The sequence below is a fragment of the Callionymus lyra genome, chromosome 8, assembly GCF_982586985.1.
Source record: "Callionymus lyra chromosome 8, fCalLyr1.hap1.1, whole genome shotgun sequence".
Classification (NCBI taxonomy): domain Eukaryota; kingdom Metazoa; phylum Chordata; class Actinopteri; order Syngnathiformes; family Callionymidae; genus Callionymus; species Callionymus lyra.
The window spans coordinates 18,982,684-19,230,106 of NC_141825.1; the positions used below are offsets into that span (position 1 = coordinate 18,982,684).

The 247,423-nt window shown below is 37.3% G+C and overlaps 10 protein-coding genes across 12 annotated transcripts in view; 6 read left to right on the forward strand and 4 right to left on the reverse strand.

Annotated features, from left to right (window-relative positions):
- The first annotated feature begins 1,426 nt into the window (after nucleotides 1-1,426).
- slc41a2a (solute carrier family 41 member 2a) lies at nucleotides 1,427-17,965 on the forward strand. Its single transcript, XM_087797785.1, has 11 exons — nucleotides 1,427-1,480; nucleotides 3,145-3,390; nucleotides 4,024-4,131; nucleotides 10,973-11,044; nucleotides 11,121-11,265; nucleotides 11,524-11,670; nucleotides 11,755-11,902; nucleotides 12,050-12,129; nucleotides 16,129-16,260; nucleotides 16,719-16,867; nucleotides 16,939-17,965. Exons 1-11 carry the CDS (start codon nucleotides 1,427-1,429, stop codon nucleotides 17,113-17,115), a joined length of 1,458 nt encoding a protein of 485 aa, XP_087653911.1. The 3' UTR covers nucleotides 17,116-17,965.
- An 8,346-nt stretch (nucleotides 17,966-26,311) lies between these two features.
- On the forward strand, nucleotides 26,312-36,195 carry LOC148073928 (uncharacterized). The gene is made up of 4 exons (XM_087797977.1): nucleotides 26,312-26,456; nucleotides 31,066-34,901; nucleotides 35,718-35,777; nucleotides 35,855-36,195. The coding sequence occupies exons 2-4, from the start codon at nucleotides 31,115-31,117 to the stop codon at nucleotides 35,926-35,928; spliced, it is 3,921 nt and encodes a 1,306-aa protein (XP_087654103.1). The 5' UTR covers nucleotides 26,312-26,456; nucleotides 31,066-31,114; the 3' UTR covers nucleotides 35,929-36,195.
- Nucleotides 36,196-48,309: 12,114 nt separating this feature from the next.
- Nucleotides 48,310-52,364, reverse strand: etfbkmt (electron transfer flavoprotein subunit beta lysine methyltransferase). The gene is made up of 3 exons (XM_087797460.1): nucleotides 51,963-52,364; nucleotides 51,772-51,902; nucleotides 48,310-49,343 (listed from the first exon to the last, which is right to left on the reverse strand). Exons 1-3 carry the CDS (start codon nucleotides 52,334-52,336, stop codon nucleotides 49,000-49,002), a joined length of 849 nt encoding a protein of 282 aa, XP_087653586.1. The 5' UTR covers nucleotides 52,337-52,364; the 3' UTR covers nucleotides 48,310-48,999.
- A 16,801-nt stretch (nucleotides 52,365-69,165) lies between these two features.
- LOC148073930 (carbohydrate sulfotransferase 1) lies at nucleotides 69,166-81,601 on the reverse strand. The gene is made up of 3 exons (XM_087797216.1): nucleotides 81,530-81,601; nucleotides 74,350-74,521; nucleotides 69,166-70,813 (listed from the first exon to the last, which is right to left on the reverse strand). The coding sequence occupies exons 2-3, from the start codon at nucleotides 74,486-74,488 to the stop codon at nucleotides 69,708-69,710; spliced, it is 1,245 nt and encodes a 414-aa protein (XP_087653342.1). The 5' UTR covers nucleotides 74,489-74,521; nucleotides 81,530-81,601; the 3' UTR covers nucleotides 69,166-69,707.
- Nucleotides 81,602-108,141: 26,540 nt separating this feature from the next.
- Nucleotides 108,142-109,975, forward strand: LOC148073931 (uncharacterized). Its single transcript, XM_087798141.1, has 4 exons — nucleotides 108,142-108,372; nucleotides 108,684-108,777; nucleotides 108,909-108,996; nucleotides 109,320-109,975. Exons 1-4 carry the CDS (start codon nucleotides 108,303-108,305, stop codon nucleotides 109,911-109,913), a joined length of 846 nt encoding a protein of 281 aa, XP_087654267.1. The 5' UTR covers nucleotides 108,142-108,302; the 3' UTR covers nucleotides 109,914-109,975.
- A 99-nt stretch (nucleotides 109,976-110,074) lies between these two features.
- On the forward strand, nucleotides 110,075-112,970 carry mterf2 (mitochondrial transcription termination factor 2). Its single transcript, XM_087798140.1, has 2 exons — nucleotides 110,075-110,557; nucleotides 111,588-112,970. The coding sequence occupies exon 2, from the start codon at nucleotides 111,599-111,601 to the stop codon at nucleotides 112,724-112,726; it is 1,128 nt and encodes a 375-aa protein (XP_087654266.1). The 5' UTR covers nucleotides 110,075-110,557; nucleotides 111,588-111,598; the 3' UTR covers nucleotides 112,727-112,970.
- A 1,118-nt stretch (nucleotides 112,971-114,088) lies between these two features.
- Nucleotides 114,089-116,807, reverse strand: LOC148073933 (dihydrofolate reductase). Its single transcript, XM_087798142.1, has 6 exons — nucleotides 116,686-116,807; nucleotides 115,991-116,040; nucleotides 115,777-115,882; nucleotides 115,273-115,399; nucleotides 114,548-114,663; nucleotides 114,089-114,183 (listed from the first exon to the last, which is right to left on the reverse strand). The coding sequence occupies exons 1-6, from the start codon at nucleotides 116,784-116,786 to the stop codon at nucleotides 114,093-114,095; spliced, it is 591 nt and encodes a 196-aa protein (XP_087654268.1). The 5' UTR covers nucleotides 116,787-116,807; the 3' UTR covers nucleotides 114,089-114,092.
- A 1,096-nt stretch (nucleotides 116,808-117,903) lies between these two features.
- cry1b (cryptochrome circadian regulator 1b) lies at nucleotides 117,904-127,603 on the reverse strand. Of its 2 annotated transcripts, none has more exons than XM_087798138.1 (11): nucleotides 126,959-127,603; nucleotides 124,923-125,031; nucleotides 124,039-124,181; nucleotides 123,779-123,963; nucleotides 123,606-123,694; nucleotides 122,601-122,741; nucleotides 121,443-121,751; nucleotides 121,233-121,384; nucleotides 120,597-120,799; nucleotides 119,176-119,298; nucleotides 117,904-118,907 (listed from the first exon to the last, which is right to left on the reverse strand). In XM_087798138.1, the coding sequence occupies exons 1-11, from the start codon at nucleotides 127,114-127,116 to the stop codon at nucleotides 118,765-118,767; spliced, it is 1,755 nt and encodes a 584-aa protein (XP_087654264.1). In that variant the 5' UTR covers nucleotides 127,117-127,603; the 3' UTR covers nucleotides 117,904-118,764. The 2 variants fall into 2 exon arrangements, with proteins under 2 accessions (XP_087654264.1, XP_087654263.1); XM_087798137.1 differs by having other exon boundaries at nucleotides 121,443-121,740; nucleotides 122,587-122,741.
- A 3,306-nt stretch (nucleotides 127,604-130,909) lies between these two features.
- On the forward strand, nucleotides 130,910-243,524 carry abtb3b (ankyrin repeat and BTB domain containing 3b). 2 transcript variants are annotated; one of them, XM_087798127.1, is made up of 17 exons: nucleotides 130,910-131,892; nucleotides 204,878-205,027; nucleotides 216,376-216,580; nucleotides 222,812-222,964; nucleotides 224,357-224,522; nucleotides 226,097-226,186; nucleotides 228,836-228,937; nucleotides 232,877-232,970; nucleotides 233,291-233,426; nucleotides 235,516-235,736; nucleotides 235,805-235,983; nucleotides 240,429-240,534; nucleotides 240,635-240,737; nucleotides 241,400-241,481; nucleotides 241,567-241,635; nucleotides 242,594-242,707; nucleotides 242,767-243,524. In XM_087798127.1, the coding sequence occupies exons 1-17, from the start codon at nucleotides 131,034-131,036 to the stop codon at nucleotides 242,974-242,976; spliced, it is 3,039 nt and encodes a 1,012-aa protein (XP_087654253.1). In that variant the 5' UTR covers nucleotides 130,910-131,033; the 3' UTR covers nucleotides 242,977-243,524. The 2 variants fall into 2 exon arrangements, with proteins under 2 accessions (XP_087654253.1, XP_087654254.1); XM_087798128.1 differs by lacking the exon at nucleotides 228,836-228,937.
- A 2,108-nt stretch (nucleotides 243,525-245,632) lies between these two features.
- Nucleotides 245,633-247,423, forward strand: part of mlc1 (modulator of VRAC current 1) — an 8,821-nt gene continuing 7,030 nt past the window's right edge. The window contains exon 1 of the mRNA XM_087798139.1: nucleotides 245,633-245,904. Within this exon, the coding sequence (XP_087654265.1) occupies nucleotides 245,875-245,904 (30 nt within the window). The 5' untranslated portion in view covers nucleotides 245,633-245,874. The remainder of the gene's footprint in view (nucleotides 245,905-247,423) is intronic.

Below are 247,423 nucleotides of genomic sequence, written 5' to 3' on the forward strand. Positions count from 1 at the left end.
ATTATTATTGTTTTTTCAAATGTGGATAATAGCTTTTTTTATTTCTGGGTTAACGTTGGTGCAAGTTTTCATTATTAATTTATGTTAATATAATTTGTGATTAGTATAGTAACAAGTATACAAAAAGGTGACATATAATATTTTTGATGAAAAATTCAGTTTTAACATATATAATGGAACTAACTTTTCTTTTAAAAAAAAATTAAAGTAAGGATAAACAGTTTGGAAATTAAGTTAGTCAGTGCTATTTAGTTTTGGGCATAGAAATAGGGGAAAGAACAGATACAAATTCTAGACTGTGACCAATAGTTTTTGCATGCCTGTTTGTGTGTGTGTTTGTGTTTGTGTGTGTCAGCATTCATGCAATGTGAAGAGTCTTTCAGAAGGACAGAAGCCACGAGGAAAAGTAACGGTAAGCAGGAGCGTGAGAAAACTAAATTTCTTCTTTAGCTTTTTCTCATAAGAGGGTAAGCTTTTTTTCGATTTTCTATTTGCACTTTAGACATAAATCATGCATGCATGGCAAAACCTTTTCAGCGTTTTTGTTATGGTATGAACGAGGCTGATAGATGTGTTAATAGTCCCTTTTTTCCCCTTTTTACCATGACGAACTTCTAATAATAATCTGTTTGAGGTAGTCTATTTTATCTTTTTTTGATGGTTGGCATATTTTCTTATGTTTCGCTTTATCCTAACCTACACTAGTTTGATGAATTAATTCTTGTTTATTTTGTTTGTTCTGCAAATAAAAAAAAAGTATTTGATACCACAAAGGGCTTTTTAAAAATGTATTTATTCAATATTTTAATGCATAGGAACTTCGGTTAAAGTATGTTGTCTGGCTCATACAACACAGCCTCAGTCTCAGGGGCCCAGATAATGAAGTGCAAGCAATTTTGCTCATCAGGTGACTCTGATAAAGCCAACCGTTCATTCTCTGTCTCTCCAAATACAAGCTCACTCTGACTAAATGCATCTGCGACACATAAGATTTGCAGCAAGGACTTCTCTTAGATTAAAACACCTTGTTTAAAAATGACCACAAAACAGTTGATAACACATCTGAATGTTCATGTAGTGATCACCACCTCTGATTTTCTACTAGGAAGGAAACTATTAAATAAATAATGATGTGGTAATATTAATTAATTATGAAGGAATATTTTGATCGGTCTCATGATCTGAAGATATGTTCTCTACTTAGAAAGAGGCTCTGAAATTAATAATTAACACACCAAAAAGAATATGCATAAAACAATTAAAGGAATGGGATGGCGGTTGACAATTTCAGGGATCTAACGAGAGAAGTTGATGAATTTATGGCCAGTTTACTAACTGATAGAATTAGTGAATTAATCCTACATGAAGTTCTACAGCTTAAACAACAGGTTAAAACCCCAGACACAGTTATACAAAAATACGATTGATGGAGTATGTGGAAGGTGAAGAGGAGGAAGGAGGTGACGATGATGAGGAGAAGGTGGGGTTCTTTCAACGAGAGGCATCGCTGAGGGAAGGTGGCGTTACAACAGTACAGGTTCTTTGGTATCCTTCCCTTCCCTCCTTCACCAGTCTTTTGAAGCTGTTTAACACTTCAATCTTCATATCTCATCACTAATCATTCTGGGATAATTTAATCTACTTCTTCTTTCTAGATTCAAATACTTCTAAACAAGTCAATTTTACGACTAGTATAACAAAATTATTGCATTATATGGTTAGGAACATTTAATTGAGGTTTATCAGATTCTTTATTTAGGTAATCGAGCACTTTTATAAATAGATCCATACACATACATGTCAATTATCCAAGGAGGGTCTTGGTCAGCAAATTGCTTCTTGCATAATCACAAATTCCTTCAGTCCCATATGTTTTCTTCGGGTTTAGAAAGCTTGTAGTCTTTTTGTCTCCGAGATTTTCATAGGACAATGGTAACCATGGGACAACTTAGCTCAGCTGTCGCGCCTGCAGTTAATACAAAACTGTGCAGCGAGAATTCTGACCAGCTCTGGTAGAAGAACCCACATTTTTCAGATTCTTAAATATCTTCACTGGCTGCCAGTTTCTTTCAGGATCAATTTTAAAATTCCGGTTCTTACTTTCAGATCTATTCATAGTCAGGCTCCTCCTTACATCAGTGATCTGATCCAGCCTTAAACCCCAGCTCGGGCTCTGAGGTCTGTGGACCAGAATCTGCTGATGGTTCCTCGCACACAGTTCAGGACCAGAGGAGAGAAATCCCTCCAGGTTGTTGCTCCTAAGCTTTGGAACGATCTTCCTCTCTCTCTTGATGGAGTCTACTGACTCTTTCAAGAAACATCAAGAAGACAAGAAACAATACACTTTTATTTGTGCATGCTTTTCCTTGATTTTCTGAGACTCTTGTATTGGTCTAGATGTTGGCTTGACCTTTTAAGTTTATCTTTTATTGGGTATTGTTTTTATTGTTTAAGCGCTTTGTGACCCTAGTCTAGAAAAACAATCTACAAATATAAATAACTAACTTACTTATTTACATGGCCATAAATGGTTGAAACATTGTTCAACACCTGTCTACGTCGTCAAACTGGACATCCCATCTGTTGTCTTCATGTTTTGAAAGCTCCTGAAATGTCAAATTACTTGCAGGCCATCATTGTTTTATTTTAATCAAAATGAGGGGAAAACAAGGTCTTTGAAATGTGGCTTACTCAGAGAAGGGTGAATCAGGAAATTCATTACAATCATAACTTTCACATTATTTTGGTTTTCCGCTTCAATTCCTCTTCTGTTTATTTCTTATCTTTACTTTTTTTTTTCTTGCCTTCAGTTGTGTTTTCATTGCTTCTATTATTTAACTGCATGTTTCCGGTGATTTCTAGGTAATCAATATCTTCTTATTTTTGTCCATTTTAATTACAACGTTAAACACCATATCAATTGTGTGAATCTGTTTTTCGTTAAAGTGTTTCATATTTTCTGTTCATTTTTCCAGATCAATTTTACACTTTGTCAAAAAAGGAAGCCAGAAAGTAGAAGTTGAGCAACACATCCAAAATCAAATCAAAACTATGGTGGATCAAAACCCAGAGGGGGAGAACACAACGACAAGGAACGCAAATAGATTCCCCACAAACTGGCAGAAATATATCACTTCCTGTCAGACTATTTCATCGGCCGACGATTGTGTTGATCACCACGAGCCTCGTGACTTCACAGAGACGGACTTGCTTCTGCCCAAAAAACCCAATAAGGATGAAAGATTCGTCGACTCTACAGACCACCGTTTACTTGACCATGCTGGAGCGCCGACAGAATCCATTTGCTCCCTTGTGCTGCAGATACTGCTGCCGTTTTTACTGGCCGGACTGGGAACCATGTCTGCTGGGATATTGTTGGATGTGGTTCAGGTGAGCAAAGCCATTTATACAACATTTGCTTTTGAGTGTTATTGGTTTGGTTAACCTCATCACTTTTTGAATTGATTCTGAAGTATAATAAACTGAGAAAAATGTGATCAAGTGAAAACACCTGGGGTCCAAATATGAACCGAAATCAAGAGTTATCTCACTCAACTTTTGTAGACAGAAAATATAATTAAGGAATAAGCATTGTCACTTGGCATTGCTTTACCAGAGTCAGAAACTTTCATTGCCAGTGTTGTAAACACAACATAGGAGGGTTTTTTTGTAGTCATAGTAGAGGGAAAAAATAATGATACAAGGCTTGGTTTTTCCCATTTGACTTGTGTGGCATTTTAAACCATGTATTTTCTTCTTCTTTAACTTCATCTTCTGAGCTCATCAACCATCTGTTTGGAGGGAAGTGCTTGTTGTGGCTTTTTGCTCAACAAGAAAGTCCAGATACAAGTTAAATGTATCCGTGACCACGTCAAGTTTACATTATCCTGGATCTAAATTGTCAAACAATGGACTCAAATTTCTGTATAGAAATTGGGATTTGCCTCCACACTGTTTAACATGTGACACTAGGTTCTGTATTTGGATTAAAAAAATGTATAAAGTTTTGTATTCTATTGACAGAACTGGGATGTGTTTCTGGAAATCACAGAGCTCTTTATCCTGATTCCTGCCATCCTAGGTATGAAGGGGAACCTGGAAATGACTCTAGCTTCGCGTCTCTCAACTGCGGTGAGTCTCCTCCTCTTCCTGTCTCCTAATATACAAAATGATTCATTTGTGTTTAGATTATTTGTTCAATAAGTGAAGAGACACCACAGTTAGACGTCCGAGCTTTTAAACCACAGTGATAATAAGATAAGACAAGATAAAAATTACTTTATTAATCCCACAGTGGGGAGAGGACATGGTCACAGCAGCTCAATTTACACACACAGATTAAAAGATGTTTACAAAACAACTATAAAAATATGTAACAATATTATAAAAACGTTATTAAAAAACTGCACATAAAAGAAGTGCAAACCACAACAGCCTATACAACACTAACAGTATAACACAATTATTAGTTTTTTTTTTACACTATTGTTGTACAGACGGACAGCAGATGGGACGAAGAACCTGCAGAGTCACTCAGTCCTGCACTTAGGGTTCATGAGTCTCTGACTGAAGGAGCTTTTTAAGGCCCCAACAGTCTTGTGCAGAAGGTGTGAGGTGTTTTTCATAATGGCCGATAGTTTGACCAGAACCCTCCTCTTCAGGATGGTCTCTAGAGAGTCAAGGGGACAGCAACAGACCGAGCCGGCTTTTTTAAATATCTAGTTTAGTCTGTTTTTGTCCCGCACGGAACAACTCCCTCCCCAATACACCACTGTGTGTAGCAAAACCACCTTGCATAGCTGGTCTGCACAGTCCACAGTTGATGAGGTGGAGGGGGGCAGGAAGAAAAGGGGAGCCGGAGGTAGGCAGACTGGAGGGTTAGGTGCTGAGACTTGTGTCAAATCAGTTGAAGAAGAGATTCAGGGTGTCGGCCCAGTCTGTGTCACCGGGGGTAAGGTCCCCTGTCCTGACTTTGCCCTCGCCTAACATGGCTTTAAGTTCCCTCCACACCCCCCTGGCGTTGCTGTGTTCCAGGTTGTTCTCCATCTCCTTCCTGTCACTAGCCTTGCACTCCCTGATCTTCCTTTTCAGGTCCCTGTGCACTCCCTTCTGCTCCTCAAGGTCACCGAATTTAAAGGCTCTCATCTCGGGTGTCACCCAGAGCTTGTTCTTTTGCACCATCTTGGTAGGCACGGTGGTCTGTACACAGAAGTTAATGTACTCTGCGATGCAGTCCGTGATCTTATTGATGTCCTCTCTCTGTGTGGCTCCCAATGCACATTCCAATCTGTGGTGTGAAAAGAGTCAATTCACACCTTCACACTCCTTTTGGGGGTGTCACTTCACAGTGGGGGTGTAGACAGGATGAAGGTGGACAAGGTTGTTATCTCAGGTGTAGGCACCCACTGTGTTTGCATACAGAAGATCCAGGGTGGAATTGTCTCTGGTAGGACAGTCCATGTATTGATGGAAGTTGGGGAAAACGCTTAGGGATGTGCGGTCTGTAGCTGGGACACGACACTGTGGAGAAGCTCGCAGGCGGCAGCAGCATTGGCCGAGGGAAGGGTGTACAAGAACATGTACATGGGTGAGATGAATAGGGCTGCACTCACGATACTCCCACTGTAGCTTTGTTAGCGCCGCTAGCTCCTCAAGCTTGTTCTGAAGAGATGGAACGATACCCAAGATGACAGATGGAAGACTTAGTTTGTACCGTCGTATCTTTTTACGACGTTTCACTCCGGCTCTGCATCCTCTCCGTCCCCTCCGTAATTCCGTGGGAATGTCTGGTCTCTCCAAGAGTGATAGCCTAACATTGCTATGCGCTAACATCTAGTACTTGGTGTAAACAATAGTGCTGCAGCTGAGCGTGTTTGATGAAGCAGAGGTTAAAGATCCACCAAAAAACGTGTCACCAGTGAAGCGCTCTACAAATATTACTTACGTACTGAATTACTTACAGGTTTGGACGTACCCCGGCTCGACTACTGTACAAAAATAGACAATTAAAAAGCGCTAGAAATCCACATAATTCACAACAATAATCCACAAACTTCTAGTTAGAAGTGAGTAAGGAGCTGCTATAACAGGCAGCAACTCACACGGCAGCATCTTGGATTAATAACTCGATTAAGTCTTTAAGATTAAAAAATATTAGGCCTTTTAACAAAAACCTTTTTAGCCTGAAACAACAAAAGCAATAATCCACCTATGGCCCTGATTTCATCCAATTAATAACAGTTCTAACCTCTCGTTTACCTCACATTCAAATGAATATGACGACCAATGCCATATAAATAACTCAACATATAAGCATGGATGTCGGTGGAAACCAAAAAGAAAATATTTTAATTGCCTCTGTTAAACATTCACTAAACAAATCCTCAACTTAAATTGTTCCGTAAACTCTGCACAGGAGATACATCACATTGAAAATGTAACAGATGTAACTCCTAATCTAAATCAACGCTGACCCAGGACTTAAATGAGGACCACTGGTTAAGTTATTAACACAGTATTAATTTAACACTGACATTAAATATGAACCCAATATATCGATTTTTAAATGTATACTGATCATAGATTTGACATTAAAGTGTTAAATTAAACACTATCAGTGTTAAAAATCGAGGTTAACATTACTCTCGGTAAAGGTGACCTGATATCAGCTTGAACAGCTCCCATGATGCTTTTGCCACCCAGTCAACCAATCACAACTGTCGATCACTAGGCCATGCAAGACATTAAGTACAATTACAAAAACCAAGATACAAAGTTAACAAAAATGCAGATTATTCAGAAATGTAGTTTCTTTTAAAAACAATTCAAACAATCCAGAAATGCCAAAGTCCAAGCGCTCGGTCCACTCATTTGCCTCCATGGCCCCCCTCCTTCAGGGGATTTATGACCATTACCCCACAGCTGGAAAAGGGCTCTATCTGACTCCATCTCTTAACTTAAACAAAGTTAATGTTTTGTGTCTTGTTTTTGTCTTCTTGTCAACCCTTACTGACAAAACTATAAATGATCCTGTCTTCAACCTTAGCTTTATCTTTTGTGTCTGTCACTTAAACCTGTGATGGTTACCAGAGAAATACATTATCTTCTGGGTTTGTAACATTTTAACGAGCAGAGATAATCTTGAATGAATGAATGATTAATGAATGAGTGAATATTGTTTATTTCGGGCATGTCAGTTTAAATCATCAACATCATACTTCACACATCGTAGTTCACATATTACATGCATGTCCCGAAAGTGAAAAGCGAGAGAAGCAGGAGGTTATATAGTCCTGCACCCATTACCCTCCAAATGAAATCATAGTCATAATCATATCTTATACTTGCGCTTATCTCGCTTTGGCATAACATATTCTTGTCACTTATGACACTTTGACATAACATGTTACAACAGTAGATGTCACAAAGTCACAAATCTATTAACTCCATCGTGAACCAATAGATTGTCCTTAGTGTGTGGATTTACAGGACTCTGAGACGGTCACTCACACAGTAGTGTCACAGTCTATCAGAACCCAGTTTATCTGGACTTTTATGAAGGAGCTGAGAAGAAAGATCAGGGAGGGAAAGGAGAGGTACAGGAGGAAGATGGAAGAGAGTCTGGCCAATAACAACACCAGAGATGTCTGGAGAGGTTTGAAATCCATATCCGGACATCAGACCAGGCTTTGTGTAGCGGCGGGGGATCAGAATTGGGCTGACAACTTAAACGGTTATTTTTCAAGGTTTGAGGTGTCGGCCCCCCCCCGTCTTCTACACCATTCACACCTCTATTTTTACCTTCTCCTCCCCCCCGAGCTTGTATTGTTTCAGCCCCCCCGCTGACTCCACAGGGGACAATGCCCCCCCACCCCAGCCTGTCCCTCACACCTCTCCAGGTGAGATATCAGCTCAGGAGAACCAGGACAACAAAGGCCCCTGGACCAGACGGCATCGGTGGCAAAGTACTCAGGACGTGCTCTGACCAGTTAAGTGAAATTGTTGGACTTCTGTTCAACATGAGCTTGACCCTGGGAAGAGTTCCACTACTGTGGAAGACGTCCTGTGTGGTACCGGTGCCGAAGACTCAGCACCCTAAGGATCCCAGCTGCTACAGACCTGTGGCCTTGACATCCCACCTTATGAAGGCTCTGGAGCGGCTGGTCCTTAGTTACCTGAGTCCTCTGGTGCGCTCCTCCATGGATCCGTTGCAGTTTGCCTACCAACCTGACATCGGCGTGGAGGATGCCATCATCTTCCTTCTCCACCGAGCACTTTCTCACCTGGAGTCGCCTGGAAGCACTGTGAGGATCCTTTTCCTGGATCTAAGCAGTGCTTTCAATACCATCAGGTCGAACATCCTGAGGGACAAGCTGGAGCTGTCTGGAGCGGACACTCACCTCACGGACTGGATTGTGGACTACCTCACCAACCGTCCACAGTTCGTGAGGACCCGGGATGGTGTTTCGAAGACTGTACTGTGCAGTGTAGGGGTCCCCCAGGGAACAGTGTTGGCACCGTTCCTCTTTTCACTGTACACTGCAGACTTCCAACACCTGTCTCCCACCAGTCACCTGCAAAAGTTCTCGGACGACTCCGCCATCGTCGGCCTCATTAAGGACGGGGATGATGGGTCGTACCGGGGACTTGTCCAGGACTTTGTTGACTGGTGCCTGGAAAACCACCTCCAGATCAACTCCAACAAAACTAAGGAGTTGATTGTGGATTTCCGGCGGTGTCCCTCCATCTCCCCCTCACCACTGAACATCCAGGGACAGGACATTGAGATTGTCACGTCTTACAAGTTCCTGGGTGTTCACCTCAACAACCGCCTGGACTGGGTGGATAACACTGCTGCTCTTTATAAAAAAGGGCGGAGTAGACACTACCTGCTCCGGAGGTTGAGGTCGTTTGGTGTCCAGGGGCCACTCCTGAAGTCATTCTATGACTCAGTAGTGGCCTCTGCCATCTTCAACGGTGTGGTCTGCTGGGGGAGCAGCATGACAGCAAAGGATAGGGCTAAACTGGACAGCCTTATTAAGAAGGCCGGTTACGTCTTAGGGCGCCCCCTGGATCCTGTGGAGGAAGTGACTGGGAGGAGGATACGGAGCAAGCTGGGCTCCATGAGGAGGAACTTGTCTCACCCTCTCCAGCACACACTGAGGGCATTGAGGAGCTCCATCAGTGATAGGATGCTCCATCCCAGGTGTGTGAGGGAGAGGTACCGCAGGTCCTTCCTCCCTGCTGCCATCAGACTCCACAATAAGAACACAGCCAGATAATCGTCTAACTGCACCTTTCTTGTTATTTTTGTAAATATGATTGTGTATATAATATAGTGCAGATTTATTTTCTATTCTATTTAGATTTTTTCTTTTCTTTTTAATATTTTATTTCTGGGTATTTTATTTTTCTTCTGGTATATTGCTCTTGCTGTTTGTTAAAAAGAATTTCCCCTCGCGGGACAATAAAGGGATTCTGATTCTGATTATGTACACTGTTATGTACAAACTGGCTTGGTTTCTCAGGCTCAACTCATTGTTTAGTTACAGAATTTCCTTGTCTGAACACCATGTCTGCTTAGCTTCTCTGACCTTCATCAGCCATCTAGTACATTCCATTGTTTAACACCTGTGACCGATATGGAAAAGGATTTTAAAGTAGTTTCTATCCTCTTTTGTCTGAAATTCATATTTCCGCTAAGATTCTGTTTATTTTCTCTGTCATAAAATATCTTTTGACATGCTTTGTAAAGTCTCATACTTGATGGTGTTGTAGATTAATAGGGCCACTCCTTCTACATCCTACATATTTTACGACTCACACTGAATAGCAGAACCCATACAGATGGTCCGTCCTCCAGTTTGTGAGAATGTTGGAACAGAAAAACATTCGGGTTCACACACTTTCAATACACACACTGCTCACCCATTTGAATGAAGGATGTTAAAAGTAATATAGTTCAACCTTAGTTTGTGAATAATAAAAGCAAATGTCATGAAGGTAACTACAACAATATATTTCAATATTTTTTCTAATAGCGAAAGGTAATCTTAACATTAACATTTGATAAACATGAGTACATATCTGTGGGTAAATGTGAGGATATATCTTCAATATAAACAATATTAATTAACAATATTAATATTATGTTAATATTATTATTGTTAATAGTATTATGTTAATAGTATTACTAATTAAAGTATTAAGTAGTTAAATTATTTGAAATAATAACAATGCATTATAACTGTAATTTTAATCACTGTTACAAATCTATATTATTATTTTTTCTTTCTCAAGGTAAATGCAGGAATGTAGACTCAAGGACTCATTCATTCCGTGGGCTATTTAATTGTACAATTCTGAGTTCGGGGGCAGGAGTGGAGTAAAAGTATCATGATGTTCTGTTCTATGTTAGTCTTTGTATCCTTTGTCTTTGTTATTTTTCTTTGATCTATGTTCTTTATCTTTAGACTTAGATTGTATCATCTTGTTGTTTCTCTTTATTTCTCCTTGTTCTTGTTCTTATTTTATTTGTATTTATTTTTTATGAAAAATTGCTGTATTTGCTGTGGATAATTGGAAAAAAAAAACAATTTCCCGAAGGAGACCTCCTAGGGATCAATAAAGTTCTACCTAACCTAAACATGGCCTTGTGACTGATAAAAGTGTCAAAATAAGGTACACTGTAACTAAATCAATGCAGATGAAGCCAATTTGAATATCCATCAATTATGTTTCCTTAAACAGCAACGGTTTTCATTTCAGCGTTTGTTTTATTCTAATTTCATCAACATGTTCAGAAAAACATTCAATTCAATTCAATTTTGGAATAGTGATACTTAATGATACCACATGAATCGTGTTCTGTTCTGATCGTAACAGTTAAATTATTTGAAATAATAACAATGCATTATAACTGTAATTTTAATCACTGTTACAAATCTATATTATTATTTGTTTTTTTCTCAAGGTAAATGCAGGAAAAATGGAAGTTCCAAACGAAAAATGGATGCTTATTGTGGGGAATCTTGCCCTTAAACAGGTTTGTATGGGCCAACATTTGTGCAAGTGTGTTTGCTCAGCTTGGAATTTGTTCATACACTTTTTTTCATTCACAGCTTCAAGCTACTGTCCTCGGCCTCTTAGCATCCCTACTTGCTGGGATGCTGGGTTGGTTTGCTGAAGGACAGACAACCATCAATCATTTGATTCTCCTCTGTTCCACCAGCATTTCTACAGCCTTTGTAGCTTCTTTGTTGCAAGGTAACATCGTGGAAATATCTTCCCAACTGATTTGTTAAACACCATGCATGTTAAACCAATGAGAGAGCAGCCTTGTGTCACATGCTTGCCAGATGTTTGTTCAGTACGTACTGTATCTCAGAGACAGAGGCACCCAGAAAAAAAACATGAGTTAAAATTGAAAGTTATTGACCTTTTATATACAATAATAACATCAAAATCCCACCAATACAATGATATTTACATGTGAGTAACACTTTTGAATTCCTCTTTGATCAGGTATTATGATGGTTGGGTTGATCCTTGGCTCTAAGTGTTTGGGTATCAACCCTGACAACGTGGCCACACCATTGGCAGCCAGTTTCGGGGATCTCATCACTCTGGCCTTACTGGCCTGCTTCAGTCAGTGGTTCTACTCCTTCATGGGTAAGTGTTGGACGAGGAACGGGTTTTATTACCAACACTGTACAATTATTCAGTTGACTTGTAAATGATCTCTTCTCTCTACAGAAATATTTCCTTTCATTCTCTATCTGTTGGATTTGTTGTATCTTTGCCTTATTCCTGTTTGGATTGTTATCTCCTCCAAACACCCTGAGACTGATATCCTCTTACGCACTGGGTGGAAGCCGATCATTGCGGCTCTGGCTATCAGCAGGTACTATGATCTTGAATGGTCGTTAACATTATTAGGGAGGATATTTACTCTATTTTTACTAAGAAACTCCCTCTATCTGCTGAAATGTTGTTGCCTCTTCCAATACTAGACAAGATCAACAGATTTTATTTTTGTCTTTTCTTTCAGCATTGGAGGTGTTATTTTGGACAAGAGTGTGTCCAATCCAAACTTAGCTGGGATTGTTATTTATGCGCCAGTCATTAACGGTGAGTTACTCTGTGATGTACATTCCTCAACTACTACTATAACGATGGAGTCAATGGTTCTCACTAAATGACGTTTACAATTTCCAGAACATTTACTTAATTGTAGACCAAGAGCAAAAAATAACTCAACTCAACTCTCTCTCATTTTCACAAGAGTCATAGGGATAAAAATGAGCTTGAATATCAAATCGATACCCATATGAAGTCTTACAAACAATCAAGGAAGAATACTTACTTCAACACTGAACACAACATACTCTGTTGAGTGTGGAGACTTAGATGTGTTGTTGGACAACAGCAGGAACTGGAATGATCCACAGAGGGTGAGAAGATCTTTTTTAGACAGATCCTCTCCTCCTCGTCACGCCCCTCACCACTCCTTCGAAACGTGTCTCCACAACTCTACTATAAAGAGTCATCGTCAAAGACAGGATTTCACTGCTCACATACACAAAGGAGCAACTCATACCAGCCATGTCTAGAAGAAGACGTCTAAAGCTTACCTACTGGGGCCCGTGTCAACCGAGAGGACGAGCGCCTATGTGTCAGCCTGGTCTCCGACCACTACGAAGCCAGAGACTCTTGATTCACAAACAACCCTCCAGGAACCCTCGTCTGACTCTAGTCTAGCGGAGACTGTAGAATACTTTTACTTGCAGAAGTTCTCTGATGAAGAGGCTGTACACTCCAAACTTCATTCCGGCCGTCCAACACTTTCTGACTGGAAACAACATTGAGGCAGATAATCACAGAGTGACGATTATTACAGAGATTGTTTTGATCTAGCTTTAATCTTCAAAATGCATCTTTCCAGTGCTCATCCTTTGTGACCACAGTGGTCTGAAACTAAAGATGAAGAAGCTGAAGTCTGCGTCGGAAATCCAACACAACACATAAGATTTAACACTAAACTTTAGATGAGAGAGATGTCAAGTTTTTTTTTAATGACTACTTCCTTCTGTTCTCTGACATGACTAAGCATTGTTACACTTCTAATACGATGAAATAGTGTCTAACGATTGTTGTTCCTGAAGTAAGATGGTGAAAATCTCATCAAATAGTTCACACACTAGTTTCACACCAGGATCAGGCCTAAATTGTGCGCTCTAAAGCACACACCTCCATCTTCTAGGATGAGCAACAATGTTTTGGTGTTTGTTTATTTGAACCGTGTAAAGCCAAACACAATATAGGAAAAATAATGTTTTACAAAACTTTATTACAAAGTTTTCACAACTTCATCAGTGCAATGACTTACGATTGCTCTTCATTTCAGCATCATAAGCTTTTAACGACGACTAAAGGGCTAAATAGTTTTGAGTGGAGCTAAACTCCAGCCAATGGAGACGTTACACAAACACACTGACAGATTGGGAAAACAGCTTATATAATGAGATTGGGAAACATCTTGTGAAATCGACCTGGCCGAGTGTCCAGAATATCATGTCGAGGAGGTCAGGAGGGCGGACCCCACTGTGTCCGGTATAAAGTCAATGTGAATCCTGTAAGAATCTGATGATGGTGATGATGATGCTTTAAAATGTTGGACAAATGAAAACAGTTTTCACAAGCTTCACAAGCTTTTAAGTATTTATTTGTTTCCTCCATAATCTACGTGAGTAAATGCATTTTTTTCTAAATAATGTTGCGCTTTATAAGATCAATAGTGGTGCTTGTATGTGTGTGCGTCGCTTCAGTATGTGTGTATTTGACGCTGAAGCGTTTGTGTGTTTGTTGCTGAAGCGCATAGTGTGTGTGTGTGTGTGGGGGGGGGCGATACAGAGCGTTTGTGTATTGTTTGATGATGATCCAAACGTCTTATTGACCTAAAACAGTTTACGCTCAGATCCCTGTGGTGTATAAATAACCTTAAAGTAGTTATTAAGAAATCTCTCTCTCTCTCTCTCTATATATATATATATGGAACCTATAATCTGCTCTTTGACTATAGTTTCCTGCTAGTCACACTTAGCAAAATCTGACTCCAGTTGAGATCGAAATCAATGTTTCTTCCTGTCTTCTTACCTGATTGAATCGGTGTTTTAAAACATACTGAGACATTCTTCAGACAGAGATTTGATGATTTAAACAAGAGCAAAAGTTAAAATTAATATCCTGTGGTTCAACAAATTTGATAACTCTCAACACACTAATTTCGTATTTTCCCATCAGTTTCCTTAATTTTGGATAAGCCCCAGACCTGTGGCCCTGCTTCTGCTTTCTCTACATTGGCGCCGCATCCTATACCCGACAGAAATCACCAGAGAACAGGGTGGTGTTATGACTTTAGCTTCCTCTGTTAGCAAGGTGTCATTCCCGAATTACATTTGACGTAGTAGGACTCTTCGGAGAGATTGGTCAATGATGACTTGATACCGTGACTTGATATATTGTGTAGCTTTATCTATTCATGCGTAACTCAATAAAATGTATAACGTTTGACATATTCCACAGTGGTCTCGCCATACCATCTAATATATGGTGAAAATCAGTTGAAACCATTATGTGTTGTTGACTCCCGATATTTAGAAGCAACCAGTGGGTATGTTGGGTAGTGGCTTTTTGAAGCTTTGTACTCAAAATAGATTCAATTTATAAATATCAGACCCAAATATTAGTACTAAAGGGATGTGTAGTCTTCTGACATCCCGCATGTTCGATCTTTCGAAGAAGTTCCTAGAAACTGTACGTTAAAGTCAAAAAGATTTACAGTATTGCCCTTACAGAGGAAAGTTAACACTCACAGAGCTCTGGGTCGTCGTCTACCTAATGTTAGTCTTGGCCTCAGGTAGTAAAGAGAAGACGACGACTATCTGACTCCTATCGACTCATTTTATAAGCAGAACAGGGTGGGTCTTGCTTCAGATTGGTCCAGCATTGTTTCTCCCCTTCGGCTAATGCAACTTTGGTCATGAGGCAAGTGTGGTCAGGGTGCCACCAGAACTGATAAGATAAGAGTAGTCCGCGCTGGCTCCTCCAATCGCTGCTTATCGTTGCTCAACCGGGCTGTTCCTCTATCCAGCATCCGAGGGTACCCATATGAAAAATGTCTTGCAAAAAACGACGTGCAAAAACGTCTTGCAAAACCGTCTCTCATGTCCGCACCCATTCTCCACTCTTGACCCACGCTAAGCACTCTTCCACTCTCGCCCTCATTCAACCTCCACACGTGACCCGTACTTTCCCACTCGCTCCTTCTGATTCATTTTCTTTTTATACTTAGGCTCTGTGGGACTTAATGTGTTTATTATGGTTACAAGCAATACATGTTATTGGTGTACTTAATTGATTATTGATTAGCTGTAAGCAAGCAACCATCTAGTGGCCTTTCAAAACTAAGACACTGTATCATGATACAGTATTGGCACTACACAGCCAACACTCCCTGTTTTTTTTCTCTCCCGGTGGTGACTTTAAAGGTAAATCATTTCACTTTGGAAAAAAGACTGTGTCTCAATTCACTTCATAGAAACAGCTGTTCGGCATCAGCGGGTTGATCTTCTTCTTAGACTTCCTGTTGGACATGTTTTTTTTTTTTCCCCTCATCAGAGCCCTTGAATAAAAAGCCTTTTGGCATAAACAAGTCCCATTTTTTCCAAGGCTCATGTTCTATAACAGCCAATACACACTCTTTTTTTGGCTTCCTTGAAGAAGATGAATTAATCATAACAAACAAATTGCTTTCCCAAAACGTGTCTGCTTTAACAGTTGAATGCACAGTGAGCTCTATACTTCCCACCTCTACATAAGTTAAAATGTTTAACTTTCTCAGAAATACTACTCATATTTCACTCTCCATCTCATTTACTTTCCAAACCATTTTGATATGAAGTTGACACACAGTTTGTCACACACAAACACACATACAGTGTGAGTCTATTTATCCCTGTTTGAAAAATACAATGTATAACTGTTATTCTCTAAACATGTATTTTCCAAATAAGACAGTATACTTTATTCATAATTAAAATATTTAATATCTCAACTTTTATTACTCAGGTATCGGTGGAAACCTGGTTTCCATACAGGCGAGCCGCATATCCACTAGTTTACATCTCAACCACGTGCCTGGAGAATTCCCTGAAAGTCTCCGGACTTTCTCCAACCCCTGCAGGACATTTTTTGGACGAGGTAAAATACTTGTCACCCCACATTACATCATATTCCCTTTTAATACCAAGGGCAAGTAGCGAGAGATTTTAATTTGCAGACTGTTAAATATTAACCTGTATATAAATAACCAGACTTTTAGAATGTTGTGATGAGTCGGTTTGAGTCTAAAATACATGTAAATAAATGTGTTAAGCCATATACTGCTACCCATTGGTCAACTGTTGTAAGTGCAAAAAAAAAAGAAAAGTTACAGAATCAGAAACTTTGTGTTAAAAACACAACATGGAATTTTCTTGAGGTGATTTACAGAATAAAAAAAATATATAAGATGACACTGAAAATAAGCAATAGAAAAACAGAACCAAGGCAGAGCAGGTTAATATTGTTGTTCTGCTCCAGCTCCTCTAAAATATTCGCTTGGAAATAGATTTTGTTTAATTTTCTTTTTTCAACCTTTCCTTCCAATCTCTTGCTAGGACCAAATCACCGATCTGCCCAGGTGCTGCTGCTTTTAGTCATTCCAGGCCAGTTGATCTTTTTCTACATCATCCAACTTATAAAAGGTGGCAACACATTACCAAGTCCTCTCTTCACCGTGGCCTACTTATCTGCTTCCCTGATTCAGGTGACTCCAAGTTCTCAATTTGATGTGTGACCGAGAAGAATTCACTGTTTGCTGCTTTTTGTTAATCTTAGGTCGTTCTCCTGCTGTATTTGGCTGACTGTTTGGTGCATTACCTGTGGCGAAGGAACAAGGATCCAGACACGGAGTCAATACCTTACTTGACTGCTATAGGAGATGTCCTGGGAACTGCTCTTTTGTCTCTTGTTTTTCTACTGCTATGGTGCAGCGGTGATGCCCATGGTTTGTAGAGTCTAAGGAAAATCTTGGTTGTTTTCATGGGGCAAGCAAGACAGTTGAGCTAGACATTATGTCTGATCTTTTAAGATTATTGTGGTTGACTTGTAGCATTCAAACAAATATTCCCGGTATCATCTGTGATGGCAGTGTCAAGTTTAGAATATGACTTTGGCTGTGAACTTAGACAAAGAAGAGACATCCAAATTAGTTTAAAATCACAAAAATTTTACTTGCAAGGAGAGTTTAATACAGAACCTTCTCATCAAATATCCAAATTTCAATCTGAAGTTAGAACTGTTTCGGTAACAACTTATTGTTAGATTAAAATTATTATACACTATACTTATACGCCATACTTAAATTAATGCTAAAAGATAATCAAAATATAAAAGAAGAAAGATGGTCAATTCAGAGTGTGTCACGGATCGTTTATTCGCCGCTTCAAGTCAAACAAAATACAACCTTTACGATCGATCGGGCACTTTCTCCCGGCGACTGTACAGGTCAATAGCCCCGGGCAGCAAAGGTCCCCGAACTGTAGAAACATTGCGATATTTAAGGCAAATTTCCGGGACGGGAGGTCTTCCCTTTCCGTCCAAATTGGTTCTTTCAAGTTCCTTGTGTCCCGATCACCCGCAGAGAGACATCCTAACTTGCCCTCTTGCAATCTATCATTCAAATGTTCTTGGATGGGGGCCTCCGTCTGGAGCTGACCCTGTCTGATTATAGTTTCTCTTTTCGGTTCTGTTGGCAAATGTTCTTGTGCCTTTAATCAGTGTCTTTTGCCTCTTATATATATATTGTTTGCCTTTTTGATAATAAAGTTGTTAATTCATTAATCCTATTCCCTGCCTCTGAATTCGCGTTTCCTTCCCTGAGCCCTGACAGAGGTCATGATTTCCTATAATCGAGCAATACATATGTTTTTAGACACACCACAATCAAGGGGAACAGGGTGCAGGTCAGAAGAAGACAAAGGTAACAAGAATCGTGGCATCAGACCAGGAGCACAAGAGGAAGTTGACAAGATTCACACAGGATCAGGGCCTTGCAATAAAACCAGGAAGTGAGACTAGAAGGTACTGTACATAAATGTCAGGAAAATGAAAGACACACACTCAAACAAAACACCGTGGCTGGAGGGAAAACAATTCTTACAATTCTATATAAGCCCATTGTCAAAATCCACATCTGCTGTGATGACTTTAGCGCTGAAAAAGAGGCAGGTGATCAATTTGACTGCCATCTATTTATAGTTTGAGGACAGATCTATTATGCAACAAGGGGAGGGATTTCCGGCAATAGGTGGGGCATCTCCCCTTTTTTTCAGGCTGCCCTGGTACAAGACTCGGCAAGATTTATAGACTTCTGTGTTGATTCTTTGAGACTGGATCTTTTTTTCCAGATGTGATATTTCATCGTGTCTGAGGACTTTCAGGTTGTTTTTTTGTTGAATGTGTTTCAAATGATTCAACAAACGATGATGGACATTTCTTCCAAAATAGACTTTTTTCTAATCTCCTTAACTTCAACTTGTTCTGAAGTTGAGAGTTGACCTTAGTGCTCTCAACATGTGTAACTAATAGTTGACTCACTTTCGGCGCGTGTACTATTCCAATGTCAATATTAACAGAGAACTTTTTTTGTCTGCAGAAGCAAACTTTATTGATATAATGTGTAATATACTCCCACCATTAGTGTGGTGGAAAGTCTTGCATTCGTTGATCAAAAGAATCGGTGCAATCTTTGTACTGAACATCTAGCGGAAACATGATCTGGAATCATGAGGACGTGTTTTTGCCAAAGAACTTCTCTCTGGGTAGAGGAGCGAGCCAGGATTTCCTTTCTTGGTAAAGTATGTCTAACCAAGAGACCAAACATCTGTGTCTATGACTTGAATTGAAAAAAGCCTTCACAAAACATCTTTTAACAAACACCTCCCAGAGACAGCCGACTTTAAACCTGTGTATGAGTACTGGGCCACTGATGATGATTGGAATGTGTTTAACAGACTGAGGATAGTGTGTGCTGGAGAACAGTGATATTTGCATTCAACCCAAGACCCCCCTGCTGAATGTGATCCTTTCATCTTTTTGGCCAAACCCCCATAACATGAAGAAGCAAGAGGAAGGCAAATAGGAAGATATACCCCTTTAAGGTTAGAAATCATGCTTTTACTTACTTAAACAAAGAATAGAAATGAGTGTGGTACATCTATACAAGAGTGTAAAACAACATGGAGCTTAGATTTCTTTCTCAATCCCTTCTGAGGCACAGAGTTAGTAAGTAAAGTAAGTAAGTAATATTTATTTATATAGCGCTTTTCCAGACCAGGGTCACAAAGCGCTTAAACAAACAAAACAATACTCAATAAAGTATATACACTTTAAAAATCAAGATAATACTGAGAACAACACAGGAGTTCCAGAAAATCAAGGAAAAGCCTGAACAAATAGAAACGTCTTAAGATGTTTCTTAAAGGAGTCAGTAGATCCATCAAGCGCAAAGAGAGAGGAAGATCGTTCCAAAGCTTAGGAGCAACAGCCTGAAAAGATTTCTCTCCTCTGGTCCTGAGTCGTGTGCGTGGAACCATCAGTAGATTCTGATCCACAGACCTCAGAGCCCGAGCTGGGGTGAAAGGCTGGATCAGATCAGTGATGTAAGGAGGAGACTGACCATGAATAGATCTGAAGTTAGGTAATAGTTATAGCTTCAACCTAGTTTCTCAAGCTGTTATTTCCAAAAAGTTATTATCTTCAAGGTAAAAGGTGGCGTTTACTGCTCTAAAAGCAGGATCTTTGTCTGAATGGACGGAATTTGTCTTGGACGAGAAAAAGAACAGTCTGGAGTCAGCAATATAAGTGTATTGATGAAAAAGCAGATAACAAGAATCTCTGGTACATCAATTCGAAGCTTTGGACACTTTTGCATAGACAAGCCGCGCGGATCCCTCTTGTGCAGAAGTGCTGCAGAGAGTAGTTTCACGGCATCTTGAATACAGTTTTTCAGGCAGTTCTTCAGGAATCAAGGTCAGGTTCATGCATAGTTCAGAAGCACAGATTGTACCTGGAGCAACATTGTTACTCAAATGTTTGTATATCCAGACCTCGTCAAGTGAAGGTCCATGGGATACACGATTCTGCAAGATTCCCACAGCTTGGGTGCTGACATAAACAAAAATTCCATTCCAACTTATGGATGAGACAGACAATAAGTGCTATTTTAGGTGACACCAAAAGTTCCGCTCCAAATTTGGGTAGCTTTATTTAACGTCATGGAAACTGAATTAACGTCATAGATGTTAAAGGTCAGTTACAAGCTCTGGAACCCCCAAGCAGTATGTGCAGTTCCTGAACCTTCACTTTAGGCACCGATTATATGAAGTTTTAAAAGTAACATAGAATATAAGCACAGAATATAAGCAGTGATCAGGTAAAAATATATTATACTCCTTCAGAGATAAGTTCCTGGCACCATTACATCTGGAATCCTCACATTCCATTCTCACACAAGCAGCGATGAAAACACCAGCAGTGATACAATTATAATAATATCATGGTTAAGGAAATTTGATAAACACAATTAAGCTCAAGACTTTTACCTCTCCTGTCCTCAAAATTTCATATCCTTTATCTTAAATGATGGATGTAGCACAAGATAATGCTGACAGGTTTAATATTTAACCAAGTGCTGTCAATCAATGATAAAAAAAATTGAATAAGAGTTGGTTTTGTGATCAATTGAGTATACAAGTATTTACTTGTTAACATGCAGTATAAAAAACAAACAAACAGATTGCTCACCATTAAGACACATTAGCCCCCCGTATTTCTTTCTTTTAAGTGGTAACCTTAGAGAAAGAATGTACCCCAGACAATCATGGAAGTTTAAGGAAGCAATGAGGCTGGAGAGAGCATCATGAAAGATTTTGAACTAGTTAAAGGTTGTCTCTAAATGATGCTGTAGTATGAACAAGAAAAGTCATACAACTCTCAAGTTTTGATATGAACACAATACAATATCTATAACCAAATTTGTATTAAATTCTTAATAAATATAAATCAAAGGTTTGGGGCCCTTTTTTGGTCACCATGGAAACTTTTCCTTTACTCTGGGTCCATAAGCTGTTTGAACAAAACAGTAGTTATTTGAGAATAAATATATATATTAATGACTAAATCTTTAGCAACACATGAAAAAATGTGCTACACAGACCATCATATGCAATCACGCTGCAGTGCTACAACTCACACACTCTCAAAGTTTATCATGTGTTTAACTAGATAGCGCATTCATCTTTTTTGTTTGTTCCACTTATCATTAGATGTAAACAAGGACAGCCGTGATTGATACACTTTATACATTCAATCATATCTGACAACTTAAGTCCATGCAGTTTGCTGGAAACCCTTTCACACTGAATACAGCTTAAAACAATAGGTGAAAACAATGGTCACTGAATACTGTACTATGCTCTCTGGACTATCATCTTTAGAAACTAATCAACTTCAGAGAATCCTTATCAGCACTCTCTGGGTCAAGAAAAACACAGGACCATTTGCTTTTAAATAATTCACAGCCTTCCCCCCGATGACCACAGAAGGGATGTTTGAGAAGTTTTATGGCTTGGATGGGCAATAAGCTTACGTGTGTCTCCACACTATCACTGTTCAGCTGTTGGGGTCAATCTATCCAGCAGCGTCAGTTATTTGTGACAAACAGGCCTTTTGGAGGGTCTGTGAAACTCTGCACCTCCGCTAACAACAATAACAGATGCAACCAAAGCAATGTGTGTCTTGCCAAGGAGCCATATCTGACCAAGTTGTCCTTGATGCAACTCATCGAACTGTCTTAAACTTGTGTAATGAAATGTACATGTAAGTGAATAGAGCAATGTGCAAGGTGTTTTAAGTTACTAATATGAAGGAAGAAACCAAAATTAAATGCATGAACTTGAAATAATCTTCAAGATAAGAATGAATCATTAAAACATTCATTTTGCTAATACTTGCCATGTTTGGATTTATTTTAATATTTTAATGTATTGTGTTTAATTTTCCTAAGTGATGGCAAAAGAGGTGACCCCCCCCCCCGAAACGTGAATAGTATCCGTTTTACGCGTTTCTATTTTGGTGTGATTAACAGTCGATCTAAGAGGCTCTTAGATCAGTAAAGAAAATTTCATCACGTTATGTAGTGCTTCAAAATTTGAGGTTAATTAAAACTGTAGGGTCAAAAAGTGTAAATTAATAAATATACAAGATCCGTTCAATTAAACACTTATTTTAACTTAACCCTATAATCACTACAATACATACATGCCAACGAAACGATCATTCCGACACATTACCTTACCCTTGGTTCATGTGCTAATGAGCAGGAGTGTCGTTACCTCACTAGATTTAGATGATCTAGATGTAAATTATATACCCTACAGCAGTGGTCACCGACCAACACCGGTCCTCGACAAATGTATTACCGGGCCACACAGAAAAAACCAAACAATGTATATCATTTATGCTCTATTGATTATTGCCGTTTTGAAGGTGTTCGTTTTTGAAAAAAACACATGGAATTGTATCTGGAGTAACATTAGCCTGTGACGTCGAGACATTTGTTTAGGCCAAGCTCAAAATTCTAAGACATATAAACCTGTAAATGTTGTGGCGTAAAGGGTTATTGGTCCAAGATCACTGACATCATCCTAGAGGTTTCTCCAGCCAACGTTACACACACACACACTGAGAGATTGGGAAAACAGTTTATATAATGACATTAGGAAAACAGCTTATATAATGAGATTGGGAAACATCTTGTGAAATCGACCTGGCCGAGTGTCCAGAACCCCAGGACCCCACTGTGTCCGGTATAAAGTCAATGTGAATCCTGTAATCCTGTGAATCTGAAAATGATGATGCTGTGATGACCGTACGGATTGCTTTGTGACTTACCTGCTGGGCTTCGACCCACAGTTAATAAAATCCATCATCCCGTTGACCTGGTCTGGGTTCACTAATTTCCAGTCGACAACCTCTTGGTTCCTTCTTCAATATATACTAGTGGAAAATATTTTCATATGAAGGTTGGTCCTTGAATATAATGCCGACAGTAAACTGGTCCGCGAGTTATGTTGGGGAAATCTGCTCTACACAATACAGTTTAACGCTTTTGAACACCCAGGAGAATGATAATCTGGGCCAGCAGATGCAAAAACATGGACCTAGGATGACCCTGAGAGTAATTTATGACCCCTGTGGGCTGGAAGAGTCACTTTTTACTGCATAAAAGTGAACTGTGAAAAAGTCCAATTTGGCTTTCTTACCCAACGGACATGTTGTTATAAAAATATTATTAAATTAATTTATATCGATTATTTAAGTGTAGTTTCAGTCATTCATTTTGATACTCTTACATTACAAATTTACAATTTTAGTAATGTAAAAACAGGTTCTTTCTCTGAATGAAGGAATTTTTTTGCGGATGAGGTAAAGATAAGAGTTGATAAGGCGAGCTCAGGGAGGACGGAAACCTCCTGTGGAGCAGAAGGGCAAAATCTTGATCTTGATAAGAGCATTAGTGTATTAAAGAAAAATATAGGATCCAAGAATCTCTTATACAACAATCGGATCTTCGGACACATCTATGAAAAGTGGCACCTTTGTGTCTTTCCCACAGAACTTTCTTTTGCCTCCTTACATACTGTCTTGAGGGTCATTGTTTTCCCACACTAGGATATGATGTCAGTGTAGGAGGTATAATGGCAGGTGCTCATACACAGATATCAAAAGCAAGACGTCCTCCCAACGAAGGCTCAAAGGAGGCACGTTAATTAAAAAGAGAAAACAGCAAAAGGAGTGCTCTGTCCTTTTCTTCTGAAGGTCAACTTGAACTCTAAGGTTGGAAACATCTGAGAGTTTCCGTAAGGCAAGGGTTCCCCATACTTTTCAACCCGCGACCCCCAAAATAACATTGCCAGAGACTGGTGACCCCCACTATCCCCGGATGTGACTGAAAAAATATAATAAAATGTGAGGCACAGACACAGGTTAAGACCCATGTGGCAGGAGGAGTCATGGGAAGTCTTGTTTGGGTCATTAAAAACGACCCCTCAGGGTAAAGGAATATGTTTAGATGTACAGAATGAATGAATGTGTTGTTTCCGACATTCAATCTGTAACATGTGGATCAGTATGATATTGGTGTGGCAGAGCACATGGCTTTGGCAATATATTGTAGAAACATTTTAGATACATAGTCTTTTGTCCTCTGCTTGAAAGACCAACGTGCAAGTTTTTCAAGACCCCATCCCACTTTACAATGTGTCAACCTGTAAAATACATATACAGTATATACCAAACTTTACAGTGTCCTGATGCTCTCTGGGTTAAGCAAAACCTACAATGCCTTATGATCCGTCCACCTGTAGCCCAGCCGATTATCACACCTTCCTACGCTCACATTAACACATGAAGTAGTCTACATGGCAAGACGATCGCTCATTATCATTTCCATGATAACTGCCGTCTCTTATGCTCGACACTTAGATCTGCTCACAATGACAAAAGAAAGAGATTCAATGTGTATATTGTTGTTGAACATCCTTGTGTTAAGGCAATGATAACAAGTAAGGTTAAAGGTTGGGGAAATAGCCAAGGAGCCTCTCAGCATGGGATATAACTTTGATTTTTTTTAAGCTGTGTAAACGCAACTAAATGCTACTTGAAGTAAGTAAGTAATGGTTATTTCTAGAGCGCCTTTCTAGACCAGGGTCATAATGAGTAAAATACATGTGCGGGTCTTAATCATTAAAGGGGATATTCTTTAATTAATTCATACAAATGTGCTATACGTGCTATGCTTATATAACTGCAGTGCTATGCAACATTCTGTTTTCTGGAAAACTACTGTGAACAAACACACGAACATTGCGACTCAGCCCCGACACTGCACCGAAGGATCCGAGGTCAACGAGAGGAACCTCCCTGTTTAACAACCATCGGCATGTCAGTTGATAACGGCACCCTGGTAACCGTCAGAACAGGAACATAACAATTCGACTTGGGGCTTGCCACCGAGAGACACCGATGGACCCACCCGTAAGGAGGAGACTTGGGGCTTGACACCGAGAGACACCAATGGACCCACCCGTAAGGGGGAGCAACGGCGAAGGAAGGATCCAAGTGCTCCAACCAGGCCGCGTATCGCTAAACAAAGACCGCCTGCATCTTTGACTTTGACCAATGTAAATCACAAGATTCTCGTACAAACGAGTCTGCGCACTCTGCTTAGGTATCCTTTTTGGAACATCAGCTCACCTGAGAGGTTGTTCATTTTGTTTTTAACCTTTTAAAATTCTCCGACTGCCTGATTTCCAAATTCATAACAGTCACAAAGCACTTTAATAATAAAAAAACAATACACAATCTCTTATACAACAATCGGAGCTTCGGACACATCTATCAAAAGTGGCACCTTTGTATCTTTCCCGCAGAACTTTCTTTTGCCTCCTTACATACTGTCTTGAGGGTCATTGTTTTCTCACACTAGGATATGATGTCAGTGTAGGAGGTATAATGGCAGGTCCTCATACACAGATATCAAAAGCAAGACGTCCTCCCACTGAAGGCTCAAAGGAGGCACGTTCATTAAAAAGAGAAAACAGCAAAAGGAGTGCTCTGTCCTTTACCTATTCTTCTGAAGGTCAACTTGAACTCTAAGGTTGCAAACATCTGAGAGTTTCCTTAAGGCAAGGGTTCCCTATACTTTTCAACCCGCGACCCCCAAAATAACGTTGCCAGAGACTGGTGACCCCCACTATCCCCGGATGTGACTGAAAAAAATAATAAAATATGAGGCCAAGGTCACAAAGCACTTTAATAATAAAAAAAACAATACACAGTTAAAACTCTATACTATAAAGGGTCAAGACACATAAGACAAACACAGGAGTCTCAGAAAATCAGGGGAAAGCCTGCACAAATAAGAATGTCTTAGAAGGGTTAAAAGTTTTTTTTAATTTATTTAAGGTAAAAATGATGTAAATTCGATTGTGTACGGAATGACAAGGAAAACAAGTCAGACTTCCCTGACTCCCATCATACAGACTTTTGCTGATCATTGATTCGTCAGCCTGCTGAGAGGATTCTGACGTCACATCGCCAACATGAGGGAGTGGGTTCCCGGGGCGTCATCCACGGGAGCGTTTGTTGGATCGTGCAGCGACCCAAGTTAACACGGGGTTCCAAGCTGGATACTTGAGTTTACTCGTCTGGATTATTTTTGCCTTTATTACCTACACATGTGACCGTGGAACTCGCTTCGGATGCGTCGAATTCGCTGCTCGCCGGAAACCGTGAGTGAATAAGTTTGTGTTTGGATTTCTGCAAAGCGGCGAAGTATTTTTCAAATGTGAAAGGCTATACTTTTTGCAAGTTTTTATGGCATTATTTCTGTTGCTTAACCGTTGTAAATGCGTGAAATTATTTGCAAATATATACGTGCATCTGTACAGAGATCCACAAATGCGTAACTCTATGTGTAAATGTATAATTTAGAATAACTACGCTCAAATCTATAAACAAGTTAAGCATCACAAACTTCGCTCAAGTTCAAATAAAAATAACTTTTTTTTGCCAACGTGACTTTAGGCAATATTCCAGCCACGGACAAGCAAACGTGTAGCAGGATTTGTAAACAAATGCCTCAGCTGCGATTACACCGTCCCGCCAGTAGGAGGCGGATAAGCCCCCATTCAGCTGGGTAGAGTTGACATGGACACTAAACACGATTGGGCCCCGGACATGAAATGGTAAAAAAAAAAAAAAAATTGTGGCCAGGATATACTGAGTTGTGGCCACAAAATAATTATCTCATGGTATAGATGGATAGATACAACTTTATCACTAATTTGTGGATCTCTGTACAGATACACGTATATATTTGCCAATAATTTCACGCATTTACAAAGTTTAAACAACGGTAATAGCCCCATATGTTTTATTCTACTTTAAAAATATTTATACAAAAAACAACAATCAAATGCGTGATTTTAAAATCGCGATGCTGCGTTTTAAATAAACGAATAATACCGTTAGAGCCATTAAAAAACAACTATTTCCTCAAACTTTTACTGTTCAACATCCGTTTGTCTTTCTTTTTTTTTGCGGTTACAAAAAGTAAAAGAAATACAACCCAAAGACATGGAGTTCTCGTCATATGTGTTTGTAAACACGTGCATTGCAGATAAAAATGTAAGTAAGTAACTTATATTTATAGAGCGCTTTTCCAGACCAGGGTCACAAAGCGCTTAAACAATCCAAAATATCTATATATAGATATCTATATATCTATATATAGATATATAGATATATATATATATCTATATATATATGTGTATATATATAGATATATATACTTAAAAGATAACACAGAGAACAACACATGAGTCAAAGAAAATCAGGGAAAAGCTTGCACGAATAAGAAAGTATTTTCTTAAGGAGTCAGTAGATCCATCAAGCGCATGTGATAATAAATGATAGCAGTGACGTGCTGTGAGGTTAAAGGTTGGTGAAGCACTGACTCCTTTAGTATCAGTTTTAGCCAAAAGAGAAACTTATTTCATTGGTTACTGGTTATTTCATATCTCAACAGGCTGCAAATCTGTGAAAGAAATATTGCTTTATTACAATATAAATGTGTTTTAAACTGCTTACTAAGCTGTCACAATATTAATGTGTTTGCCTTTCCATAATGCATATGACTAATCTACCACAATGAATATGTTTCGCTTTGCCACAAATGCATACGTGTTCGAAACTGCTGATTGCCTTAAGCAAGAAACTGTTGCCTGTTTTGACCATGTATTTGTTTGAAACTCTTCACGGGATATAACCAATTTAAAGGGTTCAACTAAAGGGCACTAATAAGTATACCCACATATAGGGTTCAACTAAAGAGCATAGATGAAAACATTAACCAAGTTGGGAGTGGGGATGAGCATAAGATCTCGTCATGAGAATATGCACAACGACCTTGGCTGTTATCCGAAAAGTACCAAGAGGTACCATGACTAACAACTTTGTGTGCTTTTGATGTACTACTACGAGTAGTACTACGAGTACTAGTACTACGAGTACTCATACTACTACGAGTACCTGTAGTACTAGTACTGAGAGTAATTCATAATAATAATAATTTAATTTAAAGTGTGTTATCACAACAAAGTTATCTGAAGACACTTTACAGTTGAAGTAATACTACAGTGGAGAAAGTAAAAACAGATGAATAATAAAGTACAGTGTGGCTGGAGCAGGAAAAAGTTCCTTTTAGAAGAACCTGGAGCAGAAGTAAACAGTTGATGAATGAAAACAAGAGCGTCCAGGTTTACTTGTTGAACAAAGACCAAGATGACACGATTGATCAGGTGAAAGCAATCGTGGATAAATGAACACATGACTTCCTCAACCAGACCCTGCGATGGATCACAGATTCACTGATGCACTGAGACAACAATGTTTTTTAGAACCTATGAAGAACTCAAAGACAAAATCAAAAATACAGGAACCATTGCTCAATACTGTTAAGTTGAATCTCAGTGTGTGAAAGAAGAAGAACTGCATTTCCCAGAGTGCACCAGCAGCAGCTGCTTCAGTCATTGTCACTAATGAGCAGCACCTGTGAACTGTGAGGTAATGGAGGGTCTCAGTCAGTCAGAGAGAGAAGACGCTCCAAGTTCACAATAATGGCTTCAGTCTAAAGACGCCAATGGTCGGTGAAATGTTTTCTTTACTTTGATTTAGTGCTTGTTAATTCATTTAAAATATTTGATGAAGTTGTTTAATTTAAATGAATTTAAAATATTTGAATGTTTAATTATTTGAATGAATTCAAAATGTTTCAATGTTTAAGTTAATTTAAAATGAATTTAGAATGTTTAAATTAAATGGATAATTAAAATGTTGTGTTTATCCGTCTTTAAAGGTTTACAACCTAATTACTAACAATCCGAAAGAAAATAAGTGACTGAGTGAAACGTTTGAGTTGTCATTTGGAACCTGAACAAGAGTTGGACTTGACAAGCTATAGGAAAAAATAAAACTCTGTTCATTTCGTGGTATGAACCTCGCTCTTGGTGACTGAGGTCTTGGGTTCAAAACCCAGAGGTGATATGAAACTTTAGTTTCTCTCATTGTGTAGATATAGTTTGTGTTTAGTCTGTGGAAAACTTCTCTTTTATCTCTTCCATTCTTTCTTTTATTCCTCTTCTTCTACCCCATTCATTTCAATGGGGAAACTCTTCAACTCATGTCCAACTCCTTCCAGTTTGACCTACCACTTATACTTTTACGACGAATTCTACTACTTCTTCCAATATTAATTCTACTTCTAATACTACTTATACTTTTACTACTAATTATACTACTACTTTTACTTTACTTCTCCCTTTTACTACTAATTCTAATTCTACTTTAACTATAAATTCCTCTTACACTTCCACGACTACTTCTACTACTAATACTACTACTACTTCTACTACTAATAATAATACTACTACTTCTACTACTAATACTACTACTGCACAGCTACGGCCAGCATTCACACTGCATTTTCTTCTGGAAATGCAATCTTTCTAGTTATGGCTGAATTCCTCTTTTTTACTTTTTTTTTTTTTACAAATGTATTTGATTTATGGAAATCATCCCCCCCACCCCTCGGCGTCCCGCAACCCCCAAGTTTGGGGACCCCTGCCTTAAGGGATGTATTTAACAAGCTTGCCCCTCCTGTGAACCTTCATTTGGAGACAAAAATATCATTAGTAGTATAACTTTAAAATACTATATTATAGTAAAGCACAATTATATCACATTGAAGTATGGGCAGAGTGATAACCAAATGGCTGACCATATATCATTTTTATCATGACCGTATTTATTGTTAACTGTTGTATTTGAGGTCTTGTATGGCCTACTTTTGTAATTATTTTTTACTTTTAATAAATTCCCTGTTTTAACTCCAAATTTCACTCTTCCTTGTGTTAGATTAAAATTATTATATACCTATACGCCTTACTTAAATTAATGCTAAAAGACAATCAAAATATAAAGTATAATTACTTGCTTGATCTTAAGAGTGAGAACGTTTGACACATTTACAATCAACATTTCACTCCAGACTGATTCACACTTCAAGACAAGCTTGAAACAGAATTAAAGATACCACACCGGAAATTTCAAACATCTGTTTATCTGCAAATCACACCTTTTTAATTAAAGAACGGAGCAAGAAGGGGGAGCGAAAGACGTAAGAGACAACAAAACAATTAGGATGTCTCCCAATGGAGGGTAGGTGGCAGACAATTTGGCTGGAAAGGACAAAACCCTGGGCGGAAATTTACATTAAATATAGGTGATGTTTCTACAGATCGGGACCTTTTCTGCCCGGGGCTATTGATCTGTAAAGACCGGGAAAAGTGCGTCCGGTCGTAATTGAAAGCTTGTATTTTCTTTGACTTGAAGCGGCGAATAAATGACCCATTACACACTCTGGACTCACTTTAATCTGTAGCTAAATTCCATGCGCCTGTCCTTCGCTAGACAAACCTGTTTTGTTGTAAAAGTCCACCTTATTTCCTTTCGTTTTAAAAGTCTCTCCGCCTCAATGGAGATGGGACATTGTTTGATGAGGCTCATTAGTGTGTGCCTAAAACTTTGGCTTGTCACTGCGGTTGTATTTTCTATCAGCAAAAGTAAATAAGACCCTTACAAGCATTAAACTTGAATGGTTAAAGACGGACTGTGGAAAATCAAGGCAAATATACGGGAACCGGCCCGCGTCAATAACATGTATCAACGCAGTTTGTGATGGATTGTGCTTTGAGAGGTGGGACTGCCTACCCTGACCTGTCCCTGAATTATAATTTGCAGTGATGTGCACAAGTTAATGGTGTCTTTTTCTCCTTTCAGGCACAACAATTAAAAGGGACTGGAGAAGAAAAAATGCTCCTGGGATAAAATGAATCAACCTACAGGAATGAATACCCACATGCCAACGCTCAATGTAAACAACCAGAATCTTGCTTGCGTGTATCAGAATGGATATCTCGACAACGCCCAATTTAACCAACAAACCAGCTGTCAAATGAACAATAACCAGCAGCAACATCCCACTTATCGGAGCCATAAGGCATTGTTTGTAGTCCAAGGTTCTAAAAGCAACACTCTTTACCGGTGGAATGCTGCTCCTCAAACACCAGCGCAGATGCCGGATCCAGGGAACACTGGTCAAACATTTCAAGGCCAAACTGGATTGGCGGGGCTCTTGATGCGGCAACAGCCTGTTGCGTCAACTCCACAAGAAGCCATTGTTCAGCAACGCTACGTCAATATTCAAAGTCAAGCCCCTCCTCCATACCCAAGAGCAGCATCTATTGCACACAACATCCAAACTGCAGCTACACAGTGTCACCAACCAAAAAAACCCTCGAATGCAGTTGGTCGCTACAGACAATATCTTCTGCAAAGTAAAAATTCGCCAGATGCCATTTCATTTCCCAGAAATATTATCCAAACTTTGTACTCAAATCCCAAATCCCAGAGGCCAGCTACCAGTCAAGTCGTTGCAACAAATCCCACCAGCTTCACACATTCATACAATAGCAATAGCAAAGCCACTTACCAGCAGAACTTGGATGTATACACGCCTCAGTTGAATCCTGCTGCAACAAAAAAAAGCTATCAAACTAATCAAGATCACTCTTCTCTCACTTGGTCTAACATCTCTCACAATCAAACCCCCCTTCAACCCCAGAACAATTCAATTATCACTGGATCTAACGTCTCTCACAGTCAGAACCCCTTTCAAACCCAGAACAATTCAACTATCACTGGATCTAACATCTCTCACAGTCAAGACCTCTTTCAAACCCAGAACAATTCAACTATCACTGGATCTAACATCTCTCACAGTCAAAACCTCTTTCAAACCCAGAACAATTCAACTATCACTGGATCTAACATCTCTCACAGTCAAAACCTCTTTCAAACCCAGAACAATTCAACTATCACTGGATCTAACATCTCTCACAGTCAAAACCTCTTTCAAACCCAGAACAATTCAACTATCAGAGGATCTAACATCTCTCACAGTCAAAACCTCTTTCAAACCCAGAACAATTCAACTATCATTGGATCTAACATCTCTCACAGTCGAGACCTCTTTCAAACCCAGAACAATTCAACTATCACTGGATCTAACATCTCTCACAGTCAAAACCCCTTTCAAATTCTGAAAAAATCAACAGAGCTGTCAGAAATGCCCTACAATACCACTCCTGCTTCTCTTACAAGCAGGGTCGTGGCTGTCGTGCAGCCCATGTTAGTAGTTGACCACCCGCCCACAGCTGACTCTCCAGAATTTGACCAAATAAAAAATAGAAGGCATGATTTAATTCCAGAAGAATCTCAAGTGGAAAAATCTAAATCTGTGGTCACAGAAGACCTAGTTGGATGGGAACGAACCAAGGATGTTGATACCCTTGTTTCAACTGAAGACAAATTGGCATCTGAAGTAAAAGACAGCATGGACAAAGACAAGATGTTGAACCTGAGCTTGCTCAATACGCCAACACAAACTTGGACAGTTACAGCCTTAGAAAAACTGTTGGCAAACACCTTTGAAGAACCAACGAAAAGGGCAGAAATTCCCTGTGTTTTAGAAGAAATCGTCAATTTATATTGGGGTGGCAGCTTTTTGTCGCTGGTTGATCATCTGAAAGAGCAGAATATTCAGAATTTGTCTGAAGAAATGTTGGAATTCTGCTCTCAACACCTAAAACCAGATACTGTCATCTGCAGACTTTTAGACAGCCATTACCTTACCCAACCGGAAAGGTTCCGCGTCTTAAAGGAGAACGAGGCTTACACAGAACCACAGTATACATCGTCATGGTTGAACATGAATGCAGATCTTGATGACATTGACAAAGAGTTTGGCTTTCCACCAAACTGTTTTAAGGTCAACAAGGAGCAAACTAAAACCACAGAATCAAGCAATTATTTGGTCAATGCCCCAAGCGAAAACAAGGAAAGCTCCACTGATGAAATGGGTTATAGCACTACAGGTGAATCGGACCATGCAGATGTTGTTGACCAACCCGATAATGGACATTTGGAGGAGTCTGCGGGATGCATGGATAACGATGACCCGTTTTCCTCTCTTTGTATAGAAATTTTGTCACCAAGCATGGCTAAAGCTATACACGATGGGACAATAGCAGAAGACACCGAGCAGGTTAAGTCTAACGAAGAGGTGGTAGAACATCAACAGCCCAATTGGACGGAGGAAATAGTAGACACAAGTGAGGAGATGGAAGTGCAGCCAATAGAGCAGATCTGCTGCTTAGAAAAGTGGAAGCAGTTATTTAAGTGCTCTGATGAGTCGAAGTGCACATGTGATTGTAAGTCTCCCAAAGAAAATACAAAAGAAGGCAAAGAGAACATCAATGAGGCTAAGCAAATGGACGGATGCTTTGAGTTGATTGAATGGCCTGATATAGAAGAACTTTTTGATATAAGTGATACAATTGACATCAGTGATGATGATGACCATTTTCCAACACAAGAAGCAGAGAAAAAGAGCCTCCCTGAAGCTGAACTGATGATGGATGTAACAAATAATGAAGTTCCGCTCACAGATTCCCACTCTGGTGAAGTTAAAATAACATCAGTCGTTGGTGGTGTTGCTGAATTTTTGGATCAGATTTCAACCACTCGGTCATCCCAAGAGGAAACTCCTTCAAATGCCTTGCATGATGAAGAAGAGTCCTCCACGCCTCACAAGGAGGTTGGCATGCCAGAGATGCAATGTTTTCAGGTTAACCCGGAAGAAGCTGAAGCCACGCAAAGGTCTTCACCAAGTGATTTGCCATCGAAAAAACAAATTGAGTTTGGCTTTTTGCCGAAGCACTGGTTTCAAGTTCCTGTGGAAGAAACTGAAGACGTTGAAATTCCTTCTCCAGACGATGGGCAAGAGAAGAAAACACCTCCGGCATCTCCGGCTTCAGAGTGTAATGAACAAAGTTCTAAAAAACGAAAAAGAAATGATTTGGAAGAAAACGATTCTTTTATAAGCAAATCTAAAAAATCCATGACCCTAAAGCTTCTTTCAAGACGAGTTCAGAAGATCTCACGGTTGAGAAAAGAGGATGCTGAGAAGCAGGTGGTCAAAAACTCTAAATCGGTTCAGCTGGTCCTTTACGGTTCAAAATCAGCAGAAAATCGTGTTGAAAGAAATTCCATGAAGCGCTCCACTTTTTTGGGGAACATTAACATAGAAAAGCCACCAAATGTACTTTTGGTCAAGTCACCCAAAAGCAAAGGAAAAAAATCTTCAAAGAAGCACCAGTCTGATATCTCGCACTCCGAAAGAAACTTAAAAAAAGGAGAAAAACGACTGAAGAAGCAAAAGAACATACTCCATCACAATAAAGACACCAATGATTGTTTGCCCAATAGGAACTACTCCCAAAAGCAAAGCCCTGTTATTGATTCCAACATGAAAGTGCAAGTTCCCAATAAAGAATGTAAAGAACACACCAGTGAGCATAAAAAACATGGCAAGAAAAAGGCTGTCGATTTTTCCAGCTTAGAAAGTGGACTCAAGAGAGCGGAAAAACGACTAAAGAAACTGAAGAAGAAGGCGGCCCTTTCAAATTCACACATGCTGAAATGTTCTGTGTTAACAGAATCCTCCTCCTTTAATGATGGATCCAGCACTAGGATGGACAAACCCAAAGCTTGCCGTAAGTTCTATTAGCAATTACATTACGCTGCTAATGCACTGTTTATTGAGCGGATCATTCAAAATGCCTTTTAATTCTGTCTGTCTAAACATTTGAGGTTTTGAGATTTGCTGTTTTGTCACATGTCTATGTAGACCACTGGTTTTTAAAGTCCGTGCCTCTAGGGGGGCGTCAGGAAATTGGAGTGATTGGGGATTGGAATATAATCGAATGAAATAACTACAAATACTTCAACTTTTTGCCCTGAATAAATACTAGATTGTAGCTGCCATCCAGATCTGTGATGATGCCACATTTTTAACCTGGCTGTTTGCATTCGTAGCAATTAGCCAGATAGCATGCACAAAATAAACCGGTTTAAGACTGGAAAAAAGACCAAAGGGGCAGACCAACTGCCATGGAAGATTCTGCTGCTAAAAAAGCTAGAATCTCATGGTCACCTAAAATTCCAATATATAAGACGGCAAGCTTAAAGTATGACTTAACAAATAAAGAAAAAATTGAAAATGGCCACTACTGCTCGGCTTTATTAAGAAAGAAAGAAATGTTGATGTTTCTTTATCTATTTTGAAGCATTTGTTGTATTTTTGCAATTGTGTTTTGGGGGCTTCAATAGGTAGCAAGAGTGAGTAGATAAAACCTGGACAAGTAGAGGTTGCACATTTTAAAAAGATGAATCCAAGCGAGAATAACATATTAGATTTCTGGCTAAGAATCAAAGTTGGTACAACCTATGACATTTGATTGTATTGGTCTTGTTTTTTCTACTCAACTCTGGTACCCTGAGAAAATCTAATCTAATTATTTATTTTCCAGATGGATCGAAACCAAAGAAGCAAGAAAAGCGTGTCACACTAACTGTTGAAAAGAAAAAGGGTCAGTAATATTACTTTTAGCCTATAGTTAAAATAAGCTTAGATGTTCCTTTGACATTGTGTTTCTTATTTTTTCAGGTTCCTGGAGCTTGGAAAACAAGAAGACCAAGTCGTCTGCCACATCCAAGCAGAATCCTTTTATCATGCACTAGAGGAAATATTAAAATATATCTTCGCTTAATAGAAGTGACATTTGCTCTGTGAGCAGTACTCTTGACGCATAAAATACCTCAAAGACGTTTGTTAAAACTGTTCTGTTTACACTTTGAGATGATAACCTGTGAATGTATAAAAGACTTGTAAAGTCACTTTACATTTGTTGAAAATGTTTTCTTTATTTTTGTACATGTAGCCTTTATTTTTTTTATTAAAAGTACCTTTTTATATTCTGAAATAAACCTTTTTTACACAAAAGAAAACGTTGTTGCTTTTTTAAGTTACTAGAGATGGGCTAATGGGGGATTAATGATGGCACGCTTGTTGGGGTTTCACTTCTGGGCAATATATGGTGACCCTCAAACACAAACTGATGGGTTGTGTGGGAATTGAAGTCCGTCCGTTATGCCAGTTTTTAATCAAAAGTTTTATAACTGCTGACTTGAGCTCACCCCACCTGAAAAGAGTGCAGCCTCAGTAAATTTCCATTTCCCTTGTGAAACTTGCATAATGTTAGGTTCTCGACATAAACACCGAACCAGTTCAATCTAGATATGATGGCAATTGCCAGGATGCCGTTAGAGCATCGTGAACTTTCGCACCTTTTTTGATATAAGTGGCACGGTAACACGATCTGACATCTTCATCCTCCTTCTCACAACTCCAGAGTGTGTACTCGTGAGACGCAGCACTTGGTGTAAGTCAGGTCAACAGCGCTGCTTTTTTTTTCTGTTATTAGCACTGCCTTCTCTGTTCTGTTACTTACTTTCTAGTTTTATCAGTACTTTTGATTCAGGCTAATTCTTACAATTCAACCCTTCGGACAACAGGATCTTTTTTTTGTCAGATAGTTAGTTTGTTTTTCAAATACAAAGACTTGTGTTTTTCTCTGCTGGTCAAAGTAATGGCTTTGCAGTAAAAGGTAACTTTGATTCAAGAACATTCCAAAGATTTCAGGCATTTCACTCCCAGACAGTTCCCTTTCATTTTGGGAGATTAGACACCCAGGCAGAAGATTGCCTGCACCTGTATAGACGGCTTTCTCAGGTCTTGTTGACTTGACAATGGTTAATTTTCCAAAACTGTAAAACTGATTTTCACAACACAACATGCATGTGGTCAGCAGTTTAAAAACAATTCTGTAAATGACTTGCTATACAACAGGGTAATGTGGAATATGTCAAACATTATGTTACGCATTGTATTGAGTTGCGCATGAATAGCTAAGCTACGCAGTATATCAATTCACGGTACGAGTAGCTGGGCTGCGCAGTATGTCAAGTCACAATAACAAGAACTGTGTTTAGATAATGAGCAATGTATCAGCACATTGGAGAGACTTCTGCTGCGGCCTCCTGTCTGACACCTTCGCTGCAGAGGCCCCGTAAGAACACCATGAAGAATGGGGAACTGATGACGTATGTTCAACTTTCTGTGATTTGTGGAACTTTACAATAAATTGACCCTGAACTCTGCAGGAGATCAGAACTCAGTGAGCAGCTGCAGGAACTTGTATTGAGCTGGCTGGGTTCTCCTCCTCATCAGGCTGAATCTTGATTCTGACTTTGTGTGGTGTTTTGATTAATCATCGGCCATTCTCTCCGAAGAGTCCTACTACGTCAAATGTCGGGAATGACACCTTGCAACAGAGGAAGCTCAAGTCACAACAGTAAACAAAACATGTTAAACTTTGAAAGACGATATATCTGCAATCCTGTGGCCTGTGTCATTGATAAAATAACCTCAAAATAGCAGAAGTGTTCATCGTAGAATTCTTGATATGAAATGTGCAGGTACCGACCCATGGTCTTTTGGCTGAATCGTATAAATGCTTTGTTTACGCTTGGGAAGTGGGATGTCTCAGAACGCTACATCCTCTGACGAAAAACAAATGCGGTTTTCCCTCAATTTCTTCCGGGTATTTCCCGGGTTGTATCATTTTACACAGCCGTAATCGTAAATAATATACATTTAGGAACATTTTAAGGTTTAGTTTATGTGGCTTTGGGGAAAATTCCAAAATTCCAATGAAAAATGAGTCCAAGCCGCACAACAAGAGTGGGAGGGGGGCATTAATGCTTCAGATCAGAACACAGCACTCGTCAACTGTCCACAGTCATAACTCAAAAATCGGGAATATTTCATGTTTCTACTGTTATTTTTCACTTATAACGTATGAAATATAATATTTTTTGTATTGTAAAATTTTCATGACAAAAAAAATCAAAGTTGTTAGTTGTGGTATCACAATAATATACCTTACTACTTGTATATATTTAAGTCAGTGGCTTTACATGAAACAATAATAACATCAATAAATGAACTTATATTTAATATTATATTTCAGTCCTTTTTAAGTTCCTTCCTACTGTATAAAACATGTCCTCTGACAGTGATGATCTTGGTGAGGAGTCTGAGGAAGCTGGTGGGGTGTTGGCAAATGCCTGCATCTGAAAGCAGATGCTAGATGACCCTCTTCATTTACCAAGGTAAAAACTTCACAATACACCAATGGACTCGTGATTGAGTTACGCAAGTTGGTGGGTGTATCATCAAACCGTTTAGCCACACAACTAAAGCAGTTGGTGGCACCAACAGAAGTCAAAGCGGACATTGAGACGTGCAATATTAAATCTCTTCGGAATTGTGCTGACAATGTGTGGAAGGAGTACCGGAAACGGAGAAAGAACTTGAAAAAGGGCCGCAGAGATGTTGTGGAAGATTTCTTGAGGACCGAGTTCTGGCTTCCAGTGTTAAAACAACAAACTACACATGCATCTACACCCAGTTCGACTCTCTTCAAACTAAAGCAGGAAAGGAATGAGAAGAAGGCCTGTAAAAGACAAATAGCACAGCTAGAGAGGGAAAGGGAGGACCTTGAAGAGAAATATGAGCGACTAATTGTTATAAGAATTTAAGTGATCAAAATGTGTCCCTCACAAGCCGGTGCCTCATGACTGATAAAACCTGTGCATCATTACTGATAAAACTTGTGCATCATTACTGATAAAACCTGTGCATCCTTACTGATAAAACTTGTGCATCATTACTGATAAAACCACATACCATGACGTTTAATCAACAAACTGTAGATGGTTCTTGTCTTATTTTTGCCAACCGAAGATCAACCCCCGCCAGCGCGTGTGCTCTTTCTAATCATCGTATCTGTAAACCTGTTACAGCCTTGTTGTGGCCGACGTAGCTGTGAAACTAAATAAAAAGTGTGAGGGAGCTTCAGATCGGGGGTGTTCACTGAGATTGTTTGAGCGTGTCTCTACGATCTGAGTGTCTCCCCTCGCGAGTAACAAGTTTTCACTCTGTCCAGGCATCGAGAACTTGACAAATTCTCCCAACGCTAATACAAGACTATTTCGAAACAGTATCACAACTACAAACCATTGAGGAAAACTTCAGACAGATCATCCAAGATAAGTCAGCGCATGTCTCTGAGTTGAGTGAAAAACTCTCAACATACGACAAAGAAAATTCAAAGTTATTAGCAAAACTCGATTCGCTGGAAGACCAGCTGTCCAGATCGAAGACCAAGCCTGAAAATGTTAGAAACTTGAGAAAAAAACTGAAGAGGTGAGATGGGAGGTTGAAAGAGAAGGATGAAGAAATCAAAAAGAAAGATCAAGCGATCAATACATTGGAAGCTGTAGCCAGATCTAGCAGTCAAGAGTTAGAAGAACTCAAAGAGCAAGTTTCAACAGCCCAATTGCATTTTATCACACTAAAGAAGAAATGAAGTCCATGCAACATGCTAAATGAAAGCTTGAACAGTAACAAGAGAAAAAACAAACAGACAAGTAAAACGATTAAAACTTAGTCCGTTTCTGTCACTCCAACACGACGCCACGTCCGGGTCTTAATACTTTGCTTTATGGAGAGAAAAGGTCAAAATGCAGAGTGTACGGGTCGTTTATTCGCCGCTTCAGGTCAAACAAAGATACAAACTTTACGATCGAAAGGACTCGCTCTTTGCCGGCAACTCTACAGGTAAATAGCTCCGGGAAAGATGGTCCCGCATTAAAGAACATCTCGCTATTTAAGGAGAAGTTTCCTGTCCAGGGGGTCGTCTCTTCCGGGGCAGTGGTTCTTTCAAGTTAGTTCCTTTCTTGGGTCACCTGGAGAGTAACTTCCTTGCTTCCCTGTTGTGTGGGCAAGTTCCTTTGTCTTCCAGCCCCCCTTTTTTTGGGTGTGTTCCGTTTTGCTCTTTTGTTTCACGCCCACAGGTGTGAACTGGGCAGACAGATGTTTGGAGTAATCGCTGTTTTTAGCTCTAATCTGATCCAAGCTTGTCTTGGACCAGTGTGAATCAATCTGAGTGGAATGTTGATTGTGAATGTGTATTCAAACGTTTAAGCTCTTAGATGAAGCTAGTCATTTATACTTTATATTTTGATTATCTTTTTAGCATCAATTTAACTATGGCGTATATGTATATATATATATATATATATATATATATATGTATAGTGTATAATAATTTCCAATCTAACACAAGGAAGAATTACAGACAGACCTAGAGGCTACAGTAGAGGTTTTGCAGCAGAAAATCAAAGACCTGCAAAATGAAAATGCAGAGCTTCAGCAGATACAAGCCTTGATGGAGAGCGATCAAGTGAAGTCTTTTCAAGATGGCAAATACAATGATGACATCAGGGAAGTTTTAATGGAGCTGTTGACGTCAGGTGTTTCCATGAACAAGGTACATGGTGTCATCACCTCAGTCCTTGAAAAACTGGCTGGGAAAACTGTTGACCGACTCCCAAGCAAGGGACTAATGTCAAGATTCCTGATTGAGGTAAAACTAATTTTGCAAATCCAGGTGGGAAAGGCTATCGTCTCAGGGGCAGCAGAGATGGAGAAGGGCAACTGCCTCCATCAGTTCCAAGTGGCTATGCGGCAGGAATTACTGATGCATTCACTGAATCATGTAGAGACTTGGCACAGGTGTTGTGTGAACAAGGTGAGGACGTCGCTCAGAAGAAAGCAGAAATAATAACATCATTCACGTCTACAATGTCAGACAGAGGAGCTACAAATCCACTGTTTAATTCTCAGCTTAAAGCTCTACGCCAGGGGTGTCAAACTGGTCCAGAAAAGGGCCAGGGTAGGTTTTTGTTCCAACCAGTCAAGGACACATGAGTTAACCAATCAGGTGTCGGCTTAAACAAGCAACACCTGACTGACAATTAATTGATTACTGTCTTCAGACGCCTGATTGGTTCAACTATATGTGCTTGACTGGTTGGAACAAAAACCTGCACCACCCTGGCCCTTTTCTGGACCGGTTTGACACCTGTGCTCTACACAGTGAGCTCTTCCCTGTTGTACATCAGGATCATCATCATTGGGACACTTTGGTGGACAATGCCAAAGACAACATGACAGACATGCGCAATAACTTCTGTAAAATCCATCTTCTTGTCAATTTTGCAAGAGAAGCAAACAGTACACTTAAGTTGTTTGAAGATGCTGTGGTGGAAGGATCTAATCCATTGGCCTTCACCCAACACTATGGCAGTGAGAAATCCGGTGCACCTCACTATTTCAATACGCATCTTTCACACCACCACAGAGAAGACACAAACTACATGGTAACCTTCAGGGGAAACAGGTTCAACGTTCTCTTCTACAATGGGGATGCAGTCTATCACCATCACAAGCATATCGTCAGTTTTGTTTCATCTTGGCCAGACCCCAACGGATTTCTGAAGGCAGTGAAAGCCGATGCAGCACAGAAGGTTTAGCTTGCCGGTGTCCGGGCTTTGGGGATTGTCGACAAAACCATTACTGGTCAGTTTTTCAAATTCCTGGGAATCGAGAAAGGTGTACTGAAGATGAACACACATCTGCATCAAATGCAGCTAGGGCTGGAGAGATGGTCCAAGGATGCCAGCACCCTCCTTGGTGGGGAACCCCTCTTCAGTGAAACAGGTGTGAAACGAAATCCAAGCTTTACGATCGCAACCGGACACACTTTCTTCCGGCGACTGTACAGGTCAATAGCCCCGGGAGAAAGGGTCCCGATCTGTTGAAACCGCTATATTTGAGGCAAATTTCCCGCCCAGGGGGTCGTCCTTTCCGGCCAAATGGTTCTTTCAAGTTCCCTGTGTCCCGATCCCCCGCAGAGAGAACTTCCTAATTTGTCTTCCTGTCATCTAATCATTCAACTGTTCTCAGGTGGGGGGTTCCTTCTTTTAGCCCCCCTTTCCCGTATGTGTCTTGCTTCGTTCTTTGATCTACGATTTAAGGTGTGATTTGCAGATAAACAGATGTTCTAAATAACCGGTGTCGTATCTCTAATTCTGTTTTAAGCTTGTCTTGAAACAGTGTATCAGTCTGAAGTGAATTGATTGTTGATTGTGAATGTGTATTCAAACATTTAAGCTCTTAGATGAAGCGAGTAATTTATACTTTATATTTTGTTTATCTTTTAGCATTCATATGGCGTATACGTATAGTGTATAATAATTTGAATCCAACAAAGGGAAGGTCAGATCCCTCAACAAAGAACAAGAGAAGCTTGAAGTGCTTAAGTACCAGCTACAATTCCACAAAAAGGTACTGAAGTCAGAGGGCAACAAAGAAGTGTTCCAGTTGACCATCACCAGACCAGGAAGAGGAAAGCATGTCTTCTCCAGTGCAGAAAAAGCCACCCATCTTTTAGAATTAATATCGTCAAACATGGTAGGAAGTGTAGAAATGGACAGTGAGTCTGAAGAAGAGGAGGAAGAGTATGTGACACTGAAAGAGCCTGATGCCCGCACAGTACAGGACATCCATGACAAGCTCATTGATACATAACATTGATAATGTTATCTTTTATTCAGAGTTTAAACATATTCTTGTATTTTATCTTTTAACAGCTTGTTTCTTTAACAAGCAGGGTTCAAAAGTTGAAGGCTCTAAGTATCTGTCTCTCAACTTTGTATGAACCTTGTTGTGTGTCTCTGATACAATTGACAGAGGCCTCTGTGCGTCAATAGTTCCAAACTGTGAAAGATATATGTGTTGGAAGGAGGAAGCGGCCATGCTCACTCTCATGACGAGATAAGGAAACGTCTATACTTCTAAAAATGTCAAGACCCAGAATTGATGTTCCGCAGACCTGGGTCGAGATAACAAGTGTGAAGGAAGACTGAAGATTCATTGTTAAAGTCAGTGTTAGTTGGAGGGTCTCGAGGTCTTTAAAAGAAGGGTATTATTGTAATGTATTATTATTGAAATTGTTTTAGAAATATGTTCCTAAACATTTAAAACGACCCAATTTAAAGTGTAGAGCCATTTTGCATGAATATGTGTCATGCTTTACAGTGTGAGGCGTCTACTGTGTATGTCAAGTTTCTACACAGCACCAAAACAAAAGCGGACAGTCCGATGCGCTTTTATATATATATATATATATATATATATATATATATATATATATATATATATATAATTTGACCGTTTATGAAAACATAAATCCAAGTAACAGGCTTTTAAAATGTTTTAATTGTTTATTAGAATAATAAATTGAGTGGAAAAAAATTAAATCCAAAATTATTTTCTCAGAATATCTTCAAAATAGAATTGAAGCAGTAACCAAATGGAGAATAATAATTTACCGACCTCTTCTGGACAGTAAATGGAACTGCAGCCAACTCCACGATGTGTGTTGACACAAACTTTTTGCGACACTTCTGTTACTAACTGAACACGAATGAATTGACGTATTCAAAGTGATTTGTTTGACCTTTCACCTCATGATGACTTGAAGTAATGTCATCATTATTATTGGAGATGTAAAGTCCCTTCCTGCCGTTTCCTCTCAGATTGGGATAGCTCTTAATATCTTCAATTCTTAAGTGAATCATTTAATAAAAAATAAAATAAATGAATAAAATGTACATTCATTTATTAAAAGGCAATCTTTATCTTCAACACGTATATGATCCCAAAACCCACGACATGTTGGAAACTAAATAAATTATTACTCTTTGTATTAATTATTATTAATATTATAGTTTATGGTTGTGTGTTCAGTTAATTTAATGAATTTTTTTTTATTGCATTAATACATTATTTAATTTAATGTTTCGCTATTTCTATGTATTTCATAATATTGTATTAATTACATATTATTTAATTAATTTAATTGGGAATTGTCTTCACCGTGTTATGTTTACCTCACTGGCAAAACATTTCTTCTTATCTTGATATATTTAATGTTCAGACCATTTTGTACTTCACAGAGCAGGAGATGATAAAACGTTGTACAGGTTATCTCAGTACAAGGTTGAAGACACAGGAGCCCAATTGCAAGGGTGGTGAGAAAAAGAATGAATTGTGCACAGATAAGTTGAGCTTGATCTCCATGAATAACAAAAAAAATAATTTGAATTTATTGATTATTATCAGGATAAAATATAACATTTAATTCTACAACCAACAAAGTAAAAAATAAAAAAACACAAATGTATAAGGAATGTCCAAACCATCAATAACAGTCATGCTAAATAGAATAAATAAACAGTCGTCCTTGTCATATATTTTGTCTGGACAAGTAGAGGTTGCACATTTTAAAAAGATGAATACAAGCAAGAATAACATTAGATTTCTGGCTTAGAATCAAAGTTGGTACAACTTGTGTCATATGTATGTATTGGTCTTGTTGTTTCTACTCAACTATGGTACCCTGAGAAAATCTAATCTACTTTTTTTTTTTCCAGATGAATCGAAACCCAAGAAGCAAGACAAGCGTGTCTCAACTGTTGGGAAGAAAAAGGGTCAGTAATATTACTTTTAGCCTATAGTTAAAATAAGCTGAGATGTTCCTGTGACATTGTGTTTCTTATTCTTTCATGTTCCTGGAGCTTGGAAAACAAGAAGACCAAGTCATCCGCCCCAACCAAGAGGAATCCTTTTATCATGCACTAGAGGAAATATTAAAATATATCTTCGCTTAATAGAAGTGACATTTGCTCTGTGAGCAGTACTCTTGACGCATAAAATACCTCAAAGACGTTCGTTACAACTGTTCTGTTTACACTTTGAGATGATAACCCGTGAATGTATAAAAGTGTTCATTACCTGACTTGTAAAGTCACTTTACATTTGTTGAAAATGTTTTCTTTATTTTTGTACAAGTTGCCCATTTTTTTTAAATTAAATGCTTCCTTTTTATAAAGTGAAATAAATATTTTTTACACAAAAGAAAACGTTTTTAAGTAACTAGAGATGGACTGATGGGGGTTTAATGATGGCACACTTGTTTGGGTGTCACTTCCGGGCAATATATGGTGACCCTCAAATACAAACTTTTCACTGCAGAAAAAAACAGCAGCGAGATGAATCAAATGTTTCCTCAGAACATAGATGGGTTGTGTGGGAACCAAGGCTGTCCGTTAAGCCAGTTTGTCAGATAGTTCGTTTATTTTTCAAATACAAAGACTTGTGTTTTCCCTGTGGGGCAAAGTTATGGCTTTGCAGTAAAGTGTAACTTTGACTCAAGGACATTACAAACATTTCAGGCATTTCACTCCCAGACGGTTCCCTTCCCTTTTGGGAGATAAGACACCCAGGCAGAAGATTGCCTGCACCTGTATAGACGGCTTTCTCATGTTGACTTGACAAGGATATGCTTTCATGCTGCTCCAATGGATAATGTTCCAAAACTGTAAAACTGTGATTCTCACAACACGGGAGCAGCATGTGGTCAATAGTTTAAATCATTTTCTGTAAATTACTTTACATATAATTTACTTTGCTCTATGTTCTATAACGCCATGAACAGTTATTTAACAGTGCAATCATGTAAAAAGTTGAATTAATTAATTAAAGCAGCATATTGTTTTGTTTCTGGTGTCCAAAGGGTGTGCCAGCAATGCCATTGGACCTCAGTTACAATGTGTGCATTTGTTAGCAAAACAAAAGAAAAGTACAGATTATTTCATTTATTCATTTATTTGTCAGGGACGATGCAGTCAACATAGTTACAATGCAAGTTTGCAGTTGACGCGATGCAAAAAGGATTCATAGCTTGTGCTAATTTTCAACTCCTGTCCCTGGTTGGGCCTTTTTACAATATTTAAAAATACACAAGAAAAGTCTATAGTACAAAACTATTGAAAAACACTGACATCACAATCAAAAATCATTTACATACACAGTGCTACTTACAAATGGGTACATATTGAATTTGTTTTCAACCAGGCCTTTAACCTTGAGGTGAACATTTTAAACTCAGATATGGCCTTAAGTTCAGTGGGAAGCTTTGCACTTTTGTAAGAAAAGGCAGACTGACCAGATGAATCCTGCAGAGTGGGATCTGGCAGTTGCGGTTTATGGATCCTCAGGGTGACTCTGTTGCTGTTTTGTCTCTTAATAAAATAACATAGCGGCCCAGGAGCTAGATTGTTGGTACATTTGTATATTAATTTGAGGAAGCATAAATTGCCAAAGCTTTAAAGGCTGAGCAATGTATGCTCTTCGAGAATATTGCAGTGATGGTAGCGGATTGGCTTTTTGTCCATAATTTTCACGGCTTGATTGTACAAAGAGCTGATGTGCTTTAGTGGTTGAGGGAGCGGCCTGGGCCCATGCTGTCATGAAGTATGATATATGTGAAAATATCATAGCGTGCATGTAAAGGAGGTCGGCCTGGCTTGGGATGTAGTGCCTGATTAGTTTGAAACAATTTAAATTGCTTTTGACTGTTTTTGAAAAATATATTTTTTCAATATGTTTATCAAACTTAAGTTGGGGGTCAAGGACCAGCCCTAGGTATTTAAATTAATTTACAGACTCCATAGTTTGATTATGTCATTGTATTTGGAAATGTTGGCCTGTCGGTTGTTTTCTAATTGAGAAACACATTGATACAGTTTTGGTTGAATTTAGCACCAACTGATTTTGAACAAGTTACTGACTCACTTCATCTGGTTACCTGGCAAGTGCATAAAAACAGGTAAATCATTTCTAAGGATACTGAAGAGCAAGGGTCCCAGTATCGAGCCCTTTGGAATGCCCGTTTGAATATTTAGAAACAGGGATTTGGTTTTTGAAATTCTAACACACTGTTCTCTATGCTGAAGATATGAGGCAAACCATCCCACAGCCTCAGTGGAGATTGTCATTTTGATAAAAGCAGGCTGTGAATGACTGTATCGAACGCCTTTTTTTGATCTAAAAATACCGCCCTGACCTCTATCCAGGGCCTTTTTCATGTTCTCAAGCGAGCAGCAGTTTGCTATTTCGGTCGAGTAGCCGGGTCTAAAACCAAATTGCTGCAGGTGGAAGAGCTGATTGGCTTCCAGATGTTCAGCCAGCTGTGTTACCACTGCCTTCTCGATCACTTTTGATAGTACAGGCAGAACTGATATGGGCCAGTAATTGCACATGGAATCCTCTGGTCCTGCTTTTTAATATTGGCACTTCTCCTGCTTTTTTCCATCAAGAGGAAAATTTACATGTTCTTATGGACAGATTGACAACATATGTAAGTGGTTTAAACAGCAAACTACTATATTTTTAAAGAAAATAACTATTAATGTTATATATGTCATTTGATTTTGAATTAGATAAGTTTTGCAATGATTCTTCCCACTTCTGTTTCATCAACTGTTTTTATCCGGAAAGCATCAACAGAGGCTGGAATTACTGGATAATTCAGGTTTTCATCAGTCACAAAATCATTTTCAATTCTTCTACCGAGTGAACAAAATAAGAATTAAACTTGTTAGTGTTGCTGTCAGTAGTATTTTTGCCATCTACAGTAAGTTCCCTAATTCCTTTGTGTTTAATTGTTTTATTCGTCAAATGATTTAAATATTAAGGGAATTTGTGTTGCCTCTTGCATTTCCAATAAGTTGTGTATAATAGGATGTTTCTGCTTTTCGCAATTCTTGTACCACTTTATTTCTTGAACTTTTATAAGTTAAGAGGTCAGTGGTTATTTTTGACTTTAATGATTTATTTAGAGCCATGTCTCGCATCTTCATTCTTTTTTTTTAAGTCATTATTTAGCCGTGGAAGGGTATTTTCATTTTGTATTTTCAACTGTCAGAGGCATGTTGTGGTCTGAGATTCCTGTGACGATATTGTAAGTCCTTGTAATGCGCTCAGATCTATTTGTAAAAGCCAAGTCAATAAAGGTCTTCGTCTTCCTGGTGATCCTAGTAGGCCCTTTAATAACTTGTTCATAGTTAAATTCACTCACTATTGTTTTTAATTTTTGTCTACATACTTTAACAGACCAGTTGATTGAAGTCACCATACCATATAGTCTCTCTATAAAACTCAAACTGTTTCTCTGTCTGACTCAATTTATCATAAAAGGAATCATTATGAGAAGGTGAATTATAGAGGACAACAATATCAAAGTTCATTGTGGGCGATTAAGTTACATTCAGGGCCAAGCATTCAAGGGAAGTGTCCGGTTCAATCAGTTTGCATTTAATTGTGTCTTTGATGTAGATTAGTACACCTTGTCCCTTATCAGAATCTCTGTCCCGTCTGAAACATTGGATCCAGAAATCATGTTGGTTGGTATATTATTGTTCATCCATGATTCCGTTAAGCAGATATAGTCCAAGTTAGAGTCCAGGAGAAGTGTGACGATCTGATCCGTTTTGGAGATAAGACTGCGGATGTTTAATTGTCCTCCGAGTATTCCTTTTGGATTGCTCGCCGGTTCCCAAAGCACCCAGGCATGATTGACAGTTTAAAGAACGTTGGATTGTGTTTCGTTTATTTCTTCTTTAAAAAGAACAGAAGAAAATATTTGGAGAATTATGCCTTGAAATTCAAGCCTATCTCTGGGTCAAAGTGACCCGGAGGCCTGAAAACAAATGTGTTTGTGGTATACCTTGTGTTGTCTCTTGGCCAAAGTGAACGACCTTTACCACTGCATATGTATTTCTGGAAGCCAAGGAGGTCGTCCACTTTGACCCAGTGAAATCTCTCTCTCTGTCTCTATACATGTATAGATAGATAGAAGATGTCAAAATGCTACATAGTACAGCTTTAAGATTTATTTTAAGAAAATGTCACGATGATGTGCAAGAGTATGACATACATCAGGGACGGTAACACCACACACAGGCACTGGTCAGACCATAGTTCTCCTCTTGTACTGAACTTGGAAGCTCATATTGAGCCAGTCTATGAAGACGTTTTTGGATGCTGTGATCTTTGAATTGTGCTCTTCCAGGATCTCCGATCAGCACTTGGCTGTCGTGGGTTTCAATGCAGTGGTCCAACCAGCGGCGAAGGCTTGTGGCGAGGTCCTCGTCGTAGAACATGTCGCCCAGGAGGATCAGGTCAAAGCGTTCCGGTTTACAGCCAATCATGTTGTTTGTCACACAAAGAGGCGGCGACACAGCGTTGAGCTCGGAGTTCATGCACGTGGCAACAGCAGCAACTGATACGAGATATAAGGAGTAAAAAAAAAATGTATACATGTTCAGTTTGTTTGATAGGTCGATTTTTCAGCAATAAGATTTTGCATAACAGATCCTTTAGTATTCTTTCACCAATTCCACCAATTTTATTAAAAAAAGGATCATTGTCTTTTGTTCCTATAGGTTCTGAAATATCCTGTAATGTGTCCCCATAGAATAATTACAATGGAACATTTACACTCAGTAGATCACACTCAATTCTCAACATGTTTTTAAAGGAAAGAACATATGTGTCAATGCAAATGAGAAGGAAGGTGGAGACAAAGTAAGTAAGTAAGTAAGTAATATTTATTTATATTGCGCTTTTCGAGACCAGGGTCACAAAGCGCTTTAACAATCAAAACAATACTCAAAACAGTACATACTTCAAAGATCAAGATAATACTGAGAACAACACAGGACTTCGAGAAATTCAAGGAAAAGCCTGAACAAATAGAAACGTCTTAAGATGTTTCTTAAAGGAAAGGATCTTTTGTGATGGACGTGATGCTATTGTCTGAAGGATCTTCTGTATGTGTCACATTATTTGAGCATATAAACCTTTGGACTCATCTTCAAATAAAGCTGATTTGTTTATATGATTTGTTTATAAAGCTGATTTGTTTATATGTGATTTTGCCCAATCGTGCAAAATCACACATTCACACACTACAGTGAATCCAAAACAGAACCTCTCAACACGAAACGTTGTAAGTGTCCACACTTTCAGTTTTACTGTACACTATGTTAATAGTTATATTTCACTTTTATCTATGTGTAAGATTGTATTTTGTTATGTTTAATGATGCACAACTGTACCAAAAACATTCATAGTTGGTGCAACCCTTTACTAATGAAGACATATTCTAAATTACTTTCCTATAGGTGTATCCATTGATGAGTTGAATGTATGTCCTTTGTGTAATCAACTGTTAAACATTGATAATGTCATCTCTTGTTCAGATCTTAAACATCCTGTATTGTGTTTTACGACAGCTCCCTTCCCACAGCAGGGGTCCAGGGCTCAGAGGCTCTGGCCAATTGTGTCTTAACTTTTATGGCCCTTGGTGACATGGCTTAAAGGTGCTGATTGTGAAGATAACATACTGTATGTATTGGGGGAGGAAGGATAAAGCCACGGTAACAAATGTCGTGATTGTTTAGACAACGATGTTCCCGACTTTTGAAGTATCAAGACACAGAATTTATGGTCCTCGAACCTGGTTGGAGATAACAGGTGTGAAGGAAGTCAGGAGATTCTTTGTTTAGATTAGTGATCAGATCAAACAACATCTGTTGTTCATTATGGAGTCAGATTTGGTTCTGGGAGTGTCTTGAGTGTCTTGAGGGCTTTAAAAGACGAGACGATCTAAAGATTAAGTGCCACTCTCTGGGAGGACAGGGGTGCGCCCCGATGCCTGACAGCTGGAACTGTGGTATTTCTGAACAATTTGAATAATTTGCATTTCTTTGTTTAACTGTTGTATTTAAGGTCTTGTAAGGCCTACTTTGGTAATCATACTTTGTTATTAATAAATTGACTGTCTTAATTCTAAAATGTCACTCTTCCTTGGATCAAACGAATGCGCAGAACTCATTAGACAGGAAAGAGATTTGAGTTCCTTTACTAACAATGGCAATACAATGTATTTATTATTTATTCTGATTAAAGACATGTTCTTGGTTTTGGCTCCTTCTCAGGGTACAGTTTGCATAAATGTATCGAGAGATGAGAAATCAAACTGACAAACACCAAGTGACATATTTCAACTCAACCAACTCACTTCCCCATCATCGTTGTTTCATTCAAAAGTATTTCAGCACCGTCAGAATATCCAATGAATTAATTTGAAATATCCAATGTTGAAATGTTAAATTAAAATGTTATTGTTTTAATTAAAAAAAATAACTTAATAAATAAAATGTTTTGTACACATAGTTTGTCATTATTCCAATAATCCAGAAACGCTTACAAAATATTTTATGTAGAAAATGTATAATGTAATGTTGACATTATTATACCAACATGTTTGTATAAAATTGAAATGGCTATGAATTAAATCATTTAGAAATTAGAAAATATATGTTTCAATAAGCGTCTTTGTGTAAATTGAAAAGCGGTTGGAAGCCAAATATCAAACAATGTGTAAAAAAAATCATTCGATTTCTAAAAGTTAAATTGTTTAGAAAACATATCCAATCTTTCAGTATACAAATGATTGAACTAAATTATAAAAAATAAAAACTTCAATACATTTGAAATGTTAAATTCAACCATTCAATATTCTGATGGCCCTGATATATTATATGCTCACACAACACAATATTGTTTTTCTTCTAATTGTTTTATTATAGAAACAGTTATATTTAATATCACTCTATTAATTTAACCCTGCATGTCACACTAACCTGTATCAATGTCATTGGCAACCACCTGAGCAGCTCCACACAGTTTGGCAGCGATGGCTGAAGCTCCACAACCACTACCCAGATCCAGAACGGATTTACCTCGACAGACCAGTGGGTTGTCCAGCAGATACCTGTATAAGCAAATTGAAAAATTATGAATGTGTAACTAAATACCATTTTCCAATCCTGACCTTGACACAGCCTGGCCCCCGGGCCAGTAAATCGCCCAGTATGGATCTTCAAACGGCCACAGCTCCGGTCTTTCGAACCAGAATCTGCAGTTTGGAGTGAAAAGTCTTAATTTGATCTCCGGGGTCAAGTTCTGATCCCCAACTACCTCCGTGTTTTCTGTTATAAATCTACGAATTTGTGCGTCAGATTCACTGGAAAATAATCTGCATCGATCACACTGTCTGTGCGAGTTGAGCAGGTATTTAATATGACGAAAAGACCAACGTCCAATAATACTCATAATTAAAAAACGTTTATTTTTGTTATAGAAATATGTTCCCAAACGGTTAACAATATTATATATAAAAATGCAAAGTATAGAGCGATTTTGCATGAATATGTGTCATGCTTTACACTGTAAAGTTTACAGTGTAACGTGTATGTCAAGTTTCTACACGGCACCAAAACAAATGCGGACAGTCCGATGCGTTTTTGGTCCGACTAAATGTCGTTCCGCTTTCGCCTGTGTACATATACGTTCCGTTCCAAACATAACATTGTATATGTGAGTTTTTTAAATGTAATAAATTATTTTTTAAGTCTGAAGTAAAAAAAAGAAGAAAACAGATTATCATAAAAGGCACATCAAAAAAATATAATAATATTATTTTACCATTTTTGATAACATAAATCCAAGTAACATGCTTTTAATCAAAACATTTGTTTTAGTAGAATAATAAATAAAATGAGAGAGAAAAATTAAATTAAAATAATTTTCTCAAAAGTAAGCACATAGAAAATAATTATTTACCGACCTCTTCTGGACACTAGATGAAACTGCAACCAACTCCACGATGTGTGTTGCCTTGAAACAAACTTTTTGCGACACTTCTGTTACTAACTGAACACGAATGAATTGACGTATTCAAAGTGATTTGTTTGACCTTTCACCTCATGATGACTTGAAGTAATGTCATCATTATTATTGATGTAAAGTCCCTTCCTGCCGTTTCCTCTCAGATTGAGATAGCTCTTAATATCTTCAATTCTTAAATAAATCATTTAATTAAAAAATAAATAATAAAATGTACATTAATTTATTAAAAGTCAATCTTAATCGTCAACACGTATACGATCCCAAAACCCACGACATGTTGGAAACTAAATAAATTATTACTCTTAGTATTAATTATTATTAATATTATAGATTATGGTTGTGTGTTCAGTTAATTTAATGTGTTTAATTTTATTGTATTCATACATTTTTTAATTTCATGTGTCACTAGTTGAATGTTTACTATTTATTCATAATATTGTTTTAATCACATATTATTTCATTAATTTCATTGGTTATTATCTTCACCATGTTATGTTTACATCACCGGCAAAACATTTCTTCTTATCTTGATATATTTAATGTTCAGACCATTTTGTACTTCACAGAGCAGGAGATGATAAAAGGTTGTACAGGTTATCTCAGTACAAGGTTGAAGACACAGGAGCCCAATTGCTAGGGTGGTGAGAAAAAGAATTAATTGTGCACAGATAAATTTAATAATTCTAACAGCATATTTGATATTAATAAAAATGCGACGCTTCAATGATGAGCTTGATCTCCATGAATAACAACAAAAAAAAACGTAATGAATTTATTGATTATTATCAGGATAAAATATAACATGTAATTCTACAACCAACAAAATGAAAAAAAAAATAAAACACATCAAATGTATAAGGCATGTCCAAACCATCAACAACAGTCATTGCTAACTACACAACAGTCGTCCGTGTCATATTTTTTGTCTCCCCTCAGGGCAGGTAGATATGAAAACAGAGTGAGGTTGAATCTTGGATATTGCATCGTTAGATTTAGACGTCATTATTTTGTCAGAGAGTGAGTGATGATTGACTCTCGGAGACGGTGCACAAATGAAGCACTGGTGCACCAGAGGGAAGATAAAATTAGATTAAACTTTTCTTCATAAATATCAATGGTTTATTACGTCTCCCCTCAGGGTATTTCACACAGATCCAAGATGGAGGCTCAAACAAAAGTTGGAAACATAATGGGACATTTTCTTCAACTCTTGACTGTTGATAAGAAACGCTTTTATGTGGAAAAACTTAATACATCTTACATTCATTTAAAGAAGTATATATATTTTATTATACTATATACGTTATAAAATAATATAATGAATCAAGCATATATTATTGACTTCATTCTTGCCACATTGGGGACATTTAGGAATCCTTGCTAATTGGTCATTTTATATATACATATATATATATCAAATATTAAAATGGTGGGTGTTTTTATGACTTAATCATTTAAGGAATAGAAGGAATGTGATAAAAAAAGATTCAAACAACTTAAAAGTCCTCATATATTTTTTTTATATGGATCTTTCTTAAACCTACTGAACTATTGTGCATTGCCATGTTTTATTGTGTATTTTGTCCAGTAAACAAAGAGTTAAAAGTTGATCTCAGACTCTTCGTTTTATTAAAAATACAGTAAGATTGTTAAGATAATAAGATGATAAATGTCACGATCCACTTCTGTTTTGTTTAATTTTGTTAAGTACTTCTTGCTTCGCCATTTTCCTTTTCTTTACTGTCGACAGATGACGGGGGATAAGTTGCTGTTCGGACCATTGCTGCCCTGTTGTAACTTAAACCTTTGTTTTTTCTTTTTTCTAAGAGAAAAGACTGTGGAATTGTTTATTATTTTGGAGAAAGACTCTTTGGACCTTACGGCCATCTTCGTGGACATTATAGTGTTTTTGTGGGTCTTCATTAAATTGTTATTTTTGTTAACTTTTCCTGTCCGCATTTTTATTGTCTTCCGCTTTTGGGTGATTCCTGACAATAAAGGCAGGCTCATTTATTTGTAACATAACAAAAACATTCTATAGAAAACCTGCTCAAGGTAAATTAAGAATAAATGTATTTATTTAGAATTACTTAACATATGGAAAGACATGAGTGTTTCATAGGAGGAATGAAAATATGATTTAATATATGTTATACAATCTATATACATTTTTATGTTCATATTATTCTACTAATGAGGGTATTTATGATGGTGGCATTGACAAATAATAGTTAACTACATACAAAAAACCACTTAATTTTACTGACAATACAGCTGTTTCCATGGTGAAAGAATAAAATACTGAATAACGCTCTATAGCTGTAAGATTGTATATGAGCTGCTTATTATGATGCATCTACTTCATGGTCCTTTATAGCAACACAATCATGGGAGAAGCAGAAGGAAAAATAATTTCTGAACATGGCTGAGAAAATAGTTCAGCCTTAAACAGAGCTTTGCAGATAAAATATGAGTTTGTCTAATGCAATGCTGCTTTTTTTCAACCTGAGAATAATTCTGACAAAATCCTCAATACTTCCTCCTTACCTTCCCCCGTTACCACCTGGTACCCTGCTGCAACTAAACAAAAACATTATTCATTTTGCTGTGATGGCGGCCCCTATGAGAGCCCTGTTTGCCATGCTTTGAAAACAAAAGTTTATTAAAAACTTTGCTTCTCCTACTGCGAATAGAATGATAAGCACATGGTTTTACTGCAAAAAAGCTGAAAAGTACAACAAATCACTCACAGATACTGCAAGTCAAGGTCAAGCCTTTGACCCGTGTTGTCAGACATCACCTACAACCGGCACAGGCCCTTGAGTAGATTTCATACGGCCCCCAAAATTGCCATTTTAAACTGTACATTTCAACTAGAGAATGAAAACATTAATTTCAAATCAAGATACAATTTTTTTAACTGAAGCACAATATTTTTTTTACAAGTTCCCAGGAAAGTGTTGATGCAATTTCCTAATACAATATAATATATACGTTAACAGTTCAGAGTTTGTACATTGTTTTTTCACTTCTGGGGACCCCGTCCAAAGCCACTTATCATTCATCAATGCAACAGTTAGCTCTAGATTAAAACTAGGTTTGGACGACATGATCCAATCCTACTTCCTACTTTACCCTTGAACAAAACCTTTTTAAGATTTCATCCCATAACCACATGGTAGCCCACTGCTTATAACATGCTCATAACAAACATGTGGACAAAAGATCCATCAGGTTTTCAATTCCATCAAAATCCTGTTAACGCAACAGGCTCTCTGATGTGTTCAAAGCCCGGCAGACTCCAGGCTCCTCGTCTCATGAGAGCGGTGACCTCATGAGGGAAACATCCTCTTACGCCGCAACACCCTTTTTTCCTTTTCTTCCGACATAATCTCTCAGTTCGCCCAGAACACGTTCCATCATTTTCAGAAAGTGTATTAGTGCAAAAAAAATGGCTGGGCACGAGGACTCTGCTGTGAAGAAAGTGGCTGTTTTCAGGGAGGGAGATGAAATGGCTCACGTTAATTTCATTTGTACAATCCTGGCACTCGGCTGCGCTCCCGGGGCGGCTCGTCTCACAGCACAGCAGATGCTACATACTATCAATTGTTTGGGAAATTAAATCTATCTGGATGCCAAACCATCTATGCTCTCGTGCACAGCATGAGTCATAGTTAATGGTTCAATTTGTAAATAAGTTGCTTTTTTTCCCCTTATTTATTCCAAGAAGAATAAACACAGTGTAAACGCTGTACAACTTCGATATCTAGATGTAAGTGCAATTCCATTAAGATGGCTTTGGCAGATTTGTTAGCCTCTCCGCTGCGCAGGAAAACAGATCTGATTATTCTATATCTAGTCGAGAAGTCGTCTGTTTTTTTTATAGCTGGAAGCTGCTTTGATACTCGGGCGTTTGTGAATTTGTCGTTGGTAAAGTCAAACCTGTTTTCATCCATGGTTTGGATCGCGATGATGCAGGTCAGGGGTTTGAAACTCAATCACACAACAACAAAACAAATTTATACTTCACTTAGCAAGAAGTATGATATGTTTTTGAAACTTGAATTTTCATTCTTTGAGGTTCAAATGATCTTATTAATAATCTCTGTGTTTGTCCTTCACCAAACAAATTATTTTATTTCAGCATCATTTTTTTTTTCTTTTATTTGACGTCCACCATCTTTCAACCTTATCTTATCTTAAACACTGATATCTTTAAAGGTCATCATTTAAACATTAACTACCATAAAGGTAGTTTTGTTTCTATATTATTTAATTAAACCAACATTTTCAATTAAAAAAAAGGAAAAACTATTTTTAATAGATTCATTTTTATATTGAATCAATTGCTTGTGATTGAATAATAATAATAAAAAAACGAATTTTATACTCAAACATTCATAGAGTCCAGATTTGAAATTAAATATTAATTGTAGTTATTAGTTGGTGGTTAAGCCTGTAAGTTGTTGCAAATATATATTTCTTGATAAAAATTTTTGATTGAAAATATTTTAATTTGTTATGCGATATTTCATTGATTGAACCAACCTTTTTTTTTTAATTTAATAATAATAAAACGAAACAGCCTTTATATCCAAGAACCTAAATACAGTCCAAATTTAAAACTTAAAATGAAAACATTATTTCAGTGAATTATCGGTTGGGGGTTTAGCCTGTTAGCTGTTAGCATGTTGCTGTTCCTCTTAGCAGGTGGAAAACGAAAGGAACCCAAATGTCATGAAGCGTCCGATGGTCAATAGAGGAACACATATGAAGTAGAAATAATTATATTATATACTGTTGAATACGTTTTATTGTATTTGTGTTATTTTTTCTACAGTAACTAAATAGCAATTGTGTCAACGTAACATTGAATAATTTCTCAAAAATATACTTCTTTCTTCTCTAAATACACATTGTGAGAAATGTTCCTCGTTTGTCCAAACACAGATTTGGTCCCACCACGTTTTCTCGGTGAACTTTGGCCATACAGGAACATGCCTTGTGGCACCATCTCAGTCAGAACTCAGACCAGGAACTTAATACGAGCACCGATCAATACGCGTCTTAAACCAATAATTCCACACATCTCCAGCGCAACCACTGCTTCCAGACTTGATCCAGCTCTGCTCGCACTCCCACGGACCGCGAACGCTCACCGAAGCAATTCCTTTCATGCTGGCAAGACCCCTGAATCTCCATGGGTGTTACACTTTGCTGTAATAATCCTCAAGTGGAGATGATTGGAACACTCCGGGACGTGTGTTTCAAATGTGTGTGAGATCAGTAACGTCCTCCACAGACTGATAGACTTGTGACGTCGTGATCGATAATTCCTCAAACTGCATTAAGGTGGATTAACCCGCACCAACACCACTGGCCCCGAGAGCACGGCTCGGCTGATTGAGTAGCTAATTAGACGTCGCTGTTGATCTTACGGTTGTTGGGAAGCGTCTGCCTCAGACTGTAGATTGGATTTAGTCCCACGATAATGATTTTCATCTCTCAGTTCGGCATCCCTTCCTCTCCCTGTTGTACCTACGCTAGGAATCTCCTCGTTTATTTGCAAGTTTTATCCGACTGAAACATATGTATGTGTAAAATGTAGTTTGTTTTTTCAATTACAATCTGGATCGATGACTCTTTTGAAGGATTTGTCACTGACTTGGTAGCCTTTCATTGTGTTATGTTATAAAATAAATTACTAGAGGCTTGCCAACTTCTTTATTTAAAGCATCACTGTTACCTGACTTCCATTTTCCACCAGCCCGTCTTAGCCAATTGTCGACTGTACCCGGTTTGTGTTGCGTTACCACCAGCCCGGTACACTGAAGCAGATACTACATTTAGTACCTGGTCTGCACCGGTTTGAAGCGAGCCGAGCTGGCACTAAAAAGTCGACGTCAAATGACTACCGCAAGAATCAAAGCCACCATTAAAAAAAACACTGCGAGAAGAAGTACGGTATGTCTTTCCGAAAAGTGGTTCCGTGTGCTGTAGACGAGATCCGGACCATTTTGTGTCTTTTAAGTTTGTCAATAGCCTACAAGTTTCGCGACACAGTGTTATAACAGCAGTGGTCAGTGAAAACACAACACAATAGTGTCGAGTGGAGTAGGGCTGGAACTGTGCAGTGGAAAATGAAGCCTGCATTTTAGACCAACAGTCTATCAGAGTATAATCTTCAAAAGGAACAAAAGTGGAAGGTTCATTTTAGGGGTGAATATTGGCAAGAATCTGGCGATACGATACGTATCGCAAAACATAGGAAAAGATAAGATATATGGGATAAAGATGGGATATATCGTGATACTGTAGTAACAAGGATATATTTGTAGTATTAGTGAGTACTAGACTCTGGTGTTGCAGAATTTACAGACCACATGACTCGTGACAAAATCATAACTGCTTTCAAACCAAAATTGGTAAAAACATCATCTTTAAAAGCTGCTGGAGTCGACTGTATCCTCTCGTCCTTAGTCATTGGCTGGATCTCACAAAATGTTATTGTTTATTATGCAATCAAGCGGCTGGAAGTTCAATTACAACAGAAAAATGAACAAACAATTTGTTTATTTGCATGTTAACTGATTTATTCATGCTGCTTATTCTTTTATGTGGGTCGCGGGGACTGGAGTCTGTCCGAGCTACTTCAGGCAGGAGGCAATTAATACACACACTCATACCTACGGTCAGTTTCCCGAGTTACCATTCAACCTCTGTAATTCTTTGGACTGTGGAAGGAACAACAGGGTGCCCGTATGAATGTGAAAACTGGGGCAGCATACACCGAACATGAGCTTTGTACTTGTACTTTTAACACCCATACACAGATTCATACTCATAACCATAAACTATGACTATATTGTCAAAGTCTACAAGTACAAACTAATAAACACAACCTCCTTAATCTTTAAGGCAACATATCGTATGTTACAGTTATGTGGGACTTATGCACCTGTTTTACCTTAATAGCTTGATTCATGTTATATACAATTTAAACCATAAACTATGAACAGAATAATCACAAATGATAAACATCAAATATTATTTGAAAACCCCCCAAATATGAATAAATTAGATACAAAATGTGCCTGTTTAGTTGATGCTACGGTGGCGTATACGCACACAGTTATATTACGCAAATTCTGGAAAATTCTTATAAACTAGAATCTTTTCAGAACTGGGTAATTTCCAACCTCTATATAGTTGTAGAGACTGTGAAACAAGTGAAGCCGTTTTTAAACCAGGCTTTTAAAACGTTTTTTAATGCAGCAAAAGTCTTATTTTTGCTGGGTGTGTACGTGACTTACAGTCTATCTGCAGCCACCCTCAAGTGGACACTTGATGAACAGCAGCTTTTTAAAATCTACATTGTCTTTTTTCTTAAACCAAATGTTGCCCATCGGTTCGAGCCAACCAAGACTTTGCCGTCGCTTGACTCACCAGATCAACTCAATGATGTCAACGGATGTAAAAGAAATGGCTAAGAGAGGAAGTTATCGTTGGTCCTGAAGTCATCTAACACATTTTACCGATTGTTCACGTGTGCAGAGTCCATTGTTTGAGTGTACACAGCAGTGATGGGGGGGAGGGGGGGACCAGACTATGGGGCCGGCCACAACAGAACCCTTATGATTACATTTATTAAATTGAATTACTCCGACACAGACAGATGGATTCGCTGTCAGCATCAACGCTCGTCATTTGTTAGCATCAGCGACCGCCTCGGCCCCGAGGCGCTCTTAGAGTGGAAACAAGAATAAAGAGAGGAGTGATGGCTCAAAGTGTTAGTCTTTTATATCATTCGCTCGCACACTCGTACACTCATAATGGTGGCATTAGCTCTTACATTAATGTACCTGTTCTGGTCTCATTCTTGTGTTTTGTCACGTAAGGTTATAGCTTTTTATAATAGTCCCGCCAGTCATTTCTCTGAGTATTAATTTCCCCCTTTTTAAAATCAAATGTATTGAATAAAAGTTTTATAAAAGCAACTTTATACTTGTGTCCCTGACTTTTCGCTGCATATAATTCCAGGACAAGTCTGGAGAAGGCTCCTAAATTAGTTTAATGAAAAAAATTAGTTCAGGTACATTAACCAATACTGTTGTCCCATTTGTTGTACAATTAAATAATATACTCTTGGAACATTTACTTAATATTTAACAATCACATGTATTTTCATAGCAGACAGACGAATAAACTTGGCATTCCAATAAAATACTGTTCAAAACTGTAACTGAGATGAGACCTTATAAAACAGTTGTGTAAAATGATTGACAGACCAGAAGGAGGTGTAGAAGAGAGAATAGAGGACACAGAGTGAGTGAGTCACAATATCAAAATGAACATGAATCTATTCTGATTTTGAGCCAACCCTTCGTCGGACAAATGCTTGTGTCTCAGAGGTTTGGTATTTGCCAAATTGGACTTCACTACAACACGCTGTTTAAAAAAAAGCTTTATTGTTTCCAATTTTTAGCACAATGGATGTTGTGTTTTGGATTGGTATTCATGCTGTTGGCTGGGTTTTTACTGTATGTCGTGATCCGTCAGATCTGGCAACACTTCTCGGAAAGGAAATATATATTGAAACAAACAAAAAAGCCGATTCTGCCAGCTTATGAAACCAAACCATGTTTTTTGTGCAGATGGGAATTACACAACACTGTCTAAACTCCCTGATGGGGAAGAGCCAGTTAAAGCCTGCTCAATAAATGTCCTTTTATTTTTATTTATGCATTTAGCAGAAACTCGCCTCTAAAGCCAATCTCACAATAATGGGAGTAGGCTGTGACGCACACTCCATCAGGTGCAATCAGGGTAAAGTGTCTTTCTCGACACAACAACACAATCTTAGACTGAGCAGGGATTGAACCCTTGTTTTCTTAGGCCATCTGAGCTAAGTTTATGGAAGTATATCAGTGCCTTCAGAATACTTAATGGTTGAATTAAACATTTGAAATGTTGAAACATTACATTTTTTGTTCTTTTTTTTAAGCATTTACATTTTTATTTTAATAATTCAATAATGTGTATAGTATATTGAAAGGTTAAATGTTTTTTTTTTGTATTTGGAAGGGTTTTTCTTTTTTTAATAATTACATTGTAGAATTTTAATATTTGGAAATTCAATTTAAAAAAAAAAAAAAATCCTTTTAAATTGAATGTACTTTGTTAATATAGAGAAACGTTTTTATATTACATTTTTAAAGGATAAAAAATAAAAAATACAGAATCAGAAAATATATTTTTTAATTATTAGAATTAAAATATCAAAGTTTATGTGTAAAAAACACATTTTTTTCTATCTTATTAATAAAAAAAGAAGACTAAAAAGACAACATTTGAAGGCTGTTTCACTCATGACATCAAAGGTACATTTCTACAAGTTGCTCTTCTGAAGTTTCTCTTGAAAGCCCTTCACCAGTATGAGAAGCAAACTTTCTGCGCAGACTTCATCACAGGTTGTCGAGCGTCGAGGGAGGCTGACAGACACTCACTTGTATATTGAAGCTTCTCTGTGAACTGGACACCTGGGGGACAACAATGGTCTTTGAATGATGGTCGTGACAGAAGCTGATGTTTCCCTCAGAGCGTCTGCCGATCCGCCAACAATCACAAGAGAGAATCCATGTGATCTTAAGCGTTCCTTAATCTCTTCTTAAACGACGTCCGTGCTGGAAGAAAGAACGCCGTCACGGTGCCAGTGGGAGCGTAACGGTTATGACTGTGGAGATGAGGCGCCGGAGCTCCGTGTTCATTCCAAACTGCTTCATAAACACATTTATGAGACTGAAGTGTCTGCTGAAGCTCTGAGGTGTTGATTGATTATATTTATCTCTCTTGACAGCTCCAAATAAAAGGTTCTAGACTGATGTTTTTTTATGTTGCTTTAAACTAGTGATGGTTGGATTAACCCACCACTGTCATTTACTAATATTGTTAATCATAACTAGTAGTCGGTTGAAAAAATATATCCATACTCCTTAAAATCTAAACGTTTTTTGTTTTTATGATACTGTATTGATATTCTACTGGTGATGTTAAAAACATTAACATAGTATAATATACTGTATTGTGTGACAGTGAAAAAAAAAAGTCTGTTTAAAATAAAATAATTTAGTTATTATTTACAATTGACATGCAAATCTTCAAAGTTTTTGTTTATTTCTGTGTTTTGAGTGTGAAATCCTGTGAGATCCCTACGATGACTGAGGACAAGAGGATACAAATCTGATGTTTGGACATATTTTTGTTTGAAAACAAATGAAAGCAGTTACGACTTCGTCAAGAGTCATGTGGTCTGTAGATTCTGCAACACCAGAGTCAAGTACTCGACAATACTGCAAATATATTCTTGTTCCTACAGTATCGCAATATATCGTATCGTAGTTTCTGTATCATGATACATATCGTATCGCCGGATTCTTTCAAATACACAACCTTGATAACTAGTCTTGTGTATACGACAGAAAACAGTTTATTCAATCTCAATCTCTCCAGCACCATTAACAAGACCAGTGGGTTGCAAAACTATTATTAAATACTTGCCTCAACCAGTATTATACAATGAGGCAAGTATTAAATGTTCAGGAAAAAGGAGTAGTGTTGAAAACTGTATAACCATACATAAGGGTTTTAAATTATGCCATAAATTAATTACATTTATCATACCATTTTTTATCTGTCACACACTGATGGGAGTAGGCTGCGACGCAAACTCACCGTAAGAAGCAATTAGAACAACATAATCTTAACCGATTCTGGGATTGAACCCGCAACTTCTTGGGCCAACCAATTTAACGTCTTATCCATGACTTTATTTGGTGCTACTTCTTTGAAAAAAAAAAGTTTTCTGTTTGCAAGTGGAACATTTGTAAAACAGGTTCTTCCGTGCTTGAGTTGTCGTGGTGAAAACGATGGTCACTCACATCCTGAAGTGAATATTTATTGGTCTGGTCAATCAAATAAATCTTGTTTTTAGATGTGTTTACTTACATCACTTTAAATAAACCGTTTTCTTTGCTGATTTTTTTCTAATGATTTAAACAAAAAAACAATATCCAGTCATTCTGGTGCATGACTATAATGCAAGTTCTTTTTAAAACAATATTTGACTTAATAAGAACATTTTTATACTTGTATTTCCTTTTATTCATCTGCTAAAATTATGAATTAAAAAACATTGTTGAGCTTTTCTTAGCTATTTTAGGTGTGATTAAAATCTGATTAATTTGATTAATTAATCTCAGACTTTTGGTCGGCTACTAAGACATCAAAATACATTTAAAGATCATAAATAGGGAAGAAAATTAACGTGGCACTGCACCTTTAAGAGCTGGTGCAGGGCTAACGGCAGACGAATCACCGGTTGACATTTCAGGGCTCATCAACTGTACCATTCGCATGTCTTTTTAACCGGATTGTCAATATTCTCTCTGTTCTGTTCTCCCGAGCTCCTGACATTTAAAATCAATGTTCCCCTTTAGGAGGACGATTTATGAAGGAGGACACATTCTCTTCCCCAGAGCCCAGTTAGACCTTACGTCAAGCTGCTTCTACAGACAGTGACGAAACAAGTTGCTTTTCTTTTAAACTGTTTAGAGATGAGACTTGAATTAGAGCGAGGAGACAAAACTGCTGATGTAGAAGACACGACCCAGGGCACTGAATAACCTCCATTACTATCTCATTATGACCAGGGCCTTGTTAATAGACATGAGATTATAGACATGCTTTCAGGCACAACATGAAAGGCAAGTGTGTGTGTGTGTGTGTGTGGCTTCTGGTGTTTGTCTGTGCTGATGTAACTAACACAATAGGGATCATGAAGGTCAAGATGTTTTTCTTTCGACCTTGTCATTACAAGATGGTAATCGCATTTCCTGAATTTAGAAACATTTTCCTGTTCATTATTATTACTTATATTGTGTATATATTTATGGAAGTATATCAGTGCCATCCCGATAATGAATGGGTTAATTTAACATTGAATTGCTTATTGAAATGTGTTTTTTTGAAAGTACTAAATTATATTTGAAAATAATTTCACTGTATCATGATACAGTGTATTCTTTTGAAAGGCCACTGGATGTCACCCAGTGCTTTCCAGATCACACACTTCTTCAAGTACACTTTAAGACAGTGCGCAAAAAAATAGTGTTGAGACATGTACGCTGATATCTACTCCCAAGATGTGTTGTCAGTGACGTAGCTTCAGTTTAGTGTCATCTTTGTCACTAAGATGGCGGCCGTTAAGGGTGGAAAGTGTCCATCGATCCACTACTCATTGGGACGCACTTGTGCACTCAAAGTATTAAGTGTATGTGCCGAAGTGTGCGATTTGGGACACAGACACTGTTTCGTGATACAGCTGTTTCAAGAGTCCACGTCATCTACCCATCACTACTTACTACTGTGTGTTGTGCAATTTCCAGAACCCGACTGCCAATACATAGATTTAAATACTATAAATGATAATTCAAAAAGGTTTATACTAATATTTTTTTTATTTTAACCCTATGAAAGGCTTCATGAAACAGCTTTGAAGTAAAGACACTGTATCATGAAACAGTGTCTTCATTTTAAAACTAGATGTCACTCCAAGTTTGAAATTGATGCCATTTTTCATTAAATTAGTTGATTCAAGCCAAAGATTGTAAAGCAGAGAGTGACATCTAGTGGTGTTTCAAAAAGCACAGCTGTTTCATGAAGCCTCATCAACACATCACTAAACTAATCCACAGTGTCACGCAGAGAAACATTGCTTGTAGTAATAATTTAATTGACGTCAAAGCTGTCTTGAGGACTGCAGCTCCACCACGTTCTTGAAAAGCACTAAAGAAAACAGCGAGCTCTCATGAGTGGCAATTTGATTCAACCTGATGCCGAATTGAAAAGAATCTAATTTGTGACTGTTTTCAGTGGAGCGTGATTCTCCATGAAGCTTCAATTCAGAGAAGGCTCAGTGTGACACAAACAAAACAAGGAGGAACTCCTAGCATAACTCAAGGATACATGTCTGTGACAGATGCGGTTTTATATCTAATAACAAACTAACCCTTTTCTTATCTCAGGTTCAAGGAGACGCCAAGACCCGAAACACATTTGTTTTCATGCCTTTGGGTCACCTTGACCCTGAGATAAGACCTGAGATAAATACAGAGATGCAATAATATATTTCTGCGAGCTGAAGTAATATTTAACCCTTTAGGTTACAAGGTTAATGCTAACCCTTTTTTTGGATGTATCTTTATTAATTATTACTAGTGTTTTCTAAATATAACATATTTATTTATTTGTATTTATTTAGTAAATATTTATTGTCCTTCAAAATGAAGTTAAGAATAAAATGACAATCTAATAAAATACAAAAAATAAAATAAACTGTGCTTTCTAGTATTTTATAATCTTTTTATTGTCATTTTTTTCCTTTTTTCTTTTACTATTTCTTGTTAGTTTTCACATCATGTCAAGGCTTTTCCTTGTCCTTTCTTTCTTTTGTCTTGACAGCTCCTATACTGAAGTCACAGTTTATAATGTGGCCCCTTTGGGAATATAGTCGCCAAACCCCTGGCACAAAGAGAATGGTGGAAATATAGACAATTGTAGTTCCTAAAAAGCCATTTAATTATCAGATTATTTTCACCATCTTTTTTTTTTTTAAAGGCCCTGGATAGCTTGTAGTCGTGAGTTGATGAGGCTTCGTGAAACAGCTGTGTAGTGAAGAGGAGAGGCCACTAGATGTCACCTCTGCTTTATAATATCTATGGCAATTTTCAAACTGAGAGTGACATCTAGTGGCCTTTCAAAATGAAGACACTGTATCATGATACAGTGTCTTCACTACACAGCTGTTTCATGAAGCCTCATCCACGCATCACTGGTAGTTTTAAATAGTATTTCCTCTTGTTTTTAGCTTTTGCTTTTGCCTTTTTTTTTTTACATTTTGCAAAAAGATGACCTTTAAATGTCCTACAACCCACCTTCTCCACGGCTCCTCCTGAGTAACCAAGGTCGTCATTGTTTGGTGTTAAAAATTCCGGTTCTCTGTAAAAGCTTTTGCACTTCAGTAACTCAACAGAAATAACTGGATTTAATGAATTGTTTCTCGTTAAACCTATTTTTAGATTAATTGGAATGAAAGATTAAAAAACAAAAAAAAGGAAAATCCTGTTACCCGCTCGCACCATCTGGACATTTACATGAGTCACCTTGAGATAAATAAAAGGTATTCAGATCATATTTGATGTTTGTCAGGGCATGTGTCATATCTGTTACACGCATTGATCGGACCTAAATTCGCCAGAGTTAACTGGGCAGAAAGACGGTGTCGGTATTGAGCGCGAAGAATCGGGTAATTAGCTGACGGCTGACTCAGACTCCTCGCAGCTTAGACTGTCACGGAGGAGATGGGAAAACCAATCCCCCCACCCTGACACTCACACACACACACACACACACACACCCTCCTTCACTTCTTGTTTCTTTGCTTTATGACCAGAGCGTGTGATGCTCAAAGACAAACTCTCCTCTTCACGCGTGTTTAATCCTGTTTCTCATCATCAGCAGATCAATTCTACTGACCAGGAATCCTGGCATCAGTGCTCCACAACACAACCAGCATGGAGAGACCCATGTTTGGGAGATTGGTCCGTTAATTCAGAGATGTATGTTGTGAAAGGTCCTTCTCTGTCAAGAACATAAGTCAAGGAAAGAAAAACAACAAAGACAAAGATACAAAGACTAACATGGAACAGAACATCCAGATACTCTCACTCCACTCCTGCCCTTTGTCTTTAGACTTAGATTTGTCATCTTGTTCTTCCTCTTTATGTTCTTCTTATTTTATTTTTTATGTATTATTTTTTATTGTTTATGAAAATATTGCTGGCTATTGTAAAAAAACAATTTCCCAAAGGAGACCTCCTGAGGGATCAATAAAGTTTTACCTTACCTTACCTTACCTTATAGTGTAAAACATCTATTTGACTTAAGTTTTAAGGTCTATTTAATGTCCACTTTCTGTGCTACTATAGTTTTAACGTCATGATGATTCAACAAATGAAAAAAAAAAGAATATTCTCAAACAAAAATGCATTTGAATAATGAAAATTGCTCATATTGTCCAATACTAGCAATACCAGTTTAATCCATATGTCAGTGTGTTGGTGTGGAATACATTAGAGAGAGTCAATTAATTATCGATAGCGCTCGCTTCCCTTGCCACACGTGTCAAATCAGAGTCGCTTTAAATTGTTCCATCAAATGCCCGGCATAATTGTTAATTCCACCCATGATTGCCTGCAATAATGTTCGGGACTTAGACGGTTGAGCGTTAAAGTTGCTCTTCTATTTTAATAATAGTAATTATGTCCTCATGGCACTCTGGGAAGATTGCACCTGCCTCTCACCCGATGCAGCTCTGGCTCCAGATTTCTTCCTCATTTGTATTGATAAACCAAATGAATGTCTGCATATAATCTAATTAATTAATTGAAAATATTTTTTACTCAATGTAATGTGTTATTGACTCAATCAGAAAGTTTAAGTGACTTTTCCAACGTTTTGACATTTCTTTTTTAGCCAATTTCTTTAAAGATTTCTTTAATTTTCAACTGTCGTGAATTATTTAGTAGAACCCTCTAGTTATTATTTTAACAATGTTCTTTACGACACAACTCCACTTTTCAAAGCTAACATGGCAGCTATTCCTACACTAGAGGGAGCCAAAAACATTCTTGGAAAATATGTATAGGGTCTTTAATATACTGTAACTACAGATGATTTACTTACAATTTATGGACTAAAACAGTTGCAAACATGCAAAAGAAGTACAAAACACAGTAATGTTCCTCTTTCTTTTGTTTGAATGAATATGTTTTTTGTTATGGAAGGAAACAATAAAAATGGTTTAGTTTGTTTACGCAAACTTAAATGCCATCTGTCAATCAACTTCTGTAGCACATTGTCCTTAGGACACTGTAATGTTCATGTTGGTTTGTGACCTATAAAGAGTCCAGAGTTGAATATAAGATAAGTGAAAGAGGATTTGCTTGATGAGTAGGATAATTATGATATATGGAGCCTTTAAGAATAAAGAACAATATAGTAATCAGACTCATTCTTACTGTTAAGAGCAGCTTGATTCATTTTCATTTAGTTTGGTCCTAGATTGAGACAGCCAAAGGAATTTGGCCTATTGTGTTATGAGTTGTTTATTTGCTTCTGGTATCCAAAAAACGCAACCAAAAAAACGAAGAATGTACTTAAATACAACAATGTTATTTCTGTTTTTACAATGTGTGATTATGGTTGACAATAAATTCATGTTTGTTTTTCTAAAGATTTATTTAATCTGATTTGTACAAAAACACGAATAAAACAAGCTGCAATAAATTATTTTTTCTTTGAAACCCGTAGTTTTGATCACATGAAGAAAAGAAAATTACATTCCGTATTTCATACATAAAATACACAGTCACTTAAGTCCTTACATAGAGATATAGTTCACCCAAAATTCTAATTCACTTATTTTCTACTCACCCTCATATCGACCAAGGGTTTTTTTTTAGTTTTTTTTTAGCGTAATCTGTTTTTTTTTTGTTTTTTTTAGTTATAAGCAGATATGAATGTACATTTAACAGTCATGAATGGAACTCTATTTTCCTCTTCCAAAAAGACACTTAATAATATCCAAATGCCTTCAGAAAATCGCCCGTCAAAGGGATATACATCACTGCCTATAACTCCAAAAAGACATGGATTACTATAAAAACCCCAGTCCTTAGTCAACATGAGGGTAACTAGAAAATGAGTTAAATTTGAATTTTGGTTGAACTATCCCTTTACAACACGCCTGTATAAATTGCCAGTTGGGTCGTCAAAGGGGTTCCACTAAGTTGAGAGACAGGTTTCTGAGCTGGTCTACAGAGTGAACCTGCTTGTATCCCAGCTTGGCCAAAGTGTCGTTACACAGGATCTGGATGGTCCTGACGATGTCGAAGTTGAGACGGAACCTCCAGCTCTCGGCGGTCGCTCTGGAGTCTCTGGTGGTGGAGTACCTGTAGTTCCAGTCAGACGCTGACGACACGTTGCTGTTGGTGTTCTTGGTGATCCAATTCCTCACTCTAGGATCCATCTCCAGCCCTGAGAACCTGAGGATCTCCGCTGCCTTGTCTTCGGGATTGAAGGCTAGATCCTCGTACCTCACCAGAAGATATCGTCCGCGCAGCCACGCGGGTCTCTGGAGGCCGGTCGCGACAGAGCCGGCCATGTCTTTGCAGGTGCTGGTGATCTGGGTCAAATCCACATACCGAGGCTGGCGGCCTGTGGCGTTCCATATTTTCCAAGCGCGGAATTGATCCGAGAAAGCCATAATGCGCGAGGCGAGGATGGCCCTGGGGTCCCTCACCAAGTGGATGATCTTAAGATCCAGGCGTGGATCTTCAGTCAGGGTGCGCAGGTCTCCTACCTCTGGGATCCGGACAGTTTTGATGGCGACGTGCTGCTTGGACTGACACGACATGGCGGCCAAGGTGAGATTCAGCGCGCCGCACTTCTTAGAACACCAGGTCTCCTGAGCCGTGGAAGTCTGTCCACCGTCCATGCAGACCGGGGGCGAGCAGAGCGCGAGGCTGGAGCTCCTGCGGAAGAAGGAGAGGGTGACATGCTGCTGGGGCTCCGGGCGGATGTAGTTCTCCATGAAGTGAAGGTCGCAGGTGTAGAGGTTGAGCAGGAGGTCTCTGTAGGCTCCCAGCAGAGCCCTGCGGTCCAGCGAGCGGCGGATCCTGCTGCTGCTGGAGTTTGTGAAGGCCTGCTGGACGTGGTAGAGGGGCTCGAAGACGTAGAAGACATCGGGGTGCTGGTTGAGGAGCTGTCCTGTGAAGGACGAGCCGCTGCGTGTCGTAGCAAACAGCAAGATGTGAGTCTGTGACGACTCGAGGGGCATCCAGTTGTCCTCCTCGCACGAGCCTCTCCAGCGGGCGTCTGAGAGCGAGATAAACACATTATAATCCTGCTTTATATTAACCCTTGTGTAATCTCAGGGTCAAGGTGACCCGAGAACCCAAAAACAAATGTGATTGTGGTATCCCTTGTGTTGCCTCCGGGTCAACGTGATCGACCCCCCTGGCTTCCAAAAATACAGACACAGTCGCTGAAGTCATTTACCTTTTAAGAAAAGGCAACACAAGGGATACTACAAACAAATCGTTTTCCGGCCCTCGGGTCACCTTGACCCTGAGATAACAAAAGGGTTAAGGGTTGCAATAAGTAGACTTGTGATTCAGAGAGTAAACCAATTTTTCGCCATTATTTGAAGGGAAAAATAAACTATTTTATTCCAGCAATTGTGTGAAAACCAAATAAGCGAAAATAAGTGACTAATTGTAAGGTGCTGTCGGTGGTTTAAAATAGCAACACGCTGATACTAATTATTATAGTCAAAAACAGATGGTCAGAGCCAGGGACTCATCAGTGGTAAAAATGAAACTATTGGCTTCAAATTATTTAATACACAGTCCAAATCTTACACGCCTTTCAATATTTATTTTTAACTATATAAATATAAATATATTAAAAGAAAAAGTTTAAATAATTTGGTGTGGAAAAAAAACTATTAATATTCAAAGTTTAATGACACAGATTTACTTCACATTCTAAATATACATATTCTTACGTTATTCTTTATCTAAGACAAAATCTTTGTTTTATAATTTCAACATAACATGCATTGAGATCGAAAATGTAAACAAATAAATAGAATTGAGTTAATAATTGTAACCCTACATTGGTTTAGTTTTTTCCGGTCAAAATGATCTTTTTTTTCAGTGAATAAACATATTGTTACACTTACGTCTGTAGTGGAGTTTCTCAAATGGCTAAACACACATTGCTACAGTTTTATGAGCTTCCAGAACCATAGGAAAACAAAGTGGACTGTTGGGCTAATGTTATTAACTGCTGTTTCAACCAATAAGATTGTGCTATGGGTAGGACAGTGATCTGGACACTCTACAGGGACCCAATCACATGCCACAAAACAAATGATTAAATGATGTTATCGTATTATTTATCAGATTAAATAAAGAAGAAGAATATAGCATGGTTGATTTCAATTTTTATACTTTTAAAAAAAAATGATTTTGTCCTTTTCTAACCCTAAAACAAACCTTAACCCTAAACCTAACCATAATCTCAACTTAACCATTTACCTAAACCCGAACCCGAACCCTAACCCTAAACCTTAACCTTAACCTTAACCCTAACCCTAACCCTAAACCTTAACCTTAACCTTAACTAAAACAAATATCATTTTTTATCATAGCCAAACCATAAACCTATAGAACAAAATGAATTATTTATCTTTAGAGTTTAATACTTTAAACACATATTTTTCTTTGAAGTTTTTCTGTTTAATTTTATAAACTACATTTAATTTGTTTGTATTTTCAATTGTCACTACAAGTTTATGGAAACTTTAGGAAAGAACAAAAAAATAAAGAAAACCAATATAAGGTAAGAATGAACTCATCAAATGTAAATAAATAAGTAAGTTTGGTTCAACTTCTGGTGGAGACACACATTCTCAGATCAATATATTTTCTGTAAGAAGGTTCTGACAAAATTATAGATGAAAGTATATCAATCCTGATGCTTACAAGGTTTCCCATTTAAAATCTCACCTCTGACAATCATCCTTGATAAACAAAATCACTCAGTTTGTTTCCACTTCACCTACACTTTCCAATAAATCCTTTTTTAATTCTAATTTACATGGCTGTCTTTTCAGCTTTTAAATCACAACAATTATGATCACCTGTGTCATTTACAAAAGTCACCTAACAGTCTATGAATCAGTCCCGTCAAGGAAAAAAAAGCCAGTTGATTCCCGGGCTCAGACAGCGAGTGGGGCTGCTGGTGATTACCAGGAGGCTTCATGAAATGGCGGATCTCTAAATATAGAACAAATGGCTCCTAATTACTGCTGATGAGGAGTTGATTGCAGAGGAGGGCGATACTTTTCTACTCAGGAGCGGCGGCGTTATTGCAGGAGAGCAAGTTAATGGAGACGAATTGAAGCAGAACCATAAAATGACGCATATTTAATTTCCATTTCCTCAACACTTACTGGGATTTCCTCGGTCAATGATCCAATTTCCTTCTTTTTTTTCCCACTCTGTGCCAATGCTGCCTTTTTAATTTTAAGATTGTTGATCAATAATGATTAGACTGATTGGTTTTTACAATTATAGACACACTGCTAGAGCATCAATTTTAGTCGTATTAAGATTCATTTAAGTGTGAATTTAGAATTTAAAATTCCATTTTGACTCGAGAGAGTCACGCTTTTGAGTGTAACAGTCTTGCATTTGAACCCATTGTCACGCGCATTTCTCACACTTATATTCAATACTTTTATAGCAGAAGCTCCACATCTCAGCTCCGAATGAAACGCATTGAAAGTGTCAGTTTGCATGTGCATGATATAGGGTGATTTCCTTGGATCCGATGCTTTATAAACGAGCTAAAAATATATAGACTTTTTTCTTTTTTTTTTCTAAACAATTTCTAATGTCGTGGTTTCAATAAAATATGGAAATTACAGACGAGCAGTATGGAGGTCTGTGTTTTTGTGCATGACGATGAAGACGAAGTCAACTGAGTTCCAGTCGCTACATTAAAATGAACAAACATATTTGTATATAACTCTAAAAAGGAACAGATTACTGTTTAACATTGTGGTTGAACTATCAATTAAACAACATTTTAAAACAACAGCGCCAACATCGTACAGTGTAACTGTCATGAACTGAACTAATCTGGAGATTTCTTGCTTAACTTTATTGTAAATTCCCCAAACGCCATTCATAAGTAGGAAATTTGTTTTTAAATTGCATCAGTACAGTAACAGTCGCCAGTCTGTCTGCCTTGAAATCCTTTGTTAATACCTTCATACGTGGTACTGTTTAGAATGCTGTTTCTATTTTAATCTATTTATTGTTTAAAACAAGTTTAGATTCCGACTTTTAACCAGTTCACATCATATTTAAGATATGTTGCATGTATGACAAGGTCAAAGATGACCGATTTATGATGCTATAAATCAATATCTATCCAAAGCTAATATCAATGACTGCCTCCGATCTCTTTTAGAGGATATGAACTACTATCTCACAAACTATCATGAGCTTTCAATGTAGACTTTTGGAGAAAAAGTAATTGAATCATATTTTAATCATATGCTATTGTCAAACATGACATGTTTACGGCGCTATAGCTAGCATGAAGATGAGCACGTCAGTCTTGTAAATTGAATAAATCAATATTAAAAAAAGGCTAATTTGTTGTTTTTCATTGATTGTGTCATGACACTCGAATCTCACTGTCGCTGTCTTCTAAAACTTGGCAGCCCTGGAGCAGATCATTTGGTTGATTTAAGGCTATTATTGTGATAAACATTTTAGTTGTTTTTTTTCCAACATCGATTGTAAGAGAGACACACATCTTTGGGCTGGTAGTACCTCGATAAAGTCTGGACCTGCAGCGATAGGTTCCCTGACAGGGTCCAGACAGCGAGTCCCTTAAGGTCCTGATAGCCGTGTACTGGACTCCGAGCGACGCACACACCAGCAGCAGCACCGTCTTCCAGGAGCACTCCATCCTGTTCCCACCTTATGCTCTACATCCTTCACGCTGCATGGACAAAACAACCACAGTTATGTTGTAAAATAGAAATAAAAACTGATGCAGCTAACCTACAAGCATACCAGTATATGGACTTTAATTTTGAAAAAATATGCCTTATTTTCCAGAAATTCACATCATGTTAAACACATATTCCCCAAGACATACATATTTATCAATCTATTGTTTCTTGTGTCATTTTTCACACTTTAGATTAATTCATTCTAACCATCTTGTAACAGACAAGATTCATTTATGGACACAAGGCCATACAAATAAAATAAGATTCTGATCTTCGAAATATGTCAGTGTCAAATTTAACTTTAAAACGAGGCAATTATCCTTCATCAGGTATAAAAATGTACTGCACAGAATGATCCTATATAACGCAGATATGAAAGATAGATAATGAAATACTTTTGGTGTCAAAAACCACCAAAGAAAACAAGTGCACTTCAATTTATATTTGAAATGAAAGTCACAGAAGACGTGTTTTGAGTCTGCAGCACAAAAACGGTGGTGTTTCTGATGTCTAGGTGTTAATGGAATGGTGAGGTTGATAAGTTGGCGGGTGTGTGTCGCGTTGAATCATGTCCTGGATGTGAACTGGAATCGGTTTGGAAGGCGGATGCAAAGATGCGAAGATGTCAGGACATTCAGACACCTCACTTTTTTACCTACTACTATGGATTAATAAATGGCGTCCTGCCATTGTCCCTCAACTTCCCCACACTTTATACTAAACATTTTGTCCAAATATTTTCGTAAACACACCATTAGAACACAACGTAAAATATATTGCTGACAAATAAAAATGCAACGAAATGTGGCTTACAAGATGAAAACAACATCATTTACATTTAGTAAAAAATAAGACGTCTTTTTCTACATCTGATCGCCCGGGACTTGACTGCTACATTCAATAATGTAGGAAATAACAATGTTGCATTTTCATGGCAAATTCACAGAAAAAACAACATGTAAAAAGTTAAAATCCACTAACTAACTAAATAAAAAACAGAACACTTTTTGCTGGGATTGAAACACAATATTCTTGAGTTTATAATGTAAAAAAAATAGAATAATACCATAGCTTTTTGTGGATTTTTATGTAAAAAGTTGTTGTTGAATACTGCACCTGATGGATGAAATCTCTGTGTAAAACCGCAGCAAAATAAACATCAGTAAAGAAAGAAAAATGTAGCTACACCCACGACTTTTCAAGGATTCAAGCACATGAGTCAAACTCAAATCCTGGGGGACAAATCCTACCCTAAAAAATTCTACACAGGGATATAATAAAATATATTTCACATGACTGTATCGATATTTAACAGCACTGCGTCAACTGTTTTATTATAGTTATTTTTATGGTTTATATTTCAGTAAGTATGACTCAAATTTTATTAATTCAATTTTTTTAGTTACAATTAACATGCAGATATTCACGCAGTTTTCTCATTTCTAGCCGCTAGATGGGAGCAATTATCAAGTGTTGACTGAGGATGAGAGGATACGGTTGACATAGTTCTATTAATTCAACCAAAAGGGAGTGGTAAAACAAGATGTCCCTAAAATTGTTTGTGAATTATTCAAGTGTATCAAATGTATCGTATTGTGAGATTAGTGTTTTACTACTGCCCTCCTCAAAAAACAAGACAATTTACATAACAAATGGAATTGCAAGTTAAACCTTATTTATTTCCTCCCAGTGACTTTAAAGTCATGAAGCAAAAGGTCAGGATGACGGAGATAACAATGTATTAATTTAATTTCCAGGAACACAAAGACGCACGCTATCGTGCACACAGCTGCATAATTGTGTTTCTGTTTCCTCTTTTATGAGTAATTAAAGCTCAAAGCTGCAAACCCAGATAAATATAGCCGTCTGCGCCACTAGAAAGTTTCATATACTTCCAGCCGCCGGCTGTAAACACTAAAAACGGAGTTTCGATTATAAACATTTTAACGCAGTGAAGTGATGATCTCGGCTGCATCTCCATCTCTCACAGCTGCCGCACTGAGGGAATCAGCATCAGGACCACAGGTACGAGGACCATGTTTGTGACAAAGATGGAGCCTTCCTTTTTTTTTTTTTGTTCCCTCCCTCAGCCCTCCCTCCCTCACGTCCATTAACGCTGTTTGTATGATCCAGGCCGGCTCTCAGGGTCGTAAATGTATGGCACTGCGCTGAGATCAGCTTTTGATGTTCCATTTGTCATTTATCCCGCACAGACATTCATTCTGTGGCTGAATTGAGCTGACAACATGAGTACAGCTAAAAATGGCAATAAGAAACCAGATTTATTGGGAGTGGGGTGGGGGGGGAGCATTAGAAATGCTACCCATCGAAAGGAGAAGGATTTTTTTCCGTGGATGCAAGAACGTTTGATCATCATTGAAATGTTATTAAAAAAACTTGAATTCATGTTCCATTTACAGGGATATGGATATGTTCACTACTGTTGTTGTACACGACAACAATTATTTTTTAATTTTACATTTCTTTGGCCATTTATTTTTTTTAATTGAATAAAAAAAATAAAAATACACATAGACTTTGATATTCTAATCTTAAAAAAAATCAAAATTATTTTTTAATTATTATAATTCAACAACATTTATTTATTTATTTAATAGTGCCATTAGACAATACCAACTTACTTGATCCAACTTTATGCCAATCATGATGGCACTTTTATAACAACAACTTTCTCACGATTCTGTTTGGTTTTATTTTGTCATAGTACTTCCTGCTTCACCATTTTCTTTTCCTCAAGCAGTTGACGGGTCCGGTTCCTGACAGCGGTTGGCAAGTCGCACAGCTGCTTGTGATCTTTCAATCAGCCCTGAGGGATTTAAGGGGCTGAGCCCCAGCCAGCAGAGTCAGCTCGTTTCCAGTCCCAGCTGGTAAATTTTTGACTCGGCTACGCTCTACCTCAGGGGTCTCCAAACCGGTCCTCAAAGTGCCGGGGTGGTGCAGGTTTTTGTTCCAACCGATCAAGCATGTACAGTTTAACCAATGAGGTTTCAGCTTTAACAAGCAACACCAGACTGTCAATCAACTGATTACACTCTGAAGACTCCTGATTGGGTTAAGGGGGGGGGGCTCTTTATTGGTTGGAACAAAAACCTGCACCACCCCGGCCCTTTGAGGACCGGTTTGGAGACCCCTACTCTACCTGCTCGCAGTTCCAACTTTGTTCCTCTGACGTTGTTGTTACTGACAGTTTCCTAGTCAGTGTTTTTTGTTACTCTCTTTTTTGCGAGTGTTTGTTTTGACTTTTATTCTTGTGTGGATTGTGTGTCTTGCTGCCTTGTTTTCCCCGGACTATCTTTTGAGAGAAAGGACTCTGGACTTTTTGCTTTTTGGATCATTCCGTTTCTGACCTTGGTGCCATCCTGTGGTAATTCTGGAGTTCTTGTGTATTTTAAATCGTTATTTTGTACTACTGCTTATTGTCTTCCGCTTGTGGGTCACCTTACTAAGTATTTCATGACAATTTTGTCATGCATTCAACCAGGTATGAATTAAAAGAAAACAATTTTTAGAAAGTGTATTATGAATTTTTATAATTAGCATGTCAATCTTATTGTGTAGAGAAAATGAATTAATCTTAAATATTCTGTATTTTTAATGCAATTATTGAAACAAAAACAATTTTTTTTAAAGAAATTATTTTATTTAATTACAAAAAAACAACAATCATTTCAGTATTCTAATGGCACTAATTGAATTCCATACATACGCCTTTTTATTTTATTGAGTTCAACACGTAAGTCCATATCTCATGTAAATTGATCCAGAATGAATTTACATAACTATGAAAAATGACTTTTCAAAGCCCTAACATGTCGAATCGTCTATGAGCAAACCTTCTTGCATCCATGTGTTCACCACAACATTTCAACAAACACGCTGCACATCTGGTGGTTTATCAAGCGACTTCTCACTAATGGCTTTTTTTTTTTTTTTTTTTTTTCTTCCGAATTTCCAGTTGTGATCAGAACTTTCTCTGCAGTTCTCACTGCTGCCCCCTGGGGACCTTTGGCAGATGCTTCATGGATCAGAGAAATTTGATTTGCTTGGCTCCCCTGCTCTCTCACCGGGACCAACAGCAGGGACTTTCAGACGACAGCTGGAAGAATCTGCTCCTTGATTCTCGACGTCTGCTTTTGTAACCGGTACAACGGGGGCAAGACACGCCGGGGAATACAATCCTCGTGTTGATCCGACAGTTAGGCTGCACCGCACGACTCAGTCTGGGAAGTGCGGTGCTCCCTGGTGCCGTTGAAGGGTCGGACATAATGACATTTGTGCGAGGATGAGCTGGAGACCGTAAATCACAAATGAGGTTAGGAGTTGCTGATGAGTCAGGGAATTAGAGGTTTAGGGGTGTAAGTGGCGCTTCCTAAGAGTTTTTCTATTAAACGCCCGTGTTTGTTTTTTCAAATCCTCTGAGTGAAGCTGTTTATTTACAAGAGTAATGATCAGTCTGGAGCAACACAAAGCAGACTGACTTTTTTGTCCCAGTCCATCAAATATTCATCTCTTGCTGCCATTAGCATTGTAGCAAAAAAGCCAAACATTTAGCCACAATTATGCTTTTTAGGGATATTTTACCTGACAAACTGACTTTTTCTCAACTCAATGTTTTGCCTTATATTTATTCTTTATGCATAATTCAACACCTTTTTAGCATTTGAAATATGGTTGAGTGTAGTGATGGGTTGATGAGGCTTCATGAAACAGCTGTGTAATGAAACAATGATACAGTGAAAGGCCACTAGATGGCGCTCTCTGCTTTAAAATAATAAGCTGTAATTTTAATTACAGCTTATTATTGTAATTTATTGTAATATTATTGTAATTTTTAAAGCAGGAAGCACAAAAAGTAGACACGAGGAAGAATGGCCGTGCCTTCAAAAGGTTTGTGTTTATAGAAGTAAATCTAAAAATAAAATAAAAAAACAACATTTCATGAACACAATTAAATACTTAGTTTATTGCACTGCAATCTCGTATATATTGTTGTTCTTGTTGATACATTTTAGGTTTATTTTGTTAAGATGAATGCATGCAGACCTTCTTAAATAATTTATTTTTGGTTATTTTCCTTTTTTTTTTAAATGCTTCTCCAGATGATGTATCATGATACAGTGTCTTCATTCTGAAAGGCCATTAGATCTCAGTCTAAGTTTTAAAATGGCCCTAGGTTTCATTGAATGAGCAGAATAAACGCATTAAAAAAAGAAAAAAGGAAAAAATCAGTTGAAGGTCAGTAAGTAAAAGCCATTATTAATACATTAGGCTCAAAAAAGCTGCACTGTCAATTTTGAATGTGCCTAATAGTTAAATGCAGCTCTGTAATTCATCTGTATGTTAGTTAAACTTAGTATCTATTTTCAGTGGGTCCACAATGGATGGAATTAGGGTGTGTTTGAATGGAGACAAACCCTCTAGTGGTTATATAGCACAGCTGCCTGTAACTGGTTACACAATGGTTACAAGCATCGACTACACGAGAAGAAAAATAAATAAATTGTCGACACACCTTTGCTTTATGGAAGCTGACAATAATGAGGCAACAGTTATTTTGACTCAATTATGATTGTTATTGTTGATATTGTTCCATCCATAAAATTAATCCTAATAGACATTTTCCTAACATATCATGGTTAGCAATGAGCTCCGCCAACTTGCTTGCACAACACACACTACAAAAGAAGCTCTTGCTTCTCTCTTTATAGATTAAGTGACACATTTGTTACTGTACATTTCCTAAGAAATCTCATTGAAATTCGGTCAATCTTTTTTTTTTGTTATTTTGCTAATATTTTGCCTCTTACAGGAAATCCCTTCTCTATCCTGAAGTAAGGGGGGGAAATGGGCCACGGCCAGTCAGTCGGCAATGATATGTGCGCTTGAAGCTCCACAGCATGTCTCTGTGTACTCCCCTATGCCAGAGACTTTAACACACACACACAAAACACACACACTCTGTCCCTCCGCCATCATGAATATCACCCCATAGGGAACTGTGTAATATCATCAAAATAGAACCGTTGGCTTCATAATATATTCCTAGTCACATAAATAGTAAATATTTATTTCATCAATGCAAAATTAAATGAATATCTTCCTTTCAAAATTATTTTTCCCCAGAATTTCTTGCCCAATGATTTCAAATTATTCATGTGTGCCTTATATATGAAACACAATTAATGAAATGTTACCTAATGCCTGTTTTGAATTAATATCAGGTTTTTTTTGTTTTTTTTAAAGAAAATGCCAATATTGTAAGATTTGTTAGTGATATTGAAAATTCAAAAACGAGCATTTTTCATCTAGTGTTCTTTACAATCCTGGTGTTGCTTGTCAAGGTGTGCACCGCCTGCTGTTCTTGTTTATTTGTTTTGCAGTAATAACTGTGCTTCGTCTTTTATAAACATTGACTTGTTTATTCTCCCCTCACCTTCGCCTCGTCACAGGATTGGAGGGTAAACAGAACAAATAGTTCCCGGGGTTTGGAACAGATTGGGAAAAAAAAAACAACCGAGTACATATCATACCGTGCAGTGGTGACAGTGACAGAGCTTTATGTTTTTGTCAAATGTGTTTCCTGCTTCCCTTCTTTTTATCTTCCTTTTTTTTATCACCTCAAACACACACAGTGGGAAACCTGTTACTTGATGGAAATGAATAAATCTCTTTATAAACACACATAAAACACATATTTCGGTTACAAAACACGGTTTCTCATATAATGTTATAAAACACGAACTTATCCGGTGACACGATCAGAAAAAAAACCTAGAAAAAAAAATAACTTTGGAGTTCATGAACGCATCCTTTTGTAAAGACGCAGCAGAATTAAGAAGGAAAATATACTTCTAAACAGAATCTCGAATCAAACCAACATCTCAACATAATTAGTTATGTTAAATGATTTACTTTTTTTTATCTTGGAGTTTATCATCAGCATTTATGTCAATTGTACAAAAAATCCCACGTACCTTGAACGCAGCAGAACTGATGTTCCCACTCGGACCGGGTCATAAACGCAACAATGTGCGTGTAGAGAAGTGCTGATGCTGGTACCGAAGCACCAGCGGACTGAAGGCAGGGGATGCAGAACCCACCGAAGACCCCACCAGGACTCGTGGCTTCTGATTGGACGAGAGATTACTAAGCAACGCCTGACGCTGTGATGCTGAGGAGCGCGACTCGTGACGTAGGCGCATGTGCTAAACACGTGACTTTAGATCGCGTCCAGCGCGGCGTAAAATTTATTCTGAAATAGAAAATTTCCTTTTTTTCAATGTATATTTATATGCAATGGATTATTAATATTTTGTTAATTATTTAAAAAAAAATGTAATTTGTTTTATTTTCATTTAGTTTATAAAATTGAAAATGATGCATATTAGCATGTCACGATGTGTTTATGATTTGTTTTTACTCAACAAAAAAAAAAGTTTAGATATGTATCTTAATTTAATGAACTTATTGTAAACAATCACTTTTTTTTAGAAAAGTATATATATTAATATGTATCAATTAAGTCTAGTAATAAAGTGTAACTAAAACTTATTTTGTTAATTAGAGAAAGAAAAAAGTAATTCATGATGGGCCCCCGTCCTCTTTTCTGAAGCGAGCATAAATTCCTAATGAGAACTAAATAGCGGTTAAACAAGATTTTCCGATCCACATTTCCCACAAGTCTGAAGTGACCTCCGCAGGAACCCTCCTCTGCTCACAAGTAGCTCTTCCTAAAAATGTTAAAAATAAAGCTCTTCAGCATGCAGCTTGTTCAAACATCTGTGTCCCAATTCCAGAGTTCAGCAGCGTGAGTGTGTATATGTGCTTGAGTGCTTGTGCGTGACAGCATTCGAGTCAAGTCTGAGCTTGAAAATATTCATGCAACCTTTGAGGGCAGGGGTCTCAAAGCCGTCCAGTAAAGCGCAGGTCTTTGTTACAACCAGTCAAGCACATATGAGTCAACGAATCAAATGCTGACGTGAACAAGCATGTGACTGACAATCACACTGTGTTGGAGCCAAGGCAATATGATCATGATACAAGGGCTACGATACAATATATTGCGATACTGTAGGAATAAGGAAATATTTGTAGTATTGTCGAGTACTTGACTCTGGTGTTGCAGTATTTACAGACCACTTGACTCTTGACGAAGTTGTAACTGCTTTTATTTGTTTTGAAACCAAAATATAACAAAGACTAGCTTTGAAAATCAACTGTATCCTCTGGTCCTCAGTCATCGCCGGGCTCCCCCAGAATGTGAAAATCCAACTCTCCTGAGTCACATGTTTGAAATGTTGAAGCCTTACTCTCCAAGATTAAGTAAGTTCCTCATCATGACCATGTTTTAAAGTTATTACTTTCCCCCCGTCTGAAATCTCGACAAACGAGAGGTTACGAGAGCGGAGTCCATTATGATGTAACGATGGCTTCACTCCTCCTCCAGCCAGCTGCAATCATGCCCCACTTTGTTTATACAACGTGTTCGTTGGCACTGGAGACTCCCCAGATCGATGACTCTTAGTGACAAACCTTGATGATTGACAGCAGAGTGAGTGTGAAATAATTTTTCAGTGGGCGGGGCTTCAGAACATTTTGTAATGTAAATATTTCAATTTAAAGATTTAAGACACACTTAAATCAACACATTAGTTGTACTTCAAGCTGGGGAAGACATAACGACCGACACCCTCTCATGGCCGTAGGTTTAATTGCAACACAAAAGTTGTGAATGTGATTTCTTTTTTATTTAATAGACTATTAAAAGCAAACCATATAAGAATAACTGTTGATAAATCTACACCCTTTACAACTTCATCATGTAGGTTGAAGCATTGGGTCGTACTCATTGGGTCCTGTTCCTGTTCCTGGACTTTTCTAGTGCCTTCAACACTATCCAACCCACTCTGCTGCAGGACCAACTGACTAAGATGCATGTGGACCCTGGTCTGGTCTCCTGGATTACGGATTATCTTACTGATCGACCACAGTATGTCAGGCTGAAGGATATCAAGTCTGACACTGTGGTGTGCAGTACAGGAGCACCTCAGGGGACAGTACTGGCCCCTCTCCTCTTCACCATCTACACTTCAGACTTCTGCTACAACTCAGAGCTGAGTCTCGTCCAGAAGTATGCTGACGACACTGCCATTGTTGGATGCATCAGGGACAACAGCGAAGACGAGTATAGGAGTCTGATACGTGACTTTGTGGACTGGAGTGAGAGGAACCACTTGCAGCTGAACACCTCAAAGACCAAGGAGCTGGTCTTAGACTTCGGGAGGTCCAGGACAAAGCCACGTCCAGTGTCCATCAGAGGCGACGAGGTGGAGCTAGTGGACAACTATAAGTACCTCGGTGTGTGGATGGACAATAAACTGGACTGGTCCTGCAACACAGACCATGTATATAAGAAGGTTCAGAGTAGACTGTACTTTCTGAGGAGGCTTCGATCATTTAACATCTGCAAGAAGCTCCTCTGCATGTTCTACCAGTCTGTGGTGGCCAGTGTCCTGTTCTATGCTGTGGTGTGTTGGGGTGGAAACGTGTCCAAGAGGAGTGTCAACAGGTTGGACAGGTTGATCAGGAGGCTCTGTGGTTGGAATGAAGCTGGACTCACTGGTGACAGTTGCTGAGAGGAGATCATTGAACAAACTACTGTCCATCATGGATGATGACAGTCATCCTCTGAACACTGTCATCAGTGAGCAGAGAAGCAGAATGAGTGCACGAATGCTCCTACCCAGGTGCAAAACAAATAGACTCAGGGACTCATTCGTTCCTCGGGCTATTAAATTGTACAATTCTGAGTTCGGGGGCAGGAGTGGAGTGAAAGTATCTGAATGTTCTGTTCTATGTTAGTCTTTGTATCCTTTGTCTTTGTTGTTTTTCTTTGACCTATGTTCTTTGTCTTTATCTTTAGACTTAGATTGTGTCATCTTGTTCTTCCTCTTTATGTTCTTCTTCTTCTTTTATTTTTTATTTATTATTTTTTATTGTTTATGAAAAATTGCTGGCTATTGGAAAAAAACAATTTCAATATCAATATCAATAAAGTTTTCCCTTACCTTACCTTACCTTACCTTTTCCGCCGATCCACCTCGTTCAGCCGGAGCCGCCATCATATTTAATGACAGCAGGTTTCATCTTCTCCTGCCAGGCTCCCAACATCACGCCGGGATGTCATTCCTCGCCGTCTGTCACCATCACGCTCCCCGCACGGCTCCTCGCCACAGTCACATGTAATTACAGTGACACAGTGACCTCTATTTCCCATCATTCCACCGCAGCGTATAGTCCGATCGCCGACGGATGGCTGCCACGTCCCGGAGGGTGACCGAGGGGTCAGAAGCAACCTTTGACAGCTCCATTACTCCTTGAAATGGGGGGCTTGATTCTCTCTTTTTTTGCTCTTACACATTTATCTTCCTCTTTTGTGCAGAGATACCCCCCCCCCCCATCCCAGTAATGTCTGCCATCGGATGAGTGGCAAAAGGCTCCTTAAATGCTTCTGAGTCTGAGTCATTTTCAACATAAGCTGAGATTCAACCTTTAAGGCAGCTGGGAAAAAAAACAGTCAAAAGGCTGAGGAACTAGTTCACACACAGAATCAGTCAAAGGTTTTTTTTTTAATACCACTGAATCCCACACGTTGGACAAAAGCTTCCATCTCTTGTTCCTCCCTGTAGCCTGCCTACAGCGCGGATTCATGCTTATGAACGCCTCCACACTTTGTTGACAATCGTATGTGGGCCAATCTAGTTACGTAATGACGCACCAAAGCACAGACCAGCCGTTACATTGTAACCGCCTGCGCCGCCAGGATCACGTCCTTCTAAACGGGCCACTTAGGTGGCGCCGAGTTACACCAGTGTCGGGCAAAATTATAGAAGTAAGTAGTCCGTTTTTTAATGAGTTTATATTAATAGTTTTGGCAAATTAAATGTTTTAAAAAGTGTGTTTAAAAAGACATTTATTGTTTCGAACCGATTCTATTAATTTACTTTCATAATATTATTACTTTCAACCCATGATCCCTTTCTGTCCGTCCTTCTCCCTCCCTACGAGTTCATCGTCATAGACTTAAAAAAATACTGTGTCATAATACAGTGTCTTGATTTTGAAAGGCCACTAGATGTCACTCTCTGCTTTATAATATTTGTTTCTAATATACTAATAAAACCTGGCACCTTTTTTTAACTTTTCAAAACAAAGCCACTGTTTCATGAGGCCTCATCGACCAATCAGAGGCTTAAATCATTCTATCTTTTGTCATTTTCAACATCCAATCAGAGCAGCTGTAACAGAAAGTCAAAATTTGAAGTTGATCGATGTGCATCATGATACAGTTTCTTTAAGCGTGTCTTACAGTGTCATTACACACCTGTTTATGAGGCCTCAACACTTGTTTTCAAAGTCTTCCTGTTTACTACCTGGTTCGGTGGTGTTTTTATTATTATTATTATTATTATTATTATATATTTCTTTACATTTGTTTTCATGTGCTTTAGGTTTTATGTTAAAATGTGAAATTTGTGTGATCCTGCCACAGTCAGATGTAGTTACGGATTAAAAAATGTGTCCAGTTATGTGACGAAACTAACAAAATGCCAAAATTAGGATTCATATATAAAATGTATTACTTTGTCAGGTTTTTGTTTAGTTAATAAAAAATAAAATACTGTTATATTGTATGATTATTTTGTAACGATAATTGATATCACTACTCCTCATGGATCTCATTAAAGAAATATATCTTTTTAAATTAAAAACATGTCATGTCTGATTTTATTTTTAAACTTGTTTTATTTGTCCTTCCTGAGTTCCACGGCGCCTGTTGCTCTGGCAGCAGCTGCAGCTACAATCAGCACCTCGGCATCACAGCTTAAATCCACTTCTCCTGTAGCAATAGGTGCCAGATTATAATGATCACTCCCTGGTATGTACAGTCTCTACACTCTTGGATTACAGTTCTTTCTTGCTTTTTGTTTTTTTCCTTGTGCCTGCGCCTACTTTTTGTCGTTTTATCCAGAGTATATGCATTTTACTTCACCACTCTCTTTGTTTTTTCAGTCTCTTCGTGTTTTTTCTCCGCCCGTCTTGTGGTGCACTTTGAGTTTGATAAATGCCTGTTGTTTGGGTTGTTTGCATCTGCACTTACCTGGCCACCTCTAGTCAAAACCTCACAAAACCCCTTTTTTAAAAGCTTTTTCTCGCTACATGGGTGAGCTGTGAAAGTGGAAAAAAATAGTTTTCCACCCACCAGTGTTCCAGCTGGGACACCTAAATTTAATTCAGCATGCAACAAAGACACAAGTGAGTTCTGTTTTTCTCTAGACTCTCCAAGAGCCCTTCAAAAAAGAGTGTTTTCTCTGGACACCAGCGATGGCACTATGTTTTCACCGACCACAAGACAACATAAAAAACAATTTTTCTTCCTCAGGCTGCTGCCAACTTTACTTCTCATTATCGCTGTTATTCATTATCACCTCCATCCCACCTTAAATCACTTCAATTTTTGCAAATTCTTCCCCAGATTTATTTTGTCTGAAAATTGTCCATTCAAGCTGAAGTTCGGGTTAGAGCTTGTGTTGTGCTCAGAAAGAACAGAATCTGTTTGGTTTAAAAACAAATCTGTAGCTGTCAGACAAGCTTCTCCTTGAACAATGCAGCGACAGCTTATAAATATGAGATGTCAAGAGCAATTTCTAGAAGGACAACATTTGGAAAGAAGTCCTAAGACGTCACATAGAAAGTGTTAGTTGCATATCTATGAGTTACTTTCCCTTTTTGTGTGATTCACTCTTAAACTGGTTTAAATTAACATTTCAAATGTTAACACTTTGACCTTTTTATTGAGTGTTGGGGTCATTTTGAAGCATTACATTTCTATTTTTTTTTAAAAAAAAAATTAAACTCATTCAATTTCTTTTTCTATATACTAGTATATAGTACTAATTTGTTTTTATTCAATATTTGAATTACTAAAAAATACTTGAACTATTTAAAAAATATTTTATATTTAGAGGTTGTATTTTTTTTTGATAAAGAAAATATGCATATAAAATATGTTAAACAAAACATTTTGGAATTGAATTATATAAAAAATCAACTTTAACTTGAATTATATCTGCTAGTATATATTTGTATATTATATACCCAACCTTACAAGTCCCACAATGCAATGCAAAACTTTAATTGAACAAAAAAGCCTGAGATGGTTTTAAGCGGTGTGAGAAAATATTGATAAGACAATAAATTGCAATGTTTTTCAACCATACTGTATCGATATTCAACAGTACTTTATTAATTTGTTTTTTTAGCTTTCAAATTGTATTTAATTTGTGTCATTGTTTTTTTTACAATAATAATATGTATAGAATAATTCAATATTTTTTTTAAATTTACAAACTAATTACCTTTAACACTTAATTACTCTAAAATTCTTACTTTAAAATACAAATAAATTAAGTAATTTGCCTTTATCTAAATAATTAAAGGTTCTAATAAATGTTTTAGTTCACTGGCTCTGCCAAGGAAACTTAACATATATTCACTTTGTAAAATGTTGGTTCTCTTCTGAAGTTCCATCTGGATCTACAAAGGTTTTGAAGGTTCATTTATTCAACTGTATGGCTACTAACCGCTGCTTCTAGCAAAATAACAAAACATGTATTTTTAAAACAAGGCTTATCATTCAATCAATAGAAAAAAATCGACTTTCATCTGACTGTATTGATAAAAAGTGTAGTTACCATTCATACAAAGATGTTTGTTGCTAGCGAACGTTGCTAAAGTTTCGATAACTTGGAGAAACTACCAGGATAACGTAGCGCCACTCTCACATGTTACATAGGTCTATCTAAATTGAGCTCCTTGGCAGAGGTCTGCAGTGCCTCATCCTTTTATTCCCCACTGAATATTCTTCTCCATGATTATTCATTTCGAATACCTTTTTTTCCTCAAAGAGGAGCTTTTGTTGACGGGGACCACCCGAGACCTCCCGCTGACTTTATAATCCCTGTAGATAAAGAAGCAGCTTCCGGTTTCTCACACATTCGTTTTCCTCTGCACTCAGAAAGTCAGTCGTCAGAGCCGTGCATGCTTACCTCAGAGAAGCAAACACATTTCAAGTGTTCCTGCAGGGGCGACTGGTGGGGGAATAAATAAAAAAAAATAAGACGGACACTTAAGTCGGATGTTAGTTCACCTGTCAGCTGTGACCTTAAGAGCGTAGAAGAAGTGTTACACAAACCAAGAAGCAATTTTCCTCAACTAGCTCGAAGCTCCATGTCTATCTCCTTTTCCCACTTTTCTTTCTTCTTTAATAAAGCATCAGCCAAATGTTGTTTTTGGTTTCAAAAGAGTCGAGAAAACATAGAAAACGAACTAGTATTTTTGCATCGTAATAGAGTACTAACGGTGCCAAAACTCAGAAATCAAAAGTTGAAATTAAAAAAAGAACAGAAGTAACCATTAAGATTGATTTATTTAAAATCATGAGTAACACATTTTGTTTTTATAAAGTACACTTTTATAAGGTCTTTGGCAGAGGTATGTCTTGCTTCTGTGCTCTTCTAGTCTTAATTAATTTTAGTATACACTGAATATTCTTTTCCAAGATTACTACTATTATATACATTCTTCTTTGAGGAGCTTGTGTTGCTATTTTAAAATAGAACAAAAAAAGAATAATAAACAGAAAAAAGAAATGAACGGACTTATTTCTTATCATTATTCTTATTTATTTCCAGTTTGTCAATTATTTTATTCTTTTTCATATTTAATCCACAAATCGTATTCCATACACCAGAACAATTATTCTTAATTATTCATAGATTTGTCATTTCTTTAGAGCAGCTAATGTTCAGTTGAAGACATGAAGTTCTGCCTAAACTGAAAATAAACAAGTAGTCACATGACACCTCTGCTCTAAAATTATTTCCTAAAATATAGAGGTAAGTTGGACCACTTGGAACGTGTTACTCCAAATGTTGGTTTAAGAAAATATGATTTAATCCGACTCCACTCATACAGTCAAACATATGTGGGAAATAGATCTTGGTGAGCAGATCACAAATGTTCGCTGGGCAGAGATCTTGGAAAGGGTCCACAAATCCTCAATATGTGCCAGACATGGTTTTATTCAATGCAAAATCCTACACAGGGTTCATTATACAAAGGTTCGCCTGGCTAAAATGTATGATGGCGTCTCTGACGTGTGTGAACGATGCAAACAACACCCAGCAAACAAAATATTGGAGAGACATATTTGAGTTTCTCACTAATATCTTGCACTGTAACATATCTCCCAATCCTTGGTCTGCCCTCTTTGGAATAACACCATCAAATGTCAACCTTTCTACAATGAAGAAGAACATCATTGCCTTTTCCACTTTACTTGCAAGAAGACTTATTCTTTTAAATTGGAAATCCTCTTCACCGCCGACACAGCTGCACTGGATCAGGGATGTTTTGTATCACTTGAAACTCGAAAAACTGAGGCTAACATTATCGGGAGCCGCCCAGAAATTTGAGGCAATGTGGAATCCCTTCATAGAACACACTCAAGAAATCTCATTTGACGCAGTACCCGATTAACAACCATTTCAATGTTTCTTGGTCTCTCATTGTAATTGCTGTGTTTGTTTGTTTTTCATGACCAAGTACTGATTTGCTTTGTCTTTCTTTTAACCACCTTTTGATTCATGTTTGATAGAAGTGATGTATGTTTTTATATATTTGTAGATGTGCAAAAATGTTAACTGTATTTTGGGAAGACATGTACCACAGGGGTGGGGGGAGGGGGAAGGGTTTGATTTGTTGTATGTTTGCCTGTCATTCGTTTAAAAAATGTGTGTTTATATTTTGAAAATTCAATAAAAAGATGTTTTAAAAAAAAAAATAGAAAGAAAAGAAAATATGATTTAATATGAAAGACATTTGACATCAATGATTGCATTTATTGAAAGGAATTTAACAACATAGGTTTTGATGTATTTTAGATGAGGTTTTAAAATGTTTTGTAAGGATTTTTTCCAAATCTTTGGTGTCAGTAGTTGCATTAGAGATTTAAAATGGCTTGCATGCTCAATTTTATTTTATGAAATATAATTATCATGCAGTTTGTATTGTTTTATTGCTCAAGTTAAGTGATTATTACTCCCTTGCACATATGTGCTAAAAAGTTATGATTAACAGGATTCATTTTATTAATTTATTTTAATAATAATACATTTCTTTACTTTCCCCCCCGTTTTGTACATTTCGTACGTTTTAATATCTGCCCTTACATTTTTTAAGGAAAGAATGCTATAGAAAAGAGATTGACAAAATGTTTGAAATTAAAATTAGCTGAATAAAAAAAAGTTTATAAATATTGAATGTTGTGATAGCTTTTTACAAATTAACACAATGGATACCACAAACACATTTGTTTTAGAGCCTTTGGGTCACCTTGACCCAGAGACAAAACAAGGGATACCACAAAACCATTTGTTTAAGGGCCTTTGGGTCACCTTGACCCAGAGACAACACAAGGGATACCAAAAACACATTTGTTTTAGGGCCTTCGGGTCACCTTGAGCAAGAGACAACACAAGGGATAACACAAACACATTTGTTTTAGGGCCTTTGGGTCACCTTGACCCAGAGACAACACAAGGGATACCAAAAACACATTTGTTTTAGGGCCTTTGGGCCACCTTGACCCTGAGACAACACAAGGTGGGCAGAAGACCCCAATGAAAATTCAAATACGACTAATCCTGATCAATATTGGTGATTTAAACCACATTTATTACAAACTAAGACAGAAAGATTTACGTAATTTCAGCTACTGTTGCTGAAAATTAAATTGGAACAAATTCAATCCCATATTAAATACATATAAGATAGTTACTGTCCCAAGAATTGTTGCTCCTTTTCAGTAATTGTAAAGTTGATTGAGAAATTTCCTCCATTTCTTTAGGGGGGTGGTGTTATTTTATTTTCAAATACAGTATTTATAGTTTGTATACTATATAATGAATACGAGCTTCTTCTATCTTTGATAAAAATAATAAGCGCCTGCATCATAATCCATTGTTTCCGAGCCTTTTTTTCTTCTTGAAACCTTTGTAAAGTTTCAGATCCAGATGGTATCTTCCTCTAAGTCGTGCAGTATGAACCACTGACCCGTCCGCCCAGACCCACGAGCTCATCTGCGCTAACTTCGTCTCATCCATAGACAATCCCATCACCGGCTGTTTTTATTTGACATCTCCAAATTACCGCCGGAGTGAACCCCACTTTATAAACAGCAGCTTTCAGCCAACATTCATCTCGCCGGCGCGCCTCCCATCCTAGTCACCAATTTAGCGAGACTTCTTCTTATTAAATCGTGGAGGGGGAGAGCAGAATGTGACACGCAGAAAGGGTGAGAGAAAGACAGATAGATGCGAATGAAAAAAGAAAAGAACAACAGCAGGAGGGAGGACGAGAAGGTTTAAACGCCATCTGTGCGTCAAAAATCGAAACAGTGTTGCATTCGATGTCGGCATGATTGTTTGAAATCTCCTGAATATAGATGGACTCATTTAAACCGCTGTGACACGCGTGTTTGTTTTTCTCCGCCTCTGTCGTTTCCACGCCTGAACAAAGCAGCTCCTATTGTTCCGATCCGTGCTGTGCGACAATGGAAACATGGATTATTAGTCATTATTCCGTTGATCATTAGAATGATCATGTTATAACCACATTCGTGTAAGTCGCTGTCAGAAATCAATCAGAAAAAGGGAGTTGCCATGGAGACAGTTACACAAACTTGACTTATTCAAACAGCAGGAGATCAATGTGAAGATTTAGATTTATTTTTATTTGTCGGTTTTGTATCAAGATAGTTTCATGTCATTGTCTTCAGAAAACAATGAGACGCTTCAGTTGTGACATTATTTTATTAACTTTCACTATGTTTTGAGCCTTTTGTGACCTAAAACAAAATGAGTTGTGTTTGGTAGCGACGCGTCGATGAGGCCTCATGAAGCAGCTGTGATATTGATATGATATTTTAGAAAGTTTTTTAAAAGACGATTAGTAGATTAGAAAAAGGGAAAAAGGTCATAAAGTTTAGAAAGTTTTTTAAAAGACGATTAGTAGATTAGAAAAAGGGAAAAAGGTCATAAAGCAAATAAAGTGACATCTAGTGACATCCAGATGCTGGGATCGTCCAAAATTGTGCTTCTGCACATACACTTGTAGTGCGCAATGAGCACTCAAATGGCACACTTAAACAGCCAGAAGATGAATACTGTGTCTCAAATCGCAAACTTGCATACTCAAAGTTAGTATTTTTAGTGCGTAAGTGCGTCTCAATTCTTAGTATGCGAAATTTAGTGCACCAACACACTAAATTGGCATACTAAAACGCCCACAAAACTGAGTATGGTTCCATGGACACTGTCTACCCTACACGGCTGCCATCTTAGTGATGTTGTAAACGGAAGTTTTTCATATATAAATGCATATATATGCATATACTTACAGGTGTATTTTCCGCAGCAGTAGAAGGATGAGACATCGGTGCTGATACCAGCTTAAATATCTCGCGAATATTTAGATTCTCAGATTTTTTCTTTATTTCTTTTTCCAAACTTGCAAAACGTGCTGCCAGCAGGTGTCGCTAGTGTTCAAACAGCTGGTTGAAATCATCATTAAATAGTAGTAGAAGAAGAAGCTGTCGTGTCATTTCCTGTTAGTGCGTAGCTTCGGTGTTTGATTTGAGACATACTATCTGTTGAGAATTTGCGTACAAGTTAGTATGTACACTATCCTGATGCATACTAACTTCTAGTTTACTAAGAGAAGTATGCGATTTGAGACACAGCACAGGTGTTGACCGATGGAGACTTTCCACCCTTAACGGCGGCCATCTTAGTGACATAGATGATGCTAAACTGAAGCTACGTCACTGACGACATATCTTCGGAGCAGATACCAGCGTAAATGTCTCAAGAAAACACTCATTTTACCACAAAACAACACAACAACAATAATAACACAATCAAACATAGCTTAATAACCTGTTTCAATTGGGGAAGAGTGCCGTCAAGTGTTGGCCATAGTGTTCCAACAGCTGGTTGCAATCCGTTTTAAAAATTAGTAGAAGAAGAAACTCTCGAGTCGTTCCCTGTTGAAATTTGCGAACTACGCAAGTATGTCTTAACGTGTATTGTAAACCAGATGATTTTGTACACAGCAACTGTATCATGATACACTGTCTTCACTACACTTTTATATGAAGCATCATCAGCCATCACTAGTTCAATCTGTTTCCCTAAACAGTTGGGACACGTGAGAACAAACAACCTCCTCAAAATAATCTTTTGGTAAACTTTTTTTTTGACATTACATTAAGAAAATAATGTACTGTATATAAAATGCAGGTTTGCTCAGTAATAGTGACCAGTTGAAGAGGCCTCATATGAAAATGACAGATTTCATTAGTACTTCAAGTGCACTGGATTTACAGTACACTTTAAGACAGTGCACGTACTTGAGCAGTGAGCAAATCCCGACAGGGTAGTACTGTCTCAAATCAAACACTGCCACTACACACTTGACTCGACAGCTTCTTCTTCTACTACTTTTTAACGCTGATTGCAACCAGATGTTGGAACTCTATCATTGACACTTGACAGAACTTTCCCCCAATTATTATTGTTGTTGTGTTGTTTTGTGGTAAAATAAGTCTTTTCTTGAGACATTTTACGCTGATTTACTAACTGCTCCAAAGACACGTCGTCGGTAATGTAGCTTCTGTGTAGCGTCATCTACGTCACTAAGATGGCCGCCATTAATGGTGGGAAATGTCCATCGATCCACGCTCAATTGTCTGGCTGTTTGAGTGCACCAATTAAGTGCTCATTGTGCACTATATAAGTGTAAGTGCAGAACAGGCGTGATTTGTGTCACAGCCTGAGTTTAAAAATGATGACATTTTATTAGTAGATTAGAGCCAAAGATTAGAAAGCAGAGTAGTAAAACACATTTAAAAAGATGTACATAAGAGTAAGTGAAGTTATTAAGTCTACTGAACAGTTTCCCCTTCATGTTTATCTCGGCTCCACAGTTCCATCGACAGTTTAGTCACGACGTTCCCTCTCCTCTCCTCCTCAGGTTTCATCACACTCCTGAGTGAAACTTTCAGAAATCTCTGTAACATCTCAGCGCGGGTATGAAAACTTATAAACTTCAAATCAAACCCACCGAAAGGCGAAGAGCTCTCTTGGGAAAAAGACGTTTTTATTCTTTTTTTCTTTTTTTTACTGTGAGTGTTTGATTGGTTCTGGTCTCGCCACTCTGAAAGTAACACATAAATCCGAGTGATGCTCTGATCCAACCAGACACCACATGTCTGCGTATCAACCAGGCTGCCATCAGGTCGTGAGAAAAGTCCCGAGTGACTCGTCTCCCTTCTGTCATCTTTTTTTCCCCCCTCGTTTCATCCTCAAAGGCCGACGACTATTCCTGCAGATTCCACCTTTTAAACCCGTCTCTCTCTCTCTCTCTCTCTCTCTCTCCACGACCTTATTGGTGTCATTAGAGCCACGCCTGACTCTCCGTGTGTCTGTATATCTAACACTCTAAACACGTTCTCTCCACCAACACTCGCGAGCTTCTCATTTGTGGGAGTAATGGTGCTGGAAAATTACAGCAGATCGAGCCTCAGCAGGCTCAACGGACACCCGCCGTTCTGAAGGCTGGTGTGGAGAGAGTGGTTTTGATTGTTGGACTATAGAGAGAGAAAAAAAGAATACATTAACGAAGAGAAATCAAAATGACCTTCGCTTCCAGGGGAATGTCCAGCATGTGTAAGAACGCAGGAGGTGGAATTATATATAACATATATAAGAAGAACAAAGTGCTCGTGTTACTATGACTTTTAAACAAGGTAATTCAGAAAATGCTTACGTGAAGACTCGGCTTGGTTCGTACTTTATGTATCAGCTTGTGTTTATTTCTAGATTTCTACAGTTTTTGAAGGATGTTTTATTTACCAAAAGTTGTATATTCCTTATCAATCACTAGCGTCAACATATCAACATGAACATTCATCTACGACGAACCATCTGGCGGGCCACATCAAATGACTTGGCAGGCCAGATTTGGCCCCCGAGCCTTAAGCATTAGAACAATTTAATTTTGTCTGTTTGACGTATGTGTTGTAAATACTTCCACTGTTTTTGATGTATTACTTCTGCCAATGAGGTTATGAGCTTCTCTTTGTTTAGTTATTTCCTTTTTAAAAAAACAACTGAAGAAATGATGGTTTTAATAACATTTTAGGAACATTTTGACAGATCTCCATCAGAATTAACAAAAACTTGAAGAATCTGTCACACTCAGTGTAGATAGTGCTTTATTCTTTATTGCTATTGTGTGTCAAGAGAATGCTATTGCCACCTACTGGTCTACTTAAAACATTACAGTAAATGACCTTTCAAATGTAAAAAAAAAAAAAGCTCTTGAAATATTAAGAAAATAAAATCTTGCAGAACTGTTTTTGTTACTTAAGTTAAATGATGTATACATGCTTACTGTGAACAGTTTAAGTTAATATAAGTTGTCTTGTTCGTCATTACTTGAAATCTTGTGCGTACTGTACAGTACTGTACTTAATACAGTGTCTTAACTTTGAATGACCACTAGATGGCACTCTAAGGCGCTTTATAATCTTCATCTTGAATCTACTATTTCAATAAAACCTTTAAAATCAATCAATTTAAATCTTGAAGTGCCATCTAGAAGACACTGTAGTCTTTCTTTTTAATATATTTTTTTCATCATTGTGTCATCGTCAGTTGGGAACGAAAGAAAAATAAATGAGTAAATACATTTTTGAAAAATCAAAATAGACGTTACTAATATAAATAGCATCAGCAACAAAATCGATAATAATAAAAATGACAACGTTTTTGCTAATCACTTAACAATAATTAAGAGAGTAATTGAGAGAATATCATCAAAAACAAACAGTAAATATTTAGGGGGGAAATAAACTGCAGATGTTGTTTTGCATGTTGAAAAGAAGCTGATATGTTTTACCCTCTCTTTAAAACCGCCTCGTCGACTGATGTCTGGGGAAATATTTGAGTGTCAAGTCCCTTTTATTTTTATTAAAGTAATTAATTATTATTTATTTGGTCAAAATACACATTTTTTGTCTTAAATTCACATAATTTCTTTATCTTTCCACTTGTCCCTTATTTTTATATAGTTTAATGAACTTCTTGTACAATTATTACAAAATAATAATTTTTATGTTTTTTGTATTATTATACTATTGATTGTTTATTTACATTTTAAAGACTAAAGTGTCTTGAGAGTACTTTGTTATGATAAGACACTTTAAATAAAATTGAATTTAATTATTAAATACTGCCTATAATACCCCCCCCCCCCCAATTCAATTTATATTTATTCATGTTATAGCGTTTTAAACTTTAAACTTTTTAAAACTTTTAATCTTTTTTTTTTTTTTAATTTCAGTTAAATTTGATATAAATTAATTTCCACTCAACAAGTCAAGTCAGAAATTCGTATGGAGCAATAAAAACAGATCATGTTGAATTTACCAGTTTAAAATGTTTTTAAATATTACTATATAATAAAGGAGTCAATAGGAGATAGTTAACAGTTTTACAGATGTTTTAAAATTTTATTTTACACTTATAACCCTTATTATCTAAATGTTTTATTTTAAAATACTTTTTACGAACCACAGCTGCCTTGTTTTCGTTAGTTTTTTGGGGAAAAATAACTGTCTTTTTTTTATTTTTAAGTTCAATTTCTTTCATTGAAATTCTCCAATACCAGTTAAAACAAACCGGATACTACTCTTGGATGTTTTAAACTACACAACTGCTATTGCCTGAGTTGTTCTGACTGCGAGTGTATTGGTGGGTTTATTGCTGCTGTTGTGCAACATAAATATTTATCGGGCCGATGAAAGGTTAAGCATGTGGGAGTGATAGAAACTGGCAGCTGAAAATATTTCTCCGGCACCATATTTACCGCTGCTTTTGCGAGATGGAGAGTGTCAAGATTGGATTTCTTTCTCTTTTCTTAAATCACACCGTTGCCACTTAATGGCATTTGCCTCAGCGAATATGCCTGAAAATAGTTTTTTTGTCAAGCGTAGAAATGAATGCGAGGAATATAAATCAGTGTTATTGAATGCAGGGGAGCTGCAGTGCGACTCAGAACAAGACTGACCGACCAAACAACTGTGCAGGGAGTTTATTTCTCCACATGCAAAAGCTGATAGTGGCCTAATTTCACCACATAAAAGCTTTTAGTTGCTGCTCCACTGGATTTGATACCATGCTTATCAATCGATTCAAATCACAGACCCGCTGCTATATTCCGGAGAGACTTGTCAATCCATTGGTTTTAATCTTGCGTAACCTCATCAACCGCCTTGATCAATGAATAGTTTATTTGCATCCAGCAAGCAATGGATTCTGTGTTGATTTTAACCAATTTACGATACATTCACGTCATGTTTTGAGCAACAAAAAAACGTTTCTGATAAATAAAGCATTGATTTAAATTTTCATTTTTGCATAATTACATTGGTATTAAAAATATATATTACAGTCTTCCATTGGGATCCAGTTCAAGAAATCCCTTAGTTCGAGTTCTTCTCCGATTTTAATTGATGGGATTTGCTGTCATGTGCCAACGCCTTGGTTCTACTTCATGATGGGAAGCCCTTAAACCAAGCATCACCATAGTTAATCCTCGAGGTCTTGCCAATGGTAAGGCTCGGTTAGAAGGCTTCACACCAATCGTAGAACCTGGATTATATTAGATAATCAGAGGGTGTTTCTTTTGCTTTAATTACCCGTTAAAAGCAAAGTATCAAGCAGTTTCCTCCTTAAGTAAAATCATCCTTGAATCGATTTCAATTTAATTTAAAACTCAATTTATGTATCGTTGTTTCATCATTAGCTTCAGCTTGTAGTTCACTGCAGGTGTGTGGCTTTTTTCAGAAAAACATTTGGAGTAAATAAACTGAATTATTTATTTATTTTTTTTAGCTAGAAATGAGTCTAATGCTTCTATCTAAGCAACAATAAACATTTTGTATGTTTCTGTTATTCTGAGATTCTTTTTTTACTGAATTAACAGTCATTTCTGCTTGACCTTAACAAGGCTTTATTGTTTGATCACTTCCTCATTGTATGTGTGTCTTTCTTTTTATGTGTGCGGGGGTGTTACGTGACTAATGCCTGGTTGGGGTTTTAAACCTGCCTGACTCTTTCTGAAGACGCTGTTTTGTTTTCTCTTTTGTTTTTCACAGTAACTGAATGCATGAAGCACCGCACACACACCCTCAGAGCCGGTCAATCATTTTTTTTTTGTTATGTTTTTATGACACGCTGAGGGACATGTGTTTAATCACTGCAGTAGACGACAACTATAAAAGATAATACAAAAGCATGACGGGACCTTCCCTGAAGGGAAATAACATGGTTCGACCCTGTACGTTAAGGAGAGGTTATTAAAGTTTCTCTCTAATATCAGGCGTGTCGAATGTATTATTTCTAAGCCTTGATGTGTTCCTTATTCATTCAAAAGTTTCATCAAGATAAAGCTTTCACTGAGCTGATGGATCAACCAAATGTTTGAACTTTCATTATTGACTAATTTAGTGGAAGCAAAACGTTCCTTTTCCACAAAATCATGTTGGGTTTTATGTTTCTAGTTTCAAGGTTTTAAAGAATCACTTGTTTGTTTTTTGGGTGAAAGCAAAGTAACTTGATTGGTTTCTGAAGTCAAGTGACAACAGGAAATTTAAACACACTTTTACTCTTTAAACAAGTACACGGTTGATCACATTTCATCTTGTTATTTTGTGTCCTTAATTTAAGATTTACCTCATGTTATATACGTTGTTAGTTTATTATTGCTCTTGTGTATTACATTGTTTTTTTTAATTCATTTTTGTAGGGGCACTTAGTGGCATAAGTGTGTTGTTTTTAATTGCTTGATAAATAAAATGGAGGGGTATACAACCACATATTATACACAATAAAAACATTTAGTTAAAAATGACCTGTTTCAGAAGATTTAACTTTTGTCTGACACCTTTCAAAATACTGAACTAATAAAGTACAACCTCTGATTGATTATGTTTTTGTATTGCTTCTTGATTTATTTTGACTGAATCGTTGAAAGAAGAGCAGAAAAATAAAGATATTTGTGTTTTACATCTTTAATAGGCAGTCTTAACGAAGTATATAAAACAAACAAAAACACATTATACAAGAATACAAAATATCTGTAAACCCAACATTAAGAACTATTTTTCGTTTTTATTAAAAATTCAATTTAAATTTTTACTTTTATTCTTTCCTTTTTCAACTTTAACAAGCTCTTAATAAGCGGTTAAAAGCAAAAAAATAATGTGTTAAAAAACAAAGAAAATAAATAAACAGTCAAGATCAGAATATTCAATGGTTGAATTAAACAGTGTTGAATGTTGAAGCTTTGAATTTGTTTATGGATATGTTGTTGCTTTTTATATAATGGATTTCAATCGTTTCCATTTTTTTTATTTAAAAACAATTATTGGATTAAATATTTACATGTCTCTTTTACAAATATACTTTCATATACTAATTCTAATAAACACATTTAACTGCTTTATATAGAATTTATAGAATTAAATTAATACAAAATAAAAATCCATGCTTAAAAATCGAACAACATATAGGAATACAACATATTGGTGAATCCCAACATAAAGAACATTTTTCCAATGAAGCAATAATTTATCAATACATGGCAGCGGCCTTGACAACTGGGCTCAAACATTCATGTAACACATACGATTCATTTGTTCTTATAGGGTTAAGTCAATAAACATCACCATTCAAAGAGCTTCTCAAAGCTCTATAGCGTGACTGAAAACTTAATTAGAGATTTTGTCCAATGGTGTTGAAACATGTCGCGGTCGTGCTTGGAGAAGAATCTTGCTTGTCATACTTTGTGACTATGAACAATCGCGTCTTGTGTGAAATGTTTTTTTTTTTTTTAATGGTGTCGCAATCCGTTCTAACGGCTCACTGGCTCACTGTTGAGTGAAGGGCGGACAAACTGGTTCTGAGGAATTGTTCAGGGGTTTTGGTGCATTAAGAATATGTGCGATCATGTAAGGTCAAGTTGTCACCTGCTGTCACTGAACCGGGATCAACGGTTAAAACGGAACAGTACATAAAAACAACAAGATTATATATAAGAAAGCCAAACTTTGCTAGTTTGAGAAAGTTCCTGTTCATTAAAAAACGTTTTTAAAGGTTGTCAGTTAAACTCTGTTCACAGCCAGGATCCCGCCGTATGTCCTCGTTCTTGCGTTGCCTCTTTTTTTTGATCAAAATGACTGCGATAATCACTGCAGCGACCACTAGCAGACCCACCGATGCGCCCACGGCAACTGTCGCGATGTCAGGAGAACCAGAACCATCTTCAACCCCTAAGGTGTTTGTCTCTGAAGTGGTTATCGGTCTTCGTTCGTCTCGTTCTTTTTCAAAGGTCACGATGTTCTTTTGCTTTAAGATGCAACTGCTTGTCTCCTGCCAATCCTCACCATAACTATCTTCTACATCCTCCTCGTCTTCCATTTTGTATTCGTAGTCCTCCGCCAGATAATCCGATCCTCCCAGAACCACACAGGAGTAAGTCCCTTCGTCTTCAAGCCGGACTTTAGCGAATTCCAAAGACAGTCCAGTTGACGATGCCGTCACTCGCCCCTGCAGGTGTTCTGGGATCGCGACCGCTTCGTTGTTTGAGTCCATGATGAGTTCAGATTCTCCTCTTGGGTTTTCTTGATACCACTGCACATGCTGGGAGCCATTTTGGCCGACATCGCACTCCAGTTTGATGACCTGGCCTTCAGTGACAAAGTGGACTTTGGGGGGTTTTGAGGGGCAGAGAACGATCGAGTACTGAATGTCCTGTGAGTCCGTGATGCAGGAGTATTCTCCATCATGTTTGTCAGTGATGGCCGAAATCACCAAAGAGAAATCCCCAGAGCCGCTGGATACGAACATGTGATCCGTTCTCCCGCTGGTGGAGTTCCGCAGCCCCAGCGGCGTCCTCCAGTGTTGCTTGGTACCTTCCAATTGGCAGGGGAGCACAACTTTGTCCCCGATTGAAACAAAAAACTCTTCGCTCACACCGTCAAACAGCTTGTACATGTTCTGGTAGGCCAGACATTTGTCCACTTTCATCACCAGGCAGTAAAACTGGGAACTGTTTTCTAACACCGACCGGTCCAGGGAAAGTACGGCGCCGTTGTCCCGCACCTTGACCGCCCCCTTTAGCTTGTCCACCAGGGGGAGCAAAGACACGCTGCTGTCCAGAATGAGCTCAATGTTGAACGTAAGACTGACCTCACGGTACCACTTTACATGGTGGCCATCCAGTTCAGCGTCGCACCGGAGCTCGGCGCCACCGTCGCGTTCACGCTCGACGATCTCCAGCGAGGCGCTCTCCTGAGCGCACACGAACAGATGCATTGTGTTGTTGAGAAGTTTCTTCCCGTCCTGCCAGCATTCAATCCGGTAGATCCCAGAATCCAGGTTGGTAAGATGATGGATTTGCAGCCCGACCAGGCCCGTGCTTTTGCTGACATGGACTCGACCGCGCAGGTGAGCCGGAGGAGAGACGCCGTCATCCGAAGAGTTGCCCAGCAACTGATCCCCCTCGGGGGAACATCGGTACACAACAATGGATTGCCGTCCAAAACAATTTCCCAGCGCGAACTTGCCTCCATTAGTTCTGAAAACAGGCTCGGGCTCCTGACAGCACACCTGATGGAGCATGAAGACCAGGAGCAACTTCAGATAGCTATCGTGAGACATCTTGCCGTAGGTCCTTCAGAATTCATGTGACGCTCTTGATTGTCTGCAATCAGCTTTTTAACACTCTGGTCCCGCCCCCAGGTAAGATTCCACCTCCTGCACATTCTTTCCTTTCACACACAAGCCCTGGAGTGATTGACATTAACAAAGTTAAAAAAAAAAAAAACGTTTCACAAACACAAGAAAAGGAAATTGTTTGTGGCTATTTTATTTTAATTTCCTTTTGCTGGGCATTGTTTTGCACTTTCTCACAGGGAGGGCACAGTCTGTTGGGAAATACCCTCGGCTTGACTCATAATGGAAGTTTGGAGCTTTCACTTTTTTTATTTAAGTTCCCTTTCAGCTGAACAGACGACTTTTGAGTTAAATGAAAATGAAATGTTATCATATTTAGGGATAAATAGCAGCTAAATAGGGGAACAAATTATTTTGTTTTACTTGGTAAAAAATACTTTGTTTATGAAGAATCAATCAGAATTGATTGGTTGGAAATGAATTTACTTATTTTAAATGTTGAATTTTTTCAGATTATTTTCAAGAATTATTTTTTTAGTAATTACATTTAATACTGTGTTTATTGAAAAAAATGTTTTTCCCCCAAAATTATTCAAAAAAAAAAAAAAAAAATGGATGGATTTTGATGGATAATTGAATTTCTTTAAATACATTTACTTTATATATTGAAAGGGTAAAAAATGTATAGTATATATATATACACACCATCATTTAATTGAAAAAAAATGAATATATATATATATATATATATTCAACCTTACCGTTAGGAAATGATTATTAAATTATTAAATAAAAAGGGAGCCGAACCTTTAACAAAGCCATTGTTGAATTATTAAAAAAGTCAATTCATTGCTTAAAATAAACATTTATTTTTTTTACAAAAATAATCAGAGTTTTTAACATTTGAAATGTAAAATTGAATATTCTGATGGCACTGATATACTTCTGATATAAAATCTGCTCGATTGGTTTATGGTGTTTTGTCCTGTTATATTTTCCCTCTACATGTAACCTTTAGACGTCTGGAGCCTCAAACGATCTTTCCACACAGATTTACTTGCCAGTCTCGACAACAGCTGTCATGTCTTATCTTGATGATAACAGCAGTGAGATGGCACTAAATGGACTTTTGCTGAACAAAGTGAAAACAAAAGTATTGTTTTTTACAGCTGGTAGTTTCCCTTACAAGCTTTGGTTATCAACTAGAAATCACGTGTCACTGACTTTAAGATCTTATTAATAACCTTCTTATCTAGTCTTGGCTTGGCTGTGAAAAAACATCAGTCATTCATATTCGCCATGCCGGTGGCCTCCAAAATACAGAGATACAGTGATCAGAAATGTACCTCCACTTATAAACACACTTCTGAAAATGTATTTTAGTCGCTTCTATGAGAGGTCTTCCAGCTTTCCTACCAACACCAACATAATATTCAACTGGATTTATGTCTACAGGCAAATACACACATGTTTTAGTTTTCCTATCTTGCCTGTAAAACACTTGACGACTGACCCACTTGATAAAATCAATATTACACTTGTTCTTATCATCTGTAGGTTAATGACCATATCCTTCCTCTCAACAGCAGAGCAGTGATAGCATCAAACTTCAATCCACTGAATGTAGGATAAGGTAAATTGATTTAAAAAACATATATAAACAGCTTTAGGAGGATATGAAGGTTCAGGTGTGAATTATTTATTAAGTAACTTCTAAGGCAGGTGTGTAAAACTCAATAACACAAGCACCCACAACCTTTAGTTTCTTATTTGCAGGAACAAAACATACATTTACCAGGAAATATTATTCAGATTCTGATATTAGCTTTTCATTCTGCGGGGGTTAGTAACTCGTAACTCTTTGTAAATCCTCCTTCATCAAACACTCACCAAGCAAATTCCATTCCTTCGACACGAGTTTCACTGTTGTTGACATAGATAAGAACCTCCAGAAGTCAAATACAACCGGAAATTTCTCAAGCTAATGATCTGAGTTGTTGGTGCAAAAGCCTCCGCTGATACCTGAGGCGAGACTGCGACTTCTCTGGAGGTGTTGTGGGGGTTAAAGATCTCAAATATTTCACACGAATATCTGTGTTGCATGAGAAGTTGCGGGTTCAATCCGAGCTCCATAATGAGAATGTGGTGTTGCGTCCCTGAGCAAGACACTTCACCCTGATTGCTCCTGATGGTTAGGCTGCGTCGCAGCCTACTCCCATCAGTGGGTGGTTAAATGATAAATCATCATGGAGTTGACCATCCTAGATGTATACGATATAAACGCTATAATGACTTAACGTTTTTGTTAGATTTACTGCTGGATATTTTGCTGGGAAAAAAAGCGTAGAAAGCATCATATAAGTGGAAGCCATTAACCACTTTTCTGTTGTTATTTCAGTTATTTTTCTAAGAACGACTCCAGGGATCTTGTTTAGATGTGGTGACTTATATAGGCTTTTACTTATTTATGTTGTGATTCTCTCTGTCTGTTGGAAAAAAGCCTCTGCCGATGTAACACAGCTCCATTCAGAATAAGCAAAAACCCAACAAACCAACAAAAAAACAACACCAACGACATAAAATTAAACTTGGCCATAAAAAAAAACTGCATACAAACAAATTAGTAAAACAAATTAACTTCATTTTATGGTGATAAGATGTGTTATTATTATATAGTCAACAAGAGGTTTTGGGTTGGTACTTGTGATCCTTTTGAGGAGTCACTCATTAACTTAATGTTGGTCTAATGGTTAAAAATATATGGCCTGCATTTCCTGGTGACGCAACTTAGCTTAAGGTGAAAATTTTAATTTTAAAGCTGTGTTTTTATAAAGTAAGGAGGAGGTCTCAGTGCTTTTCTTGTTACCTATAGTTTATTTGGCCACAGTTGTTGAAGACAAAGTAAAGAAAATCAGGTCTGATTATTAAAAAATAAACTTTGCACAATATCTGAGATGACATGACTGCTTATAATTCATCTGGATTCCAAACAGATATTCACAGAGCACTTGAATCATCATTCATTATTTTCTCCAAAGACTATAACCAGTTATCTTCTCTGTCTACCAAAGCAGACTCTTCAGTAATTACCCGTTAAATCTTTCTAATTTTGCAACATCGGACTTAAACGTGTTGCGTCATGTACAATTCGCTTGGAGCTGATCAACTATTGTCTAGAAAAGGTTCTCATGTTTCTTACAATGTTCCGAGGAGGATTTAGTCTCTGGTTTACGTCAGCAACTTAATGATCTCAATTGAATTTGAAAGGGCACAGGGTTGAGTCATTATTTTTGTGATGTTACATCTATGGGATGTTTTGGTCAATTAAATGAATCGTGAGAATTTTTACTCGCATTGTATTCTGTTTTATTCTGGTCTGAGCTTTCAAAGAGGAAATTGTTGTTATTCACACGATACACGTTTCAATGGTATTGTAGATAAAAACTACATCTTTTTTAGGTATTATTACTAAGAAGATGGCCAATATCCCCAATTCCCAAAAGAACCTCAACTTTTTCTTTCGACCAAATTTTCTAGAATTTCTATTTAGAAAAAGTTCCTATAATTCAATTGTTTGTATATGATCTTTAAATAATTACCTTTGGCTTGTATCTTTGTCATGCTTGCATGTTCTTGCTAGTAAAAATAAAAAACTTTTTGTTGGATGATATCACGGTTAGCAGATGATATCAACTAAATATTTGTGGGACCCAAGTTCTTAAGCAGGAAAGTTTCAACATTTTATTAATATGATTATTGGATTATTAACTTTACCATCTTAAAATACACACAAAGATAATACAAAAGTGAATATTTTTCAGCTTTTAAAGCAGCTCTATGCGATTTGAAGTCTAGTGACGGCAGTGGACTAAACTGGTAGTGTTAAGCCCGATGGGAGACCACATTTCCCATGAGCACTTGCTAAACGTCGCAATGTGTAGCATGTTCACACCGTCCCCAAGAACCTTAACAGTGAAAATAAAAATAACACAAAACACCTCAAGTCACAGTATATGAGTCATTCAACAAGTTTTAAGTTAGTTATTTCAGTACAAAAATATGAAGGTACCCAAAACAACCCAGAGCTGCTTTAAAATGAAAATACTTGCTAGTTTAGCTCGCTGCAATGAACTTGAGAGATCATTTGAAAATTGATGTCCTGGATTTAATTTTTATTCAAGAACATTGTATAATAATTGGTTTTCATTTATGATGCCACACAACAAATATCTATTTTGGGTGTCATTTACGTCATCATGATTGACACAATAACACATATTTGCTTGAGGAAGTAATGATATAATTCGTCACGAGGAAAATACCTAAAAGTTTGTGAACTAAAAACAATGATGGGGGAAAACCCTGACCGTCCACTGAATGTCTGCTCTGTGTCTATGATAGGTGTGACCAAAAGTCAGGTGTGTCTCATTATTCGTGCGAGGAAATTCCATTGGAAAGATGCCTTGACTTAAAAATGATAAACATCTGAAATATCTATCATAAAAAATAGAAAGAAGAAGGATTTAATCAGCAATTTGGAATCCATTATTGTTAACTTTCTTCAGAGAACGTAAAATAAATGCTAATTTCACAGATCACAGCATGTTTATTTAAGCAGCAGACTCTTTTAGTTTGGGGGTTATTGAAGACACAAGTATAAAACAGTAAAAATACTTTAGTTTTCCTCACAAAAATCCAATTTTTCCGATGCATAAATTCATATCTCCTCCAGCAGCCGCGGCCTTGGTGTCGCATAGGGAACAGCTCGCCGAGCCGGTGATCAAGCATCATCTTTAGGAACCATCTGTGAGAGAATTCTCCATGTGTTCACTTCAATTTAGCTTTGCGCTGATTGCGCTCATCAGGGATCTGTATACTGCAGGGTTTGGAGCGCACCAACAGTTGTTGGAGAGTGTTGCCAAAAGTATTCTAATATCGAAGTGATAAAGTGTTTGCAGAGGTACCCAAAAGGAGACGAATGCAAATAATATGACTTTAGTCGAAAAAAGACCAAAAGGGTTTAGAAAAAAAACAGGTTAATCCAAATGTATTGTCAAAACAGAAGGTTAGAGACACAACAAACACAAAGATCTCAGAATAAACTCAGAATAAACTGAACATATCAATGAACCAGACGGTCACGACCATTGCCTGTTATGACCTCTCCCCCCATTTTCAATGAAATGTTTGTATCCAGCTCGTGCTCTGAGGTCTGTGGATCAGAATCTACTTATGGTTCCTCGCACACGGTTCAGGACCAGAGGAGAGAAATCTTTTCAGGCTGTTGCTCCTAAGCTTTGGAACGATCTTCCTCTCCCTCCGTGTTTGATGGATCTACTGACTACTCTAAGAAACATCTTAAGACGTTTCTATTTGTTCAGGCTTTTCCTTGATTTTCTGGAACTCCTGTTGTGTTATCAGTTTTATCTTGATCTTTAAAATATATACTTTATTGAATATTGTTTTGATTGTTTAAGCGCTTTGTGACCCTGGTCTTGAAAAGCGCTATAAAAATAAAAATGACTTACTTACTTACTATGTGTTTGCCAGTGCTTGTTTTTGATTGGCTCCTGTGGTTCCTACCACCACAGATCCACCTGCCTGTCTGCACTGTGATTGGTGGATACACCCCACCTTTTACACACCTTTTCCGGCACATTTTGAGTACACACGTGCGTTCATACTGAGCAAAGTGTGCAATGTAAATGGAAAAATTGACTGTGGATCGATGGACACCTTCCACCCTCAACGGACGCCATCTAGTGACGTCATTGACGCGTCTCGAGCGACGTCGCTAAACGGAAGATACGTCACTACTTTTTAAATGGCAGCGGCTAACAACAACAACAGCGACGTCTCCCCCACAACGTTGGATTTCTCCACGTTATACCGATGTAAGTTGTTCACTTGATGATCAGTTTTATTTTTTGGCACTACTGTTGTTAGATAAAAGGCGTTAGTAACGTATATTACGGTGTATCTGGGACAAAAAAAACGAGAATGCTAACGCTAATTTGCTAGTTTGCTAGCTAACAGTGTTGTTAAAGTGCAGCATAATGTGGTGTTAGTTACATTTGATGCGTGTTTGTGTTGTCTTTACTGTAGAAGGTTGTGGTTTTAGATGAGGACAGCTGTCCTATCGGCACTACGTATGTAAGGTTTAGTGTTTCCTGTTCTGATGATGCGTATATTCTGGTGTTATTAGGGGTAGATGAAGACACGAGGGACCTGATAATGTGGCGAACTGCCAACGCCTTCCTTTTTACAGGCAGGCGTAATGCAGCCATCAGTGGCTACGAGTAAGTGACTGGACATATTATCTAATCAAGCTAACATATGAAAACCTTTCATACCTTGCATGTTTTCTATACGTTTATGTCACTTTATGGAGTGTCAATGCAGTTTTTTGGTCCACTTGTATTTCAATCAGGCTTTTCATTACTGCTCGGGATCTGGCGGGGAAGGTGACCCCGGCCTTCTTGAAAAAAAAGTGGGAGAACCTGAAGCAGACGTACAAGGTTGGGTTTCCTTTTTTTCACAAGCTCTATTACTATCACTCAACTTTTATCCTTAATACACAATAACAGTGTTGCTGTATAGCAAAAAACAAAGTAGAAACACTGAATACTGTAAGGAATGCACAAAGAGCAACATGCATTTTGGGTTTATTTAATTGCATTTAAATTGCAATATGGCCTACTGCCATGTTATAACTGTAGAGGGCATAATATTTGTTTGAGGATACATTTAAAATGCATATTGTATATTGTAAATGCATTTTTTTCCCTCAAAATCGTACACCCTAGAAATTTGAATGTATTTTTCTGTTTTTCCTTCACAGAAGCTGAAGTTCCCCTCAACTGGGGTCGGCACAGAGGGGGTTGAGACCACTGCCGCGTCTTGGAAATGGTTCACCTTGATGGATGAGGCAATTGAGGGCAGGCTTTCAATAAAGCCCACTGTCCTCATCGCCTCACCCACAGAGTATGTGTTGGTCGAGTCCCCCTCTGCGGTGACCCCACCACAGAGCGCATCCATGGCATCCAGCCCGAAAAGGCGGCGGGTGGATGAGTTCCAGCAGATGGACGGCAACTTTTTGGAGCATGCCTGGGCCAGAGAGGAGACGAAAATAGAGGAGAGGTGGAACAAGGATGCAGAGAAAGAGAGGAGGCACACAGAGGCTGTAGAGAGAGAGGAGAGGAGGTACAGGGAGGCCGTGGAGAGAGATGAGAGGCGGCACAGGGAGACCTTGGAGAGAGATGAGAGGAGGCACAAGGAGGCCATTGAGAGAGATGAGAGGAGGCACAGGGAGGCCGTGGAGAGAGAGGAGAGGATGATGAGGGATATGAGGGAGAGGGATGAGAGGAGAGACAGAGAGACTGCTACCAGAGAGGAGCGTCTACTTGACATTCTTAATTTGTTTTTAAAGAAATAAGTGTTTTATTTTGTTTTTTTGTTTTCTATTTGTTGTTAAAAAATAAATGTTAATTTCCAGGAGGCAAGTGTAAGGACTCATTTCAATAAGGCAATATTGATTGCTCAACATTGAACATTAGAAGCATTTAGACAGTACCAAAGGAAAACATTGCATTGGGGGTATATTTCTTTTCGCTGTATTATACTTATTTTTATTTATTTTTTATTAAACACAACCTTGTATTCCAAGAGCCTTAATCAAAAAACTCAGAATGTGTTAAACGTAGTTAGAGTGCAATAAAAACAAACTTGATTTGACCCAAGGCCCCTCCAGTATCTGTGAGTATAACTACTCAAACCCACCTTATAGTGTCCCCCTTTGGAGATTTCAGAACATGGTCGCTGTATGTAAATCCTAAATTCATGTTCTCAACGAAGACAAAAATGATGCATGTGATTATTCGTAAAAAATATATACAGCCTTAAAAGACATGTAACAACCTTGTTTTATTTGCAAATTTAGCTAATTGAACACACCTTCAAAGTTCGGCAGTGTTATTTTCCCACCACTGTGTGTCGCTCTTCTCTGTGACACAGAGAAAGAAGAAGAAAAGAAAAACACGTTTCATAATAAAACGTCACTTCCGCTGACCGCTGGTTGCGGTAGGTACATTTTTTTTTACTTTACTCTTATTCCTTTAACGTAAACTGCGCGCTTGAAATGGAGTAAATGAATATTTAGCTACTTTTATATTTCATCAAATGGTTTTAAGGGACGTTTTTATACGATATTATTTTCGCTATATCTTGTACGATGTTTTGAATGTAGTCACTGTTGAACATTTTGCAACAAATGATTCATTTGTATCACTTCAGGAATCATCTCGACTACTATTCGAAAGTTGTGGATTCGATTTTCTCCATCTTGACTATATTTCATTCTGATCTACCAACTTTGAATTTTTCCCATTTTATATTGCATGGTCCTGTGTTATGTCCGTCATTTAAATGGTTAAGAAAAATGTATATCAAACACAAAAAACAACAACAAAGTTTGAACTGAAATTAAGGAATGTCATAAATATTATTTATTTTGTTAAATAGAAAATCACATTAAAATAGTTATAATATATATTATAATATATATATATATATTCTATATCTATATATAATATCTATTTAGTGCTTCTTTTTAAGTTTAATATTCCGAGTCCAATAATTAAATTATTATGTAAAATATTGGCATAATAGTTTTTAAATTGAGTTTAAAAGGCAACGAATGAAAAAAAAAAAATTGAATTTAGAAAACATTTTTGTACTTTTGAAATTAGAATATAAAACTATATGTGGGGGAAAAAAAGCATTTATTATTAACATTTTTGTAAATTCAATTATTTAATAAAAACGAAATGAACATTTCAAATGTAAAATATAAATGATTCAATTATTACATTAAGAATAAATTCAACCTTTCAATATAGAAATAATTTAATTCGGTTTAAAAAAAAAAAAATCAATGCTTAAAAACCCAACAAATAACAATTATTTCAATAAATAACTCAACATTTTAAATGTTCAATTCAACCATTCATTATTCCAACAGCACTAAAACGTGTCCATCCTCATCCTGACATAGTTTTAGGTTTCATTATAGTTAGTTCTCATTAAATGGCTGTTTCTCTTTCCCTTGAAGGTGACTCACTCATGTTGCGTGTGATCGGGACAGCGCTGTGTCTCCGCTGCCAGAAGGTCTCTTCTCTACCTCTAAACCGCCGACCATGTGCCACGCTGAGCTCTGCAGAGAACCAACAGACCGTGGAGGCGCTCTACAACCTCTCCGTGGACATCCAGAAAGTACGGAAATTCAAAGGATGGGTCCTTCAACAAAGGGTGTCTTACACCCAAGAGGTTGTGGACCTTCTGGTGGACATGGGGGCCTCGTGGCCCATCATCGCTCAGATTTTAACAATTCATCCAGAAGCGGTTCTCTGCAACCCTCAGGAAATGCAGAGTCAGAAGGACCTCTGGGTGACTGTGTGTCCCAACAACAAAGAGTTGGTTGGCATCATTGAGAAGTTCCCTGCGTCCTTCTTCACCTCCTCCAGTTGTCACCTCAACCAGAGGAACAACATCACCTACTTCCAAAGCTTGAACCTCAACCGGCGCATCGTCACTAAGCTGATGGCGAGTGCACCTCAGAGCTTCAGCTGCCCTGTGGGTCAGAACCAGGTCATGGTCTGCACCCTCCAGCAGGTCTATTTGGAGCTCGGAGGCGAGGAGGCCAACATGAAGATCTGGCTCCAGAAGCTGCTGAGCCAGAACCCGTACGTCCTCCTGAAACCTCCCGATGCACTGAGGCAGAACATGCTGTTCCTCAGAGACCAGGGCTTCGGCCCGGCGGAGCTTCTTCTTCTCCTCACTAAACTGCGCGGCTTCGTCACCGAGCTGGACCCGGAATGCATGCGTCGCACTCTAGAATACTCCCGAGACAAGATGGGCTGCTCGGAGTCGGAGCTGCGGAGCATCATCCTGGCCTGTCCGGCTCTTCTCTATTATCCAGAGACGGTTCTGTCCGAGCGCTTCGCCGGACTTCTCGTCGCCGGTGTCGCCATGGCTCGGATCCAAGAGACGCCGACTGTTCTGGAGCTGAATCCTCAAATAGTGGACCATCGCATCCAGAGGCTGAAGGCGCACGGTTACGATGTGCGGACGGGAAGTCTTCAGGCGCTTAACGGCACCAAGAAGGACTTTGAGACGAGCATAGGAAGGTTGCAGCTGCGCAGAGAGAGACCCATCTTTAACCCGGTCGCTCCTTTGAGAGTCGACGACTGATGAAGATTGTCACATTATTTAAAACTTGGATGCTGACTTTTTTAAAACCACATCACTGTATTTGTTACGACTAACTGGTGGCTTCATAAAAATGTATGATTTATCTTCTTTATTTTTTTTTTATAAATCAGTGTTTTATTATTGCCATCTTACTTGATACATTTTTGTATCATATTCTTTGCTTCACATACTTGAACTGTGTGCGACTTGTGCTGCATGATAATAAAGAACAATAAAAAACGAATGTGATATAATTGGTCATCTTGATTTTGACTTAAAAGTAGTTGTTTTTGCACTTTAGTGACTGTTGTAAAGGGCCTAATAATTTAAAAATAACCGTTGATTCAGGAATAAAATATAAAATAATTACACAATAAAATATTAAATACTGTAAAACATTCGGAAAAAATGTGACCATGCAATGACCAGCATATTTGATTATATATTACTTCATTTTATATCTATTTTAACTGTTCAAAATGAATAAATATGCAGAGATTTCAATATCTTGTATTGAAGCGCGTAATGGAAATATGAACGATTTCTAATTTCTTAAATAATTAAAGTAAAACATCAAAGTAAATAAAATTAAAACAAGTTATATTCAGACTTTTTAATTTTTTTAATTTTAGTGAACATAAGTAATTGAAGGGGTTTAATTATGTGACTTTTCAAACCATCCAATCGTGGCAAATACGTTTTTTTGTCATTAGTTGGAAAGAGCTCTGATAAATTAGAATCATTATTTAAACTCACAGATGTTGAGTTTTAAATGACAAAGATTTTAAACCGGTGGTTTGCTTGTTTTTTTTTTTATCTTACAGAGGAAGGAAGAATAAAGCAGGACACACTTTAAAAAATAAGGGATCAGATTAGGTAAGAATTCGACCAGTAGGAGGCGCACTGCGATTTGAAATGGCGAGAGCTTTGGTTATAATGTAATAAAATAAAATTTGAAAATCATTATAACGATAAGAGAGAATCTTCCAAATATAAGAAAGCGGGTCAGAATCAGATTCGTATTCCAGTGTAAACACTTCATACACACCTTTTCTTGTTAAATTTGACATAGTACCATGAAGGTTGTGGGTTCAATTTTCAATTGAAGTTTCAGCAGCTCCTGAAGTCTGTACGTTTGACCAATGTTTTGTCTGAAACTTCTAGCCACTCTGGTTTCCTCCCCCTGAATCATAGTATATTTATTTTTGGAATAGATTCCAGTTTTCTATCAACCTTTCTCATCAACACCCGTTTGTTCATAAGATATCATTTATTACAAACATAAAGTCACATTTCAGAACATCGAAGCTAAACACCTTCAGAAAATGTAGCAGTCACTTGTAAACAACACAACAACAAATACAGTCTACTCCTCGTCTTTAATTTCTCTCTTGAATACTTGATATTTGTACTTGATTCCGTTTTCCTCTTGGATTTCATTTTCTATGTCGTGGAACCTGAAATGAAAGCAGACAAATGAGAGATGATCAGAGAAATGACGACGCATTTAATTTGATATTTTATAAATATAAACTAACAACTGCAAAAACATTCAGTTCTTTAATATAGTAATGATGGGTATCAAAGTGGTTGTTAGTATATGGAATGGTTGCTGTAACATAAACAAAAATAAACGTAACTAAATCTATTGCTAAGTCAACCAAATCTTCAACGGTTTACATTTTATATTTTAATACAAACGCTTAATTTTAAACACATGAAATCAACTTGAAGTCCAATGGAAGAATAAAATGAAAATTTGATTGAGTTTCAACTTTTTTAGTTATTAAATGAATTAAAAAAAACGCTATCAACACATACTTCTCTTGTAGTTTGAACTCGTTCCTGTCAAAGTCTGGGAAGAAAACGTCGCAGTCGTACTCGGCCATCACGTCGGTGATGTAGATCAGGTCACACCAAGGATGAGCCATCGCAGACTTGAGTGAAGAGAGAAAGAATAAAATAAATGATAATACCATAGTTACAACCATGAGATACTTGAGACTCCAGGGTTTATCAGATTCACGCGAAGGTTTAAATCTTTTACAGACGATAATATGTAGACTGATATTAATATTATGATAAATAATATATTTTTTATTTTATTTGCAAATTAACTACAAAAAACTCAATACATATATATAATATTGATACAATATTTGACTTTACACAGCATTATAAATTGGCCCACTGGTAATGAAAAAAAAAAGTTTTAATCTTATTTTTAATTCATAAAAAAAATCTTTAGAATTAATTCGAAACTTGATCTTTTTTATTTGATCTTCATTAAAACAAAGAAGAAACAAAATAACAATAATATTACGCCCCAGATTCAACTTACTGATAGAATGTATGACTTTTTGTTACAGTAAATTTTCAAAAATATTTTTCTATTGTTATTTAGAAAGAAAATAAAAACTTCTCATCTTTAAATGTTACAAACAAATGGTTAAAAAGTTAGTTTATGCAACAATAATAGGAACATTTGATGTTTAAAATGAAAATGCACGCTACTTATTCAATGAATTAATTTTGAAATGTCTTACCGTGTAGACTTGATTCCCTCCGATGATCCAGATCGTCTCGATCAGATTACAGAGAGGAAACTGTCCAGCAAGATTGCAGGCGCTTTCCAGGTCCTGGAGCAAGAAATGTGCTTGTTCTGGTACATCACTGCAAGTTGAAAACAGAAAAAAAACATATTTATCTGTTAATATTTTCTGTCTTAAATAGTTAAAATCCAAATACATTTGGATAGAAACACGGTTGCTATTTCTAATTGTCTTCATTTTATTTGTATATCTTTGATCATTATGCTGTCATTTAGAAATGTGTATCTTTTAAAATATTAATTGACAACCAATATTTGTACTTTTTCTTCATTTTGTGGCAATTTAATTAAGTGTTCATTCATCGTTTGACACATAACGTTTACATTGAATCATGAAATGACTCAAACCTGACATAAAAACGTTTATTCTGTACTTGATCCCGACAGACGTGATCACTATATTGCTAGTATGATCAGATTGGTGATCAGCTTCACTTACGTCAGTGTCTTGCTCAGCACCACATGCATGGTGTTGGGTAATGGCAGCGTTGATTTGGGATGAGCCTCCCAGCACAGTCTTCCCCAGATCAGCATGTTCAACTTCCCTGCAGGACAGAGTCGGTGTGTGTTTTCAATATTACTACTTATTCTTTCTAATCTTTTCGATTTTTTTTCAATCACACATTGAGAGAAGACGAGTAGTCGTCACTCACCTGGTTGTGTTACTGATGAAATTTTGTTCAAGAAGAATTTGAACTCCTTCCTGTAGCAAAAAAAAGTTTAATTAGTCTGTTGCTCCTAAGCTTTGGAACGATCTTCCTCTCTCTTTGCACTTGATGGATCTACTGACTCCTTTAAGAAACATCTTAAGACGTTTCTATTTGTTCAGGCTTTTCCTTGATTTTGTTGTGTTATCAGTTTTATCTTGATCTTTAAAATATATACTTTATTGAATATTGTTTTGATTGTTTAAGCGCTTTGTGACCCTGGTCTGGAAAAGTTAAACTTACTTACTTAAACTTACTTACTTTTAAACAAACAAAAAACAACTTGGATACATTGGTACGAAAACAATAAAAGCGTTTTCAGAAATTAGAGTTACCACTTTGGCCGCTCAGGTATTTTAGGTAAACCAGCTAGAGATTAAAAACAAGACTAATTGAAATGTAACTTGTTTCAAATAAGTCCATCTAACTGGTTAATTTTTTTGCAACTGTGATTATACATTTAAAAAAATATTTACATTAGAAAATGTGCTTAAGCCCCGTCCAATGAAAACGCCTCATTTTTCTGGAGCTAAAAATCCAGTTCACCATAACCACGTCCACTCTGCTGTGATTGGTCAAGCCTTGAGGTTTGTCACTGCGTGTCATTCTTGTATATCTACATTAGATATTAGGAGACTTACGGTAAACTCCAGGGCATGTATCCATCCTTGCAGATCCCCATCCCGACGTCCGCGGCAGCGATGAGGCGGACGGGCTTCCTCTGCAGTTTTCCGACTTCCATCTCGAGCGATCAGAAAATAGAAGCACCCGGAGTAGATCGACGGTGGGATGTGAAGTAAACCTGCGCACGGGAAGCGTTTTTATTGACGAGAGAAGCGCGTGGAGGTGGAGGCTGGACCCGCCTCCTGCTCCCATTGGTCGGATCTCACGTGAGAGACCATCCTCTCATCCTCGCGTGGATCTCTTCGAATCGTTTCGTCTCGGGCGTCGTGAGTTGACACACACACTCACACACACACTCACACACACACACACACCCCCACACACTCACACACACGCACACACACAAAGAGAAGCAGCATTGTGTTCAACAATAAGCATCAACACAACGTGACAATTTATAGCATGAAGAGATTTACTATGACCAACAGCAGGTATATATATTTTTATTGTTGTTTCCTTCTTGGAAACAAAAGCATCTTTGTTCAAGTGAACAACAGCAACAGAGAGATTAAAAACTATTTTTTATTATTTTCCCAGATTTGTGATAGACACACATGACTACTTCTTAGTTTGTGTTTTCTGAGAAAAATGTGATTCAAAACAGGTATAAATAGACTATTGAGATCCTGATCAAATGTTTCTTTTGTGAATGTTACACAAATTAAGAGGTTTTTGATTTTGTGGTACAAAAGAAAAAAAGGAATCGCGTGCAGCTGTTTCACATACTACTTATGCAGGAATAGGTCCAGTCAGAGATTTAAGACACTGAATTCATAACTTGCATGGAACTCAATTATTATCAAGGTTATTTTAGAAAATGGAGTGTATTGAAGACAGATACAATATATAATGAATATTTAAAAAATACTGTTCAAATGTTGATTTATAAATGGTATCTTGCTTGAATATGTTTTTTTTTTAATTATTAAATCAGCAAAATAAACATATATATCCAGACTTTTCTTTCCCTAAATAGATATACAGGACATAAGCTCCGCAGTATGACCTGGGTCTACCCCAGAGCCTTCAAGATGTTCTTATTATATATATATATATATATATATATATATATATATATATATATAATATATTTTTAGTTCATTAAAGAATGAAAAACAAACCTGCTGCGAAGAGGTGTGCTGTGGGTGAAAAGTGTAAATAACTCCAGGAGAACATGATTTACAAACATAATAATTAAGATTTTTTATTTTTAAAAGACTTTACACAGTATAAGAAAACACAGACAACATGCAGAGATGACAATCGGACAGAATTTGTCATACTTACAAAAGGAGGTAGAAGAAACAAACCTCATCAACCAAATACAAAGGCCAGAGAAGACAAACAGACTAATGGTGGTGGTCTAGAGATCATATCAACACAAATCTAGTTGAAACTATACTATTTAGATTGGTTTACAGGTTTCTGATAAACAAAGAGCAGAACTTTAAACCCCCTTAAAGTACAGGCTTTTTCCATCTTTGTGTCTATGAATGTGTCTTAAGGTCTGGATCCCTATTTTCATTGTTTGGAATGTTGGATTGTCTTCGTCATAAGTCCCTTAAATCGATCTACGCTCTTTTTTTCTGCAAGTTTAAAGCAGGAACAGTGATGTTTCATAATCTTTTTCTGCATCTGGGGGGTGTAGATTGGCCCTAGTTTATCCGTTGGTTGCATATTTTTTAATTTAAGCCTGGAATCTTTTTAATCTTCGCTGGATTTTGCATCAAAGTATTTATAACACAACTGGCAGTGGATTCAAAGCCAAGGTCCCTAAAAAACATCAGAAAAACAGTACTCACAAGTAAAAAAATGTCATAATATACAATCAAATATAATACATTTTACAATAACAAGACAGGCTTCAAACACTGACTCTTCATGTGAAGCATCTCGTAACATGGGACATTATTACCTCTTGTGTCCTGAACTGTACATCCTTTATAGATGTCTTTCCATTAAATTACATATACATATCTACAAAAAAAAGTAATAAGTGGAGCAATGACGCCAAAAAGCGTATCTTCCATTTGGTTTTAATTCCAGTTGTGATTGTGTGCAGAAGAAGAAGAGTTTGATCTCAGGCCTTCTGAACGTTTTTTGCTCTGCCGATGCATTTTGGAGAAACTCTCGTTCGGCGTTTCTTCGTGTCTCCGCTTCTGTGATGACTGACCTCGTTCTAAAAGAAAGAGAAGAAATGACAGATTTTACAACTGCTCTCATGATACCTTCAGTTAAAGAAATGGAGATTCTGTGAAAGAGGATTTAGTAAAAGCTCTGGTTAGATGTTACAACGGATCCCCAGAAGCAATGCTGACATCAGCATGTTTCATAAATGTGCTCATTTGCGGTCACTTATCAAACTACTGAGTGAGTCCTCATTTTTTATCACCGTTAGCGTTAGATTTTTGATGCTGTAATTCATCGACGGAGGATAAATCATCTACCTTGTCGAGATGTTTCTCCCAGCATTGAAGGTCCACAAGATCCTCGACTTGGACCCGCTCCTTGAACGTTGCTGCCATTCGCTCCGATGCCGCTCGCACTTTCTGAAACTGTCGCCAGCAGCCCTTTAACACAGAATGAATATTTAAGTTAATATATAAACAGTGGAATAGATGTCGTCTATAAGCAAGTGTAAAGTGTTCCGAGGGCAACAATGCGTGACCAACAGTCCCTTTGATACGGAGAACAGCACATGACTGCGGCCATGACCACATGTAATGAGATAACATGCAGGATTATCATGAGAATACACCAGAGAGTAACAACAACAACAAGTGACTTCTAAGTGTGACGGAAGGTAAGTGACAGACCAGTTTTTCCATACTCCATTGTACAGTGTAGTTACATGAAAAAAAAAAAAAATCAATCAAGAGACACTGTTTAATTGTACTGATAATGTCATTTTACGTACGGGTCTGTATTTTTTTTTTATAGATTTCCTAATGTAAGTAAGTAAGTAAGTAAGTAAGTAAGTAATATTTATTTATATAGCGCTTTTCCAGGTCGGGGTCACAAAGCGCTTAAACAACAAAACAATACTCAAAAAAGTATATACTTTAAAGATCAAGATAATACTGAGAACAACACAGGAGTTCCAGAAAATCAAGGAAAAGCCTGAACAAATAGAAACGTCTTAAGATGTTTCTTAAAGGAGTCAGTAGATCCATCAAGCGCAAAGAGAGAGGAAGATCGTTCCAAAGCTTAGGAGCAACAGTCTGAAAAGATTTCTCTCCTCATTTCATTGAAAAGACAGTTTATTACAAACAGACACATACTAATGAGTACAATAGAGTCCAACATCTATTTAATACACACTTAAATCAACACGTTAAACCGACTCGCCCTTCTCCTTTACCCCGAAAACTAAAACCCACTTCCTTCAACTAAATGGTTGTTGGTCAGTCTTGTGACACCTTCATTGTCCTAAGTAAAAAAACGTGAAATGACGCTGTAAATAATTATCGGTTTGGTGTATAAAACAGAGGAAAACTGTGTTATAGACGAGGGTGGGGAGGCAGCGTGATCAGGGGAGCTGTAAATTATTTTACCATGTGAATCATTCATAATTTCATGTTGTTTAATAATGTAGGTTTTTTTAAGTGTATAAACTGTGTGAGAATGTAGATAATGTTATGTGAAGTAAGAAAGGTTTCTAAATAAAAGGGCCTCAACATGCGTTTGAATAGTTAAACCATTAAACAAGTTAATTTGTATGGGATTTCAGAACATTACGAGCAACCACCGTATATTTAAATCAATTTCAGATAACGATCAGTTGAATTTAATGATGGCAGACACGCACGTCATCACAGGTTAAAGCTCGACCATATCTAAGTTGTCTTGGTCAACGGTTTAAACTTACCTAGGCCACTGTAGCAGGAAATCTGCTGATAAATCTGCTTCATGCGTTCGATGTTGATGCGACTGGTCTCCGCGTGGCTCACCATGGGCTTCGGGTAATGGACTCCGATTACACACTTGGATGCCTTCTGAACTTCTTCTGGTGCAGTCCAGGGATCATAGATATACTTGGCTGGAAATCCCCTTAGTATCGGCAAATACCTCCTGTATTTAGAAAAGAAAGAAAACTCAGTTGAATAGAACATTATGGTGTTAGTAGATCAGTACAAACAACAACAATTATTAAAAGGGTTGTTTTTCTACTTCCTTCATGATGATGGACAGGCAATTTTTCTCAACTGTTTTCGCTAAAGGTCTTTATTGTTTTATAATTTCATTCATTTTAAGTCAAATAAAACAGGTCAACTATACACACAAAATAAACAGACATTTTTTTCCTATGAAACAAAGTCTGTTTGTGTGAAATATCATCAAGTTTGATTTAATTGTCTATATTTTCTCTCCATTTAATTCTGATTTATGTTTCATTAGTCATTCATACCTGGGTAATCACTGAGCGTACTGAATAGCCGTATGAATATGTTCTAAAAACAAAGAATCTGTTGACATCTAACGTCACTTTTGACGACCAACTGACCGTATGTAGTCGCCGTTCGGGTCAGTGCGTCGTCCGAACCCCACGGGGCAGTAGCAGTGGAAGAACTGCTGGAAGAAGGAGCTGCAGGAGAGCCACATCCAGCTGCCAGCATTCACACTCCAGTCTGCATCCAACAGCAGCTCCTCAAAAACCTGAAGATGTCCAGAACAGTGAGAAAGTGTCGATCTTTGTTAATCGTTAAATATTTACCCTCATGCCTTCCTCCCAGCTGATCCAGAGGTCCCCCCTGGTGAGGAAGCAGGCCACGGCGTGACGCGCCAAAGGATGGATCCATCCTTCCTGCCGCAACTGAGTCATTATCGCGTCTATCCAGGGGAACCCTGTGCGTCCTTCCGCCCACTTGGCCAGAGCCTCCGGGTTCTTGTCCCACGGAATCTGGACGCACACGGGGTTTCCTTCCATTTTGTCGTAACAGGGGTTGTTTGTCGCCGTCGTGTAGAAGAACTCCCTCCACAACAGTTGGCCGTACGAGGACAGCGGCGGCGTGCTCTTCATGACCTAACAAATTATAATTGATGTTTAAATAGATTAAATTAGCGTTGAGTGGAAAAGAGCATGAATCAGCTCATGAGGTATCATGAAACAATGTCTTCATTTTTAAAGGACACTAGATGAAGCTCTAAATTGTACGCATGCTTTCATTCTATTAGTAGATTAAGGTCAAAGTTATTAAAACAAGAAGGATCTGTCTCGTCTGCAGTAAATACAAAACTCTGCAGCGAGAATTCTGACCCGCTCTAGTAGAAGAACTCACATTTCCCCGATCCTTAAATCTCTTCACTGACTGCCAGTTTCTTTCAGGATCAATTTTAAAATTCTGGTTCTTACTTTCAGATCTATTCATGGTCAGGCTCCTCCTTACATCAGTGATCTGATCCAGCCTTACACCCCAGCTCGGGCTCTGAGGTCTGTGGATCAGAATCTACTGATGGTTCCTGAACACGCTTCCGGACCAGAGGACAGAAATCTTTCCAGACTGTTGCTCCTAAGCTTTGGAACTATTTTCCTCTCTCTCTGTGTTTGATGATCTACTGACTCCTTCAAGAAACATCTTAAGACATTCTTCTTTGTGCAGCTTTTTCCTAATTTTCTGCGACTCCTGTGTTTGTCTTATGTGTCTTGGTCTTTTAAGGTTTTTTAATTTTGAGGTATTTTAATTGAATTGCTTTTGATTGTTCAAGCGCTTTGTGACCCTGGTCTAGAAAGGTGCTTTACAAATAACTATTTCTTATTTACATTGAGTGGAATTTAATAAAACACTGTATCATGATACCGGCGTTAGTAGTTTCATGAGGCCTCATTAACACATCCCTAGATTGAATGTTACTCCAACATGTCTCCTCTTACCTTATTGTAGAGGTCTGTGAGCTTGAAATAAAAGCGGCGACAAGAGAGGCAGCCGAAGCGGAGGTACGGGGTGACGCAGGTGGTATTGGCCAGGAGGGAGTTTGCACTCATACGAGGTCGCTCGAAGTTTGCAACCCACGCCTGAAAAAAGAGCAGAACACGTTATGGATCAACTTCAAATGTCATAATGGTTTTATTTTGCAGCTGCTGTGATTGAACCCAAAATGGTTTAGGCCTCTGATTGGTTGATTGGCCTCATGAAACAGCTGTATCATGACAAAGTGTCTTCATTTTGAAAGGCCACTAGATGGCGCTCTAAATTTGAAAATGATCCCAGGTTTCCTTGAATAAGTAGACAGAGATTATAGTGTGACATCAGCTCAAACACAACTGTTTCTTGAGGCTTGTTTCATCACAATGCACTGAAGAAAGACTGCAAGATCACAATGACTTGCATTTAAAGACACTAGTCTTTCTGCATGAATTTTACGATTATTCGCTGACAATTTCTTTGACAACACAAAATTGTAACACAACTTTCCCCCCCCAAAAAAGCACACACAAGAAATTGATCTCATTATTCTATAATTGTTATCTTTTAACATTTATTTCTGATCTTAATTTGTTTGTTCTTTTTTTTTTCTCCATTTAACAAAGTGTCTATGCAAGTGACAGCAGGTAAGAATTTGAGGAGGTTGGATTAGCATAATTATCTTTACGTTTGTCGTCCTCAACAAAACACTCCATTACATTACTGTTTAATGTCATTGTATGTCACGATATCACGTTGAACGCTTTTATTTTGAGCCAAACTTACTACGGGGCCACATTAAACCACTTGGCTGTCCATATTTGCCCCCCAGGCCTTGAGTTTGTATTTGACTAAATGTCACCTTTACCCTTTTTTTTTTATTATCTCCAAAATCATAATTTTGACAAAAATATTTCCTTATAATATTCCTTAAAAAACAGGCTTAGGTATAGTGTGATGGCATCTCTACCTACCCTTCTCTCTAGATGTGTCTCCAGTCTTAACAGAGCTTCTGTTTCCCCGCCAGGCCAGACGGCAGTGTCAAGTCCCTCCGTCTCGAACCCTGTGAGTGAAGATATGATAAAAGATTAAATGCTATTTTCCGCTTGCCAAAACAATTTTTACCATAAAAGTACTATAAACCTACCAAGCTCTTCTAAAGACGGAACCCCAAACTTGTCATCGTGGTCCTGACTGATGGGTGTGTGGCATTTTGTAAGGACTTCCAAAGTCATGGTCTCCGTCGGCTGAGGGACGGGGTCCATGCAGGCGATCAGAGCGAGGAAGCGCTTGTACGTGAGCGGTGGGTGACCACCGTTGAGTTCGATGATCCTTTAGTTCGGAGCAAACAATGGTTACGCTACGACATTGACGGTGGTTTGTAGACGTCAATGCTAAACCACCCACCTGTCCAGGTCATAGAGCGTGTGCGAGATCTTCACCATGACCTCCACACCTGCTTCACAGGCCAGCTTTTGGATGGCTGCATCACGCTCCTTGCCAAATGGCTCAGAGTCGTATTCATAAGACAAACGAGAGATTTTCCATTCCTGAACACAAACAACAATCCGTAAGGTTTTTTCTCACAGTGTTTATTTGGATACTACAAAACAATAAATACTAGGGTCAGGGTATTGGAAAGAATCTGTGCATAAGATGTGTGTCACGATAGAGGAGCAACAATACGATATATTATGATAGTGTAGTAACAAGGATATATGTGTATTATTGTTGAGTACTTAATTCTGGTGTTGCAGAATTTACAGACAATAAGACTCTTGACGAAGTCGTAACTGTTTTTATTTAATTTGAACCCAAAATATGCCCAAAGAACCGCTTTCAAAGCGGTTGTATCCGGTATCCTCTTGTCCTCAGTCATCACACAGTATTTTATGGGTCCTTCAGCTACGGAGGACGTAATGACTGCTGCCATCTAGTGGCCGGAAGTTCGTGTTTATTTATTAATAAAATAGAAAATAAATTGATTGTATTGAACACAAACTTTAAAGTACTCATATTAAAGAATAGCCCTTAAAATAATGATCATAAAAATTAATTATAATTGAAAGCATAAAAGAAAAAATATTTTGAAAAATATAAAAATTATATATAAAATATATATCGATACAATGCTGTTGAATATTAAATAATTGCGCTGTATTGCTGTATATTCCTTCACCTAACCCTATTAATAACCTAACCCTATTTTCGGCTCATGACAGATCAAATGTTAAGCCTGAGCTAGCTTAAATGGTAAATGTAGTTTAACAAATGGATAGTTTATTTCGCACCTTAAACAGCCGAGGGAAGACGTCTGTGGGTTGACCTCTGATAACAAACAGTCGGGAGTTCAGTTTCCGAAGACTGGCGTCCAAGTCTTCCAGACACTGCAACAAAAACCTGGAACAAGGTAGACGGTAACAATTAATCGATTTGAGGCCAAGATCGACGATCATGAAGTCAAGTGACTTGTTATCACAAGCGTGTCTGATGGGATGATCTGGAACACAATTAAGTGTGGGAGTTTGTGTAACTGTTGGGAATCTTATGATTACATGACTTGTATTTACAAGAAAATATTTCCAAAAGTATGAGAAAATGTGTGACTTAACTGCTCGTTTTCTGAGTACTTTCTGAACTTGACAAGTATAAACAAAAGTCACTAGTGTAGAATATTAAATAAGAGTTACACGGTCTCCACTAGTATTAAACTCTCTTAAACTAGTATGGTCGCTTTTAGACAAATACAATTATGTCACCCGTAAAAATCAATCAAGTATCTTTAAAAAAAAAAAAAATTGTACTTTATTATTAACATAATTAGTCATTATCATGTGAATTTGTGGCTTTTTTTGGCATTTATTTATTTTTACACATTTATGCGTTATTATTGTTGTTTAAAACATTTTTTTTTTAAAGGTTAAGGAACATATTTTTTCTAGCAACATTTAGCAAAACAAAATAGGAAAGTTGTTATCAATTGTGTTGAATTGGAATCAAATGTTACAGTATTATTTCAAAGAAGATTTTCTAATGTCTGTTTTCCCTTTACAGTATCAGTTCATAATGTTAAACCTTTTCTGTGATATTCGACACAGTAAGTAACATTAAACATTTTTTATATATATATATTATTTAAAACCTACAAATTAAATATAATATATATTTTAAATAGCAAAAATAAAATATGGTGTTACATTCATACACGTATTTGTTGGTCACACTGGTTCCCTTTACTATCACACTCTGACATCATCTACAGTAAATGCAACTATGACAGTGTGAAGAATAACACAGGAAAGTAGCTCGTTGGCGCCATCTACCGTAGTGGAAATGCGGAAGTCGATATTCAATTTCAAAATATAAAAATGTGTATATAAGAGGACAAATGATTGCGATATATGGTTGTTAGGAATGGGGAGCATACGTCAGTCAAACTATTTATCATCATTTCTGTATTTTTTGAGGAAGGTGGGAGGGATACTGAGCTTAAGAAAAAAAATAAAAATCTTAAAAAACTTTTATTTGTTTAGGCTTTTGCTTGATTTTCTGGAACACCTGTGTTGTTCTCGGTGTTATCTTTTAATTATATATTTTATTGAGTATTGTATATTAGTATAGTATTGTTTTGATTGTTTAAGCGCTTTGTGACCCTGGTCTGGAAAAGCGTTCTATAAATATAATTCACTTACTTACTTACTTCTTAAAACCATTGGTACCATTCAACTTTGATTATGAATTTCTTACACTGAGTTTTTACAGCATCAAAAGTAGAATTTGAATAAAAATCGAATTCAACATTTAAGCAGCATTTAGTCTTCTGTATTTAAAAATAATATGTATAAATTTAGCCTAAAATGTATTGCATAAAATAATAAATGTAAAAAAAGAAAAAAGATTCATTCTGAATAATTCAATGTAATAAAATGTAATGAAAATAATTCATGCAAATAAATTCAGTGTAAGAAATTAGGTGAAAAAAAAGAGAAGAGATTAATGATAGCATCTGAACCATGGCAACCAATCGGCTCGCTCCTGCTCACTCCTATGTTTTTTTACACCGATTTTTTTTTTAATTAAAATATTTACATGAAATGATTTTTTTCTCAAAACGTTGAATATATGACTTAATTTATTTTAAATAGTAAAATGCAGTGCTTTAAATATTATTGTTTGATGCCTTAGAAATTCAACGTTAGAAATTAATATTGGATGTCAGGTTGGCTCACATTTACTTCCATATTATTTCATCACTGGGAAACAAACAATCTTGCACTTATTAAAGTCGATTATTAGCATCGCATTGAAGGCATCTGTGTTGTCTCACCTCCACCTGTTGATGCCAACATTTGAAGATCCCGCGAACCAGGGATCCAGGATGTAGATGCACCGGAGAGTGTCAGCATCCCGGATGGAGTCCCTCAGGGCAGGGTTGTCGTGCAGACGCAGTCCTTTTCTGAACCAGTGTATGGTGTTAACTACCATGTTGGCGATTTAAAAAATTAAAAATAAATGAAAAAAAATTACAGGGGGTGGACGTGGAGCCGCTGGGATAAACAAAACAGACAGTACTGGTACTGTTTGAATATCTGAATAATAATAATAATTATTATTATTATTTCCGGATATTATATTTTAGTCTGGGGTATCTTCACCTTGCTCCATGGATTTATCCAGAAATAAATGTTCACACCAAAAAAGTGTGGCGCATAATAATAAAAGTTAAAAACAGCAAGAGGAGCCACGTTATCGTGAAAAAGATGGAAAAGTCACAACATAAAAACCCAGCGTTGACGAAACCTCGCTAACAAAACACAAACTTTGACCAAAAATCCTACGAATCCTGGCGCTTAAAAAGTCCTTTGTATCTGCTCCAAATTTCGGTCCTTCGTAAACGCAAAACGAGTTTGAAAATGGAGATTTATTCAGGAAAAATAAGCTCCTCGACCACACGATGCAGCTTCTGCGTCAACAAATCCATCCACAGTGCTACGCGGTGAAAAATGGAGCTTCCTGATTGGTCAGAAACTTCTGTTACACAACATTGTCTCTGTCACGTTCCTGTAATGTGCTTTCAGCTGTACAGAGAACACAGCTTATTTGAGCTCAAATAGCGTTTAAAAGGTTCACAATAGGAATATCGTGCACATAGTGTTTGTTTTTTATCAAGTTAAGTCCATCCGCACGGGTTATAAGCACGATATAAGCGATTACAGCATCAGCCATTGAGAGGCTTTGAATTGAAATGTGCCTGACGAAGGGAAGGACCCGGATGAGCACATGTATCACGGCGAGGTTTCGCTCTGCTCGAGTGTGTTAGATTTGACAGTGAGGTTGTGCCGCTAACACTAGCACAGCGTGTCGGTGGGTCAGGTTCGCTAAACACCGCCCGTGTTAAATGTCAGTAATTTTCACCGAGCGTACAGCTAATATGTACAAATGCCAGAATCTCGAGCACGTTGGTTGAATGTTTTAAGAATTCTTTTTTGCTCAAGTTACAATAAAATCACGTAATTTTCAAAAGGGACATACTTAAGTCACTCTCTTTATTTTTTATACTTTTTGGAAAAGTGATGCAAAAATAGTAACTAACTAACTATTTTTAAAAAACAACTAGTTATCATAGTTTCTCATCCCATTATTGCATTATTTAGCACAATTAACGTACTCAAAATAAACGAGTACATACAAATGAAAACTAACAACATTAAAAAATATATACCTACAGTATATTGTCAAGGTGCACAATTGGAAATCATTTTAAGCCTGTCATTATACATTATACAACAGCATTTTAGGAACGTATGCTCATGACAAATAGGATGATAGATGTATATTTTGTTCTTATGTTGAAGAGCAAAATACATAACAATTACATCCTGAACATTTTCCAGTAGTGTACAACATTAAACATTTAAAGGGGACGTTTATTTTTAATATACTGTATATATTGCAGATTTAAGTTCCACAATGATAGTTAGAACTGATAAAGTAATGAAATCATATGATGTATTTCTGCAAGTTGACAATAGGTGACAGTATTGCAGTTTCTCTGTTCTGGATATCTACTCAAAAAATGAAATGTAAAATCCCACATATGAAGAGACCAACGTTTTTTTTGTGGGAGGTACATATTTTTTTCTTGAATTAAAATAATTCATTAAAAATAAACGCATCCACCTACAGTCATTCCTTAAGTGATGCATTTTGTTGTTTTCATACCAAAATCAAGTAATATTACCAGGCTTTCCCCATGTAATAAAACCTGAATCCTTCTTTACTTTAGACTGTAATGTTACAGGTAGTGTTGAGAAAGTAGTGAAAGAATCACAAGATGCAGAAAAATACATGTTTCACTAATAGCTTCAAGGTCTCCTGGAGGACATGTCAGAACCAATAGGTTTATTTAAATGTTATTTTAGAGTTTTTAAAACTTGTAATCGGTGTTCATGCTACCAATCATCAATTTGTTCTACCTATATTGGGACTGTGGGTAAAGCATGACATCTATAGGAAACCCATCCAAGTGGTGGAAGAACCCAGGTTTTCCACCCAAACCAGCGGCGCCACAAGGAATAAAACCTGTCTTCTTCATTTTACGCTTTAGTTTTCCAGCAAGTGATGAGAAAGTTAGGAAAGAATCACTGAAACTACACACGTGTGAACCAATATAGTTTAATTTAAACACGATTAAAGCCTTAAAACATGTGATGGATGAAAGTAAATGTCAAAAAGTAGGGTCCATCCTTCAATTCATCCACTTTTCCTCATATGTTGGGCATACTGAGGGAACACCTGAGGTCATATGCATGTAATTGGACGCTGGGAAAAGAAGAATGTTCATCCAAGCAGAGGGTAAAACCAGGTTTTCCGCAGTTAGTGTAGAGAAAAGAGGAAAATTAAAATTTAAAAAACACATGAAATGCATAAAGATACAAGTTTCATTTTTGACTTCAAGGCCTCCTGGAGAAGGGGGTCCAAATTGGACCGGTTTTATTTTGGCATTGTGATATTTGGAAGTTTAAATGTCTTTAAATGGTTCAAACTCTGGTCTGTACGTAAACACATTTCCACTCATCCTTCTATGGTGCCTGCAGGAAAGTGAGTTCAAGGGTAGTAGTTTGTTTACAGCACTAACTTCCTCAGGGACATTCACTTCAATAAATCTTTGACAAAGATACATACATTAGCTCACTGCAACACTCTACTGAATAATAAACCACTTTCAAACTATTTCTATGGTTTCTCTCCAACAAACTTCTGTAAGTGAGTAAGTAAGTAATTTGTATTTATATAACGCTTTTCCAGACCAGGGTCACAAACCACTTAAACAATCAAAAAAATAATCAATATATTTATAACTACTTGATATAAATATTGGGTAATTCCATATCTCTCCTCGTGATAAATAAATAATTCTACAAAAATGTTGGCATAAAAAAAAAAAAACCTGTTTTTTTTTTCATTTTTTAAAAGAAGTTGTCATTCGTCAACTCACCACTGAGATTCGCTGTTGCTCAAGTTACAACCCGATGCTGAAAAGATGCCGGACACAAATCTCAAATTATTTGAATTATTTCACTTTTGATTACATTAACACATACATTATTTACAATATTAAACGAAAATATACAAATAAATTAGACGCCGTGCTATTTAAAAAAAAATAGAAGAAACACCATTTTTATTGTGACAAAAATGCGTATTTTCAGAATCCGAAACTTGTATTGCCAGAGTTGTAAACCCAACATGGGAATTGTTTGTGCTGTCAGTACAGAACAAAATAATGAAATTAGATAACCAACAAAATAAGCAAAATAAAAAACAAATTATGGTCAATGAACGTAAAACATGTAGAGCCAAATGACCCTTTTTTTTTCTAAATGACCTTGGAAGTTATCCTTTTCTTTTGACCGAGTTCTGCACCAGAACCCCTCATTATGCATGCTATCCATTATTAATGCCATCGAGTCATGTTACGATCAGACATGGCTGACTCCATACATCCGACAGCTCTGATGTAAGTGCGCAACATCCCTTAGGATCCATTTGGAAGACGGTCTTAAATAATTTGTTTTTAAATTATTTTTTTTTGGTCAGTGATCGGTGAGAAACATGAGTGACTTTCTATCGATCCTCCAGAGGGATCCAATAAAAAAAAGCTCCGAAGTGTTGCGTCCGGAGATCTGATTGGCTCTGAGCGAGTGGTTGGTCCTTCCACAGCTCCACCTCCATCTGCTGCTGTGAAACTTCTACTGGGAAGGGGATCCTCTCGTTTTTGAGCAACAAAAAAAAGTCTCCAGACTCCGTGCATGGAGCTCCGGTGCGCACGATCCCCCCTTTTTTTTTTTCCCACCACCACCACTTTCCACGCGCCCCGCCTGCTAGAATGAAGCGCAGTCATGGCAAGAAGTAGCAAGTCACCCGCCAGGACCCTGGAGGATTTGACGCTAGACTCGGGTTATGGTGGAGCCGCCGACTCCTTCAGGTCTTCCAGTGCGTCGCTGTGTTGCTCGGAGGCACATGGAGGGAACCATCACCACTGGCGCGTAACCGACTCGATGCACAGTCGACACAACAGCCTGGACACGGTCAACACGGTCCTGGCGGAGGACGCCGAGACCCTGGAGTGCACGGGGCAGTGCGCGAAACTACCCGAGCTTGAGGATGTGCCGTGGAGTCTCGGGGAAGTGGCGAGCGCGCTCTGCAAGGACGAGGAGATGAGCCTGCCGACCCCGGCGCAGGACGTCCTGCACCGGCTCTCGGTGCTGGCGAGCCGCGTCCTGGTGCGGGTCGCCAAGGAGGCGCAGCGGCTGAGTCTGCGCTACGCCAAGTGCACCAAATACGAGATCCAAAGTGCCATCAGGATGGTGCTGTCGTGGAGCGTGTCCACGCACTGCACCGGCGCGGCCCTCGGCGCCCTGTCCCTGTACAGCATGAGCACGGACGAGGACAAGTTCAGCCGCGGCAAGTCCACGCGCTGCGGGCTCGTCTTCAACGTGGGGAAGTTCTTCCGGTGGATGGTGGACAGCAGGGTGGCGGCGAGGATCCACGAGCACGCGTCCATCTACCTGGCGGCGGCGATGGAGAGCCTGTTCCGGGAGCTGTACCAGCGGGGGCTGCGCAGCGCGCTGCTGGATAGAGACAACGGCGTCCCCAGGTTCTCCGTGGAGACCCTGGAGCAGGCCGTCAACGGCGACGGGGAGCTGTGGGGGTCCCTGCAGCCCTGGCAACACCTGATCTGTGGGAAGAACGCAAGCGGTGAGTCAGGAAGTACATCAACACACCTGTGCGTAATGTGCCGCAGCTGCGATGGAAACTAACGTGAAACGATAGTTTATGCGCCATTCAAAAGCTTTGAAACTTGTGACAGGTGAAGGTAAATGTCAAAAAGTGGTGTCCATTTTTTTCTTATACGATGAGAGAAAAGCAAAATGTCTAAGGGAAACCCATCTAAGCAGAGGGAGAACCCATGTTTTCCCCCAAAACCAGGGTTCCCCCAAGTAATAAAACCTGAGTCCTTCTTTACTTTAGACTGTAATGTTACAGGTAGTGTTGAGAAAATCGTCAATTTGTTCTGCCTATATTGGGACTGTGGGTAAAGCACAACGTCTATTGGAAACCCATTCAAGCGTTGGAAGAACCCAGGTTTTCAACCCAAACCAGCGGCGCCACAATGAATAAAACCTGTCTTCTTCATTTTACGCTTTAGTTTTCCAGAAAGTGATGAGAAAGTTTTGAAAGAATCACTGAAACTACACACATGTGAACCAATATAGTTTAATTTAAACACGATTAAAGCTTTAAAACATGTGCAAGGTGAAAGTAAATGTCAAAAAGTGGTGTCCATTTTTTTCTTATACGATGGGAGAGAAGCAAAATGTCTAAGGGAAACCCATCTAGGCAGAGGGAGAACCCATGTTTCCTCCCCAAACCAGGGTTTTCCCAAGTAATACAACCTGAATCCTTCTTTACTTTAGACTGTAATGTTACAGGTAGTGTTGAGAAAAGGAGTGAAAGAATCACAAGATGCAGAAATATACATGTTTCACTAATAGCTTCAAGGTCTCCTGGAGGACATGTCAGAACCTATAGGTTTATTTAAACATTATTTTAGAGTTTTTAAAACTTGTGACAGGTGAAGGTAAACAGTGTTCATCCTACCAATCATCAATTTGTTCTGCCTATATTGGGACTGTGGGTAAAGCATAACGTCTATTGGAAACCCATCCAAGCGGTGGAAGAACCCAGATTTTCCACCCAAACCAGCGGCGCCCCAAGGACTAAAACCTGTCTTCTTCATTTTACGCTTTAGTTTTCCAGCAAGTGATGAGAAAGTTGTGAAAGAATCACTGAAACTACACAGGTGTGAACCAATATAGTTTAATTTAAACACGATTAAAGCTTTAAAACATGTGACGGGTGAAAGTCAATGTCAAAAAGTGGGGTCCATCCTTCCAACCATCCATTTTTCCTCATATGTTGGGCATACAGAGGGAACACCTGAAGTCATATGCATGTAATTGGACGCTGGGAAAAGAAGATTGTTTAAGGGAAACCCATCCAAGCAGAGGGTAAAACCAGGTTTCCCCCATTTAGTGTAGAGAAAGTAGGAAAATTACAATTGAAAAAACACATGAACTGCCAATGTTTTGCACTGGGGACCAGTTTCATTTTGACATTGTATTCACTGAGCAATTTAAAAATAAATAAATATAAAATAACATAATTGGCGAAAAAACAATGTTAAGTGCATGAAAAATAAACTTACAATGATGCTGAATCAGCAATAGCTCGAGAAGATTCTGTTACAAGATAGTCTGATGATGACTCTGTTTTTCAATCATATACAGGGTTATTTAGGTTGATTTTAAGTCAACTTGACTGACACATCAAGAAAAGCAACTTGATGTGTCAATAGTGTCAGTCTAATGTTACGTCAAATATAATCTGGTCAAACAAAAACAAATTAAGACGATAATAATTATGAATACAGAAATTAAAAATGAATGTTCCGGTGTAAATGCCCCATTGACGGTACAGGTCCCTGAACCATAAATATGTGATTGAAAATGAAAGAAATTATTGTTTTAAGCTTCTGGTTCTGGAGTATTTTTGGAAGTCTTGTTGTGAGCCTTTAAAATGAAACGGTAGTTTCTGCTTTATATGTTTTCTCAAAGCTGAATACTCATTATTACAATCTGATACAAGTATAGCAGCTCTCTTTTTCTTTCCCAGTCTTGCTGCAGACCTCTTTCCCTTCAACATGACTCCTTTGTGTACTTTACTGCGGAGAAGTGGAAGTAGGACCTGACATCCTGAGGCTTAACGTCTCACTCTGAGAGCTTTCAGTCAAAAGGGCTCTCCCTGCTGTTTTCCAACATTTGTGTCCTGGTTTTACTTGCATAGAGACTTCAATAGAATTCATTTTTATTGTCGGTACTTTGCTCACATGGATCCTCACATCAGAAACGGTTGCATTTAAGGTTGATAAACATATCCTTGGATGATGAAAAAAGGAGTGTAGAGTTATGTGTCAAACTGTTTTCTTTTGCATCTTATCAGGGCTGTTTTGATAACGATTTTCTTTGCCAGTGAGAAATTGCTTTGGACACGACGCTTGCAAGTGATCGCCGTCTAACGTGGCTTAACTTAATACATCAAAGACTACATCAATATGTTCTTTTCTCAGCGTCAATTGATATTGTAAAAGTGCTGCTGTGGCTTCTCCGGCAACAGGTTTACGTAACGAAGGGCCCTGAGGGGACCACTGCGCTATCATGCATTATGCAGACTGATGTGCATTAAACTGAGTTATAGAGCGAGGGAGGAAAAAGATGCTCCGACTTTCACAGGCTCTATAGCTGCATCGATGAATCACCTGCAGAAGACTCGAGTGCTTTGTTTCAGGGTAACTTGCTTTAAGAGAGTAGGTAGACGTTTATGTTCAATGCTGTCTTGGAAGCTTGTCCTACACGAAATCCTTGCATAATAGACTTTACTAAGCATGCATTACTTAAAGGAACATTACTTACAATTTTAGTTATTTTCGCCCCTAATTTATTATCACTCATGCTGCAGTACCCTCTTGCTATTTTAATAGTTCTCTTCACTGCTTACTTTGCCTGAAAAGGTCAATAATTGTCACATTAGCTACTGACCTTTGTTAATTACCAGGAAGATAAAATGTGTGACTGAGAATGTGCGACAGTGCAGTTACACCTTTAACACTAGGTGGAGCCAGAAAGATTTGTTTAAATCCCACTGATTGGGTCTTTCAAAGCCAAAAAGTACATGACCTTTGCTTATGTGATTATAACTGGCTCGTAAGTAAAATTTGCTTTTCCCCCCGAGTCGTACATCTACAATTGTTATTAAATTGTCCATAATTAGATTTATTTTTCTGTTTCACTGACAGTGTTTTTATTGATTGTTAAAAAGAACCTGGTCTAGAAAGGCGCTTTACAAATAACCTTTACTTACTTACCCAGGAAATCAGGGAAAAGCCTGCACAAATAGAAATGTCTTAAGATGTTTCTTGAAGGAGTCAGTAGATCCATCAAACACAGAGGGAGAGGAAGATCGTTCCAAAGCTTAGGGGCAACAGTCTGGAAGGATTTCTCTCCTCTGGTCCAGAACCGGGTGCCCGGAACCATCAGTAGATTCTGATCCACAGACCTCAGAGCCCGAGCTGGGGTGTAAGGCTGGATAATATCACTTATGTAAGGAGGAGTCTGACCATGAATAGATCTGAAAGAAATAACCAGAATTTTAAACTTGATCCTGAAAGAAACTGGCAGCCAGTGAAGAGTTTTAAGGATCGGAGAAATGTGAGTTCTTCTACTAGAGCGAGTCAGAATTCTCGCTGCAGAGTTTTGTATTAACTGCAGGCGAGACAGATCCTTCTTGTTAAGACATGAAAATAAACTGTTTCAATATTCTAAACGAGAAGACACAAACGCATTGATTATAAGCTCCAGATCGTGTTGTGACACCATTTCCCTAAATTTAGAGATTTTTCTTAGTTGAAGGAAACAGTTTCTGCTTAGTTTTCTGCAGTGTAGTAGAGACATGAGCAGGAGCCGACTTTAGGTGCTACCAATCACAGGCAACGCCGAGAGTGGAAGTTGCATAAATGACCAAAGGTACCATTGAAGTAGCTCTTGAACTAAGAAAAAAAGACTTGGTTTTTGAAGTTACAAGGAAGTTAAATGAGAAACAGAAAAAAACCCCAAAAGACTTCCTCCAGTTTCGTCTTAACCAATCCATAAATTTGGCAGGAGAACTTTGCAGTACTGCAGTTGCACATTCGACACTAGGAGGAGCCAGAAACATTTGTTTAAATCCCACTGATGGGGTCTTTAAAAGACAAGAAATACATGACCTTTTTCATATGTGGTATAACTGGCTCGTAAATTAAATTTGCTTTCACAGATAGAGATCAATTTTAAGCATGTTTCACGAAGGAACCCTTCTTTCCCTTTTTCATTAACATTACATCAGTTTTATTGGTTGCTCCCTTCCAAGGTGCCTGAAGTCAAAGTAGGAAAATTTGAACCACTGAAGTTAATACTTTGCCACTGAAGTCCCAAATGTAATTACCTATTTAAAAAGTTATTCTCAAGAGATTATATTTGAGTTTGTCTAATTAGAATTTTCATCATCGCCTTTTTCCACATTTGTTTAAAAGCTTTCATCATGACTCATTATCACATACTCAGAATGTAATGACAACATTTAAATCAGAAATAATTCACAGTAAAATCACAGCGTGGGCCAAGAGGATTCAACGCCGCAATGCAACAAAGATTCCTGTAAGCATCATGCTCTAAAATCAATCTTTAATGAATTGCAGTATTCTGTTGATGTCATTTTCAAATGTTACCAATGAAGACACTGAACAGTTTTCACCCGCTGATTGATAAACACTCTTATTTCTTTACTTTGCATAAGATGAGATGGGGGCGGAAGAAGGTCAGCCAGCATCACGTCCTTTTGTTGTGTCTATACTAAGAGCAAACAAACAATCACAGAGCAGCTCAACCATAAGCTCGCCTGCTCCTGCAAAATTGAACTGCCAAATCTCCCAGTCCATTCCCCTCATCCTTATGAGTCAAAGTCATTTTTCTTTTATCGAACACTGGTGATGCAGAATCTCAAACAGACATACTTGGCTGCTATTGTTGTCAAGATGACTTTTCTTCAACCGACTTGAAACGTAGATACATAAACACAGTTTTAAGATTTATTTAAAAGTCCAATCAAACAAGCTCTGTTGCTTTTGTTTCTGGCTCAGTATGACAAGGACATAGTTATAGTGCAGATAGAAAGTCTGATTACAAACCTGATTAGTCGAGAAAATATCGTTTTATTCCAATTGTAGATACATTGTCTCACACCACCAATAAAATACAGAAAAATAATTACAATTACATTTGTTTAAAGGGTTGAGGCTAATTGACCAATAACAGTTTAATAGAGTCAGTTACAATACAGTTTAAAATAATAGAGTCAGCAGCCTTCCTGAATTCTAAACAATCGTCATCTTGGCAGAGTGATTAGAGGGGGAGATTTAAATGGCAGTGAAAGTTGTGTCTCCTCTTTTTCGTCTTTCCTTTTTTCTGTTTACTACCAAAAACCTCAGACCTAGATGATGTATCCAACATGCAAAACACATGTATCTTTCATTCACCCATCAGATATTTATCAGGTTAGTACAGAAATAGAACCATATAACAGATAAACAAATGGCATTACATGTTTTAACGAAAAACTACAAAAAAAAAAGAAACACAAAAGACATACTGCAGAATCAGAGTTAGAGGATACCTGTATGAATGGCTATGAGGCAATGAAAGGGTTAAACTAACTAACTTGAAAAATTGCACAAACAAAATGAATATTTACTAAACTGTCTGTAACAAGCAGGCTATTTGCGATATTAGTTTTTTATTCTTGGAGTCTCGATATATCTAAATTATTTCTGTGTTTGTCCTTCTTCAAAGTTCTTTGGATTTCTCAGAATACTACTTGACATCGATACGCTATTATCTTATTTTAAAAACTGTCATATTTAAAGGTCATGATTTCAGTATGAACATTAACCTACTTTTATCTTGAAACAACCATCCAGCGGGCCACTTACAATCACTGAGGGTGAGGGATTTGGTCCCCTGGGCCATGAGATTCACACTTGGTTTAGGAAGTTAAGGAAGGACTACAGAAGGCCAAATCTAAATCCGTGAAAATTCAACATGATCCCTTTTTCTCAACGCTGATCACAACATTTAATCTACTAGTTTTGTATGCAGAACACAGACCATTCTTCTTCATGCTGCAGGTGCCTGAGAACCTTCTCTCGTCTCCACGGAAGGCTACACCTGCCTTCGTGATCGTGTTAAATAAGTAATGATCGAGAGTTTAGAAGAAAAAAAAAGTGAGGAAAAGAAGAAATAGCTAATTGTAGCTCTGTAGGCTCTGAAGTGTCTCAAAATCCTCCCCCAGTTCCTTATTTCCTGTTGGATTATAAAACAAGATTGGGGGAAAAAGTAGATTTTATAAAGACAAAATAAAATCCAACAGACTTTTTCATGTAATTAGTTACTTGAATGTATACCAGTGGAAGAGCTTATTATCACTTTGGTTATGAATAAACATGACAGGCACTGAATTCATGAGTACCTGATGCTTCAGCATTTCTCACCTACTGCAGCTTCCAGCAGTTCTGCAAAGCCTCTTTTAGCATATGGCAGGCCTCCCACACATTAACACACTCACACACACACACACATGCATCAAGATGTCAGGAGGTTTCTATCACCCATGTCTGACTCAGTTTTTTTTTCTCATCAGGTAGGTGTTGGGTTTCCCGTCTTTAGGCTGTTGTATCCTGACAGAACAGGAAATGTATTTCTTTACAGGAAAATAGCGAAAAGAACACAACTTTAGATTATTAAAACGGACCTCAGCGGTTCCTTCGCCGTCAAGTTTGAACATGGTGTTCCGGAATAAAAGAAGGATTCTCGCGGAGTCAGGGTTTTTGGAATCAAAGCGATTTCTGCAGTTCTGGGGCTGACTCTGAGAAATGGTCAATTAGACCTCTGCAGATTTAAAAGCTAATATATACAATGATAGAACAGATCATCTTGATACAACTTATTGTGCCTACAAGTTTTTTTTTAAATGAACTGAGGAAGAGTAGCAATTATTCAGAAAGAAATGATATTATAACTTTCTGGGTCCTGAGATCTGAGACAATATTTGCATTTGAGTACACACATTTGAGCTGTTTACAGCTTTGTTTTAAGCTGGTCTTATTGCAGACTCTCACCCACATTAACTGGGATAAAATGCCCTTTTTCTTTGACAAGTGAAATTACTGACTTAAAAACTGTAATTATGTTGGTTTAAACAAGTCCAGATGTATATGGTTCCCCAATCAAGACCTCAGTCTCATTCAATCGTACTTCCCATTAGCATTAATGCTGCTTAGGATGGTTACTTGAATTTGTAGTTGCATTGCCTTGATAATGAATATACTAATTATTCATTTTTATACATTTTCTACAGCTTATTTCTTTCCAGTGAGGGTTTGATGAGGCTTCAAATACTCTAAAGTAGAGAATGCCATCTAGTGGCCTTTCAAAATAAAATCATCGATCATGATACAGTGTCTTCACTACACAGCTGTTTCATGAGGCCTCAGTAACCTATCTCTACAAAAAACACTCACAATTTGCAGTACTCAGTCAACCTGTGTATGTTCTTGGAGTTGGGAGGAAACCAGAGTAAACCACACAGGTGCTGGGGCCCCTATAAACCCCAATGGCAAATATTATCAGCTAGCTTAAACATTTTTGTCAACTTACTTGGGGGATTTAAAAAAAACAACCAGTGATATTGCGGTTTTTAATTGGCACTGTAATGGGAGTTTAATGTAGTGTAGATTATGAAGTCATAGTTAATTGAGTACAATACGAAACATATGCTATATGAGATGTTAACAAATTATGCATTCATGGATATTGCCCTAAAAAATAACTTTTTGGGCGAGATAGATTTGAACCTAAAGAATAAGTGCTTTACTCTCAGCCTCAGAATAAATGTGTACTTTTAGAATTATCAGTAGATCCTATAAATGAAATAGTGAAGAGATTAAAGGAACTGGATTCATGGCTTTGGGGGTTTTGTCTCGTGAACTTTAGAATGAATCAAACATTCTTTAAGCTCAGTGGTTCACATGGTTCTCATGTTTTATGTGTCATGAAGAAATGGGGCTTGAAACTTCAAAGGTCAACGAGTTCTCACTTAATTCATAGATCTTTTGTTCCTCATCAAATATAGTCCGGGAGACATCGGTGGCTGGTGCACACATGCTGCGAGTGAAAAGAAGGGAAAAGTGTGAAGCAATGGTACCACCATGTACCAGCAGAGACCATTAAGCCTCAGTAGCAAAGCCACATGGAATAGACACAATCACACACCCACGCAGTCCAGCGGTCGGTCTGCTGAAAAAAAAAAAGAGAAAGGAATGCTGATATGACTTAAGAGTCTGGTACTGAGAGAGAGATAGCTCCCGCCAAGTTCAATTTCTTAAGAAGAGACAAGTGATAAAACACAATTCAGGTTTTTGAGCCAATTTTCCCTCACCTTGTGACTTTTATTGTCTCTGTGCCTCGATATTGAAGAATAAAACGAGAGATTCACCAGACAAGGTGGTGAAACTACGCTTTACCCAAAGAATCTCAACCCGCCTTCATTTATTCTGACTCAAAATATCTGAGCAGGTGAAAATCTTTGGCCGGGAAAACGTTCAGTTTAACTGAGTGTAATGGTTCCCAGAGACGGATTTTGGTGCCATTATCTGCTTGACCTTTCCAGGGCTGTTTAATAGTGTCTAATGAACGGCAGAAAGGGCACACGTAGATGACAAAATGTAACCTTGTGAGGATTATATTCTGGTTAATGTCAACATGGCTGTTGAATCAATCATTTATGAATAATTATCCCCATTCCTCCATTTAAACAGTTTTTCCTTTCAATAAATGTATGTTCAGATGCTTATCAGTCTTGAGACTTTGGTGGCCAGTGTTCAAGGCGGATTTTACATGGGGCACCTCACAGCCCAGATCTTACCCCACCAGATTTCTTAAAGGGGTACTTGAAAGACAGAGTGTACGCGGGGAGATCCAGCACCATTATGGACCATCATTGAACTCAAGGAAGTATCAGGGTGGAGATCAGAGCCCATGAAGGCCATCTTGAACATATGCTGTATCATGATCATTCCATTTTTGGGGTCTACCTGTATAATACATGGGCATTGATGGAAATCTAGCTGTTTTTGTGCTTTAAATTATTGTTAAATTTTATTCTTAACCAATTACCTTTTATTAAATTACATGGTGGGCTGGAGTTTCCATAGTTTACTAAAATAAAACTTGAGTTGAGTGAAAGGGTTTGAGGTTAATATTGTGGTACTTAAAAAGGTCAACAGAGCTAAAATAATGTACTTAGCTTTTCTTCTTTTATTAACTTTTGCAGGGGGCTGTAGTACTGTAGTTCCGAATATTTAACAAGAAAAAGGAAATCCTCTTTTTGAACCACCTGTATTTTTCTGTTATTTTTGAGGCTGTAGGCTTCCCTCGGCTCTGCTTCATCATATCTTGTTTCTTCAGATGCTTAATTTACTTGGTGCTGTTGAATCTTGTGGCGTGACTTCCGCACACATCCACACTGCGGCAGAGACTCTTCTGTTAGCAGCAGCTGCTTGATATGCTTCTCCTCGTGACGTCAGCTGAAACATAGTTGCCTAGATCGGCCCTGCAGAACGGACCTTTTTCACCGGTACCCTATCCAACTTTGAGAGGCTGGATCGAACTGATACTAGGAGCAGATTTGTGATTTGTCAAAAAATCAAGAGGACTAAATCAACATCTATAGGTCTGTAGGAGTAAACTGGAGTGCCTGGAGTAAACCCAAGAGATAGAGTTATTTGACTTTTGGTTGTGCAGTTTAATCATCCAGTTCCTTCTGGGCTGAGATATAGTGTCAAGGAATCACTTCTCTACAAGAATTAGGATAAAACTCTAGAATAGGGACGTCTTTTGGACGTGCTGAGTGAGATCCAGTGTGTTTCAATCAGAAATCAATAGCTAATGTTTTCATGGTCGGAGGAAAGAAATCCAAGCAACAATTGAGCCCAGATGGCCGGAATCAAAACAAGAAGATCCAAAAGAGAGTGGAAGAGTGACGAGACTCACACAAGCTATTGTATTATAGGACTAATTCTTATCGTCGGCAACTGAACAAACACCAGCCAGCCTGTAGCTCAGTTGTGTTGAGTCACTTTGTGTACAGTTCTTTTACTTGTTTTTAATTTGTATTGTTGTGCAAAGAAAAATACAAGCCACTCGGAAAAGCGACAACAATTCTTCGCTCTGAGCAACAACCGAGGATGTGAAACAAAAAAAAAGTGTTCAAACCATTGATATCATAGGAGGCATGTCCGTGCACGTCGAGCTGAATCTCTTGTTAGACAGAAAACGGTCAATATCACGTAGACATTCTTCACACATGAAGCACTCGAGTTTTGACGATGAAGCTCATCTGTTTTGAAAAATACATTTTAAACAAAATACAACTTTACTTTTTAAATTATAGCAGTCACTGATAAAAAGCAATTTTCACACTTTTAAAAGCACAAAAGCTGCATTCATCGCCACCTACTCTTAAATATACGCAAGTATATATATTTTTTAATTTCCCCTCAAATTCATGAATAAAACTTTCTTTAGTTTTAGCACTTTGCGAAAGTGTCTGTGTGAGTCATACTTAGCGAAGGTGACTAAACCTTCAGAGATCAAGTTTTTCAAGTTAACGAAAACAACACATTCATTTTGTCTGTACACTATTTATCTCTCTATAATTATGTTATATTATTCTATTGCTAATGTGCCTTTTAGTTGTCAAAAGTATCTCAAAAAACAGTTGGAAAAGACCATTTTTATTAGTGTCTTAGTGAAGTGGCTCCCAACCCCTGGTCCGGGGAGCGGTACCAGTCTGTGAGATATTTGTTACAGGTCCACACAGAAAAAAAATCGATTTATTATTACTGCCTAAAGGCTGTTGCATTTAGGAAATAAGCATTAGCTTGTGACTCTTGACTTGTATTAATGAGTATAACAAAAACTCTAGAAACAAAATGTCTGGTTCAGAGTCCTCATTCCATAAACATAATGCTAAAAAACAAACTTACACATTGGAATAAAGTCCCTAAATGCTAGGAGACACACGCATACAGAACACTATCGTCAGCATAAAATCGAACATACATAGATACAAACACACAAGAATCTTGTTGTAACAAGTCCAGGGCTCTTGCTGAGTCAGCGTTATGGTGAGATCTTTTATTCCAGAATATAATCCTGTTATTTAACCGGTCCATGGTACAAAAAAGGTTGTTGGACCCCACTGGGTATGTGTTGCTAGTGTAAAGAAATGGACAAGAGGACAAGGTTATGTGAATATATATGGGGGGTTTCATTGATCGGAGCTTTGGGCTCAAGAAGGCATTTCAATCCGATGCACCAATGATTCCTTTCCACTCGTCCAATATCTCATTACCTCCCTCGAGAGCTTAAAGCGCTGACCTTCTGAGTGTATCAGCGCATTTACGTGTTCATGCAAGACTCTGAAATATACGTCCAAAAAAAAAAAGTCAAGTCAACCCCTAACATGAGTATTCTATTAAGAGTGTTTTCCTCCTGCACATGGGAATGCCTGGTTCTAGAGAGTCCACATGTTTCCCCTGATGGACAGAGTGTATTTTTGCTGCGGTAACCTTGTCCAGCTCTATATGTCTGGCAGGACTCTCTTAATAGCGCTGTCAATCCAAACCAGACACATCCCTTCTGGGTAGCCTCAGTTGGCTCGCGCTCCCAAATCCGCATGTCGAAACCACGTCAGGCCAGATCGAACTACTCACTGTAACAACAATTTGTAGTCTGGCTGTTGCAGGACGACGTGAACGAGAGTCGTCTTTAACAACAAAGTCTTTGAAACATTCTTTTTTTTTTTTTTTACTCCAATACTCTGCTTCACATCTGGATGCTGACTCCAGGAGTGAATCTGATGGCATGTGTTAGAAATTACCTCAGGAGAAGGTATATATGCCCCTGACGTTTTTTTTGTTATGACTTACATATGCTGGCTCTCGCATCGCTCTGGTTTCTTCTCTAAGTGGATGTGAGCCCGGCAGAATAATAAGTGCTGTGTGAAAAGACAGACGCAAGCAAGACTGTCACTCTTGCTCCTCTTTGGGAGATAAACCCTGCATTCAGAATCGCCAAAGTATCTTGTTGCTACTCACATCTTTCTTTAGATTCTGCTTATATCCATACATTTAACCGAAAATTCTGCTAAAAATCTGAAATTAATAAGTGATTATTAGAACAAGTTAATTCCTCTTATTATTATTGATGGAATAATCTCACCATCAAATTCATTTAAATAAATTTTAATCCAAGTATTGATAAACAAGAAAAAAAAAGTGTCTTCATAAAGTCATTTATTGTTTTGAATAAGCTTGATCAAATGCAGTTCCACTCGTTTAAAATGCTGTTTTAGTGGAGATATGTGTTACATGCAACTGTTAAGTTCCACCAGCAGAGGAAAATATTTATAGTTTTCCCTTTGTTTAAACCATAGGAAAATAAAAACAAAAAATGAGGTCTATATTACAGGATGGACCAGACCAATATAAGTCCACCTTTATAACATTGTTTACAAAATAAGGAACATGCAAACATAAAAAGTTAATAGTATTAATATTAATTAGAACTTTTTACAATATTAATTCATCGATTAATTAATGTTCATAATCATTTTCTCCGCCACATTTCAATAGATTTTTGTATCTCAAAATTCTGACTTACATTTTGTCAAAAGAGGCTGATAGTACTTCTTAAATAAAGTGTCATCATCAGTGTAAATAATAATAATAATAATAATAATAATAAATCTTGAATTGGTTAGCAAAGGGCTAACTGGCTACCATCTACACAACAACATTAGTGCCTAAAATAACTATAAACACGACTATATCACAGATCTTTGTCACGTCAACCATGACACCATGGTTCAAGTTAGCATAGCTGCTGTAGCTTACAATGCTAGCGTGTTGATTGTGTATCACTAGCATAAACAGGATAATAGGAAAGTAATTAAATATTACTAAGAATAGAATATTCAAAATAGAATTACTAGGGAAAAAGAAAGACAAACATTGATCATTATTATTAATAGAATGTCTCATGTTAATGTTAATAAAGTTATAATTTTGGGCATTCTCTTTCCTTTTAAATGTTACTTGGAAAGCTAACTTTAAACGACTTCTTTGTTTTTACTTTTGATAAGGACAAATGGCTGCCAATGTAAACGTTTCTGGAGGTCTTACACTGTTAATTATTCTCGGTTAGTTTCTACACTGAATAGATTTTATTTTGTAGGTCTGAAAACACGCTGGGGGTGGTCAAGGCCTCACTCTTTTAAATTCACGTTAATGCTTACGGCTTCTCCAAGATTGCTGTTTTGGTTTCATTGCCCACGGCGAAATCATGATCCAATTGTTCATTATCGTGCTTTGTGTAAATACAATGGAGGTGTTTCCAAAACACTCTGGACATTCTTGCTGGTCACAGTGAAGCAACACAGGCTGTTTTCCGTGATAAACATTTAGATCTGATATACAATTTTAGCACAATTATATTGAAATGCATTTCTTTGAAATGATGGTACATAAAATACCTTTAATTTGTTTGACTTTAAGTGCAAAAGCAAGATTGACACTGATAGATATAACAAATGACTATTTTAAAACAAAATGTTATGGTTGTGTGTGAGCGTCACATGGTAGAAGTAGCGTCAGGTCATTAGCGACCCTTAGTTTTGTCTGGTGTCGGCCATTTCTTTGTGAAACACTCAGTGTCAAGTTGACCCGAATGTTTTCTGATAATAAGCCATCAAAAAGCTGGGACGGGTTAACAACTGACAAATGTTTGAATCAAGTAATGAATTTTTCATTCCTTTGTCAGCAACTTCTCACTGATTCAGTTTATTTAATCGACAGGTTTTAAGTGCCTCAAGTCAATTGACAGGGAATCACTTTTTTCGGTAACTGATTACCTTCATTCATACAATCCGGTTTTGTGTAAGTCCGTTTCTAGTCCTGCGTAGATACGGGTGTCGTTTAGGTAGTAATCCGATATCCATGCCAAACATTTATTTTTGAAAGGTGCAGTTGATTAAAAAGTACTATAGGCAAAATTTGTAAAAACAAACAAACAAAAATAAAATAATGTTTCAAAATTTTTAAATACAAATAAATACGATTTCATTCATGTCAGTATTATTTGTAAATATATTTTGGCCACAGTAATGTGAGAGTTATCTGAATCCCTGATCTAAAGATAGACTTTAACACATCTGCATTTTAGATGAAAACTTTATTTAAAAATCCAAGTTTTTTTTTCGTTCTGGTTACCACCGTTTATGTCAGACCAGGTGCCATTGTGGTAAATAGAATTGCAGGCACAGTTCAATGTCAAAATGTCAAAATCGGTGTAAAATGCAACATGTAAAACAAAAGGAAATCACTGTTAAGAAAGTCAGTGTAAACAAAGAAATGAAATGTAAAACAAAATTATATGTAAAATAAAATTACCGGTATACGTAAAATAAAATTCAGTGTAAAATAAAATTCAGTGTTAACGAAAACAACACATTCATTTTGTCTGTACACTATTTATCTCTCTATAATTATGTTATATTATTCTATTGCTAATGTGCCTTTTAGTTGCCAAAAGTATCTCAAAAAACAGTTGGAAAAGACAATTTTTATTAGTGTGATGTGATAAATTCAAGAACCAAATTTCATGGCACACATTTACTTGATATATAAGTGAAGGATATATAATATGAACATTTTTATAGAGTTCCTGTCAAGTCAACCGGAGAAAAAAAAAAACTTGGGCCAAATAACAAATATTCCAAGATATTCAATACTTCAGTCGAAACGACTCCTTTGGTTGGATCAATCCTAATTGAACTGGTGGACAGTGTTAACAGGGACTTGTGTTAGCGTAAAACAAGTCATTGTCAGTTACGCTCGGTCCCAAACGTCTTCAAGGTCGCAGGTATTTGTGCACAGGCTTTTTCAAGTGCCGTCGGAAGCTTTAAGTGCCGACGCTTAAGTGAAGATACAAGGTTAGGATCTACATTTTGGAGCTGTGCTCCAGTCACTTAATCGATTATAAGTCGAGCAAGTAAAAAGGTTGTGAGGAAAACCATAATTACTGACCTTTCCATCACGATTCTGTCATCCAACGATCAAGTTTAAACGAGTCACCGGCCTTTCCAGGTCATCTGTTCACAGGCACCTGTCAAGATGCTTAGTTGCTGAGTTCCAGATGTAAAATAAAAAAGTCAGTGTTAAATACCAATAGATGAATTTAATTTGTCGATGGCAATATTTCTGTGTTGGATTTGGGCTTGAGATTAATTTCGCTCCACTTTTGAAGGTATTCTGTGATAACCTGGCATGTTCCTGGAGAATTAAGCATCGAAGTGTTGTTCGGGCTCAGTTGTTGTGCAGCAGCTGGTGTCTGGTTCAGCGTGGCCGTCTGCTCTTGCTCAGAATAGAACTCTCTTTTTATTGCCTGATGCAATATTTCATTAGCTGACTTTCTACAAAACGTGCCTTGCTGTGCGGATGGATAATACAGCCTCCGCTAGCATGAGATGAAAGAATGTACAATTATTGATTTTTTTTTTCCCTCCCCCCCAAGAAAGGATATGATATTCTTTTTTTTTTTTCAAATTCACATTACAGATCTTGAAACCCGGGAATTGCTCTTCAATGAGGCGGAAAAGTCTGTGTTTGGAAAAAGCAGATTTATACTTTTAAAATTGAGGGGAAATGAACTGCTGAAGAGAAAGCAGCCGAGGCTATTAACTTATGGCTGATCGATAACATAGAAGGATCCGCGACGCTATGAGACGAGTTTTGAGAGACAACAGATTACACACTTCACCCCTCAGCAAACCTCCAAATTAAATTCTAAAAACTCGTTCTGTAGATACTGGAAGACATCTTTTAGAGTCTTTAAATGTGTTAAGTTGTGAAGCTAAAGACCCAGAGTGACACGACTTAACCCATACAAGAGGATAGTTAGCTACAACTTCAAAGGGAACACAGAGGCAAACAAATTTACTTTTAAAGTTTTTTAAATCAACATCTGTATGTAAGTAAGTAAGTAAGTAATATTTATTTATATAGCGCTTTTCGAGACCAGGGTCACAAAGCGCTTAAACAATCAAAACAATACTCAAAAAAGTACATACTTTAAAGATCAAGATAATACTGAGAACAACACAGGAGTTCCAAAAAATCAAGGAAAAGCCTGAACAAATAGAAACGTCTTAAGATGTTTCTTAAAGGAGTCAGTAGACTCCATCTTTGGAATATAAAATAAAACTTGAAATTGAAAATTAACACAAAACGCATCACGTAAATATTAAATATTAAAAAAAATTCTTGAACTTTTCATTTTGACTATTTTTCTATTAAAATGTGGCTTCCCTACTTTAATACCCAAAATGACTTTTAATATTTCTTTTTTTCACCCAATATATTCTTTTGAAATGTTTCAATGCTGTCTAGTTCTCTTCAAGTTGACCTTGTGAGAACGTACTACTGATGTTTCATATCATAACAGTTCAATAGGTCAACTTTTATTTTCTATTCCAAAATTCTTTAACAAATATATACTTTTTTTCGATGTCAAAATTGATGATACTGATACTGGTTGCCTCGAGCGGGAAAGCTAATTTTCTTTATTTGAAAAAAGGGGCTGTCTCGCCTGCAGTTATTACAAAACTCTGCAGTGAGAATTCCGACCTGCTCTAGTAGAAGAACTCACATTTCTCCGATCCTTAAAACTCTGCATTGGCTGCCAGTTTCTTTCAGGATCCATTTTAAAATTCTGGTTCTTACTTTCAGATCTATTCATGGTCAGGCTCCTCCTTACATCAGTGATCTGATCCAGCCTTACGCCCCAGCTCGGGCTCTGAGGTCTGTGGATCAGAATCTGATGGTTCCTGAACACACTTCTTCAAATGAGAGAAATCCTTCCCTCTGCATGTGATGGATCTACCGACTCCTACAAGAAACATTTTAAGACCTTTTTATCTGTGCAGGGTTTTTCCTAATTTCCTGGGACTCCTGTGTTTGTTTTATGTTGTCTTGGCCTTTTAGAGTTTTTTAATTTGTAGGCATTTTTAACTATTGATTATTCAAGCTCTTTGTGACCCTGGTCAAGAAAGGCGTTTTTAAAAATAACTAATACTTACTTACTTACTTGCTTATAGATTGATATTGTCTTGGTCGCATTGTATGCATTCGTTCGATGACATACATCGCTCAGGATGTACGTCGTCATGAACGTATTGTGAAGCAGACGCCGCCCAGCAGCATTATCCATAATTCCTTTGGTATTCTTTACTATTTTTTTGGCAATCAGAATGAATTTTTTAAATCAATTCCTGAGGTGAATTGCCAGTCAAGCTAAAAGAGCTCAGTAGCCCGCTGCTTAGGTTAGCAGCTCCGGGTTATATTAGCATAACACACACTGAGATTTCCGACTGAAGTGTCAAGTTGCATAATGCATTATACATGCACCTGGTCCAGTTTTGACAGAAGGAAAGGGTGGACGGAAAACAACAATGCGTATGATTCCCTTGCTTTAACTTGGGGGGGATGGAATTTATTTTTTTATTTTTTTGTAAGAGCAACGATAAAGCCAAAGCTGAATAAAGTTATCCCTTATCTACGATTCGTGATTTTCATCAGCCTGCTTTTAGAAACCAATTTCATGCTGTGTTGTTGTGGCAGGTGCAGCTTAAATACATAGTTAAAACACTTTTTTACAGTTTACTTTTTCATCTTTATCTTGATTGCTTGTCAAAGCCAACATTTACATTTACATCCTATACACATGTTTCTATAATATTTGTGAAATGATATGTGTTTAGGTCTGAAAGGGAATATCTTGAACTGTATCTGAAAAATACCCAAACTGTACCATTTCAGTTTATTTGTGTCAGGTTGGGAATCGGACTTTTACTTAAACAAAGAATAGAAATCAGGTTTTGTTTAAAGTCACACGTTCTCAGTTGTATACAAGTGATAAAGTACAACAAAGTTTACATATCCGTCCAAAGGTTTTCTCAGAGCTGTTAGTTCGCTATTATATCTTTGTCACAGTTTCACAAGCCGTTACTAATCTTACTCGAAAGGTTTCAACCAATACCCATACCAATGAGTTATTATCCTCAACGTCCTTCAAAGACCTGGAACATAGTACTACCAGTAGTACTACCACATTCCTTACCCACACAAGCACAAGAAATGCCATCAGTGAGATAATAATATAATATGTGGTTATGTAAATATGATAAACATACTTTAGCTCAGGACTTTCCCATACATTTTTATATGTATTGCTTCATTAGTGCTTGCAAAGACACTTTTTATTTCTATTTGCAACAATCCTTTGAATGTATTCTACTTTCTTCTTATATAATCCAGGGCCGGGTCTAGACAGGCATGTATGAGGGGGCAGCCACAAATCTTGAGGGGGCATTGTGCTGTTACTTACTTACTTACATGTAAGTTTGAGGGGGCACAACATTTATTTGAGGGGGCCAGGCCCCCTCTTGCCCTTGCCTAGACCCGGCCCTGATCTAATCTCAAGAACAAGATGAGCCATCTAGCTATGTGACAGCAGTTTTTTTCAAAGTGTGTTTAATCTAGGTAGAAAAGCAACAACTAATAAACGTATTATTTGGCGATAAATTGAAGTTCATTTTATATATATATATATATATATATAAAAAAGAGCTGGTTCACATTTTTAACCCTTGTTATCTCAGGGTGAGGCCTCAAAATAAATGTCTGTGGTATCTCTTGTGTTGTCTCTGGGTCAAGGTTTCTTCCATAAATACATATGCAATGGTGGAGGTCGTTCACCTCGACCCAGAGACAACACATCGGGGTTTTGGGCCTTTGGGTCACCTTGACCCTGAGGTAACACAAAGGTTGAATAGAGTAAGGCAACCTATTTTGAACATTACAAACCCAAATAGATAACAAGTAGTCTTTAACCCAAGCAGTTGCAAATAAAATTGCAAATACTTTTAAGATTTTGAGGAAGAAATAAATACCGCCATCTTCCCTCGATGAAACCAAAGAAAAATACAAGTTAATTATACACAGATAAACATTTATTTACTGACAGGAGAATAAAATTGAGCCAAACCAGGAGCAGATTTTATTTCCAACAGAAGCGCAGCAGCGCGGCCACCAAACACAACACACTTTAACACGACTTGGCGCTTCTCTTTCCCCCTGCAGAGTTCAGGCCCACACAATCCTCCGCCATCCAACCACTCCTCCCAGACACCGCAGCAATCACTTTCCAGTTGTCCTAACTGCTTCCTGTCTGCCCTTTTTTTCGCAGCACTTCCTGAGAACACGCTCCGGCTTCTCCCTCTTAAATCGCTGCGACGGGGTTTTTGCTCCTCGAAGCTCCCGGTGATCCCTGTCAAGAACACCCTCTCCCCAGGTCACCAAACACGTCCTTCGGTGCACAGCACTCCCTACAAAAACAAGCCCCCTGCCTCCATCAAGAAACATCTGTGCCACCAACACACTGCTCTGCAGGGATGCACACATGTAAAAATCTGTTGTATTTAATCACAAACCTTTATATAAGAATCGCTCGGTGACCTGCGATTTCTCTGAAACTCTTTAAAAGCGTATAGTTCAGTTGCTGCAGGGTTTGCAATTAAACGCTTTAAAAACGACAATTTCTACCTCAATAATCTCAACGACAGACTTTCTGAAGTATGTGTTGGTGTTGACTGATTGCACGAGTGATTTCTTCTATGGTAACCTTTCGAACACCTGCTGGATTTATTGACAACTGAAGGACTGTAGAAACGCACTTTCTTTTAGTCATGATGATACAACATGTTTTTATAAAGATCTACGACATGCTAATCAAAAGTAGCTTGAGTTAGCATCTTCTGGAAGTTGACAAAAAAAAGTTAATTTAGTGAGTACTACAGTTCTTTACGATTGAGAAACAAGAGGAATGTAAAACCTTCAATTTGCAGTGGCAACAACATTTTTGTCTTCACATGCACAAACCACAAAACTATACGCTTCACATGCTAACAGGCAGCGGCTTTTAGCTAAATCCAGCAGTAGACGGTGTCATTATATATCCACCGCTCAATCCACAGCTTCAAATCCACTCAACAGCTTGTAACGCGGCGGAATGATACTTCTCTCTTAGCCTCAAAGGTTAGAAGCTAAACATAAGTCCGGAAGATAGATATTGTTAAAGAATGTAAAAGAAAAAAAAAATGTTCTTCAAAAATTGTACCAGGTTTCAATTCAAACTTTATTTTAGAGTATTGCGTTTTTTTCTGTACAAATGTTGAATTTGAAAAAACTATATAACAAAGTAACTATGAAACTATGTGTAAAAAAACATCACAAAAATGACAAAAGCGGAGGACTAAAATCCTAAAACTAAAACCCTATAGTCACATTTAAGTCTAGGAATGAATAGAATAAATAAATAATAATTGTTTCTTTCTAAATGATCTTTGGCCTTATAAAGGCAACAGAAATGGTTTAGTCCAACAATCAGCTGTTTTAATTGACAGCTTCTGAATCCAATAATCTTATCCTAAAGAAAAATTGGTTGCGATGACGTTAATATTTTTACACATACATGTTTACTGTTGTGTTTTGAAGCCTGTCTGCCTTATTTATGTCAATGTCAACACAAGTCTTTGCATACTTTATATGTTGAATTAAACTATATTTGTTTACTAATTTTTACTTCTCACACCGCTCATGTTTGTTTTAATATATATTTTAATACACATAGTATTCAGGGTCATAGCAAGGACAAGGGCTGTCCCAATTCTAGGTTGGATATTCCTACCCCTAGCCCTTGACACTTGTTTTAAGAGGGTATATGGAGGGAAAGGTTTAAGGGGTAGAATTGGGACACAGCCTTAGTCTCGCATCTTAGACTCACCAATTGTTCGCAGAGTAAATGACGATATCTACAGGATTATTCAAATGGTTAAAATTTCTCTGCCGCAGTCATACCAAGGTGATTTATTTTAGAAAATTGAGAAGAAAAACAAAAAGAAAATCTGTTGTGTTTGTGTGATTGCCTGAAACGGATGGGACACGCCTGGATTGAGATTCGATGTGAAGTCCTCCGAAAACTCCATCTATCCAATTTAGTCTATTTACTTTTCTCTGGCTCAAATCTAGCTCGGCTCAAAGCAATTGCCGCGCTCTGACTGTACAATCCAGCCCTCGAAAAGATGGATGACAGCAGCTCAGTGTAAGGAGGGAGGGTGAGGCGGTTATGGGGGGGGTGTCCACTGAAACACTGAAGGGTCTGTATGTGCTTCTGTATGTGTCAGGGTGGGGTTAGGGCCCAGGAAGGTTAATCAAAAGTACACAGCTGAGCTGGAAATAACAATCTGCCAAAAAGAAGCCAGTTTGTGCTTCTGGCAGCACTCGCCGCTGCTGGGGGAGCTTCGAAATGATGCATTGATATTTCTGCATTATTTAATCGCGGCTGTCAGGATTAATCCTATATACGACTTTGGGTATTCATTTTAGGTCCAAAAGGATGACTCACTCACGCACTCGCACTTAACGTCTAATGACAAATCCAGAGGCTTGCAATTTGTTAGATTGAATCCCGCTGGAGCTTCGCTAATGAAACGATTGGAACTCTGACAACAATATAAGATTCACAAATCGCTGATTCGCACAAACAGTTTTATGATCATCGGCGTGAAATATATATGAAACATCACCTCATTGGCTACCTGGACACTCTATCAAGGTAACCTGGCCCTAAGGAAATATCATTCTAAACATACTAATTCTATATATATTCAACATGTACACGTCTATGCGTTAGGAGATAGTAACTCATATATATTGTGTGATGGTGTCCAGATGGTTAAATTATTAACGTTGTGGGAATGCTGGTTTGAAACTCAAGCTCAATCAGCTAATTGAATTTAATTTAATTTTCAGCATTAAAATTCATTGCATGCTGCTCAACATCACAACATTGATTTCGTTTCCACTTCGCGGTTGTTATGGGGACAATATTCTAAGGAAAAAAATGTTAATAATATAAATCCTAATTTTTAAATTAGACATTTCTTTAGCATGGACATAAAAATATAAAAAAGGTTTAGCAGAAAAACAGATTTGTGTTGTTTCTCATGATGAGATATGAGATTTTAGTCAGTACTAGATTAACTAGATTAGACTCAAATACAAAAATGACGAAAACAAGTAATTTAAAGTGTTATTTCTGAAACTAGAGCACAAATATTTCTTGGGCGATGTTTCGATGTATCTTTCCACGATAATTTATCGATATTCGACAGCACTGTATCGATTTTCTTTTTTGGCTTTCAAATCAGATTTACCATGGTTCTTTTATGGTTTACAGTTCAATAAAGTGTGTACAAAATAAAATTATTTTATTTTATTTACAACTAAAATGCAAATATCCACAGCGTTTGTTCTGATTTGTGTCGCAATTAAACATCCGACCACTAGATTGCGGCATTACGCATTCCCCCAGGTAAATGAACAATGAAATGTTGCGAGATCCTGGAGATTACTGAGGACGAGAGGATGCAGTCGACTCCAGCAGCTTTTGAAGTTGATGTTTGGACATACTACGAATATAGTATATCCTTGTTCCAACAGCAACACAATTTATTGCTCAAGATAATTAACAAATTGATGTTTTCTCAGTATTATTTTGAGGTGTAACTGTGGGTATATATATTTTAAATAAAAATAAATAAATAATAATGATAATAAATTAACCATTTGAATATGCGCTGCTTTAGTCTGGTTACCATGGTTTATGTTGTCAACCGGTGCCAATTTTATGACGGTAAAGACATTTTGAAGTTGATTATTATTTTATAACATAATAAGGACATGAAAAGGACATTTTTGAAGGAAAACTATGTTGTTGTTTTTTGCAGTGTGAACATACCCTGAGCAAGTGTTGTGAAACATATCTGACCGGAAGACTAGTATGATGTCAGATAAACCCTGTGACCCCACATCAAAGTGTTGTTTTCCCTTTGTTCAAGCTCCAATGTCCCGTGGCCTTTCCACTAGATGATGTCTTCGTGTTCTCTTCACAAATCGTGGATAGGATTTGAGAGGGAGACCCTGACCTTTGCTCCCCTTTTTCTCCCTCCTCAGGGTGTTGGACATTAACAAGAACAGAGACAAATAGTGAACCCCTCAGGGGGGGGATCTGTGGGCAGGACCCAAGTGTTATATCCTATACTGGGGCCAGGCAGATGACCACATCCTCTCGCCTAGATCTCCCGCTGCAGCTGAGGAGAGTTGAAAACCAGCGAGACCTGAGGAGAGGATGAAAAGTCATGAGCAAATTGTCAAGATCATCAGTGACACGACAAATCTGAGCAACCATAATTACCAGCATACTTTAAACCTTCAAGACCTTGCATTCAAATGAAGCCCCTACAGTGAAATAAGACTTTAATGTGTATTTAATGTTGGTCTCTTGAGCAAAGCATCAACCTCCTTAGTGCCGGTGTCTTTACTGACTAAAATGCTTCAGTATTTGCCAACACATTTAAATAAAATTATAAATAGGTTTAAAAATGCAGCTTAGTTCCATAAAGGCCGTTCTTCAGTCTTCACACTAACTGAATATAATTTATAGTTGACTATCGAAATTGTACAATACTATTGTATAATTTATGATTCTGATTGTTTCGAAATAATCAATATAGATGGCCAGATGATCAGCTGAGTACATACCACGACACACCTGCTGACTCCATGAGGCTGACAAACACAAGATGTGCCTTTAAATATATATATTTTCAACAACTTTGAAACTTTTTTAATGATAATCTTACATTGATAAAATAGATTATCTTACTGACATGAGAGGAGCGCTACTAGCTTCCATCACTGTCAATTAATGTTGTTGTCTTGGTCTCCTGACCACTTTCTTTTTTGTCTTGGTCTTGGTGTTCTACGGTCTTGGTCAAGGGTTTTCTGAACAACTGAAATGCTTCTTATGTGACAATAACAATAGTTATCTATATCCCGGTTGTCATAATCAATCAGACTAGGGGTCAGATTAACACAGACCAAATTTAGCATTTTTCAAAACTGTTTCTAACAGGGAGTATAACAAATATAAATATTCCTTTCCCTCAATCTTTCTTTTTACTCCTATTGGACGTCTGTGTAATATGTGACATCCATTGTCTCTGTTCTTTATTTTACTCTCATCTTTATAGGTCAGGAAATCAACTTGAACATTTATTTACGTTGCTTTTGAGGCAACTAACCAGCGGGCCACATAAAACGGCCAGATTTTGCACTCAACCCAAGAGTTTGAAACTTGTTGAATGTAACGTGCAAAATGTATGACCAATAAAAACTTGAATAAATATTGTTTATGAAATATATTGACCAAAAAACGAGACAAGACGTTGACAATTTATTCATTTGTGTTACTGCAAGGTGACCAGGTGGACGAAAACAACAAACGTAAACAACCTACATTGCATATGTATTTCTGGAAGCCAGGGAGGTCATTAACTTTGACCCAGAATCACCACAAGGGATACCACAAACACATTGGTTTCAGTCCCTGGGTCACGGTCAAGGGTTCAACTACAGTGTGCCATTTAAAAAGATTAAAAAAGTACAGACAGCTGTTTTCTGAACTTGTTTTATTTTTTGTCTTGGTCTCAACACCCTCCGGTCTTGGAAGTTTCCTGGCTCGTCTGAGTCGGTCTTGGCTACAAGTCTGCTGCTGACAGAACACCACATCCGGACAAAATCTTTCCACTTAAAAATGATGTTCTTCAGCTGTCTCTCTGGGCTTCATATACGTTGATCTATCATCGTTACATACAATCACTCACAGGTTCCTAGATCCCCCTCCATGGTTCTCAGTTTTTAAAGGAAGTCGTCTTCTTTTTACTATCATTCTTCTGCTTACTAAAGACTATAGCAGGCGATAAAATGATTTTATGGATGCGATGATGAGGTCAGATTCGTCCTTATAAAGGGCTTTCTCCAGATAACTCTTCCCGGGAAAGATTAATAGCGCTGTCAGAGCGGTTAATTTATTTGTCAATACCATTCATAAAAAGTCTTTAAATAGACCTTGTTGCGAGGTGAAGTACATTTCCAGCTACACCCGTCGTAGTAATCCCCCTCATGAGCTCTGTTACGGATGACGGCCCCGCACCTCGTCCTCCAGAAACTCATTCTCACCGCTGCTTTAATATCTGCCGATATGCTGGGATCAGATGATGTGATATTGTGTTTGAGGCTGAGTTGGGATTATATGTTTTTTCCTCCGCCGCGAACACAGATAACCTCTTGACATTGAAAAGACACAATCATTTGCATTTTCATTCAGAGCAACGTGTGAATTGACCTGCCCGATCCAATCCATTCCTGTCCAAAAAAAAGAAAAAAGAAAGCCGCGTTTTCCATTTTAGAGGATAATTGATTCCCTTGTAGTCGTCTCGGTATTCGTGGCCGACACTGTGAAGGTGAAGGTTTTCAGATTCTCTGAAAGTTGACGAGCCATGAGCTGTGAAACTGTGTGTGATGTATGAAAAGAATTGTCGACTGCTTAGATGCAGAAGCAGATAAATCATGTTCCGCTTATCACATGAGGCGTGTCTCCGAGGGCCAGAAGACGTAAGGGAAAAAGTAAACATAACTGTGATGATTTTTGCAAATGCTCATGGAACCGGGGCAGATAAATCGCTCAGCAGTGGCAGCATCGTGATCTTAAGATTGCTTTCAACTTAAAAAAAAAAAATCTGACGTTTTGTATAATTAGGAGCTGCTGGTTGGTTTGATCATTTTCAGAGCACACTTGGAAGACCTTAAACCGACAGCATCACTCAGTCTCCTGAAGCTCCTGCTGGCTCAGAAAATTTAGCCGTGTCATGCAGTGAGTCTTTGGGGCTCATTGCTATACATGTACAACAAGTATAATCCGCCTTCAGGCTTGTCAGAAATGACTTCAGAAGAATCCTAATTCCCACCTTTTCCCCAACATTGTGCAGCAGGTGTTGTTTAATATTGGCTCTATTTCTTGTCAATTATTATTGATTCGAATTGTATCTAAATATTGATGTCAACAAACTTTTTTCAACACTTTAACAACTAAAATGCAAATATCCACAGCGTTTGTTCTGATTTGTGTCGCAATTAAACATCCGACCACTAGATTGCGGCATTACGGATTCCCCCAGGTAAAGGAACAATGAAATCTTGCGAGATCCTGGAGATTTCTGAGGACGAGAGGATACAGTCGACTCCATCAGCTTTTGAAGTTGATGTTTTGGACATACTACGAATATAGTATATCCTTGTATGCTTGGTTTTTTCAACACAAAAAAAAAGGATTTCTATTGTTGTGTAACTTACATTAAAATGTTAAGTTTAGATAATAACATTTACATGAAATATTACCATACCCTCAATTCTAATAACAGTTGCATTATTTAAGGATGTGTAAAAAAAAGAGCAAGACAACAAATGTGTTGATTTATTTTGATTGGAAGAGGTTCGTCATCAATCCCTGGAGTCTCAACTTCCTTGGGACTCGTTATATAAACAAAGCAAGGAGTGATTACAGCTGGCTGGAGAAGGAGTGAAGCCATTATAAAGTCATTATTGACTCTGCTTTCGTAACCTCTTGCTCGCTGAGATTTAAGACGGGGGAGAACTTTATAAGGTACTAAGTTCAAAACATTGGTCACGATTAGGGACTTACTGCATCTTGAAGAGGAAGACTTTAACATTTGAAACATGTGAGTGAGTCAGGAGAGTTAGAGTTTCACATTAGTTGACCTTGAATGAGTATTAAGTTTTGCTAGTGCCACTGATAAGAAATCTTGAAACTTCAATATTTAATTGTGAGGCAGCTGTTATTGGTCATAATTATCGCTTCTCTTACTGTTATTGGTATAATTTGATTCCTTTTTTATTATTTGTAATATTTTGTATAACCACTAGCTCATTGGGACAGCAGGTAGAAGGATTGTGCCTTTAGTAGGATGCCAAATGAATTAAAAAAATAAAATAAAATTAATAATAATCTTCAAATGATTTGTGGAACTAGACGGTTATTCATAAGTACGACACAAAACTTAATCATCTGTTATTTGTCTCATTACCATTCATTCCTGACATTTTCAAACAAAATCAATTTGTTTTATAACATTTTGTTGTATCATGTTGTTTTTTTGGTAATGGAAAGACAAAATGTATCACTCTTAAAGCTTAGACATTACACATTAATTTCGAGTGATTTGTCTTTGTGGTGTTTATGCAATAGACTTATCCACATCTTTTTTTCTTAATGTAGAATCTTAAACTGGCCTTCGGTTAAATAGCTCTACAGTTACAAGATCATAGCACATCTCTGTAAATAACCCAAAGAAACAGTGTTTCAGGTGATTTTTTTTCTTTTTTTAAAATCATGTCAGAAACAATTTTCAGCTCAATCCTCAGTTGCATGAATCTCATGTAACACCATTTGCGGACTGCCTGGTCTGACGTAAATTACAGTCTTTACAGTGTGTGGTTTAACACTTGGGGAAGATTGTGTAAATAGATAGCTGAGAAGAGAGATTCCCGAGACTTTTGTCGGTTGAGCAGTGGCCACGTTTAAGACGTGATTTCAGGGTAATATGCTCTTGACTTTCATGCAGAATTGTTGTCACATTTATCCAATAAAAAAGGAATCCTAACAAGTCATCCATGGCCTCCACACAAACTTGGTTGCATCACTTCGGGGTCGGCCATTATTAGCCTTTAATTACTTGTTCGTGTGACCATGTGATTTTAGATCGTCACAAACTTTGGAAATTGTCCTGTGACATCATCACTCAAAGCTCTCGCTTTGACCTATTTGGATGAGTACTGAGCAGAGAAGTCCCATATGCTCCAGTTGTGGTCACTTTGGTTTTGGGGGTTTTTAGCTCATGTTGTAATGAAGGAAAGATGGCGGAGAGCCACATGAAAAAAAAAGAGCTATTATGAGAACAGCATTCCCTGATCCTGGAGCAATACCGACTGAGCGTATGAGCTCACTCAGCACTGACACCCATTGAAAATTGTCATAATCTCTCTCACTTAAATAGGTCATTGTGGCTTCAAAAAAACATGCCCCGAACAAAACATGTTGAAGAAAAGTTCAGCACTGCGCATAATAGTGGAGGGAAGTGAAAGTGAAGCAGCATAATTTCATTAAATAAGATGAATGGTATAAATCAGAGTCAAGGGCTGTGATGGATTATGATTATCAAGATTAATTTGTGGTTTCCAGAGTGGAAACACAAAGTGGGTGTTTCAGGATGAGTGCTGAGGTTATGATCTAAGAAAGTCGGTGAGGAGGGATTTGGAGAAATGATTGCCCGGCAAGATTGGGACGGGAAGTTCTGCAGGGCCGATCCACCAGACCAGGACCGTCAGGTTCTTTTAGCAGGCTAGTGAACGGCTGATGAGTGGTAAGAATTTGGTGCAGCTAACCTAACCATGGAAAACGTGAATAATAGGGCTGAATGATTATTTTTCTATTCAAATTGCGATTTTATACAAAGAAAAACGTTCCAACAGGTGGCAACAGTTAAAAATGCGGAAAATAGACCAATTTCTTTTCACCAGGTTTTTTATCAAGGAACGTTAAAAGAAAAAAAGAACATGGAGCGAAAGACAATGCATGAAAATCATTTCAATGACCAAATATACAATTTAATTTAATTTAATTACAATTCAAACAGCCCAGTTCACACAAAACATGTTAAAAACAATTTGCCTTAGAGAGGGCAACATAGTCTCATTTCCTGTAGTCATTTTCCAAATCCGAATAAATCCAAATTAACCAAAAAAGAAGGAACGGCAGAAACAAACCACTAAGACAAAAGAACAAAGAGAAAATCAACGAACAAATAAAACTCACCAAAAGCGAGTTAAAAAAAAAAGCAAGTAAAATTCTAAAGTTTCCATGATATCATTAATCCAATTTCTATTATTGAACTAGGAAGTCAGTCATCACATGCAGAAGTGTAATACGAGCTGATGTCGGTCTTTGGAAAGTCCAGTGTGGAAGCAGGATTGGATGATTGTCAGCAACACAGGAATTGGCTTGACAAAATAAAATGTTACTGGAGGGAATCGGCGCAGTTTTCCTTTTTTGCTTTCCAATGGTGTAGCCAGTTTTATTTCGATTTTCACACTGAACATTTTCTGATATTTATAATCGTTATATTGTACATTCTAGGTGTTATTTAAGTATCTTTTTTATTACAGCTAGGGGCGCACGGTGGTGCTGTTATTAGCGCGATCGCCTGACAGAAAGAAGGTTGCAGGTTCGCTTCCTGATCGGGAGGGAACCGACTTGTGACCTTTCTATTTCGAGTTTGTATGTTCCCCCCATGTTTCGTGGGTTTACCACCGACACTCCTGTTTCCTCCCACAGTCCAAAAACAGTCCAGGTTTTTTTGGAACTAGGGAAAATTGCCCATCTGTGTGAGTTTGTTTGTGAATAGTTGTGTGTCTTCGTGCGACGGACTGGGGTCCTTTCCAGAGTGTCCCTTGCCTCTTGCCCGAATAAAATGGAACAGGCTCTAGCCCCCGCGACCACCCATAAGAAATAAAGCAGCTTAGAAAATGAATGAATGAATTTTTAATTTTAAATCATAATATTCAGCTCTGGCCTCCAGGAATATATTACACTTTATCAAATGCTGTGTTGGTAATACTCTAAAATGACTTGTATAGTATTATAAAAAATCCACATACTGATTTGAAATATTGGTGAAAAAAAAAAGAGCATTTTTCCAAATCGTTTAGCAATTGTAAATAAACAATTGCTGGAGGTCAGAACTGAACCACCTGCACGACTGAACTTCCCTTCATACCTATTGTGTCATGGCTGGTGTCTGGTTCCCCAGAGGGTCGGGATTAATTTGTCACACTGTGTGTCTGGTCGCTTGCCCTCTCGTGTACTCATCGGTGTGTTGCTTCACTTCCTCACTTTCATCCAGCGTTGAACTCTGCTGGTGGCGAGCAGAAGTGAAATAACAATGACAAAGTGGCATTAATATGTAAGAGGACAGGTTTCACCTGACAAACCCCCTCTGGTCTGGTGGGATAATCTGACTGATGGACCAGGCCGAGGCCAGGATGAAAGGGGGGTTTGTGGCTAAACAGGTTATGTTTGGTAATCCACCAGAGATATAGAAGACGTATGGGAGGGAAATGTATCCTCGCCGGAGATGCTGTGCACCTTCCAGATGGCTAATGGGTCTCGGAGCCTCCTCTGCAGTTGCGAACTCTCATCTGTTTAAAGCACACACACACAGCTGGAGGCCGGCCAAAATGCTTCTGCATAAAGAACAAATCAATCCGCCGGGAGAGTCAAACATCCGTCCCAGCAACAGTAAACGATCAGTGAGATAAATGAGAGATCGGCTGATTAGTGCCCCGCTTTTTTTCTTTTTTTTTAGGAAGTTACGATTCAACATGGCGTCCGGACAGTCAATGCTGCAGCATCAGGATGGCAAAAAATGTTTTATATTCAGGTGTATGTTAGTCGTATTGGTATGCATCTTGATGGGAAATACTTTAAAAAATGGCAAAATGATGAATAGTAAATGTACATTTTTAACAAGTTTCTCTTTAACCCTTGTGTTACCTCAGGGTCAAGGTGACCTGAAGGCCCGGAAACAAATGTTTTTGTGGTATCCCTTGTGTTAGCTCAGGGTCAAGATTAACGACCTCCCTGGCTTCCTTAAATAAATATGCAGTGGTGGAGGTCGTTCATTTTGAACCAGAGACGACACAAGGGATACCACAAACATAGTTGTTTTCAGGCCTTCAGGTCACCTTGACCCTGAGATAACACAAGGATTAAAAATCTTTCATCCTATATGTTTAGGATTATGTTAAATTCTAAAAATATCTTCTATTTTTTTTCTTTATAACTTTCAATCTTATTGCTATATTGGCTAGTAACACATTTACAAACTCTGTAACACATTTACAAACTAACAAACTAAACAAAGCATTTTGTAAAATTCAATTTGTCCTTGAGTTGTTTTTTTTGTTTTTCAAATTCTGAAACAAATTCTTGAAACACATGTATAAAGTCTTGATACAAAATTAAAATGTGAAAAAAGACATTATTGTTACAAAAGTAATAAAATCTTGAAACAAGGTAAATCTCAAGACAAATATTTACCTGTTATAACTCATTAAAAAAATTAAATTGGGGGGAAAAAAAAAGCTTTTCATGACGCCATACACCTGCCTGTCAGTAACCAGATACACCTATAACGAAGAATGGGGCGGTACACTTTCAACCGGTTGTCCCTCGCTCCGGTTGCCAACAACATTCCTCTCAGAGTCGCTGTCGTTTGTCGTTACTTGTCTGAGCGCTGAAAACGAGGCCTGTGAGGTGGAGTGGCTGCTCTCGGGTTTCATTTCCCCTGCCGGGCAGTTTAGGCAAACCGCTTAATTAATTTCGCAGACAAAAAAAAAAAAAAATGGGCCACAAGAGGGAGAAAGTAACTCTGGTCATTAACCACAGTAGCTGTTTAATACACATTTGCATAATTGTGTTTTCGTTGGAACTACCTTCACGTCACTGTTTTGTGAGGAGGGGCGGCTCCATTTCAAAATTATGCAAACTGAATTTCCGAGGCTTGGTGGCCGGTCCATAATGAGCCGGAGTTCAGAGGAAAGAAGGAAAGTTGAACATGGAGGAAAAAGGTAGGCTTTTCCATTCAGCATGCTGGAGTCATTAATTTGTGCGGTCGGGGAACTTTATTGCCGCGTACTTGTGTTAAGTCGATCCAAAAAATGACTCCGCTGTCAAACTGTTATGTCTAGAGACGGTCAATCAGCGAGATGTTCTGGATGGGTTAGCCAGCGGTCCGACCGGCTCCGTGAGGTCATACCCTTCCTCCCCCGAAACATGACGGTTGGCGAGGCTGCTTATCTTAAACTCTTGAACTCCATGGTTGCAGGCAAGTGTTTCCGCCAGACTCCATATGTGGATATTAATAATGTGTCAATTCATGACAGTAGGTCACTGGAACACAGAAGTCTGTCTTGGTTTCTCCCATCAGTTTCAGTTTTGTTTAGCTATTTAAACAACTGGGAAAAGCACTGAAAAAGCTCACACTTCTGCCAAAGGCCTATTTTCATTCATGTCTTTAAGACATAAAATTCAATGTTTGAAGGCAACACAAGTTTTTTTTTTAATAAAGAGCAACAAATGTGAAAACCCAACTCTTCTAACTCACTCAAATGTTTCAAATGTTAAAGTATTTTACTCTAAGATGCAGTAAGTGCCTCATCATGACCATGTTTTGAACTTATTACTTTATAAAGTTCTCCTCCGTCTTAAATCTTGGCGAACGAGAGGTTACAAGAGCGGAGTTCTTTATGACGTAATAATGTTTATATAACGAGTTCCTTGGAGGTGGAGACTTCCTGGATTGATGATTCACAGTGACAAACCTGGATGCCTGACCAATCACAGCAGAGTGGGTGGGGTTATGGGAAACAAGATTTAATCTCCAGAAAAAGTGTTTTCAGTGGGCGGGGCTTAAGATCCTTTTTAAAATGTAAATGTGTCGATGAAAATAGAGTTTTGTACAAACAGACACATACTGATGATACAATAGAGGTCCAACATATATTTAAGAAACACTTAAATGAACATTAGTTTTAGTGCCACATTATATAATGAAGATGCTTTGTGGGACCATCGAGCCAAAACAAGAAACAAGAGATAAAAAAAAGAGCCTTTTACACATTTCACAACATTTCATAAACAAAGCTAACAATGTTGTTAGTTAGGATATTAAAAAAAGTATATATATATTTAAAATAAGCATAAATTGACATTATATTGTTTTTTTTACTGTATTATAATGTTTTAATATAATTCATAAAATTAACTATAGCAAAACTTTAAAAAATGGTTAATTTCATAGATATTATTTACATTAATTTGTGGGAGAATACATTGTAACTCAAGGTTTAAAAGTATTAATGAAATTTGTTGGTAATTACCATTTGGGGATTATTATATATGTTGGCCTCATAAATAAAGTCAAAGAGTAGCATATGGCCCCCAGGCCTCGCTTTGTCGAAGTGTTGCCTGATCCATATACTGTTCTTAAATCCATATTAAACTACATCACAATGGAAATATTGTTCAGAACTGCATAGAATAGACTAAAAGACTAACAGAAACCGGAAAATAACCTTCAAGTAAGAGGAAATCCTTTTGAATATTAAGATTTTATTAAATTCCTTCAGAGACAATAATTAAACAGAATAAAAGGAAAAGTGCTATGTAGCATTTTGTGTAGCCACAAGATGCTAATAGCCCCATATTCCTGCACTACAGAAGTTTTTTGTGTCATTTTAAACAAAAGACACATTTAACCCGTGTCTCAAGTCACGTGATTGAGGTCATTCCAGATGCTTGGAGGTCATTTAGGCTCATTTAAGCTATATTTGGAAAATCCATAGATTCCAAAAGTCTTTGCTTTTACTCACTCACTTTGGAACATAGCCCCGGGGTTTGAAAACGAAAACGGGGTCAGCAGCCTTTTTCCAAAAAAAAAAAAAAAAAAAAAAATCTTCAGGGCTCTGCAAGGCTGGTATAGTTTGGGAAATAACAGTAAATGAAGCGTAAGCTTTGTTGTCTGTCCAAAAATAGTTGTCGTGTGGACACTTTTCGTAGTCTCCATGAGAACAGGTCTATTAGACAAAAACAAGTCCTGATAACGAAACATGAGTGAAACCCTTGAAGGAATCCTAATCTCTAGCACCTCTGTGAAAGAAAATAGTAACCCTCGTGTGCACTCTGCAAAAGCAAAAGTATTTTTGCTGCGCTAGAAATCTGCTGACCTGGGGCTGATGGGAAATGATTGTGTTTCACAGGCCGTTCTGTCCGACACACGATCACTTTTTCAACTGAAAAAAAAAGAAAAAAAAGCTCTTCTCTACCTTTAGCTTGTATTTCTGTCCCTCCCCTGCAATTTGGCAACAAGGTCACCAGACACAAGAAAGAGAAACATTTCGTCGCCAGCTGATTGACGGTTGGATGTACCTCTACGGTGTTTGACAGCGAGGTCATGTGACCGCCAGCTCTCTCCAGATGCTCTCAAGTTTATTGACTGGCCATCTGCGTCCGGCGGATTTTATTGATCCGTCCTTTTATTTCCAACCGCTCTCACACATCACCTCCATGCCTTGTTTGTTCAATACATCGCCTTCTCTTCCTGTATACTGTTATTTGAACATGTTTTTTTTTAACCACGTGACAAAAACTCATTTTAATGTTGTTTCAAATAAGAGGACGTTTTCAACACCTCGCCATAAAAACAGTGGCGTGTTGGGTTTGTTTGTTTTACTCCATCTTTCGCTCTCTTATCTTCAACCATTCAACTGTCGTTGTGTTGCGTGGGACGCGATTCTCGCTGGGATTTTCCAAACTTCCCTCTCGCCCGACACTTTCGTCGAGCCCTGGCAGAACGATCCTGACATGTTTCCAAACAAGAGAGGAGAAAGACATTTCTTAACCTGGTCGTGGGTGTGACACTTAAAGTATGACTCCAAGGACAAGTGGAGTAATGGAAAATATCTTTCTGTTGGAGGATGAGAGCGAAAGTAGCAAAGATGTGATAAGACATCTTTCTTTTGATCTACAGTTCTAGGAAACTGTATCGAGGCCACACGTGTGAGACTCGAAATCAAAGTAAATGAATGTTCATGTGGATATCTTGACCTATAAAGCTTTCAGTGATTAAGCTATGCTAAGGAATAGATATCGTAGAAGTATATTTTGTAGAGTCCAAGTCACACATCAGAAATAGGTACTAAAATATTAAGCACTCTTGGTCATGGGCTGAATAAAGTTGAGTTTTTTAGTTTTTTTGGTGTAATTGGACAATTTTCCCAGATTGGTTGAACCTCTTCAGGGCTACGATGTTCTTTGGAGTGCGCTTAAGAACGCTGTGAAAGTAGGGAAGCGTTTCCCAGCATCTTCTTTAAGCTTAAGAAGATCTTTAACAAAGAAGAAAATGTAAGATGGAGCTGGCAAACTCTTAACAGCCTTCTTAGCGATCAAATGCTCAGCGAAGATAGCAATTGTAATCCTCCACTTAACCATCGAACCAACCAACCATAGAACATGGTATCTATCAATATAACAACAAAAAAATCAACTTATATCCTTATCAGACTCGAGAAAACAATCATTTTGTGAAGGATACATTCAAGGGCGTAGGAATTTCAAAACAAAAAGAGAAAACAGACTATAAGTTAACAATTTCCATTAAATATGGGCTTTCTAAAAACTACACCTAAATATCAACAACTCTTTGTCTGTTTCCTTGATATTTGTTGAATGACACACTCCACTAAGAGCTTCTTACGAACCTTCTTTGGCCTGATCTTAAGGTACTTCTAAGGAGGCACATCTGAAAAACACCAAATATCTTGGTGTTACTTACCTTTAGAGCCTTCTTACATCCTTAAGAACGATTTAATAATTCTCTGTACAATGTATCTGTTGAGACACCCGTATATAACTGAACCAATGCTTTGAATCGAACTTATGTATTACCTGCATTTTTCCCATTCATCCAGACCGCAGTCAAGTTCAGGAGAATTCATGAGAATTGTACTAAGGTGTAGCTATTCCTTTTATGATATTAAAGGAATAAAAATCTAATTTTGGCCCCTAAAAAAAATCAGAACAGATCCATATTAAATTCTAACAAGTTTTAAATTACCATCTAGATGATGGTTCTCACTGGTGGTCCAGCCTTCAATCTGACAAATATATTTTTGGAAAGACTTCGGGCGTCATTTTTCATTCCGTTGCACAGAGGCAGGTACACACAGTATCAATCTAATATTAAGCAGCAGCTGCTGTTTCATTGTCCCTCAGAAAGAGTCAATTCAACCAGCCTGACTGAATAATTCACAGCCGTCATTTCATCTGAGCTCACGAGAAACAACAAGGATCTTTTTTTTTCTTTGTTCCTTGTGAATCACAAGTGTGTCAGGAAAACCTCCTTGCAGCACTTTTCTTTTGATTCTCAGTGTAAAAAAAAAAGAAAAGTATCTCTTGATCAATATGTGCTGTAATTGAAGAGGAAGACTCCCCTGATCTTAATACAAGACTATCTTGACCTACTGCCGTACATTCAGCAGACAAAAGACGCTTCTAAAGACTAAAGGAGACTTTTTTTTTTTACTGTAAGTCTGGCTTCACTAATTGGACAACCATCTGCAAAAATCACTTTGTTGCCGTTTCTGGTGGCATTAAGTCTGAAGAATGTGGTATTTTTTTTAACAGTTCTAAATATGTAACGGAACACATAATACACACATAGTTGTGTATCAGATGTGCATGTTTACAAGAGAGTACACATCTGTGTGTGGTTCTGTTTGTGTGAAAACCAAATAACACTTCAACTTCTGCCAGCAATTATGGACGCTTTTATAACACAAGCTAGCAATTGCTCTAAAAACCTAAAGACAGAGCAAACAATATATATGCTAAAACATCTTGTGACAACTTCCATTAACTAAGTCATAATATGATCATATTTGAATCTCTTATTGTATTTTTATTTTGTTGTTTGAATATGACTATGTTTATAAACTGCATATAGTAAGTAAGTAAGTAAGTAATATTTATTTATATAACGCTTTTCCAGACCAGGGTCACAAAGCGCTTAAACAAACAAGATTTGTTGTTCGTTGTCAAGTAAAAATCAGAAAAAAAGGCTTTTCCTGGAATATTATTTATGATTTACTTTCATTGTGTTTCCTATGAGACATAATTTGCTCAGAAAATACATTGTTTTTCTAAATTTTAAGTAATAAATTGTAAATAACGTGACTTTAAATAAAAGGAAAAACAAGACTTGCAGGCGACGTGTGAGGTTTGATGGATGTCTAGCGGTTGAGAATATCATTCCTCAAGCACTGATCTGCAGTTTTTATGAATGGTTGGCTGGTCAAATGCTACTCTGGCAAAATATATGTCTCTGTGTGAGCCGCGGCGCACCGTTGTGACACAAGCTGCCAAGTGTCATAAAATCCACACGATATTGTTCCATTCACAGCATTTCTTATAACTTATACTACTCTCTGATATAGAGAATACAACTCAGATAGATTGTTTGATTAATAAAAGGCAACGTTAGTTTCTCACTTGATCTACTTTAATTGATTTTCTACTCACTAGAAGTAGCTAGTTAGCAGAGAGCTAATAGCTAATTAGCTTCTAGCTACTGTATTCTCATAAACTTGACGCCTGATCAACTTTTTTTGTGTTTGTTTCTGTTATTCTATGAATTAATAATTAAACTTAAGAACTTAACTTCAAAAGCAACTTCTTAGTATCACAAAGCAGATATTTTAAATTATTTAACATGCATACCAGAGTTGGTTATTAGCCTCGCCGCTCAGGACAGCTGCGCGGCAGAACTTGTTCGACGTCTGGCTTTTGTTTGATACGTTCACCTGCGTTCTGGTTTTAAAAATTCATGTCCTAGCGCTCTCAATAGAAACTTTACACTTTCATACGTACAGGAAATAAAGTATAATGCTGAATAATTGCTTTCTTTATTTGGGATTCATAAGTCTGGACACTCAAGCTGAGCCGTTGGCGCTGCAGGCTGTTTCCGTCTTCAGTCGATCGATATGTTTTCCCCTGGTTCGTTTGTAAGTATAACTGGCCTTTTCAATCACAAAGCTGCCAAACCGCGTACCGGTCTTATGTTGACGTTATTTTCATGAGCCAACCTGCAGTTTAGAAATGTGATAATGAAGGAACGTTAAGTGAATAAAAATGAATCAGCGAGAGTTTATGTGGATGTCTATTATTGAGTTTTATTCTCACTAGTTTCAAGGCTTTTTGTAGACAAAATCCCAAATTAAAAACCGTTCAAAGAGTAATAATCAGTCAATACCAACAAAATCAAATTCATTATTTTTTAATAACAAATTCCTCAGTACCAGAGTAAAACAACTGTATTTGACGGGTAATATGAAGCTTAAATGCAAACTAAATAAATAATTCTTGAACTTCATAAACCCCATTAGATTATAATAAAGTTTTTATTTTGGTTTTATGCTCTTACTCTCATGAATTATTCGCTGTGATTAGGTCTATGGAACTGGAGTTTACACGGACTGCTGTATTCAGAATAAATGCCTGATTGAAATGTAAATATTTAATGTTTCGTTTTTTTGGGAATGAAATGATCCGATCCAACATGCTCGGAATACATTTGAATTCATTTAGAGGGTCCATGTATACACCAGAACCAGCCGTCTCCCGCTGTCGGGCCTGATCTTCTTGTATGTTTACCCCTCGTGACAGGACTACCACAGCAGGTCTTCATAAGTGGAGCACCATCATAGCAGCATCATAGCAATATGTGAAACAAGTTTAATATAACCTAATCTGGAATATTCATACCCCCCTCCAAAAGGATGTTAGCAATTGAAGAAGAAAGAATACACATCCAGGGCCTCGTGGACAAGAGGTTTTTTTTTTTTCATTTTCAATTCCAAAGATGACAATACCTGGAAGGCACTAACATCCACTGCACTCCTATTATCTACTTTGTCCCCTGGAGATTTCGGGGGCCATCTTGCCAAAGTTTACTCCACTCCAGGCTCTCATGCTGTGCCACCTCCGAACAGCGATTTTCTTTTCATACGCCTCATCTGCCACATCCTGCCATCTCGCTCGGCTCCACAGAATACCCAACACGGACTTCAAGGTCTGACTTCAAGCTATGATTTTCTCCAGGACCGAGAGCTCTCATCGCAAACATTTACACGTTTTCTTTGAACACCGTACTTGCCAAAAATCCCAGGTCTTTTTTCCATCTTCTTGGAGGGGGGGAAAAAAAGTAATATTTTCTTTCATTTGGGTGAGAAAATTACCTTTTAGCTGGTGGTGGTTAAGCAGGACTGAATGCTGCCTCGGAAAAAGTCCAACCTTGGAATATATTTGCAGGGTTAAAGCAAAGTAATGATTTAAGAAATATACATTCAAATTCTGAACTAAATTCATGTAGCAACTAAATTCAAAAAGCTTTGGTTGAGTTTGAACACGTCCTTAGTCACCAGAAATGTAAATTTGTTCACTTTTAAGATGAGAGAATATTTGAACGACAGCAAGATCCAGACAATGATGTCGAAGAGTTCACTGCTGTTACAGACTGTGTTATATTGATGATATCTTACCTTGACGGAGTGATTTATAGTTTCACCAGGTACAAGGTGAGGTTGAACCGTTGGCCCGGCCTTGCACATGGATCTATGATCTCCATCTTAGACAGATTTTCGGTTCCTCTCTTGATTAATGAGGCAACAGGAACAATTTTGGAACTGGTTGATGATGTTGAGTGAGTGGGTCGGTAGCAAATAACGTCTGGCATAATTTGGAGAATCTTCCCAGAGAGGAACCAACATATAATGTAGATTTTTAGATTCTAAACAAGTTGAGAAATCCAGTATAATGTCTATCTATCTCAATGCATAAATTGAGATAGTATGTTGTTTATGAGTTTTATTATATGGGAAATTGACCCAACAATGCTTAGTCCTGACATGGTCTTACATGAATTGTTAGGTGTAAAAGTTCAATCTACCGACTAGTCGTCCTAATATGTTGCCTGGTTTTTCCCAGCTGACTATTGATATCTATGACAGGATCAGTGATGTCTTATCATCACGACTCATGGTTAGTATATACTTGGAAGGAAATACAATCAACTACGTTGACGTCAGATTATTAGGAAGAGATTAAAGGAAGGTTTATGGTCGAGTAGTGATCTAATATTCACCATGTATGGTGTCAAACTCGATGTTCATATCCAATCCAGGTCGCTGAATTCATTAGATATTTAAAACTCCAATGGGCCACATTAAGTTACATTTTTGGGTAATTAAATTAAATTAAATTACATTTGTTCTATTCTTTTTCAATTAATCCTTATTCTTTATTATAGTTTATTATTATTATTATTGATTTGCTCTCTTAAATATATTATAAATGGATTTTTATTTTATTCATCTAAGTTTATTTAATAATATTTATTTTACTCATTCTATCGTGTACTGTCTACACCAAACAAAAAACATTTTCTAGTTTTAATTCTGACGCTAAAAAATAGACAACTGTGGGCACATAAATACAGGCCAACAATACCGGCTGCACTTATGCCACAAGGCGACTTTCCTTTACCTGTTCTAGATTTGTTTGTTTGCTTATTTGCAACACTCCTCATCACTCTCTCTAGCATTGAGTCGAGTTTGCACCGCAGTCGTGTGTTTTGTTTCTGCATCACTCAGTGTGAGGCCGACAGGTCCCTGCTGCGGTTCAGTGTGAAGATTTATTTTTTTTCTTCATTTTCCGTGCCTCGCGACAGAGTCGGTAACCAGTATATACAGATGGCGCTGTGGTATCACAGTCCATCCCTGGTAGCTAGCAAACATCCCAGTAGTCGGCACAGATTGAGAATTGTATTTTTTCTCTATATATTTTTTTCTTTCCAATATGATATATTTTTTAGCATTTCAAATATAATAGCTAGAAGAAAAAAAAACATATTGCTGTGCTCAGACCTACCTGTGGGAAGACGTTTTTGCAACTGTAAGCTATTCTAAAGACACACACTTTTTTAACATGTATAGATATGGATGATGAATACAATAATCACATTATAAATTCTTCAATAATTAACAATGCGGAAACAAGTACAAGGACAAACTGAAAATGACAAAATGAAACATAATAAGATTATCATTGTATGGGTGACCGCTGGTCTATAACTAAAGAATCTATCATTTCTTCTACCTTGATTAAAACCCACTGTGAGGCCTTTCACTCACACATGGTTCTGGTTCTGGACCCAGCGCCTCTTTGGACCTATAGTTGCTCTCTTATCAAACCAGTTCATACAAGTTTAAGCGGAACATAAGTGGGCGCTATCAATTTAAGCTAACCACTTTCTTGACATCCTGCTAATTTAAAATACAACACACCCACTGACAGTGTCACTCAAACCCACTTTTGAACGTTCCAGCCTGGAACCCACTTATCAGGTAATTTACCATCTTTTCAGTGTCAACATGATGGCAAGTTTAAAATGACAGACTGTTACTTCATCTTTAGCAAGGTTGTCTAAACTCCACTCGAAAAGGACCACATTTGAAAGAGTGAGAATGGACGAGAAAAATCCAAATTTTTTGTATTTTGACCAGTGATGGGTTGATGAAGCTTCATGAAACAACTGTGTAGGGAAGACACTGTATCATGATAGGCCACTAGATGGCACTCTCTGCTCTATAATAACTTAAATGTAGAACGCCATCTTGTGGTCTTTAAAAATGGTAACACTGTATCATAAAACAGCGTCGTTGCTCCAAAGCTGTTTCATCAACCCACCACTAGTATAGCACTTTTGCGGTGTTTTCTGTTCCTTGTAATAAAAAACTTGCTTTATGTTTTTATTTACAATTTGAAATCCGCGGGCTGCATGAAACCTGCCCAGGGGCCGCAAGTGTCTTTCCGAGTCTGACTTTGGACATGCCTGACCAAAATGAAAGCAGTTGAAACGTAATGAAGTTCTTATAAATAATGTGAAAGATCTTTTTTTTTTTTTTTTACTCGACAGGGTTATATTTCTTAAGTCACCCCAGTAGATACTGGTGTTGTTCACTGGAAACATGCGGTCGACGGCTCGTGACATGTTTCAAGGATGTGTCACTGTCATGTATCCTTCACTCCGACACGACCGGAGGAGCCACATGCGCAGTCGACATAAAGATACCGAATGTGACATGGCGTGACGTGATTCATATGGACCGCTAACACACTCTCGCCCTCCTCTTTAATGAAGGAAGTCAAAGGGCGGCGTGTGACCTTGTGTCGCTTAAGTACGGTAACCGCAGACAACCATGCGTATAGAAGCCGCTCGCATGCTCCAAGGCTCTTCATCACTGTTGCACGCTTAACTGTCATTGTTCGCCACACACACACACACACCCACACACACACACACACACGTGATGGTGGTGGCCGTCCCAGAGGGTTAGCTGTTCAAGAAAATTAAAAGACGAGTCGTAAAAACACCGATGGCTCAGAAACCATGGAGTGTTTTGTAAGGAGAGTTTTTTTAGGCGGACGCCCGTTCTCTGCATCTGGAACCTTGGCTGGAATTCCCCTGGCAGCTTCTCCAGGATTATATAATGCATATAAGTGTGTCTGTTGTGACTGCTTTTAATGGCTTAGAGCCACTAAGTAACATAAACATAGAAAATCAATTAACTGGAAAGCACGGCAGCAGTAACTATTAATGATGGAAAGAAACAGTTTTAGGAGAAATCACACGCCTATTGAAACTATTTCCATTTTTTAATCCAGAATTTTGACAGTGTGATTTTAAACTGTGACAGGCCTCTGGGTATTGCTGCTTTGCTTTTTTTTTGTTCTGAGTGAGACTTAAACACCATGCTGCAGGGGTTATGAAGCCATGATTCTGACTTTTCATTTCATTTGATTCGCCATTTGAACGTTCGCCGCAATTAATCCTGAATGGCCACAAACACATTATGCACTCGGCTTGACTTGTATTGTGTGGCGTTTAAATTTCAATCTTGGTGTTAATGCCGCCTGGGTTTGATGTGTGATAATGGCTCAATGGCCGCGGAAATTGGCCTTAAGAGGAAAAGGAGACGCATTGTTCATCCGGTGAAAACGCCGTTTCCAAATCAGTGTCATTTTTGACGTAGAGCCTCAAAACCCTGCAGTATTTGTTTAAGTTCAAATCTGTCTGCATCAATAATTCAACGCAAAAGTATTTGCTTCTGTGCCCAAAACTCTTTTTCATCGTGTTGCTTAAATAAGGGACAGTGTTTTTTAGGCTGTAGCCATAGCACAGCGAGGTCTCTGATACTTGTGACATTACATATAGTGCTTTTCCACTTCGCGCTTCAAGCCCTACTCAACTCAATTCTGTTGTGTTCCCAATGGTACTAATACCTATTCACAATTGGCGGACATAGCATCGCAAAACTTGGAGGCAATGGTGCATTTTTAAGAAACAAAAAAGGTCTGGACCTCTTCATGCCGACGTACTCCACTCCTTATAACAGTTGTCTGAAAAATGGTGGGTCTGTTTCCATGTGTTGGGAGTCAGTCGGCGTCACCTTTTTAGTGCCGGTGTAGGTACAAATTTAGTCCCCCCACTTTCTACAAGATGACGTCACACACGGCATATGCGAACGTCTCTTTAAAATATTTTTTATCGGTTAAAGAAACGTCAACAGAACGTTTACATACTTTTTACCACAAATAAAACATTTATATTGACAAAAAGACGATCTTCGTCAACATAATCACTTTCCGTTCTTTCATTTCCTGGTCTGACGACACATGTGACTTTGAGACCAACGGAAGTGTCCGCGCTACATGTGACGAAGCCGCTGATTGGCTGAAGCTGTTTTACTAATAATAAAGCACAACTGTACAATGAAATAAAAATCATTCGAGTTCCGAAATAATTCACTTTTCAAATAAAAAAAATGTTAGAATATTCTTAACTTGTCTGTAGTTCGGATCATAAACACCTCAGTAATTATTTAGGTTTCGATTTTTTTTAAATCAATTAAATCAATTATTAAATGTACATATGCCCACTTTATTGAACGGGTCATTTTTTTTAATTGTCATATTTGTATAATGTATGCACTACAAAAAAAAATCGTGTTTTTTTAACACTACTGGCAATAAACATTTTCTAATTTTCATACTATTGAGATTTGTTCTCTAAACATAATACTGTTGGAATATACCCTCCTATATTGCTTTTTGTTCTCAATTGTAAACGGGCTTGTAGAACAATGGGGAAACATGTTTAGGCTGATTATTCCAGTTGCATAATACGTACAATTCTACAGTTAAGTCTGTTTATTTACACTGCAACACAAATAAATGACAGAAACAATGATAAAATGACAACAACATTTAATAATTACGGCCTTTCAGTATATTCATGAGCATGTGGCCTCCAGGTCACAACACTCAACAAACAGTAATAAACTGTCTGACCACCAATGGTTCATAAAACGATCAAAACACGACACTTCCGTCGCTCCAACACAAAGAGAGTGTAACGGGTCGTTTATTCGCCTCTTCAAGTCAAAGAAAATACAAGCTTTCAATTCAATTCAATTTTATTTACAGTGTCTTATCATTACAACATTATCTCAAGACACTTAACAGTTGAAGTAAGGCTATAGTTAATTAAGGAAAAATAGATCCCAGCAATTCAACAAAGAGCAAGAAGCGAAACACTGTACAGTGGACTATGCAAAAAATGCAGATAACTTAAAATCTAGTCTTTAAGATACATATAATTAGCGCTTACCTTTGATGGTGTATTTCTTTGCTGCTCTCCTGATTATCCTCCTTCTGTTCTTAGGATTAAGAGTCAGTTCTTAGGATCAAGAGTCAGGTTGTTGTAGTCGTTATTCAGCAAGAAATGGCGAACTTCATCGTGAATGTTGTCCATTTTTCGTTCGGTATTTGATCACTTACAAGTAATCAAAGGGAAGAATTTTGAATATCGCCGATATTTATATAGACAGGTTCAGCCAATCAACTGTTAGATGTGAGAATGTCGCTGATTGGCCACTTTAATGTTACAATTAAGACCATAAACCATAAAATATATTACAACCGTTTTTCAATAATATGACAACAAATCTCAATAGTATGAAAATTAGAAAATGTTTATTGCCAGTAGTGTTAAAAAAACACGATTTTTTTTTTGTAGTGCATACATTATACCAATATGACAATTTAAAAAAATGACTCGTTCAATAAAGTGGGCATATGTACATTTAATAATTGATTTAATTGATTTAAAAAAAATCGAAACCTAAATAATTACTGAGGTGTTTATGATCCGAACTACAGACAAGTTATTGAAAGGGGAATATTCTAACATTTTTTTTATTTGAAAAGCGAATTATTTCGGAACTCAAATGATTTTTATTTCATTGTACAATTGTGCTTTATTATTAGTAAAACAGCTTCAGCCAATCAGCGGCTTCGTCACATGTAGCGCGGACACTTCCGTTGGTCTCAAAGTCACGTGTGTCGTCAGACCAGGAAATGAACGAACGGAAAGTGATTATGTTGACGAAGATCGTCTTTTTGTCAATATAAATAGTAAGTAAGTAAGTAAGTAATATATATTTATATAGCGCTTTTCGAGACCAGGGTCACAAAGCGCTTTAACAATCAAAACAATACTCAAAACAGTACATACTTCAAAGATCAAGACAACACCGAGAACAACACAGGAGTTCGAGAAATTCAAGGAAAAGCCTGAACAAATAGAAACGTCTTAAGATGTTTCTTAAAGGAGTCAGTAGATCCATCAAGAGCAAAGAGAGAGGAAGATTGTTCCAAAGCTTAGGAGCAACAGCCTGAAAAGATTTCTCTCCTCTGGTCCTGAGCCGTGTGCGTGGAACCATAAGTAGATTCTGATCCACAGACCTCAGAGCCCGAGCTGGGGTGTAAGGCTGGATCAGATCAGTGATGTAAGGAGGAGCCTGACCATGAATAGCTCTGAAAGTAAGAACCAGAATTTTAAAGTTGATCCTGAAAGAAACTGGAAGCCAGTGAAGAGTTTTAAGGACCGGAGAAATGTGAGTTCTTCTACTAGAGCGGGTCATAATTCTCGCTGCAGAGTTCTGAATCAACTGCAGGCGAGACAGCTCCTTCTTGTTAAGACATGAAAACAAACTGTTACAATAGTCCAGACGAGAAGAAACAAACGCATGGATTACAAGCTCCAGATCATGTTGTGACAGCATTTTCCTAAGTTTAGAGATTTTTCTCAGTTGAAGGAAACAGTTTCTGGTCAGTTTTCTACAGTGTTGAACAAGAGACATGTCTTTATCAAATACAACACCCAGGTTTCTCAGGCTCAGTTTGACAGACTGACCTAAGTCACCCAAGTACTGACTCAACCCTGGAATCGTATCATCAGGAGCAATCACCAGAGTTTCAGTTTTGTCCACATTAAGCTGTAAAGTGTTTTCACTCAGCCATTGTTTGATTTCTAGCAAACAATTGACTAAGCTGTTCAGCCTTTGGGGCTCAGTTGGGTCAAAAGAGCAGTAGAGCTGGATGTCATCAGCAAAAATGTGATAAGAAACATCTGGAAATCTCTGAATGATTTTACCGAGGGGAATCAAGTACAGCAAAAACAATAAAGGACCCAGAACAGAACCTTGAGGGACTCCACACAACAGATCTGCCGATTCAGACCTCATTTGATTGGCAGATACACTAAAACTGCGCCCAGAAAGGTAAGATGAGAACCATTCTAACACAGACCCAGACAGTCCCACTTCATCCCTTAGTCTTCTCAGCAGGATCTGGTGATCAACTGTGTCAAAGGCTGACGACAGATCCAAGAGAACCAGAACAGTGAATTTACCAGAGTCAGCCGACATCATGATGTCACTGGACACCTTCAGTAAAGCTGTCTCCGTAGAGTGATGTTTACGGAAGCCAGACTGAAACTTCTCATGGATGTCGCTCTGATCCAAGAACAAAGACAGCTGCTCGGACACCACCTTCTCCAAGATCTTGGACAAGAAAGGGAGCTTAGAAATAGGCCTGAAATTACTGAGGTCAGTTGGGTCTAAGCCTGGTTTTTTGAGCAGAGGCTCCACAATGGCATGTTTAAATGCATTGGGAAAAACCCCTGTGGAAAGGGAGAGGTTCACCATATTGGTAACCCAGGGGCCAATTACATCAAATACTTTGATAAAAAGCCTACAAGGAAGGACGTCATCTGAGCAAGAGGAGGGTTTCATCTTGTTCACTAGTGCTGAAATATCACCCAAAGATACAGCAGAGAAGGATGACCAAGAGGAGGAGGTGGGCTCAGAGACAGTAGGGGTTCCCAACAAAGGGGGAGAGATTTTCTCTTTGATCAATTTAATTTTGTCAATGAAAAATCTCAACAATGCATTGCTGTCAGCTTCACAGAAGACCGGCGTGATTTGAGGAGCAGGAGACACGAGAGAATTAATCGTGTCAAACAAAACTTTGGGGTTTTTCCTATTTGCTGCTACCAGTTTTCTGATGTAATCAGATCTAGCAGTTTCTACCATCTCATTGTAAGAAGTCAACAGATCCCTGAGGTGAAGTCTGTGCACCTCAAGTTTAGTAGACTTCCAGAGACGCTCAGTCTTTCGACAAAGTCTCTTCAGACTCAGGAGATCTTCATTTGTCCAAGGGCACCGTTTTTTCTGAATTTTCAAGTTCGATTTAACAGGTGCCACTTGATCTAGTATTTCAACACAATGATCAGTAAAACAGTGAATCAAACTGTCCACGTCTGGACAGTCATCAAAGGAAAGACGGTCAAACATAGCAGAAAAACTGTCTGCAGTATCGGCTGAGATGACACGCCTCTGAGACCTAACTTTCAAAGGCTTAGGTTCAGGGATGAAGTCCAGGTTGAACAAGACAAGAGAATGATCACTCAGATGGACATCATGTACAGATACATTAGAAATGTTCAGGCCAAGAGTAAAAACTAAGTCTAAAATGTGGCCTTTTTGATGAGTGGGTTCAGAAACATGTTGCTCAAAATTAAAGGCTTCAGTTAAAGTTAAAAGTTCTTTAGCAGAACAAGATGTGACGTCATCAACATGAAGATTAAAGTCTCCAAGAATAAGAACAGATTCCATCTGAATAATGGAAGATAAGAAGTCACTAAAGTCTTTCAAGAACATCGCCGCAGGACCAGGCGGAAGGTAGATTGACACACAATAGAAAGGTCTTGTAGAACCAACCAAGATCATCTGAGACTCAAAAGAAGTGAATTCCTGTGTCTGAATCACTTTGCAAGAACAACTCTCCCTAAAAACAGTAGCAAGACCTCCTCCACGACCAGAGAGGCGAGGCTTCCCCAGGACAGCGCTCCCTACTGGACAGAGTTCGTTCAGATGAATAAACTCTTCCTCTCTCTGCCAAGTCTCAGAAAGACATAATAAATCCAAATTAACTCTTGTGAAAAGATCATTAAGAATAAAGGATTTATTAGTAATGGAGCGAACATTAAGAAGTCCCACATTCAGCACCGATGACGTCACTGACGACGCCGCGTCACTGACAGGCGCGCAGAGCGGGATCTTTTGAAGCGAACAGCGGTCACGTGGGTACCAGCTGTCACTGAAGTTCAACTCGGTTGTAAAAGTCGAATTAAAGAGAGGAAATGAAAAAATCTTACCACCTTTCGTTGAGGTCTGGACAGACGGCAGCGCTGATGTGTCGTCACACACAGTGAGAGGGATGTCGATCAAACACCGATGACGTTCGATGACGTCAGAGTTGTTCCGAGCGATCGCAACTGCACGTCTCATCCTGACCTGTACTCCAGCCCGACTCGATCCCTTGTGGAAATCGCCCGGTACTCGAGAGATCAAACGATATTCCACAGAGTCCGAGTCGATGAGAAGCGGAGCCGGAAACACGTTCACCGGACGTTGGTAACGGTCGCGAGTGAAGTCCTCCATCGACTCTCTGATGTTGAGAAGAGCATCACGATCATAGATCCGAGATGCTTGAGACATATCTTAAGTGATATGAGCATAATATCCGGACAAGTAGTCGTTAAAACGACTGTTTTTGGCAATTATTGCAGGAGCTCACGTTTCAAGCAGCCGATCAAAGGCTCACCGGAGTGAGTGTAAATGTTTTATTTGTGGTAAAAAGTATCATGTAAACGTTCTGTTGACGTTTCTTTAACCCATTAAAAATATTTTAAAGAGACGTTCGCATATGCCGTGTGTGACGTCATCACGTAGGAAGTGGGGGGACTAAATTTGTAGGGGGGACTAAATTTGTACCTACACCGGCTTGGCTCTCTTGGAACAAGAGCAGAGCGTCTACTTAAAACAATTGTGATACGACGGTGGAAATGTAGCAGAAACCGGGTGAGAGTTGAGTAGAGTAAGGCTCAAATGAGCCGGTGGAAAAGAGCCAATAACAATTTGTCAAGTGTGTTGTGATCAACTGTGTTCCACTAGTCGGATAAATCTTGAGTGTTTAAGCTACAAGTCTACAAGTCTTGGTCGTGGTCTTGGGCTTGATGGTTCATGGTCCTGTCTTGGTCTTGGGTTGTCACGATGGTCTTGGGCCGTAATAGCGGTCCCTAAACATAACTGGTTGCCAATATTTTTTCCACTCCTCACACGATACACAGTACCACTTGGTCTTGACACTTTCCAGTTATGGTGGTGTCTCAGCCTCTTCTGAGGTGGACTAGACTCCATGTCTATCAATCTGAATCCATCAAATACTGGTCATTCCAAACCATCTAGCTCAGTACAACAGTTTGTTTAGTAGAAGTAGAATTGTTTTGGGGAATGTTGTTTAGATATAACTGAGAAACTTCACTACATTAAGTTTCTTTTTTGGACGTGTTTAGATTATGTTGTTTTTTTTATCATCACTCTCCAAAATGTGTTTAAGCCTTGTTTGCGACTTCTCCTGGGATTTCATGAAAACTTGTTGCTGATGGTTTGAAATAAATAATGCTCAATATGCCCTTATCTCAAGGTCAACGTGACCCGTCGTTCATTTTTACCCAGAGACAACACAATACCACAAACATGTTTGTTTCCAGTCCTTCGGGTCACCTTGACCCTGAGATAACATGAGGGTAAAACCTTCACATTTAGTTATTTTTTTTTTATTTTTTGGAACAAAACAATTATTTTCTCAATATCATTTTATTAATAGGAAAACATTTTACACATATTTTTTCATTTTCTTAAAAATATATATTTTCTCTCTCTTAGTTTGTGAATTTCTACTCTGACTCATGTACTATCTGCAGTAATAACAATAATAAATCATTCCTGGTTCCAAGTAACAAAAGAACCTTGTTGTGAAAACTATTAAACCCTTTCATTCGGAGCAGGAAAATCGGGAATGATAACATCTATCAACGTAACAAGAAACATACTTATTTTTTTTGCCGGTTGGATTGAGCCACATACTGTTTGTCTAACCCTAAATATTTTATCTTTAAAAATGCTGCAAATCATTTTTGTGACTTTCGGAACAGCATTTCAAAAAAGGACTCAAGTTTGTGTCTTTCTGCAAAGAATAATAATGTGCAACCGTGTCAACGTTTCAATTGATTATTTTCTCAAGGTGGGTTTCAATCGCTTTTGTGTTTATCTCTGAAAGCACAATATAAACACTTTTCCTGCATTTATATGTCAAGGAGCGTGACATAGCTAGTCACGCTACCCGTTCTCTGAGAAAACGTGGTGGGAAACTTGTCGACAGAAGAAGAGAACACTTTGCTTGGAATCATTCTAGGGAAAATGTATTTGATTTTCATTAAAAAATGTAGTTTTAGCCCAGCTTTAGGCTTCAGACTGGACCTGAGTCAGGGGCCACGGTCAGTCCTTTGACTGTATTTAAGCCGCTCTTAAGAGTTTCGAGTAAAATTATAAAAACTTGATTAAATTCTAATTCTGCTTTTGAGACTACAGGTATGTATACATGTTAATATTACACTTTTTCTCTTTGTTGAAAAAAAAAACTCATGGCTTGTTTATTGTTCCAATAATTGTTGTGATATCCTTACTGACAACGTCGGATTCTAAAACTCATTTTCTTTTCATTTATCTTCATATTGAGCCTTTTCTTTTTCTTCTCTAATGAAAAAGAGGTTTAAATGTGGCCCCTCACCAAGGTCACCCAATGTAATGTGGCCCCTTTACAAATAGTTTTTCCTACCTCTCCTCTGCTATACAAATTTGTTTTTAAAGTTAATGTATAGTTTGATTTTAGTCCCAAATTGGCTTCTTTGTTTCAGACTTCTGTACTGTTCGACTTTACCTTTTGATTTCATGATATTGACCCAGTAGGTAAATGGCTCAATGAATAACCAGTGTTTTCACGAGTGTACTTCCTTCTTATTTCCCCGTTTTAGACATTAGCAAACATTGCCATTCCTGAGTGATGATGCAACATTGTCGGTCAACAATCATTGTGAGTATGAATCACTGAGTAGAAATCAGTCCTTGAATATGCCATTAAATTAAAGAAAAATAAAAAACAGGAGAAAATCAAGAAGGATTATTATTATTATTAACTATTGATTGATTCATGGGAGGTCCTGTACTAAAAAGGCAATTGTTACAAAAATGTCTTACAAAAGTTTTAATTTTAATTTTTGAACAAGGTTCTTGAACAAGCCTAAGAACAAGACTATGAATTTTGATGTCTGGAAATATCTTGTCAGTATATACAATATGATGTCATTGTTTAAAACTGTTAGAAATAAAAGTATTTGTTTCCGAATTGGTCTTGATCGGAAAAAGTCTTGACCCAGTTTTCCTTTGTCTTGATTGAGGCGGTGTTTTCCGGTCTATATACAAAACATTGTCAATGTTTAAACAATAAAAAAGTGGGATTATTTTCAACTTAAGTTAGTAAACAGATTGATGAAAAATTAAGTATCCGCTCTTGGCAACAAAGGTACTCTGTGTTGTCTTGAAAGATTCATGCAGACCAGTGATCTAGTTCACCTAAAACCTCCTCACAGATTGTTACTTTTTTAAACTGGCATTGACAGTTACTTCCTGGAGGTTTAGATATGCAAATGAAAGTCCTCGTTCATGGACGAGTAGACAAAAGCAAAAGTTTAAGACAACACTGAAAATATAATTTTTTTCCACTCAATTCACCCAAGAGCAAAGCTTCACTGCTTTTTAATAATTGTGTTTTTGTTAAGCAGTTATGATAAATTCTAGTAGGCGTTGAAATGGAATGCAAATTCAGAGCCTTTGGCCCTTTTTAGACAGATTTCCATCACTTCAGTTGTGAACTCGCAGCCTCCTACAGTGCATTGTCGTTTTGTTTGTGTGTGGGATTTGTTGTGACAGGACAGGAGCCAAAGTTCTCAAGAATGAAGACACAGACTTGTTGCCAAATGGTCTTGATTTTTTTCAACCGTCAGATTTGAATCACTGTAGATGCAGAACAAAAAATCAATGACAGACTTAGCGTCCAACCAGCTTCAGCACTCACCGAAACATCCACGGCCGTTTGGTTTTTACCTTTTATAAAGATCTTTTGTCGAGGGAAGCGTTCACTCTTTTCTCCTTTTTGGACTGCACAATTTCCAGCCTATTTTGCAGCCAAAGACTCAAAACATGCAGAACTTGTGCCCGACTCGATTGACTGGGTCCAGTCAGCCTTGGTTAAGTTTGGACTCTGTCGCGCTTCAGGCAATTTGGGACTTTGCCATCATTAATTACCGCTAATGAGTGGAGCATGAGTGATCAAATGAGGACGGACCAAGTAACGGTTTCTTCAAAAAACCAAGGGAATGGACTGACAACGAGGATGAATCCACGAAGGAGGATTCACATGAATATAAATACCAGCGCTTGGAAACTCTTGATAAATGATTTATTGTGCTGCAGTGTTGTCGTTAAAAGACTCTTTCAAGAGACTCTCTTCCTGTTGCTTTAAGCCAATAAGGCCTCAAAAATGTTTCCCAAACAGGTTGAGTAATGAACCTATTCCTGGCTGTGAAAGGGTTTAGTAAGGACGTTTTGCTTTTTTAAACTTTAAAGCCAACCCCACCCCAGGAACCAAGAGAGATTTTTTTTGAACATTGAACTTGGCTCCGGCAACAATAACTCTCTCTTGCAGTTTCTACCGCTGGCGTGCTGAGGATGTGTGTGAACTTTCTCTCTGCACATCATCGGTGGGAAGTCGGTTTATCAGCATGAGCTTTATTTAGTGTGTGTGTGTGTGAAGAACTCTGCAGCTATTTCTCTCTGATGCAGAGGTTCATTGGCAATATTTATTTTTAATCATTTTCGAGCACACTCGGGCAGCGAGCATCTCCAACAGCTTCTTTGCTGCCCCTTGAGCACAACAAAATAACAGATATTTCTTTTTTCCCCTCTTAATTTTATTCTGTAGTCCTGTTTTTATTCAACTTCTTTATTATTACTAAAAAATGAATATCCATCCTCTACTTCAATCGTGCCCGTGCATTTTCCTACAGTACAATATTTTATGAAAATGTTCTAAAAAGATCTATTTTTCTAAAACTAAGTATTGAAATGACGACGTGCTCAAGAGACCATATACTAAATAGGATTTATTGTTGACGTATAGTATCGTATTGTTCAAGTAACTGCACTTTTGTATAAAATGTTCAAGCAATTTAACATTGCATTCTCACATTTAACTGTCATTGGGTTTACTTGTCTATTCAATGACAAATAAATAACTGACCTGAATACAATTTAAATGTTTTATTAAGAAATGTGCTTAAAAACAAAAACTGTTCAGGAAAACTTAAAAAAAATAATAAATTGTTTCACAGTATTATCTGAAGTGAAAAACTTGAAATATTTTTTAAAAGAAATGTAACAAAAAGAGGAAACACATTTTGTTATAGCGGTGTTATATTTGGGCTTAATTTCTGCAGTCTAATATGTTAAAAAATTATATTAAAACATTAGATCCTTTGGGTTAAATTTTGAATCACTGTTTTTTTCTTCCAATTCTAAAACATGAGCAACCACATAGAAATACTCTATACACTATTGTGTACTACTACTACTAAAGCTAGCTTGTGCTATTTGCATTGTTATTGTCAGACAACATATTAAAAATCCCCCCTTTGTAAAATAAAGACATGACCAACAAAAGGAACATCTTTTAATTCTTTTTTATCCATTGTATAGTTCTGTTGCTGACAGAACATAATGATAGTACTTGGTACAGAAGGAAATCTGTAAAAAGAAAATCCTAAACCTCTTCAATAATTGTGTAAAAAGAATCTTTGCCAAGATGAAGACCTAATTCTGTCATTTCTGTCGTCTGTCCTCTGATTGTGTTCTTATGTTAAGAATGTTATGTCTAGTTCTTAAGCTAGAATGTCTGATGAGATTGTTTAAAACTTGATATTTGATCAAAAGCATTTGCTCTGATAGAAAACAGGCAAGTTAAAACACATCTATGCGAACATATCTGTTTCTGATTGAAACCAGCTGCCGTATTTGAACAAAAAGCATTTGTTTTTGGGGATCTGGTGGTTTTGATTTAGGTTGTGTTGTTCACTCCTGATTAAAGAAAAGACTCAGAAGATGAATCACATCACAGGCTAGAGATGTACGTGTGAAGACATCCTCATACAACTGAAGGAAAACTGACACACTCCCTCCTGGTTATAAGAATCTAGGCTAAGATCACGTTAGCAAAGATTTTGACTCACTGAAGTGAAGTAAAGTGGGGGGAAAAAGAAGAGAATTTTTTTTTTTTTTTAAAAAGGCTAACGTACCTGCCGCGGCCTGGATTTGGATGCTGCTCAACAGACTTCCCCAAATATTTCCCTTGGCTTGTCGTGTGTGTTTGGTTTAAAGATATACAGCTGGCATGGTCCGTGACAGTTTGAACCTGCAAAAACAGTTTCTGGTTTGGGAACATGTTCTTGTTTGAAAACCTTCAATCAGGTCCTAAGTATCACCGTCTGTGATTAGGTTTCTTCGTTGGGTGTCAGGACGCCAGGAGTCCGAAGGGTACTCTAGATTTACTGTATTTGCTCAAGTGTGGACGAAGTGATTCGTCCGCTCTGTGTGATTATTTTTTTTGCCAGGACATGAGTAATACTCTGAAATATTTGGCAAAGTATTTTGAGAGCGGATCCCTCTGGAGGTTAATCAAGACGGAGGGCAAGCTTCCGGAAAGATGAGCTAGCATGACTGATTCGAAGTGTGATAAAGCAAATTGGTCAATTACTGCAAGTACGTGTCATCATTCACTCTCAACAGAGAGAATATTGTCCTTTTCAGGCAGGATTTCCAACCTTTCCAAGAGGTTGCCGGGTCAATCCCCCCCCCCCGTGGTTTAAAGCTTTGTTGACATTGAATCATCGTGTCTCAGATACAAGTGCCCCCACATTATGAGATCGACGGGGATATTTGCTAAAAGTGGCCCCTAACAGCGAGGGTCAGCCCGCTGAGGGATTGCAGGGGGAAGGGGATCGAGAGCAACACCAAGGCTTCAGGCCTCATTAGTCCCTGCCAGGCATGGCCCACTTCCACTCGGTGTCTGTGCTTCACTCGGCCATTTTGCAAAGTCAGGATGATGAATTACAGCAGGTGAGTTCAACAATTATGGAGCGGTGCAGAGGTTTGTGCATCATAAACTGCTGCTCTCCCTCCGAGAAGAGTAATAGCTCAACAACGCTGGAGAAAATATCGCACAAGACGCGCTTTCCTTTGATGTGAGTATTAAAATAATTAAACTGTCCGTTACTATTATTCTTCAGGAGTCAGAGAGTTATGAGCTTCATAGTACGTCAGTGTACATTTTTAAATTTTTGCTTAATATCCATATTTTTACGAAATGTACAGACAAGTAATGCAGTGCGTTATATTAGAAAAAATAAATCCCCAGGATAGTACTGCTGTAACAGCAACACAGTTTGTTACATTACTGACAGAAAAGTAACTTGTTCTTTTAAAATGTATCAGATTAAGCTCTAAAACAAAAACTGACAGAACTGTAACTTGGTCTGCAACCATTGACCAAATACAGCCCCAAAGTGAAACTGACAGAAATCTAAGTCTGTAAACATTGATCACATTCGGCCCCAAAATAAAACTGACAGAATAGTAACTTGATTTTTAACCATTGACACAATTAAGCCTCAAAATACTGTAGCCTGTTCTGTAACCATCAACCAATTGTAGTCTCAAAATAAAATTGAAAGAACAGTAACTCGGCCTGTAAACGATGACCAAATTTAGCCCCAAAATAATACTGACAGAAAAGTAACTCGGTCTGTAACTATTGAGCATGTTTAGCTCTAAAATAAAACTGACAGAAAAGTAACTCGGTCTGTAACTATTGAGCATATTTAGCTCCAAAATAAAACTGACAGAAAAGTAACTTGGTCTGTAACTATTGAGCATATTTAGCTCCAAAATAAAACTGACAGAACAGTAACTATGTCCGTTAACATCAACCACATTTGGCCCCAGAATAAAACTGACTGAAAAGTAACTCAGTCTTTAACTATTGAGCATATTTAGCTCTAAAATAAAACTTACAGAATAATATCTCGGTCTGTAACTATTGAGCATATTTAGCTCCGTAATAAAAGTGACAGAACAGTAACTCGGTCTCTAATGAAAGAACACAAGTTAATCCATTTAATTAAAAAATAAAACATGTATTAAAATAATTGTAAATCTGTCATTTCATGTCTCTTGTTCTACTATTACTATAGTGACAGTTTTTATGGATAAATTGTTCGTGGTTAAAACCTTTAAGCTGCTGATTGGCTGAGATGTTTTCATGGTAATAATATACGTTACATGTGGTTCTAGTGCTCCTGACATGAGGGGGGAAGAGATGACAGTGAGGGCCTGAATTACAAGAGCCCTGCTCTGATTGAAGAAGATTGAGTAATACTATTTCAGAGAGAGAGAGAGAGAGAGAGACACGGAAATGATATCCATTCATGTGATTAACAGATAAAAAGCAATAAAATGTGTAGTTTTTTTATTATTATTATTGACCGCGGCCCCCTGACTGTACTGCACTGTACTATAATATAGATACTATAGACACTATACTATAAATACTCTGTATCCTGTATTTTAGATCCTATACTATAGATATGATAGGTACTATACGATAGATACTATAACATAATTAGTATATTATAGATGCTATACTATATATACTATAGTTACTATACCATGTATACTATACCATGAATCCTATACCATTGATACTGTATTATAGATACTATACCATAAATACTGTACCATAGTTACTATACCATAGATATAATAGATACTAAATCATATAGACTGTACCATAGATACTACATGATAGAAATTATATGTACTATATGATGGATACTATACCATAGATACTATACCATAGATACTACATGATATGTATGGTATGCACTGTATGATAGATATTATATTATAGATACTATACCATAGATACTTCATGACTAATATGATATGTACTATATGATAGATACTATATTATAGTTACTATACCATAGATACTACATGACAGATATGATTTGTACTAAAGTATATGATAGATACTATATTATAGATACTAAACCATAGATACTGTACCATAGTAACTATAGCGTAGATATAATAGGTACTATACCATACCTGGTACCATAGATACTATTATATACCATAGATATTATATATACTATATGATAGATACTATAGTATAGATACTATATGATCGATGTGACAGATACTACTGATACTGAATTGTAAATACTATGCATTAGATACTATAAAAACAATGGATACTATATATAGATGTATATTTGATGGATGGATTACTATATTACTATACTATATACTATATTAAGGAACATAAAATGAGCCTGTGACCCTGGACACGTCAACAATCTTGTTTCTGTCACATTTACTATTTAAGTAATGGAGTTGAACCAGCAACCCAGTCATTGGCAAGTTGTTTTAGGCTGCTGTGGTTCAGCTCACGTTAAACATTATGACCCGTCGTCGGTTAGAGTTTTATGAACCGCGTTTAATACAAATTTCCATCATCATTCATTTAATGTCTTTTTTTTTTTATTCTCACCAACCCAAAGTGAATTATGTGGTTCATTTAAAATCCTCTACCCATGAGCACGTTTTTTGTCTAAAACCAATTTCTTATCAGCAGATGGTTTTTAATGAAACAAGTAAAAAAAAGCAGAATCCATTCATAGAGTAATGTGTGGTTATTGGCCTGACATGCTTCTCATAAAGTATTTTGCTCTCCTTTCCTTCATTTCACAATATTTCCATTTGACTTTATTTTCCTGGTATTATGTTTATTTCCATTTAAAGCTGTTTTTTTTCACTTAAGCAATTAAGACCAGTTTTAATATAATAATTTGCTTTAAAATTAATAATTATTTTAGCCAATTAATACGTTTCTTTTAACTACACTTTATTATTTTCTGTTTATATTTGTATATAATGATTTCAAAATCTTATATAAAAACAAAATCAGGATTTATTGATAGTAATTAGTTTTGGCATCTTATCTTATAGGACATCTTATTATTATTATTTTAATTATTATTGTATTTTTTGTATTGTATTACTGTTAATTACTGTCTTAATCCTGTTTTAACAATTGCTTTAACTATTTTATTACCACAAATACAATACAATGAAATGTTCTATAAAGCGTGACCACACTTGTTTTCACTGTTTATTTACAACTTTATTTAAATGGCCCGTAATGACAATAACACTATTCAACGAGGCCCTTTATGGATTTTATTTGTCTGGACTTTTTTGAGCTCAAATAATTAAATTTGACTCTTTTTTCAAGTCTTGTTTTGCTATTTTAATTTCTTTCTTTTGTTCAATGTTAGCCTCACGAGAATTTGGTTCTTGAATGGATCTACATTTCAAAGCTAATGAGTGTCGACAGGAGCAAAATGAGACCTGGATTAAAACTGTATTAATTTAGTGTATTTTGTATTTTCTAATGCACTTATCCCAAGGAAAGTCAATGACGAGGCAGGTTTTCAATCACATCTAAAAGCCGAGCGTTCGCACCATTCACTCTCAGCTCATGCATCAATGACACAGCAGAGGGCGATAGGGTGACCAAATGATTAACTGGATTCTTTAATTCCCCCGAGTCTTCTGGCAAAAGTCTTCACAGAGTGTCCTTGGACAAGGTAACGAGTTCTCCCAGTTTCACGAGACACTGGTCTGTGTCGAAGCCAGACATGGTCCAATGAGGGATCAATCAGGAAATTACCAACTTCCTGCTCACTTTGTTATGATAAGAAACTTTAAATAACATTGAAAGGAATTGAATTGTTTTAGTGGCAGGACAGGTGTTCATTGTTGGGTTTATTTTATCCTTAAATCATCTAAATTCTTAGTAAAGTTTTTAAACAACTGTAACTTCTATGTGTTTTCTCCAAATATAACAGTTTTTTTTATATCTTGTCTGTCTATACATGAATTAATCATTCCATCATCTATCAACCTTTACAATATTACCTACTTATCTGTTCCCCCATCCATCCATCCATCCATCCATCCATCCATCCATCCATCCATCCATCCATCCATCCATCCATCCATCCATCCATCCATCCATCCATCCATCCATCCATCCATCCATCCGTCTGTCTGTTATACATCCATCCATCCATCCATCCATCCATCCATCCATCCATCCATCCATCCATCCATCCATCCATCCATCCATCCATCCATCCATCCTTATGTCTGTCATATATCCATCCATCCATCCATCCATCCATCCATCCATCCATCCATCCATCCATCCATCCATCCATCCATCCATCCATCCATCCATCCATCCATCTGTCTGTCTGTCATATGTCCATCCATCCATCTGTCTGTCTGTCATATGTCCATCCATCCATCCATCCATCTGTTCTCCATCTAGTTATCAATCCATCCATCCGTCTGTCTGTCATATGTCCATCCATCCATCCATCCATCCATCCATCCATCCATCCATCCATCCATCCATCCATCTGTTCTCCATCTAGTTATCAATCCATCCATCCGTCTGTCTGTCATATGTCCATCCATCCATCCATCCATCCATCCATCCATCCATCCATCCATCCATCCATCCATCCATCCATCCATCCATCCATCCATCCATCCATCCATCCATCCATCCATCCATCCATCCATCCATCCATCCATCCATCCATCCATCCATCCATCCATCCATTCATTCATCCGTTCTCCATCTAGTTATCCATCCATCCATCCATCCATCCATCCATCCATCCATCCATCCATCCATCCATCCATCCATCCATCCATCCATCCATCCATCCATCCATCCATCCATCCATCCATCCATCCATCCATCCATCCATCCATCCATTCATTCATCCGTTCTCCATCCATCCATCCCTTATCTATTCATCCAATGTTCATCATCCATCCAACTGTCTTTCTGTCCATCCTTCCATCCATCTCCTATCCATCCATCATCCTCCATCCGTACATCCATCCTATATCCCTCTCTCTATCCATCCCTTTCATTGCAAGGAACATATAGACAACCAAATATACTTTTTATTATTCGCTTTCACCTTAAACTTTCCTAATGAATCATATTATTAAAACAAGTAATTATCCATTGGTTATGAACGATCACATGACACTAACAAAGTTAGAAGTAACCTCCCAATTGTATCTCCATCTGAACAATGAAAATAGTTTTTTGTAGAGTTAAGTTTTTATAAAAAAGTATAACTAGAGAAAATAAAATGACTATACAAACCAGATTTATTTCCATTCCACAACATTTCGAGGTTTCTTTCAGTTGCTATGTTTTGTTTTTGGTGATAAAAAGTTAAATATCAGAAAGTAACATAGAATTCTAACTGCTCTATTGCAGAAATAAACAGGAATTATTATGCACAAAATTCTCCTCCGAACATCTGCTCTCTATTGTTGTCGTTCATTTGGAAGCTTTCCTCGTTTCCCTCACGCAACATCACTCACAGATGTATGTTTCCTCAGAACTGAATCGCACTTTTTACATAATTACGAGGGAATAATCACGACGTGTCCAGCATGTTCGTTCAAGATGCTGCGTGTAGCTTTCAACGCATGTTTCGCTAAACATTCCTCCACATGACTTCTCTTCTTCTCCCCTGCTTGATTTCGTCCGACATGTGCATGTGTTCATGAATTTTTCTGTGGTTGAACGCTTGGAGTCTGTAGCACCGCTGCGGCACCGAGGCGAACCCATTAAACACTTGTGGCTGCACCTCAAACTGTGGTCACCTGAGAGTGCAGAGCGAGATCCTCCCTCTCGCACTTGATGAAGTTGATAAGCAACGAATAAAGCAGCTTTTTTGTCTTTTTTTTTTTTGCTGGGAGAGACATTTTAACACATTCTAACACATGTCACGACTTACTTTCCCACTTTCCATCCGTCTCACTCCATGATCACCCGCTCGGTGTACATATGGTTCCCATCTGGTCCGGCAGAGCAGAGCCGGCGCCGGTGCCAGGAGAGGGGCGGCACGGCACCGATCTGTGTACAGTTACAGCAGCGTTAACCCTTCAAAGCTCCTTCCTGCTGCTGCTGCTTCACCTTTTTCCTCTTCAATCCTCTGTTGATCCGCTCATTTGTTGAGCCGCTGGAGTTCATCGAAATGAAATCTTATGAGTCTTATCTGAAATTGAAGCTTCATGAGTGTGTTTCTTATCCAAAAATAGATTTAAGTGCAGGGTTTCGGAGCTACTGGTTCCGTACACCAGATGGGGGTGAACAGTGCGACCTCAATCTTTGCCGCGCTTGATTTGCCTGAAAGAAAAAAAATCAGCTTTTCGTACCTTCAGCATCAAAATAACTACTATGTCAATACTGGGAATCTAAGAAGATCTAGTATGAGGTTTGAAAAAGTATCATGTGGCCATTTTATTTATTTATTTAGTTTTAAGAATCAGAATGGACAAGTGATGGTGGCAACTTACTGACAAGTAATAAAAAACAACTTTAGACTTAAAATAAAATAACAATAATTATCATTATGTCACAATGTTTTCTTTCATGATATTGTATTGATTTGTTGTTTCATGCAAAAGAAAAATTAATTAGCAACAAGGTATTTTTTTTTCTTTGCTTCAAATCATATTTAATTATTCACTTCTAAAAATGGTTTATAGTTTTTAGAAGTGTGTGATATTAGAGGAAGAACAGAAATAAAAAATAAAAAATGTGCTTCATCTAATTTTTTCACAGCCCATTATCAGATTTCAAGTGGTATTCTTTAGATTGATGGATGGATAGAAGATGGATAGAAAAGATCAATTGGCAAATGGACAGAAAATTGATAAATAGAATTATGGATGAAAGGATGATGGATTGATAAATGGGTTGAAAGAGTATGAATGGATAGAGGAATGGTTAAAAGGGGGGAGGATGAATTGATGGACAGATTATTGGATGGATGATAGATACATAAATGGATGGATTGATAGAGGGTGGATGTATGAATAGATAAATAAATTGATGGATGTATGTATGGATGAATGAACGGATAGATGGATAGAGGCTGGATAAATGGATGAATGAATGGATAAATAAATGGATAAATGGATGTATGAATGGATAAATAAATGGATGTATTAATGGATAAATAAATAGATAAATGGATGTATGAATGGATAAATAAATGGATGTATTAATGGATAAATAAATAGATCAATGGATGTATTAATGGATAAATAGATGGATGGATGGATGTCTGAATGGATAAATAGATAGATGGATGGATGTCTGAATGGTCAAATACAGGGAAGGATAGATGGAAATTTGGATGAATGGATGGATAAATAGATGGATGGATGGATGTCTGAATGGATAAATAAATGGATGGATTGAAAGAGGATGGGTGGATGTATGAATTAATGGTTGGATTGATAGAGGAAGGATGGATGGGCAGAGAAGTTTTCATCATTTATAAACAGTTCCATCTTAATGAATTGAACACGAAGTGCACGATATTTTTCAACCTAGTAACTGAAGAAGTCACATGTTTGTTGTGTTGAGAAAAGTGAGTCAAAAGAAAACACTACAGCTCTAGTATCTGCACATGAAGTACATGTTTATTGCTTTTATGGCTTGAGTGAGTTCTTACGGCTTCACATCCAAACTTAAATAATGAACAAACATGCACGTCAGGAGCTGCACGTCATGAGAGGTCGACACATTAACACGACTGAACAGATTGAGCTTTTGCTTTAACTTGAATAAATAAAGTACAATTAAGAGAGTTTTCTCTTGATGGAAACGTCATTGAGATATAAATGATTAAAAGCTGTGAAACCAAAGAAGCATCTGATGTTAATGCTGTTTACTTGCCGTCACTGTAAGTACACAACATCCCTGTTGTGTGTCTGACTATCACAGGGAATGAGTAAGGTGCATTCAGTGGCTTCTTAATGGAGCTGCTCTTCACATTAATTCTTCTCCAGTGACAGTGTCTCGCCCCGAGCATCATTCGCTTTTAACTCTCGTCTCCTCGCTGAGTCAGAGTCGCTGGCGTATGACAAACACACACACTAACACACACTAAAACACACTGCTGAAGAAAAAGCAGGTGGCTGCTGTAATTGCCTGTCATTATACATCCTTAAGTAATAATTATAAAGTTAATAACTGAGTTTCACCCTTGATTTAAATCTTTGGTTCATTATTTTTCACTCTTGTGAATATTAATGAATGTTTCAGTAATTTTTAGTTTCTTTTTTTTGTTATTATTACTTTACGTTCACATTCAACAGTTACATTTTCAACTATAGTCAACCAATTTTCAACTGTTATCAAACTATTTTCTACTTCAACCAAACAATGTTCAACTATAATCAAACAATTTTCAACTGTAATCAAACAATTTTTAACTGTAGTAAAACAATTTTCAACTGTTATCAAACTCTTTTCAACTGTTATCAAACAATTTTCAAATCTAATCAACAAATTTACAACTTTAATCAAACCATTTTCAACTGTAATCAAAAAAAAATCAACTATAATCAAACTTTTTCAACTGTAATCAACAATTTTCAAATAAAATCAAACATTTTTCAACTGTTAACAAACTATTTTAACTATAATCAAACAATTTTCAACTGTAATAAAACAATTTTCAACTGTTATAAAAACTTTTTTTTAACTGTAATCAAACAATTTTCAACTATAATCAAACTATTTGAACTGAAATCAACAATTTTCAAATAAAATCAAACAATTTTCAAATGTTATAAAACTTTTTTCAACTGTTATCAAACAATGTTCAAATGTTATCCAACAATGTTCAACTGTTATCAAACAACTAATCTGGTAGGAGGAAGTGTATCAGTCCATCAGTTGCTGACATTCTTTTGTAAACATAATGACTGAAGCTGTTTGAAAAGAAAGAAATATGTTTCAGTTCTCAAAAAAGAAAAATGTCTTTTTTAAAAGACATTTTTTAGCTGGTTAAGCCTCATGGTGCAGTGGTGAGTCAGCACCTTCTGCTTCTCCTTTGTATTCTTGTGAGCGAGAGATTTGATTTTCACTTCATACATTCTCTTAAAGATGCTATAAGCAGCATTGGAATCCAAATATATAATTTAGGACAATTTTGAAAGTGAGTCAAAGTATATTGACTGATGTTCCACCTCTACTTTCAGCTGTCATTCTTAATATCATAATGAGTTTTCACCTGCTTTCTTTCCTGATCCGGGAGAGTAAAAATACTTTGAAATACTCGTCAAACAGTGCGAAAATCCATTGAGCGCAATATTAATCACCATCCTCGCTCGACAATTCATCTTTGTTCTGTGCGGCTCCGGTGTGAACGACAGATTCTCTGAAGAGATAAACATACAGAGAATAAGTGTGGATGGAGGCTGGCATGTAAGAGCTGCATCCCTGAGGCCGGATGTTCCCAGCACCAGCACCAGGACACAGAGAGCCAGTGAGTCACCTTCCCTCGGTCCACCCTGAGAGCGCTCGGCACTTCACTGTCAAAGCTCTGGTTTGCTTTTGCCACAACCCAAGGTTAAGGAGCAGACGAGTTAAAAGTTGCATATGTGAAGTTAAAGTCGCAATTCATCATTATCTTACGCTTCAATTGGTGAGTGTTTTATAAACCCGACATCCCTCTCAACAGCCTTCCCCAATAATGGTGACCTGAATGGCTCCCTGTGATGCTTGGCCGCCCAGCCGACCGAGTCTTTCTCTCACAGCCGTCGATGGCTTTGTAACACAGCACCAGGCGTAGGATTTAAACACAGTATAGTAGCGACCCATATCCCCGGCACTAAATAGCTGTGTGTAGAAAGGCATCATGGGAGTTCATTCTTTTGTTAGCGTCATGAGTAATGAGGGTGCGGTAATTAGTGCTTCCCACTCAGTTCTGTGGTTATATTTACGGTCACCTGCTGCTCAAAAATAATTGTTATTTGTAATAGTTTGAATGAAGACAACATATTTCAATGTGGTACCGTATCAAAAAATGAAGAGAAAAAAAGGGACAGTTTATTCATCTAACATTCTTTTTTCTTCTTCTTGTGTGTTTATTTATTGTGTGTGTGTAAAGTCGTGTCAGAGATTTATCTGTAGTCCATGCGAGCAGCAGTTGGTCCGGCTCGGGGCTGATGCCGACCACCGAGGCACATCTGGTACCTGCAGCAGACCACAGGTGTTTACTGAGTTTAATTATAGAGCACCAGTTTCTTTTTTGGAAGCTCTGACCAAAGTATCCAGAGCTTCCCATAGATAAGGACTTCAGGATATTTTTGCTTGTTGTACGTGTGTCGAAATTATTGCTGGAGGAGGAAGATATTCTTTACAACCTATCTTAGTCTAAAAAATGTATTATATTGTTTTTTTGTTGCTTTTTCTTTTGCAAATCATCCATACTTTTTTACTCAGCTTAAAACAAACCGCTTAGAATTCAAACAGTTGCTGAGTGAAAACACTTTGCAGCTAAATGTGGACAAAACCGAAACTCTGGTTATCGCTCCTGATGATAAGGTTCCAGGGTTGAGTCAGTACTTGGGTGACTTAGGTCAGTCTGTCAAACTGAGCCTGAGAAACCTGGGTGTTGTATTTGATAAAGACATGTCTCTTGTTCAACACTGCAGAAAACTGACCAGAAACTGTTTCCTTCAACTGAGAAAAATCGCTAAACTTGGAGAATGGTGTCACAACATGATCTGGAGTTTATAATCCATGTGTTTGTGTCTTTGTGTTTACGACTATTGTAACAGTTTGTTTTCATGTCTTAACAAGAAGGATCTGTCTCACCTGCAGTTAATACAAAACTCTACAGGAATTCTGACTCGCTCTAGTAGAAGAACTCACATTTCCCAAATCCTTAAAACTCTTTACTGGCTACCAGTTTCTTTCAGGGATCAATTATTATTTGAACTGTGTATTGTTTTTGATTGTCAAAGCACTTTGTGACCCTGCTTTAGAAAGGCGCTTTACAAATGACTATTACTTATTTACTACTTACTTACTCCTCCAGGAAAAAAAACCTGTTCAGCAAGTTGTGTTTAAGAAAACTCCAGAAATGTGTATAAGTATATTTCTGTCCAATTTTCATTTAAGATACATTTAAAAAGTAATAATTAATCACATTAATAAGTAGCTTGGTCGAAGTGTGTGTAAAATAATTGTAGAAAATGCCTGCGTAAAGTTCATTATCTTGTTCATTTTAGTAAGTTTTTGTTTGTATGTTTTTTTGGGACAAACAGAGCAACAACATGAAAAATTTGAACGTTGTGAAAATATTTTCATGATGGTTAGAATTGGACCAACTTAAAAGTGATTAGAATTTGGTAGTAATACAGATAACCATCTGGATCCATGGACATTTTCATAGATTTCTCACTGACTTGTTTGGCTTTTGGCTGCTGCTCTCCATGTGTCTTGCTTTAAAATAATTTATTCAACAGTTGTTTTTTTTTCAGATGCTTCTTAGCTACTTTTTTTTCAGAGTGTGGTTGGTAATTATTTGGTGACAAAAGAGCTGCTGCTGAATCTGTTATAAAGTCATGAAATATTTAATTTCCTATTAATAACTCTCACCAATCTCATATATTTTCTGTCACATTTATCTATTCTACCGATAGCCGAAGTTAATTAAGTGAACTTCGTCGACTCCCTTCTTACTTTTACCTCCAGAGCCAGACTTGGAAAAATAATGTTCTGTGTATGTAGCGCCCCCTTTGGTCAATATGTGTATGTCGCTAAAGCTTGATATGTGAAAATGTCTTGCTCATTATATTTATTAATAACATGGACTAATCAGAAATGATGTAAAAATACATTTCATAAGATCTTTTGAAACTTGCGTACAAGGACGTAGAGGAAACAGCTTAATGAATAAATATGTATTTAAAAAGAATTGATTTCTCTGGAGCGTCGCACGTCTAGCGATCAATCTTTCTTTGTGTTGCTGTTTTCACACAAGAAAAATGAAATGAAGGTGACAGATAAAAACCGATTCATGCACCGAGTCTGAAGATAGAGCACGAAAACTATGAAGCCCCTTAGATTTCTAATGCATCATTTTTAGCATGTTTTAGTTCAAGCTTCTTATTACTGTGTGCAAGTTTCTTATGCCTTTTTTTTGTTTATTTAGGTCTGGTTGTAAACTATACTTTGGAAGATTATTAGCAATTTTACTTATTTTCCTAATAAGAAAGAAATGTGCATTGAATTGCCTTAAATCAACATTATTAAGTCCAAAATGTAGCAGCATATTGTTTTATATTATCTTTTATTTTCATTTTGTTCATACACATACAAAAAAAGAAAAAAGATAAAAAGAGTTTAAATTAGTGAAGCAGTCAGGAGGCGAGAAAACCGTATCAGCTCATCAAAGTATCATTTACACACACCTACAGACAACGTAAAGCACTCGCTCAACTATGTTTCTGGACTGATGTTCAATGGAAGTGAATCCCTGGGAATAACCTGAACAAACAATCACAGCAGCTCTGACAGGATTAACAATGACTGTAAAACTGTCACAAGTAGATGCAAATTCATCTATAAATTATTTCCGACACGGACGTGCGCACACAGACAAACACTACACACACTTTTTAGTCTTAGTCACAATCACACACACATGATGATTCACACACGCACACACAGCGAAAATGCACGAAGACATCAGCAGCAAAGTCTGTGATGATTTATACTTCAGACAACAGATGTGGACGAAGAGCGGAGTGACTAACGTACAGCATCATGAAGAAAGTTCAGAATTGATTTGTCTTTGAGGAGAAGTTTTTTATTCATCGTACAGAGAAGGTTATATATTTGTTTGTTTTTTGTTGGAGAAATGGAAGTGGTGAAGAGAATAAAAATACAGAATGTAAACACTTCATCTTTGAACACACTTGGGTTTTAGAACCTCAAATGATTGGCCAGGGTCCAGTATTGATCCGTGAGGGATTTTACACTTGGCCACAAAGAGAGAGAGAAAAAAAAAATCGATTTTATGGATTACTACTGCATGAAAGGTGTCTTATTTAAAAAATAAATAAATCAAGATGCATGTTGGATTCAAGTCACTAAAAAAATAAACATGTTAACTAGTAAACAAACCTTTTAACATAACCATCTTGTTGGAGAGAAAAAACTGCCTTTTTCTTTCTATTTATTTATGCACTTTATTTTTTTCTGTTTGGTTATTTAAAATAATGCCGACATTAAACTGTTCGGTCCGACGTAGAAGTTGCTCACATCCGTTTCTGACATTAGCACCTGCTTACAAGTCCAACAATGGACCTGGTTCCGTGAACATAGTCACACCTTGATTTGTCTTTTCTGAGTTGATCAAAGTCTTTTTTCAGTAATTATTGTTCAACCAAAGTTCAATATTCTAATCTTCTACTCAGATTCATGAGGACTAACGGGTTGGGATTATCTAAGTAGTCTGTGTCTTTTTAGAGTTATAGATACAAATGAACGTCAATTTTAATTCTAAAAGAAGGAACACATTACTCTGAAAAGAAATAACAATAATAATAATACTAATTCATTGTATTTTTACATTATATTTAAGTCACATACAAACAAAAAGACAAGTGTTAAAATGAATAAGCCAGTTTAAAACAGGTAAGTTCCCAACCTTTAGTCGACATGAGGGTGAGTAGAAAACGAGTGAAATTGTTAATCACTTTAACATCCAGATATATTTTATGTTAACTGAACAACAATAAACAAGCTATTGTTCCACCCTGGGCCTGTTTTTTCTCCAACACTCCAAAGGCAAAGAAAGGTTAATTGACGACTCTAAAACATCTGGTAGTTGCTCGTGGTGTGTTGATCTTTTCTAGCCTCTGAAAAGCTACAAACACTGACTCAACAAATGTCTCTCTTCCCGAGCTGAGTCATTAATCTTAATTTGTCAATTTTTTCCTCATAAGAAAAGATTTCTTCTCCCTTTCAACTTGTGTTCCCATTCTTTAAAGTGTTATTCAAAAGGCAGCAAGAACGAATGATTGAATAAATATATATATATATATATATATATATATATATATATAAAAGCAAAATCATTATTAACCTTTTATTATAAAGAAACGGTCATGAAACAATATCATGTTTTTTAAAAACCTTGTGCCAATAGCCAATTAAATGTAAAATAATTCAACTCGGTCCACAATAATTGACAAAGAATTCAACTTGAACCACGAGCCGCATTTTAAAATGTGGTCTAATTTCTCCATGATTACTGGCTCAGTATAAAGTCTGATTTCTGCCAAATTAACAGCGTAAAGTGTGTTGCACAGCGTGAAGCTTTCTGCAGAAAGTACCGAAAGCAATCACATATGAAAGCCAGGAAACCTGCTCTGAGTAACGTAAGTTTAAAATTAAATGGAATTTGACTTCATGTGTCCTTCTTGCCAAACCTTCAGGACCACCCTCCTATTCAACGAGCAACTGGGGACATTTGAAATGGCGACATCTGGATTTGATTTAGTTTCATGGCTGATTTGTGAACATAACAATAATTGTGAATATGTTTTAACAGTATTTATTCCAATTTTCCACTAGAGTCCTGCAATATTTTTGCTCTAGCTTAAATCGTATTGATATGCAACTTTCCTTTAAATTTATATTTTATTTTGTAAGGACATTTCCTGTTGTTTGCTTGTATATCAACAGATGACAGGGTGTGTTCTAACAGCGCACAACGGCTTGTAATTCTGTAAATCTTCCAGCCTTCATATATACATTTTTACAAGTAGCTAGCTTTAGCTTGTTTTTGAGTTGTTTTAGTCCAAAAGCATGTTCAGAAACCATCAGTAGATTCTGATCCACAGACCTAAGAGCCCGAGCTGGGGTGTAAGGCTGGATCAGATCACTGATGTAAGGAGGAGTCTGACCACGAATAGATCTGAAAGTAAGAACCTTACAGCCAATGCAGAGTTTAAAGGATCGAGAAATGTGAGTTCTTCTACTAGAGCGAGTCAGAATTCTCGGTGCAGAGTTTTGTATTAACTGCAGGCGAGACAGATCCTTCTTGTTTAGACACGAAAATAAACTGTTACAATAGTCTAACCGAGAAGACACAAACGCATGGATTACAAGATTCAGATCGTGTTGTGACATCATTTTTTTAAGTTTAGAGATATTTCTCAGTTGAAGGAAACAGTTTCTGGTCATTTTTCTTCAGTGTTGAACAAGAGACATGTCTTTATCAAATACAACACCCAGGTTTCTCAGGCTCAGTTTGACAGACTGACTTAAGTCACCCAAGTACTGACTCAACCCTGGATATTTATCATCAGGAGCAATAACCAAAGTTACAGTTTTGTCCAAGTTTAGCTGCAAAGTGTTTCCACTCAGCCATTGTTTGATTTCTAGCAAACAATTGACTAAGCTGTTCAGCCTCTGGGGCTCAGTTGGAGCAAAAGAGCAGTAGAGCTGGATGTCATCAGCAAAAATAGGATAAGAAACATCAGGAAATCTCTGAATGATTTTACCGCGGGGAATCAAGTACAGCAAAAAAAATAAACGACCCAAAACAGAACCTTGAGGGACTCCACACAACAGATCCACTGAATCAGACCTTATTTCATTGGCAGATGACACTGAAACTGCGCCCAGAAAGGTATATGACTAAGTTACTCAGTTAATGTATGAGGTAAGTTACTCAGTTTTTGGAGAGTTTTTTTTTTTAATTATTCACTTTTCTCCCTTTTTAGTGGCGCATGCGTCTTGCCACCACTTCCTTCTTGATTACTACCGTTTTCGTCCGACTTTTTTTTTTTTAATCTATTTTTAATGTCTTTATCCTGTTTTAAAACTGTGGCTCTTTGATATTTGTTGATCAAATGTTTAGTGCAATACACATTAAATGTATATTTTAGTATCATGTTTGTGTCTAGACTCCTGTTTGTTTTACTTTGTGAATTAAAATTGTATTTTATAATTTTACCAACTGTTTCCTGCATTGTCTTCTGTTCCTGGGTCTCATATGACAAGATGTTATTAAATCATCAAGAACTCTGAGTTATTTTTTAAATTAACATTTAGCTTTTTTTGTTGTCTAAAGCTATTCAAAGATAAGTTGTGAAGATTGTGTGTTCCGGGAATGCCCTTAGTCTGTCCACAACTGTTGTGAAACGTCTTTGGTCAGTCCTCCGACAGCTGCGGGTGTTTAGAAGAGAAAATTAATTATATTTAACCATCTGTCTCCTCCAATCACAGCCAACAGTTTGGGGTTTACCATTTCATGACGCCAACTCTGAATATCCTGAAATGATTACTATAGCGAGACATTAGAAGGAAGTGGAAGTGACGCTTGTTTTGGTTCACAACGTCCAACTTTCTGAATTTAAAAACCTTTCTCACGGTGAATTTTCTTCCTCAATCAGACTGAGGATGAACAACAAGATAGTCCTGGATTTAATCAGATGTAGTTACAGTTCATTTATAGTAAAGAAGAACCGCCATTTTTGGCAACACACCAGTCACATGATCATCACTTAGGTAATGAAAATAATAATGTGTAAGAGAATGATGCCTGATTCAATAGCTACTTAAAAAACTAATTTAGAATAAAAGACAACATTTTAATAATGTTTAATATGGACACATTCAGAGGGCAGAGTTGTATATTTCATTTCCACAAATTTAGTTTTTTCTTGTTTTTACCTATCAAGTAAGGCAAAAGTTGCAGTCAGGTTTTTAAAAAGAAAAAACATAAAACTTGGTTTTCTACGCAAATTCACAAAGCATCAATTAAAAAAGCAAACTTAATAAAAAAAACCTTCCTCTTAATATTTGTTTTTGACATACATGTCATTTTGCTTCCATTGGATAAGGTTTATAAAAAACATTCAAGTTGCAAAACAAGTATAAGCTTTTTTTTTTTCATTTTTTAAGATTTGGTTTCATAAACCACATTTGCTTTTTTTTCTGGAACAACATTAAAAGTCTATAAACATTTTAATAGACGTTTTTTTATTTATTTTTAAATGAAAGTTTTGTGATTCAATAATAGTTGAACAGGAGAAGAATGATTGTGTTCTGTAGGTTCATTTAAAAGTACTTTTTAGGTTTCATCATCCAATTGTGGCATCACTGCCTAAACACGGTTAATAAAATTACATTTTATATATATATATATATATATATTAGGGTAAAAATCTGTAAACGCAAAAAGAAGGAAACAAGAAACTTCATCGTTACTGTGAAACACTTTTGTTATTGTTCAATATTGAATAATGACTAAAGAGGACTAGTAGACCTGGAGTTTGTATTCCATTGAGATTTATTTGATTTTTTCCCCTTAACTCTTGTGTTATCTCAGGGTCAAGGGATACCTCAAACACATTTGTTTTTGGGCCTTCGGGTCAACTTAATCCTTAGACAACACAAGGGTTGAACCAAAACACTTCTTCAATTAACGAAAGTTGCCATGTTCATTCAATGTCATACAGTATTGTGTTTTTATAAATGTGTGAAATATTGCCCTTGGCAGATGTATGCGCTGACCCAATGCTTTTTGAGGCAATAGCTCTGTTGTGAACCTTTTTTCCATTTTTTTTCTTACCCATTTTTACATCCAGCACTTGATCCTCCAGGGGTTAAAAATAGAGATTGAAAAACATCTTCAACAAACCATTCCCGTGATAATATTGTGTTTAAAGCGTGTATTTTATCATTTCAAACATGTGCATCAAAGCTTTTCTTGTGAACGTTCGATTCTAATTCTCTTATCACAGCACTCTTTTAAACATTCACTAACAGGGTCACTCCTTCTCTCCATCTGTCCTCAGGTGTTCTCTGCCTACCTGAAGGTCTCACACTTCACAGAGAACAGCAGCGAGCGTCCAAGAGTGGAGAGGGAAACGCCTACAGTCAGTCTGAGCATCGCTCTGTTGAACAGTGCTTACTCGCCACACGAGTGGGCAGCATCTCTGAACTCAGTGAGTCACTCTGCGTGTTTGTGTTTGACAGAAAAGGCCTGCATGCATCTTTCTCTGCAATATGCTCAGCTGTCAGTGTGTCCTTCAGCAAGAAGAAGCTATTCGTAATAACTTGATTAGGTTTTTCGAAAACTTGCTTTGGAGAAGCACAAAAATAATGAATAAAATAACGACTTCTAAATTAGGCAGTGAGCAGCAGAGATACGTGACCGGCGTGTACAAACACCGACTTCTGCTTCCGATCAAATCCCTGACATGAACTCAGTGGTAAGCTAAGGCAACATTTTCTCCATGACTCCTTCGTAGACGTGTAATTATCGCATGTCAAGTTTCGACATATTGAATATCCAAGCTTGAAGAAATGTTCCTGTTCACAATACCATTTTGCAGAGTGGCAATAGCTCCAAACCAAGACTATTGTGGCGGACAATTACTTTTTCTTAAGGCCATATTTCTAAGCATATCTGACTGAGGGGCGAACAAGATTTTTAAAAGGAGCCTTAAAGGCCCAATCAGTAGAATTTAAAAGTGTGTCCCAGGCTCCCCCTTATGTTGAGATAGTGGAACTGCAATTTTGTAAATAATTATTTTCTTAATGGCCAATTTTGTTGTGTAACTTCAAAAAGTCTCTTGGTACTTCAGCCACTGCTGTAATAACAATTAAATCAGTCATTACAGAAAATAACAAAACAGATAATGTCCAAATAATAAGATGCTTTGATTTGATGTGGAAACTTTACTTAAATGAAATACTAACATTACATTTTAAACATTAAACTACAGGCAAAACATATAAGATTATATAAAAGGACGCGATTAAAAATACTTTTTTTCAATTATTTTGAGAGATTAAAAGAAGTAAAAGTCCTAAACTAAATATGTTTACTTTGGATTGTACGTTCCAAAGTTGTAATAAATAATATAATTGTAAGTTTAGCATAAATATTTTTAAATGAAAACATTCTGCCCTTGTAAGTTACTTGTTTGGAGTTATTTATTCCACACATGACTATTTTTGCTGGTACCATACATGCTAGCTAGTATCCTAGTACAGGGGTTTGCTTGGATAGCGGAACCACAGATTGCCTTTGATTTATTCAATTAAAAACATGAGATTCATCTTCAGAACAGCCACTCGTACTGGTACTCATATCCTTTAGTGCATTTCATCTACCATGGTCACATGACAAAGACCACTTACTCTATATAAGTGATCTTCCACACACAGGAAGTGCAATCCACTGATTTCTTATGAAGGACAAAAGCATCCCATTAGCATTTTCTCAGACTCGCAGTTGGATGCTTGTTTGAAATGAAATCCAGCGAGTGAGAGAGTGATGCGGCCAAAGAAACGGGCTTTATACTTCAACATAAAGGTGTGAATTAGCATTAGCTCTCATGTCTGCGGTTAACCGTCTTCGTAAGCTTCTTAAAGTCGATCTGAAATGACGTTTTGTTGAATTCCGGCAGAGCACACATTTTAACGTCCCATTAAAGATAACCAAGCAGGAGAAGTCGAAGGCACAGTGAGGTGATCGGCGGCGCTCCAGATGACGACTCATTCTGTTCTGTTGACACGGCAAGCACGGATGTGAGGAATAGAAAAAGAGCCTCTGATGGATAATGAACGAGATAATCTCGCCGCAGATCTTATCAGCCGCTGACAAGAATTCATAAGATTCGCAAATAGACAATCGGCTTCAGATGGAAAGAATGAATAATTGAGAAACGCTGATTGTGGACAATGTTTACATTATCTGACTTCCACCGACCGTGATTGAGATTAAGAAGGAACAAAGAAGGGAAGATTAACAGATGCAGAGATTAAGCAGAAACAATGATGACATTTATTTTCTTGTGACTTAAACGACTTTGCTTCGTACAGCCTCGTCATATTTGCATTCTTACCATTAGGAATTAAGAGTTTTCTGATTAATTTCCCCTCCTAAATGTCATGTAAGTGTTTATGGGAGAATGGACTTGAGATTCCTAGAGTGTCCTCTTCCTCCTCCTAAGAAAGACAGACGCGAAATAAAGTAGCGATTCGAGTGTGTATGTTGGATGATAAAGTTCCTTTTTTGATTCCCAAAGCACGAAAACTCCATTGAGTAGAGTTTTGTGAAGACGTTTAGACTCTCATCCAATAGTCTACTTCAGTCCGATGGACTTCCTGTAACACAGACACAAGGTTAAAATCCAAATGTCTCAAAAACAGGAGACACAGGCACATACTTCGAACAGAAAACGCCTACAATGTCAGGATCATTCCTTATGAATTTCGGACTCGGAACATGGAGGGATCAGAGTTGAGCCAAACCTAGTCAAATCACCTCCGCCGTGCAAACCTATCTCTTGCTGTTAAATAAAATATTATGTATTTATTCTATTTATAACATATTAGCACGATTGTTAACTTAATTTTATTTATACTTAATATACATTCATTATTATATGCAATATTTATAATGTTATTTATTTATTCTGTTTATACTATATTGCACTATTTTTAACAGTTTCACTGCTGTGTTTTCTGTGCAATGACAATAAAAGAAAGTCTAAAGTCTAAAGTGGAAACAAAAACAAGGAACAAAACACAAAGTAGACCAACAAAATGAAATGCAATCCAAAGCCGTGGTCACAAACCACTGATGTTGTGTTTCCATAATGGTTGTCCCATTAGTAAATATTACGATATAATTAATTATCATATACACTAGGTTATTTCAGAAGTGTGTAACAAACCGATGTTAACGCTTTTGGATTAGCTTGAGAAAAATGAGCTGGTTCCTGATCAGAGGGAATCGTGACACTGCCCCGATTGACACGATAGACTTGTGTCGTGACTTCAGTGTTCATGTAAAACCTCGGAACTGAAGACTTTACTTGGAGACACACATTCGTACCCCAGCAATATTATGTTAAATACCATCTGGAAGAAGCTTCCAGCTAATGTGATCATTAGGCGCGCCGAAATGTCAACTAATGCTAATTATTTTACTGGAAAATTGCGAAGGTAGTATGAGTAGATTGCTTGAAACAAAGTAAATAGATATTTTGGGAAAAAGTCAGATGACATCTTTTTCAGGAACTAACACCAGACTCACAACAAAAGAGGTTTTTCTTCTGAGAGTAATGATGCGGCACAAATCTGATAAAATAAGTACAACTTTATTTACACTACGCGGCCCCGAAAAAACAATTGTTAAGGTCTAGCAGGGTTGCTTTCTTTAGTTTCCGCACATTAGGTCGACGCAAAAATATTTCATCTATAGCCTGTCAGCTGTCAATCAAAAAATCTAATTTGCCATTTTGAAGACCGGACGCCTGGGACCCAACTTCAGATGGCCCTAGGGGCTCCATTTAAGAGATCCCTGAGGAGTTATATCAGGGTCAGGGTTACCGGAAAGCCTGAAAACATATGTGTTTGTGAGATAACTCCTCAGGGACCACCACAATGGGATGATCATGTGTATCTACATGATCTGATCATGTGTATCTACAGGAATGCTCTTTAAACTCCTCTTTAAACTTCTCCGATCCTTAAAACTCTTCACTGGCTTCCAGTTTCTTTCAGGATCAACTTTAAAATTCTGGTTCTTACTTTCAGATCTATTCATGGTCAGACTCCTCCTTACATCAGTGATCTAATCCAGCCTTACACCCCAGCTCGGGCTCTGAGGTCTGTGGATCAGAATCTACTGATGGTTCCAAGCACACGGTTCAGGACCAGAGGAGAGAAATCTTTTCAGGCTGTTGCTCCTAAGCTTTGGAACGATCTTCCTCTCTCTTTGCGCTTGATGGATCTACTGACTCTTTTAAGAAACATCTTAAGACGTTTCTATTTGTTCAGGCTTTTCCTTGATTTTCTGGAACTCCTGTGTTGTTCTCAGTATTATCTTGATCTTTAAAGTATGTACTTTTTTGAGTATTGTTTTGATTGTTCAAGCGCTTTGTGACCCTGGTCTCGAAAAGCGCTATATAAATAAATATTACTTACTTACTTACTTAAACAGTGTGTGTCTGTGTGTCCAGTCATAGCCTCCATGTGCTGCACATGAATCGTTTTTACAAGATGGCTTGTTGAATATTTGAGTCAGAAGTTTAAAGTAAATTTATATTTTTTTATTAGACATGCATCGTTCAGAGACTGTTAATCCTCTTTGGCCTTTAAACTGTGTCCATGTGTGGGTTCCCTCTGTGTTGTGACACCTCTCATCTAGACCGTCATGGGGAGTAGAGATTACAGTTCAGTGGCTCGAGGGCTTGCGTCTGTTTTTTGCAGATGGCTTGTTTCTGGTTTCTACACACTGACCTTCAGCGAACCCCTGAGTCATCGTGTGAAGTGGCCGTGATAAGGATCGCAGCAAAAGACGAGGGAAAGATCGCGGGGCTCTTCTCTTCGTAACACCTGCGCCTCAAGTCTAATACCGTTTATGAGAGATTTGAAAGTCAAACGTTGTTAGCTTGTCGTTTACCCTCCTGTTGGGACAAACAAACAACTTTCCCACCTGTTCTTACGGTGATAAACTATGAGAACAAGCTCAAGGATGCATCGAGCCGTGACAGGCTTCATTATCATTTGACATTGAGGAGCGACTTCTTCTCTGCATAAAAAACAAAAAACCTTCGAGGAAAGTCTAACTTCTTTTTATGTTCGCTTGTTCCCTGGAGGATTTCACTAGTTCAAGGTGAAGAAAATGACTTCTGATATAAAACTTTTCTCAAACATGAATTATTGCAGTTCAAATCCGCAGGTAAATTGAGAAAAAAAACAAAAAAAACCTAAATTCTCTATTTTAGGAGAAATCGTGTTATTAATATGATTAATTGATGATGGTCATAATTATAAAATCTTTTTTTTGCTTATAATTGAATCATTTATCTTCTTTTTCAATCTCTAACTTAACATTGTGATCGATAGTTGTTTTTGTCTTTTTGTGCTTGAGTTGTTTGGACTTATTCGTATAAAACGTGTTATTTTATTTGTTAACTAACAGCACTTTATACAGACACAATGTTTGATTTTTATTTTCTAAACAATTTTGACAAAATAACACAGCAATATAAAACCTGTGCAGGTGAAAAACTTTTCTAAATAAAGCAGCGGAATCTGTTCAAATCTGTCCAAACAATAAAGTACTTCATTAAGACAGTTTTTCTCGTATATCAATCTTGTGATCTGCCACAATGATGAATTTAAATAATAAGCAAAAAAAATGTTTTCTCTGTTTCTCTCAGCATCTTTAAGGGGAGATTAAAAAATAAATAAATAAAATCAAGTATTGTATATCAGATTTAATTAATCTTGTGCAACCTGTACTTTTCTGGGTAAATAATAAAACATTTGGTTAATAACTAGAAAAACATCTAAACATCTAAATTGAATAAAAAAGTAAAAGACTGAATACAATAAGAACAGGATATAAAACTGACATATTCAGATGAAGATGTTCAGAAACCATGAGCTACTACTTGGAGTCTCTGACGTGAAACTAAATTTAAAAAATGTGTTTTTTTCATTTTCTTATACTTTCCTTTCATCTCTAGGTTCTATTTGAGCAGAGCCAAAAGTAAAGAGGAGTGAGTGGCATCTGCTTCCCCGAGGCACAATTGACTTATGCAGAGAAATGATGATGCTGCTTTTCAGAAATGTCTTTTGAAGTGAGAGACACATTTGATAAGCATGTTCTCTCCGCATTATGCTTTGTGAAGTCATCCGACGTAATGAAAGTTGTTGCCTCTTTGTGAAAATGAACTAGTTTCTGAAGCAAGACTAAAACCTCAGTAATGTATGCATCTAAAACAGATTGGACGTTAACATCGGAGTTCCTTATTACCATCTGGATTCTAAAATATACTTGAGGATCTTTCACTTCAGACTTGAGCAGAACCATGAGCTAACCCTCTCTTTTTCATTAACTGTGAGTTTTGTGCAAGTTTAGCGTCAAACAGCTAATTTTAAGATGAATATGAAAATAAAAATGTTGGTGGCGATATAGTTCTAATAAGCTCCTTGATGTAGGTCTGCACTCTCTGAGTGCTTTTCTAGTGATAATCTATTTTTAAATTAGTTCAACCAGTTGTTTAACAAGAGGTAAAATAAGTAAAAATGTTCTTAAAATGCTGTCAAAACAATACTTAATTAAAATAAATATACTTACATTATACCTATGTTTATTGGCCATAGTTGTACCTGAAAAACCCATCCCGTTTATTCACTGTTGGAAAACAAACTTAACCTTCGATTAAAATCGATTTTTTTTCTACAGATTCTAGGAGTTCAAGACCTCTGAGCAATCTAAAGAATGTGGAAGTATCTGCGCCAACTCATCCAAAACTTTGATTAAAAAGTATGTGAATTCTTCAACGATTAGAAACATTTTTCACTCCTAATTCCATCTTCAATTTAACAGGTGAAGAAGCAAGATTGACATTTTAAATCATACATTTATCATAGAAAGTTTTTAGTCAAAATTCACAGTGAAAATCTAAAAAATTCTCTCTTGCTGCCACTTAAGTTTGGCCTTTACCTTGTTCCTCAGTTCCACCTGCAACTGTAATTTCTGCTAAAATAGTCTCCACTGCATGAATAATACATTCCTGGCATTAGTTTTCCCAGCGGGAGCTTTGCCATACACCATTAGTTTTAAAGAGCAAGTGTCTGTACCATGTGCTTTTTAATTCTGAATGATTTTTATGTCTGAAAAAGTTATTTTTAGCTGTTGTTGATAAGTAAGTAAGTAAGTAATTAGTATTTATAGAGCGCTTCTCGAGACCAGGGTCACAAAGCGCTTAAACAATCAAAAAATACCCAATGAAATAAATACTTAAAAGATCAAGATAACAGAGGGACAAACACATGTTTTTTATTTATTTAAAATCATCATATGATGCCAAACAATATTAATAAAAACCTGTTTTTCCACCGTAAGTAACAATTATTTTTTGATAAGGTTTTGTGTCATTTACTGTTCAAATGTTTCAAAGTTTGGATTATTAGGTCCTGCTGTTTCTAGGTGAGTTGGGAAGAAGGTTGGTTGTGAGTTTGCTTCTTAGAATTATTATTGAATTACAGCAAATTTTTCGAAGACAAAAAATAGAGAGCAGAAATTTAATTCCGATAGACATGATGCTATAAAGCGTGCAGATGAGTAGAGGCATTGAAGGATTCACTAACCGTGTTATCCAAGATTCTAAATGCAGACTTGGTTACCCCATGGCAAACTATGAGTGTCTTGTTTTACTTTTTCATCATATAAAAAAGGGTCATTGGTTTAACAATATTTAAATAGTGGTTACACAGTCACCCCTGGCTTGATGTGTTTGGAGAAATATTCATGAACCTTCGAGTAACAAGCGTCTAACTTGTGGCCTCAGGGCTAAATCCATATTGCCATTTAATTTATGTAGTCGCAGAGACCTTAAGCCTGAAAGAAAAAATACAACGGAAGTATGTGTGACGTATTGTAATGTAGAGTATTAGAAATGGATGTCAGTTCTGTAGAGTGCAGCTGGATTGAGTGTAGTTTCTCTCGATCTCAAATAACAGAACGTTCGTTTGTTGTTAGTTCAACGTGACACAAGTTAAATCAAACTGAAATTTTAGCTCTTTAAACAAGTCAGCATGTGTTTCAAATGTTTAGGGGTTTCAAGTGTTTGTTGGTATCCACATTTGTGTTTGGTAGATTCATCAATTAGACGACATTTCCTCTTTTAACTCCAAATAGCAGAAGTCATTTTTTGAAGACGGCGGAGGTACTGATTTGGTACCAAAGCATCAGTTCTTGTGACAACCCTACATTACGGTAATGCTAGAGGTAGTGTAAAGTGTAGGATTAGTTTTATCGTAAAGGGAATTGTAGGGTTAGTGTTATTGTTGTCGGTAGAGATAAGTGGTAATAGTAGTTTTGTGGATGGAGTAATGGTTAGCCTTGTGATTTGTTGTTGTATGGTTAATGTTTGCGTTATGTTAAGGGTAATGGTAGCATTATGTTACGGGTAATGGTAGCGTTATGTTAAGGGTAATGGTAGCATTACGTTAAGGGCAATGTTAGAATTATTTTAAGGGTAATGCTAGCGTTATGTTAAGGGTAATGCTAGCGTTATGTTAAGGGTAATGGTAGCGTTATGTTAAGGGTAATGGTAGCGTTATGTTACGGGTAATGGTAGCGTTATGTTAAGGGTAATGTTAGCATTATGTTAAGGGTAATGGTAGCGTTATGTTAAGGGTAATGTTTGCGTTATTTTAAGGGTAATGGTAGCGTTAAGTTAAGGGTAATGGTAGCGTTATGTTAAGGGTAATGGTAGCGTTATGTTAAGGGTAATGTTAGCGTTATGTTAAGGGTAATGGTAGCGTTATGTTAAGGGTAATGTTTGCGTTATGTTAAGGGTAATGGTAGCGTTATATTAAGGGTAATGGTAGCGTTATGTTAAGGGTAATGTTAGCGTTATGTTAAGGGTAATGGTAGCGTTATGTTAAGGGTAATGTTTGCGTTATGTTAAGGGTAATGGTAGTGTTATGTTAAGAGTAATGGTAGCGTTATGTTAAGGGTAATGTTGCGTTATGTAAAGGGTAATGTTAGCGTTACGTTAAGGGTAATGGTAGCGTTATGTTAAGGATAATGGTAGCATTATGTTAAGGGTAATATTAGCGTTATGTTAAGGGTAATGGTAGCGTCATGTTAAGGGTAATTGTAGCTTTATGTTAAGGGTAATGGTAGCGTTATGTTAAGGGGTAGGGTAGGGATAAGGTTAAAGGTAATGGTAGTGATATGGTTAAAGTTAATAAGAATTGTTATGGTTATGTTTAGGAAAAGCGTAAACAAAGGGTTTTGATAAATCTTAGTGTTTAAAGGCCAAATTTATATTCTTCAAATCTGATGATAACTGTTCTCGCAATTCTTCACCCAGGTTCCACTTTGTGATAAATGACTCTATTTACATTAGTTCAAAGAAGATCTTGTTAGCATACAGAACCAATTACCCAGAATGCATTATCGATTACAGGCCTAAAGTGGCTATTGATGTTTGGGCTCTTTAAACTGCTACTTACGTCGACACATCTGCATCTTTTTTTTTTTACTTTCAGGCAGAGAGTTCTGTTTTTTCCTGCAGATCAATTCTCGCTGAAAACAACAGTTTCTCTTCGGCTGTGTGTTTCTGCTCATAAACCTGCGCCAGTCTCGGTTCCTCATGTTAAGCTGGAGCTACTTTCCTCCCGTTATCGCTTCTCCTTGTGTTGCTCCGCTGGCTTAGAAATAATCTCTTGCTTCCTGTTTGCCTTCTCTGTCAGCTTATGAAATGTCACAGTCCAGCTTTAAATAAGACATGAGAGCAACGTCTGACCATCTCAGCTCGCCTTACACAGCCGAAGAGGCCACGGTTATCCATGTGTTTGCACAGGAGCGCTCACTGTCTTCCTCCGCATGAAGGATAGGTCTCCTTCCACTGCTGCTCCCAGAGGACAAGGACAAGATCGACTGATATATTGCATGAATGCGCTTCTCTCTTCACACTCGCCTCCCACATTGTTGAGGCTGAATGGGATCCTGGCAAGCACCAATGTGTCCAATTCTGATGCTAAACAAACACTTTTATGCAGTAGAATGACTGTGTGTTCCTGCTTGAAATGGTTAGGGCCCACATAGTTCATTTATACCTGGAGCTCGTCATGTTCTGCCATTTTTCTGGGTGAATAGCGGCGTTGGCAGCCAAACCCAAAGTGGGATTTGAGTCCTTGCTCTGTGAATAGTCTGGGTTTAGAAGTTTCAATTTTCAGTAAACAAGATGCAATAGTTGTACTTCTCTATTCAGGGTTGCCTTGACAACCGACCTTGTCAAAGTTAAACTTGTCAACTTAAGTAAAATAAGACAAAGTAGAAGTTTTAAGTTTGTGGGGATCCTCCAACCCCAACAAATATCTACTTTTCAATTTATTTTAATGTATCAATAGCATACCATAACCCTTATCATAAACAAAAAGCAAGTTACACAAGACTAATGTTTTTCCAACTTTTACTGTGTTAATATGCATTAAGAAGGTCAAAACAAACCTGTATTACAAACACGCCATCATATCCACAATTTTTCTGCAGTTTATTCTAAGGGAGAAGAAACCTAACCCTAACCCTTACCCATCATTTTCTTTGGTTTATCTGTTCTAATGTTTGGCTTGCAAATCACATTTTATGTGTAACCATAGTTTTTTTGTTTTTTCAAGTTAAATTAATGTGTGTGTAAAATAAAATGATTTACTATTTATTATTATTATTTATTATAATGTATTATCATTAACAATTAACATGCAAATATTCACAGTGTTTGATCTTTTTTTGTTGTTGATGGAATTAAACTTCCAGGTGCAGTCAATACCTCCTCTTTTCTTTTTTTAAATGAACATTAAAATCCCGTAAAATCCTGGCCATGACTGAGGATGAGAGGATACAGTCGACTCAAGCAACTTTTATGTTTGGCAATATTTTGGTTTGACAAAGATTGAAATGGTCTGTAATGTAAAGTCGAATCAAGTGCAATACTTAAAATATATCCTTGTTCCTACAATATTGCAGTATTGTTGTCCCTGTATTGTGATGTGTATAGTGTCGCAAGATTATAGCCATTACAGTCCGCTACTTATGACTTTGGACAATTTAGGTCGTCCTGTGTGACGGTGGGAGGCAACTGCCCGTGGAGAGGTTCAGAGCATGTGCTCCGTGTAATTGAGGTGGAGTTTAAATAAACTCAGGATTTCTCCCGTGTGAGGTTTTAAGCCCTAAAGAGATGATTCAGTCATCCTGGGATAGCTCTGTATTCCTCAGAGGTGCTTTAGGTGTTATCTCGGCAGAGAAAGGTTTTTTCTCCCTTAGAATAAACTGCAGAAAAAAATCAGGATATGATGGCGTGCTTTGTAATACAAATAAGTTTGTTTTGACCTTCTTAATGCATATAAACGCAGTAAAAGTTGGAAAACATAAGTCTTGCGTAACTTACTTTTTGTTTATGATGAATGTGTTTGGTAATAGAGCAAAAATGGGGATATAAACTAAACATTGTTTTTAGAAGTAAACACATCTTGTTGATGAAATACCTCATGAGTGGCTCAATATGTATTCATCACACGGCTTTTTCTCCTGCCCTCCCCCGGTGAGCCGCAGATAAACTTTGTTTTTGTTCGCTGTGGAAGATTTCCCCTGACAGAGCCAGCGTGGAGGGAGCTTGAAGGAATAAAGATGAGAGGCTCCTGTAAAGGCTATGTGCAAAAAAAAAAAAAAAAAAGATATATTTATTTCTGACTTCTGTGCCGGTACATCAAAATACTATTTGTGTTTTTTCTTGTGATGCGTGTTCAGGCGACCTGGTGTCCCGGGCCACGCTCCACCTACAGCCGCTGTACACCAAGAACCAAAACAACGGAACGCCGATCCACCAGAAGAGCAGTGTGATCCACTGGGCGCCCGAGGCCATCTACACTCTCTGTTACTTCATGCACTGCCCCCAGATGGAGTGGGAGAACCCCAACGTGGAGCCCTCCAAAGTCACGTTGCAAGTCGAGAGGTGAGGATCAAAGAGGTTCAAAATATTTACCTGCATACACAGTGTGTTGATTCTCGAAATACAGTGAAACCTGTGTGGAAATATATCAGGCCGTAAGAAATGTTGATTTTCTTTTTTTTCCTTTTATTATTTTTTTATTCATTATATTCAATAATTTCTAAATTGAAAGGTTGAAATAGGTTTTATTGAGTAATTGAATTAAAAGTAAATGTTTATTTAAAAATATTAAAAAAAAATTTATCTTATTTATTAATAATTGAATAAAACATACACATTTTAAATGTATTAAACATATTGAATATAGGAAAAAATATATTAATATATAATATATATTTGTTGGAATTCAAATCTAAAACTCAATTTTGAAGAAAATTATTGAGTTTAATTGAAAAAATTCAACATTTAAACATAGATATTTTTTTATTCAATTATTTGAAAAATAAAATAAATAAAAACGTTTTAAAATTCAATTTAACACTTTAATATTAAGATGGCACTGATCTTTTGCCATATAACTAATCACTAATCATAAGATATTGATATAAAACACAATTAAAAATCTTTATAACTGATTGTGATATGTGAAGTGAATTGTTTTTAACTGTTCCTTATGGGAATAAGTAGTGTAGAATAGTCTAACAATAGGCTTTATTAAATAATGTCAGGGGTCGACTCGCAAAAGTTCTCTAAATGATGATTCTAAGGAACAGTATAAGCTCTGAACAATATAGATCAGGGGAGTCAACACTCAATACAAAAATAGCCACGCTTTTTTCTGCAGACTTCTTGTGATATTGTCAATCATCAATCATTTACTGTATTATCTTTGAGTTCTCATCAAACACTGCTGGCAAATCCATTAGTTTTACTCTATATAATATGTTCCTTATCTTACCTTAAAGACTGGCATCTTTGTATGTCACAATATCTAAATAAACACAAGTCTACTTTGATTTTTTTAGCCAACCGTGCGTCACTTAATATCACTAGGCTGGCCTTGAGTTTGACACGTACAATGTAGAGCATTTTTTAACATCATGTATTAATTGTGTCTATTTTTGAAGCCGTTCTCCGTGAATGAACCCAAAAGAATACACCAACAGCGTTTCATCAAAAAAAGAAAAAAAAAAGAAGTTAAACTTAATGCGGTGAAGCAGATGTTGTCTGTTATTTTTATTTAAAGTGAGCTGTGAAATTATGGGCTGTTAGCGAGCCCCCTGGGTGACCCTAACTGAAACAAGACGAGGGCAGTGCTGGACGCATGCAGCGACTGACGCAAAGGGCCTGTTTTTTATTAATTCTGTGGTTGTTAAAGTGACATTTGTGGGGCAACATTTTCCTCTCGCAGCCATGATCTGGATAAATTCCAATCAACATACATGACTAAATGTTGCTTTGTGCATGTGACATCAAGTTTTAAAAAACTGCACCACGTCGTCATTGGGGTACAAACGTTTTCAGACTTCAGTAAGAAAAGCCAGCAAGTGCTAAAATGAACTTTGTATTTATTACTTTTGTGTGCTCTATTTATTGTTGCCGATTAACTTAAGTATTGTTAAATGTGCAAACAGTTTGTTCATGCTAATAAACATGCAATTGTTTGTATCTCGCTCCACAAGGTACTTTTACTGCAGAAAATATAACAATATTAGGGACTTTTACTCGCAATGTCAGTAGAAAAAAACATTTTCCACACAATATCCAAGCATTATATCATGATTAACTAACCTTTATTTCTTTATTTTTTAAATTCAAAACCCTTATCCACACTCTTCAATGTCAGTGAAAAGTGCTTTAGTAAGCGCAATATATTAAAATTTCTCCTTCCCCCAGACTGGGTTCCACCTTTTCGTGATCTTTCTCAGTCTTGGCGGTGTGGATTGGTCTTAATCTGGGGGTTCTCTCAGTCTCAGGCTGACATGGTGTCCCAGAAGAAAGAGAACTGCTGTCACGTGTCTGAATAAACAAGCCAATTACATGAGGCAAAGTGGAAACATCGACCCAAGTGGTTTTCTGTATGTGGCGGGTCTCAGTCAATATCACAGCTTGTGTGCAACTTTTGTGCAAAAACATTTACACACAGGACATGAACTACGTCTCTGTTGATGTTGCTGCAGATTAAAAATTAATATTAACCCAATATGAAGCCTACATTTTATTACTCATGCAAATGATTCATGCAAGTGTTTTTTTTCTTCTTCTCTGACTCTTGTCTCTTCCTTTAAAAGTCTTGACTCAGACTTATTGCTCTTGATACTTTCTGGTCTTGATTATGGTTGTTCAGACATCAATAGCAAAACAGTTGACTTTATAATAGACATCATACAATAGACCCACAAGAATAAATCAACTTTTATGAGACTGTGGCAACATGGGTACAGTTGTTAGAGCTGGGGAATTCCCTTTTTTTTTTTCAGTGACCCTACATCATCTTGAATCATGGCAGTTGTTTTATTACGTCATCTATATGACATCTTGGAGATAACTACACCAGTCAACAGTTAAACGATTAACCAAGTGTTGTCAAGACTTATTAACAGAGAGGTCCAGGGAAGAAGATAAAACACAAAACGCAGTTACGATGATTAAATACAAATCTCAAACAAACCAAATAATCCGACACACGCAATTGTCAAAACAATGTTGGAGGCAAGACACATGGGCCACTTAAAAAGAGAAAGTCAATTAATAAATTAAAACCTGAAAAAAATAGCAGAATTTACAGGAACTTCCCAAAGTGGAGTTTACCAGGCAGAACTTTAAGACGAGCTGACGCTGGTCTTTTGGAAGTCCGGTGTATATGAAGGTCTGGATGACTGGAATTGCTGCTGGAATTGCCCCGTAGGCTACCGGCAAACAAGGGGAAGAAAAAAGATATGTCAATACAAAATAAGATGTAACAGGTTTAGAGGGTCAACAAACAGAACTCTCTGCGGAGATTGACAGTAAATCGAAAGATAGATTATTCACTCTTTATAATGGTTTAATGTCATCATTTAATCTCTGTAGGTCTTTGAACCCATATTAGATTTTTTTTTTTTTAATATCTGACAATCCTGGTCCGTCGATAAATCTTCTTACAAAACCGTTTCTTCGCACCCCCTCAGTTTGAGACATTTCTGCTGTATATTTTTCTCAGCTTCATCTTTCACACGTCGATCTGGATAGCTTTACAGTCGGACTCCCCAGCCAATGAGTGTCGGTGAACATTGCTGACAGCTGAAACTGAGCAGTTCTCCTTTGAGGCTCGGAGCCTTTATCGCCTGCAGAGCAGCCAGTTATCAGCTGATGTAAGTCCCAGGTGTCCGGCTCATTCCTGCTTCACGTCCAACACCAAATTCCCTTTTTTCTGCCTCAGTTATAATTAAAGTAGTCAAAATGAAGGCGATGAAGGCTCTTAAAGTAGGTCTCATTTTATTACCATCCCTCCCTTATGAGCTCTGAGCGGGAAAACAGCGAGACCTTGAACTGGTGGCGAACTTGTGTTTCCGTTATGAGGGGATCACATTGCCGTTACACATTCCTTGCGCCTTGATTAGGTGTCGTGCAGCGTTTTAATGAAGTCTGCGGAACCAATAACATCACAGAGCTTGAAGATCAGGACGCTTTGATGTGCTGGAAGGTGGCGGATTTGTTCGGATCCTTCTGCTACAAAAACCTACCCACCCAACCATGAGCGCCATTGATGAGTGATTGATTAACAATGACTTGATGCGTCAGAGATGGTGCAGAAATAAAAGACGTCCTTTGTGGCGATGCATTTATTCCCCAGTAAAAGGTCGAGGTCAGAGAAGCTGCCGGTGAAGGCGCAGAGTTTTCCGAAGGAAGGAATCCTTCTGCTCGAGCAGAAACGATAATAACTGCTGGGATAAAAGAACAGCGCTGTTAAATCGTTTCTGTACAAAAAATGGCAATTTAACCATGACATACAGTATGTTACATAGCTATTAAGACCTACAGTTGTTGACTCTTCGCGAAATGTTACGTGGTCATTATTAATGCTCGGAATACTTTGAATAAGCAACAACAACTAAAAATTGTATAGGAATACAACAATGTTTATTAAAAAGTATAAATTAATATTCTCTTGTTGGAATGCCAGGCAAAAAAATGCGGTTGATGATTATATTGCAATTAACTTCATTATGGTACATATTTACAGGGATAATAATATTAGTGTAGTACGGATGTGTATATATTATGTGCTTATTCGGATATGTTTAGTAAACATATATAGTATAATATATCATGGTATATTGTCACATATTCTGTTATATTTATGTTGTATCGATATACATGGAAAATACTTGTATCTTTAGAATTATTAACAAATATTTGGCAATTTTCTACAAACTAAAGAATAATAAGATTAGCCACCACTGCTAACGACAAGCTACCATTGCTAATGACAAGCTAATTTTGCCAACGATAAGCTAACATGGCAAACAACAACCTGATATTGCTAATTACATGCTTATATTGCTAATGATAAGCTAGTGTGTTTCCCCTCTGGGGATGAATAAAGCTTTTCTATTCTATTTCTATTCTATTCTATTCTATTCTACCATTTACTAACGACAAACTAATATAGGTAACGACAAGCTAACATCGCTAACGACAAGCTGGCATCGCTAACGACAACCTGACATTGCTAATTACATGCTTATATTGCTAACGACAAGCTAACATCGCTACCGAAAAGCTAATATCGCTAACAACAAGCTAACATCGCTAACGACAAGCTTGCATCGCTAACGACAACCTGACATTGATAACGAAAAGCTAACATTTCTTATAACAAGCTAACATAACTAACGACAAGCTAACATCGCTAACGACAAGCTGGCATCGCTAACGACAACCTGACATTGATAACGAAAAGCTAACATTTCCTATAACAAGCTAACATCACTAACGACAAGCTAATACAACTAGTAACGACGAAGTAGTTTTAGCTCTAAATGTCTTGAAAATTTAACAAGCTCCCCTCTTTAGGACTGTTTTTTTGCGGCTCAGCAAAGTAGCATAAATTAGCTGCCTTTCTATTGTAAGTTTTTTTAAATTTATTTCAACGTCAGCTCCCGAATAAGACACTAAATATCCTAGAGATGTGAAACGTATAGATCAGAATAGTATGAGTGCATTGGAATGGTATACAGAATATTTGGGAAGTTTCTTTAAGGTTTAGAATCTATAGAAATACAAAAAATACACTATTTCTTTGTTTACAAATTCACCCCTGTTGCGGAGCCTCACCTGGAACGTCCTATCGACAAAATAACTTACCTGTAAGACTTACTTAAAAGAAGAATTTAGGGACTATTTGGAATAAATACTTAAGACTGAATCTGATGTTTCTACTTAATAACCAATTAATAATACATTTTAACAATAATGGATTTTATGTTAAAGCATCTTCAAAGACGACATTGAGGAGCTGAGGACAACATTCATCATCTGAGATGGATTAGACCGTGTAATATATTCAATAGTCATCATTCTAGGAAGCTCATTGTTCCACAGTGATGTGCAGACAGTGTGTATTTATATCCATAACATGCTGTCACTACACAATCGGAGGTCAAACTTGCAACCTCATGCATATGGAGCTTCATGCATATGCATTCCACGTCAGACCGCTCAGTAAACACAGCAGGACGAGTGAAGGCTTAAATAAAAGTATCACCGAGAACTTCTTCGAGGACAATTCTTGTCATTCTGTATTTTACCCCGGGACCTGAGGCGCTGCAGAATTCCCCCATTTAATAAGTCGGTGTTATTCTCTCCCTGCACCAGGTAGAGTGAAAGAAACTCTCCAGGCTTTCAGCGAGTTGGTGACAGAATCAAGTGTTTCTGCATCTTCCTGAGCTCAGAGAGAGAAGAAAAACCTTCCACATCCTGTCGGGAGAGTTTAGTTAGAAGCGATCCTGTTTGCTGGATTACAAATGTGTCTGCGTGCAAAATTAAATGAAAAGACGTCTCTTTAGGAGACAAGTGTGTCTCATGTAAGCACTTTTAATAAATGAGTCAGATCTTAAACAATGCATAATGTGTTGTGACGATGATGAGTGATGTCAGCTGATGATAATGAAGGACTGGGCTTTTTCTTTTTCTTTATTTAATTTTCATGGCGTACAAGAGTGAATGCTTATTACATCTTAGGTTGATTTTTGTTGTTTATTTTTTTTTTTTTTGGTTGAGGGGATAATGTGTCACTACCTCCCCCTGCAGGCCGTTCATGGTGCTGCCGCCCCTGATGGAGTGGGTGCGCGTGGCTGTGGTCCACGCGGAGCACCGGAGATCCTTCTCCGTGGACAGCGATGATGTGCGCCAGGCGGCCAGACTCCTGCTGCCAGGAGTGGACTGTGAGCCGCGCCAAGTGAGGTACTGATCCAAGCTTCCAGGACCGAAGTCCAAACCTTGAGAGAACTGACGCGCATCGAACCGGTTATTAGCAGGAGGAGATCGAGTTAATATCGCTCGATTCTGTATTTAACTTTTAATATTTCATTTTATATACATTTAATTTAAAAAAGGAAGACGCTACGAAAAAAAAAACCCAACAACAACATGAACGATTAAATATGGTAGGAAAACTTACATCATACATAATAAAGAAAACATACATTCTAAACTAAGCCTTAGGCTTAATTTGTTTGTATATCATTTCTTTTCTTTTTTAAAATACTTTTTATCCAAATTTTTTGAAGAAGTAGAACATACATTATACGATTCATGTTTTTTTTACAATTTAAGATAAAATACTTGCAAGAAACTATTATTGATTAAATTGTGAAATATTTAATTTAATAAAATATATATATATATATGAAAAGCAAACCCCAAAAACAATATAAAGGATTTTACAACAAAATAAAATACATTAAATGCAACAAAAAAAAGAAGGTTATTATACCATAAAATCATTTGTGTAATATTGCATGTCATTTTCATTTAATTTGATTCTGAAAAAGAAGAAATTTAATGTGTTTAAGAAAAAACATCAACAACTGTTGATTATTGGACTTTTTTTTTCTCTCTAAATTTGGTTAAATTAATTTTTACTGGACTATTGCAACAGTTTATTTTCATGTCTAAACAAGAAGGATCTGTCTCGCCTGCAGTTGATTCAGAACTCTGCAGTTAGAATTCTAACCCGCTCTAGTAGAAGAACTCACATTTCTCCGATCCTTAAAACTCTTCACTGGCTTCCAGTTTCTTTCAGGATCAACTTTAAAATTCTGGTTCTTACTTTCAGAGCTATTCATGGTCAGGCTCCTCCTTACATCAGTGATCTGATCCAGCCTTACACCCCAGCTCGGGCTCTGAGGTCTGTGGATCAGAATCTACTGATGGTTCCACGCACATGGTTCAGGACCAGAGGAGAGAAATCTTTTCAGGCTGTTGGAACGATCTTCCTCTCTCTTTGTGTTTGATGGATCTACTGACTCCTTTAAGAAACATCTTAAGACCTTTTTATTTGTTCAGGCTTTTCCTTGATTTTTTGGAACTCCTGTGTTGTTCTCAGTATTATCTTGATCTTTAAAATATATACTTTATTGAGTATTGTTTTGATTGTTTAAGCGCTTTGTGACCCTGGTCTGGAAAAGCGCTATATAAATAAATATTACTTACTTACTTACTTTAACTGTGCTGAAATATTAGAAAAGAAATATATATATATATTTAACATTTACACACCAAGAGCCTCTTGACGTATATTTTTAAACTCCCATATAAAACAGTACAAACGGCACGCTGTGTTTTGTGCGGCAGGTCGGATGACTGCTTCTGCGCCTCGAGGAAACTGGACGCAGCCTCAACCGAAGCGAAGTTCCTGCAGGACCTGGGATTCCGAATGCTCAACTGCGGACGCACCGACCTGGTGAAGCAGGCCGCCAACCTGCTCGGACCGGACGGCATCAACAGCATGAGCGAGCAGGTGAGAGACCATAAATCATTTTCATCATCTACAGACAAACAATACAACCTGAGCGAGAGAAGTGCATCGGCGAAGGGTTCTCAGGAGCATTAAAGTCGATAATAAATCTTTATTCTGACTCACCGTCTCACTCACGCAGCTCCTCGTCACGAAACTTTTGCACCTCCGAGCTGATCTGTTAAAACTTCTCTTCAAGAAAGAGGCTGAACTTTTGTCTCGACTCTGGGAATAATTGTGCGTGAGGATTTTGTCGATGAAGAACCTTTTTTTTTAAACGTATGGGTTTATCCTGTAAGTGCAACTTGACCCCTTTGTCTTGACTAAATATGGAGGTCATGGATCACAAGAGGCTGGAAGTATTTTTCTCGTAACAGATGCAGGTTGACGAGGTTAAACTAATTCAGTGAAAGTTTTTTATCAAAGCCAGGCTAATGGAACTTTCATGATAGGATTCCAAAGAGTCTTGTTTTGAGTTCAAATGTCAAGGAGGGCTTTTAAAGCTCCGTTGTTCAGCAAAATAATCCACTGACCCGAATTCTTCAAGGGTTAAACAATATTTTCATGGAATGGATTTCTTTTTCCGAACTTATTCTTTGTATTTGATTTTTTCCCGGTCAAGGTCAAGGTCAGGATGTGGTATTGTTTCTCACAGTTTAACAAAAGCCCTACTCTTATATTTCAACATTTTTTAATATGTATTTTTTCTATTTGATTAGTTATGGTTATATTTGGTGTGGTTTCTAAATATATATTTTGTATTGTACTTTCTAATGAAGGTCAATTCTATTTCCATTTATTGACTCAAATTGACAAATTAAATTATCTTAAAATTAAATAATTCATAGACACATAATCTCTTTTATAATTTTGTAGTATTCTTAAGTATTCTATATTCTATATAACTATATTTACAAGTTTTCTATTTTATGATTATGATATATTTTATTATATATTTATCACCTTTTTCTATATTATGTAATTCAATATTTAACATTAGTATTCTTTATTGATGTTTTTCTATATTATACCTTTTTCTAAATTTTATTTATTTATTTTCTGCTTCATGGCTAAAATAAAATGTAGTCTTTATTTGATATTGTATACTATTTCATTTTCTTAATACCTTTCATTTAAACATTCTAAATAATATAATTCTAAATTCTAAATAATAATAAATAATAAAATAATAAAAACATTGTTAATTAAAAAAAAAAAATTACATCAAATGCGAAATAGGGTCATTATGCTATAGAATAATTGTGTAATATTTCCTGGTGTACACATTTATTTAAAAATTGTATAAATATGAAAACACTATGGACAAATATAAAAATAAATACCTAACAGAAATATAGAGAATTAAATATGATGGGGAAACTTGAATAAAAAGAAGACTATGTATAGCATATTATTCAAAATGTATTATAATGATTTCTATAATATATTTTTCTAAATGTCATTTATTTTTTAATTGACGAGTAGACAAAAAAAAGGCTAACCTGTGGCATTGATAGATAAAAGTATGATTTCAATAAAAAACATGTGTGTAAAGTCGGGTGTGTGTGCTTGTGTAGGGGATGACGCCGCTGATGTACGCGTGTGTCCGTGGAGACGAGGCGATGGTCCAGATGCTGCTGGACGCCGGAGCCGACATCAACAGCGAGGTCAGTGGATGCAGAAGCACTTCATGAAGTCGTCATGGAAACGACCAAACACAGACAGACGTTTGCTAAATAACACATCAAGGCAACTCGTTCGAAATCAAGCTGCTGTAAACCGACTTTCAAAAGTGAGTTTTCCGGAGCGTAAATGACCAAAGAAACTTTTTTTTCTGGCAAAGTCTCGTTTAGCAGTCGACTCGCGGTCTTTTCTCCGGAGAGGACGGTCACTTCAGGTCTCTCCATCCTCCTCATTGTTAGTCACCTCAGCACAGATGTTCCCCATCAGTCGCCCTCAGAGGTGGAAAGATTACCAACATCTTCTACTCCAGTAAAGTACCCTTATGAAATTGAACTGAGTGCATGTGATCACCAGGAGTTAAACCAACTTTTTTTGATTTATTAGGGCTGGCAAAGTGAACGTGTTGAAGCAGATCCTCCTCATCAGGTTTAATATTATTAGAATTGTACGCATTAAAACCACCAGCAGAACATGTCCTTGAAGAACGATTTTCTTCACAGTCCACTCGCTCGGTGTCCAGTTGTGGGCAACATTATCTTAAATGCACCATTTTTAAGTTCAGCCTTTAGAGTGTATTTTTTTTGCTATATTACTATATTATAGTGAATCTCTACGGAAAAGTCAAAATATTAAGGAAATAACAAGCACTTTTCTTGGAATAGGGGTTTCAACTCATCACACATGTATTGGATTATATCGATGTCATAAGAATATTTTATAATTGTATTGAATCATTCTTTAAAAAATAATTTAAATCAATCATTTCTATATCAAAAGTGATTGCATTTGTTTCATTTAATATTTGCGTTCAATTATGTGTACATTTGTTAGTTTCTATTAATCATTTAATTAAAATTCTGATTTATTTATTTTTAATTAATGAAAACAATTTTACACATAGAGTATGATGTTCCGATCCCAAAAAAATCCCAAAATAGATTTTCAAAATGTAATATCTTTATCCGTAGCCATAAGCAGTCCAAGTTGAAAATTGTATTCATATTATTTTTTCACTTTTTAAGGAACAATTTATCTAAAGTATTGTTTTTGTCCTCCTTTACCAAATGAATTCCTCATATTGTTGACATATCAACTCCAACATTTACCTACCAACCATCTGGAGGGCCTCATAATACGACTTTGCGGACTGAATTTGGCTCCCGTACCTTCAGTTTGACACTTGTCTTAGCCAAAAATATATATAAAAATATTTTTTTTAAAAAGTGAATGAAAAAGCTTTGGATAAAAACACCTTTAAATGTTTATTTTTTTTAAAACAAGCAAAGTGCATTAATAATGCAAAACATTAAAAAGGATTACATTATATTTAACCACGATTAATCCACAGCAACCCTGTGATTAATCTGATGTCAACGCTCCATTGTATGACCGCACAGGTTTTTATTGAAACATGATACAAGACAAACCCCATGACAAACTAAAACATGTCGTCCCTTTTGAATATTTTAAGTGTTGTTAACATGTCTCCATCATTTGTGTCTGTACGTTATGCTTCCTTTCATTCATGGAAACTACTTCTGGGCCGCTGGTTAATTCATCCAATTAAAATGAAATATTACTTTCTTAGATTGAAACGACAGTTTTTTCATTAAATACTGAAGAGTTGTCGGTGTAAGAACAACGATTCTTCTTTTCCACGATACTGTATTGACATGCAGCATCCCTGTATCGTTCTATTTTGCTTTATATTTGACGGCATGCGTTCATCGTGTGTTGTAATTAAACTCATGGCCACTAGGTGGCAGCAGTCATTACGTCCTCCACAGCCAAAGGGACAATAAAATCCTGTGACTGAGGACGAGAGGATACGGTCGACTCCAGCAGCTTTTAAAGCTTGTGTTTGGACATCTTTTGGTTTTAAAACAAATGAAAGCAGTTACGACTCAATTACTAAAGTATCTCAATATATATCGAATCAACAGATTCTTGTCAATATACACACTTAATTGTAATTTTCATAAATGTCAAATATTAACCATCACTGATGAACCAAAGTCTACTTCGTGATCCCGACTTATTATCTAACATTAAATCATGTCTTTATTGGCCCTTCGTCCGTTCTAATGAAGTGCATTTCAGGGCCTGAACAACGTCCGCTGCTTCCACCCAAAATGCCTCTTAACCATTTTGCCTGATCTTAAACTAATAATGTTGGTTTTTACTCGCTGAGATCATGAGACTTAAGCTTCAATCCGCTTCACTCGTCCCTCAAAACCCGCCCGCGGGAAAGTCTGCGCCTGGCAAATAAATGTCACTTGTATGTCACATTTTTAATTCGCCTCATGGTTATTCATAGAAGCCTGTCGGACCACAGAGGGTCACGGAGCTTACAAGGGTGACACAGACAGAGACGAGGAACAGAATTAGATCGATCCATCCCTGATGTTCACCACGAGACCAACACCCCGGGCGAGATTTTATTACTCCGGCCGCCTTCGGGTGTTTCGTTAATTACTCCCGGAGTACTTCCCGTCCCTCATGTTGTCCCTGCAGTTTTTTGTGTCGTCATTTTAATGGTTTTCATTTCTCTCTCTCTCTTTCTTCATCTTCTCATTTGTGTCCCATCCTCCTCCCCACCCCCTACACCCTCCCCCCCTGTGTCACTTCACTAGGTGCCAAACACAGTGCACAAGCACCCCTCAGTCTTTCCCGAAACGCGCCAGGCAACACCCATCACTTTCGCTGTGTTGCACGGACATGTCCCTGTGGTGCAGGTAGTGACTCATCTGTGACTCTCATTGCTTGTTTTTTGTGATGTTTGCTTTTTGTCTTTCGTGGGCCGTCGCCTCATTGAAGACGACCTCACAACACAATAGAAAACACAGAAGTACGAAGAGGAGAGAAACTTCAGATGAGAAAATATTTGGGTATAAGGATTAAAAATGTGATTTATAATGAATTTAATTGTTCATAATAATGCATGATTTAGCTTTTTAAAGCATATCTAAATTGATTGAATCAGAAACTTTTATTTCCAGTGTTGTAAACACAACATAGGAATAGTTTTTGGTGTCAGTACATAATAAAATAATAAAATAATATAACACAAAAAATAAGCGATAGAAAAACAGAACAGAACCGATTGAACCAAACTCCAAAAAGTATTATTATTTTATAAATATGCAAGAAGTTTTAATCTTACTTTTCATAAGCTAAAGTCAATAGAGGTAAGTAAGTAAGTAAGTAATATTTATTTATATAGCGCTTTTCGAGACCAGGGTCACAAAGCACTTAAACAATCAAAACAATATTCAAAAATACTCAAAAAAAAAGGTGAAGAAGAGAATGCAGGCGGGGTGGAACAAAAAAATCAAAATTTGGCCCTCATCAGGTTAAATGAAAAAAAAGAAAGATAAATATACAGTTTTATTCATCAATTTCATTTTATATTATTTTTTATTTGTCACTCTTTAAAAATGGTTGGTCAGATTGTCAGGTTTTCTCTTTCCGCAAATTAATTTTAAAGAATATAGAAAAAATATTCAGAAAAAGGGATTTAAAATAAACTAGCATCCAATAAATACATAATTTGTAATGACACGTTAATAGTGGAAGTTTTACATTTGATTTCTTCCTACTTACTATTTTTTCTGTATCATATTAAGTTTCCCTTTTTCTTTTTGGTTTTCTTGTATTGACATACCCTGACGGCAGTTATACAATATTAAATGGCCACAGTAATAATATAGTGTAATTTCAAACATAAACATTCTAAGCAAGAGTGAAATGGAAGCTTTATTGACAAACATTTATTGACATTATTCACACAAAGACAAGAAGCTATAGTTGGAGTTAGAAAAGTCAGAGTCAAAAATGCTTATATTTACATTGGGAGTGACCAGAAATGACGTGATTAGTTAAAAATCCACTCACACACAAATGACTTATTAAAAAATAATTGTAAAACGTGATGTTTTACCATCCAGATGTTTAACCTAACATGAAGAAAACGAATTAAACTAAGTTTATTCTCTGATCAAACTCCCCTATTAAGAAGTTTTACCGTCTCAATCATCGTCAAGCGTTTCCATGAAAGGGCCAGTAAAAGGGAAGCAGCTGTTCCACCGGACATTCTTCAAGCTCTAACAGTTAATTAAGTGCAAAAGAACAATTTATTTGAAATGTCTACGCAGGTGAAGTACATTTCAATTTTTCAAGTGCATTAACTCTGAATCATTATTTACCATTTCTTCATAATCTAAAGGTTAACAGCTTACAGAAGAAATTGCTGAAGAAAATTACATAAAAATCTAAAATTTAAAAATTTAATGTGTTTGAAGAATAGAATTTCTTTCTTCTTCTTAAAATGTTAAAGTTATTTAGCTGTTAACTTATAAGATCGAATGGGATTTTTAAAAGCATAATTAATAGAGATGGGTTGATGAAGCCTCGTGAAACAGCTGATGATGTATCAAGATACAGATTATTTACTTTGAAAGGCCACTAGATGGCGTGATAATATTTAAAGGGCAACTAATGTGAAAACCCAACTCTCCTGACTCACATGTTTCCAATGTTGAAGTCTTCCTCTCCAAGATGCAGCAAGTCTCTCATGATGATTGTGCTCCGTTTTAAAGTTATTACTTTATAAAGTAACATGTATCCTGAAGTCTCGCAGAACGAGAAGTTAAAGCAAGTGTTTTCAGTGGGCGGGGCTTAAGCACATTTTTTAATGTAAACATCTTTATTGAAAGAGAGTTTTGCACAAAAAGACACATACTGATGAATACAATAAATGTCCAAGATCCATTTAAGACACCCTTAACTCAACACATTAGTTGCCCTTTAATGAAACCTGGAATCATTTTCAATCTAAGAGCGCCATCTAGTGGTGTTTTCAAAAATGTGTCATGATGCGTCATCAGCTGTATCACGAGGCCCCATAAACCGAAGGCCATTTTTTATTCATCAAATTAATTAAAATGGATTGTATTGTAAAAAAATATATATATAAATAAGTCGCTTTATATATATTTTTTGTTGTGTGGTCGCATTCAATGACAGCTGCTATTTAAACAAATATCCAAACCTCTCCAGATCTGGTCGTCTCGTCAACCACTTCATTCCATAAAGAATATAATCCTGTCATGTGTGAAACACTTGGCTGACCACAGAGCGAAACACTAATAGCGGAATGGACTGCAGGAACATCCGTCAGATGCCTTATTAACTAAAAAGGAAGTCTCTAAGTTCCAGGTTGTGCCAGACCAACTCTTGGCTGCATGAAGTGGTTCTTCTGAACATGAATAAATCAGAAAGCTTTAATGGACTGGCGGGAACACATCAGTTTGGACTGAAAGATCTGGTCCTGGTTTCTCTGAATATATATTGGGTTCATTACGCCCTCCTATATATAATATATATATGACGTGATGAACCCAATAATGAATTTTAGAGACGTTCCAAATGGCCTTTTTTTTTTTTTACTTGCCTGAATTGACATGAGTCATATTGACAGTTTGGGGTCACTCAGATCCTGATCCAGGGTTTCCTGCAGAGAGTGTTCTTCCATATTGGGACTTCTATGGATGGCCTGCTTCTAAAGGGAGGATAAGACTTTCTATCTCCTGTCATCTGCTGGGCTCATGTGGTCACTTCCTGCCAAAGCCAGCAGGGCTAAGATCACACTTTCATATATGAAATCAAAGTTCTCCGCAGGAAGCCGAGGATTGCCTGTAGATTTCAGGGTCTTTTGTGAGGCTACAGGTGACGTAAGAGATGCCGTAGAGTGACTGTTGAAGGTTTATTTTTATCCCAATGAGAGGATGGAAAGTAAAACATGCCTTCATGAGATGGGTTACAATTGTACATTTGTCCTAAAGTAGTTGCCATAGAAAACTGATAGAGTTAGGAGCTCAGGTAGAGCTTTATGGATCTAGATTTTTTTTTTTTTTATTCAATTTAAAAAAAGGTTGAATCAATAGAACAAAAAAGCTGCTTTAATCAAAGCAAATGTTGCTTCAATAAAAAAATCAATCAGAAAATAAGTTGTTTCAGTTCAAACATTTTTTTTTTTCAATTCCTAAAAAGTTCTCCAATAAAAAACAATTCAATCGTTTCTTTCTGTTGTTTATATTGTAGTGAAAAGGTTTTAAAGCCTTTTTTTGTGATTGTAGTAAAAACCGTTTAGGTCATTTAAAAAAACTTTTACATTTATTTCAATTTTATTTTCTATTGTAGCAACATTTTCAATTGAAAGTCTTTTTTAGGTTGAAGCATCTTTTTTTTTAAATTGTACAATAAAAAAAACATATCTACCTCTATAGAGGAGAGGGTTTCAAAAGGCCCTAGAAATAAGTGACCGGTGCCATTACAACTATAGATATGAAGTCATTACAACAGACTTCAGTTGAAAACAACGTACAAATACTTGTATACACTTTTTACATGTTAGTAGTTAAATGTATTGTTAACTATTTTTCTTTAAAACAAGAAAGAAACATCAGTTTATTTAATAAAAACATAATAAAAAAATATACTTGGTGATAGATAGGTGGCAGAATAATCCATAAACATGTATAAAATAATATTAATAATACTATTCATATTTGTAATTGTATTGTGTTTTTTATGATTAGTTTTTGATCTCCACTTGTCAAGTTATTTAGTGAGTTTGTGCTCGCTCACAAATCCTCTTCCGTTCATTGTTGCAGCTGCTGCTGGATGCCAAAGCAAACGCAGAGGGCTCCCTGCAGGACGGAATGGAGAACTACACCGAGACGCCTCTGCAGCTGGCATCTGCTGCAGGTACACACCCCTCACTTTCACTGTTAATATCTTTATGGTTCATAACTAGTGTCTCCATAGAGATCACCGTCAACCTATTTCTGGAATCTGTCTTAAAAAACTCCATGTTTCTTGAACTTGGATTAAGCTGGAATTTTTTAATTTTTTTTATTTAATCCCGAACGACGTGTCGCATGAGCTCTTGACAACTTAATAGAGTTTGTCGTCGAGTCGTCACATTTAGCCTCTCAGCCCTTTTGAGCATGAACACGAATGATAGAATTAGACTGAGACTCGACAGACTCAAGAACTTCCTTCCCTCTCGTGCTCCGTCTTTGAAGGGAACTTCGAGCTGGTGAGTCTCCTGCTGGAGCGCGGGGCCGACCCCATGGTGGGCACCATGTACCGCAACGGCATCTCCACGGCGCCCCAGGGAGACTTGAACTCCTACAGCCTGGCAGCAGCTCACGGCCACAGGTAATATTTAGGGGTGTGTACTGGCAAGAATCTGGTGATACCATAAAGGGTTATGATACGATAAAGGGTTATGATACGATATATTACTGTAGTAACAAAGATATATTTGTAGTATTGTCGAGTACTTGACCCTGGTGTTGCAGAATTTTCAGACCACATGACTCACAAGTTTTTTTTTAAACCAAAATATGTCCAAACATCAGCTATAAAAGCTGCAGGAGTCCACTGTATCCTCTCGTCCTCGGTCATCGCCAGGATCTTGCGGAATTTCATTGTTCCTTTTGCTGCCAGAAATGTAATGGCTGCTACCATCTAGTGGCAGGAAGTGTAATTGCAACACAAAAATCTAATAATTTTATATAACTATAGACCATAAAATAACTATACTGAAAATCGAAATGATTTTTAAATAATAAAAACTACACTATGTTGTTAAATATCAATACAGTACCGTGAAAAAACACGAGTTTAAATCAGTGTATCTATACTTTCTCACACCCCTCACCAGCTCACACACATTCCAGTGTTAAATCATCCCGGGCAGCGAACATACCCTCACTCTGTTCTTTCCACATATTCAGCATATAATCTTGTTTGCTCGCGAACCGAGTCCTCGGAGCATGACTGTGAAATTGACACATCAGCTGCTGAATTGGTTCGTGTCATTAAATGTGTAACATTCTGTGACTAAACTGCTGTTTTTCCTCCACGTTGATTGTTATTTTTCTTCTCATGAAATTGCACACTCATCTAGAATGTATGTACAAGTCTGCCTGCATGAGAGGAAATTAACTTTTATCTTTTACGACGTAGAATATTATTTATTCCTGAGAACTTTTAGTTTTTTTTAGAATAAGTTATCATTTGGATTTTACATTTGATATGTTGGCACCTTTTTTTTTAAGTATTTTATTATTTACATTTTATAAAGGTTGAATTTGTTTTTAATGAGAACATAAATGTAATAACTTATATATTTAAAACTTAAATAATTAATAATAATTTATGTTGAATAATTTGTTTCAATCATTTGTATATTGAAAGGTTAGGTTTTTAAAAAATATTAAATTATATTAAAAATATTATATTTTATTATAATATATACATATTGAAAATTTGCATAATTAAAAAAAAAAATATTTTTTGCATATAGAGTTTGATCTTTTTATTTAAATATTTTATAACATTCAAAATTTATTCTAAAATTGTAATCCTTTTCAATTCAATATAAATAGTGGCCTAATTACGCTAACATTTTTATACTAAATTTAAATGGCTACGATTTGCAAAATATTACATTTAGAAAATATATTTTTTACATTTTTTAAAATTGGGATTTGAAACCCTATGTGTAATAATTTTTAATAAATAGAAAATTTCTCAATATATTGATATGTTTTTTAAAAATCCTACCTTTAAAAATACAAATTATTGAATTCAATTATTCAATAAAAACAAATTCAAACTTTAAATATACAAATTATTAATTCAATTATTCAATGAAAACAAATTCAACCTTTAAATATACAAATTATTTATTCAATTATTCAATGAAAACAAATGCAACCTTTAAATATACAAATTGTTGAATTAAATTATTCAATAAAAACAAATTCAACCTTTAAATATACAAATGATTGAATTCAATTATTCAACAAAACAAATTCAACCTTTAAATATACAAATGATTGAATTCAATTATTAAAAAAAATCAACCTTTAAATATACAAATTATTGAATTCAATTATTCAACAAAAACAAATTCAACCTTTAAATATACAAATTATTGAATTCAATTATTAAATGAAAACAAATTCAACCTTTAAATATACAAATGATTGAATTCAATTATTAAATAAAAAATCCAACCTTTAAATATACAAATTATTGAATTCAATTGTTAAATTTAAAAAGGATCAACAATTTAATATAGAAACTGTTGGATTCAATAATTTTTAAAAATGTATTCAATGTTTAAAAAATGAAAATATTTAGATAAAGGTACAACATTTGAAATGTTGAATTCAATATTCTGATGGAGCTAATTTACTATACAATCATTTCACTTCATCTCTTTGTTCACACCCAGGAATGTCTTTCGTAAGCTGCTGTCTCACACGGAGAAGGGAAAGGGCGACGTCTTGTCCCTGGAAGAGATCTTGGCAGAAGGATCGGGACTGGAAGGAAGGAGCTCCTCTGAGGTGGACCTGATCCGAACCGGGAAGGCCAAACTCAAAGCCCTGCGAGAAGCCATGTACCACAGCTCTGAGCACGGACACGTGGACATCACCATCGACATCCGCAGCCTCGGTGAGTTTTTTTTCCGTATCTGATGGTGTGCGAAGAAAAGCTGACTCAGCGCTCGCATCTCCACGCAGGGATCCCCTGGACGCTACACACTTGGCTGGAATCTCTGCGCACGTGTTTCCTTCAGCACCGGCGGCCTTTGATCCAAGGTCTTCTGAAAGAATTCAGCTGCATCGAGGAGGAGGAGTACACCGCAGAGCTGATCACACATGGTTTGCCGCTCATGTTCCAGATCCTCAGAGCCAGCAAGGTGAGAAACTACTAACACAGAGGCTTCATTGAAGCGAAAACACCACAAGCTTTTTCGTCTCTCTTCAAGTCTATTCTCCTCCTTTGATCGTATAACCTTCAAACTATCTTCACAAACACCATCCACTGGAAGAAAGTGACTATAAATGTTGTTTAGTTTTACATAAACTCCTTATTGTCGAGCCACAGGATTTGACGCTTAACTTTTAAAGTGTTTATCATATTTGAGAACAAAAACTGAAGTGGTTTTGCAGACACGGGTAACGTTTGATTTCTTTAAAAAAAATGGTTGTCAGGTTGTTTTATTTTAGGTATGAAGTTAGAAATTAGTTTAGGTAAAACATTTGAAAACATTCCACTCAGTCCTACTACACCAGCAAAAAAAATGTTTTTAACAATTTATTTTGGGGGGAAAAGAAATGATAAAATTTCACCACTGGATTTGTGAAACTGCTATACATATATATATTAACCCATTATTTATCTCAGGGTCAAGTTGACACGAAGGGCCGAAAAAAAATGTGTTTGTGGTATCCCTTGTGTTGCTTCTGGGTCCAGATGAACGACCTCCCTGGCTTCCAGAAATACATATGCAGTGGAGGTCGTTCACCTTGACCCTGACCCTGAAACGCAAGAGATACCACAAACAAATATGTTTTTGAGCCATCGGGTCACAATGACCCTAAAATAACACAAGTAATACCACAAATATATATTTTTTCAGGTTTTCTGGTCACAATGACCCTGAGATAACACAAGTTATATCACAAATACATTTGTTTTTGGGTCTTCAGGTCACAATGACCCTTGGAAATAACAAGGGATACTACAAATACATTTTTTTCCAGGACTTCGGGTCACTTTGACCCTGAGATGACGCAAGTAATACCACAAACAATTTTTTTTCCAGAACTTTGGGTCACATTGACCCTGGGAAATTGTAACGCATACCACAAACACGTCTGTTTTCAGGTCACATTGACCTTGAGATAACGCTTGAGATACCACAAACACATTTGTGTTCGGGGCGTAGGGTCACCTTGACCCTGAGAAAATGCAAGGGATACAGCAATACATTTGTGTTCGGGACTTCGGGTCACATTGACCCTGGGATAACACAAGGGATAAGATAATTGGTAAAAATCTTAAAGATTTTCTTCAAAACAATTTAAAATACAGAAATGAAAGCAGCACTAAGTAACTATAATATGATGATTGGGAAACATGAGCAACATTTTAGGGATGTTATGTTGAAATTTGCTTTGAAATGATAAAATCGAGGAAGATTTATTCTGTTTTTAGGTTTATTGTACATAATTAAATTTTAATAAGAATATTTTTGAAGAACTATGCTCAAAACAAAAAGATATAATAATAATTTTCACTTTATTCAGAGGGAACAGACAACTATGAAAAGATGCTTCATAATTTAAGCGGGAAATAAAGAAAGTCATTCGTAAAAAACTAAAACTGGAGAACGTTATACCAAGAGTTAAACTGATAATTGTAAATCAAAATAAATGATTTCTCAGTAAGAAGTGAGCAAGCTGATAAAAACTAAACCTGGTGTGTAAATTCACTTCTAACCTGTAGGAAAACAGCATTTACATCGTGTCAGCGACGTGTTTCTTCCACATCCATCTAACTTAGTGCTGCTGTCCTGGTGTGTGACACCAAACCAACATGATTCATGATGTTCCATCTGCTCATCAGATCAAGACCTTCACCTCAAGTCTGGAACACAAAAAATTCATGAGCCATGAATGTTTCCTCCCTTTTAAAATGAGACTCCAGTTCGTCCGGAGCTCTAGTCCGAGTGTCAAAAGAATCAGGGAGTTACGCCGACTTAAAGGACACGACTGACATGTTTCCACAAACTCAAAGATTTATCTGGAAGCGTCTGAAGGCTTGTTTCTTTTTTTTGCTTCTCTTTTTACGACATAAAGGCCACATGTGAAACTAATTCAAAAGTCATCGTGATTATCATCCTCACTGTAACTGAAGGTCTACAAGAGACATACTCTTCTCTATTTAGTACTAGGAAATTAAATGGGATTTAAACTCATGTCCTGTAACTATCGACATTTTAGAGCATGTTTTGTTATTTAAATGGAGATTTACAGAAGTTTTATCCTAATTTTCCAAATGTTTTTCTTTTACGTTATTGTATTTAACAATAAATTGAATTATTTATTTAATAATTATATGCAACTGGGTGGTATGGTTTAACCCGTATGTAAGTAAGTAAGTAAGTAAGTAATATTTATTTATATAGCGCTTTTCCAGACCAGGGTCACAAAGCGCTTAAACAATCAAAACAATACTCAAAAAAAGTACATACTTTAAAGATCAAGATAATACTGAGAACAACACAGGAGTTAGAAAATCAAGGAAAAGCCTGAACAAATAGAAACGTCTTAAGATGTTTCTTAAAGGAGTCAGTAGATCCATCAAGCGCAGAGAGAGAGGAAGATCGTTCCAAAGCTTAGGAGCTACAGCCTGAAAAGATTTCTCTCCTCTGGTCCTGAGCCGTGTGTGTGGAACCATAAGTAGATTCTGATCCACAGACCTCAGAGCCCGAGCTGGGGTGTAAGGCTGGATCAGATCACTGATGTAAGGAGGAGCCTGACCATGAATAGATCTGAAAGTAAGAACCAGAATTTTAAAGTTGATCCTGAAAGAAACTGGAAGCCAGTGAAGAGTTTCAAGGATCGGAGAAATGTGAGTTCTTCTACTTGAGCGGGTCAGAATTCTCGCTGCAGAGTTTTGTATTAACTGCAGACAAGACAGATCCTTCTTGTTAAGACATGAAAACAAACTGTTACAATAGTCCAGACAAGAAGAAACAAACGCATGGATTACAAGCTCCAGATCATGTGTTATCTCAGCCAAAAAAAGCTGTTTAAAAAAGGGGTTAAACTGTGCGGGAACGTGAATGCTTGAGACCTTGGCTCCTGCAGAGGTTCGACAACACTTTTTATATATTCTTATGAAGTGAATTTTACTTTATTAAACAATTACTTTAGTTTCAAGTGCAGAATTTTAATAATGAAATGACTCAAAATTTGGTTAAAAAATGTTGAATTTTAATTAACATGTCTGGTTCAGATCCAAAAGTGTCATTTTCTGGACAATGTGTGAATAAATATGACATTTTTACAGTTTTTCAAACTTCCTTCTGTGGCACAAGTAATCTTGATGTTTTTCTGAAGAGACAAAATGTGTCTCTTAAAACAAAACAAAAATTTTTTGTTTTCCTGAAATGCAATTAAAACAATTCTTGCACAAGGACATGTTAATGTTTATTCACGTTGCTCTCCAAGAAAAGAGAAACCAGTGCAATCACATGAAAGTGATGTCATTGAAACGATGTGTCACCGGCAGACGTGTGGAGACTGTAGAGAAGTTTACTGTTGCTGGATCAGTTTGTTGTTAACAGATGATTGTTGCTGCCACGCTCCAGTGAGAGCAGCTTGATGCTGATGCTGCAGCCGCCAATGTTTTATATCCCTGCTCCTACACACACACACACACAAACACAAACAGAACACACACACAATCATACATAGAACACACACACACATAAACATACATAGAACAAACCTCAACATACATAAAGCACACACACACACACAAACATGGCACACACACACATACACACAACACAAAGACACATACATAGGACACACACACATAGAAAATACACAAATACACACATTCATTGGACACACATATACATGCACCCAACTACAAACACACACACACACACAACTACACACACGCACACATAAGCACACACGCATATACACACACAAACACACACACCTAAACATGCACACATATATCACACACTCTCAAACACACACATAAATACACACACATGCACACATAAGATACACACACATACATATAACACACACAAAGATACATAGAACACACACACACATACTCGCAACACAAAGACACAAATACACACACGCATACATAAGCACACGCATATACACACAAACACACACACCTAAGCATGCACCACACACACAAACAAGCACACATAATCACACACTCTCAAACACACACATAAACACACACACACACACACATATGTATGAACACAAAAAACATGTGCACACAAACTAACAACCCGACAGACAGACTCACAAACACACACACATATAAACATATAAACACATACAAACACCCATTATAAACACACACTTACAGACAGACAGACACACACTCACAAACACACACACACACACACAAACGTACACACACACAGACCACAAATAAACCACGATCACAGACAAACACACACATGAAAACACACAGTTTGTATGTTTGTGCAAAACGGAAAAAAAAATTTTGTCTGATTAAAATATTTGTATTTTAGTGTTGTCGAGCCACACAGTTGATTGTGTGTCTTGTGTGCGACTTGTGTGTCATCAGAATGAAGTGATCAGCCAGCAGCTGTCGGCCATCTTCACCCAGTGTTACGGGCCGTACCCCATCCCCAAACTGGCCGAGATCAAGAGGAAGCAGTCGTCGCGTCTGGGTGAGAGTTTTACAAAAGTGTTACCTCGCAGCAGCAGGAAGGAGTGAGGTTCACATCCCATCATGACGACTGACGTTTAAAGAAATGTGCTTTATTAAAGATCCTCACTTCCTGAACAACAAGGAGATGTCGGACGTGACGTTTCTGGTGGAGGGGAAACCGTTTTACGCCCACAAAGTTCTGCTGTTCACGGCCTCGACCAGGTCTGAACCCATTGTTAACCAGTGGATTATTTATCTTGTTTTATCGTGTTGCATTTATACACAAATAAAACAACATGCTTATTTGCATATTTGAAACGGCAATATATATATATATTATTACAGTAAAAGATTTTGTTAAAATATATATATTTTTTCTTTATCTAAGATCTAAAATGCAGGAAAATAAAAATATATTTCAACACTTTTAAGCAAGTAAATAATGACTTTAATAAAAAGTTAGGTTCTTATCTCAGGGGTACCATTTGATTTGTAATTGTAAAAAAAATATATATATAAAATAAAACATATTAAAGGAAATATTCTTAAAAAACCTTTGTTAAAATCTGTAAAATATTAAAGATATTGTAATATAGTTTCTTCGTTAATAGCAATGAGCTTCAGTGAAACCTATTGCCTCGAATGCCGGCATCTGGAAATACGACTGAACATCTATTAGAAATAGTGTCATGTTAAGCCTCGAGATACATTCTCGAGAGAATCAATTCTGTCAGAAAATGATTAATGACAGATTACGCCTCCTTATGCGCTCCAATAACAATAAACCCATGACCAGCAACTTCATAATATACCTCCCAACTATATTTAATTATTATTTAATACAAACATTAATGGATTCATTTATGATTTCTTTGTCTCTGAAGGTTCAAAACCCTTCTCGCTAACAGACCTTGTGGCGAGAACACCTGCATCGAGATCAGCAATGTCAAATATCACATTTTCCAGGTAATTAATTGACACTAAAGTGACCTCTGACCTCCACATACCCCTGTGCTAGTCATAATGGCTCATTTGTTGTTGGTGCCTCCAGCTGGTGATGCAGTATCTTTACTGTGGAGGAGCAGACGCGCTGCACATCCGCAACCAGGATGTCATGGAGGTGAGTCCCTTCACTTCCTGTCGCACAATTATCAAGGCTGTCGGGTTGGAGCCGAAGATCGTATCCTTCCGTCGTCAGAAACTTTTTCTATGTGCAAGAATAATGAACTTTTTTCTAGGTGCAAGAATAATACCTTATATTGAGTGTTAAATTAAAGGTGTTTGTTTTTCAATCAGGAACATTTTAAGAATTGTTGTACTTTTTGTTTTGTTTTGTTTTTTTCTAAAATAAAATCATGATAAGAAAATCAGGTTGATAAAGGATGAAAAAAAGAACTACTAAAAGGTAAACTAGTTATTAGAAGCCATCGTTTGGAAAAGAAAAGATTATTCTTAAGAATATTTTTATAAATCTTAGATTACTAACAAACATTATAAAAACTGTGTGTATTGGCAAGAAGCTTGCGATACGATATGTATCACGATACAGGGATAACAATACAATATATTTTAATATTCTAGGAACAATGATATATTTGTAGTATTGCCCGAGTACTTGACTCTTGTACTTTACAGATGGCATGAGTTGTTGTAACTGTTTTCATTTGTTTTGAAAACAAAAATGAACAAACGCTGTGAATATTTGCACTTTAATTGTAAATAAAAAAAAACAATTTATTGAAATTCAAACCATAAAAAAACTATAATTAAAATAATAAATATAAACTCAAAGGCTAATATATATAAAGTCTGTATAAAAATGTTTTGTTTTTTGAAAATGCAAAAAATAAATTAATCTTTATGAAAAAATATATACATTGTGTCTATATTTTATTACACACTTAATGAAAACCTGGCAAAGTTGTTATTGTGTTTAATATTTCCTAAATAAACATATATATAATATATATTATTATTAATATAAAGTCAAGGTACAACACTGTAGTAGCGTTGTCTAGATCAAATGGATGTTTGTTCCCTAATTGAAGAAAAAGTAACGTTTTGCTCGTCTGCTGCAGCTTCTGTCTGCCTCAAAGTTCTTCCAGCTGGAGGCGCTGCAGAGGCACTGTGAGATCATCTGCACCAAGAACATCAACACAGAGACCTGTGTGGAGATCTACAATCACACCAAGGTTAGCTGGCAAAACTTCTGTTTTAAAGCAGGAAATAAAAAAAGACATGCTTGTGTCAGTTTCTTGAAGCTCCAGACTTGGCCTCCTACATCGAGGGCTACTTCCTGAAGAACATGGTCCTCCTCATCGAGCTGGAGGCCTTCAAGCAGCTGCTGTACGACTCCCCGCCCGACAGCCCCAGCTGTGACATCCTGCAGGACCTGGAGAAGACCCTGGCTGCCCGGATCCAGTCCATCCACCTGTCTTCCTCCAAAGGATCCATCGTCTGAACCTGCTTTTTTCTCTTTTTCTTTGACGACAAACTGTGAGCTTTCTTTGTCGACCACCATTTGCCAACAGCACCCCTTCAAAATAAAAGCTCCTTGAACATTACCTGGACTCGTACAGAAGAAACGGATCAAAAGAGCGAGAGGTGGATTCTGGGACTTTTTCCTCCGAGGTCGTGTAAATATTGTTGATAAACAGATCTATTGATAATGTAAGTTAATGTATATATCCTCCGACGTTTTCTCCAATGTGTCTTACTGTTGGATATAGCTGTAAAAAAGATGCTCATCTTATGGATATCTATGTTTCAATGTTGCATGTTGGGACGACTGCATTTTGGGTCTCACAGAGAACCAGGGTCACTTTTTTTTTGTCATCCGCATGGGTCACTAAATGTGTAGCAGCGCCACCTTGTGCTTAAGTCTGCAGCTTCGTTTAGTCGCCGATTGGAAATGAAGAAGAAAAACAACGCTGTGGATGTGTGTGTGTGTGTGTGTGACCCGCTGAACATTTCTCTTCAGAGATTAATATAAAGAATATTATGAATTCAGCTGGTGTTGCTTGTGTCTGTCGCTTTAGAACCAGAAATACTTTCATCAAATATTGCTTCTGAGGCGAGAGCAAACAATATATCGAGAGCAAAAGGGTGAATATCGTGTCATCGTCAACTTGTTTGGTGATATTAAAAATATTTAGAATTTTAGAGTTCAGAAATTTCACAGGACCTCATAGCTTGACTGGTGAATAGTAACCCATAGACATAAATATTTAAGACTTTTCTTCATGTTAAAATCTGAGAAATACAACAGAGTAATAGTTACAAAATGAAATCCTAAAACAAATGCAAATAAATAAACTGTTTTTTTTTATCTGCCTTAAGATTTTTCAGCATTTTATTCTAGTCACTATTTATTAAATGTATTATTGCAGCATTTTGTTACTTTTATGTGCTGAGTTTGCTTTCTTAAGATGATACAAATGATAATCCAGAATATTTACTTCTTCCTCTCCTCATCTGTGGTGAAACACTTTTATAATGAGGGAAGGAAGTGTAGGGTTACAGTTAGGACAGTTAGATGATAGTCATCTCACCATGGATGGATGAAGCTAACAATATCAGAACTCATGGTCATTAAAGCTGCCTTTAGGAACAGAAAATAGAAATAATTAAATTTGATCTGGTTTAGGGTTTGGGTAATGGGTTAGGAGAAAGGGTTAGAGTTAGTTAGATTTAGGATTAGGGTTGGAGTAAGGTTAGAGTTAGAGTTAGAGTTAGGGTCAGGTTAGAGTTAGAGTTAGATTTTGGGTTAGGGTTAGGGTTAGGGTTAGGGTTAGAGTTAGGGTTAGGGTTAGGGTTAGAGTTAGAGTTAGAGTTAGATTTAGGGTTAGGGTTAGAGTTAGAGTTAGGGTTAGGGTTAGGGTTAAAGTTAGGGTTAGGGTTAGAGTTAGAGTTAGGGTTAGGGTTAGAGTTAGATTTAGGGTTAGAGTTAGAGTTAGAGTTAGAGTTAGGGTTAGAGTTAGAGTTAGAGTTTGATTTAGGGTTAGAATTAGAGTTAGGGTAAGAGTTAGAGTTAGAGTTAGGATTAGGGTTAGGGTTAGGGTTAGGGTTAGAGTTAGGGTTAGAGTTAGAGTTAGAGTTAGGGTAAGAGTTAGGGTTAGGGTTAGAGTTAGAGTTAGAGTTAGAGTTAGGGTTAGGGTTAGAGTTAGGATCAGGGTCAGGTTAGGGTTAGGGTTAGGGTTAGGGTAAGAGTTAATTTAAATTTGGGGTTAGAGTTAGGATTACAGGGTAAAGTTTAGTTGGAGTTAGAGTAAGGGTTAGGGTAAGAGTTAAACTTAGAGTTGGTGTTAGAGTTAGGATTACAGGGTTAGAGTTAGAGTTATGGTTAGGATCAGGGTTAGAGTTCAGGTTCGATTTATTGTTATGGTTAGAATTATGGGGTTAGCGTATGTATAGGGTATGTGAAAATCAATGTTTCAAAAGTTCATTTTAAGATATATACACAATTATGTGCACTTTTTTTTTTAAATAGAAATATTTTTGAACATATAATAAAAAATGAACAAATGATTACATTTATTTACAGCAAGCCTTTAGCTAACCCTGTTCGCAACACAATCGATTACACCACAATTGTGCGTACTGTAGCTGACACTCACATATTATAACATGAGCTTGAAAAAACCTTGTTGCCTTTTCCCACCTTCTCTATCTGAGCATGTGCGGAATGTAAAAGTGTTAAGGGACGGATTGGCAGCAGTTGTTGAGTTATCTCCATGGTAACCACTGCCCAGGAACAATGCCGTACTGAAAATGCTCTGCTGTGTTGACGACTGAAAGGAATCCTGACCCAGACACACACACTCTCGCTCACTCGTGTCATCATGATGTCGGTGCAGAAAATCTGTAGAGTAGAGAGGGTGGAATTGTGGATTCTGCTCGTCCACTTGGTGATCCTGGGTTTGGTCTTTGCTTCTCAAACCCTGCTGAGCGGCTGAATTTACGGCCAGTGAAGTCATGAAGGGAGCTCCACAGGTGGTGGAGGTCCAGGGCATTGCAGTTTACAGGCCAACCGTGAGTTTGTGTGCATGTATGGAAGCGTAAAAAGGGTGTTTTCCCCACAAACTCTGCCCCCAGCCGGAGCCCCTTCACTCCCCCGCTCCCTCTTGTTGTCATGCACAGACCGTCTCTCTATTGGCACTCAGAGCAGCAGCAGGACAAGAGCCATGTGTTCCAGCTCCACGCTTTGAAGAACTCAGGAGGAGAAAAAAACAAAAAAGTTTTTGGGAAAACAGGGAGAGAGTTAGTGAAAGTGAGCGATGGTCTATCTAAGATGCTGCAGATGAAGACAGGCCGTGATCAATGAGCAGGTCTGAGACCAGCGGCTGCGAGGAGATCATTTATGGTGATTCTGCAAGATCCACGACTGCAGGTGAGTGTTGCCAGGAAACAGGAAGTGCTCTTGTTAATGAACTTTAAACGGGTTTACTGAGCACCTCTGATGGACACATGATGATGCCACTGACTAACTACCTCACGCTTGAATTGAGTCATTTGTTCTGCTGACATTATTTGGATAAAATGAATCAACCATTATCTAATGAGAGGATTTTTAGATGGTGACAGACAAAGATGCTAAAGTTGGTAAAGAAAACATTTCTGGAAAAACAACCTTAAGCTTTGACTACAAATGTTGCCCATTAAAGAAAATTTGTTTTACTTTTCTGTTACAATACAAACCTTGATATGTTACTTTTTCATTTATTATACACTACATTTAGAATTATTATTTCAGAATTTAGAATATTTTTATTTAAAGAAATGCGTCACTAACACAAGTCACCATATCATACAAATCTGACTACAGTAAAAATCAACAGAAAAAACTGCATAAAAATAATTGTATAAGCTTACTGTAGATACGATAATAGTCATTGGTTGATAATCTGGCCTGGAAATAAGTTTAAAACATATTAACATGAATAGTGTGTTGATAATAGTTGCCTCCTCCTTTATCACCCTATTAATAGGGTTTTTCTTAAATTATTTTATAATCTTTTCAACTTTTTTTGCTGGATGAAGTTGTATGTATCAATTTTGGGTGAGGTTTTTAGTAGTTTTGACCGTAGTAATAGGTAAAGAAAATGTTGTTAAGTTAAAAGTTAATTGGTTTAACTTTGACCAAATAAAGAAAATTGGTTGAGAAAAATGATTCATGCTCCTAATAACATTGACATTTTAGTTTTTTTTAAATACTTTTGCAAGGGTCACACAACAGATTAATAACAAATCCTCCAGTTGCATTTTTAATAATAAATAATAAGCCTCTAATAAAATGGTTTTCAACATGTATCGCAAATAAAAACCCTTAGAACCCGAAAATGAGACATATCTCCTTTTACACATTTAAGTAGCAAAAAATAATCTCAGATTGTTTTCTCAGTCGACACCATTTGCAGCCTTTATCAGCTTTCAAGCGACACACAGGCTTCGTTTGCGACAATATTCAACCAGATAATCAAAAAAAACAAACATTTTAAAATAAAACTTTTCCTTTTATAATGTCACAAAGAAACTCGCAAGCTCCCACGAGTTGAAAAAGTGAAAATGCTTTGTGTTGATGCTGTTCCTAAATACTGAAAACGTTTAACCTCTGTTTTATTTTGAGTTGATCAGTGATGAAGGTTGACATTCAGCATTTTAAACTTCTGTATGAGACTATTAATATTGGGTCCTGTTCATTTGTACTTTGAGTGTAAAATGAAAGAAAAACTTAAAACGACAAAAGGTCAATATTTATCTAGAAATAGCAAATCTTTTTGTGATCAGCAATTTATTTATTTTTCAGCAGAATGATGATAACAGAGAGTAAAACAAAAACAGTTTGGAAAAAATAGGTGAAAGAAAGTGAAAGAAAACAACAATAATAATAATAATAATAATAATAATAA

Coding starts and splice junctions, on each gene's coding strand:
- LOC148073933 (XM_087798142.1), bottom strand. CDS start 116,786: ATGGAAGTCGGAAAACTGCAGAGGAAGCCCGTCCGCCTCATCGCTGCC. Junction 116,041..116,685: donor TACATGCCCTGGAGTTTACC/GTAAGTCTCCTA, acceptor TTTTTGCTACAG/GAAGGAGTTCAAATTCTTCT. Junction 115,883..115,990: donor TTCATCAGTAACACAACCAG/GTGAGTGACGAC, acceptor TCTGTCCTGCAG/GGAAGTTGAACATGCTGATC.
- abtb3b (XM_087798127.1), top strand. CDS start 131,034: ATGGCAAGAAGTAGCAAGTCACCCGCCAGGACCCTGGAGGATTTGACG. Junction 222,965..224,356: donor TGTGAGCCGCGCCAAGTGAG/GTACTGATCCAA, acceptor TTTGTGCGGCAG/GTCGGATGACTGCTTCTGCG. Junction 235,984..240,428: donor AGATCCTCAGAGCCAGCAAG/GTGAGAAACTAC, acceptor GTGTGTCATCAG/AATGAAGTGATCAGCCAGCA.
- LOC148073930 (XM_087797216.1), bottom strand. CDS start 74,488: ATGGAGTGCTCCTGGAAGACGGTGCTGCTGCTGGTGTGTGCGTCGCTC. Junction 70,814..74,349: donor CAGGTCCAGACTTTATCGAG/GTACTACCAGCC, acceptor TCTCGCTCTCAG/ACGCCCGCTGGAGAGGCTCG.
- cry1b (XM_087798137.1), bottom strand. CDS start 127,116: ATGGTAGTTAACACCATACACTGGTTCAGAAAAGGACTGCGTCTGCAC. Junction 121,385..121,442: donor GCTGGGAGGAAGGCATGAGG/GTAAATATTTAA, acceptor GGACATCTTCAG/GTTTTTGAGGAGCTGCTGTT. Junction 119,299..120,596: donor TTCCTGCTACAGTGGCCTAG/GTAAGTTTAAAC, acceptor TCTGTGTTAAAG/GGCTGCTGGCGACAGTTTCA.
- etfbkmt (XM_087797460.1), bottom strand. CDS start 52,336: ATGCAAAATCGCTCTATACTTTGCATTTTTATATATAATATTGTTAAC. Junction 51,903..51,962: donor GGGGGCCAGGCTGTGTCAAG/GTCAGGATTGGA, acceptor TTGCTTATACAG/GTATCTGCTGGACAACCCAC. Junction 49,344..51,771: donor TGCCAATGACATTGATACAG/GTTAGTGTGACA, acceptor ATCTCGTATCAG/TTGCTGCTGTTGCCACGTGC.
- mterf2 (XM_087798140.1), top strand. CDS start 111,599: ATGTTGCGTGTGATCGGGACAGCGCTGTGTCTCCGCTGCCAGAAGGTC.
- LOC148073928 (XM_087797977.1), top strand. CDS start 31,115: ATGAATCAACCTACAGGAATGAATACCCACATGCCAACGCTCAATGTA. Junction 34,902..35,717: donor GGACAAACCCAAAGCTTGCC/GTAAGTTCTATT, acceptor TTTATTTTCCAG/ATGGATCGAAACCAAAGAAG. Junction 35,778..35,854: donor AACTGTTGAAAAGAAAAAGG/GTCAGTAATATT, acceptor TTATTTTTTCAG/GTTCCTGGAGCTTGGAAAAC.
- LOC148073931 (XM_087798141.1), top strand. CDS start 108,303: ATGGCAGCGGCTAACAACAACAACAGCGACGTCTCCCCCACAACGTTG. Junction 108,373..108,683: donor TTTCTCCACGTTATACCGAT/GTAAGTTGTTCA, acceptor TGGTGTTATTAG/GGGTAGATGAAGACACGAGG. Junction 108,997..109,319: donor ACCTGAAGCAGACGTACAAG/GTTGGGTTTCCT, acceptor TTTCCTTCACAG/AAGCTGAAGTTCCCCTCAAC.
- slc41a2a (XM_087797785.1), top strand. CDS start 1,427: ATGGAGTATGTGGAAGGTGAAGAGGAGGAAGGAGGTGACGATGATGAG. Junction 11,903..12,049: donor GCGGCTCTGGCTATCAGCAG/GTACTATGATCT, acceptor CTTTTCTTTCAG/CATTGGAGGTGTTATTTTGG. Junction 12,130..16,128: donor TTATGCGCCAGTCATTAACG/GTGAGTTACTCT, acceptor TTTATTACTCAG/GTATCGGTGGAAACCTGGTT.